Raw genomic sequence first — 288358 nt, forward strand, 5'->3', positions numbered from 1 at the left:
GTCTCTACTGATGAGGGAAACTATCCCAAAACCCGGGCCATGACCCGGATCTAGAGATCCAGGGAACCACAAATACTTACTTGCACCAACTTTGGTGAATCACTCATGAACTTTTGTTTCAACTCTTCAAACTACATGCACTTCATATACCAGAGTGCTCAGTGGCGATCCGGAGGAGAGGCTAGCGGTGTGCGATCCATCGTAGATTTCTATTAAAGGGCTCCCATGAGCTCATACGCTGACTAGCTTTTGGAGACGCACCTGCGCGCCGGAGAGGCATCGAGGCCTGTGACGGTTACTTGGCGGCCTTCTCATCCATCCCAAATCCTGTCTCTACTGATGATGGAAACTATCCCGAAACCCGGGCAATGACCCGGGTCTAGAGATCCTGGGAACCACAAGTAGTTACTTGCATCAACTTTGGTGAATCACTCATGAACTTTTGTTTCAACTCTTCAAACTACATGCACTTCATATACCAGAGTGCTCATGGGCGATCCGGAGGAGAGGCTAGCGGTGTGCCATCCATCGTAGATTTCTGTTAAAGGGCTCCCATGAGCCCATAAGCTGACAAGCTTTTGGAGACGCACCTGCGCGTCGGAGAGGCATCGAGGCCTGTGACGGTTACTTGGCGGCCTTCTCATCCACCCCAAATTCTGTCTCTACTGATGAGGGAAACTATCCCGAAACCCGGGCCATGACCCGGGTCTAGAGATCCTGGGAACCACAAGTACTTACTTGCACCAACTTTGGTGAATCACTCATGAACCTTTGTTTCAACTCTTCAAACTACATGCACTTCATATACCAGAGTGCTCAGGGGCGATCCGGAGGAGAGGCTAGCGGTGTGCGATCCATCGTAGATTTCTGTTAAAGGGCTCCCATGACCCCTTAAGCTGACGAGCTTTTGGATACGCACCTGCGCGCCGGAGAGGCATCGAGGCCTGTGACGGTTACTTGGCGGCCTTCTCATCCACACCAAATCCTGTCTCTACTGATGAGGGAAACTATCCCGAAACCCGGGCCATGACCCGGGTCTAGAGATCCTGGGAACCACAAGTACTTACTTGCACCAACTTTGGTGAATCACTCATGAACTTTTGTTTCAACTCTTCAAACTACATGCACTTCATATACCAGAGTGCTCAGTGGCGATCCGGAGGAGAGGCTAGCGGTGTGCGATCCATCGTAGATTTCTGTTAAAGGGCTCCCATGAGCCCATAAGCTGACGAGCTTTTGGAGACGCACCTGCGCGCCGGAGAGGCATCGAGGCCTGTGACGGTTACTTAACGGCCTTCTCATCCACCCCAAATCCTGTCTCTACTGATAAGGGAAACTATCCCGAAACCCGGGCCATGACCCGGGTCTAGAGATCCTGGGAACCACAAGTAGTTACATGCACCAACTTTGGTGAATCACTCATGAACTTTTGTTTCAACTCTTCAAACTACATGCACTTCATATACCAGAGTGCTCAGGGGCGATCCGGAGGAGAGGCTAGCGGTGTGCGATCCATCGTAGATTTCTGTTAAAGGGCTCCCATGACCCCTTAAGCTGACGAGCTTTTGGATACGCACCTGCGCGCCGGAGAGGCATCGAGGCCTGTGACGGTTACTTGGCGGCCTTCTCATCCACACCAAATCCTGTCTCTACTGATGAGGGAAACTATCCCGAAACCCGGGCCATGACCCGGGTCTAGAGATCCTGGGAACCACAAGTACTTACTTGCACCAACTTTGGTGAATCACTCATGAACTTTTGTTTCAACTCTTCAAACTACATGCACTTCATATACCAGAGTGCTCAGTGGCGATCCGGAGGAGAGGCTAGCGGTGTGCGATCCATCGTAGATTTCTGTTAAAGGGCTCCCATGAGCCCATAAGCTGACGAGCTTTTGGAGACGCACCTGCGCGCCGGAGAGGCATCGAGGCCTGTGACGGTTACTTAACGGCCTTCTCATCCACCCCAAATCCTGTCTCTACTGATTAGGGAAACTATCCCGAAACCCGGGCCATGACCCGGGTCTAGAGATCCTGGGAACCACAAGTAGTTACTTGCATCAACTTTGGTGAATCACTCATGAACTTTTGTTTCAACTCTTCAAACTACATGCACTTCATATACCAGAGTGCTCAGGGGCGATCCGGAGGAGAGGCTAGCGGTGTGCGATCCATCGTGGATTTCTGTTAAAGGGCTCCCATGAGGCCATAAGCTGACGAGCTTTTGGAGACGTACCTGCGCGCCGGAGAGGCATCGAGGCCTGTGACGGTTACTTGGCGGCCTTCTCATCCATCCCAAATCCTGTCTCTACTGATGAGGGAAACTATCCCGAAACCCGGGCAATGACCCGGGTCTAGAGATCCTGGGAACCACAAGTACTTACTTGCACCAACTTTGGTGAATCACTCATGAACTTTTGTTTCAACTCTTCAAACTACATGCACTTCATATACCAGAGTGCTCATGGGCGATCCGGAGGAGAGGCTAGCGGTGTGCCATCCATCGTAGATTTCTGTTAAAGGGCTCCCATGAGCCCATAAGCTGACAAGCTTTTGGAGACGCACCTGCGCGTCGGAGAGGCATCGAGGCCTGTGACGGTTACTTGGCGGCCTTCTCATCCACCCCAAATTCTGTCTCTACTGATAAGGGAAACTATCCCGAAACCCGGGCCATGACCCGGGTCTAGAGATCCTGGGAACCACAAGTACTTACTTGCACCAACTTTGGTGAATCACTCATGAACTTTTGTTTCAACTCTTCAAACTACATGCACTTCATATACCAGAGTGCTCAGTGGCGATCCGGAGGAGAGGCTAGCGGTGTGCGATCCATCGTAGATTTCTGTTAAAGGGCTCCCATGAGCCCATAAGCTGACGAGCTTTTGGAGACGCACCTGCGCGCCGGAGAGGCATCGAGGCCTGTGACGGTTACTTAACGGCCTTCTCATCCACCCCAAATCCTGTCTCTACTGATTAGGGAAACTATCCCGAAACCCGGGCCATGACCCGGGTCTAGAGATCCTGGGAACCACAAGTAGTTACTTGCATCAACTTTGGTGAATCACTCATGAACTTTTGTTTCAACTCTTCAAACTACATGCACTTCATATACCAGAGTGCTCAGGGGCGATCCGGAGGAGAGGCTAGCGGTGTGCCATCCATCGTAGATTTCTGTTAAAGGGCTCCCATGACCCCTTAAGCTGACAAGCTTTTGGAGACGCACCTGCGCGTCGGAGAGGCATCGAGGCCTGTGACGGTTACTTGGCGGCCTTCTCATCCACACCAAATCCTGTCTCTACTGATGAGGGAAACTATCCCGAAACCCGGGCCATGACCCGGGTCTAGAGATCCTGGGAACCACAAGTACTTACTTGCACCAACTTTGGTGAATCACTCATGAACTTTTGTTTCAACTCTTCAAACTACATGCACTTCATATACCAGAGTGCTCAGTGGCGATCCGGAGGAGAGGCTAGCGGTGTGCGATCCATCGTAGATTTCTGTTAAAGGGCTCCCATGAGCCCATAAGCTGACGAGCTTTTGGAGACGCACCTGCGCGCCGGAGAGGCATCGAGGCCTGTGACGGTTACTTAACGGCCTTCTCATCCACCCCAAATCCTGTCTCTACTGATAAGGGAAACTATCCCGAAACCCGGGCCATGACCCGGGTCTAGAGATCCTGGGAACCACAAGTAGTTACATGCACCAACTTTGGTGAATCACTCATGAACTTTTGTTTCAACTCTTCAAACTACATGCACTTCATATACCAGAGTGCTCAGGGGCGATCCGGAGGAGAGGCTAGCGGTGTGCGATCCATCGTAGATTTCTGTTAAAGGGCTCCCATGAGCTCATACGCTGACTAGCTTTTGGAGACGCACCTGCGCGCCGGAGAGGCATCGAGGCCTGTGACGGTTACTTGGCGGCCTTCTCATCCATCCCAAATCCTGTCTCTACTGATGAGGGAAACTATCCCGAAACCCGGGCAATGACCCGGGTCTAGAGATCCTGGGAACCACAAGTACTTACTTGCACCAACTTTGGTGAATCACTCATGAACTTTTGTTTCAACTCTTCAAACTACATGCACTTCATATACCAGAGTGCTCATGGGCGATCCGGAGGAGAGGCTAGCGGTGTGCCATCCATCGTAGATTTCTGTTAAAGGGCTCCCATGAGCCCATAAGCTGACAAGCTTTTGGAGACGCACCTGCGCGTCGGAGAGGCATCGAGGCCTGTGACGGTTACTTGGCGGCCTTCTCATCCACCCCAAATCCTGTCTCTACTGATTAGGGAAACTATCCCGAAACCCGGGCCATGACCCGGGTCTAGAGATCCTGGGAACCACAAGTAGTTACTTGCATCAACTTTGGTGAATCACTCATGAACTTTTGTTTCAACTCTTCAAACTACATGCACTTCATATACCAGAGTGCTCAGGGGCGATCCGGAGGAGAGGCTAGCGGTGTGCGATCCATCGTGGATTTCTGTTAAAGGGCTCCCATGAGGCCATAAGCTGTCGAGCTTTTGGAGACGTACCTGCGCGCCGGAGAGGCATCGAGGCCTGTGACGGTTACTTGGCGGCCTTCTCATCCACCCCAAATCCTGTCTCTACTGATGAGGGAAACTATCCCGAAACCCGGGCCATGACCCGGGTCTAGAGATCCTGGGAACCACAAGTACTTACTTGCACCAACTTTGGTGAATCACTCATGAACCTTTGTTTCAACTCTTCAAACTACATGCACTTCATATACCAAAGTGCTCAGGGGCGATCCGGAGGAGAGGCTAGCGGTGTGTGATCCATCGTAGATTTCTGTTAAAGGGCTCCCATGAGCCCATAAGCTGACGAGCTTTTGGAGACGCACCTGCGTGCCGGAGAGGCATCGAGGCCTGTGACGGTTACTTGGCGGCCTTCTCATCCACACCAAATCCTGTCTCTACTGATGAGGGAAACTATCCCGAAACCCGGGCCATGACCCGGGTCTAGAGATCCTGGGAACCACAAGTACTTACTTGCACCAACTTTGGTGAATCACTCATGAACTTTTGTTTCAACTCTTCAAACTACATGCACTTCATATACCAGAGTGCTCAGTGGCGATCTGGAGGAGAGGCTAGCGGTGTGCGATCCATCGTAGATTTCTGTTAAAGGGCTCCCATGAGCCCATACGCTGACGAGCTTTTGGAGACGCACCTGCGCGCCGGAGAGGCATCGAGGCCTGTGACGGTTACTTGGCGGCCTTCTCATCCACCCAAAATCCTGTCTCTACTGATGAGGGAAACTATCCCGAAACCCGGGCCATGACCCGGGTCTAGAGATCCTGGGAACCACAAGTACTTACTTGTACCAACTTTGGTGAATCACTCATGAACTTTTGTTTTAACTCTTCAAACTACATGCACTTCATATACCAGAGTGCTCAGGGGCAATCCGGAGGAGAGGCTAGCGGTGTGCGATCCATCGTAGATTTCTGTTAAAGGGCTCCCATGAGGCCATAAGCTGACGAGCTTTTGGAGACGTACCTGCGCGCCGGAGAGGCATCGAGGCCTGTGACGGTTACTTGGCGGCCTTCTCATCCACACCAAATCCTGTCTCTACTGATGAGGGAAACTATCCCGAAACCCGGGCCATGACCCGGGTCTAGAGATCCTGGGAACCACAAGTACTTACTTGCACCAACTTTGGTGAATCACTCATGAACTTTTGTTTCAACTCTTCAAACTACATGCACTTCATATACCAGAGTGCTCAGTGGCGATCCGGAGGAGAGGATAGCGGTGTGCGATCCATCGTAGATTTGTGTTAAAGGGCTCCCATGAGCCCATAAGCTGACGAGCTTTTGGAGACGCACCTGCGCGCCGGAGAGGCATCGAGGCCTGTGACGGTTACTTAACTGCCTTCTCATCCACCCCAAATCCTGTCTCTACTGATAAGGGAAACTATCCCGAAACCCGGGCCATGACCCGGGTCTAGAGATCCTGGGAACCACAAGTAGTTACTTGCACCAACTTTGGTGAATCACTCATGAACTTTTGTTTCAACTCTTCAAACTACATGCACTTCATATACCAGAGTGCTCAGGGGCGATCCGGAGGAGAGGCTAGCGGTGTGCGATCCATCGTAGATTTCTGTTAAAGGGCTCCCATGACCCCTTAAGCTGACGAGCTTTTGGATACGCACCTGCGCGCCGGAGAGGCATCGAGGCCTGTGACGGTTACTTGGCGGCCTTCTCATCCACACCAAATCCTGTCTCTACTGATGAGGGAAACTATCCCGAAACCCGGGCCATGACCCGGGTCTAGAGATCCTGGGAACCACAAGTACTTACTTGCACCAACTTTGGTGAATCACTCATGAACTTTTGTTTCAACTCTTCAAACTACATGCACTTCATATACCAGAGTGCTCAGTGGCGATCCGGAGGAGAGGCTAGCGGTGTGCGATCCATCGTAGATTTCTGTTAAAGGGCTCCCATGAGCCCATAAGCTGACGAGCTTTTGGAGACGCACCTGCGCGCCGGAGAGGCATCGAGGCCTGTGACGGTTACTTAACGGCCTTCTCATCCACCCCAAATCCTGTCTCTACTGATTAGGGAAACTATCCCGAAACCCGGGCCATGACCCGGGTCTAGAGATCCTGGGAACCACAAGTAGTTACTTGCACCAACTTTGGTGAATCACTCATGAACTTTTGTTTCAACTCTTCAAACTACATGCACTTCATATACCAGAGTGCTCAGGGGCGATCCGGAGGAGAGGCTAGCGGTGTGCGATCCATCGTGGATTTCTGTTAAAGGGCTCCCATGAGGCCATAAGCTGACGAGCTTTTGGAGACGTACCAGCGCGCCGGAGAGGCATCGAGGCCTGTGACGGTTACTTGGCGGCCTTGTCATCCACCCCAAATCCTGACTCTACTGATGAGGGAAATTATCCAGAAACCCGGGCCATGACCCGGGTCTAGAGATCCTGGGAACCACAAGTACTTACTTGCACCAACTTTGGTGAATCACTCATGAACCTTTGTTTCAACTCTTCAAACTACATGCACTTCATATACCAAAGTGCTCAGGGGCGATCCGGAGGAGAGGCTAGCGGTGTGTGATCCATCGTAGATTTCTGTTAAAGGGCTTCCATGAGCCCATAAGCTGACGAGCTTTTGGAGACGCACCTGCGTGCCGGAGAGGCATCGAGGCCTGTGACGGTTACTTGGCGGCCTTCTCATCCACACCAAATCCTGTCTCTACTGATGAGGGAAACTATCCCGAAACCCGGGCCATGACCCGGGTCTAGAGATCCTGGGAACCACAAGTACTTACTTGCACCAACTTTGGTGAATCACTCATGAACTTTTGTTTCAACTCTTCAAACTACATGCACTTCATATACCAGAGTGCTCAGTGGCGATCTGGAGGAGAGGCTAGCGGTGTGCGATCCATCGTAGATTTCTGTTAAAGGGCTCCCATGAGCCCATAAGCTGACGAGCTTTTGGAGACGCACCTGCGCGCCGGAGAGGCATCGAGGCCTGTGACGGTTACTTGGCGGCCTTCTCATCCACCCCAAATCCTGTCTCTACTGATGAGGTAAACTATCCCGAAACCCGGGCCATGACCCGGGTCTAGAGATCCTGGGAACCACAAGTACTTACTTGTACCAACTTTGGTGAATCACTCATGAACTTTTGTTTTAACTCTTCAAACTACATGCACTTCATATACCAGAGTGCTCAGGGGCAATCCGGAGGAGAGGCTAGCGGTGTGCGATCCATCGTAGATTTCTGTTAAAGGGCTCCCATGAGGCCATAAGCTGACGAGCTTTTGGAGACGTACCTGCGCGCCGGAGAGGCATCGAGGCCTGTGACGGTTACTTGGCGGCCTTCTCATCCACACCAAATCCTGTCTCTACTGATGAGGGAAACTATCCCGAAACCCGGGCCATGACCCGGGTCTAGAGATCCTGGGAACCACAAGTACTTACTTGCACCAACTTTGGTGAATCACTCATGAACTTTTGTTTCAACTCTTCAAACTACATGCACTTCATATACCAGAGTGCTCAGTGGCGATCCGGAGGAGAGGCTAGCGGTGTGCGATCCATCGTAGATTTGTGTTAAAGGGCTCCCATGAGCCCATAAGCTGACGAGCTTTTGGAGACGCACCTGCGCGCCGGAGAGGCATCGAGGCCTGTGACGGTTACTTAACGGCCTTCTCATCCACCCCAAATCCTGTCTCTACTGATAAGGGAAACTATCCCGAAACCCGGGCCATGACCCGGGTCTAGAGATCCTGGGAACCACAAGTAGTTACTTGCACCAACTTTGGTGAATCACTCATGAACTTTTGTTTCAACTCTTCAAACTACATGCACTTCATATACCAGAGTGCTCAGGGGCGATCCGGAGGAGAGGCTAGCGGTGTGCGATCCATCGTAGATTTCTGTTAAAGGGCTCCCATGACCCCTTAAGCTGACGAGCTTTTGGATACGCACCTGCGCGCCGGAGAGGCATCGAGGCCTGTGACGGTTACTTGGCGGCCTTCTCATCCACACCAAATCCTGTCTCTACTGATGAGGGAAACTATCCCGAAACCCGGGCCATGACCCGGGTCTAGAGATCCTGGGAACCACAAGTACTTACTTGCACCAACTTTGGTGAATCACTCATGAACTTTTGTTTCAACTCTTCAAACTACATGCACTTCATATACCAGAGTGCTCAGTGGCGATCCGGAGGAGAGGCTAGAGGTGTGCGATCCATCGTAGATTTCTGTTAAAGGGCTCCCATGAGCCCATAAGCTGACGAGCTTTTGGAGACGCACCTGCGCGCCGGAGAGGCATCGAGGCCTGTGACGGTTACTTAACGGCCTTCTCATCCACCCCAAATCCTGTCTCTACTGATTAGGGAAACTATCCCGAAACCCGGGCCATGACCCGGGTCTAGAGATCCTGGGAACCACAAGTAGTTACTTGCACCAACTTTGGTGAATCACTCATGAACTTTTGTTTCAACTCTTCAAACTACATGCACTTCATATACCAGAGTGCTCAGGGGTGATCCGGAGGAGAGGCTAGCGGTGTGCGATCCATCGTAGATTTCTGTTAAAGGGCTCCCATGAGCCCATAAGCTGCCGAGCTTTTGGAGACGCACCTGCGCGCCGGAGAGGCATCGAGGCCTGTGACGGTTACTTGGCGGCCTTGTCATCCACCCCAAATCCTGACACTACTGATGAGGGAAATTATCTAGAAACCCGGGCCATGACCCGGGTCTAGAGATCCTGGGAACCACAAGTACTTACTTGCACCAACTTTGGTGAATCACTCATGAACCTTTGTTTCAACTCTTCAAACTACATGCACTTCATATACCAAAGTGCTCAGGGGCGATCCGGAGGAGAGGCTAGCGGTGTGTGATCCATCGTAGATTTCTGTTAAAGGGCTCCCATGAGCCCATAAGCTGACGAGCTTTTGGAGACGCACCTGCGTGCCGGAGAGGCATCGAGGCCTGTGACGGTTACTTGGCGGCCTTCTCATCCACACCAAATCCTGTCTCTACTGATGAGGGAAACTATCCCGAAACCCGGGCCATGACCCGGGTCTAGAGATCCTGGGAACCACAAGTACTTACTTGCACCAACTTTGGTGAATCACTCATGAACTTTTGTTTCAACTCTTCAAACTACATGCACTTCATATACCAGAGTGCTCAGGGGCGATCTGGAGGAGAGGCTAGCGGTGTGCGATCCATCGTAGATTTCTGTTAAAGGGCTCCCATGAGCCCATAAGCTGACGAGCTTTTGGAGACGCACCTGCGCGCCGGAGAGGCATCGAGGCCTGTGACGGTTACTTGGCGGCCTTCTCATCCACCCCAAATCCTGTCTCTACTGATGAGGGAAACTATCCCGAAACCAGGGCCATGACCCGGGTCTAGAGATCCTGGGAACCACAAGTACTTACTTGCACCAACTTTGGTGAATCACTCATGAACTTTTGTTTTAACTCTTCAAACTACATGCACTTCATATACCAGAGTGCTCAGGGGCAATCCGGAGGAGAGGCTAGCGGTGTGCGATCCATCGTAGATTTCTGTTAAAGGGCTCCCATGAGGCCATAAGCTGACGAGCTTTTGGAGACGTACCTGCGCGCCGGAGAGGCATCGAGGCCTGTGACGGTTACTTGGCGGCCTTCTCATCCACCCCAAATCCTGTCTCTACTGATGAGGGAAACTATCCCGAAACCCGGGCCATGACCCGGGTCTAGAGATCCTGGGAACCACAAGTACTTACTTGCACCAACTTTGGTGAATCACTCATGAACTTTTGTTTCAACTCTTCAAACTACATGCACTTCATATACCAGAGTGCTCAGGGGCGATCCAGAGGAGAGGCTAGCGGTGTGCGATCCATCGTAGATTTCTGTTAAAGGGCTCCCATGAGCACATAAGCTGACGAGCTTTTAGAGACGCACCTGCGCGCCGGAGAGGCATCGAGGCCTGTGACGGTTACTTGGCGGCCTTCTCATCCACCCCAAATCCTGTCTCTACTGATGAGGGAAACTATCCCGAAACCCGGGCCATGACCCGGGTCTAGAGATCCTGGGAACCACAAGTACTTACTTGCACCAACTTTGGTGAATCACTCATGAACTTTTGTTTCAACTCTTCAAACTACATGCACTTCATATACCAGAGTGCTCAGGGGCGATCCGGAGGAGAGGCTAGCGGTGTGCGATCCATCGTAGATTTCTTTTAAAGGGCTCCCATGAGGCCATAAGCTGACGAGCTTTTGGAGACGTACCTGCGCGCCGGAGAGGCATCGAGGCCTGTGACGGTTACTTGGCAGCCTTCTCATCCACCCCAAATCCTGTCTCTACTGATGAGGGAAACTATCCCGAAACCCGGGCCATGACCCGGGTCTAGAGATCCTGGGAACCACAAGTACTTACTTGCACCAACTTTGGTGAATCACTCATGAACTTTTGTTTCAACTCTTCAAACTACATGCACTTCATATACCAGGGTGCTCAGGGGCGATCCGGAGGAGAGGCTAGCGGTGTGCGATCCATCGTAGATTTCTGTTAAAGGGCTCCCATGAGCCCATAAGCTGACAAGCTTTTAGAGACGCACCTGCGTGCCGGAGAGGCATCGAGGCCTGTGACGGTTACTTGGCGGCCTTCTCATCCACCCCAAATCCTGTCTCTACTGATGAGGGAAACTATCCCGAAACCCGGGCCATGACCCGGTTCTAGAGATCCTGGGAACCACAAGTACTTACTTGCACCAACTTTGTTGAATCACTCATGAACTTTTGTTTCAACTCTTCAAACTACATGCACTTCATATACCAGAGTGCTCAGGGGCGATCCGGAGGAGAGGCTAGCGGTGTGCGATCCATCGTAGATTTCTGTTAAAGGGCTCCCATGAGGCCATAAGCTGACGAGCTTTTGGAGACGTACCTGCGCGCCGGAGAGGCATCGAGGCCTATGACGGTTACTTGGCGGCCTTCTCATCCACCCCAAATCCTGTCTCTACTGATGAGGGAAACTATCCCGAAACCCGGGCCATGACCAGGGTCTAGAGATCCTGGGAACCACAAGTACTTACTTGCACCAACTTTGGTGAATCACTCATGAACTTTTGTTTCAACTCTTCAAACTACATGCACTTCATATACCAGAGTGCTCAGGGGCGATCCGGAGGAGAGGCTAGCGGTGTGCGATCCATCGTAGATTTAAGATTACTCAGGAACTTTGTACCGGGCTGGAAATCACCTACTTCATTTGCTCCATTTTTTACCTCTTAAGTTCCTTTTCTCTTTGAACTCACCACTGAGGAGTACAGAAAAAGGTTCAGGGACACTCAGAAAACCTCAAGTCAGTCTTGGGTTTATATTGTGGACTTTTCAGTCAAGACACCGGGTGGCTGGTTAAAAGGTAACAAGGTACAAGACTATGAAGGGCTCTACAATTTGATTATGAAGGAGTACCATTTTAGCAAATCGTACATCAGAAAAGTTACATCAGCATCTAATAGATACATCACTTTCTAGTCCCTGTGAACTGGCCAAGAAAGGTGGTGAATGGGTATGAGAAAGTGCCCTCTTTCTGCAAGGTTGCTCCCAATTTTTGCTGAACTGCTGATGTACTTTGACTGAGTGTACCTTGGGCTTCTGCCAATCAGGTACCCAGGGCCTATGTTTTTCCCTAAACAGCGTTGAAGACCAAACCCAATTGGCACTCTCTGGCCACAGGTCAGTCCCCGGTAAATGGTACCACAGGTACCCCGGGTACTGTGACCAGGGAAGGCCACTTATTGTGCCACCATTATAGGCCCTGTACCTTCACACTCACACACTGCCTTTGCAGGCTGCGTGTTTTGGTGCATAACAAAGTGAAGAGTCGACATGGCACACATCCCTGTGTGCCATGCCTGCAACCCACTGTTCTGGCATAGTTCAGTCACCCCTCTAGCTGGGTGCACTATATCAGTGGTGATGGTACAGGTGCATGAGCCCTGTACTCCTACAGTGTCTAGGTCAATTCTTAGACACTATAAGTGCAGTGCTACCATAAAGAGTATATGGTGCGGGGAGTTTGTCATTACAGACTCCACCACAGTACCATAATGGCTGCACTGAAAACTGAGAAGTTTGTTATCAAATTTCTCAGCACATTAAACCCACACTGATGCCAGTGTGGGATTTAATGGAAAATGCGTTATAGCTGTTGCTATTGCCTGCATGGTGTCCATGTGGATTTCAAGTTTTGTGTTTGCCATGTAAGGGCGTTGATAGTGGTCGTCAATGTTGAATTTATTGAGGATAAATGAGAATTTTATTGAGAACACCCGGATTGGGTTGTGAGCTTTGTCATGCCCAGTAGGTGGTGGCAGATCTGAGCTGTGATTAAACGTGTAGGGCTTCATTCCTGACAACCTTTGTGAGAGGGACAGGTCAAGGAGAGGGCTGCTGTCCCTCGTCCGGTGGATTGCCTAGTGTTCCCCTTTCGGGGAGTCCAGTGCTGATGATATTTCTAGGACCTCTGGTTTTCCTTGCCCTTTTCCGGAAGGGGGTTCTGTGGGTCGAAGAACGATCAGCTCCACTGTTCTAGGGACCGAATTGGCTGGCATCTTGCAGTTTTGCAAATAGGGTGCCTGGCTCTGACCGTCGTCTGCTTATTTCTTTGTTTGGTTTCGTTGGTTTGCTGAGGGTGGTTCGTACTGTGTAGTTTTCCTGCGTGGCTCCCCTTTCACCTGTGCATTCAGCACGGCCGGTGTTGGGGTGAAGTAATTGCGGATTGTCATAATGTTGCAATTTGAATGTATGATGGGGTGGACTAGTGCCGGGCCTGAATCTCTATAGCTGACATTCTCATGCTATTGGTTTTACTAGAGAATATTTTGGTCTCTGGTCCTTCCTTTGGTGTTTTCCACCCCTGTATCCAGCTTGCTTGTTTCTTTTTTTCAATAGGGGCCTGTCCCCCAACTTGAAAGGTAATTTATAGACCAGTTTCCAAATGTGTGCAGGGTGTTTGCGTTCTTTGTCAGTAATAGTCGCTCTCCTCCAAGCTGGCCTACTCTCCGGGTTAATTCAGGGTGTGTTTGGTGTCTTTTGGCATGGTTCGGCTAGACTTTTCTGGGTCCAGCTGATCCCTTGGAGGTGGTGGCCATTTGATTGCTTTCACTGGACTTGCCTGGAGAGTGTCACAAGTTCACTCCCCGGCTGACTCTCCAGCTGGCTCTGGCTGATTCCGGCTGACTCCAGGTGTATTGCGTGTCCCAATGCAGGACAAGGCAAGCCAGGACGACTGCTGGGGCCCACCCCAGTTCCATTCTTGCCCGTCCAAAGGCTCTCTTGTCCGCTGGGGGCTGGGCAGGGATGTGTGTGAATCTGCACGACTGCCACCGCCTCTAAGTCCTCTCAGTCACTCCAGGAGCAGGAAGGAATCAGAAACCAGGAAGCACACATGCTCCCAGACTCCCCTAGCCAATCACAACCACACATAGTTTATGGTGATGAGGAAAAGCAGGATAAACAATGCATCTTGAATCAGTTTTGATACGTTTCGATATCGAAAGAGTCACCCCCGAAGGAGTAAACACTCTAACTACTATATTCAAGGCTTGAAAATCCGACACTCTCCTGCAAGATATGAGACACAACAACAGAGTGAGTTTTTCTGACAATTGTTTGAGCGTCAGATCCTCCTTAGCCACCCAGGATCTGGGGAAGCGCAGAACTACCTCATGTCCTATAATGTAGAATATTTCGGTTGTGGGGGACGCACCATTGTTATTCCTCACAATACTTTATGCACCAGTGGATGTTCCCCTACCAGTCTATAATTCAGATGAGAATGACCCGCCGAAATAGCCAAACGGAAATTATTCACCGTTCTATAATCCAGCCCTTGCATGGCCAGATCAAACAAAAAGTTCACAATCATTTGCACACCGGGCCCCAGGAGATACACACTCCATTCACCACACCAAGCAACCCATCTTCGCCAGGCGGATTCATATCACTTGTGCAGAACGGGAGCCCGAGATTGGGATGAGAAAAACAGTGTATCCATAGAAACTCCTGGCATTTGCCAATGTCTCTGGAAAGTTACCACACCATGAGGCACAAAGCCCCTGAGTCACTAGGGGATGATAACGAGTCACTGGATCCTTCAAAAGATCCGGATGCGTCCGTATTTAAACGGGAAAGGCGCACAATAACTCCATTGCCACTGGAAACCATGACTGCGCCTTCCAAAGAGGGTAACCAAGACCAGTCTGCCCTCTGTCTGTTGACTTGTGCTAAGGCCTTCTGGATCATCAAAAAATGAGGGAACGCGTCCAACAGACCCACCGATCAATCCCGGAGAAACCCATCCGAGCTCAGTGCTCGAGTATCCGGCCTCCAACTGTAGAACAGTGGACGTTGAGTGTTGAGTCGGGAGGCGAAAAGATCTCCCGTTCGCAAATTCAAAGAATGAAACACCTGGGGATGCAACTCCAAACGCTGAAGTCTCGGAGAAATCGGGAATTCCAATCCGCTCCTACATTGGACGAGCCCGAAATGTATTACGCTGTTACCAAAATCTGATGTTTTAGGCAGTAATGCCAAAAGTCCTTGGCAATCTCCGCCAAAAGTCATGACTTCATCCCACCTAAGCCGTTGATGTAACGTACTGCTGATACATTGTCCTCCCCAATAGGATACAACAACTGCCTTGTGTGGGGACAATGTGCGAATCGCAAAGGGCCCCGCCAGTATTTCCAGGCAGTTGATGTGTAGTGAGAGTTCCTCATAGGGCCACCTACCACAGATCTCCACCAAGCTGCAACGGGCTCCCCAGCGGCTGGCATTCGATTCTATCAACATCTCTGAAGTTGAGGCAAAGCTGGCTCTGCCGTTCCAGTCGTCCATATGTTCCAGCCAGACATTTCCGTCCTGACCACCCCTATCAATGAAATCTGTTCGGAGTGAGACAGACCCTTGCAAAGACGGAGAATTTTCAGACGCTGGAAGGTCCGGTATTGCTGAGGGCCCGGAAATATGGCTTAAATGGAAGAAGTTAGTAATCCCACTAGGGGAGCCAGTGCCCTCAAGGATATGGTCGGAGCGATAAGGGCTCTCCTCAACTCTTTCTTGCTGGACAACCTTTTAAGTAATGGTAGGAGAAGTTGGGCTCAGACAGAGTCCACTTGGAAATCCAGAATATGCAATACCTGAGATGGTATCTTAACTGACTTCGCCTTGTTGTGGACAAAACCCAGATCCTGAAGGAGATGTCTTGTCCAAGCTAAGTGATGGAGAACTGTCTTTCGGTCTTATGCTGTTATGAGAATATCGTCCAAGTAAATGATCAATCGCAACCCTCTCTCTTGAAGGTACTGTACTACCGGACGAAGGAGCTTGGGGAAGCACCAAGGGGCTGAAGAGGAACGGAAGGGTGTGACGGTGAACTCGTACTACCGATGTTGCCATTGGAACTGTAAAAATCTTCGATTTGGGGTGAAGATGGGTACTGCCAAATAAGCATCTTTTAGACTCAGACGAACCAGCCAGTCGCCTTTTTGCAGAAGATTGCGTAATAAATATATGCCCTCCATCTTGAAGTGGTGATACACAATCCAAGAGTTTAAGTCCTTCAGGCTGAGTACCAGGTGAAAACCTTGATCTTTGTTGGTAACCAAGAAGATCGTACTGACGGAACCCCTGGGATGTAAGGTTGTCTCTTTAGTTATGAGGGACTGAACCTCTTCCTCTCTGAAAGACCTCTCAGTTTGGGAAAAATGGAGAGGTGACAGGAGCTTCTCTGACGAGGAGCAGAGTAAAATTCCAGCTGAATCCCTTGTACCATCTGCCACACCCACTGGTCTTGCAAAATCGTCAACCAATTATGAAAACAACTGAATCTGTCCCCCCACCATAACCTCTGATTGAGGAAGAAGGTTCATCTGCAAAAGAGGCATCTGCAGTGTTGTCTCTGCCACTGGAATCTCCACGCGGGCACAACCTCGTCTCCCTTGATTTCATGTGGGGTAGAAGTTAGAGTAACGTTAAGGAGCGCCCCTCCTCTTGGCGCATATCCACGTGCGGCCTGTGGAAGCCACAGCCTGGTGCTCGGCTATGATAGCGTCCAGTCCTGTTAAAGACCTTCTTCAATGTTTGAGCTTTGTCAAAGGCCGAAAAGGTCGACACATACTTTCCTAAACCTTTCACCGACTTGTTGCCGAATAACGACCCGGTGGCCAAGTTGCCAGAGTCGGTGGAGGCCAAATCTGTGAGTTGAGGGTCGGTGCGCATAAGAATTGACTTGTGCTGCTCGGTGGATAAGGCGCAATTGGTGTTACCTAAAAGACACAAAGCCCTCTGCGTTCACTCCAGGACCTCGTCAGGATCCAATTGGGCCAGATTATCCTTAGCCTGAACAGCTGGGTATAGTATTTTAGTGATGGGGTCGGAGATGTCGAGCAATTTGTCCTGACAGACCTGCCAGGCTCTATTCAGTCCTTTCTTGCGGTCTTTGGAGAATTTCTTAAGGAACGTAGCCATGTTGGGGTCAAGTTCTGGTGTATCCGCCACCTTTCCCAGCAAAGATGGGTGTGGGCACTCAGAGCGCAAGTTATTCGTACCTCACTCTCAAAGCCCTAGAGCAGATAGGCTTGTACATAATATGACACCTCCATGTAGGGAATCCATTCTGTGGAACGAGGGTGTACAATCTCTCTGGGGTCAAACAACAGGCTCTTCTTGGGTGGTATATCAGGTCTCATGTGCAGCACTCTGCACTTTCATTTGGTAGCTCATTCAGAATCCTCCTGAATAATCCCCTTGTCTGAATGGGAATCAGAGGAAGATGTGGAGGAACCTGCTGTGAAGGTGGAGCTCTTAGTGAAACCAGATGCTTCAAAGCCATCGGCACTTCCTTATTCGTGGTCACACAGGACCGAGTGTGCCTCCTTTCCTCTGAACCGTCCTGCTCCTGCTAATAATGTCTGCAGCACCCCAGCTGTGAGCTGCAGCGATACAGACTGGATTAAGCCACCCTTTCGCGAGAGAGGACTTGCAGAGAGGTGGTTTCTGACCAAAATTTGGAAACTGGGCCATGTTTGCCGACCTTCCCGGCTTTTTTCTGGATTGTTATTATATTTGAGCTGCTTACCTTAAAATGGTGCGATTTATTTATTTTATCCAACCCCAAAATAAATACTTTTAGTTGCAAATTAAGTTTACTTTCCTGTTTTAGAGTTGGCAGCTGTCAAACATGTCTGGTAGGGAGGGAGAGCTAGAGAGACCCCTTGTCTCGTGCTGTGAACTGAATGGTGGTGTTTGGTGAATTGTGGCAGCCACAACCTTCTAGTGCAGCAGAGAAGACACATTTGTGGATGCAGAGGAAACGAACACAAACTAAAATTGTGAGAGTCCTGGGACATTTCCCCTGTGGAAACTGTAGCGTCTGCCATTTAACTGCACTCACTAAAACCCTAGCCCTGGAAAGTGGAAAAACCTGGACGCAGCGCCACATACCAATTGCAATTCAACCAACATGGTCTATCTGATCACGTGGCCTTGCAGACTGAGGTATGTGGGCATGACCACACGCAAAGTAAAACAATATGTGTGTGAACACCGAAGTAACATCCGGTGCAAAAAGAGCGCAATAAGGATGACTGAACATTTTCTGCAGTCTAATCATACAACAAACAATTTACGTTGGACAGTAATTGAACAGATACAATCTGGGAACAACTCATCACAGATACTGTTCGAGAAGGAACAGCGGTGGGTCTACCGCCTTGCAACTGTAATGACCGGATTCTCAGACCAAATTATAAGCTCACCTCTTATAGCACACCCAGCAGTCACGTAACCACACCCTTCCCAGGCCCTATAGAACATAACATCTAAAATATCTACCTGAGAATGGGGAAAAGGGCTATTTACAAGCCTATATAGTCAAAGATACCACTAAAATCTAAGGAATTCCATATCATATCCTATGACTCACTGACGCCCGACAACCTGCCGACGCCTGACGCCCTAACTAGCGCCTTTTACTCACTGACGCCAGACAACCTGCTGACGCCCGACGCCCTGCTAGCGCCTCTTCTCTTTATAGTCTCCCGACTGTCTATTTATAGTCTTCCGACTGTCACTTTATAGTCTCCCGACTGTCTATGCTATGTTGGGTTAATCTATCAAACTAAGGGCAAAGTATATGTTCTGTCTTGCAACCATCCCTGATCCTGAGTAGTCTACCTAGTTATTAACAGTTACCCACAAGTGGGGGTGTCTCTCAGCCCTCTATACATCAGCATCTGGTTAAAAAGGAACCCTTTACTCTCTCTCAGAGACAATAAACAAACAGGATTTGCACACTGGGATCTCTTTATTACACAATGATAAAATGACAAAGAACTAAATAACTAATGCTCTTTATGGCGCAATGATAAAATAACAACTAACAAGCAATCACCAACACATACATTTGTATAAAGAACTGAAAAGTAAAGATGATTAAACATGAATGCTCTTAGAATGAGGAACTAAAAGGAAAGTGATTAATTGTGACATACAAATAGGTAGCTGAAATAAAAGTGATTGATTGTGAACAGATATAATGAAAGTATTCTTAGAACACCTCACCCTTAGAAAGGGGATCCAATTCTCTCTGTCCCTCTCTGATTGAATCAGGACTCTCTGCTCACTGAGCCACCATCACCAACGGGCCAACTTCTGTTGTTCCTCATGGCCTCTGCACTTCACTGGCTCCAACTGCACTCCAGATATAGCTCCACCAACTGTCTTTATCAACTCCAAAGAACCATCTCCAGATGTAACTCCAACTGTCAGCTGTACTTCAAACTCCAAACTGACTTCATCCACTCTAAAAGACCACCTCATCACTCCAACTGCCAGCTCCTCCTGACTTCTCCAACAGACAAATCCTTCTGATTCGAACTGCAGCTGGCTCCTTCTGACCACACCGCACGTTTCCTTCTGAACACTCTGCTCTCTTTCTCTCTGATAATATAGAACACTCTCTCCTCATGGAAATTTCCAGCAAGCACCCTGCCTCCCACCGAATTCCTGTGCCAAGCCCCGCGCTCCCTGCGCTCCCACAGTGGCCAGCTGTAGTTGGGTCTAGAGCCCGGGAAGTAAGCACATTCCTTCGATAAGGGCCAGTCCTCACCGGTTTCTAACTAGTGAATAACAAGCTGAAACTAAACATTGCCTTTAACCTACAAGCGCCTCAGACAGCCGAGGCAAGAACAAAGATGGCTTCTCTCTAGCTTTAGGCCTTTAGGCCCAAAAAAGGATAAAGAAGGCACAAAATCATGTCAAAGCCAATAGGTAAACCCTACAAATAGGCACAAATAAGGCTGAAATAAATTGATAGCAGTATACTGAGATGGCAGTGGATCATAGTCACCACCAGTCCAAATAGGACAAATTATCCTGTCACTACAGCAACACATAAACAGGGACTCAACGATAACATCCGGTGGGGTTCCGTGCTACGCCATTGAAATAGCTTGGTCCTCGTGTTCATGCCATTCTATATATGCGTCTTAAGTTACATATAGATCAGTACCTGGACACACACCCTGACAAAGTCTAAAACTATTATCTTGACACGATCTGGGTTCCAATTAATTATCATTATGGATAAACATCCCTCAAGGTCACTGACCATTGACACATTCCAATGACATAAACTGCAGGGTCTCCATCTGACAAATTGAAAACCCTAACAACTGACAATACATCTATAGGACTATACACTATGGGATTTGTTAGATATGTTGATTTGCATCACACATTATAAGTTTAATGCTTTCACAGTTTGTCTTGAACAGAACACCATGTTATGGTAGATTATATTGGTCTGATTATTTTTTCTAAATGTGCATATTAGTAGACCCTTTTAAATCATCGCGCATACTTAGAGAATTATGCGTTATACCTAAATAACACTCCTTTAAAATTCAGTCCGCCCACCTGGAGGATACCCATACTTAGCAAATGCTTGTGATTTAACACTCCCTCACAAGCGTTAACTAAATAAAGCTTTTTAAATTCAATCCATTGCGTCTCCAACTAGGACAACTGTTCCGGTCTAGTCTTCAGGGGCGTACATCTGATGCAGGCGCATGCCGGGACGTCATTACGTCACCGCCTACGCGCCACAAGTCTCCGATGCGGTCCATGTTGCAGAGCTGCTCTAGAAACTCCCCAACCCAGCGTGGTGATATCCACAGGGTCCTCAGGAAGAGAGTATGCAGGTTCCATACTGGCGCTGAGCTTTGGTGTAGTGAGTATTGAATTCCCACACTCTTCAGGCTTTGCAAAGGTAAAATGTAATGGCTGCGATTTGAGTAACATTCTTTTTCACTAGATTTTAACTTTACAGCATGTGACTACAAGCCACGTCCCCCCACCAGGACCCATGGTGTAAGGTTACCTGATACCTTAAGTAAGCCTGACCCTCTCCGTATTTTCAGTTTGCCTACTTTATGGATACCTCGAGCTCCAAGTTCGCTCGTGTCCTGTGATTTTAATAGTTCAGTCATGTCCTTTTGTTTTTAATGACCGGCAACGCCCGCGTCGGCGTGCAGGACTAAAGCGCGCTTTTTGATTACAAATATCACGTTGGGACTAGAGCTAGAATTAGAGCTTGGTACCTCAATAAGGCACGTAAACAGCACAACGTGTCAGTGCTAGTTACATACACATCACAAGCACAGACAGGCACAATAGTCTTCTAGATTTAAGCCTGTAGTGGCACTATGAAGAGCACCCTACAAACGGCATGAGCATGGTCACCTTGGGACTATTTGAGTACGCAAACCACAATATATGTACTGTTATGTGACTTGTGCTGTCTTTCTGTATGTTTTCTTTTCTTCACAGATTCTTACGGCTTTCATTAATTTTTTTATAATTCTTTTTATTGAAACTTTTAACAACATGAACAAAAAGAAATAATCAAGGCAGTACAATCAATCGAATGGCGGTGCGTCCTGCGGGGAGGAAAGCATAAGATCATAATACAATCAATGACATGGCAGGATGGGAGGATTGAGGGATACAGCAAGTCCTGAGACAATCGAAACAACATGATAGCAGGAATGTCGGGTCAAGGGGAGGGAGGATCTGCCACCAAGTGTGTGAAGGGGGGCGTACATATATCTCCCCGGTAGGAATTCCATTGACCCCAATATTACCCCACTTGCGGGGCCTGCCACGGGCCACATACACCGTCTTCTCCCTGAACATACACCAATCCATATTCTCCTTCCATGTCAGAACTGTGGGCGGCCTCTGGGAGCCCCACAACTGGGCGATATCCCTCTTGGCGATCATGTTGCCAAGGGTCACCCACTGAGTCTGTGACAAATCATAGTCATTCGGTTCCCACACATTCGACAAGAATCGTCTAGCTTCAGGCAATAACGCAACACCCGTGACCTCCTCCATTACTGCATGCACTCGATTCCAGAAACGAACAACCGCCGGGCACTCCCGGAGTATGTGAAGAAAGGTGCCCGGAAGGCCACAACCACACCTGCACAGCCCATCCGAAGCATAACCCATACTGACCAAGCGCGCACCAGTAACATAGATCCTGTGGAGAATCTTAATCTGCACGAACCTAAGGCGGGCCGGAATTGCGACCTCTTTCGGGGAGGATATGGCCTGCTGCCAATCTTCATCATCTAACTCCAAACCATCGCCAGTCCACGCTTCCCTAAGTCGCTGTAAAAGGTCAGTCCTATCGTTTATCAACTTTTTATAAATAAGCGATATCGTACTGTCGGGAACGTGCCCATCCAGCACCCGATCCTCAAGTGGTGACGCCTCTGGTACGGTAGTACCCGGAGGGAAGACCGCCATCAGCGCGTGTCGGATCTGAGCATATCTAAAAAACTCCCTGTCACTCAGGTCATACTCCAATCTCAACTCGTCGAAGGTTTTAACCCTACCCTTAGTCCACACATCATTCACCCTGCATATACCAATAACGTCCCATCTATCAAAGCCTTTCGTCTTCCATAGGGAGCCCAGCCTCTCGGAAGCATAGAGCGGAGTAGCGCGTGTAAGTCTGTCCTTCCATCCCATGGCATCATTCGCACGATGCCACACTTGCACCTCTATCTTGGTAGGGCCAGTGAGCAGCTTCCCTGCAGATTTCGTATAAAGCGCCCTATTGTAGTCACCACCAGGCAGCAACCATCTATCCATTTCGAACGCGGGGTTCGACGTGGGATCATACGTGCCGTGATTAATCGCCCCCAGTTGGGAGGCCCAGTAGTAGCGCTTAATATCCGGGAGAGCAATTCCACCATCATACCAAGGAAGAGTCAACTTGGCAAGTGCTATGCGAGACCGTCCACCCCATATCAGTTGTCGCTGCAAGCTTTCAATCTCCCGAAAATAGCTGGCCGGGATGGTATGGCAAGTATTCTGTAGGGCATATAAAAATCGGGGCAATGACATCATATTAAATAGAGCCGCACGCCCGAGCGGGGACAATGGAAGCCTACGCCATGCCACCACATCGGATCGCAAGCGCTGAAGCGGGGGCAGCAGGTTACGTTCATAGCGAACCACAGGATCCAAGGTGATAAACACCCCCAAATATTTGAAACCCGCGTGTACCACCTGTATTGGGCACCCACGCGGCATGAGAGCAGGATCTCCCGAGATAACGTAGACGCAGGACTTGGACAAATTGATCACAAGGCCAGAATTTTTTACCGAAGGAAGTCAAGACATCGAATAGCACTACCAGTGACTTCCGAGGCGACGTGAGATATCCGGTCCTCAAAATCAGGGGTCCAGCGTATACCCTTCATTGACGGCTCCCAGCGCAGCCAAGCCACTAAAGGTTCCAACGCAAGAGCAAAAAGAAGCGGAGACAACGGGCAGCCCTGGCGAGTACCCCTTCCGAGAGAAAATGAGCCAGAAACACGACCGTTGACAACCACCTGAGCCAAGGGGTCTCGATATAATAGTTTCACCCAACTGATGAAAACTGGGCCAAAACCAAACTTGGCAAGGACAGCCCAGAGATATGGCCATTCCAGCGTATCAAACGCCATTGTGGCGTCCAAAGAAGCCAAAATGGCCGATTCACGCAGCGAGGACGCTCTCGCAAGGGCGCCATGTAGACGCCGAAGGTTCAGCGCCGTGTTCCGGTGCGGAATAAACCCGGACTGATCCGGATGGATCAGGTCGCAGACGACAGAAATCAAACGATTCGCAAGTACTTTTGCGAGGATCTTAGGCTCAGCGTTTAAAAGCGAGATGGGCCTGTACGACGCGCAACAATCCCGCGGCTTCCCTTCCTTGTGAATCACAACGATAGATGCAAGCCTTTGATCAGAAGGAAGGGTACCTGCGTCAAGCGATTCTAAAAACATTGAGCGAAGATGTGGTGCTATTTTGTCTGGGCGCAGCTTATAGAGTTCGATGGGGAGACCATTCGGACCCGTGGCCTTTCCCGATCTCACAGAGCGGATCGCAGTCGCGACCTCCTCAACCGAGAGCGTCGCGTTCATCAGTCCCCTATCCAGATCCGACAAGCAAGGCAAAGCAATGTCTCTCAGAAGCAAATGCAAATCCTGTTCTGATCTGTCCGATACAGGGGAGTATACGGTTTGAAAATACTCAGAAAAACACTCCACAATCTCAACCGGGTCAGTCACACCCACTCCATCCGCCCTAACAATCAAAGGAACCACACGACTAGCCCTCTCCTTCTTGTCCAACCAAGCTATCAACTTTCCGGCCTTATCACCCACATCATACAAGCGGCCTTGCTGCTCTCTACTCATCACCTTGGCGGCATCAGTGACCAATGCTCTATAGTCAGCTTGTTTGAGGCTAAGAAGGTGCAACCTGTCCTGGGTAACATCAGATTCCAGCTCTCTTTCTATGTCTGATATCTTAGTTTCAAGTCGGACCACTGTCACGCATCCACGTTTCTTAGCGTTATTAATTAACAATAAGGCCTGGACGCGGACGACCGCCTTATAGGCTTCCCATAGCGAGACAGACGATGACACAGACCCCACATTCTCCACAAAATAATGGTCGAGTGATTTGATCAGTTCCATACGGACCTTGGGGTCCCGGAGATACCAAGGGTTGATCGGGGCTACCCGGCCCTCAGTTCCCGGACCTGTTTCCATTACAAGCCAAAAGGAGGAGTGATCTGAAATACCCCTAGCCAAATGTCTGATCTCCTTAACAAGGGGGGCCTGTGTTGCGGGCATCAGGATATAGTCAAGTCTGGAAAGACTACCGTGTGCACCAGAGTGGAAGGTGTATTGTAATTGTCCAGGGTGCAGCAGCCACCAGCAGTCTATTAGACCCAGAGTGTCAAGGAAGCCACCCAGCCAGGTCTGTGACCTCCCAAGATCCCTGGGTGGATAGCGATCGACATGTCCGGAGACCACAGAGTTAAGATCGCCACCCACCACAAGGACGCCTTCCGGGAGCCCCAGTATCACCCTCCCCAGGTCAGCAAAGGTCGTAGTTTGCAGGCCAGGCAGGACATAAACGGAAAGCAAAGTGACGACCTTTCCCTCCCACCGTCCCGTAATGGCAGCATATCGCCCCCTGTCGTCTAGGACGACAGCATCGATCTCAAGGGGCAGGGAAACTCTAACCAAGATACCCACCCCCCTAGAGCCAGTGGTAAAGCCGGAGTGTGCCAGTAGATGGTAGCCCCTACGGTTCATAGCCTGGCATGTATTGCCCATCAGATGTGTTTCCTGCAACAGCACAACATCAGGGGAAAGACGTCTCAAGAGTTGTAACACCACGCCCCATTTTATCCTGTCCCCCAACCCGTTAACATTCCAACACAGCAATTTTAGCCCCCTACCCCATCCCAAACGTAGTCGCAGCATCCACCCCACATTAGTCGCAACAGCCCAGTCCAAATGTCCATCAATATAGTGCCTTGAAGGAAACAAAACGAAAACAACTCCCCCCACCCCCAAACCTACCCAATAAACAAGACCCCCCACCCTGCACCCCTGCGTTAGACTCAAAGGCCCCCCCAACTTGCAGTGTGCCTGTCGCCCTAGCAAATAACTAATCTACGAAAAGAAACCCCAGAGGAGGAAGAGACTCACTCCCCCCCGCCACCCCTGGAGGGCCACCGCAATTAAAGAAAGTTAAAGGATCCGCAAACCATGCCGAAAGATCTATGTGCAGTCCAGCGAACCAAGTCACATTACTATTCCTGGTCCATCAGTCCACCCTCAGCTCCACCAGAATGTTCAGGGTGTTCCTGCTGCCTGGGCAGCGTGTCGAGCCAGTCACTTGCAGCCTTAGGGCGGTCGAAGAAGAACGTCCGATCCCCATGTTCCACACGCAGTCGGGCTGGAAACAACATAGCGTATTTCATGTCCCTGTCTCTCAATCGTCTCTTCACTCCTTGAAACCCCATTCTTTGCTTCTGTACCAACTGAGTGAAGTCGGGATAGAAACTCACTGTCGTGTTCTCAAATTTCGTGGGGCCACCCAAACGCGATGCCTGCAGGATAGCATCCCGATCACGAAAATGAAATATCCTGGCGATGACAGGCCGCGGGGTAGCACCCAGCTTAGGTTTACCGCCCGGCACTCTGTGAGCCCGCTCCACTGCAAAGAATTTACTCAGGCCTTTGGGTGCAGGATGGTTGACGATGAGGTCCTCTACAATAAGATCAACATTTAAGTTGTCCGAATTTTCAGGGACACCCACAATACGAACGTTGTTCCGCCTAGAACGACTTTCAAAATCTTCCAAGCGACGGGAGAAGAAGTCGTTAGAGGACTGTAGATCGTCGACCTCCTTTGTAGATCGGAGACATCCGTCGTGAGGCTGGAAGTCTTCAAGTCCAGGGATTTGACTTTTTCGTTCGTCTTAGCCAAATCCGTCCTGATCAAGGTGACATCGATCGCCACTGTATCCAATTTTTGCGCCAGGCTGTCATACTGCGCACCGATGGAGGCCTGCATATCCGCAATGGCGCCCATGGTATCGTGCAGAGTCGGGTCTTTGTCCGCCGTAGGGTCATCTCCCTTGTCCGCTGGAGGCTTGCCGGTTCCACTGGGGGACCCCTTGGGATGAGTGTATCGGTCCATGACATTAGATTGTACGGAGCCCCACGGTGAACAGCCTTGGGCTTCCGCTTGTCAACCTCGGGCTTGCCGGCCATCTTGGACGCTGCGCCACCGAGGGGACCCCGAGATCTGGTGAAAATGGCTATGTCGAAATCACCCACTGATGCTCAACCAAAGGACGGCGTGTTCCAAGTCACACACCGAGCGGTGATACACAGTCCCGGTCCTAGAGTGGGACCGGGAAGTGAAGTGATCCGGGAGCGGCGGGGCCATATCTGCTGCATAAAGGGGTCTGGGCCAAAAGCGAAACCGAAAGCCAAGTCCAGGGTCGAAAGTGGGACCTGGGAAGCCGCTGTTGTTCAATTACCGTCCAGGCAGTTCACCAACTAGAGCCCGGGGCAGGACCGTGGAGCAGGCCAGGAAAGTTCAAATCATCATAAAATCGGTTCTCTTGGACCAATTCAAATTTTGAAAGCAGCTATCATATCAGCAAGGTTTCATCTGCGATGGTCCGTAGTCATATCCAGGATTATAGTCAGGATAAGTGCCGGAGGTGGCGAAGGTCCGGGAGCCCTGTGCTCACGCGACCATCTTGGTTGCGCGCGAAGCTCCTCCATACGGCTTTCATTAATACTGAAGGCTTTACTCAAACCATAAGTCATACCGGTTTCTCTACACCACAGGTTAGGGTGCGCCTTAGCGTGCGCATACCGCCGTGGTGCTTTGGTCCTGACGAATGGAGGCACAAACATGTTGAACACACTCCTTTTTCTACACTACGGATGTATCTGGTAAATTAAGCCAGTTTCTGAAACATCCACACACTGCTTTTAAGTGGTGCCTAGTTCTCCACGAATAAAGTTTGTTTACAGACTAACTAAGCACTTTTTAAATCACTTTCACTTTTTGACACTTGCATCACCAAGAAAACCTGCACCGCTGTAGTCAGGCGTCGTAGCACACCAGGGAGGGACTCGGCCTCTCTGGTGGGAACCCAATGATGAAGCATGTTGGTGAGTGAGGGTTCTTTTACAAACAAGAGTGACCTCTTTTGCCCTCTCTGCTTTTCTTTTGGTTGCACTCTTTTGTTGTTTATTTGACATTAACCCCTTGTGTGCTGCCGACGGCAGCACTACCTTCCTAGTGCTGCCGTCGGTGAACGGCCGATGGAGTTGCGGCCACTCTTTAGAACGCCACACCGCTGCGGAAAAACCGCTGCGGTTAAGGTGTTAACATGTAAAGCTGCCTGTGTTTTGCTGCTCCCTCTTTGTGTTGGGTTCCCAAGCTTCCATGCGGTAGAGGTAATTTAACCCTGTCTCTCTTGGTTGGCTTCTTTGAAACAGTTTATCTCTGTGAGAGGAGTTTTACACTGCTATCATGCCTTTAAAAATGCCCAAAACAACAGGACAGAAAAAACAGCCTTTGTGTAGTGATGCCCCTCACAGCAGGACTGCCGCCAGCCTGGAGCACCCACAACAGAGGCATCGAGGAGTGTGGACTCTTCATGTAAGTATGGTTTATGGTAGACAAATGCTCGGCCTCACCTAAAGGGTTCTCTTCGACCTGGAGCTACACCCCTACTCACCTATAGCATCTACAAAAAGGACAGTGCTTCAGGAAGTCTAATCAGCAGCCATATGCTAACAAAAGTGTTCATTGAATGTGTAAATGGAGCCCTTTCACCACCCCCTCACTCACAGCAGTGTTTGCATCCCCTACCCTCCAGCCCTTTCAAGTCCCCCAAGGAAGTTCTTTCACTATTGTAAATTTGTAGTTCTGGAAGCGTCTCTGGGAGAGAAGAGATTTGAGGTCAGTTTTGAAGGTCTGGGTAGAGGTGGTGGTACGGAGCTGTGGCGGAAGCGAGTTCCAGATTCTCACTACATTGCCTGAGAAGGATTGAGCCATCGATCTTTCCCTTTTAAAAGTGGGAGGCTCAAGCAGTAGTTTTTCTGCATTACGAGACGGTCTAGAACCTCCAGAGATTTTCAGTTTATTCGCCAGGTAGCGAAGGAAGGAAGTGTGCAAGGCTTTGTGGGTGATATAGGCAGTTTTGTCGATCTTGCCTCGATGGGAAGCCGACGGAGGGAAGAGAACAAGGGTGTGATGTGGTCACTTCTTTTGGCCCCAAAAATAAAACGAGCCGCTGAATGGAGAACGGATTTAAGAGGGGAAAGGTGGGATTTGGGGAGGCCAGTAAGAAGAGAATTGCAATAGTCCAATCTGGAGAGAACCAGCGATTGGACCAGGGTTTTTAGGTCTTGCTGCGGGAAAAAGCATAGAATCCCCCAAAGATGGCGCAGTTGGTTTTGAGCATTCTTTGCAATGAAATTGATGTGGGAGAGAAGATTGAGCCTTTTGTCAAGTACGACACCAAGGGTTTTGTGCTGTTCACAACGATAGGTTTACTGTTAAGTAGATTGAGCTGATAAATCCAAGATTGAACAGGAGAAGGAAAGAGTGAGGAAGAGAGGAGGAGGAATTCGGTTTTGGAGGGATTTTTTGTTTTTGAGAATCAACTTTATTGATTTTACATAAACAAACAAAATTCATTGGTTGCAGCTCAATAATTAGCACATGTATTAGGTCAATGGTAGTAAAAGATACAGATAGGGTCAGTCCATTCCAGTCCAGCACCAGACCTTGCAGAGCAGTTGCAGCATAGCGTAGAACATAAGAAAAACAGAAAATCATGGTGGAATCATATTTAACCATTTCCCCCACATTTTGTGAAATAATTCCGGGCACCCTCGGGCTTCAAATAGGGCCTCCTCCTGGGTCCCGCACCAATCCACCCCTCTCCACAACCCCTTCACAGTTGGCGCCTTGGTCCGTGACCAGTGCAGCGCTATGTCCCTCTTGGCCACCGCCACTGCCGTCCCCAAGAGACGTTTGTCCATCCTAGAACCGTCTACACCGTCGAAGACCCCCAGCAGCATCCGCGATGGGTTGTGTGCGACCACCCAACCCAGGGCCTGGGTGAGCTCCCGCTCCACCCCCCCCAGAATGCCATTATCGCCGGGCAGAGCCACACCATATGGTAGAAATCCGCAGAGGCCATGCCACATCTCGGGCAATCTGAAGAGGGTCGCAGTCGGGCATGGAACAACAGTTCTGGGGTGAGGTATGCCGCATGGAGGTAGTATATCTGGATCACTGACATAATATCGACTGACTATCGACTAGTAAAAATATCGAGGAAAAAATATCTACAGACAAAATATCGAGTTTCTATCTACAAACAGGTAAGTACAAAAATATCGAGTACAAAATATCGTTTACAAAAATATAGTTGTAAAAAATATCGACTTTATTAAAAACATAGTTAAATTAAATTAAAATTAAAAATGAATTACTAAAATATACTTAAAAATACTTAAAATAACTTATAAAAATTAAATAATTAATTAAAGTTATAAAAAAAATATATACAATCATATTTGTTAAAACATATATATATATATTAACATATAATTAAATAATATTTAATATTATTACCGTACAATAGCAGAAGTGTAAAAAATACTATTCCCAACCCACAGAGTGCAACTGTAGGGAAAGCGTTGGATAGCGTAGGGGTAAAAATTACTATTCCCACTCCAGTGGGTGCAAAAGTGAGGAAAGCGTTGGATAGTGTAGGGGTAAAAATTACTATTCCCACTCCAGTGGGTGCAACAGTAGGGAAAGCGTTGGATAGCGTAGGGGTAAAAATTACTATTCCCACTCCAGTGAGTGCAACAGTAGGGAAAGCGTTGGATAGCGTAGGGGTAAAAATTACTATTCCCACTCCAGTGGGTGCAACAGTAGGGAAAGCGTTGGATAGCGTAGAGGTAAAAAATACTATTCCCACTCCAGTGGGTGCAACAGTAGGGAAAGCGTTGGATAGCGTAGAGGTAAAAATTACTATTCCCACTCCAGTGGGTGCAACAGTAGGGAAAGCGTTGGATAGCGTAGAGGTAAAAATTACTATTCCCACTCCAGTGGGTGCAACAGTAGGGAAAGCGTTGGATAGCGTAGGGGTTTAAATTACTATTCCCACTCCAGTGGGTGCAACAGTAGGGAAAGCGTTGGATAGGGTAGAGGTAAAAATTACTATTCCCACTCCAGTGGGTGCAACAGTAGGGAAAGCGTTGGATAGCGTAGGGGTAAAAATTACTATTCCCACTCCAGAGTGTGTAACAGTAGGGAAAGTAAATACTTCATATATTATTTAAAAATATATAAATAAATATCTATAACAAATTATTTTAAAGTAATTACCAATTTATTTTAATATAACAATTAATCAATTAAAATTAAAAATTAAAATTAATTATTACTATTTGTTACCTATTAATCCAAATTAATTGCAAATAAAAAATTATTTAATTAACAATTAAAACTTATTTATCTATTATTTCAAATTAAATACAATTAAATAAATTGCATTATATAATTAATTATAAATAAATTACTTCCCACCCTATTCCCCTATAAACCCAGAACCCGCTACTGAAAATAAATAAGTAAAATTAACATAATTAGCAATTAATCAATCACATAAAATTAATTGCCAAATAAAATATAATTAATTACCCATAACATTTTAATTAACAATTAATTCTAAAAAAATACCAATACATTTTTTAAAATATTTAATTAATTTTAAATAAATTACTTCCCACCCAATTCCCCTATAAACCCACAACCCGCTACGGAAAATTAATTAGTAAAATTAACATAATTAGCAATTATTCAATTAATTAAAATGAATTGCCAATTAAAATTTAATTATTTACCAAATATAAATTAATTAACAATTAATTAAAAAATAATACCAATAAATAAATTTACATATTTAATTAATTATAATTAAATTACTTCCCACCCTATTCCCCTATAAACCCACAACCCACTACAGAATTTAATTACGCAAATAATTAAGAAAATATTTTCATTATTTAAAATTAATTATAACATAAATACACAATTTTCACACATATAATAACATAAAAACATTATAAACAATTAGATACTATTAAAAAGTAGATCTTTTTAATTACCTATATTATATAATTGGATATTTTAACTGTCTATATTTTTAACATTCGATATTATATTACTTACCTTAAAAACGATATTTTTGATGTCTATATTCTGTCCAGTCTATATTTTGGACTCGATATTATGTCCAGTCGATATTTTGGAGTCGATATTATGTCTGTTTACCAGTATATCTGTACCAGGCGCAGCTTGGAGGACGCGGTCAGGGTTCTGGGCGCCATAAGGGCAACCCACCCCTCCCAGTGAGCACGAAGCCGGTCTAGGGAAGCGGGGCCATTATTCACCAGGGAGCGGTAAATGCAGGACACTCCTCCTCTGCCCAGATTCCCCATCATCACCTGGGCCTCTAGTGTGTTAAACTCTGGAAGGGAGACAGGTAAGGAGAGATGCGTGTAGAGGGCGTGGCGTAGTTGTAGGTAGCGAAAGTGCTGGGCGTGAGAAAGGGCGTGGTGTTGCTGTAGGTCCGTAAATGAGCGGATATGGTCCCCCACCCAGACATCCCCGAGCACCGAGACTCCAATAAGGTCCCAACGTCGGAATCCCCTCAGGGACGAGACCTCCCGCAACCAGTTCCCATGCAGAGTGGTGTCTGCCGAGTGAGTTTCCGGTCCCACCCCACGTGTCGCAGGGCAGTACGCCAGGCCAGGAATACCGTTCTGGTGACCGGGGCCATAGTCTGTGTCACTAAACTACTGTCCAGAAGTGCCTGAACCTGTGGGAAGTCCATCGCGTTCCCGATAGGCTGGGTCGGACCAGCTGCCCGCATACTAGTCGTGGATGACGATAAGTTTAGTGGCAAGGTAATAAAGGTGGAGGTGGGTCACTCCAATACGTCCATCAAAGGGGGGAATGCGGTTGTGTGCTAGGGATATGCGCAGTCGCCCGCCTCCCCAGAGAAACCGGGTTAGGGACCCGTCGAGTTCGCGGAAGCAAGTGCGCGGGAGGGGGATGGTGATGTTCTGCAGTATATAAAGGAAACGGAGGAGGACCATCATTTTGAAGAGCGCGCTCCTACCCGGGGGGTTGAGGGGGAGAGCCTGCCACCTCTTAAGATCTGCCTTCATTCGGACGACCAAGGGCGTGATGTTCAGGGCCCACTCAAGCTCCGGCAAGAGAGCCACCCATACCCCGAGGTACTTGACCGAATGGCGCCTGAGGGGAATAGTCGACTGCCAGTCGTAGCATTCTCTAGAAGGGTGTAGCGGGACCAAAGTGGACTTGGCCGCATTGAGACGAAGTCCGGAGACCTCTTCGAAGGTCGAGAGGACCTGCAAGCACCTGGGGCCTGAATCCGCTGGATCCGCCAGGTAGAGAAGACGTCGTCTGCATAGAGAGCTATTTTGTCCACGTGGCTCTCATTCCAGGTCCATCCCCGAATAAGGGGGTCTTGCCGGATGAGCGCCACCAGGGGCTTCATCGCCAACGCGAACAGGAGTGGCGAGAGGGGGCACCCCTGACGCGTGCCCCTGCGGATCGGGAAGGCCTCAGAGAGCTCCCCATTAATAAGCACCCGGGCTCGGGGGTTGGCATAGAGGACCTTGATGAGGCGGTGGAGCGAGGGGCCGAAGCCCATTACGTCCAACACGTCCTGCAGGTAATCCCAGTTCACCGCGTCGAAGGCCTTTTCGAAGTCAAGGAAAAGGAGGGCCAGGTACGGGGTCAGTTGAGCACGGTGGGCCAGGGCCAAGTGGAGGCGATGGATGCAGTAGCGGGTACCTCTAGCCGGCATGAACCCGCACTGGTCGGGGTGGACAAGCTCCTGCAGGAGAGGCCGGAGCCTCTGGGATCGTGGCAAAGAGTTTAATCTCTGTGTTGATCAACAAGATCGGGCTGTAGTCCGCACAGCTCAGAGAAGGCGGGTGTGTCTTCGGGATAACCACTATCGTGGCCAAGTCCGACTCAGGGGGGAAGGAGCCAGTCTCCGCTACATGACGGAAAAGGTCAAGCAGTCAGGGAGCCAAGATGTCACGAAAGGCAGCGTAGTATTCCTGTGGGCTCCCGTCGGAACCGGGCGTCTTACCGGGGTGCAGGAGGCAAATGGCATCCTGAACCTCCTCCAAAGTGAATGGGCGGTCCAGAGCTTCTGCAGTGTCCTGGGGGAGAGAAGGCAGTCGGGCATCAGCCCCGTCCAGCAGGGCGGCCAGAGGCGCATCCGAGGGTCGAGCAGCATAGAGGCGCGTATAGAAGTGTGCAAAAGTTCATGCTATGCCCGCGAAAGTCACATGGAGGGTGCCGTCGTGCGAGCGGACCTCCGGAATAATACGGTTGATTTAGGGATAAGAGACCAAATTGTGGAGGAGCTTGCCGTTCTTGTCCCCCCACCCATACGCACGCGCCACAGCATTTTGGCCGAGTCCAGCGAGATCCGACGGATCTCTTCACGAACCACTGCTAGTTGCAGGGAGCAGTCCGAGTGCCCATCAGAGGAGTGCGCAGCTTCCAATCGCGCCACCCGGTATTCCAGCTGCGCGAGTTGGGCCATCAGTTCCGATCTTTTCGCATGGACCAAACCCCTGGCCACTCCGCGGATCATGGTCTTGCCTGCCTCCCACAGCATCCCCGGCGAGGGGACCGAGCCCTCGTTGGTGGAGAAGTAGTGGCTGAGTTCCTGACCAAGGGACTCTACCAGGACGGAGTCCTGCAGGAACCAGGCATTCAGACACCAGACCGCCCGTGGATCCGTCAAGGAGGACCCGAGACGGAGGGAGACAGGAGAGTGGTCGGACAGTCCCCTGGGTAGGATGGCAGCGCCAGAAACCAGTTGGCAGTCGGTGGCCGGCAGCAGAAGGAGGTCGATGCGGGAGTGGGTATGGTGGGAGGCCGACGTATGGGTATATTGACTCATGCGGGGGTTCCAGACCCGCCACACATCACAGAGCCCCAGAGCCGAAGCCCAGCTCGACAGAGTTTTAGCGGAGGTGATCCGGGCCATGGACGGAGCCCCGGTCGTGTCACGTTGGGGCTACATGATGGCGTTAAAGTCTCCCCTGACCACCGTGAGACCCTGCGGGAGGGAGGAAAGGACCTGCGTGAGATGTCGAAGCATCGGAGACAGGAGGGTGGGGGGATGTAAAGACTCAGGAGGTTTAAGGGTCACCCCTCCACAGTCCCCGACACCACCACATACCGGCCATGCAGGTCTGTTTCGGCCGCGGTCAAGGTGAAGGGAAGGCTCTTCCTAAGTAAGACTGCCACCCCCGGGACCCACGTGTAAAGCCGGAGTGCCAGACCCTATCCAAGCCACATCGGGCTAGGAAGTTACATTGTGTAGATAAGAGGTGTGTCTCCTGGAGAAGGAGGATGTCTGCAGTGTGGCGATGGCCAGCACGGAGGATGGCCGTGCGTTTAATGCCGTCTAGGAGGCCATTGACGTTCCAGGAGAGAATGTGGAGGGGCCTAGTGAGCGTGTACGCCATCAGAAGGGATGCGACGTGGGGGGACGGGGGACAGCGGGGATGCATACCCAACTAAGGAAAGGCATTCATCCAAGTGCAGAAGCAGAGGGAAATGCCCAGGGTCGGTGATTGGATCGACAGTGGGGGAGACCCAAGAAAAAGGGGGGAGCGGCTGCCCGAGCCACTCCCAGTGGCGGCCCGTAGGCGGCTGAAAATAACAAAGTAGTGGACACAAGGAGCTGCATGTCAGGTGTGGACTCACCCGCAAAATAGCGCTAGGAAGGAGAGCTACAGTCAAGAACTTGGCTAAGGAGGACCCCCCTCCATATTATAGGATGACTACCAACAGCTATGAACAGAAGGAGCTTTAAGTTTTAAGTTGACTGGGTGTTACAGTCTCAGTCCTGCATTAGATACAGAAGATTGAAGGAGCTAGGAATAAGGCAGGAGCGCGAACAAGGGTAGCAAGACAGGACAGTCCGGGCACCCCCTCAGGAGGTGGACTGTTTGGTCCTCCATGGGAGCCGGGTAGTGCCTCGCCCGACGCAGCTAGAGTGGGCCCAGCGCGAAGGGACTCATCCGATGAAGACCAGGCATGTAGTTTGTGGCTTCGGTCACGCCCCCTCTCCATCAACAGATCCGCGGATCACGGGGCTGCCAGACAGGTCCGAGTCCGATCTTGCCTTTCGTAGGCTTGCGTCCGGCCCAGGGACACTCCCCAGGTCGATCAAGGAGGAGGCCAAGGTGGGATAGGAGGCGTCCCGGTTCGTGGATGGAGGCAGGGGCAGCTGAGACTGCACCCCTGGCGAGTGGGAAGCTCCTCCTTGGCGGCCGCCCCGCTTGCGAGATCTAGTCCGGTGCCGCTGGGTCTTGGGTGCCTCGCGGCTCTGTTGTGTCGGTAGCCTCCAGACAGGGGAAAGGGTCTTCCCGGGCAGGAGGGGGCGTTCCTCCGTAAGCCAGGTCCATGCCGCCTGGGGTTATCAAAAATTTTTTTATTTTCTTGGAAGAAGACCTTCAGCCGAGCCGGGAAAAGGAGACCGTAGCGGAGCCCCAGAGCCCTGAGCTTTTGCTTGACCTCGTTGTAGGACCGGCGTCGAGTCTGGACTTCCCTGGAGTAGTCTGGGAATATCATTATCCTGGAATTTTGGAAGAGCAACGGGCCCAAATCCCTGGCGGCCCCCAGAATTGCGTCTCTATCCCGGAAGTTGAAAATACGAAGGATGATGGGATGGGACGGGGCTCTGGGGGGTGGCTTAGGAGCGAGAGACCGGTTGGCACGTTCCACCGCGAACAAGGGGGAAAGTTTCTCTGCGGGCATCCATGAGCGGATCCAGGTTTCAAGGAAGGTGGCAGTGCGGCCCTTCTCCACTTCCTCCGGAAAGCCCAGGAGGCGCAAGTTGTTACTCCGCGCCCTATTTTCAGCATCTACCGCCCTGCAGTGGAGCTCCGATGTCAGTGTTTGAAGGCGGGCCACCTGTGATTTGAGGGTGCCTAGGTCGTCTTCCACTGTGGAAATACGGGATACCGTTTCAGCGATCCATGCCGTGGCATTTCGGTGATCTTGCCGAATGAGGGCCACGTCCACCCTCACCTCCCCGATCTTACTTTCAACTAAGGCTTGGGATGCGCTTATCGCCTGCAGGATGGTGGAGAGATCTCCCTCGGTGGCTCTCTGTGCAGGCGGAGGGCTGGCACCAGAGTCGCGGTCTGGTCTAGTAAATTGGTCCATCTTCATCTGAGTCGGGTCTGGGTGTTGCGGTTCCTGCCCATGGCTTCAGCGAGTCAGGCGGCGGCGCCCGGAGGGGGCAAACCGCTCCTCGGCGTCTTGGTCAAAGTCCCGACCTCTGGGCGTCGCGGAAGGGAAGCCTCACCCCCGGGAGCCCCCCGGCCCCAGCACAAGCAACCCCACAGCAGGCCCACTTTCCACCGGCCCCCTCTGCTGGCTCAGGCGGCCGGGCCTCAGACGTTCAAGGGGCGAGAAGGAGAGGGGGGCCCCAACACGGCACCCGCCGCACCCCCCCGCTCAGCCAAGGCACAGCCCACCCTCCGGTGGGAAGGAAGGCGAGGACTCCCAGCAGCCGACCAAGATGGGGCAGAGATCCAACAGTCCACTCGGTTACACCACCGGCACCGGGGCACACCGCACTGTGAACCACGCAACCAACTCCTAGGCTCACCGGGCAGCACCTGAGACACCCCCACGTTGTTGCGGCCCCAAGCGTGGGCCACAATCCAGCACCAAGGGGGGGGGCTCGATGCCTCCGGAGGGCCCCTCCCCAGCGCGCCGGGCAGGCCAGATCTTACGGCCTCGAGGAGCGCGCCCCGTGGCACCAGGCAGCACAGGTCGGTCAGGGGAGTCAGACCTCGCAGTGCAGGGCGCCAATGGCGGCTGCAGGAGACGGATGCAAGGCAGATGATGGATGGGGGGTCCGGAGCACTCTTAGAGTGCGACCGCCATCTTGACGCCTCAAGCCACGCCCCCCGGTTTTGGAGGGATTTAGAATGAGTTGATGAGTTAACATCCAGTTTTGCATAGAGTGGAGAGTAGAGTTGAGGATCGAGATATCGTGAGTGGAGGACACCTTAAGGTAGATTTGGGTGTCATCCGTATAGAGTTGGTAGAGGATACCAGATTTACTAAGGAGATTTCCCAATGGTTGGAGACCGAGATTGAACAAAGTGGGTGCAAGGATAGAGCCTTGAGGGACGCCTTGACCTCAGTGGTGGCTGGTCTAATTTGAAACTGGTGGGGTGTATGCAGAGCGAATCAACGCATGCCAGGGCCCACAGCGTGCGAGCCTGATGGCAATAAGGGGAGTTTGGGGGGTTCTCTCCCTGTGAAGATTTTTTTTTTAATTGCCATCTTTCTGGTGCAATTTTCAGCACCATTTCTGTGATAAATGGACTAAAAATGCAGTTCTTATAGGCATTCATAATATAAAACTCATACATAATTTCAGAGAATATCTGGGTTGCCAAGCAAGTCTGACTTCTGAAGAGGGCTAGCGTACTAAGCAAGACTGCTTTGGCTCTACCCTTTCCAATAGAAAACACTTGTTAGCGATGTGAACAAGTTCAATGGACAAATCTGGGGTCTAGGCTAGAGAGAGTCCCTCTCCTGAGAAAGAAATTTCGAATAGATTGGCAAATGGTGCATTTTAAAGCAAATGAATGCAGCGATAAAGCAAGGCTTATTAAGCTCACTCAATATCAATTTCACCCGATGTAAATTTGTAAAATTCGGCGCACAATTTTGTTTTTATAATTCCATTAACTGTAGCGCGCTCTATTCTCACAAATATGTGCACCAAAATTAAATAAATAAACAAAAATATTGGGTGCATTTTCTCTGATAATCACGGCTTACCATGCCGACAAAGTGCCTTGTGTTGCATTGGAATTCGAGTCAAGTGTGGAGAGGGGAAGCGGGAAAACAAATAGGCAAATGGAAAGAGAAAACGAGCAAAGGGAAGTTGAAGGTGGAACATGGCAAAGGATGGGGAGGGGTGCTCACTGTTTGGAAGATGGCGCCCTTGTGCCAGATGGCTCAGAAATAGCATGGGTGTTATTTGCAGACAATGACCTCGACCCTCTTTGACGAGAACATCTGTAGGATTAGACTGTCAACAAGTTCGAATCAGAAAGGGCACATCCAGATCATTTTATTTATTAATTTTATTTATAAAGTTTTATATAGCGCGAACTTGACCCAAGAGGGTATCAGAGCGCTTTACATATAGGATCGTTGGGTTAAAAATTACATCAGATACAAGAGCATAGTAAGGTACATGACACATAAACAATGTTTCAAGAATTTGTAGGAGGGAGGGGAGGAAGGAGTATTAGCGGGGAGACGAGGAGGAACTGTGCCCAATGTCCGGCTGGGTAGGTGACGGTCAAGGGGGAAACCAGGGCCAATCTCCTCATTAGCTGTCTAGCAGCTCCACCAGTCATCAGCCATGTTGCTCAGGTCTCAACGTTCAGGAAAACCAGTTTTTAGTTTATTTGATTTGAGAAGGTTATATAGCACTGCATAGCCCCGGAGGTATCAGAGCGCTTAACCAGGGGATCGTTCAATTACAAGGTACATCAAGAAGGATTATGTGGCGCTGGCTAGACCCATTCTCTTTGAACTGAATGCTGCCTTTGGAATGGTGAGAACTCATCCATGACTCCATACCTTCCCGGTTAGTCAGAAAAGGGTCAGATAAGCCAGTGAGTACTTTGGAGGAGTCTGTTCATGTTTTAAGGAAACTTGGAGAAAAGATTACACAAAGTTGTGTGTAAGTACTGTCAGCTGGGTTCGGACTGCTTAATGGAGAAACTGATTTAAGGCAACTCCATTTCCCATTCGGATCTAACAGGATTCGAGCAAACAGGGCTCAAAGCAGTAAATACTCAGAAAACAATAAAAGGAATGATTTGCTAAACATTGAGAATATTTTTTAATCCACCCACCCAAACCCCCATGGGAACCAGCATTATTCCACAATCAAGCCCAATGAGAGGCAATACCATTGCAGAATCCCACAAGAATGTTTGAATGTAACACTGGAGCCCAGCACCCATGAAATAACCAAGGTAGGAGTAACTGGAGGGTATCTCTCTGGTTAAGGCAAAATAATCAGCCTTATTAACAAAGACGGCTAATCCTGCAGAATGGATGCGAAATTCATAATGATACAATGAGCAGTAAAAAATGTCACTAGAGTGTAGCAGATCTTTTCAACTGTGGTCACAATTTGCAAGAATTTGCAATTTCCACCACCTCCGATCAAACAGAAAAGATGTGCTCCATCCTCTAAAGCAGAGGTCTTTAAACTGGGGGGCGGACCCCCCTAGGGGGGCTTCAAGTGATCCCAGGGGGGTGGGGGTGGGGGGGGCAGGCTCTGGCCAGAAAAAAACATTATGCTTTGTTTTCAGCCCAAAAAATGAGCAGCAGTAAGCATGTCTGTAATGGGCCATCATTAACATCTTTTTTCATTTAAATCCTGGCTGGGAGAAGGCATCAAGAGGGAAGGGACTCCAAATTTTCTCTGAAACCCCCACTACCATTTTGAATAATCACACTGTGGATACTATTACACATTACTAAGGCCTGCCTCACCAGAATAGTATGTTTGGAAATCCTGTATTCGTTTGCATTTCTAAAACAGTGACAGAACGTATCTGCAATGTTTAAATAAGTCTAGAAATATTTAAACATTGGCAGTTAAATAGAATAATTGTGAAAAATGTTGAGGGGGGCGGAGCTTTTTTTCTACACTGGTGGTGGGTGGGGGGGGCACAGAATTAAAAAGTTTGAAGACCACTGCTCTAAAGCCTGACCGCTCAGTTTTGGTCTTCAAGGTCCCTCCTGTTTCCAATTCGCAGTGTTCCTTCAAAGACAGACTGCTTCAACATAACTGAAGGGCTTCCATTACACAGCTCCCATTGTGTGTAATTTTTTGTACTATAACAACCCACACTCCTCCCTCCCCCGCCGGCCCCCGTACAAACCAGCTCAGTAATTCAAACACACAAATCTAAAAATAAAACTATCTTCATTAAAATTAGCAGCTGCCCCTGGCTGTCAATTACAAGCATCACTTATCTAACTACAACGATCCCTTATCTAAAAAGAGAAAGAATTACTGTTTTCCTTTTTCTGCTTTCCACCCGTTAGCTCAAGAGAGTCCACATAGCTGTGGCTATAACAATAGGACAACGTTTTCCCACCAATTATTTTTCGCTCACCACAGACCACCAGCTCTAGAAACGGAGAATGGCTTAGCTGATGCAGACACAGGACTAGGTGTATACACAAAAGGGATTGTGCTGTTCAAAATAGCCCTCAGAAGCTACAGGACTACGACTAAATGGCACACCGATGTAAAAAGAGAACAGATCAGAACCAGGGAGTTGCCCTCTGCGTTAGTGATGAGTCAATCAATCAATCGATACATTTAGAAAGCGCACTAGTCACCCGTGAGGGTCTCAAGGCGCTGAGGGAAGGGGGAGGAGCCACCAGGAGTTGTCCCAGGCGGATGTGGATGGTTCGAGGATGAGGACCTCCATCTTGTCTGAGTTCAGTTTGAGACGGCTGAGTTTCATCCATTCTGCGACGTTTTTCATTCCTTTCATTCAGTGACCGAAGAAACAAGAACTGTGCTAGACCGGGGAGGGAAAGCAGCCATCATATTATTAGATCTCAGCGCCGCGTTCGACACGGTTAACCATGCCACTTTATTACATCGTCTTAATGGCATGGGAGTGTCGGGCGCGGCCCTGGCATGGCTCACCTCCTTCCTGGACGAGCGCTTCTTCCAGGTGTTTGAGGGGGAGATTGTTTCAACAAAGCAGCCACTCAGTTGTGGGGTCCCTCAAGGCTCCGCCTTGAGCCCCACACTTTTTAATGTCTACATGAGGCCCCTAGCGGAGATAGTCCATCCGTTTGGCGTGCGTATTGTCACCTACGCAGACGACACCCAGCTGGTGGTCTCATTGAACCACGCCGAGTGGTCGTCTAGCACTCTGAGCCCATGTTTAGAGGCAGTGGCTAGATGGATGGAATCCTCCTGCCTCAGACTAAATGGGGAGAAGACAGAGGTTATGCTACTGGGCAACCCTTCACCTACCACTTTGGCCTCCATTTGGCCTACGCGTTTGGGCCCTCCTCCTTCCCCCAAACCTCAGATAAAAAGCCTGGGAGTCTGGCTTGACAAATCGCTGGACTTCACTTTCCAGGCCACCAAAACTGCATCTACCTGTTTTGGGCTGATGAAAATGCTCCGGAAAGTGCTCCCTTTGCTTCCGTTCCAGGCGAGGAGAATCATGGTCCAGGCCCTGATACTCTCCCGCCTGGATAACGGTAATGCTCTCTATCTGGGAGCACCGGTGGCAGTGATCAACAAACTCCAGGTCACCCAAAATTGCGCGGCTCGACTGCTCTTTCATATCCCACGCTGGCAATCGGCCAAACATGCCGTAAGGAAGCTGCACTGGCTTCCTGTGGCAGCCAGGATACAATTCAAAGCCATGTGCCTTGTCCAAAAAGCTATTCAAAGAACAGGTCCAGCTATAATGTACCCTTTAGCCACTCCCTACCGTCCCCTCAGAGCTCTCCGCTCCAGCTCGTTGCACCTGGCCACCACGATTAAGATAAACAGAGCTCATTGGGGCGGCCGTTCTTTCTCGCACAATCCTGCGAGAATATGGAATTCCCTCCCGCCTGACCTTAGAGAGCACAACAATCGGATGGCATTTAGGAAGTCTTTAAAAACTCACATGTTTGGAAGAGCCTGTTAACACCCAGCCTGCTCGCCTTTGGATTTCAGTTAAAGCGCTGCGAGGCCTCAGGGTAGTGTACGCGCTATATAAATATAATTTTTCATTTCATTCCTTCATGGAGGTTGGATTTGGCTGTGGCTGGGTCTTTGGTGAGGGAGAGTATCAGCTGGGTATCGTCTGCGTATGAGATGATGTTGAGGTTGTGCTTGCGTGCGATGGCGGCGAGGGGGCTCATGTAGATGTTGAAGAGGGTTGGGCTGAGCGAGGAGCCCTGGGGTACGCCGCAGATGATCTCGGTGGCAGCTGAGTGGAAGGGAGGAAGGTGGACTCTCTGGGTTCTGTCAGAGAGGAACGAGGTGATCCAATCCAGGGTGTTACCTTGGATTCCGGCATTGTGGAGGCAAGTGATTAGGGTGCGATGGCAGACTGTATCAAAGGCGGCTGAGAGGTCTAGGAGGATGAGGGCGGTGGTTTCGCCTTTGTCGAGTAGGGTCCTGGTGTCATCGGTGGCTGCGATGAGGGTGGTCTCGGTGCTGTGGTTGGCTCGAAATTCAGGCTGTCAGCTGTTTATTGACGGTCTTCTCAATGACTTTTGCAGGGAAGGGAAGAAGGGAGATGGGGCGGAAGTTCTTGAGGTCTTTAGGGTCCGCCGTGGGTTTCTTCAGTATGGCGCTGATTTCAGCGTGCTTCCAGCTCTCTGGGAAGGTGGCGGATGCGAGGGAGTTGTTTATGACGTTCCGGAGGTGGGGTGCGATGATGGGGTCGGCTTTGTTGAAGATGTGGTGAGGCAAGGGTCGGAAGGAGACCTGGAGTGGATGGTGTTCATAATGTGGGTGGTGTCTTCAGTTCTGATGGTAGTCCAGGCGTTGAGGGTGGTTGTAGGGGGCGTTGGTTCGGTGGTTGGGGGTGGGGTCTGGGTGCCAAAGCTGTCGTGGATATCGGCGATCTTGCGGTGAAAGAACGTTTCGAGGGAGTTGCAGAGGTCTTGCGATGGTGTGATGTTGTTGCTGCTGGGGTTGGAGAGCTCTTTCACGATGCTGAAGAGTTCCTTGCTGTTGTGTGTGTTGTTGTCATGCCGTTCTTTGAACAAAGTCTTTTTGGTGTTGCGGATCAGTTGGTGCTGTTTGCGAGTGGCGTTCTTGAGGGCTGTCATGTTTTCTGTCATCTGTTTGCGGTGCCAGGCTTTCTCGAAGGTTCGGCAGGATTTCTTTGATTCTTTGAGGTCGTCGGTGAACCATATTGTCTTCCTGTTGCCGGGGATGCCTGTTTTTTTTTTTCAGTGGTGCAAGGTCGTCTGCACAGTTGATGATCCACTGTGTGAAGTTGCGGGCTGCGTCGTTGGTGTTGGTTGTGTTGATTGGAGGGTTCCGGCTCAGAGATGTGGTCAGCTGTTCTGCGGTGACTTTGGTCCAGTATCTACGGAGGATCTGTTGCGGGCAGTGGTGGGATGTGGTCTTCTTAAAGGTGAAGTGGATGCAGCTGTGGTCGGTCCAGTGTAGTCCGGTGGAGTGGCTGAAGGCAACGTGGCTGCTGGCGGAGAAGATGGGGTCGAGCGTGTGGCCGGCGTAGTGGGTGGGGGTGTTCACCAGTTGCTTGAGTCCGAGGTTGGCGAGGTTGTCGAGCAGGGTGGGGGTGTTGTTGTCGTTGTTGTTCTCTAGGTGGAAGTTCAGGTCCCTTAGGGGGATGTGGTCTGATGAGGCGAGGGCATGTGGGCTGACTGAACTGTGTGCGTGGGCCCGGGGGTCTGTAGATGAAGGTTCCTCTGAGGGTGGTCTTGGGGTCGGTGTGGAACTGGAAGTGTAGGTGTTCGGCGGTGGTGAGGGCATCTTCGGAGTTGGTTGTGACGTTGATGGTGTTCATGTAGATGATGGCGATTCCTCCTCCGGTTTGGTTGGCGCGGTCCTTTCGGGTGATCTTGTAGCCGTCCGGGATGGCTATGGCGATGTCGGGGCTGAGGAGGTGTTCATCCAGGTTTCTGTGAGGAAGGCGACGTCTGGTGCTGTGGTGTCGAGGAGGTCCCAGAGTTCGACGGCTTGCTTGTGGACAGAGCGGGTGTTGAGCAGAATGCACTTGAGTTGGTTGTTGTTGTTGCCTGGTCCGGGTGGTGCGGTGCAGGTTCGGACGCAGGTGAATTTGCAGGTATGGCAGGATAAGGGTCCGTGGGTGCGCTTCGGAGTGGCTTGGTAGCAGGCAGATGATCGGCCGGTGTTAAGTGCGTGGAGGGTGGTGGGGTCGTACTTTTGACGGGTTTCTTGGTTTCGGCGGGGGCCAGGGTTTCTGGCGCTGGGCCCGGTCCAGGTGCGGACGGGCGCAGACGGGCTTGCCTTTGACGCGCCTTCGGCGTGCCAGCGGCGCGTGCCCGCTGCGCGGCCTCCATATGAGGGGCTGAGGGTGGGAGGAGCAGCTGGGAGGCGGGAGCGGGGCGTCGAATGGGGCACCAGGGGGGGCGGGGGAGCAGGGGAGGCAGCAGCGGGAAGCACAACGGGGCGAGCGGGAGTGGGTTGGAACAGAGAGAGAACCGGGGCAGGTGGGGAGAGGGCACAGAGGGCACGAGGGTTGGAAACACAGGCAATAAAACAGTAAGGCAAAAGACAGTAAGAGGCACCAGAGGAGGCAGCCCAGGACGGGCAGAGGCAGTGATCCTAGGTACAGCGGTGGCGGCAGCGGGACAGCGTCACAGGAGGACCGTGTGGCGGCTGAGGGGGATGACCTACCTGGTGGCAGGGTTAAGGGTACGCCTATTAATGTACTAGGGCTATATTAAGAAGAGTTACCCAAATACCTTCCACTACCAGACACTACATGCTCATATAATCAGTCTCATTATGGAGCGTCTGGAACCCTGTATTCCAGCGCAATCGCTTCCAAGAGCAGCTGCATCTGGCGAGTCCTTAGCCAGGACAACGCAGCATGGCCCAGTAGCAGCACAGCCGGACACCACACTGCAGAGGCCATTGGCAACAGACCTGACCACCTCCTCTGTGACCACCATTGCAGGAGTACCGCTGGACATCTCCAAGCATCACCGCACAACACCCCTGCCATCCCACTGCAGCATTAATTAGAATTCTCCTCAATACCACCAACTAATCGTTCACAACAGCACTGCTTGGTGCCCACTGAAACCAACAAATGACCTGCCACCATAGAAGCTGTCAGCTAGAATTACATCAAGAAACCCAAATAAAAGAATAGATATTGCACAGAACGCTCCAAAATGCGAATAATTAGCTTTCAGTGAGGCATATCAAGTGTGTTGTAAATAATATTGATGAAAAAGTAATTCAATATCAATACGTATTTAAGAGACTGTAATAGCACATCCAACACGTGCAGAAAACGTGCTGTTCATGATGATATCGGAATAGTTTTTCTGTGGGTGACTTTGTACCTAAGCCTCTTAGTTTTGGAAACAAGATTTTACTAAAAACAAGTCTATATTAATTATGCTTTTTATAGATAGTGGTTTTAATTGTGCAGAATGCAATAAAATAGTTAAGCACTGCTGCCTAAGCATTTTCATTTTATGTTGGCCCGGGGGTACATGTTCCAGAATAAGCTATTAATGTGTGTGACAATTTCCTCGAATCTCTTGAGGAAATTCACCATAGCAGCTCTGCAAATAGGAATCTGAAAACTGCGCACCTACAAATTAACAACACTGTGCTAACAAAAATTACTGCTCGTGAAATAAGGGATCAAACACTTGGTATTTTGATATACAATGGCTGATCTCTTAATACAATATTTGGGAACTTAGTCTAAGGTATAAGTGTTCACAGCTAACCATGGACTGAGGAACGTGCACACACACACACCATACATGTGTACCATACATGTGTACATCATAATGTCTGGAGTTCCGTCTCTTTAGCAATTTTTTCATAAAAAAAGGAGCTTGGGGAAATGAGTTCTGTGAATCGCAGCTGCAAAATAATTACACACACGCCGTTTTTAGCATTTTAACAATGCAATAATACCAAACATTTGTTCTCATTAGGATGCAAATCAGCTGATTAATCCCACAAGAGAATGCCAGCACACTCAGCTTTAAATGTAAGTTTTTTGTGAAATATTAATACGTGACAAATCTGTGCAAGTACTGTTCACTTCCCCAGCACTTATGTGTGACGGGATGGAATGCTGCACGACTTAAAGCTGTGGCATGTTACATGTACCCACATTGTGCAGCTATACAGGGAGGTTTTCACTGCGCCCGCTGTGTGATTAATCCGCGCGAGATGCTGGTGCGTGCTGAAGAGTGGCAGAGGTGGTTGTTTAGATAACATGTCGACCGGTAGGCGTGGCTTGGACGGCAATGTGGACGGTCGTCTGAGTCCGTCAGCTCCGCAGTCCCGAGGCCAGCAACAGCGAATTTAACGAGCCAAACAGAATATAAGCGCACATCAAGACCAGATTCCGATACTGGAACCCACAGGCAACAAACTGAGCCCGAAAAACAGGAAAAGAAACGAGCCAAGCCGGAAATACGGACTTTGAACCCTCCGGGCTAGAAGCTGATAAAGAAGGGGGACAAAATGGCGCCCTAATGCCTGAGGCGGGAGGCCTAATCGCAAGCGGAGGGAGAGAGAGAGAGAGAGGTGAGCCCACGGTGGAACTCAAGCGCAGCTTGACCGCAGAACTCTCCGAACTACCAGCATTGGAATAGAAATCCCCCAAGTACGAGTAGGAACTGAGAGGCAAGCCACCAGAGCAAAAAGTAGCAGCGGAGATAGGAAACGGGGAACACCGCGGAACACCGCGAAAGCGGGGGCCGGCACTCAGACAACAGAGAGACTAAGACTAAAGGACTTAAGTTTTTAAGCAGCAAGCCTACCATCGGGTTTTTCTTTTCGTGCAGCCGAACGGGACCAGCTCCGAAGGCTCGAAACGAAGGCGAAACACACGCTCACGTAGGGCGCCGCCATTTTGCAAACGTCACCTCCGGAAATATCATCGGGGGGAAAACAAAGGAACAGAAAGTGGATGTGAGGAGAAGCTAGCACAGCAGCAAACAGCAAACGGCACATACACTGAACGCTGCAAGCTGCTCCGACATTGGAGTACCAGAACCGAGAGGCAAACAAACCGCCTGCACATCTCTGGGCAGCTGCAAGGTAGACACCGACCGTGAGTGCGACCAGTAAGGCGGCACGGAAAAGCACCACACCCACACGAGCACAACAACAGCTGGCTGTCTGAGCGGAAGAGGCACTGTTGAGGCTACCGAGGCTGCCACACGAACGGCGGTTGCATCAAATACCAACAAGCGACCAGAGGTGCAAGCACAGGAAAGCAGAGCATAGGGGCACACGAAGGTGCCGGTGGGCAAACGAGAACCCACAACTCAGGTCATAAGGAGCAGCGGTCACAGAGAGCCTAACAAACAGGTTAACAAACTGACACACGAGGAGCAAGCGACTCACGGATATACACAGTTGGGAGAGCGAATCGAAGGACACAAACAAGGAGACAGGTCTAGAGCCAACGAGCACCGGGGGCCGAACAAAAGCGCGGCACAGCCAATACCGGCCATAACGAAGCAGCAAGAACGCGCAAAAAGAACCGCGACCAAGGAGGACATAGCGCCTCGAACACGCCAACCAGGGTGCACAATACCCAGAAGCGGGAAGGCGAACGAGATAAAGCAAGCGCTGGCAGGGGCAAAATCAAAGACAAGAACTAGAAACATAAGAGAACCCAGCAGATATCGAACACCACACACGACGCCGGCACCGACTCCAGCATTAAAGGCAAAATCAACCGCAGCCCTAACTTCAACCCGGAAGGAAGAACAAACAGTCTCCATACAAGGAGACACCTCGGCACAATGGCCGGACAGGAGGGGAAAACGGCAGGAGACCAGAAAAAGCCCAGGAAAGACATCCCGGAGTCGCCAATGAAACTTAAATACGAAACCAGCACTCTAGAGACAATCCTGAAAAGAGTCAACGAAGGCAATGCAGTGGCAAAAGAAACAAAACTCACAATAGACAACATGCAGCTAGAACTGGCAGCAATTAGAGCGGACCTGCACAGCACCAACACGAAGATAGAAGCCGCAAAAAAGCGCATAAGCGAAATCGAGGACGTGACCATCACAAACACCAGAACACTAGCAGAGTGCTCAAAGACCTCGAAAGCCATGCAAAAGCAGCTCGCGGAACAAGAAGACAAAGCACGTAGGGGCAACATAAGGATCCTGGGCGTCCCAGAAGGGACTGAGGACACAGCCGGTACCTGCGCAGGAAGATATGCTACCTAAATTGACGGGCCTGAAATTCGATAGGCAATTTGAGGTTGATAAAGCATACCGAGTCCCGGCAGGAAAACCAGCACAAGGGAAGCCCCCCAGGCCGATAATCTGCTGCCCACTAGGATCCGGCCATACTGACGCCACCTTTGCCTTCGCCCGGAAGAACCAGTACCTGACCTGGGCAAGCAGCAAGATAGTGCTAACACAGGACTACTCCAAACCAACAGTAGAAACAAGGACGGGATTTCTCGCACTAAGAGATGCCCTCCGCAGAAGGAAGCTCAATTTCAGCTTCACTGGCCCTGCGTGTTTCAAAATCACAGACAACTGCAGAACAATGGTATTTGAGGATCCAGAGGAGCTAAGACGCTACATACAAGGACCACCAGCAGAAGAAATGGAGATCAAGAGCCCGGGTCCAAGCGCAGCAAAGAGAAGCGCATCACCAGGCGCTTCAGAGAAATCGGAATAAACCGCTATGAAGAGGATGCACTACGTAACTACCTCATTTAAAAGCTACCTCAACACTAGCAGTGGTCCCCTCAACCAAAGAACAATGAACCATGCAACAGAGAGACCACGCCATCCCACAACAACCTACCTCAAGACAGAGACTACCTCAGGACATTGAACAAGGAGGAGAAAAAAGAGAGTTAATTGCGAGTATGATCTGAGCAGGACAATATCCTAGAAGCAGCCTGAACAAGGGACGGTCTAGGCTATCATGGACAAACGAGCGAATGAACACAAGGCCTCAGGGACGATTGCGGAGCAAAGGGAACTTTGTCGTTGCACACTCACTCAGCAAGTAAGGGGGGGAGGGAGGGAGGAGGGGAGGGGTGACGGGGAGAGGGAGGGGGGTGCGGGGCGCACGTACATGGGTTGCTTTCATTTCTGCTTCTTTCTCTTTTTCTAACTCTATTCCCCGATCTACTACCCCCACCTATCCATTGGAACCCTAAGCACAGGGGGGGAAAGTGAGGAAACACAGATGCGCAGACGCAGGCGGAGACAGCTAGCAAAACAGCCAGTTAAACACCATATAGAATGACATGTAACCAGCTCACACAAATCACCGCTGACATCAAAGTAGTGTCCATGAACGTCAAGGGTCTGAACCACCCAGTTAAGAGGAGGAAAATTCTAGACCATCTGGCGAAACTTAAGAGCGACATATATGTTCTACAGGAAACTAGACTAGGAGCGGAAGACATATGCCGCCTCAAGGCCAACTGGATAAGTGAGGACATAGGCTCACCCGCACAAAACAAAAAGAACGGAGTCATCACTATAGTAAGCAAGAAGTCAAAGCTAGTAATAACAAACTCACAGGCAGACACAGAAGGCAGGTTACTACTGACAAGCCTAGCCAGAGGGGATGAGCCCATACATGTAGCAAACATCTACGGTCCTAACACGGACGACAGGACCTTCTGGGAGAGGGTCGAGACACAGCTAGACACCCTACCACTAGGGGAACTCCTTATGGTGGCTGGCGACATGAACCAAGTCTTAGACCCAGCAATTGACAGACACCCGCTGAAACCGAGTCAGACAGCACATAAAGGGAGCATCCTGAAGAACTTATGTACTAGACTCAACCTAAAAGACCCATGGAGACTTCAAAACCCAGATGGTCGAGAGTACACGTTCTACTCAACACCACACAACTCCTACAGTAGAATAGACTATATACTGATCTCGGACACACACACTCACCTAATCGACCAGACAGAAATAGGCCCACGAGCGATCTCTGATCACTCACACATTAGCCTTGCACTGTCAGGCAAACACAACGAACGGCCAACACGCAGATCGAGATTTGACGATGACCTGCTTAAAAACACAACAGCCAAAGCAGAAATAGAGACAGCAATAAAAGAGTACCTTTCATTTAACGATACCCCGGACATAGACAGAGACGCTCTATGGGACGCCCTTAAAGCCACGACCAGAGGCATAGTACTCACCATCAAGGGCAGGCTAAACAGAGAAAGGAACAGAAAAATATCTGGCCTAGAGCAAGAGATAAAAGATCTAGAAACTGGACACATAGCCAACCTGGAGGATAGGAACTCTCTCACTACACTAACAAAAAAGAAATACGAACTAAACAGAATTCTCAGTGAAAGGGCGGGTACCTGGCTAAACAAGTACAAAGCCATAAATCTATGCACTGCAAATAGAGCAGGGAAGGCGCTAGCGTCTTACCTCAAAGGCAAGCAAAAACAACATTCAATAGCAGCAGTCAGAGACAGCAAAGGCAAATCCCAGACAGCAAACAAGGAGATACTCAACGCGTTTAGAGATTTCTACGCGCAACTCTACAAAAGAGACACCACCCTAGGCGGAGATGGAGGCAAGGAACTCCTAGACCGCATCACAACCCCAACACTAAACAGTGCCCAGCGAGAATTGCTTGAATCAGACATCACAGGTGATGAGATAGGGAGAGCTGTAGCCAGCCTCAAAGACAACAAAGCTCCAGGCCCAGACGGATTCACTGCCAGGTTCTACAAACAGTTCCTACCACTACTCAAGCCCACGCTGATAGAAGTACTCACACACTGCATCACACAAGGCAGAATGACACCGACAATGGCGGAAGCCAACATCATAGTCATACCCAAAGAAGGCAAGGACACCCAGCACCCCAAAAACTACAGGCCAATATCACTCATCAACGTAGACTGCAAAATCTATGCAAAAATCCTGGCGACCAGACTGAACACCTACCTACCCAAGCTCATACACTGCTCGCAGGTTGGCTACCTTAAAAACAGAATGTCCCACGACAACACCAGATTGCTCTGTCACATAATAAACCACGCCAGCAAAAGCAACAACGCAGCGGTAATGATAGCCTTAGATGCCGAAAAGGCATTTGACAGAGTGTCCTGGCCATTCCTAGACCAGTGCATGCAGAAATTTGGAATGGGACCCAACTACAGGAAGATGGTCCTGGCTCTATATAATGACCCAAAGGCGCGTGTAGTGGTTAACGGGGGGACATCTGAGCTACTATGCTTAGAACGCGGAACGAGACAGGGATGCCCATTATCACCGGCCCTCTTTCTCCTAGCAATAGAGCACATGATACGAACAAATACAGACATAACCGGGATACCGATAGAGGGAGAAACTTTCAAACTAGCGGCATACGCAGATGATGTGCTAATAATAACTGAAAACCCAGAAGAGTCAATTAAAGCCCTCATGAACACTATAGAACAGTATGCACACGTATCAGGATATAAACTGAACAGGGAAAAATCTGAGTGCAAACCACTAAACGTCCATACCATGAAGACAGTACTAGGGACATCTGGGCTCACATGGCAAAAAAAGTCCATCAAATACCTAGGCATCCTATTAGAGAAAGACCTCAGATCCACGCTAGACCAGAACGAACAGGCAATACTACGTAAAATAAAAGAACGTACAGAGGGGTGGTCACCCGAGTTCACCACATGGTGGGGTAGGGTGGAAACGATCAAGATGATGCTAACGCCGATAGTGAACTATATGCTTAACATGCTCCCACTGTTTAACACAGTGGACTTCCACAAAAAACTAGATAAACTGCTCAACACGTTCCTGTGGAAAGGCAAGAAGCCCAGAATGAGCCTACAAAAGCTGAGACTAGCCAAAGGCCTGGGGGGGCTCAATATAACAAACGTTAAGACATTCCAAACGGCATGCATAGCAAAAACAAGGACTACACTGGCTTACCCCTAAACATGAATACATCCCGGCCTGGCTCTTGCTAGAGAAAAGGCTCCTAGAGGCATGGAACCCATCGCACTACTCACCGCAACCAGATTCCCCGCAATTAGGCAGAACCCTATACTAAGGAACACTAGGATGGCCCTTCTTAAGATAGACAGGCTTCTAGACACAAGCGTGAAGAACTCGCAGCTGGAGTCCATATGGCACAACCCCAGAATCAAATACAGAGACAGAACACTAGACATACACTCCTGGTACAAGCGTCGCATCTCCACAGTTAACCAATTACACCAACACGGCCCAAACACCACGTTCGACACACTCAAAGAGGAACACAGACTGGAGAACATAGAACTATACAACTTACTGAAGATCAAGGTGGCGGTCAACAAGGCTGGCCTTAACAAACACACACCGGCGATCCTGCAATATGCAACCAACCTAAACAAGCTAGGACATCAGGTAGCACACTTGTACAAAACGCTAAGCCCCAAATCCTCCACACTCAACAACAAGATCACAAAATACTGGGAAACACTGACAGGTAGAGAGTTCAGCGAGGAGGAGAGGACCGACCTCTGGTCATCCGCGTCGAGAAAGAAGGTATCCACCACCCTAGACCAAACTAAACTCTGGCTAATACACAAAGCATACTGGACCCCCGCCCGCCTAGCCTCCATGGGAATCAGAGAAAGCGATTCCTGCTGGAACTGCAACAAACACACCGGGGATGTAGCACACCTCCTATTCCACTGCACCAAAGTCAAGAGGTTCTGGAACACGATAGGCACGCTGATAAATGACATAACCGGCGCCTCACTCCAACTGGAATTCCACAGTCTGGCAATGGGCTTCATGGCCCCCTCAATCAAACACATAGAGGACAGGGACCTGATAGATCTACTGCTGACGGCAGCAGTCAAGACGGTTCTGTCCAACTGGAAGGACACGGCAAAAGCCACATTCAAAGGATGGTTCAACTGGGTGACATTCCTAAGGGGAGCGGACACCATAACGGCCAAGCACACACAGACACCCCAGAAGAAATGCGAAATGTGGCGATCACTGGACAACTACCTGTCCTCGCACAAGCCGCCGTAGCTATGGCAACGCAGCAAGAGGAGCCCCATTGAGCAAAGGAACGGTAACAGGACACCGCCCCTTTACCGCACCCTTACTTCTGCTCCTGCCCCTGTGCTTCTTCACTCTATCTTCTCCTCTTTCTCAGCTCTTGGGGTTAAGGGGGTGGGCAAGTAGCAAATGAGCGTGTGACAATCAAAAGACAGTAGGGGGGAGGGAGGGAGAAACAGAAGACTACTGAATGGAGGGCATGTACTAACAAAGGAACAGAATGCCGGAATTGAACAGCCGCAGTCAGAAATTTCTAATTGCCAAGATAATTGATTTATGCGCCTCCCCACGACATTTCCCTCCCATCAACGGGGAGGGGGGAGGAGAAGGGGAGTGGATGGAATAGGTGGGCACATGGTGCGTGAGGGACAGTAGTGATATGCAATGTAAGGGTAGACCTATAAAGTGAAGATATGCAATGTAAGGTTAGAGTTTAATTTCATATGAATGAAAAAAGTGGAATAAATAAATAAATAAAAGCTACCCCCGGAACGGAGGACAGGTAGCTTGGAGTCGGGCTCCCCACAGGAGCTGAACAGTGCGCACTAAAGTCTCCATCTCGGCGGTCTCACACTTGGGAGCGCCACCTCACACCTGGAGTACAGTCTCATACTGTGGGAGCAAGATTTGTACCGGGTAGAGCAGCCTCGAGCTGCAGGGTGCCGTTTCACTACTCAGTACGCACCCTGCCACGGCATTCGAAACCCCCTGAATTGTTTTATATTGTAGACACACGCACCTTCATGACGACTGTGTCAAGTATCCCAATTCCCAATGGTGAATGGAGGAAAACAATTAGGGACACCTGTCCGCCGTGGAGGCCACATCGGACAAGCAATGTCCACCCTGTCTCACCCTCGGGGTGGCATACAGACAGAGTCACGTTGGGGACCCATACACATACCTTTCACAAGGCAGCCAAACTAGTATAGTATACACGACTCCTCACCAATATATTGTCCTACTAGTACCTCCTGCAGTCAAGTCAGTCGTGGCCCCGGGCCGGTAAGCAGCAACTGGCACTAAATGATAAAGTGTCTCGGGGCATTCGAGGGAGTCAGAGAGAGTTGTTTCTGCAGTCCATGTCCTGTCTGAGGACGAGTCTGCGCAGACTCGAATCCTCGGCTTCCCACCTGCCACACCCCTTTCCCAACTCGTCACAGGGTGGGTTCCACCACGCCCTGTAAATAGTTGGGAAAGGGGTGGGTGGGTGACAGTCTTCACTCTCTGACTGACGTGGAGGGTTAGCGATACTGGGCTTGGACTTAAAACGCCAGGGGCTAACTTTCCCTCCATGCCATCAGCCATCAGGGGGTGGAGACTGGAGCTTGAAGCTAGGTCTTTGCCGAGCTGATGACATCACAGCCTTCAAGGCTGTGAGTCTGTTGGCCCGGCAAACACTTAGGCTTCTTTGCGCCCGCAAGGGGTCAGTCACGTCACTTGACATGCTTCCCTTCAAGTTACGGCGGCATTGGTGAGTGCCGGGCTGCTGCTGACAGTGGCTGTGGCGATTGTGTAACACTAATGGAGCAAAAATTAAAAGTTAAAAAACATATATTTTTTTAATAAATAAAAATGAATAAATGAATAAATATGATTGAGCAGTTTTTGGGAACGGGGGCAGAGCTCCAACGCCCTTGGGGAGAAACCGCCACAGCCAATGGAGATGAGAGACTGTTTGCTATTTTGATCATTTGGGATCTGTCAGAGAGAAGAGGCAAACCATTTAAGCACTGTGCCTTCCAAACCCATTCTCTGTTGAAGAGTGTTAAGGAGAGTGTTGTGATTGACAGTGTCAAAGCCTGCAGAAAAGTCTAGAAGAATCAAAAGACAAGATTCCCCTGAATCGAGTATGCGCAGCGCGTCATCAATCACTTGCAGCAGGGTTGTTTCAGTGCTGAAGTTTTTAATGAAACCAGACTGAAAGTTGTCAAGAAGATCATTTTCCTTAATATGATGGGAAAGTTGTTTCGCTACACATCTTTCTGTGATTTTCGCAAGAAAAGGGAGGTTATTGATGGGGCGGAAGTTGTTGAGGTTGTTCGCATCAGCGGTGGGTTTTTTAAAAAGAGGGGTAACCTTTACTATTTTAAAGGTAGTAGGAAGGGAGCCTTGACTAAGGAAGAGGTTGACCAGACTGGTCCAATAGGAAAGAGTATGGGTGTGGAAGTCAATGGCAATGTCACTAGGGATGGGGTCAAGAGAATGGTTGGAGGGCTTTGTTTCGAGGATGCATTTGAGGAAGGCATCTTCAGAGATGGCGTCAAAGTTCTGCCAAATGACTAAGGATTTGCGCTCCTCTAGGGGGTAGGATGAATGACCTGATCCACCAATGATTTCACTTTTTCGTCAAAGAATATAGCGAATTATATTGCTTTCTTTGCAGAATCCTCTGGCTTGAGGGTTGGGGGAGAGCAGTTAGGATTTTTGATGAGATCGAATAGTTTTTTGGGTCTGTTTTTGGCTGAGTTGAGAAAGGTTTTGAAGTGTGATGCTTTTTCAAGGAAGATGTGTTTGTGGTACTTGGATCTTGCTGAACGTAGCATAGCAAGATTAGTTGTGGATGGATCTTGTCTCCATTGTTTCTCCAGGATTATCAGGTTCTTCCTTTCTTCATAAAGGGATTTGTTGAACCAAGGTGCTGAGGGAATACGCCTTTTCCTTTTAAGAGGAGCGACATTATCGATTTCGACTGCAAGGACTGAGAGGCATTGGGAGCTGAGATTATTGACGTCCAAGTTCGGGTCTAGCCTTGGAAGTGATAGCAGAGCAGAATCACAGAGAGTATCGAGGTCAATGTTTTTGGTGTTACGGAACACGATAGTAGTCCTTTTAGGTTGGCCAAGAGTTATAGGTGAAGAGAGAAGGGGATGAGGAAGCGGTCAGACCAGTCTACATGAATAGGGATGGCAATAAGCATGTCTACATTAGATATAACAAGGTTCAGAATTCTTGCATCCTTAAGCTGCATGCTGTCTCAAAAATATTCACTACATTCCTTAAATACAGCATTAAAAAACTGTCTTTTAATTAAAACTTCTGTTTGTTGCCTCTGCTTTTTCTTCTCTTCAAATGTCCCTTTTCTTCCCTTCCATCCTCTGCATGCCTCCTCTCTCTAAGCACAACCTACTCTGACACATGCATGTTTGAATATACTCTATTTTCAGACAAATTCCCACAACTCATTTACTAGATCGCAATCTCCCTTCCTTCTGCCGAAAGTCGTACCAATGCAACCAACAATACCTAATCTCCTCTAACTCCTGTATTAAACTCACCAACCATGTGTTTGAGAACCCCCTCAGCCCCCACACCACTAATGATTGCTGCCAACCACTAATACTTTGTCCAGCATAAAACAAGCTGAAATGACTGCATGGGATGGTTTGCTTTGAGCGCACAAGACTAATCCCAATAACTAACAGTAACCAATAACACTGAACTAACCATTAACCTTGGGTTCCGGAGCAGTAAGGAGCTTCAACGGCTCTCAGGGGTAGTAAGCGCTATATAAAGATATATATGCAATTACAATTACAATATACTATGCATGATCCAGGGATTGGTGGAAGATGGACTAGTGGTGTTCATGGGAAAACATTTTTATAGTCATAATGTTTTGATTGGATGCTGTATTTTATATGGTAAAGAAAGAGAAGCATAATCCGAAGCCTCTGTTCCTGACATAGAATTGCCTGAAGAAAAGGTGTTCTGTGTTTTTTAACTCAGACCCTCCACCAAGTTGTTTCACTATGAAATCACCCATTAGGAAGTACATGGAGGGAGATTAGCCTCGAAGTCTTATTATACATGAAGCAGTCTTCTATTGCACTTTGAACATAAACCAAGTAGAATAAAATGCAACTGTACTTCCGCCTAATGATACCAGCATCGGCCATGAGAGGGAGAGGTGTAATTGCAAGAGAAGAAGGACTCCAAATTCGGTCCTCTGCCGTGTAGAAACTTGATGACCATATTGCTTTTCAATCAATCGCAAGGGATCGACAGTCACAGTCAGTGGAAAAGTGGAGTCAAACGCCGCCTGTGTTAAACGCTGAAAGAGATCGTTCTCCTGAGAGCGTAAAAGTATTTTTGAAAGAGAACTACTCAGCATCCGGGAGTTGAAAAGACGTTTTGTCCATCCTGCTTATGCATTCACAGCTACAAAGAAATATAATGTATATGACACAAATGATTCGGCATCTAAAACACAGAAAGATAACCTTATTCTGGCAGAAACCGTCAGTTTCTAATGTTTTTATAAGGCTTCGCATCCCTTGGTAAGATGTCGTCCATATTCTGCTAGGCGTTCCCGTTCATGTGCACATCAAAACAGGCCCCGCCCATTGAATTTTTCAGCCTGCGTCACGTGCACGGAAGACTGTCAGTTTGGTTGGAACAGTGCGTTGGGGACTGGTGAGTGGCTCGTGGTGCACACTCGTGAGACCAACGGCAGACGCTGAGCCAGGATGTCTGGCAGTCGGGGAGCAGTTGTCACCCTCCTCAGCCTGGCCCTGCTCTGCTTGTTGGGCCGGGTCACCGCAGGTAAGCGAAGTACAGAGGGCGCTGCGGGTTGTATGCGTGGTTACGTGGATTATTCTCTGCTGCTGTTGCCATACGCTTTCAGTTTGAGCTGAAGGCGTCGCACAATTAATACAAAGTATTTAAGGTTGGCGCTGTCAGTAGTTTCATAGCAATACCCAGACTGGGATTTGAGTCGAGTTTCGAACAAAGAAGGAGTGCACCTCCTTAGTTTCTTAGTTATTTCGGGCAAAGTCCACTCCTCTACCTGCGTCAAACTCCTCCTGCCTTGTGGATCCCGAGATGCATTTTAAACCATGCATGTTCCTTGTGAATTAAACTGTACCTACAAGTGTCTGTCTTCCCCTCTCCACACACTAGATTTTGCTTGGGATGCAATGTTTGGAGTTGTTACTCATTAACAGCTCATTTGTGCATAAATATATATATATATATATATATATATAACATGGGGTATGGAATATGCACACAAAAAATAGTCCTTGCAAAACGTCAATCCGTGGTTACTGTATGGTGGGTGCCCGGTTTGCTTTTATGATGTAAACAACAAGAAGGAAGCCCAAGAAGAAGTGAAACTGCTGGAACATTTGAGGTCTTTGTTAGACAGTCTTGGTAGAAACGATCCGTCACCTATTTTCGGGGTCACTCCATTGACGGCTGTTTTTAAGTTGTAGCGTGATACAAATAATAACGCGAATTGCTTTCTGGCACGTGTTAGCGAATCGGGGAGTATGCCAGGTTAATAGGGGATTATTCAATTTTATAATCTTTCATATCAAGAGGCACAATTACACGTACTCGTTTGTAGCTTATTTTAAGCATATCGTGTTTTTGTTTAACTGGCGAAGAGAATTTTAACTTGGAAGAAAGAAAAGCTGAGTAAGGCAAATTGCGATAATCTCCTTAACTAGCTAGACTATACTATCAGTTTAATTTGATGGCACATTTCTTTTTGGTTTAATATCTTAATGGCGTTCTGCACCCCTGCAGAGATTTGCATGGGCTTTAAGCTACTCGTAATGTTTAGTTGCATTTGGTTGTGCAGAGATATATTTCTAACTTGCCGTGCGCAAGTTTCTATCTATCAAAGATAGGAGGAATGGTTTATTTATTTGCTGTTTATTTTGTAGCGACAGGTCAAATTCTCGTATTCTAGTTCCCTGTCAGTGCATGGATTTACTATAGGAGTCAAATAGTAACTTGTATATTACTATTTTCACTCCTAAAACGATGGCTCAATAATACTTAAACGTTTACTGAAGAAACCAGACGTAGGTGCGGTAGTTCTCTAAGTTCGATTTCAGAAATACCCTTCTCAAGCGATCATCAACGAACTCTATTCAAACCATGAGATCTCTGCTGCATTCTGCAGCATAAGTCATTAGTTCTAGAAAGTATACATTTATAACTTCATTATCAAGAGAGCTTTACTGGTTACCTCTGAAGGTAAGATTTAGTACATTTGCTTCAGTTTGAAAGCCGTTAGCAGTTGAAAACCATGATATCTTCATTCATTATATATTATATCTGTTGCTCAATACCTCAAGCGAAGTAGAGTAGAATGACACAAAATCAGTTTACACTCTGCGGCGAAAAATCATTCTCCATGTTGCGGCATCATGCAACACTTTCCCTGCACATCTAAAATGCCAGGAAAACATAATTCTTTTCTGGAACAAAATGAAAAAGACATCTAGTTCATTTGCACCACATTGTGTTGCAGTTTTCCCCAACAGATGGATGACAATTTTCCCCATTACCTCTGAGAAAAGACTTAATTTCTTGTCTCCTCCTTCTTCCCCTCTTTGTATCTTAATTTGAGTTCTAGCCTCTTTGTTATTTTAAATATTTTATTGTATTTCATAGCCCCAGTTCGCTTTTTGTTATTACATGTAAAGAGTACTGACAGCCTCCTGTGTAAGGGTGGGGCTATATCAGAATTATAAATACATTAAAACAGGCATCTGCGATCGTGATCTGCATTTACGGACAGTGTACATTTTAATACCTACAGGGGTGAATTGTATATTTTCATTATTCTAAGGTTTGTACAATGAGTATCAGTGAGTTGGGTTGTAATGAACACACTTGTTTTATTTATTCTTTCGAAATACTGCACTCAAATAGTAGGCACTGTTTAATAATCCTGTTTTTGATGTGTGCTTTATGAATGGTCAATATTATTTCCCATTCATGGGCCCGCAGATGTACAATAAGTTACATATAATGACCATTCGATGTACATGTTATTTTCCTAGCCTTTTAAATCATTTAGTAAAGAGTAAACCTAAGGCATATGGCGAAAACGATGTTACAAAATGAACAAGTAAAACATAAACAAGACTCCAAACAAACTACACCAATCACACCTCTTCATTTTCCAATTAATAATATACGAGGCCCCAGATGAAACGTGAGTTATCTATTTATAAAAATAAGCTCATATTGGAATAATTGGTGTTTTCCCTTGCAATCTGCTCGTCCACCTGGCTTCCTACTTCATTATAGAACACAGGCAATATGCCTATAAATATGTGCTAAGATCGATAGTTGTGCCAGTAGATCTATGAGCCTATACATACATAGTACACTTATGTTAATACTATCGAATAGAAAATCTAGATTTTTGTGTATTTTCTAAAAATTCTCTTTTCCAAACGGTTAAAAAATTGTTTTATGGCAAATCAAGTTTGGCTTGTTGTTGTTTGAAAGACTGCAAAGTACTTTGGTCATACAATTACATCAAAAACCCAAGAAATGTTCTCTTCCAAACCCCACAACCTCAGCCCTGAACAATGCCGGAGCGATTATTCAAAATGAGGTGCATAGATTTTTCTTGGAAAAGCCACTTAATCAGTCCATATCCAGTGCATTGCCTGAAATGTCTTGAAGTATTCTGGGGAATCATGTCTAATCTAATAGCCTTTGTTTTTCACCCAGTATTAAAGATAAGAACCAAACACATTGTCTCTCATCTGTCTTCCACTCACCCATTTGGGAGGCAGCCGAAGACACTTCACCTCTTATCCAGGTTTCCCGTAGCCCCAAGCAATGCTAGCAGTAAGCACAGTGTATCCAGATACCCAATTAATGTACAGTTTCCAGGCCAGAATGCTTCAAGGTAGGTCCCCCTATCTACTAGTCTAGGACATGGTGGAGTAACTACTTTGAGCGTTCAGCTAACTCCCCCCTCCCCCATTTCTCTGGTTAGCATGTGAGGTCCAATGTACGAAGGCTTTTTGTTGTGGCAAACTGCACTATTTACAGAATCAGGCTGTTTGGATTCGCAAAATGCTTTTTGCTATGTACAAATCACAAATGGTAATTAGGTAAAATGTTACTTTATCGCAGTTTTCTTTGTGCCTAATACTGGCTCGGTATTTGAAAGGAGCCTGTTTAGGGCTTCCCTTCCCAATACCAAATCTGAATGGTATGTATTAATGCTTTGTTTCCGAAATCGGGTCGCAAAACACAATTTACAGAGTAGAAATGTAGTGGTAAGTTGTTTGCATTCTCGAAGGGGTCCACAAGGATCCCTTCCCCTTTGAGAATGATGGAAAAAAAGATTTAAGAGAGGCAGTGGTCCCATGGATCACATCATTCTCGTAAAAAAAAATTATTTGAGTTTTCCTCAACCGCGCATAAACACTTGGACATCAATCAACAAATACATGGTTCTAGTGAAAGGAAAAAGACAAAGGTAAAAGAAGAGGGAAACAATCCAGGCCTAAACAACAGTCAAAGTAATAAACATGTTATTCTCATACCTTCCGTCTACCACTTAAAGTTCAAGTTTATCGATACAGCACAGTAACATTTATATGTTCAGCGGCTAATAAAAAGGAATATAACAACATAACAGAGGGGAAGAAAAACCTGTTCCCAATATGAACCATCTTGTGCAAATCACTCTTACCAATTGTATAACATCTGTTAGACAGACCAATATCCCCTCATGTCCGCTATGTTTACATGTAGACTCGTTTGCTAGATATACCTCCTGATTTACATTGTTTGTATGGGGGGGGGTATGTAAGAGGCTCTCCCTGGGTATAGTTATATACACATTTCATTCTTTTCCCTCTGGCTTCGCCAATAAGTAATCTTTCAGAGGTTGCCATATGTTTTTGGGACGTGAGGCAATCTGCTGCAGTGAGGTTCAGATTTCAAGTTTATTTTATTTGCATAGTTCGTTAAAACCATAGCAATACAAAAAGATTTCATTTCAAGACAATTTTTACATACAAAACTCCGAACTTCTAAAAACATAAAAATTCTTGTAGAAGACTGTGCCATGATTGTGCAAATTTACAAATCTAGTATTTAAGCGCCCAGTACATCACAAATGTTGCAGAACCGGCCCAGAGAATCACAATCTTCAAGAGCACCATTATTGGCACAGAAAGCCGTCAGTGGCCAGAGTTAGCAAATTGTGTACTGGCTGTTTTGGCGTTGCCTGTCTCAAGTGTCAAAGTTCAGAGAGCCTTTTCACAGATAAAAGTTTACATGGGAAGGAAAGAGCGAGCACACATGACCAAAGACTCACTGAAGAAGTATTATATGGTGTACTACTTTGTTTGATTTGGAAAAATGTATTTGAACCTAATATACACTGTAGCTACACTGTCTATATGCCATGCACTATCAGGGCAGAAGGCAAGCAATAATAAAAGCAAAACTATCAATAAACACAGGAAAAACTGTTTTTAAATGCACAAAATGTGTAACCACTGATAACCACTTTCTTTAAGGTATTGAAATCACTGGAAAAAACACACCAGAATTTACCACAAATAGACCTGTAAACAGAAAGGCCTACCTATGTTCCAAATAAATGAGTGAATATAACACTCCAACTGCCTCTCCTAATACCTCTTTAAATCATATACTGTTGGGGTGTCATTAGGGAGTAGACTTGGCGCCTATGGAGTTAGCGTCCGTATAAAGTGGCCCTATATTCCAGTGGTGCTAGAGGTGAGGGAAAACACCCAAGACCCTCAAATGATTCAACCCAAAGGTTTGTCCAAAACAATTCATATCCTCTGCACACACTCAAATTAAATGTGGACATTTTGACAATTCATCGTATAAAGAAAATCAAGAGAGTGCTTAACATTTTTTCTTTTTTCTTTAATCCACAACGCCCAGCCAACATGTGTTCCGTTGATAGGGGTGGACCCCACGACTTCTTCAGGGCTACAAAATATGACTGTAACACAGTCTGCTCACACGAACACGTGTAATAGGTGAACACATTTCACCATGAAGTGGAAACCCAGATAACCTGCACGTATAAAAACCATTTAGAAATTCAGTAAATCCTAGTGAAATCAACACTGCCCAAGCAGCATTTGTGTTTTATATATCATCGAGTGACAACAGTTCTGGCCAAATGCATTGTAGAAGGAAACTGAATAAAGTGTTCTCAGACAAGGTCTCTGAGACAACCGTTAACCCTGGTCATATTATGATTCTAGTCAGAAATGATTAAAATTGCGTAAATTAAGTATTAACCAGCCTGTCAAATTCCTTATAACCCCTATAATCACGGACTACATGGTGTGGCACATCATGCAATGTTGTGAAATACACACATGGTCAGATATAGCATCAGGAAGGTTCCCTACCTGTCAGACTTTTTAGATCCCAAAATGTAACTGTCCTGTACAAAAAAGGAAAGTGCCCTTTGTTACTGGTTGAATAGTAATGCTAGAAACTTCATAATTGTGTATCATAATTGAACAAAAGATATGTTATGGTGAGTCTCACCTCTCCGCCAGTTCTACTTCCCACTCGGCTATCATTAAGTATTAAAATAATAATGTCCAAAGATTTGCCCAAAATTATTTGAGGCAAACCCTGTAGAACAAATAATTGATATTAATAAACATAAAGTTGCACTCTTTCAATCTACAAAGAAAATCATCTTGCTATGTGAGCCCTATAGCGAGCCCCTAAATCTTACCTTGCAGTATGAAAACGGTATTATCCCAGTTTCATGTGTGAGTAGGTTGGTACACACAACCAGTTCCAGACACCTGGTGATGCTGGTGTTTAGCCAATTACTGTAAAAACATCCAATACGATGTTAATTCCAGAACCTGTGGGGCAGAGTAGAGCACATTGTGAGTCCAACGTATGTACGGATATCCAACCCCTTATGTTATCAGCCTCACAAAAATTGTACCCATGTACCTGAGCGCGAGTACACCTCTGATACAAATTTTGCATTCCGAGTTCGTGTTATGAACCGGAAGCAGTCTGGTTCTGTTCCTTCACTATTTGTGCAGGACTTGTCTTTGAACAATTAGAGCGGGGCTGCGCAGCGGTCCTGCTCCTCAACCGGAAGTGGAATCGGAATCCCAGCTGCAATCTATTGATAAACAGGTCCCCATATTAGAGCTTGCTAACTGGAACCTAGTATAAACGTCCCAGTTGAGTTAGTGTGTGTGTTCACTTGAAGCAAGGTCCCAAGAACACACAGAAGTCACTTTATATATTTATATGTGAAACTGTAGGTCCAAACTGGTTGACTTCACTTAAATGTGTCATCAGCCCCAGTAATCCACAAGCAGATTATTAATTGCCAAGTTTTAACTTTTTATTTATTTTTAGCCATAATAGCCATCCAACCAGGGCTATTTTGTGGAGCATTATAGCAGCTGAAATCCCAGTTCTTTAACAATATGTTTGTTTATAACTGAGATATACCTACCATATCAACTCTTCACTACTACTTTTACCCTTACTTGCTGTGTTGGTCCCTTTAAAATTCCAGGTAAAAAAAGTACCCTATTACTCCAGTATTTTCAACTTCAGTCTGATCTCACTCCTTCTTGTCTTAATTTTCCTACCCTATTCTCTGCCGCTTTTTAAATTTTTTTTTTAAACTTTAGCCTTGATCAACAAGCCTTTTTCAAGCCCCCTTTGCCAATCCTTCTACATCATGTTCTACCTCTTCCAACCCCACTGAGGAAAAGCGACCTCTGAATTGGCAAATGTTGTCTCTGCAGGGATGTCTTCAATACCACTTCCACTCCCTATGAAGCATCCAGTGTTTAAAACCCCGCAAGATACAGTTACGCTAAGCAACCCATATCTTCTACCAGCATTACATCCAGAATGTAATACAAACACCATTAACCAGAAATGTGCGTATGTATTTATGCATACGTTTGCTCATTATTACTCCACATTGCACCAGCAACATGGATCGACATCATTACACTTTGGGCATTTGATGGCCTCCAGATATCCATAGGCAGACTGCATGAGGTTAAGGGGCCCGCCATCCCTAATTGCCCTTCTCCCGTTCCAATCCCTGTACCCCTAATATTCCTCTAAGGCAGAATCACCTTGCTGAAAATTTTATTCAGAACCTTGCTTAATATCCGGTATTTGTTAGGCCACCCCTTGCACTCATCTAGCTCCACTTATCACATGCTCATGGAGCTTGGAACTCAGAAATAGAAAATGTTACTATGCCTCATTCTTGAACTTTGCTGGCTCCTAAGATACAGTTGCTTCTCTTTTTCATTAAGGAGGTCAATCCGTTTCCGAAATTGCCATCGTAGTTACAGTGGTTTGGCAGACTGTGCAAAAGAACTGTTGGGCTTGAGCAAAAAAGTTTCCCTGAGATTCAAATTCCCCATATAAATCGCGATATTCCTGGAAGTGACTGGTGCCGTTAGGGTATTTATCTGAACTGAGTCGTTGAGCATGTTGAAATTCCATTCATTTAAGTCTTAGGAGGCCTACTCAGATATGTATGCACTGTTTGTATAGTGTGAACCCAGCCGGACATTGGGCACAGTTCTTCCTCGTCTCCCTGCTATGGCTCCTTCCTCCCCTCCCTTTCCTACGAATTCTCTCAACCTCGTTGTATGTTTACTTTACCTTATTACGCTATTGTAACTGATGTAACCTGTAATGCAATGTTCCCCAGGTAAAGCGCTCTGATACCTTCGGTTCTAGCCAGCGCTATGTAAAACGTTTCAAATGTACCTTGTAAGGCAACGATCCTCTGGTTAAGCACTCTGATAGCTCCGGTTCTAGACAGCGCAATATACACTTCACAAATCAAATATACTCAAAACTGTTTTTCCTGAACGCTGAGACCTGAGAAACATGGCTGATGCCCGATGGAGCTGCTAGACAGCTATTGAGGAGGTTGGCCCTGGTTTCCCCCTTGACAGTCACTTACCCAGCCGGACATTGGGCACAGTTCCTCCTCGTCTCCCCGCTATGACTCCTTCCTCCCCTCCCTCCTACAAATTCTTGCAACATTGTTTTATGTACTGTACTTTACTATGCTCTTGTAACTGATGTAACTTTTAACGCAAAGATCCTAAATGTAAAGCGCTCTGATACCCTCTTGGGTCAAGTTGCGCTATATAAAACTTTATAAATAAATACTGTGATAAGAGAGGTAGGTGGTTATTGGGTTGCTCAGACTACTAAAATTACCTTCTCCTTCATTGGGCACCTGAAAATCCTCCGGAACTCTCATGCCTACTGAAGCTTGCTTTCCAGTCCTGAACCCTTATTGGCGCTCAACTGTATGCAGTGATGGGAATTCCGGTGGGAGTCCCTCCTTCTACTTAGTAGTTGGAATGGGGTAAAAGGGGGTGAAAACTCTCCTTATTTCAGCGTACTGCTGCAATTTCATCCCCTACGCGTTCACCCAGGTCTCCCCCTTACTTGAGTTCTTACTCTGGATCAATTTATCAGCAAGGATAGAATTGAGTTTTTGGACATTTGGATTCAAGCCACTGATCATGGTATTGAGGTATCGCTTTATTTCAAACCCACTGCTCTCAACACCCTACTTCATTGTGAAAGCTACCACCCGCGGTGTCAGAAAGATAGCATACCCTTTAGTCAACTCCTCCGAATTAGGAGAAATTGTACTACCATCAGGTAATATGATGTGCATGTGGAGCGATTAAAGAGCAAACTTCTCAATCGTGGGTACCCGAAGAGAGTGATCAGAGATGCCCTCAAGAGGGCTAAGTACTACAACCGAGAAGCCCTCTTTCAAACCAGACCATCCACAGAGGAAACCAATTTGGTTTGTATCGCGAGACATTCCAATGTCAACAATAAACTGCGACAAATCATCACCTCCCAGTGGCATATCCTCAATTATGGGCATGTTACCCCGCTTCCCAGACCAGTGTTTGCGTTCCGCCGCAATAAGAACTTGCGCAATACTCTCATCAAGTCTGTGTGCAAGCCAGAACGAGAGTTTGTCCAAAAATCTATTACAGGCGGCCTGTCTTAGGTACACACAAATGTGGGAACTGCCACGCATGCAGTTCCTCCATGGTCGCTGCAGAACTACAGTGGGGAAATAAGAAATATTTCTTCAAAGAAATGAATAATTGCATAACATCTAATGTCATCTACCTGATTATCTGCCCCCTGCCTCCATTATTAGCACCTGTGCAATATTCTTGTTCAGGACTATGAGGGGGCCGTCCTACTGTGCAACTTGTTGAAGATTCTCCACACTTGCTTGAAGGCTATCGGTGGCAGACTTCAGTGCAGTGTAAGGAAAAAGAGAAGCTATGTTGAGCTTCTTTTTGCATCCACATAGGCCCTGATTCTTGTCCACGGCTTTCTCTTTTCATCAGTTCCATTGGTGTACTTGACAGTGCTGGCCCTATCCCCAATACAGTTCCCTCTGGTTATCGAGTCTCTGACCCATTGGATAATGCAGGACACCCATTTAATGGGGCTTCTTTGAAAATGTAATGTAGAAGACAGTGTCCCTCTACAGTCTTCACTGACAACATGCTTCTGGTTCTCCTGAGACTGAATGTCTTCAGTCCTCGCCTAATGAACATACTTAAAGTCTATGGAGATGTATCCGGGCTACTGGTCCATTGAGGCAAATTGATGTATAACCTGTTGCTACGAGTGTTTGGGAATTTTGGATGGATGGGATCCGTGCACTCACAAGTGGATTGCTTCAAATACCCTGGCCTTATCATCTCCAGTGACTAACAAGTGGTTGAACACCAAGATTTCTCCATTGCTTGAATGAACACAGGCAGACTTGCAGGCCTGGGATAGGATTAAACTTTCAGTTGCTGGCAGGGCAAGCCTGATCATTATGGGCCTTATTCCTAACTTGATATACTCTCTCAAAAACTACGCCTATCCGCTCCAGAAAGCTTTATTCATAAAGCTTAGACAGGTCTGCGGTTTCTTGTGGTTGGGTAGTCTCATTTTTGCAACCTAAAGCACTACAGTGAGGACTTGGACCCCTTCGTATAGCAATTTTGCTTAAACAAGTTGCAAAATAATGTTTTGTCAGTCTGTGTCTTCGTTTATTAGCATTGAAGAGCACTGTTAAGTTCAATGTTGCCTCTTTTGCCTTTAAATGCTTGGTAGGCACTGCTCCTGCGTAGTGGTATTCGAAGGTAGATTCAGATGCTCAGCAAATAATTGCATAAAGTCTCTTTTCTAAATTGGTTTCAGAAGGAGGAATGTCTTTTTCAATTTAGGCCTCCAAGAACTGGAGTGACTATTTATATTGGACACCTCCACAATTACCTCCTTTAGTTATCTGTTGAGGCCAATTTTTACTAAGGTATATACTTAGGGTATATTTGCTAAGAGACTCATTGGGCTAGTGTTTCTATACACGTGTCCTTCCTTAGAAGGGAAAAACAGACAAAGAAATGTGGATTGGTGAAGGGAGAAGAAGAAAAAGGAAGTCTGGAAAGTGCAGTTGAAGTAAACCCGATATGCCTAGTAGACAAATGCTAAAACTGTAAGAAAGAAGAGGTGAGAAAAGTCAGCAGGTTGAGAGGAATGAGATCAGTGGAAAGTAAAAGTAGAGGAATAAAAAATCACTTTTTTCACTTCTTCTATTAAGGGCCTTACTGGCACAAAAAGATCATTGTTGATGTTTGTCCCTCTCAAAATCACCTCTGCTCTGACAATACCTATAGTGGACTAAAGCCTGTATGTTTTTAACTAGGGTAATTTGGGCGCATTTAGTCAACATAATAAAAACCTTTTATTTCACTGTTCATATGATAGAAGTAGACGGTGCAAGCAGAGGGAATAGGGTAACAAATTGAACGCAAGCTGACCCTACTGTTTACTGTTCCTTTCTTTGAAACCAGTTCGTGGGAAATGTTCCCATCTACAAGTCTGACATAACTTGCTATTGGTGAGACATGGTTCAGAAATTTTACACCTTATTAGAAGATGCAAATGGAAATTAGAGTTGTCTCTCCTTTTTTGAGAGTGATCACATTAACTGTCAATGAGAACCCGCTGCACAACCAGCAACATGCAGCAGGCCCTCCTTGATCTATACAGTTGTTCTATTTCGACAGTTGAAGGAATTCCAAATATTTACTAGGATTTTTTCATTAAGACTCTTGATTATCCTGATGTCCTATTCCTTCTTGGTCAGTTTATTTTTTTAAAAACACTAATCTTTTGCCCACAATTTTGTTGTTAACTTTCGTAATCCTAATACAGTAAGTAAGGCCATTTCTTTTAACAAGCTTGACGCATTTTTACATTTGAACTCTAAGCCTTTCCTACAAACCGAATTTGGAGGTTTTTAAAGTATATACACTTTTACTTCAACTTTTACATTTGACATTCAAGGAGAAATAATGTGCTCCCAATTGTTTAGGTCAGTAATTCGGAAGTGCGCCAAGGTTTTAAATTTTTCAATAGATGGAGCGCCAAGGTTTTAAATTTTTCAATAGATGGAGCTTGCAAGTCACGGCATAATCACATGTAGGTAAACATTTACTCTGTGTAAAATGCACTAAGGGGCACATATGCAACATTTCTTTTTTTGCAGTTGCAAAAGGAGATTCGGCCCATTTAGGACCGCAAAAACGCTTTTTGCCATGTACAGACCCTATTCTGCGAGTCGGTAACCTATTACCATCTCGCAAAATAGGGTTTGCGAGTCACAATTAGGAAGCGGAGTGCCAAGCGCGTCCCTTCCTAATAGCAAGTTGCAAGGGGGTGTCCTATTGACTTGCAGCCGGAAGGCATTCGGAAAAACAATTGCAGTTTACCACCAACTTCAGGTAGGTGGTAAGCCATTGACTGAAATGGGGGAAACCATTATTGAAAGTTTAGGGGCTTCCTTTAAAATAATTCAAATTTGATCTGTTCCCCTGCTAGCTTAAAGGGGACTTTCAATTATCTCGAAAATTGACCTTCCACCCTAGCCCTGAACCCTATTCTGCAATATAGTAACACTAGCTTGGAGTACTCTTTTTTTAAAGTTCTCACAATAATGACCTCTGCAGGGTTTATTAAAAGTTTGTAATAGAGTGAAGACAAAAACAGCAATTAAGTCGTTCTGTGAAGTGTATTTTTGATGTATGCAAGTGTTTTTTTTGTGTTCTTTTTTTTAGATCTGAATTTCTCTATTCTAGTTCTAATCCGATTTTACATTTCTTCAGTTTAACTTGTTTAATGATTTTTGTGGTTTCAGCTGACTGTGGAGACTTTAGTTCCTGTGAAGACTGCCTCAATGTCACTAGTCTAAACTGTACATGGCGTACATGCTCACTTGGTAAGTCGTTCATTTGTTTTGGCAAAATGACAAAGCAATATTTCTTGAGGAAATTTGTTATCAAAAGCTTTAGTTAATTTTACTGTTGGCATCGGCATATCCATTACTCCATCTTTCTGATCTCCTTCTTTTATCAACTAGTTAAGAATTTGACTTGGATCTCCCCTTGCACACCTACACCTCTGCGCGTGTGAAGTCCTTGTAGCCCCTCTTTAGTCTCTATTTTTTTTTCTACCTGAAAGGGCACACAGCTTGGCTTTTCCTGCTCTTACCCTGTGAAAGAAAACTTAACATTGCACACCTACTTGAAGCCTAGAATGTGTAGTGAAGCAAAAATATCAAAATAAGCACTCAGTGAGACATCGCTTCGCCTTACTGAGCTAGTGATTATAGACCAGTGCTTCTTATTTTATGGATTGTCGTCTTTTAAGCAGTAATGGAAAATAAGCGCATGACCGAAACAAACTCAAATAGCGAAAGACTTGGCAGATGCCAATAATCGCAATTTCTCAGACACTGAACCTAGTAGTTTATAAATCTCTGCTGATAAGTGCCAATAAAAAAATGAGGCTAAGTATACCATAAGCGCAAGTACGGTGCACGTGTAAGTATAACATGAGTATACAAAATGGCTGTGGATAACCAACAACATTGTTTCATAAAAAAAACAAGCATTTACAATGCAATGGTTTCGCCTTTGGAAAAGTTAGAGTTATTGGCATTGTATATGGCAAAATTTGTATTTATGTTTTTGTTTCGAAAACAGATAAGTAAATGGCATTGTCATTTACATTGCCATTACACACCCAAGGAACGCGAGCTCGCGCTACTGCGGGGGAGGGGCTCGACCTTCACTTACACATACATATTTATACATATACAAACACACACTCTGCCTACTCATTTACACTCTTACATAAACACACTTAAAACTGCCAGCACGCACACAACATACATATATATAAAAGCATTTTTCCCCTTACCTCAGCTGCGAGGGAAAAGCATTCACCAGCTATAAATATGGGGTCGTTGGAGCCCCCCTCTGGGGCTCGACGTCCTGAAAAATGGCCCCTCTGAGCCTCAACAGGCTCTCTTCAGCGTTGGGGCGACCCACTGCCATCCGGGGCCGCCCTGACTCTCCGTTTACTTCACCAAATGCCCCCCAGAGCCTCTCCGGGCTCTAAATACAAAAAAATGGGACGGGGAGCCTCTCCGGGCTCGGTGCACGTTGGGGCGACCCACTGCCAACCGGGGCCGCCCTTGAAGCCCTCGTGGCTTCACACACCCAAGGAACGCGAGCTCGCGCTACTGCGGGGGAGGGGCTTGACCTTCACTTACACATACATATTTATACATATACAAACACACACTCTGCCTACTCATTTACACTCTTACATAAACACACTTAAAACTGCCAGCACGCACACAACATACATATATATAAAAGCATTTTTCCCCTTACCTCAGCTGCGAGGGAAAAGCATTCACCAGCTATAAATATGGGGTCGTTGGAGCCCCCCTCTGGGGCTCGACGTCCTGAAAAATGGCCCCTCTGAGCCTCAACAGGCTCTCTTCAGCGTTGGGGCGACCCACTGCCATCCGGGGCCGCCCTGACTCTCCATTTACTTCACCAAATGCCCCCCAGAGCCTCTCAGGGCTCTAAATACAAAAAATGGGTCGGGGAGCCTCTCCGGGCTCTGTGCACGTTGGGGCGACCCACTGCCAACCGGGGCCGCCCTTGAAGCCCTCGTGGCTTCACACACCCAAGGAACGCGAGCTCGCGCTACTGCGGGGGAGGGGCGGACACCGGCAATGTGTCCCGGCGCCCCTCCCTTTCGTCGGCTCACTCACCGGCCGGCGGCTCTGTCTTCACTCGGGGCTCTCCCTCCAGTCGGGGAGCCTCAGGGCGGGGGGAGGGGGCAGGCACCGGCAATGTGCTTCGCGCCCCCTCCGCTCGCTTCTGAAGGCCGCACCTCTCGCCGCAGGGCTCCCTCCGCTCACGGGGGCCCTGCAGTCCAGCTGCCATCACTCTTCCTCTTCTCCCCGGACCCGGCGGTGATTACCCGGCACTTCGGAGATTCCCTCGGCGAGGACGGGGTCGAACGGCTGACTCGGCTTCCGGATCCTCGCTGGGGCGGCTCCACTGCTGCGGCCCAATCCGGTCGCGGCTCTGCGAGCCTCCATACACGCCCAGCTTCTGCGGGCAAGGCATCGAATCAGAGCGCGGCTCTCGGGACAGGCCTACTGCAAACGGCCAATCAGAGCGCGCCTCCTGTAAACAGAGGACCAATCAGGTCGCGGCCCCTTCGTTTCTCTCGCTTCAGCTTCTGATCACTTTCAGGCCCCCGGGCCGCAGCGGTGAGAACACGGGGCAATGCCGGGTCGAGGTGGCCACTCGATCGGGCCATAACAGGACAGCGAGGAGGGGGGACAGCGAGGAGGGGGGAGGGGGGACGGCGGGAGGGGGGACACAAGGCAGGACAGCAGCAGAGGGGGCGGGAATGGACAGCGCATCTGAATTCACTTTCAGTGAAAGGGGAGGGAACGGGAAAAAACGTAACTCCGCCCTGGGAAAAAATCTCGGGAACGCCCCCGAATCTGGTCCGGCCTTGACGGACAGATCCGGCACTCAATGGCTAGCCTCCATTTATGGAGCTAACCAATGAGAGCCGGGGGACGTTCCAGGAGTCCTTATTGACGACATAGGATTTCACCTGCGCTGAAGAGCTGCGCAGAGCGCAGCCTTCGGCAGGCGAAACCCAAAAAACAGGTCAGAATAAATCATTGAAACGGGCAAATTGAGTTCACACCCTTTGTTTATTCATTCATGGCTCTTGTTTCTGAAAATACCACATACACAGCAGGACCTCCACCTACTGCATGTTATGTTAAGGTTGTTGGAGGAATCTATATATAGATATAGATATATATATAAATACTTTTTTAAGGCAAATGGGAATTGATTAATAGAAATCATTAAATGCAGCAAGTTGATCTTAATTGCAATCTGCACGAAGCCTCTAATTTTTGGGGAAAACGGTCTAAATCAGTAATGACTGTGGGAAGGAATGCCAGGGCGTGTCTCATCTACGATCCTATCACAAAAAAGGCTCTGCATGGTCTCCTTTTGGAAGAGAAACCATTGTATTTTTGAGCCACGTACTTGTGGGAGCTGCAATGCATTTCTGTTTAGTATGTTTAAGGATTACGTAATACCCTTTTCAACCTCTTTGTTGTTCAATCCTTTTGATGTAGAATGCTAAACCCATTATATATATATATATATATATATATATATATATATATATATATATATATATATAATTTGGGACAGGTCTCACCTAAGCCCTCAACAATTTTCCTGAAAATTATATCCTAGGTCCTTTTATGGTCGGGCTTGATAGCGCAGCTGTCACCAGACAATTATGTGATCATCACTCGAGAGGGGATTACCTTCCCCTACCTGTTGGTAGCCAAGAGTACATGTTTTATTAGGGCAGAAGTTGTGCGTTTCAACACAAATAGCCATTTCTCATCACTCTGCTCTGATCAATTTGTTTATGTATCCAGCTGCCTAAGCTTGAACTTTCAGCGGCACACATGACATTGTAATGCTGTTAAAGTGCCTTAGCTATCTAAATAGCTTATGTCTTTCTCTGACAGCAGCAGACATGGAACGAGGCCAGTCATTAACCTACATGGAGTTTTTGCTCTGGCTTGACAATGCAATTGTCAACATATTTCTTTCTTCAGGTCTTTTAAAATGTCATCTCATATAATGCTATACCGTCTTAGTTTAGTGACCACAATCCAGTGGTAATTGTGTTGTTAAATGTTTTTTTTCTTTTAAACAAATCTGTTACGACACTGGCAGCAGTGGAAGTTAAAGCCAAAGATCAGGGGTGTAGGGTAAAGTGGAGCAAGGTGGTGCCTGAGGACTTTTTGAATACTATTATCGTTAAGGCTGCTCATGACTTAAACATCTGTGGAGACCCCCTTTCTAATGGGAAGGAGGTAATAACCTCTTATGAAGCTATTTGCTCCCAAGTAGCCAAAGAACTTACATCCAAAAGTCGATCCACTAAAAATAAACCGGTAAAGGGTTGGTTCGACCATAATTGTACCAAATCGCACAACCTCCTCAAAAAAGCTCTTCAGGAGCAACCAAGGAACAAACCTTTAGTTGCCCACCTCAGAAGAGTACACTAGAGCAGTACTGGTAAGGAAAAAGGAAATTAAACAAGAAGCGTGGTAGGAGCTTATGGACAAAGCAACCCTAAAAGATAGTGCTAAATTCTGGTCCATTATTAACACGCCCCTGTTCTCTAACACACAAAATAATGTCTTGGAAGTTAACATAGCAGAGGAGGACTGGTTGAGCCACTTCAAACAAATTTACGGAAGTGATCTCGAGCTAGAAATCTTTGAGGCTCCTGCCTCAGACCCTCCCGATATGCCAGTAAGATTTTTTATTGCAGAAGTTATTAAAGCAATTGAAGGTTCAGCAGGACGTAAGGCTCCAGGTCCTGATGGGGTTTCTTCAGGTATGTACAAGGCAACAAGGCAAACCCGTTGTACTGGGCAAACATTTTGACTAATGTCTTTAATACCTCGGCCTGTGTAGGATTCCCTAAATCTTGGTCCCGATCGACAATAATCCCAGTGTTCAAGAAGGGTCAAAGGGGAGACCCCAGATGCTATAGGCCTATATCCTTGCTGGATTCCTCCATAAAAATCTTGGGGAAGGTCATCCTAGCAAGGATAACAGGGTGGGCAACTGACAACAACATACTGTCAGATGCTCAGTATGGCTTCAGAGCAGGGAGGAGCACGGAGGACCAATGTCTGAACCTACACCTAATAATAGCTAAATATACCAAGGCAGCTAGGGGCTCTATTTTCCTGGGCTTCATGGATCTGTCGACGGCTTTTGACCTAGTCAATAGGTCAAAGTTGTGGACAATGCTCCTGGAGTTGGGCCTGGATCGGCCTCTTGTTTGTTTTTTGGCCGAGTTGCATAAAGACCTAAATGCCTCAATTAGGATGACGAATGAGGGTAAATGTACGTCAAGTTTTAAGTTCGGTAGAGGGGTGCGACAGGGATGCATCTTGGCCCCAATGTTGTTTACACTGTATATTAATTCGTTGGAGGTAAACCTATTATCTGCGACCCCAGATACCCCTCGTATGGGAGGTACACCGGTTCCGGTGCTACTATATGCGGATGACGCTGTTTTACTCGCAAGGACCCCTCTGGGCTTGCAAAGATTGCTGGATTCATTTGGGGACCTTATGAAAAGCCTGGATCTGGTTGTAAATCATGGTAAATCGCATGTTATGTCACTGGGTGTCACAAAGAACAAAGTGAAGTCCTTCTTCTGTGGAGGAAAAGTAATCACCAGAGTGAAGGCTTTTACCTATCTGGGAGTTGTTTTTGATGATAGGGGCTCATGGTCCCCACAGCTCACAATAAAGGTAAATTCAGTGAGAAGCTCCTCAGCTGCAGTGTTGGGTTTCGCCAAAAGGTTGGGGGGGGAAACCCTTTGAGGCAATCTTGGCAATTTATAAAGCCAAGACTATATCTATCGCAAGGTATGGGGCATCAATATGGGGATTCACAAAACCGGAACTCATCCAAACAGAGGAAAATAAATTTCTCCGGTCCCTTTTGGGCCTCCCTCAATCTACAGCCACCCATTCCGTCCATCTTGAACTGGGGATAGGCTACATAGCAGACATAATTAAAATAGCCCTGATACTGCTATGGATTAAAATTTGGCTGAATCCTAACCTTTCCCTAAATCACAAGATCCTAAAGGATTGTATCAACCTTGATAATAGGAAAGAAATCCAGTGGTTGTCCCATATAAAAATGTTAGCCATGTACATAGGGCGTCCGGAGATCTTTTCTAATCCAGAATCTTTATGCAAGGCTGACCTAGAGTGGGTAAAAATTAATTTTATTAGGTTGAGGGAGGCAGAGCGGGAAGTAGTAGAATTAGGTAAAATATCGGTCAGAGGCCATGTTTTGGTTACCTTGTCTTTAGCGATGCCATCTTATCTGTCCATAGTGACAAATTCTTTCCACAGGTGGCTACTGACAAAATTTCGGTTTAACCAAATACAGTCTGTTCTCTGGGATTTAGACGGCTGGAGCAGACCTGAAGACGCTGCTCCATGCAAATGTGATTATTTTTCCCCCCCAAGACACCTTGCACTTTATGCTCTTCTGCCCTTTTTACCTTGATGCCAGGAAAAGGTATATCCTCCCTCTACTAAAGAAAATGAATTTTATCCAGTGTAAACCTGCCTTATTATTTTTACAACTGTTAGAATCTCCTGTAACTATGTTTTGTGTTGCTAGCTTTCTTGTTGCGTCTGTAAGAATTAAGAGGGATAGACAGAAAGCCGCACTAGAAAGCCAACCTTTTTTAATATAATGCCTTTATAGCTGTATCAATTGTTCTACATTTTTAAAAAAATGACCGTCAACCTTGTTTTAACGTTTTAATGATTCTGTACTGTATTTTTATTCTGAATATTGCATTTTTAACTAATCCTTAAAAAAAAAAAAATGTGTCGTACTGTATAGCATACTTTTATGATTTTAAGTAATCGAATAAAGTGGTTTGACTTGACAATGCAATTGTCACGTAACCTTTTTAAGCTACAGAAATATTACTGTACAGTTGGTGGCCTCCACTCAAATACATTTCTATTCCTGTGCTATTTACTTGTAATGCTTCAAATTACCATACAACAGTCCTTTAAAGCCATCCCTGTTGGCATTGCCAATGCTTGTTCTGACATGATGGTGATTCTTAATGTACACAGACTTCATATATTTGTGTATTTCCCCAGAGGAAAAAAAGAAAATAGCCAAAATGTGTGATTCTTCAGGTTAAAGTTGAAGATGTATATTACATCTTAGCTGCTAACTCCACTTCAGTCTCCCGGTCTTACGATGAGGTCTCCTCTCCCTCTAAGCTAGAAACATTAGCTTTTTCTCCCCTCTTACAGGAGATCAGGGGCTTATCTTAACGATTTTACTAATTTGGGCTCCCCTTTAGACCCATGTCCTCCGAAAGTAATACAACTGGTTCCTAAAACAATATCAGTGCTTTTGGCTTACATCTTTAATGAAATACGCAACTCTGGCTACTTCCCTAAGGCTTTGAAAAAAGCTTCTATGAGGCCATCTTTACCCCTTTGGACCCTAGCAACTATCGGCCCGTATCACGTCTGCCTTTCTTAGTAAAGATGGTTGAAAAAGCCATGAATCAGGAGCTGGCATCTTTCATAAACACCAATTACTTGCTTGACCCTACTCGGTTGGAATTCAGGAGCAAGCACAGCACTGACTGTACCCCAATTGTGGCATCTGAGGACATAAGATCTATCCTATACAAAGGAGGAAATGCTGCCTTGATCCTTTTAGATCGCTCGGTGTAATTCGACACATCCGTCATGACCTTTTGATCAACCTGCTCCATTTCATGAGAATCGGTGCAGCGCTGTACATTAATATGCAGCTAAGACTTATAAACAATCTGCAGATCCTGCAGAATGCGGCAGCTCAAATACTGCGCGGTATTCCCAAGTATCAGTTGGCATTGCAGGATCTTAAAGAGCTACATTCGCTGCCATCAAGAGGCGTATTGAATTTAAGGCCTTAAGCATTGTCTTAAAGGTATTTCACAACTCTGGCTCTGATCATCTTAATCACAACTTTTCCTTTTAAATCCCGTACAAGGCTTTGCGCTCATCGGCAGCCAAGAACGTAATTGTTCCTAAATTCAGGAAATTCCATTTGGGAGGCAGAAGCTGGGTATCTGCACTAGCAAATTTTGGAACACCATTCCTCTTAAGCTGAAGGAAATTAAAGTAATTTCAAAAAGGGGGTGGTGATGGACAGAGTATCTGAGTTAATCAGAACCCTCCTACCCAGTCAACAGATCAGGGCTTGATCCATCACCGTTTTTTAGCTCACTGCACCATCCCAGTTCAGAACCTGGCTATATGCAAATTAGTCTGTCCCTGGCCCAGTGCATCATGGGAACAGGGCAGACCAAACTACCAAGCCAATTCTTCACTGGAAAGGAAACAAGCTTCCGGGGACCGGTTTCTGGCATTACAGCCGTCTTCGGCCCGGCTTGCTTGAATCCTGATGGTGCAGTGAGCAAGGGACTCATGTCTGAGCATACCCTTCCACACTCATGGTGGCCAAAATAATTTAAAAAATCATTTTGTCCACCATAAGCGTGGAAGGGTATACTCAGATGTGAGTCCCTTGCTCATTGCACCATCAGGATTCAAGCAAGCCGGGCCGAAGACGCCTGAAATGGCAGAAACCGGTCCCCGGAAGCTTGTTTCCTTCCCAGTACAAGAATTGGCTTGGTAGTTTGGTTTGCCATGTTCCCATCATGCACTGGGACAGGAACAGACTAATTTGCATATAGCCAAGTTCTGAGCTGGGATGGTGCAGTGAGCTAAAAAACGGTGATGGATCAAGCCCTGATCTTTGGACTGGGTAAGAGTGGTCTGCTTAATTCAGGCACTCTGTTCATCACCACCCCCTTTTCTGAAGGAAATTAAAGGTCATCTTCAATTCAGGAAAGCATCAAAGACATGGCTGTTCTGCCAATAGAGCTCTTTAAATGTTTGGTTTCTCCCCTTGTATAACTTCTGTTTCTTTTTTTACACCCTTGGGTAATGGTAGCTCCAAGACTCCTCCGGGCAATTGAGCGCTTTATAAATATACTTTTTGTTTCAGAAAAAAGGGGGAAGTGGCAGGAAATCTGTTTAATGTATTATAAAATGGCATCAACAAAAGGTTTGCTTTGCTAAGCTCTGTGTTACCAGCTTTCAGAAACGCACAGTAATAAAGTATTTTTCATAACTTCTTAGTGTTAGTGATTTTTTTTTTGTGATTTTTTTTGTTGCTGTTCTACCTAGTAGCAGTTTGTGGAAGAAAGGTGTGCAACTTGTGAAGGAATCCAGAAAGCTATACTTTTCTTAATAGATAAAATAGTAAATTCGGTAACATGTCATTTGTGAAATCAAAAAATGGTGAAAGTAAGGCTTGAAAATGGAAAATGGTGCAGTGCTTTCATCTAACATTTTGCACTGTGGTAGAATAAAATAAGTAATTTACTCTTATGTCCGTGAGACTCTTTCGTTTGGAGAGCGAGAAATTGAGAGAGAGAGATAGTATTTGTCAGTTATCTAAAGGCATGTGATAACCCAAAAATATCAAACGAGCTGCAGCGTGCAATGATTATTTTTATGCATCATAAGATCCTCACTAATAATCATAAATGTAGAATATTTCCGTCTGCATGCGTAGACTGTGGTATCCTTTTATGCAGCAAAAAAAATAATTATAATCCTTATTGTAGATAATTTGTCAGCTACTTGTGCGGAATAAACACTAGGTAGGCTTCTGCATTCAGTAACTTTGTACACTGTACATTTAGCATAACCAGTAATTAAAATTCCAGCAAGAGATGAACCGTACTCATTAGATAGCTTGCTATTGGTTGCTGGTGGATCATTGAGACCAATGTGGGGTTTTGTGACCTGCTCAGTGACTTTAAGGAAATCATGGGTTTCTCCCTATTGGGAGATGGCATCAATGACGCCAGGTTCAAGGTGGGACAGTGGACTAGAGTAATGTGAGGTAGCCTCACCTAAAATGCAAATGCCACAGCTGAGTGCCACTTTCGTTATTACAGCCAGGCCACCTCTGAACACTCCTTGCTAAGAGCAATCTTAAGATGAAGACTGCGCCACATATGCCCTGCCTTCAAGGGAGTAAAAATTGTAATGAATTGATGACGACATGGACCCTTTTTGGTGTGGAATTTCTGATTGCTTTTAATCTTGTTGTTATTTCAATGACAAATTCAGATGAAGTCATGGATATTTAGAGCGTCTATTCGAAACCGTTATGTATTTCCCAACAGAATGGTTGAGGTAGTGAATCCAACATTGAATGTATGTACTAATTTATGATCGCAATTGATACTTGCTATAAAATCTAAATTAAACTTAATTTTTTTTTTAAATGTACACAGCTTATGTTGTGCAAGGGATATTCTAATATTCAGAGTTTTTTAGGCTCATTAATTCAGCACTTCTGCTTGGTTGATGGAGGTCTAAGCATTTATCTTTAAATGTTTTATGGTTGCGCAGTGGTCTGAAAGCAGTGACTAATGTAAATCATAAAAGGTGGCTTTGATCAGTTTTTTTTTCAATTGAATATTTTCTATGAAGGGCAAAATATTTGGCAGTGCAAGTGGTTGACGACCTTTGATAGTATTTAACATAAAGTGTGTTGAATGAAAAGCGAATTCCGAATTATGTAATGACAACAGTGATCTTTTTTGTTTATACCTAGAGGCAAACGGCAGTAGCTGTGTAAATAAAACGAATGTTTCAAATAACTGTACTGTTATTGATGAAGTTTCACAATGCTCTGGTAAGTATCGATTTATACCATTTCAAGATCAGTGATTTATGCTGTTTAATACAAACACTCGATTTGCTCTGAGTATAACCTTTTTAGGTCAAGTGTCTGTTGGTAACCATATTCTTTGAGTAATCTTATGGTCACAGTCAAGCAGGACCTCTCGGTCCCATTTCACCACCTGCTATTACCAGGGAGGCACTGACTTCCTGTGTTAAGTATAAAGCATTATTTCTGTCTGGCATCTTCTGAGTTGTTTTTGCATACTTGCGGCAAAGGGCTCTTCATCATTCAAACTTTTTAAAATTCAAAATACATTGGATTATTTCAACTAGTTGAAAGGGTAGCTATATGCTTAAAACAAAAACATTTTTTTCTTATCAGGGAGTTAACTTTTTAGGTTTGGCAAAGGATGTTGACCTCATGTTGGCAATTCTTTATGAAAGTGTACAAATAGCAGTTGAGCGAGTGGGCTTTTAGCTTTCATGTGTTTTTTTTGCTTTATTATTGCTTGCAGGGACTGTCCATACAACCCCATGGCATTTCATAGATGGTTACTTAGTCCCATTTGTGCAGAGCCGGTCCTTGCTTGATAACTGCCTGGGCTCAAAGATATTTGACTCCCGTGTTCATGCTGGCAGATAAAATGAGGCAGCAGGCGTCACTTATGTGTTGACTGATAACATCAGCTCACCTGTATCACTCGTGGGCTAGTTACTTCCTGCTGGTGTCAAGCTGTTGGATGGATGTGGATGGGGAGTTACTGGTGTGTGGCTGTAGTGAGTAAAATGGGAGGGCAAGGAAACGGACTTCGACACCCCCCCCCCCCCCCCCCCACCCCGGCAGCATGTTAAGTGATGAAGAGCACTTTAACCTGAATCTCTGGAGCGAAGTGAGTGGGACACTGCTGTTTCCATGACCATAAAGCAGACCGTTCAGTGTACCTCTCTACAGTGCAGCTCCCTTGCCCAGTTCACCAATGCCGAAATCCGGCACTGCATTTGTGTTCTTGTGGTTCAAGTAGTCCTTTGATTAGACTGTAGGATATAAACTGTAGTTTGGGTTGAGAGCTGGCATGTGTGTTCTTTGATATATTTACTTTTCTGACAGCCAAACCTTTTAATTGCTGGTTTATGGCTTTGTTTCAGAAATACGTGCTGTTTGGATGCCTTAAACATGTCAAAATTCAATTTATTGCGCATGTTCATTGATTTTTACTTATGCGTCATGATATCCTGTTGTTGGATGTACATTTTTTGTGTACACGTTTAAAGATGGGCTAGCACGTAGGCTTTCTTAAAATTACCAATGCTGGCCGTTTGTCAACGTTATCTGCTACAAAATATTTTGCACTGTATGCTTTTTCATTTTGCCACTTACAATGAGAACATATCTTAACTCCCTTTTGTGATCGTTTTCTTACAACTTAACTCTGCATATTGCTGTAGCCCAGGATAATACTTCAGTATGGGATTTTATTTTTTATTTTTTTGGATAAAATTTTGTTTTATTTAGAAAAATACACATACAGCAAAGCAAGAATTACTTTACACGAAGCACCAATTCCAGACGGGGAAGGAAAAGTAAAACAGTACAATGAAATCAACAGCGATGTTAAGGAATGGAAGGGGGGGAGGGCAAGAGTAAAGGAGATGTCCATACAATAGAATAATCAGAATACGGGGTCAGGGGGAAAGTGATGGGTGAGGGTTGTCCACAACCGGCGGTGCACATATATCTCCACGGTAGCTGTTCCAAGGACCCCACATTTTACACCACTTCCGGGGGCGGCCCCGGGCCAAGTATACCGTTTTTTCCCTAAACATACACGAGTCCATGTTCTCTTTCCACCCTTCTACTGCAGGTGGCCTGTGGGACCCCCACAATTGAGCAATGTCTCGTTTGGCATTCATGTTCCCCAGAGTCGCCCACTGAGTCTGAGCTGCATTGTAATCTGTGGGCTCCCAGACATTCAGTAGGCATCGCCTGGCCTCCGGCAAGAGGGCAGTTCCTGTAACATCTTTCATTATAGCATGCACTCCATCCCAGAAGGCAGCCACCTCTCGACACTCCCAAATGATATGCAGCAATGTCCCTACCTGCCCACAACCTCGCTTACACAATCCCTCCTCGGAAAAGCCCATGTGGACCAAACGTGGGCCCGTGACGTGTACACTATGTAGGATTTTCAGCTGAACAAGGCAAAGTCGAGCTGGGATTGCTACCTCCTTCGGAGAGGAGATTGCTGATTGCCAGTCTTCATCGTCCAGCTCTAGGCCGTCACGGGTCCACTGTTCACGAAGGTGTGTTAGGAGGCCTGATCTATCATTTATCAATTTCTTGTAGACTAGGGAGATTGTGCTGTCCGGCACATGGCCGTCCAGCAACCTATCCTCAAGTGGGGACGATTCGGGGACCGTAGCCCCTTCCGGGCAAACAGATCCCAGTGCGTGACGAACCTGGAGATACCGGTAGTACTCCGAGGCACCTAACTCGAACTCTGCCTTCAATGACTCGAACGATTTAATTTGACCCTTAACCCAGAGGTCTCCCACCTTACTAATACCAATGAGGTCCCATTTATCGAACCCCTTGGTATTCCACAATTTACCGAATTTATCGGATTCAAAAAGCGCGGTTGCTCGAGTCAAGCGATCTTTCCATCCCATGGAACAATTCGCGTCCCGCCACAGTCGTACAGCTCTCTTGGTGGGTCCCGACAGATCCTTAATTACCGAGTGAGAATACAGCGCTCTATAGTAATTACCCCCGGGTAACATCCATCTATCCATGGAAAAGGCAGGATTTAATTCTGGACCATACAGACTATGGTTTATGGCACTGAGTTGAGACGCCCAATACTAACGTTTTATATCGGGGAGAGCGATATCTCCGTCGTACCACAGGAGCGTTAATTTAGCTAGCGCAATAAGAGGCCTACCGTCCCATATCAACTTCCTCTGAAGATCTTCAATGGCCGGAAATAACTAGCCGGAATTACATCAAGAGTGTTTTGGAGAGCGTAAAGAAAACGAGGCAACGACATTTTGAAGAGGGCCGCACGGCCAAGCGGAGACAGCGGAAGCTTGCGCCACCCCGCAACATCTTGTTTTAAGCGAGAGAGCGGTGGGAGAAGATTTTGCTCATATCTAACTACGGGGTCCAATGTTATGTAAATACCGAGGTATTTAAACCCCGTTTGTGCAATCTGGATAGGACAGTTTTGCGGAAGATCAGGAACGCTGCCGGAAACGACGTACAGATAGGATTTCGACCAGTTAATAATGAGGCCAGAATTCCTACCAAATGAAGTCAAGACATCACACAAGACCATCAATGATTTCCGGGGCGACGTTAAATACAATAAGATATCGTCCGCATAGAGCGAGATGCGATCTTCAAATTCCGAGGACCGCCGAATGCCCTTCATAGAGGGCTCCCATCGAATCCACGCTGCAAGGGGCTCAAGCGCCAGCGCAAACAGGAGGGGCGACAAAGGGCTTCCCTGACGAGTTCCCCTCTCAAGACTAAACGGAGCAGAAACTCTGGCATTAACAACAATTTGTGCGAGGGGATCCTCATAGAGGAGCCTCACCCAACCGATAAATCCAGGACCAAATCCAAATTTAGCCAAAGCGGCCCACAAGTAAGGCCATTCCACCGTGTCGAAAGCCATCGTGGCATCCAGCGACGCCAAGATGGCCGGCTCACGCAACGTCGCGGCTCTCGCGAGAACCCTGTTTACACGTCGGAGATTAAGGGCAGTATTCCTGTGCGGGATGAAACCGGATTAATCCGGATGTACCAACTCACTTATAACCGTGATCAATCGGTTAGCCAACACTTTCGCAAGAATCTTAGGTTCAGCGTTGAGAAGAGAAATAGGTCGGTACGATGCACATCGGTCACGCGGTTTCCCCTCCTTGTGAATCACCATAATAGTCGCTAAACGCTGATCACGGGGAAGAGAACCACATTGCCGAGATTCCAAGAACATGTCTCGTAGATAGGGCGCCATCTTGTCTGGCCGTAGCTTATATAGCTCAATAGGCAAGCCATTGGGACCCATCGCTTTCCCCGAACGCAGGGAACGGATCACAATAGCCACCTCCTCAGCCGTTATCGCAGCGTCCATATGTTCCCTGTCAATATCAGAGACGTGGTAAAGCAATATCTCGCAACAATAGGTGTGAATCCTCCTCTGGTCTATCCGACACGGAGGAGTATACTGTCCGGAAGTGCTCCGCGAAACACCGAGCTATCTCTCTAGGATCCGAGACCCGAGCTCCATCAGCCAGCTCGATCACAGGCACCACTCGATTGGCTCTATCTTTCTTGTCCAACCACTCAATCAATTTACCAGCCTTATCACCCACATCATACAAATGCCCCTGTTGCTCCCTACTCGTGACCTTAGCCGCGTCGGTGACCAATGCCCTGTATTAAAGTTGTTTAAGCCTTAGTACATGGGTCGCAGCACGGGTGATCCCTTGCTCCAGGCCAAGCTCCAAGTCTGCTATCTCCATCTCGACCAGAACAACCTCCTCGTCCCGTCGTTTTTTCACATCTGCTATCAACGATAGGGCCTGACCCCTGAGGACGGTCTGAAAAGCTTCCCAAAGCGATACGGCAGACGAAACAGACCCTCATTTTCGGAAAAATACAGGTCCAGAGCTTTTATCAGGGCAACACGAGTTTTAGGGTTACGGAGATACCAAGGGTTAATCGGGGCGACCCGGCCCTCGGATCCTGGGCCCAACTCCGCCTGGAGCCACAGTGGGGAGTGGTCTGAAATTCCCTGAGCGAAATGCCTGGCCTCAGTGATGGTGAGGGCCTGTGCAGACGGCACCAATACATAGTCAATCCTAGAGAGACTACCGTGAGCGCCCGACAAGAAGGTATATTTCATCTGAGTGGGGTGTAACAATCTCCAACAGTCAATCAGTCCCAGAGTGTCAAGGAAATCACAAAGCCAGTTCTGCGCCCCACCACTGCATTAAAATCACCGCCTACTATCAGAGACCCCTCGGGGAGAGCAAGAATAACTCTCCCCAAGTCTGCAAAGGTGGTGGACTGTAAGCCAGGGGGGACATACACGGAAACCAGGGAGAGAGTCCGGCCCTCCCACCTCCCCTTGAGAGCGACATAGCGCCCCCGGTCATCTATGACTGTGGAGTCCATCTCAAACGGGAGGGAATTTTTGAGGACACCAACCCCCCCTGGAACCAGTGGAAAACCCAGAGTGTGCGACTAAACGGTAACCCCTCCTGTTAAGAGCATGACAAGTATTACCAATCAAATGCGTCTCTTGAAGGACTACATCTGGAGAGAAACGCTTCAACATCTGCATCACCACCCCACGCTTTATCCTATCCCCGAGCCCATTCACATTCCAACTTATCAATTTCAGCCCTTTACCCCCCCCCCCCCCCCCCCCCCCATCCAGAAAAAGTTAAAGAATCCAACCCCTAACAGAACCCGGTACTTCGATCAAACAATCTAAGGATACATAGCCTTGCAAAATAACAGACACACATCCCAACAAAATCCCCACCCGCTCCCCCCAACATCCCGTTACAAACCCCCCCACCCTGCACCCCTGCTCAAGACTGAAAAGCCACCCCAACTTGCAGTGTGCCTGTCGCCCCCACATCTACCTAAGCTACAAAAAAAAACTCAGGAGTAAAAGGACCCCACCCATGTCCCCACAACCCCCCCCAATGTCTCATTGATCATTTGCCAGGATTTTCGAACCACAGTTTGAGGCCAACAACAGACCCCCGAGTACCATGTAACCGGAGTTCATTCCTGTTCCGTAAGTCCACCTTCTGCCCCGCCAGACTGCTCCTCTGGTGAACTCTGCTTCGGTAGAGCGTCCAACCAGTCGGATACCACTTTCGGATTGTCGAAAAAATAAGTCCGCTCTGCATGTTCGATTCGTAGTTTGGCTGGGAAAAGCATGGCGTACTTGAGACCCCTGTTGTGCAGTCGCCTCTTCACCCCTAGAAATCTAAGTCTTTGCTTCTGGACCGATTGAGTGAAGTCCGGGTAAAAGCTGGTGGTAGCATTCTCGAACTTTGTGGGGCCACTCATCCGGGAGGCCTGCAGGATAGCATCCCTATCACGAAAATTGAAAATTCTCGAGATAATAGGCCTCGGTGGTGTACCCAGATTCGGTCTGCCGCCCGGAACTCTGTGGGCTCGTTCAACCATAAAGAACTTACTCAGTCCCTTAGGTGCAAGGTGGTTAACAATGAGATCTTCCACAAATAGGTCAACCGACGGTTCTGTGTCCTTCTCCGGAACCCCAATAATACGAACATTGTTTCGCCTGGCTCTCCCTTCATAGTCATCCAGACGACGGGTGAGGGAGGCACTGGCAGTTCTTAAGCGCCCGACTTCAGTCTGGAGATCCGCGACATCACCCGTCAAGCTGGAGGTCTTAAGATCCAGAGACTTGACTTTTTCATTCGTCTTCGCCAAGTCCGTGCGGATCAAATTGACGTCAATCGCCACAGTATACAATTTATGGTCGAGAGTCGCTATTTGTTGTCCCAGTGTGGACTTGATCCCCCTCAATCGCCGCCATTACGTCCTGTAAGGTCAGCTCTGCCGCCGTAGTCGGAGGGTCTTTCAAGTCCTCCTGTGACCTCCCCGATCCACCAGGGGAACCCTTAATTTGGGCATAGCGGTCCATACTATTAGTCTGTGTATAGCCACCTCGCCTAGTGGTCTTAAGTTTCTGCGTGGCACTCTCCGGTTTCCCAGTCATATCGGGCGAAAGTCTGATCCGGGCCGATGAGGCAATGTAGAAATATGGCAGTCCTCGTCTCACCTCAGGCCGAAGGGATCAAAGCTGGAGGGCGCAGGCCAGATGGTCCCACTGAGCAACACGGTGCTGAAGAGTAACACTTGTGCGTAACACAGGGCTGCAATACTCCGGGAGTGGGGTGGTCCCTTCACCAGTCACAGGTCTTTCCTGGAACAGAATCGAAAGTGAAAGTCACTGGAGCAGACATCCCCGCCTCCGCCAGCCGATGTTATTCAATTACGGCTCGGGCACCATGCCAACTCCACAGCCAGGCTTCACGCAGACGTAGGCCCCAATCTTCGAAGCCCTGTTACTCCGGTTCTCGGGGTCCGATTCAGGATCTGAAAGCGAAGTTCGCCTCACTCGCGTTCGCCTTCACAAAGACGTCAACGAGGAACAGGATAAATACGGGACGTTACGAGGGTCTAGGGAGCCCTAAGCTCACGCGTCCATCTTGGTTGCGCGCGAAGCTCCTCCAGGGGGGATTTTATTTTTATACCACAGTCGCACAACTGTTATCAGCTAGCTAGTTTTTCTAATGTGTGTTACATCTCATCACTCTGCCTAAGACTGAACATTCTGGCTAGCCTACTAATTCAGACTGTTATGCTTCAATGTAACTCGGTACTTACATTGTCCACAATGTCACCCACCCGCAAGACTACATTCAGACCAGGTGGTACTGGTATTTATTGTTTCCAATAGCGTTGCCTTCTTGTCTGAATGTTGTCTTGGGAGTGTTCCTGACCTTTGAACCAAGCAGAATTGACCCATCTCCTACCATCTGTGATGTGTTTCGACATTTCAATCTTGTAGTCGTCCTATCCCGCCATTTTAATACCAGTTGTCAACTCTGCCATCACTATAATTTAAAGTATTCTAGTTCTGTATCTTTTAATGATTACCCTCTGACTTCCGAATGAACAATTGTTTGGTTCTTGGCTCTGTCATTATTAGATCTTTGCCCTTACTTTAGTTGATCTTGACGTTCTCATCAAAATAGTGTTCTACTGTAAGAAGTTATGTAGCCAGACCATTTGAATCTTCAAATCCACAAAATGAGCAGATGTCTGTGACATATTTTGTGTCACATGAGATTCCTGCATAGCAACTACTTTTATGAGATTCATCTGATTTGTTCAACGTACGAGGATTACAGTGCATCTGCCAGCAGTATCGGCCTGGGTCCCTAGCTCACTGTAGGCTAACAGATTGGACCGATGGATATTCCTTCAATGGTCACATGTGTGGTTGCATAGGTGGAATTATCCAAATACAGGAAGCCATTGATCCCAGCAATGACCATATTTTTCTCAATGATGGATTCTTGGTGGGGGGAAAGCAGCCACTTATCTGCTGATTGTTTAATCAAAGCAAAGGTCTAATGCATAGTGTAGCACATGACGTTATCACATTCAAAGTAGAGGCACAGTAGAAAATCTTCGTTATTCCTTTCATGCATAACTTACGGTTTAAATTTCTTTTTTCTAGTGAAGGACGTGGTAATCAACCAGTAAGGATTGATGATTTAGAGCAAATACCAGTTATACTTAGACTTGTGCTTGTGGATAACTTAGTATTCAGAGCTTCTTTCTCAGTAGGTTGAAACATCTGTTGTTCGAGGCATGTGTGCTGTAGATACACATGCTTTTCATAAGTTCTCCATCTAGTGTTGGGCTCGAATTGTTTTTGTTCCACTAAGTTTTCTTCAAGTCACAAGTCTGTGACGACTCCTCTTTGTAGTACGGTCATCCACGCCATCTTCAGATTGGTTTTTCTCGCTGATGGGTTCAGATTTGGTATCTTGCGCGCTGGTTGGAGACTCCTTTTGATCCTTTTATATCTTCTGACTGTATTGTTTCGATCGTTATACTATTTTGTCCCACACACCCTTTCCTTTGTGGTCTCCCTCGGTATAGGGGCTGTGCCCGGACGTGCAGAACTTCTCCATTTCACAACGCACCTGGAAAAGGACATGCTAATGGAACGCACTCCGTTTAGTTTCTGTCCGAAGTATCACTCCAAAAACCCTCACACCGACCACATCCTGTTTGTAACTTATGCCTCTCGCCCAAGCATTGAAGACACCTGTGACAGCTGCAAATCCTTTTGTTCCAAAAAGACTCTTCTGGACTGACGTGCGAGATGACAGGAAATGCAGCGCAAACAAGCGGACGATGTCCGGGACATCTTCGGTCGACAAGAAGAGGAGAAAGAAGCTTTAGCTGCACAGGAGGAATCACTTTCCATCCATGATTCTGAGTCTCAATCCGAGGATGACTTGACCATTCTTTAATCAGCGCAGAAACAACGGACAGTGAGTACTTCTACCCCTGATCCAAAGCCCAAACCATCCGCTTCCACCGAAAGCCATGGTGCGCACCGAAAACATGCCTTGGAAGCCGCTCCCTCCGGCTCGGCTCCGAAAGTTCAGCCTTCAGCAGGGACCTCCTCCTCCTTTGCATCAAGAACACGCTTGGATCTTCTGTCTCGGCACCAAACAGACGCCATATTTTGGGACCGAATATTCCTTCGTCTAAAACAAAGCTTCCACCACCAAAATCTCCAAAATCTCCTCAAAAGCGCCAATTCTCAAGAAACTTCATCAAAAGCTTGATCCGAATCAGACTGCAAATTCAGCCTGGAACTAAGAAAATAATGATACAACCACCGAAACAGACTTCTAAGAAGCAGTTGGGTTTTGAGGACAGATTGGGCATTCCTGTTCAACCTGTAAAGAAGAAAAGATACTTCAACTAGTACGTTGCACATTCCCCTTGCCACTTCACCTATACCACAAACACCTCCTACACTACCTCACCCACCACATTTGTGTGAGGCAGGTAACGTATCCCCTCAACCAATAGTGGATCAGGATATCCAAGATGACACACAACCAGGGGATTCTTGGGATGATTGATATTGAGCATCACGCTGACACTGACCCAGACTTATGTCCCACTCGCCCATCACCACCTGATGATGCCTCTGCTTATCAGGACCTAACAGCCCATGCAGCCACATTCCATCAGGTTCCTCTATTTAGGGATGCAATAGAGGAGGATTTTATGTTTGAGACTTTGTCTAATGTACAGAGAGGGGCACAATACTTACCATTACTCAAAGGTATGACAGGTCATTCGGACGAAATTTTTAAAGATCCAGTCAAAGCAAAGATAATTAATCATAGACAAAAAGTACAAAGCAGCACCATCAAACCCCATTTGTAGGTCGAGCCTGGGCAGCACATGCGCTGCTCTGCGAGCCCTGCAGTATTACAGTATGCACTTGAAGCCCCCCACTCTTCACCCATATTTTTCATTGGCTTGTGTCATTGTCCTTCCTAAATGATTGCTTCTGATTGGTTAATAGGCTTGTTAGTCCCTCCTTAGTACCGCCCTGTCTTGATTTGTAACCTCCTATCAGGACTGGCCCTTTTACTTTGTTTGTTACATGGGTACATCTATTTCGTCTGTAAGCACTATTTTCTTTAATGACGTTCTGGTACTGCAGGTAAGAAGTGCTTACCTGCAATGTGCTTTCCTGCAACGTTTAGCCCACCAATGCCACTTTCAATGTTATTTAGAGCACATGATTTGTTTATGCCTACATGGGTCACCTTAGCGAGATCTTCAATTTTTCTTCACTTTATCTTTAAAAAAGGCAGTTGCACGCCTTTAAATTATTAGTGTTGTAATGAAACCTCTGGTGACCGTGCGCTTGATAAATTCCTATTAACATAACAAATGACAAATCCTTTATTTGTTTTAAAACCAACACATAAATAAAAGGCATTGTCATTTACAATGCCTATAGCTCAAACGAACGTAAATGCGGGACCTATTGCATTGCAAGTGCTTGTTATTAAAGGTCAACTAACCTCAGACTCCCTAGTAGTGTCCAACGCAAGGGAAAAAGCGAATTCCCAAACAACTGGAGATGCACCATCTCCAGAAAGAGTCCAAGCTCACAGATGCCTCTGGTAAACGAGTTGCAACACAAGCAGTTAATTTTTGCCATATAGCCAGGCTTTGTTAGCAGGGTCTGACAGGGTCCACTTGGACGAAATAGAGGGTCTCCAACACCTCCCACAGGAGCCTAGAAAAGGGGGTCAATAAATAGTAACTAGAGGTTAACTTATTACTAACAGTTCTAGTAAATCTGCACTGGATGCAGCCGACACCGCTGCTCTGGATATAAACACCAGTATCCCATTACGTAGACACACATGGTTAAGGGTGTCAGGATTTAAGCCCGGAGTACAGAAGGCCATACTAAATCTCCCATTCGATAAAGAACATCTTTTTGGACCTCAAGTGGACACAGCCTTTGGAAAAAATGAAGGACACTGCGGTAACAAAATCAATGGGAGCGCTACAGACTAACACGTAATGTGGTTCTCTTTCATAGGCCCAATTGCAAACAATGTGTAAAAACAGCTACCACAGAAACCTCTGGGTCACAATACACTCACCAGGGACAAACCTGTACATCTAGAAACTTCTATAGAGGTTCTGCTAGAGAAAACAATACTCATTCCTCAAATTCCAGTAACGAGCAATGACTTCTTTACGATTTCCCCAGAATAACTAACGCCTGTCAGGTCGTTTTCAACAGTTTCTCAACAATTGGAAACCAATCACAACAGACCAATGGTTCTTGGACTTTATCCAACATGTTATTGTCTGGAGCCTATAACAACTCCTCCAAATAATCTACCTCGCAAACACAACACAAACTATTTACACAACATCAAATCCTTCTGCAACAACAGATAATGCCTCTGTTACAAAAGGGAGCAACAGAACCAGTTTCGCAACAATTTCAGGGAACAGAAGTATACCCACTATAGTTCTTATCTCCAAAAAAGATTGACCCCTGCGGCCCATTCTCGATCTCAGACCATTAGATCATTGTATCATATCGGAACACTTGCATATGGTCACTCCAAGAGATTTTCCGTTATTACGAAAAGAGGACTTCATAGTGGCTTTAGATCTAAAGACGCCTTTTTCCATATACCAATTTATCCTGCAAACAGGAAATACCTCATATTTCTATTTGAAGGGAAGTATTATCAGTTCAAAGTTCTTCCCTTTGGTATTACCACTACACCAAGAGTAATTACAAAATCTATAGCAGTGGCGGCAGCACGTCTGGGCAGACAGAATATTTATGTCTTCCGAAGCTAGACGACTGGCTAATCAAAGCAAACAACTTGGGTCTTTGCAAACAAAACACTCAAAAAACCCTAAAGTTGCTACATCAACTACGGTTTATCATCAACCTAAAAAAGTCTCCTCTACAACCAGTGCTAATCAGTCGTACCTAGGAGCCATTCTCAACACACACTTAGTGTTAGCATACCCAAACACAGACCGAAAACACAACATAGTAACATTAATTCAGTAGTTTCAAACGGGGAGTCCAATTCCTGCCCAAACATGATTTCAGACTTCTAGGCATGTTGGTACTCTGTATTCATATAGTCCCAGGAGGCGGTCTGGTGGAGGAGAAGATGGGGTTGGAGACAGATAATCCTGCTTAGAGAGGAGCCCTAGAGGGGTGCAGAACAGAATATGGCTAAATGGGAGAGGAGGGATGGAGAGGGTAATGTAGGCAGCAAGAGAGGGTGCAGGGAGGAGGGTGGGCTTACAGGGTCGGAGAGGGGCTGATAGAAAGAGACTTGGAGACCGGGGGAGCATTTGAGATTGGGACTGCTGCACTGCAACTGTTAATGATCTTGAGGCTCATACGTTGTTTTGACTGTTGTGCGTAAAGGAGGTATATGCGATATTGTTTTTTCATTCTGTGGCCATCATCCATTATTAAGCATGGTAAAATGTTATCGGTTTCCTATGGCATGCTCTATATTGTTGTTCTACATATATTTGCATTAACATTCAGTGAATCATTGAACAAGAAATCCAACAAAAAAGAAACATCATGCATTCATGTGATAAAGCATTGCTATTGCCCGCAGACAACTCACCCTCCCGCCTAGGTCTGGAGGAACAATACCATGAACAAGTTACACTATTCCCTCCTGATACTGCTGCCATCCACCCCACGCCTGCTTGTGCTTTCGGCAGAAACGATGAGCTTCATTTCATCTTTTTCTCCCTGTCCATTTCGGCACACTATTTCTCCATATCGGAAGCAACTGGTTGCGGCCTCTGACAAGCTATGTGCCTTTTCTCAATCAAGAAGCCCACTCCCTGTTGCATTCACACGATGTGTGTGAATCCCTCGTCCTCCAGAATATTGTGGAGGGCCATCTTTGCAGTTGGAATGAACAGTAGGCCTGGGACTACTCCAAGTGTTACCTTGATGTAGCAAGTATTGGCAAAGTATGGGATTACATGGTATGGCCGGTCATTGAATAGTATGATATGGTATGGCATTGACATTGCATAGTATAGCAGGGTATGGTGTGGTATCATATTGCCTATAGTTTAGTATGGCTTGTCATTGTATTGTAATGTATGGTATAGGGTGATATGGTATGTCATTGTAGATTATGGTATGGATGGTCCTTTTATAGTATTGTATGCTATATGGCATGCTAATGTAAGGTATCATATAGCTTGTCATTGTATATTATGATAAAGTGTGGTGTGGTATGGTGTCATGGCATGATATGCTTTGGCCTGGCATGGTATGGTATGTCATTGTATAGAATGGCATGCGGTGGCATGGCATGGGACAGTATGGGCTGTCATTGTATGGTGTGGCCTCCTATTGTATAGCATGGCCTGTCATTTTATATGGTATGGCACGCCATTGTATAGTATGCAATGGTTCACATGGATGAATACTCCCCCCCCCCCCCCCCCCCCCGCCCTTTAGATAACCATGTTTGTTGCAATCTGCATTTTACGGCCTGGTTTAGACACTGTAACTCGAGCCGTCCTCCCTCCACCAGTGGCCGGCTGTCTGAGCCTTTCACATAGACGGTGGGCTGTGACTCAATTTTTTAGGTCTCGCCTAGCGATGCAGCGCATGCGGTGCTCGCTTGCGAGATCTATTGTTGTAGGTTTAGTTTCCGAAGGGGGATGGGAGGTGTGCACTCGCCCGGACAGGCGATGTGCAAGTGTACCACGCACCTGGACAGGAGATGTGCACCACGCGCTGCTCGCTCTGGTAGGCAGGTATAAGGCTGCGCAGACACGCTCCCTGCTGAGGCCAAAACCACTGCCCACCCCCAGCAGAAAGAAGCCCGACGCGTCCCTGCCCCCGCCCATGACCCTGCACTTTCTGATCGCCGAGCTGAGGCTGCGGGCTCACTGCTAACTGCTAGTTTGTCAAGTCAGCAATCCAGCGTGAGGAAACCCACAGACTGCAAGGGAGGACTAGAAGTGTTGCAAGGGGGCACCGAGTACCGGGCCCGGGCTTTAATAGTCTAAGGATCGTGACAGTTTACACTCTTAAACGATTGATGCCTGGAGTCCATTTAATCTGTTACAGCCGACGTGCTGTTTGTTTTGTGTTTTTTATGTGACACTGACTGACTAATAAAATTGTTTGAGAAGAAAGTAAATGATTAGTACCTGAAATTAAACATGCTGAGGGGCTCTAGGCGGGGAGATCGCTTAGAAGGTCTCTAGGCTTGCGACTGCTGTAACTCCGCAGTAGTATCATTAGTGTGTGCACCGCGTGCTCAGCAGGTCTGGCCTGGTTGCTGCGCAGCCTCATCGGTAGGGCTACCGGAGCCAAGACAAGATGGAGTCTGAGCCAGAACCTCCTCAGGAACGACACTAGCGTCCTGCAGTGGGGGACAGACGCAGACAGTGGTTCATTTGTAAAATAAAATAGGTGCTTGCTGTGTGAATCAGCTACATTGTGCGGGTTCTAACCTCTTCTTGTGGGGTTTTGTGTGCCTACACGCCACAGCTCCCAGTCGTAGTAAGATTGCTCTGAAGTGGAAACATGCCTGATCGAGGAAGTGTAACCTGCTGGTCAAAGGATCACTATTCGGTTAATTCGTTCAAGGGGTTATTGTACTTGCTGCAGTGTATGAAATGTATATCATATATCCCACAGCTCATAATTTCCTATCTCAGTAAGTTAACTCTGAGAGTTAACTGCTGATGCATGTGAAACCTGCACATCACATGTTGCAGTCTCTGTAAGGTAGCTCAGTGGTTAATTGCCTGCATTTCTGTGGTTGTGTGTGCATCTGTAATCTGTTAATGTTGAATGATCCAGCAGCTGAGTGTATGCCTGTAACCTTTAGGTTGCAGTTTGCATCCTCATTAAATGTAGTTCAAAAGCTTAATGTCCTTGTTACATGTGTAACTTCAAAGTCACCCGTTCCTATTCTCTACGGTAGCTCACATGAAGTGCCCAATGTCGTGTTTTCTGCGGGTTACAGGTTATGATCTTAACAACCTAGTTCAGGAGTGGATGTGTCTGCTGCAGCAGAGTTGGCGTTTGTGGCCGACAATTCCTTACTACCTTGATGTAACTCAAGGGGGCTAAGCAACAGAGATCTGTGTGACTTGTACATGAAAACAGATTCCATACAGGGCAAAGCCAGCTCATTGCATTTATTTAATTAAAAAGCACACTTACACCGAAGCTTCCTGCCGCTAGTAGACGTAAAGGGACTTAAGTTGAACCGAGTGATATCATAAAATAAACCGGTTTGAAGTCGGTGGCTCACCGGGGTGAAAAAACAATCTTGTCTCTTCAAAACAAGTTACGCTGTTTAGTTGGTTCCCCCATTTTCGATGGATCATTTTTTTCCGGTGCCCTCTACTTTCTAACTCAGAGGGCCAGATTTTACTCCCCTCACCCACAGTGTGCAGGTGGGTTGAACTATTTAACATGCATTTAAGTGTTTACTGGGTGTTTTTTTTACCTCATAATCTGACCCTCTGTACTCTTGCTTTTTCCAAGCAGTTGCCATCAAATAACCATAATCTTGGTTTTATTTAATGTTGAATGGCGCTTTTGGTATTGTAAATAGCAATTCCTTTAAATTTTTTTAAAGGCATTGCCATTTACATTGTCAATAGCTCAAAATAATGTCATTGCAAGACCTATTGCATTGTAAATGTTTGTTATTTATGGGACAGCAAAGGGGACAAAAACAGGAGGCTTTACTTTGAGGGTGGAGTGTTTTGAACCGGGGAGGGCCTGCCCGCCGACTGCACTTAGGACATGGAAAAAATGTCTGTCTGGACAAACGTGAAGGGAATCTAGAAATTCTGAGCATATGGCCACAAACAGGGCTTCCAACCCAATCATGACATAGCCAATAACTCTTGCCGCATAGTGACTTACAGTCCGACACTTGGGAACAGCGAAACTATATACTTCCCAGAATGTAAGGTGCTGATTGCTTTAAAAAAATCAGTCTGGCTGAATGTGAGAGGATGTGGCGATGAGTGCACATTCCACGATCACAGCACATGAAGTAAGCTTGCTGTGATTACTGACTCTGTTTTCATTCAATGATGCTTGTTTTTGTGACAGAAGGATTAAAGACTAAGTGGCCCGCTGCAATTGGAGTCTGTGACCACAGGCTGTGTACACGAACCTATTGTGAAAGCTTTGTGAGCAGAAGCAGCCAGTCGAACCAATCCATTCATTAAAATTCACAAAAATAGGAGGGAGTGAATATTTGTTGATTAGATCAGTCACCCTTTTACTAGTGTTTAAATATTTAAGTCCTCATTGACAAGTGCAACCATTCGTTAACCCTGCCTCCCTAAAATTGATTTGTCTGCGAACACAGAAAGATGACGGAACATACCAGAGGCTAAGAAAGGCTTACCTATTAAATTGACTCTGCCTAAGCTTCACCAGTCCTAGCTTCCAATCTCAGTAAGGTATCTCGGAGGGTTAACGCAGTTCATAAATGTAACTTTACCTAAGTTAAATTCCACATGATCATATGCTGTTTTCTGCGGCTTTGTATTCTTGAAACTTCGTAAATAGTGAGCTCCCTTGTTACAAAAAAAGTTGCAGGATTTCTATCTTAATAAAACGTGTTATTCGGCTGCAAAACTGTGAAGTGAACCAGGGAGCGACCTTTGACTCCGTCACCAGGCAGGTCGCTCCCCTCACCGCCATGCAGCCCCCTGTGTGACCTGTGATCCGCTGCCACTGCCGCCCGTGTTAGCCCGCCTGCATCACCGCCAAGTACTATTCTGTTTTTGTTTTTGCATCTGTGTCCTTTTTGCCTTCTGTACACCTGTGCCCGTTTTCTTACCCTTGTGCCCCCTTGTCTCCCATTTGCCGCCCCGCTCCCACCTCCCAGCTGCTCCTCCCTCTGCCCCTCATATGGAGGCCACGCAGCGTTAGAGAGAGCGACCTTTGACCCTGTCACCAGGCAGGTCGCTCTCCTCACCGCCACGCAGCCCCCTGTAACATGTGATCCGCTGCCACTGCCGCCCGTGTTAGCCCGCCTGCATCACCGCTGAGTACTATTCTGTTATTGTTTTTGCATCTGTGTCCATTTTGCCTTCTGTACACCTGTGCCTGTTTTCTTACCCTTGTGCCCACTTTCTTTTTGTTCCCTCGCCTTCCGTGTCTCCCGCCGTTTTCCCGCCGCTGCGTCCCTACGGCCCCGCCCCTTTGTCTCCCATTGGCCGCCCCGTTCCCACCTCCCAGCTGCTCCTCCCTCCCTCTGCCCCTCATATGGAGGCCGCACAACGGCCGCTCCGAAGGCGCGCCTAAGGCAAGCCCGTCTGTGCCTCGACCGCGCCTAGCGCCAGAACCTCTGGTCCCAGCAGATGCCAGGAACCCCGACTGAGATACAACACCGCTGCCCTCAACACCGGACGACCACCCGCCTGCTATCAAGCCACCCCGAAGCACACCCACGGACCCTTCACCTGCCTAGCCTGCAAATTCACCTGCCTCCGAACATGCACACCACCCGCCAGACCTAATATCAACAACAACCACCTCATGTGCATCCTCCTCAACACCCGCTCCGTCCACAAGCACGCCGTCTAACTCTGGGACCTCCTCGACACAACAGCACCGGACGTCGCCTTCCTCACGGAAACCTGGATGAACGCCTCCTCGGCCCCCGACATCGCCATAGCCATCCCGGACAGCTACAAGATCACCTGGAAGGACCGTGTCAACCAAACCGGAGGAGGAATCGCCATCATCTACAGAAACACTATCAGCGTCACAACCAACGCCGAAGACACACTCTCCGCTGCCGAACACCTACACTTCCAGATCCACACTGACCCCAAAACCACACTCGGAGGAACCCTCATCTACAGACTGTGGGAGTTGACTAAAAACTTCCTTTTTCCGCCTGGTGTCCCATCATGCACCCTATTCACCCTAACACCGACCAGGCAAGCCGATTTTCCTACTTCAAGCACGGATCCTGTTATACCCCCTCTTGCCTATTTTTCTCTTCGTTGTACTGGCACATGCAAAGAAAATAATGGCCAGCCATTGTGTATCTTACAGGTTTCCGTCCCGTTCGATATTTTCCCTTAGACCAGAACGGAGTCAGTTAAGGTGGTTGGCTCACCAAACCCCCCCCTCTCCAACTCGGTCACAGAACGAGCAGCTCTCGCTCGTCAATGATCTCTCAGCTTGCGGGGGCAGCCACGGGTTGGGTCAACAATCAAGGGAAAACCTGATCAAGCACACGAGACAGCCATGAAGAAGAATAGTTAACCACAGCCCATTCTCCTTCCTCCCAGCTGCACACATATACCATTGTGAGACATCACCGCCCTTGTGTAAGAAGTAAAGAACGCACAATGCCTCGTCCTCTTTACTTTTCCGACAGAAACGACCCTGTAACAATGCCTCGATTCTCTGTCCCCAGACACTAGTAACTCTGTAACTTGTCACCACAATCACTCCAATGCAATATGTTTGTCTATGTGTAAATGTAATCCAAGTTATTCTTTAAACGAGAACAAGCATGCTATGTCTTCCGTATGATTACATCATGAATGATTGAATCAAGTCCGGGGGAACTCCTTCTTTTGATTGTACTCATAATGTATATGTGTTGTTATGTTCTAAGTAAAGCAGACTACTCCTGAACCCGCTTGGTGAAGGAGCTCTCCCTTAACTCGAGTTCTGGAATAAAACCCTTTCAACCCGAAGACCACGGACTCTGCTCCTCATTTTATGTATTACCATTTCTTGGGTAATTATAGAAATTCCGACAGCGTAAATAATTAGTTTTTTTATTTACCACAAGACCCCTGGGGCCGCGCACACAATTCAGCGAAACCATCGCCGACTTCGTCAGCCCGCACACACTAACCTCACCAGAATACATCCTCCTAGGGGACCTGAACTCCCACCTGGAGAACAACAATGACAACAACACCACCACCCTGCTCGACAACCTCGCCAACCTCGGACTCAAGCAACTGGTGAACACCCCCACCCACTATGTCAGCCACACGCTGGACCCCATCTTCTCCGCCAGCAACCACGATTCCTTCAGCCACTCCACAGGACTACACTGGACCGACCACAGCTGCATCCACTTCACCTTCACGAAGACTACGTCCCACCACCGCACGCCACAGATCCCCCGCAGATGCTGGAGCAAAGTCACCACAGACCAGCTAACCACATCACTGAGCCAGAACCTACCAGCTGACACCTGACACCAACAACGCAGCCCACAATCTCGCACAGTAGATCACCAACTGCGGTGACAACCTTGCTCCACTGAAGAACCCCCCAGGCAAGACCAGCAACAGGAAAACCACATGGTTCACCACGCCCTCAAAGACTCCAAGAAAGGCGCCACGAAAGGACAACAGAAAACATGACAGCCCTCTAGAACGCCACTCGCGAACACCACCAGCTGATCCACACCACCAAAAGGACATCGTTCAAAAAGCGGCTGGACAACAACACCCACAACAGCAAGGAACTCTTCAACATCGTAAAAGAGCTCTCCAACCCAGCGCCAGCAACAATGACATACCACCGTCGCAAGACCTCTGCAACTCCCTCACCACGTACTTCTACAGCAAGATCGCAGATACACACGACAGCTCTGACGCCCAGAATCTGCCTCCAGTCACCAAACCAACGACCCCCACCACCACCCTCAGCGCCTGGACCTCCATCAGCACAGAAGACACCACCCACGTCATGAAATCATCCACTCTTGCTCTCCCTCTGACCCATGCCCCCATCACATCTAAAACAAAGCCGACCCCATCATCGCACCCCACCTCTGGAACATCATAAACAAATCCTTCGCGTCAGCCACCTTCCCAGAGAGCTGGAAGCACGCAGAGATAAACGCCCTTCTGAAAAAACCCACAGCAGATCCTAAAGACCTCAAGAACTTCCACCCCATCTCTCTTCTTCGCGTCCCGGCAAATGTCATCGAGAAGACTGTCAATAAACAGCTGACTGCATTCCTCGAGGCAAACCACTCGCTCGACCCATCCCAGTCCGGATTTCGAGCCAACCACAGCACCGAGACCGCCCTCATCGCAGCCACCGACGACATCAGGACCCTGATGGACAACGGTGAGACAACCGCCCTCATCCTCCTAGACCTCTCAGCCGCCTTTTGATACCGTCTGCCACCTCACCCTAATAACCTGCCTCTACAACACTGGGATCCAAGGAAAAGCCCTGGACTGGATCACCTCGTTCCTCTCCAACAGAACCCAGAGAGTCCGCCTCCTGCCGTTCCGTGGCCACCAAGATAATCTGCGGCGTACCCAAAGGCTCCTTGCTCAGCCCAACCCTCTTCAATATCTACATGAACCCCCTCGCCGCCATGGCACGCAAACACAACCTCAACATCATCTCTTACGCCGACGACACCCAGCTGATACTCTCTCTCACCAAAGACCCAGCCACTGCCAAAACCAACCTCCAGCAAGCAATGAAAGACGTCGCAGAATGAATGAAGCTCAGTCGGCTGAAACTGAACTCAGACAAGACGGAGGTCCTCATCCTCGGACAAACCCCATCCGCCTGGGACAACTCCTGGTGGCCCACAGCGCTGGGCACCGCACAGACACCCACAGACCACGCACGCAACCTGGGATTCATCCTGGACTCCTCCCTCATGATGACCAAACAAGTCCACGCCATCTCATCCTCATGCTTCAACACCCTGCGCCTGCTCCGAAAGATCTTCCGGTGGATCCCCACCGAAACTAGAAAGACGGTCACCCAGGCCCTCGTCACCAGCCAACTGGACTACGGGAACGCCCTTTACGCAGGAACCACAGCCAAACTTCAGAAACGTCTTCAGCACATACAGAACGCCTCCGCACGACTCATCCTCGACATCCCTCGCCACAGCTACATATCTGCCCACCTGAGAGACCTGCACTGGCTCCCCGTCAGCAAGAGGATCACCATAAGGCTCCTCACCCACGCACACAAAGCACTCCACGACATGGGCCCGAATACCTCAACAACCGCCTCTCGTTCTACACTCCTACCCGCCAGCACCGCCAGCCTCGCCTTCGCCACCGTCCCACGGATTCGCAGAACCACCACTGGAGGAAGATCATTCTCCTACCTGGCCGCCAATACATGGAACTCTCTCCCCGCACACCTACGACAGACCCAGGACCATCTCACCTTCCTCAAGACCTGGCTATTCGAGCAGAGCCCCCCCCCCCCTCCCCCACCTTCAGTGCCTTGAGACCCTCACGGGTGAGTAGCGCGCTTTATAAATGTATTGATTGATTGAGGGAGAAAGGGGTTGGGTACTCTGGTAGGGCACAGGACGGTGTGTGAAGTATACACAGGATTGGACATGTGCAGACATGTAAAGAAGTTTGTGTGAATTGAAACATAAGGATTGTGCGAGTTCAGTCATGTGCTATAAGCTTGGATTGCTGCATTTCGGACGGTGCACACGGTTTGGGTTGCACTTGTGAGTTGTACAAGAGACTTTCCCTGCCACTGGCGCTGCTTACTCCAGTGGTGGGGGCAGTGGGTGCCTTTGCACTTGCTTTTCGCTTACATTGAACAAGCAACACACAACTCAAGGTCGATGTTATGCAAAACGTCAGCGCACGGAAGAGAGAAATGAGCAACCCAGCTCACTGCATGAATCTTAAACAAATAGTCAAGTCGTTTTAATAAATTTACCGGTGCAGTGTAAATTTTGAACAACAAACGAGCTAATTTAAATTTGTGTAACTGACTAGCGCAAATAACAAAGCACCACACAAATCAAACACTGTGCTCTCATTCTATAGCCAGTCGAGCAGGGCCGGCTCCTGCAGGGACTTCACTATTAAACAGACCGCCGGGATTGCTGCCATGGAAAACGCAGCTGGTCATTAACAAATCGTGCACCCGAATTAAAACGAAAAAATAGAAGCTAGTGAACAGCCTACCACAGCACTTGCTGTGTGCAAAAAGTGAGCAGCAGAGTATGTTCTTGATTTCCCCCTGCAGGCAGCCTGAGTGTGATTAACACGCAGGGCTGCTCTACCGCCTGCACACAAGAAAGGGAATAATCCTTAATGCCCTCCAGGACTCAGGACAGGTCTCGCAGGCAAGCTTCAACGTATTAACTGTGTGTGATTGCTATGATAAGAGACAAAAGCAACACCGTGACATGAAGAAAAAAAATCCACTCAGTTTGGAGTCCGAAAAAGAAAAGCGCATCTGACATCTGTTCTCAGTCTTTGAATGCGCAGCAAATGTAGGAGATCAGAGCAAGATTTACAGGTCAATTTACAGAGGAGCTCTTAGACAAAGAAAGAGGAGATGGGGAGAGGATGTAGCCTTATGACTAGAGCGGTTGACCTCGAAACTGGGGAACTGGCTTCGAGTCTCTGCAAGGACGTTCAACATCCTGGGATTCTGGGCAAATCACTTAATCTCCCTGTGCCTAACAAAACGAGCATTGGTATAGCCAATAGGTTTCTCTTTTGGGACCTTATAAGTATTTAGTTATGCAGCACAATATCCTTGGTGCAACAACATTAACTGTTGCATGGTTAAACACTTATAAGGCCCCAAAGGCGAGACCTATTGGCTATGCCACTGCTTGTTTTTTTGGGTACCCGGCCCTATTTTTATCCCAATACGAGGTAGGCCTCTATCTATGTTTCATCAACCTCACACGAGATCTAGAAGATTCGAGCATCTCGATACCGGCCCATTTAAAGCACTGTTTAACAAAGGGGTAGAAGTAGTGTCTTGTGAATATGAATAGCAGGACTCTTCTGGTCCCTGATGAACACCATAGGAGAAAGACTTAATTACTTGGGTGCAGTTTATGAAGCAATGTGTGCAGTTAATGGTTGCTCTCTAAAGAATAAATATGTGCACTACAGAGCTTTGTGTATGTCATGGTCATTTGCATGCTAGTGGGCTGGAGAGGAATCTACATAACCTTTGTTTTTTTTCAGTGATTTTCTGTTTTGTTAATGCAATTTCCTAATAACGTACCTGTAACCTTTGTTTTTTCCAGTGAATAAATATTTATCAAACATGCTAACCTTCCCGATTCAGGTGGGAGACTGCCCATTTCAAGGCTTGTCTACTACCTCCGAATTCCTGCATGCAAAAACTCAACTCAGCAGTCTTATCATAGAAGTTTAGAAACAATGTCTAAGGTGTCCATTCATTCCATAGCACTTTCTCCCTGCACCTGACAGGTAAGGAAAGCAAACAAATAGTCGAATTTCTGATAGCCGATCCTGCAGTAACAAACTTGGGAATTCCACACATGCGAATAAAGAAGATTTAGGCCTCACTAGAAGTCAATGATAGAAATACATTCTCCCGATTTTTTTTTAAATCTCTCAACTTTCCTCTTCTATAATGTTTGCATGTAGGATCTAACTTCTCGTTGCCCGCGTATGACCCCGGCTATGCTTAGACTTTTACTGTTCTTACAATCTGACAACAACCTCTCTTTGAACCGTTTGGTGCTCGCGCCTCTGCGGATCACGTGACGAACGTGACCTGAAGTCGTTGCTAAGGGCGCTTTATCTCCAGGAACTAGACGCAGCTGACTCCTTGCGAGGGGACTGTTTCTGTCCATCCTCCTTGGACAACAACTCCGTCTTCAGGCAGCTGGAAGACGTCTGTGATTCGTGAGCGACTTCGATGCTGGTTAGCAGACCCTTCCGTGAGGCACCCTTAGTTTGACTGGACTTTGACTTGCGGCAAGTTCTGTGGTGGTCTCCCAAGTCTCATCGATGAATAACCTTCATCTTGCAAGGGGCAGTTCCACAGCACAAAGGAGTCTTCCGCATCAGCCTGCCCACCGAGCAGCGGTCTTTGAATGAGAATGTCCATGTTTTCAGCACTGCCCGTGTCCTGGTGGAGGGAGGAGCAGTGGCAGCCGGCCTTCCTATATGTGGACGGCCTTCCTATATGTGGTGAAGCTGGAAGCGGCTACCCATGAATCACCTCTCCAGCTGTGAGTTTGGTTGTCCTTGAGCCCATAGATCAAATCGTTGAGGACAAGAAGATTGGATGCTCGGTAGTTGGACTGCAGATTATAAATCACCAATTTATGTTGGCCCTCCCCAGGCAAATGCATGAACTCTGCCAATCGTGACTTTTGTTTTTAGTAAGGGTAAATTTGTGCTATGTAGTGCATCAACTGGAGAGCAATCCTCTTTAGCAGCACCACCTGCCGAGGATTGGGGCAGCCAAGACTAGAACTGTGGATTGGCACAAATTGGTTGGTGAGGTTGTCCACCCTAGACTGTATATCCATATCTCGGAATTCACTCCTATATAGTAGACTCCTGCTGTCCCCAGTGCGAGACGCTCACTCTAAGCCCATTCCTCAGCCCAACCGGAACAGCTTTGTCTTACTCCAGTGACCCTGAGCTCCGAGTATTCCTACAAATTTCAGTGATCTTCATGATTACAGGTCCAGTAACATTCTGGTAGCTGAGGTACACCAGCTGATCCTGCGTGTACAAAGATACCCCATGCTCACAAGTCTTGCACCATTTAAGTTTTATTTCAAGGAACATGTCTGCAGTTTCTTGTATCATACTGGTACGTTGCGCAGCAATGCAGAATTGTAGGCTTCAGGGACTTCAACCTTTCCACCATATTTGATCTGTATACCCAGCCCTCAAAGCCTCCCCATGCTACAAGGAATCATTGGACAGAAGAATGGGGGCATCTCAAAGGATGCTAGTGGCCACGGAAGGTACAGATGTGTCTGACAAGGAATTGCCTCTAGTCTATTGATAGTCTCAAAATTGTAGTGAATCATAACCCTACTCCTATAGTAGTTGGTTGAATGAGATGTCCTAGAACCACCCTATGATGAAGAACTCGGTAAGGGTATTAGTAACCTTAATTCCCCATATCCATCCCCATCGTTAATTGGAACACCCCAGCAGTGTATACTCCTTTTTCCTCCTGATGCCTCTATGAATTCAGAATGAAGAAAACCCTGCTAGTCTGGAACTAGTAACAAAACATTTAATCCCCAGTAATAGTTGAAGGCTTGCAATAAGCATACACGCCTTGTCTGAAGCAAATGCTGAACTGCTACCTTGCAAGGAAAGTATGAAGTGCCTTGTGCTCCAGAATATGTGCATGGACCTCAAAAGAGGAAGTATACAATAACAAATCTGGTTGAAGCAGAGTCTGTGATCCAGGCTCTCCTGAAATCTCAGAAGCAGTCTGTGGTTGCGGAAAGGTTAAATATTGCCAGTTGCCCCAGTATTGGAACTTTCATATATTCACATACTTTGTATCATTCCCCCGTCGTCAGCCTGGGAGCTTTGGTAAATAGAAAATACCATAGCAGTATGTACAAAAGAGAAAGTAAGGCCTAGGCCTCATCTCATTTTGTAGCCTATCTACCTCTTTGTGTAAAAGAGACCCAAACTTTGCAACAACCAATCCGATCAGCCTCGCCCCAGAGAACCCTCAGGAGAGAGCCTCAGATTTTCTACCGCTTGTTGTGCTAAGGGAGTCCTCTAAGCTCTGCTCAGTTTTCTCTTCATTTGGATTTCTACAACCTTTTTTCTCTTCAGGATGTCTGAAAATAAAGCTTTATTCAAAGCCTGTGCTACTTGCTCAAAGAAAAGACTTTATGTGGAAGATAAGCATAAAGATATTGCTTATATCCAGACCACAAGGCCACTGAGTGCAAGATTTGCAGGACCTTCTCAACTAAGACTCTGAGAGACCGGGAAGGAAGACTTCTGACTTGGCGGCAGACAATGAAGTGTCGGAAAGAGGTTCTGTCCAGTGATAGTGAGGATTCCTCCTCGGCTACATATTCGAGGAGGTCTACAAAAAGGGGTAGGTGTTCCCCCCCTCTACATCTGCTGAACCTCCTTCTAAGGCCTCTCAAAAGACCTCTGAAAGGTCTAAAAGGCTTAGTCCCCAAAAATCTCCTCACCATTTAAAGGAGGAGGAGGGACTCCTCCCTGAGGTGCCATCTGAAAAAAAGCAAGCTGAGGCCTTTCTGTGGCTTCTTCTCCATCAGAAAAAGAGAAGATATTCAACAAACTTTCAAGTACACCTCAGGAAGCAAAAGGAGAGGAGAAAATCCGTCCGTCGACGACTATCTCCTCCGGTACGTCGACGACGATGACAAACTCCATTGGCTTCAATTGAGACTCCGTCGATGAGAGTTTCATCGACAATGACTTCGTTGTCGACAGTTCCTGCCTTGGTTTTGTCGTCGAGGCTTTTCAATCTCTCCGTCGACGATGATGTCGTTGACGATGGCATCGACGACTACTTAGATGACGATGACAATGATCCCGACATCCACCTCGTCGACGATTAGCCCTCCGTCGATGGCTGTTCCACCGGCGACGAGTACTTTCTCCAGCGACGACGATACCCTCGTCAATGATCCAAAAAGTAAGGATTTCTATAAAGAAAAGACTGATTATGCCAGAGACGGCATCACCCCGTAGGGTAACACCATTGCCTCCACCTCTTCTGCTGGAGGAGGAATTTTCGGATGAAGACAAAAGTCCATATGGGTATGCATATAGTCCTTCACAACTTCAAGTGAAGTATCAGGACTCGGATTCTGATTACTATTTCTTGGATCAACATCACCCAGAATCTCAATTTACTCCTCAGGACACGCATCAACAAACATCTGGCCAAGATTTGGTGGCCATGCTGTCTTCGTTGATAAGCGATCTGCAGTTGATGTTATTAGATTATAAAAAGAGGTTCCCATCTCAGACCTCAGAAACCATTCCACCTCCTCCACCACCGCCTCAGCAAACTTTGTCTACTCCTGTGGCATCAACCTCTCAGAGACAAGGTGAACAGCCTGGGACTGAAGGGCAAGATGTGATTACAGTGCCTGATAATGATGATGACTCTTCTGATGAAGACCAAGATAGAGAGCATATTCAAAACCCTGACACTGAATGGGACGACTATGTTATCCCTGATCCGGCATCTCCAGACCCTGTGGATTCGCCTCCAGCGGACATAGGGGGCTTCCATAATCTTATGGAAAGGGCATCTAAACGATTTGGCCTTCCAGTTCCTGTCATTGAGTCAGACTGTTTCCTCTACGACTTCAAAGAGCCCTACAAGAAATCGATTTGTTCCATCCCAATTGTGGAACATGTTTGGAATGAGGGCAAAAAAGTGATGCAGTCTCCAGCTACCAGGCCCCGGAGGACAGTCCTGAATGTCTTGTTGGCCAACCTATTTATTTATTTATTTTTAAAATTTGTAAAGCACGACGTATGCCCGTAGGCGTCTTGGCGCTATGACTCAACTTATTGTCTCAGTGGGATCAGTGTCAAATTATTAAAAAGTAGTGGGGTAAAGAGGGAGACTACTGGTCGAACAACCAAGTCTTCAACAGTTTCCTAAACAGGACTCGTTTTTTTCCCAGGCAGCACAAAGAAAATCGAGGAACCCCGCGGCACCCCTGATTGCACCGCCAGATAGAGAAGGCAGGCGCTTGGATAATGTTGGGAAGAGGTTCTCTTCGATGTCTAGCCTCCTAGTTCGGGCCTCAAATGCACTTGCAATTTTGGGATGAAACAATCTCCTTTCATTGATCAGCTTCCAGAGAGTGCCAAGTCGGAAGTGAAAAAGATTCTAGAAGAAGGGGAAAGATCTTCCTCGGAAATTATAGATTGTGCAATGGACATTGCTACAGCGGCTTTTCGTGCCTTAGCGGGATCAGCGGTCCTGAGACGTCAGGGTTGGCTGAGATGTACCTGGTTTCGCCCGGAGGTGCAGAACAAAATTCTGGATCTGCCTTTTGACGGAGACATGCTGTTTGGCAAGCATGTAGATCATACTTTACAGGACATTAAGAAGGACACCGAAATGGCAAAATCCTTTGGCATGCTCCAATACCGTAAAGTACCTTTCAGGGGAGCAAGAGGCAAAGGATTTTCTACATACAGGGGAGGCTATCGACAACGATATTCTTCCTATTCGCAACCCTCTCAATCATATAAGCCTCAGTACTCTCAGCGGCAAAATCTATCGGCGTCTTTCTCTCGCCAATCTTCCAGAGGTAGACAAGGGCGTCAGGGGAGAGACACCTCTAAACGCCAATAGTGGCTTCCTGGCTCTGCCTACTGGTCCTTCACCTCTTCTTTCAAAGATCGGGGGAAGGATTACGAATTCTCTTGATTGCTGGAAGATCATAACAGATCAGTCGGTCCTACAGATCGTTCAATTTGGCCATACATTAGAATTCCAAAATTTACCACCTCCAAGAGCCCCTCGCGCCACAGAATCAAACATCTGCACCTTCTCTGTCTTGAAGTCTCGCATCTGCTTACCAAGGGAGCGGTAGAACCAGTGCCACCCTCACAAAAAGGAAAAGGGTCTATTCCAGATTTTTCCTCATTCAGAAGATGGAAGAAAAATGGCGCCCGATCTTAGACCTGAGGGAGCTCAACACCTATTTCATAAAACTCTCCTTTCGAATGGTCTCTCTTCAGGACGTCTTGTGTCTTCTAAATCTGGGGGGGGGGTTACATGGCGACTCTGGATCTCCAGGACGCATATTTCCACGTTCCGATCCACCCTGCTCACAGAAAGTTTTTACGCTTCACAGTAGCCAAGAGCCACTTTCAGTTCAAGGTCCTGCCCTTCGGGCTCAGATCCGCTCCGCGGATTTTCACAAAATTATTGGCCCCGGTAGCGGCGTTCTTAAGGAAACAATCGCTAGAAGTTTTCCCTTACCTAGACGATTGGTTGATCAAGGCTCCGTCTTCTCAGGCAGCGTCAAGGGCAGTCGAAAATTGCATCCAACTTTTCAAAGTCCTGGGTCTATGTCTCAACAGGGACAAGTCGGTCATTGTTCCATCCAGGAGGGTCAAGTTCCTGGGCTCCATTCTGGATACAAGGAATTGCAAAGCTTTTCCTTCGGAAGCGAGGCAGAAGAACCTAATCTCCTCAGCAGTCCGATTACAGGGGAGAAGATCCCTATCAGTTTGTCTCTACAAATCTTTTCTAGGATTGATATCATCTTGCATACCATTAGTTCCGCATTGCAGGTTAAGAATGCGCCCCTTGCAAGAACAACTAGATATGCAATGGCGCCAGGTGGAAGGCTCTTTCGAGGACAAGATAAAGGTCACTCCTCCCATAAGAAGAGCGGCAGGTTGGTGGGCTGTCAAGAAAAATATCTCAAGAGGTCTTTCTTTCAGAATGCTTCCATCTCCTCTGGTTCTAACCACAGACGCCTCAATGGAAGGCTGGGGCGCAGTCTTGCAAGATCTCCAGATGAGAAATCACTGGAAGGCAGAAGAGCGTTGTCTTCATATAAATCTCTTGGAACTCAGAGCGATTTGCCTAACCTTGCAGGCTTTCAAACCGAGGATTCAAAATACAACTGTGCTGGTCAGGATGGACAACACAACGGCCATGCATTACATAAACAAGCAGGGAGGTACAAGATCCCTTCTCCTCTCAAAAGAAGCCCAGGAGATATGGGAATGGGCGATTCTCCACAATGTAGTACTCTCAGCGGAGCACGTACCAGGCACTCTCCACAACAGCAGACACCCTAAGTCGTCTAAAATCTGCATGTCACGAGTGGGAATTAGATCAAGACACTCTGGAGGAAGTGTTTCAGCGTTGGGGAACTCCAACAATAGACTTGTTCGCAACTCCAGAAAACAGGAAATGCCAATTCTATGCAAGCAGGCATCACCATCGAGGATCGCTGGGGAATGCTCTTTCGATGTCCTGGTTAGGCGCATTTTGTTACGCCTTTCCTCCAATTCCCCTAATTCCACGGCTTCTCAGGAAGATAAATATGGAACCTTGCAGGATGATCTTAATAGCACCGGCGTGGCCTCGTCAATTCTGGTTCACAGAACAACTCCTACTGTCCCAGGATCATCCATATCACCTTTGTCCCATCCCATCTCTGTTGACAATTTCCCAGGGACAGGTGGTACATCAAGATCCGAGCTCTCCATTTGAAAGCCTGGCTCCTGAGCACAGATAATTCCACACTCTAGCTATTCCTCAGGAATGTAGAGAGATTTTATCACAAGCTCGCGCCCCAAGTACGAATAAGACTTACCGTGCTAAATGGAAGCGTTTCTGTCTGTGGTGTCATAGGGAGCACATCCATCCATTTTCTTCAGCTCCTCATCAGATACTGCCTTAAATTCTATCACTGGCTAAATCGGGCCTTTCTCATTCTTCCATCAAAGTTCATCTGGCGGCTATTTCAAGGTACAGAAGGTCAACTGCGGGTCCATCTCTTTGGTCAGCTAGAGTTATCAAACAATTCCTGAAAGGTCTTTTCAGGGTTTTTTCACCAGTCACCTCCGACCTGGAATCTTAATCTGGTTCTGGCTCATCTGATGAGACCTCCGTTCGAGCCAATTCACAGAACGGATTTGAAATTCATAACTTGGAAATTAGCTCTCCTTCTGGCTCTTACCTCAGCTAGGAGAGTAGGAGAATTGCAAGCTCTCTCCATCCTAGAACCTTTTCTACAGTTCAGGAAGGATTCTATGTTTTTAAGGACCAATCCAAAATGTATCCCGAAGGTCCCTTCAGATTTCCATTTGAATGAACCAGTGGTTCTGAAATCATTTTTTCCTCGTCCTACATCGCCAGCAGAACGTTCTCTTCATTCCTTGGATGTCCAGAGATGTCTCAAATTTTATCTTGAAAGGACGAAGGATTTTAGAAAATCATCAACTTTTTGTGGCTTTTAGTGCACCCTGTAAAGGACTTCCTCTCTCAAAGCAAGGGTTTTCACGCTGGATTACAAGCGCAATTGATTACTGCCACAAGTCGTCAGGAAAGCCACTGGAGAGACAGGTTCGAGCTCACTCCGCAAGATCTGTCTCTTCTTCAGCAGCTCTTTGCTGGAGTCCCTATAAAGGACATTTGTAGGGCCACCATATGGAGCAGCGCCCATACCTTCGCAAAGCATTACTGCCTGGACTCTTTCATGAGGAGCGAAGCGGCAGTGGAACAAGCTGTACTGAGATCTTTTCCAATGAGAGGTGAGCTTTCCCTTCTATGCCTCCTTCCTATGTTTGCACATTTTGTATAGCATAAGTTTTCCTACATGTACTGTTACAAAGTATAGATGCTTATATGAGTATATTTATGCTGAAATGTTAGGATACGCTTGTAACAATGTGCATGGGTATTTTACTGCTAGCTACTCTTATACAAAGCATGGGAATCTATGAAAGTTCCAATACTGGGGCAAGAAAACAAGTTACTTACCTGTAACTTTGGTTCCCCAGTATTGGTAACTTTCATAGATTCCCATGCGCCCACCCTCCTCCCTGGGAAAGCTCAGCCTTCAGCAGAAGTGGTTACTGTTACACAACGGCTGCGAAAATCTGAAGCTCTGAGGCTCTCTCCTGAGGGTTCTATGGGGTGAGGCTGATCTGATTAGTTGTTGCAAAGTTTTGGTCTCTTTTACACAAAGAGGTAGATAGGCTACAAAATGAGATGAGGTGTAGGAAGGTAGATCCCTGACTATGGTTGCCCCCAACTTTTTGCCTGGTGTTTTGCTGGTTTTCTGACTTAGTTGACCTGGGACCCTGCTATTCAGGGCCCCAGGCCTACTGCTCTCTCTGTAAAATGGATTCCATGTACCTTAGGTACATATCTAAATTGGATACTGAGTCACCTTATCAGTCCCTGTACAGTGTACCTTAGGTACCCAGGGCATAGGTGTACCCAGGGCCTACCAGGGGCTGCAGCATGTATTATGCCACCCCTGGCTGGCCATCCAAATCTGACACAACTGGCTGCTTGACAGCTGGGGCAAGGTGGTGTACTCACCCTTTGCTTTAGATATAGTATACCTATATCTAACCCTAAAATGGACACACAGATCTCCTATCAGTCACTCCTATGGCAGGCCTTAACAATCCTGAAGGCAGAGTGCTTGGAATCGTGTGAGATGGTGCTTCGGCATGAGCTGAGCCTGTCTGCGGCTTTCGGGATCCATCCCTTAGCCGTTTCCATGATATCGCATACCATATACTCTTAAGTGCATTATAATCCTCGCGGTTATATGCCAACTCTGGTATCGCTTTATCAAAACATGTCGAGTAAGGTGTCATACGAATTGGAATACTAACCCCTCGCCAATTCTGGCGACGGGGTTAGCATTCCACCCTTCTAGAGGGACACGACATGTATGTAACCCCTAACCCCGGTTAAAGTCCAACAGAGCCTCAGCTCCACAAAATGGATGCTGCCACCGAGACACAAGTCTGCCCTCCTGCTGCTGGGAGTCCTCCCAGAGCAGGAGATAAGGACAAAGGGTTTCCTGCCAGGGGCGGTGCCAGCACCGTCCCAGACAGGGTTTTGTGTATTGTAGGTAGGCAGGGCTTTAGAGGAAGGTGACTGCATGTGGCACCCCGGTGCTCACTGTGCATAGGCTGGCTGGAACCAGTTCCAGGGTCACTCCAGACCCTGTGCTGGGGAAAAGCCCGCCAAGGAAGTGGGTGTAACCACCCCCCTCCTAGTCCCACCCCTAGGGCAGGACTTAGTCGCGTGCCAGCCCCTTTTTACAGGATAAAGGTAGGAACTGGCCCCCTTCCAAATCAGATCATCTTTGAATCCTGAAACTACTTTCCACGAAAGGAACTCAAGACTTCTTCCTAAGATTTCTCCCTTGTGACTAAGGAGTAGTCACCCTGCATCCGCAGGCATCATCTTAAGAACACTGCGGTCTGCTGCAAGTCTCTCCTCCGGATCAAGACTGCCCAGCTCGACGAGAACCGGCTTCCCTGGCACCTCTGACCTCTACCTGCATCATCAGTCACGCTGAGATTCGTGGGTGTGACGAGACCTCGAGGGACCGGCCATCTTCAAGACTGCACGACTTCTTTCCAGCAAGCCCGCCGAGTAATTTCCTGGTGAGTGCTTTGGGGTCCGAGAAGCCCCGACCCTGAGCAGCTCCAGCACCGAAGTGCAGCCTCCCAGCATCTCCACGATCTGCGTGGGGCCCTTCTGCTTTTTGCTGCTCACCGCGTTGTTTGGCTACTAGCCCGCTGGCTTGTGGCCTTCTGAACGACGCCCGACGACATTTCTGCTGCTGGTCTGGTTGCTCCAGGCTGGCCCTTGCTCCCTTCCAAAAGAGGAGCACCCCGGACCCTCCTGGTCCACTCAAGACGCCATTTTGAGTCCACCGCGTGGGCTTGAATTAGCCAAGGCTTGTTGCCCAATCCTGGGTAACTTCGACGCCGACAGCTTCATCCATCGTGGGACAGCTCGCCTCTCCATCCTGGTCGCCGACAACGCCTCCTGGTCCGTGAGATCTGCAGAGCCAGCGTCGCCCACTCACCTAGTCGAGGTGACTTCGCCCGGTGCCATCCTGGTGCCCACTTAATCACTGGCTAGTGATTCAAGAACTTGGTCCCCTCTGCTTTCAGGTTTCTTCTTCCTCGATCCAGGCTTGGATCCAACGAACTTTCCTTCACTGGTCGCCTGCCAGCAACTTCCTTCTTCCAGGCTCCTGGTCCGGCAACGAGATCCCCGACGTCTTTTCAGACCTATGCAGCTGCAGCCCCTGGGCTAGGTAACTTCGGCACTTCGGTGTCCCAGCATAGCCTCACTATCCTAGGGTCAGGATCCACTGTCGTTTTCTTCCTACCAGGTCGGGTTCGCCCGTGAACACTAACTTTGCCTTTACTAGCTCCCATAGACTTTGTCCCGCATCCCGCGTGAGAGTGCACACTCTGCACCCGAGTCCCCTAGGCCTCCTAGAAGTAATCTAACGATTCTATAGTCAAGTCCTAGCGAGTCCAAAGCCTATTAGTACTGTACTTACCTGCTAGTAATTTCGCATTCCACTTTTAAAGTATATGGTTTTTCGTGCCCCTCGGGCATTTGTGTATAACGTGCTAACTTAAGTATTTTCGTAAGAGTTTTGTGGTGTGCCTAGCACCCTGTCCTCATAAAGAGTACAGGGTTGTTGTGATTCTAATAAATACACTGTTTATTTTCATAACACTTGTGTGGTGTCCTTTCACTGGGTGTTCAAGGGGTAATGTGATGGTAAAACAGCTGGCTTAACACGCCCTCTAGAGTCTTAGCCTTAGACTGCTCGTATCCATGCTACTAGGATAGCTGGTCTATAAGGTTGACTTACAACCAATCATCAATAGGGGTTGTGTGGACTGATATATAGTGATCACTAGAATAGTGAACACTGCACATCAGGCCAACTTCTCACATGAGGCCTAGGCCTTACTTTCTCTTTTGTACATACTGCTATGTTATTTTCTATTTACCGAGGCTCCCAGGCTGAGGACGGGCTAATGATAAAAAGTATGGGCATCTATGAAAGTTACCAATACTGGGGAACCAAAGTAACAGGTAAGTAACTTGTTTTCATATACAGCAAATGGGCATTTCTGATGGATACATCTGCCTGTGGATTTATCACCGCATGAATTACGCCATGCGCAGCATTCCACTGAAACTTTTCTCCATAGCTCTCCCGTGTCGACTAGTACGTCACAGTGGAACCGCTCCGCTCGGGACTCTGCGTGACCTCATTAAAGCCATAAGAAGACCTTGTTTTCGTACTGACGTCCGTTCACATTTTCTGCGCCATTGACGCCTAACTGTGTTCTCCAGGGCTCTCCATTTCTGGAGTTTCATTGTTGCAGGTTCTTTCTGTAATTGTAGCAGTGTCATAGCTACCAAAAAGAAGACCGGTTCTAAGCCTTGCAGGTAATATGGGGGTCATATGTGTATTACTGACCCCCATGAGGATGCTCCTGAATCGGAAGGCCTTGAAAGAGAGAGGCCAAGCTGTTTATGGCCAGGGTGAAGAAGCAGAAAAGGGGCTGGAGGGAGGATGAGATCCAATTAGCCGACTCTGTATACCTCAGTCGTTGAGGAAGCACAAAAAGATGCGGCGCCATGGATGCAGACGTTGGTCATAAAAGGATGAAACACCGAAGTTTGAGTCTCCGGTACCATGGCGTCATCGCAATCATTAAGTCTCTCCTTCCCCTTTGCATCAGGTGACTCTTGGCCACTCTCTGGCTCCGAGAATCTCACGGCGATCAGAGAAGCGACGCCATCGCCTCCGACCACTCCACTACCGGCTCCAGTGACTCCTCCGCTGTAACCAGAGCCAATCTGCCTCCTTGAGGGGTCTCCGAACTGGTGGTACCGGATCCATACTCACCCTTTCCAACTCCAGGTACGGATCCTTCACATTTCCTGACGTCACCGGCGCCATAAATGGTGCCACGGACGCTGGTCTCTAGAATGTGATCCAGAAGGGAGGCACACAGGCTGCTGGAGGCGGAAGAATATCAGGAGCAGCAGGAAGAGGCTGAAGAGGGTGAAATTGTTGACCCTATGCAGGAATTTGAGGGATTGCAGGAGGCTTGTGGATTGGACACATCTCCTCAATGGGAGATCTCTTGACCTAAAGGCCTACAATCGTGGGAGGTTTCCTCTTACCTTTTTATAATAAGGAAGGCAGCTGATCTACTGTATTTGACATTACCTACTGCAGAGCTTAAGTCCACTATCTTAACAGAAGTGTTTCATTCTCCTTCTTCAGCTTTGAAACCTCTGCTTCCATTTAATGATGCTTTGCCTGAGCCCATTTTTGAGGTGTGGCAGAAGCCAATGACTGCCCCTGCAGTGTCCAGAGGTGGTTGCAAGGAGATATAAGGTGGCCCCTGGAGATCCTGCTTTCGTTTCCACACACCTATCTCCTGAGAGCTTAGAATTCAGGTATCGTGCTCTTTACCGTCTGTGCCTGCAGATAGGGAATCCCAAAGGATGACGCAGTTTGCATAGAAAGTGTTTCCCACTGCCAGTATGGCTCTGAAATCGACAAATATGACATTCCTGCTGGGTCGCTGTATCCATGCTCTGATGGATTTGGCAAAGGACGTTCTCCCCGAGCTTTCGGTGAATCTTCAGGGTCATTTTGCGGAAGTTCTATCAGACACCCAAGCTGCAGCCTGTCGGGTCATTCAGTCAGGACTTGATACTGCAGACTCTGTCGCCAGAGTTATGGGTTCCTGTTAGACCTGGCTTTCCCAGTGGGTATATCCCCAGACTTTTTGCTTTTTGTCCTCCTGTTTTTGACCCTGTTTTTGTTGGTTTTATGACTGGGTACTTTACCACTGCTGATCAATGCCAAAGTGCATATGCTCTCTGTAAATTGTGAATATGGATTGGAATTTTCATGATTGGCTTGTTTGACCTACTACTAAGTCCCTGGTTCAGTGTACTGTGTGTGCCCAGGGCCTGTAAGCCAATTGCTGCTAGGGGGCCTGCAACAGTGATTGTGCCACCCACCCACACAAGCAGCCTTTCAAAGGGGTCTCAGTCCTGCCACTGCAGTGTCTGCTCATATTCTCTACTGTCGACCTGGTAAGGGCACCCACTTGCCAGGCCCTAACCTTCTATTTTCCTACATGTGAGGCACTCCTCACGTAGGCCCAAGGTACCCCTGTGGGCAGGGGGCAGAGTATGGGAAAGGTAGGACATGTGCTGATGTTGTAACATGTCCTGATAGTGACCTACAGTGAACTTCGTTTTTCACTATTGAAAGGCTATCTGTCCCATAGTATAGAATGGGAGTTTATTTATAAGCTCTTATAAACATAACCTCCTATTGGGACAAGATAGGAAGGTAAAGTTTAGCATGCCTGAACTCTGAATGTAAAGATGCATCTTTTAGTAAGGATGACTTGCATTCTGTGTTTGAAAATACCCCTTTTAGAAAGTGGGTATTTTCTTGCTTAGCCATCCTGTGTGCCTCTGCTAGTTTGTGGATGGACTGTCTGGCGTTTGAGTGACAGGGGCTGGGGATGTGCGTTCACTGTAGACAGGGGCTGGGGGTTTTGAGGTGTGTCCTGCCTCTCCTGGATGAGTCAGGACTGGGCTGAATAGACCTGGGCTGCATTTAGAGTAAGGGGAGGAGATTTCCTTGCACCTGAATGGGCCTGGTCTGCCTTACACAATGCCGTCTCCACCTCCAGACGGGAAGCTGGACCAGAGAGGATGGAACAGGTTTTGACTGAGCACAGAACCTCTCTGCCACAAGAGAACAAGGAGAAATGCTGTATAAATACTGGGGCCCAGAAATTTAGATTACTTCTGGACTCAAGAGGAACTTCTGCCAAGAAGACAAGCTGGGAAAGCTGAAGGAGAAGTACTGTCCATTTACTGTGTGCTGTCCGGGGATGGCCTACAGTGGCTGTTTCTGCCAAGGAGAGGATAAAGACTTTGCTGTGTGTGCTGTGTCTCTGGCTTGAAGAAACTCTCCAAGGGCTTGAAGTAGAGCTTGTCTCCTGTTCTGAAGTCTCAGGGACACAAATACTTCACCACCAGCTCCCCAGAAGTTCCTTGCTGGGAGTTCTGACCTGCCAAGAGGTGCCCTTTGCTGAGTTGGGCCTCTGGAGGTTTTTCCTGCTGTTAGAGCTGAAAAAGAGACCACTACGAGAAGCGTGACTCATCCGCTCCTGTGTCCGATGCATCGCGGATGTACAGCTGAAGAAACCAACGCAGTACTGTGCACCAGTCTCCTAAGTCCTAGATCACCGCACCGGTTCAGACGCAGGCCCTGCCAAAGCAGCGCCGTTGCTGCCACCACATCGAGAACCAACGCATCCCCGATCCTCACGCTTCGCACTGGGGCACCAAGTCTACAAGGACACCGGGGCCGCAGTAAGAAATAGAGACATCACCTCCCGGCACATTAAGGGACCGATGCATCACCTCCCTTGCATGGCAGTAGGGAACAGACTCATCACCTCCCCTGGAGTAATGAACCAACGCATCACCTTCCCTGCGGCTGTTTTTGTTTGATTTTGATGCATTCAAGGTACTTTGCGTTGAAAGTGTTGCATCTATAGTTTGCTATGGACAGAACTGTTTTTACCTTCTAAGGATTACATTTTGATTACTGTATAGTAGCATTTTATCATTTTGATTTAGATTGGTTTAGATGAAAACGTTTTTTTCTAAACTGGTGTGGTGTCCATTTGTAGTGTTTTCACTGTATTACTATGTGTGCACAAATGCTTTACACACTGCCTCTGAGATAAGCCTGTATGCTGGTGCCAAGCTACCAAAGGGGTGAACAGGGGTTATTTTATAAGTGTGTCCCCCTTACCCTGGCTAGGAAGAAGGATCACTACTTGGACAAAGGTGCAAACCATTGACAACTAGAGACCCCCTTGTCTAACAGTCCCTGTGGCAATCAGGAGGCACACCTTGTTAAGAGGGAGGGTCTGGGTTTTCATCTGATGTACACACCATCCTATTGGACTTGCCCTTTGATGGCTCTCGTCTTTTTGGTGTCGAAGCAGACTTGGTGCTACATCGCTTTAAAGATTAGTAGAGCCACTGCGAGATCGTTGGGTCTTCATTCCCACCCCAGAGGCTTTGGGTCCTGCAGATTTCACAGGTTTGGCAAGACTCCTTCCTTTCGAGCCAAACAACAGCAGCAGTTACAATGTCAGCAACGGGCGAACCCTATGTATATGTCGTACAGAGGAGAAGGTAGCGGTAGTCTGTGAGGCACAGCTCGGTAGCATGTCTCCTCCTCCTCCTCCTCCTCCGTCCCTCCAACTGGAACCGCAAAGAAGCAGCTCTAGATCCTCCGTTCTAGAGCATGTTGGTCCCGTGGGAGGACGGGTGTCTCATTTTCTACAAAATTTGGAGATCTGTTACTTCAGATCTCTGGGTGTTGGATCTCATAGAGAATGGATATGCCCTTCCCTTCTGGGAATTTCCCCTTCCTCCCCCCCCCCCCCCCCCCCCCTCCTCCTCCTCCTCCCTCCCTCGCCAGGGTTGGTGCTCAGAGGAGCACCTGTTGCTTCTACAACAGGAAGTTCTATCTTTGCTGCAGAAGGGTGCGATCAAGGTTGTTCCATAGCAGGAAAGGGGTCAGGGATGCTACTCCTGGTGCTTCCTGATTCCCATAAAGGACCTTCGATTGAGGCCGATCCTAGACCTCAGGGTCTTGAATTTTTACCTCGGGCAGGATAAATTCAAGATGTTGACCCTGGCTCAGGTTCTTCTGGGGCTGCAGCAGGAAGACTGGAAGGTGTTTATTGAATTGCAGGATGCGTATTTTCACATTCCCATCCTAAAGTCTCATCAGAAGTGTCTCTGTTTTACAGTGAGATCTCAACACGATCAGTTTGTGGTTCTTCTGTTTGGTCTTACATCCATACCACAGGTCTTCACCAAGGTGATGCAGTTGGTAGCAGCACATCTCAGGAGATCGGGGATTCCTGCTTTTCCCTATCTGGACGACTGGCGTCTCAAAGCAAAGTTGTCGAAGAGGGTGCTGCATCATTTGCAAATAACGCGTCTATTGTTCGACCTGGGTTTTTCGATAAATGTACTTAAATCTTACCTGTTCATAGGGGCAGTACTAGACACTACTGTGAGTCGTGCCTTCTTGCTTCTACAGAGGCAATGATTCAAATATTTCAGAATAGATCGGCTTTTCCAGTCCTTAACGTCTTGTACCTGCTCGGTCTGTTCACTTCCTGCATACTGTTGGTAACCCTGCACACTGGCGCATGAGGGCCCTCCAGTGGTGCCTCCACAGGCAGTACTTTCAAAACAATGGAGATCTCAAGGAAGTGGTCAGAATCTCAAGAGAGCAGTTATGGTGGAGTGTTTCGGACAATCGGTCTCAAGGGGAAGCAGTTTAAACCTCCTTCTCTGGGGCCACAGTTATAATGGATGCCTCCACTCTAGGGTGGGGAGCTCATCTGAGGGATTTGGAGGTCAAAAGCCTTTGGTGGCCATAGGAAAGATTGTCTCACATCAATCATCTGGAATTGCGGCCAATACGTTTGGCTCTCAAGGCTTTCCTTCCTTCCCTTCGTGGTCAGTCGGTTCAGGTCCTGACTGACAACACTACAGCGATGTGGTACATCATAAAAGGAAGGAATAGGGTCATATCATCTCTGCAGAGAGATTCTACGCCTCTGGTCCAGGGCTCAGGACAATCAGATTTGCGTGATTGCGAATCATCTGGCCGGTGTGCTGAATGTGCGTACGGACAGTCTCAGTCAGCAGTACTCGCTGATCACGAGTGGCATCTCCATCCGGAGGTGGTCCATCGCATTTTTCAGGATGTGGGGGTTTCCTCGGTTGGACCTATTTGCCACTCACGAGAATTTACACTGCATGTCGTTCTACAGTCGCCAGTATCTGATGCGGGGAGCGTTGAGGAACGTGGTTCAGTTAGATTGGGGCTCAGAGCTTCTTTATGCATTTCCCCACCATACCATTGATTCCTCGAGTTCTGAGAAGATACATCAAGACCGGGCCCAAGTCATATTGATCGCCCCGGATTAGCAAAAATTCCTTAACCTCTTATCACACCCTCCTCTCTGTTTCCCTCACATGGCAGACGACCTCTCGCTGTCGCAAGGGCAGGTTCTACACCACCACCTCCAGAGCTTGCACTTTCATACCTGGAGATTGAACTGGCCAACCTGAACTCTCTCTCCCCATCGAATGTGGTGGATGTTATTTAATCGTCCAGAAGACTCCACCAAATCTGTCTATTCTGGTAAGTGGGTGATGTTTGTAAAGTGGTGTGGAGAGAGATCAGTTGATCCATTTTGCGTCCGGTTGCCTGATATTCAGAGTTTCTCTCTTTCCCTGGCACAACAGGGTTGTGCAGTAGCTACTGTTAAAGGCTACTTGTCTGCCTTGTCGGCTTTTCTCTGTTTGCCAAACAAACCCTCTTTATTTAAATCTCCCATAGTCATGAGATTCATTAAGGGTCTCACCAATAGGTTTCCTCCCACTCTTTTTATCGTGCCTCAGTGGGGTCTGAATTTAGTTCGTACTTTTCATATGTTGTCTCCCTTTGAACCCTTGCATAGTTGTCCCTTGAGATTCTTACAGTTTGACCATATTTCTAATCTCAAACACTTCCGCTAGGAGGGTAAGTGAGCTGCAGGCTCTTCGCTCCAAGCCTTCATTAACCTCATTTCATGCGGATAAGATGGTTCTTAGAAACAGAGCTTCTTTCCTGCCTAAGGTGGTCACTCCTTTCTACCTAAGGCAATTGATCATTCTACCCACTTTCTATCCTCTCTCTTCTAAGGAGGAGGATAGACTACACCACCTACATTACACCTAGACTACACCACCTGATTCTACCTGGACAGGACTAAAGACTTCAGATTGGACGACCAACTCTTCATTGGGTACGTGAGCAAAATGAAGGGCACAGCTGTCCACAAGAGAACACTGTCCAGGTTGATCATCCTCTGCATCAAGAACTGATATGCTTCAGCCAAGAAGGAGCCTCCGGAAGCTCATTCACCCAGAGCAAAGTCTTCTTCTTCGACTTTAGCCCGTTGTAGATATCTGCAAGGCGGCAACTGGAGCCTCCCTGCACACTTTTGAAAAGCACTATTGCTTGGACTCTGAGGTGAGGAGGGACGGCCACTTTGCACATCCTGTGCTGCAAGATTTTTTGGTATAGGCAGGCATCCTCCTCCAAGAGCGGGGCTGCTTGGGGATTCAATTCATAAGGTAAGGAATCCACAGGCAGATGTATCCATCAGAACAACTAGTTACCTGCCCTCGGTAACGCTTTTTCTGGTAAATACAGTATCTGCCTGTGGATTCCTCACTGAGTCACCCGCCTCCCCGTTGCCTGCCTGTTTATACTGAAACAATTGACATGTCTCATATATTTTATTATGGTTTATTTGAAATGATGTGATACTTGTCTCTAGGAAATGTCTATATTTTAGAAGTTTTTCTTGGTTTTTGTATACTGTGTATATTTGTGGAAATGTTGTTGGTTAACCAGTTCGGCTCGAAGGCTCGGAAAAAATGGGTGGAACTGACGTCAGCACGCCGACGAGGTTTTCTTATGGCTCGGATGACGTCACAAGGAGTTGCGTGTGGATCCGTTCCATTGTGACTTCGATGCTGGAGAACTATGGAGAAAACTTTGTGAAATGCTGCACATGGGGTAATTCATAAGGTGAGGAATCCACAGGCAGATACTGTATCCACCAGAAAAATTGTTACCGAAGGTAAGTAACTTGTTCATATGGCAATATTCATTTTGAGAAGACCTATGTTTACAGAATTGTTAATCTATCTGCATATATGCATTTTTACTTATGATTCTCTGTGCAATGGAGAGAAATCAAAATACTATTCGCAAAATTGTCAAGCAATACGAACTGAATTTATTCTAGAAGCAATATAGGAACCAGTACAAATCGATAATTGTCGGTTTCTGACTGAGTAGGCCAACTGTGGACTCAAACCAAGCGAATGAGGCAACAAACGTCAGGTTGATTGGGCTCAAGCAAAACTTCATTCTAGATGGATTACATTTAAACTGAAATTGTCGCCCAGGCTTACACAGCTTCTTGGCCTGGAGATAATAATGATGCTTGGTCCTTAACTTTAAGATTGAGGATCTGGGTATTATCAACATACAAGTAAAATGTTAAATGAACCTGAATATTACTAGAGGTTCCAGATATAAATTGAAAAGAAAAGGGGAGATTGCCTAAACCTGTGGAACCATCATAGTGCTGCTAGGTTCTGAGGAGAACATCAGTTGCACAGACTTTGCTTTTCAGTGAGGAGTCGTCCACTTGAGAGCCTTATCCTGAATGTTAACATGGGTAGTGGATGAAATTGAAGCTGATGGTCAGTGTTTGAAATGCAGCTAAAAGATTTAAGAAAATCAGTGCACCATCAGGTTTTCTTAAACTAGGAGTGACCTCACTATGAAAATAATATCCATGTGGTAACCAGGATTTGCTCTCATTCTTTGCAAACGCTGGGCTACAAATTTGTGTGTTGAAATGTGTTGTAGTCATTGATCGGTATATAAGAGGGGGGCACTATTTTTTAGAAAGGCGTTTTGGGATTTGTCTGCTGTATCTGCAGTTCCCACCAGCTGTGAAAGGGAGCGAGCAAAGACTGATAGTACTGAAATTACCATAAAAATATTGTTTCCTAATTTTGCTTAAAATAACATTAAGTACATAGAGGCGCTTTATTCTTTCCATCATTTTGCAAATTGAAGGGAGTAGGATACTAACTATGTTGTACATTGGGTGAGAGCAAGGATTTTGGTGCCCTCTTCCTATGGATATGGACCTTATTAATGTTTCTAGAAGTTTGGTGCTCACCTACTGGGAATGCCGATTATAGTTGCCTAGTAATTCATATGGGTAGCACCAGCCCGACTGACAGTTTGTGATGCATTTGCATCTGATGAAGTTTATTTTTTTCCATTCGTGTCCACTGAAAGTTATTTTATTTTTTGCAGTAAATTCATCTGCTGCCCCTTCTGAATCCACAAGCGTTTCGGTTCCAACCACTCCTACAACTGGTAATGAGAAAACATTTCCTTCAATGATAATGTTATCAAATGGAAAAAATGGATTTTTGTTCACTTGTAATTTGATTGTCGTCAGGCAGTTTTAACACACTATCCAAAATGTGTTATGATGTTTTCAACTATAGTAGGTGTGTGGGTGTCTAAGCCTGTTCTCGCTGTACAACGGAAAATGGGGTGAGTAGAAAACAAAAGGCTTTCTCTCATAAAGAAAACCTACATGTTATCTGGGCCCTACTCATAAACTTGGCAAATGCTTGATAGAAGTACAGTGACCCGTAGTACACTTTATTCCCTAGTTGAAAGTTTAGACATTAGTGGTGATTTTTGCATTTTATCTGTTTGTTTACTTTTTACATATGCCCACTACATCCTTCTTGCCAGTCCTACATGTTTTCTGGTTATGGTGTTTTTTTGGGAATTTTTTTTATTTTTGAGGAAGATGTTTTTTGGCTCGTGTAATTGTATTGAATACTTTTGATTGTATTGACATGATTTGGTTACTCCTATTACTGATCAGTTGGTGTTTTTTGATAACTTGAACTACCATTTTCGTGATCTTCCTCTAAACATAGCTATGTGTTCTGCTTAATGACGAAATGGCACACAGGTGATGGTGTTTATTGGAGACCACAGTTTATCTGTACATCTTTCATCAGTACTAGTTCTGCAGCCACTCAACACCAGTGGCAGGTGGCACTACATCCACCTGCCTCAGTTTTTCAGTATGACTTGACACATTGAGCTGACGCATGAAACACAGTGGCTCTCACCCACAGATGCTTTGTTCCAGGGTTTTCCTTCCTGTAGTTGTAACTGCAGAATGCACCAGTGTTCATCATGACTAGTAGCACCTAGAAGATAATGCCCACCAACAACTTTTCAACCCAAACAGTCCTATCCATAGCTATCACCACTGTCACCATTGGCACTTCTGTTGTTCACTACATAGTATGCCTGACACACCCCGAAGCCATTATTATTCATACTTGGGTTGGAGTTCTCCTTGCTAGTTGGTGAGGTTACCAGCCTCGAAGCTGTACTCTGCCTCTGTCAGTTTTTCAGAGTGTGGACTGGAGGCAGTGACCTACCAACTACAGCTGGTGCATTATATATGGGAGGAAGAAAGTTTTTGGACTAAGTCCTGTCAGTTCCGGTGTGAGAGCAGGAGAGTGTAGATATGGTAGATCTAGTACATTGGCATCTGCCCCCACCAGCCACTTGTGAGTATTTTCATATCTGCTGCAAAGATATGAGACCTGCCTCTCAGTGTGGGAAAAAAAGAACTGTTGTCAGAGGATGATGCTTAATGAAAACGGGACAAAGAGTGGCAAACTGTTAATACGGTTCTGTAATAAGTAAAAGCAAAGAGCAAGTGGACAGTTGTTAGATCTGTTATGCTTGAAGTTGCACATTGCTTAAGAACTGGTTCAAATCAACTCCTTCCCTTTATCTAAACTGTTTGACTGCTGTACCAGCCACTACCAGGCTAATATGCAAGTTTTTCCCTTTAGTGTCTAGAATAAGTGGATTAAGTCAAACTCGCTATCATGGTTTTGTTTCAAATTTACAGCTAAATGCAGGATACCTTTTGGGGAAAAGTCCCTTTACAGGGTTATTGAATTCTTATCACCTGTTTCCCAGGACATATTGTATGGAGTCTAGGAAAAGTTTTCATTTTTATTTTGTTCACTAGTCAAGTAGTGTCCAAGCCCTGTGGCAGAAGTCCTTTCGCTACCAATATACAGTCTTCCCTGCCACTAAAGGCATGATTTCAATTCCCCCCATAAAGGTTTTCAAATGTTTACATAGTATTTATTAATACCAACGCCTTTACTATTAGTAAGTGTGCTCCAAGAAAATGCAGAGAGGTGGGAACTCTGCTTACATTGCGGACAGTGGTTCAAGTATAAAACGGTGTACACATTGTTTGCAAAATGAAATAACAGAAGCTATTTAAGGTACTCCCACAATGCTTGTCTGTGGTTGTAAAAAAAATGTACACAAAATGTGCAACTCAGACACATTTTGCTAAACTGTTGTGCAACTTACACAGTTTGTCTGCAGCATAATTAAGTAGAGAATGTTTGATACATGTTAAGAGAGAGAACATGAGTAATGGTGAATCTATGTAAAATCAGTATAGGAAGCATGTAAACAAATCAAAGACCCAGTGTTTAAAAACAAAAAGCAAAAGCCACAGTGCGACCGCAGGTGCATCTTCTTGGTTTGGTGCAGATTTATGAATTCACAAGTTAACAGACCCAGGCATAGAAACCATACTTGTAATAAATGTTTGCTAATTCCATTTTGAAATGAGCAAATACGTATTTGTAGTGGTGAATATCTGCTGAGCAATTGCAATCCTCTTTCCCTACACCCCCTTCTTTCCAAACCATGAAAATGTTATTCCTGCCCTTATTAGGAGTAAATGCATAACCTTTTGCAGTGTGGGAAAGAATTAGAGAGGAATTGGTGAGTACCCTTTAACATGTTAGTTTGCAGGGGTGCACAGTCTCACAAGGTATCCCAACCCAGAACTTCTGTTACCTACCTGCTTCCAACCCCTGTATGTACACTTGTGGAAGTAGGCAAAATCCGATCCTAGCTACAATCCAAAACCTGAGAAGAACTCCCACCGCAATTAGAGTGGGGATTATAGAGCTCTGGCATAATAAGAACAATGTGCAAATTGTCCCCTTACTGCACAGCATTGAAAGGAACAAGAGGATTTTTGTTACAGGACAAATAGGTTTCAGAAACATCCTGTTGCTAGATAAAGTAGATCATTGATTTTTCCATACGCCCTGCCTGCAGCACAAAGTGAAGCTGGTGCACACTGAGCCCCAGACAGACTACCATTAGAGATGACTAAGCTGGCCTGCAGATGCTACAGGCCACAGAACACAGTCTACATCCACCGACAACAGCAGACAGTCTGTGAATTGGACCTAGCCTGGCAGGAAGAGAAAACACTGTTCTTGTCACTCTGACAGTACTCTTATACAGAGCAACAATGACTCTAGAGTTATTTATGACCAATCAAACATCCACAGTATAGCTGCCACATTGTCCTATGTCCTCTGGTACTATGACACATGACCTATAGACTGGATTCTTGATAGCTTCCTTGAGTCACTGGAGTTGTACTACATTATTCTAGTAATCAAGTAGAAAAGGACACTTGTATCTACAAACCCATTGGTTCACTTTGACAACCCTCATAGAAGCCAGAAGTTTTTACGATGCGGTATATTTGTTTGTCCGCCCCTCTTCTAGCGACATGGCATAGTCATTGGGTAGTCAAATGTAAGGTATGCCTGCCTCACCCGAGGCACCTCTGGAGAGTGTAGAAGTATCCAGAGATCAAAAACAGAGAGGTACAATGGCCAACCAGCGAGGGTATAGTTAAAAAACAGTATAAGCACCAAAAACAAATTTAATAAAGAAGGTGAATACTGTAAACTAAAAACCAATGGATATATTCGATAATCGTGTGACCAGATTATCATATACGTTGTTTTTTAAAAGTCGACATGTTTCAGCTCCTAGAGGCCCAGAAGGGTCGGTGGAGCTTTCGTCAGGACGTACACACAAAATTGTACTTACACTACTTGTGCAGTATTCAAATACTTAATAGGCAATCATGGGAATATTATCCTGAATGCAAGGCGAAAATCACTCCCTCAGGATGCTAAGAGCCGCCGTTTTGTGGTCACCGCGACATGTGTTGCGCGCCGTGCTTGTGCTGGCTCTGCCCCTGGAACATGTCGCGGTGACCACAAAACGGCGGCTCTTAGCATCCTGAGGGAGTGATTTTCACCTTGCATTCAGGATAATATTCCCATGATTGCCTATTAAGCATTTGAATACTGCACAAGTAGTGTAAGTACAATTTTGTGTGTACGTCCTGACGAAAGCTCCACCGACCCTTCTGGGCCTCTAGGAGCTGAAACATGTCGACTTTTAAAAAACAACGTATATGATAATCTGGTCACACGATTATCGAATATATCCATTGGTTTTTAGTTTACAGTATTCACCTTCTTTATTAAATTTGTTTTTGGTGCTTATACTGTTTTTTAACTATACCCTCGCTGGTTGGCCATTGTACCTCTCTGTTTTTGATCTCTGGATACTTCTACACTCTCCAGAGGTGCCTCGGGTGAGGCAGGCATACCTTACATTTGACTACCCAATGACTATGCCATGTCGCTAGAAGAGGGGCGGACAAACAAATATACCGCATCGTAAAAACTTCTGGCTTCTATGAGGGTTGTCAAAGTGAACCAATGGGTTTGTAGATACAAGTGTCCTTTTCTACTTGATTACTAGAATATTGTCCTTGGGGAACTGAATGGGACAAGTATTCCTCATCCCTTCTTTTCATGAACGTTGTACTACATTAAACATGTCACCTTGTCCTTGTGAGGAGCTAATGTTCGACTTCAGTGGTGTGTTTTTGAATGGCTTTGTTACGGAGTAGGTTTTTGAGTATTCCCAGCCCTCTGGGCTCAAATACATCAAATTGCCTGCCATTGCGGTCTGGGCCTCTGTGAAACTAGTAGAGGGAAAACCTATCTGAACCGTCTTGATCCACTGTAGCATTCTGTATGGCACCTCTGCCTCTTGAATCTCCTTTGTGAATGCAGTATATAACGAGAGACTGGATACCAGAGAGTTAACATAGGTTACCAACATTCTCCATAGGATATCAGTGGTCTAACTGCTGCTTGCTATTTTAGTTATTTCATAATGACTATAACTGTGTGAGGTTATCTGATCGAGACTTCTCGCTGCAGATTCCTTACCTTTGAATTTCCCAGGCGTTCGGCTGGATCCGGAAACTTTTGCTGAGCAATACCCCTTGCGCGCAATGTCTGGTGGCTCCATTCGGCTGGGCGTGATGTCGATGGCATTGGTTATGACATTGCGGTGCCTTCATAGGCGCACACAGGCGCGCAGACATCCGTTCTTTTCTTTCTGTGCCAGTTAAGCGCTGGTCTGGGAAGAGCTACCCCTCTGCCGCTTTTTGGCAGGCTTTTTTTTTTACTTTTGTCTATACTTTTAACGACTTCGTGTGCGAGTGATGTCTGGTAGGAAGGTAGGTTTTAAACTGTGTGGGACTTGTTCCCGCATGATGTCTGTTACCGATCCCCACCGCGTATGTCTTTGGTGTCTTGAACGTGACCACGATTCAAAGTCGTGTTCAGACTGCCGGACGATGGCTCCGAAGACCTTGAGGGAGCGGGCGATAAAGTTACTTGCAGCCCGGCAGTCGACACTGTCCAGCGAGACTCCGAGGAGGTCACAAACCCATTCGAGGAAAAGGAGGTAGTGGTATCGCTCATGGAGCCCTAAGTCCACTTCTCCCAATCGAGGTCATCTGGACACTCTGGGAAGAGACACAAGAAGAAGAAGAAGTCCAAGCGGACTTAGACTTCACATCCACTGGCGTCCGTCGTCGAAAGAGGTAAGGAGCACCGACGCTCTAGGCATGGTTCTGGGGAGCCAGAGCAGACTATGCGCCTCTCTCCATTTCCGGGAGCCGGAGCAACTCCCGCTCAAATGAAGGATTTTTACGAAGGCAATGCGCATATTTGAGCGGAACGACCCCGTTGGTGAGCCCTCTGGCCCTGTGGGGTTGGATGGGGCCCCATCGAGTTCAACTCCGTCTGCTTCTGCCACGGTGCTGGTGGGGCCTCATGGATCCGTTCTCTGATACGGTTTGACACTTGTCGTGCCAACATGACCTTCCCCGGTGTCGAACCCGAAGGTGTGCCCGCGACGTCGCTGGCGGCTGTCTGTGGCGCAAGCCCCATCCTCATGCCTGATGACACGGAGCCAGAACGGCTGATTCCAGGGGTTCTATGTTGTCACCTGAGCACTTTGTGGACGTGTTATGTTTAGGAGAAGAATGGGAGGAGTCTGGAGACCCATTAGAGAACCACGATGTCTCTGAGGAGACTATGGACTGGTATGGGGAACTTGGCGAAGCCAGGGGTCTGGATACTTCCCCGGACTTTGGCATGCTCTCTCCACCTACAGTGGCTACGGAGGAACCGTCCTATGCTATGGTGGTTAAGAGGGCAGCCGAGGTCCTTTGACTGGAACTTCCCTCAGTGCAGGTCAGGTCTAATCTCCTGACGGAAGTGCTTCAACCTGGGGCATCCACCTCTGGACCCCTTTTGCCCTTTAATGAGGCACTTACGGACGTCCTTCTAGGAACTTGGTCCACGCCTAGCACAGGGGCTCCTGTGAATAGGACGACTGCACGCCGCCATCGCTCAGCACCGGGCGACCCAAAGTTCCTCAGCCAACACCCCACCCCTGAAAGTTTGGTGAGGCAGGCCTACACTTCCCAGGGCGCATTCCCTTCTGCCCCTCCGGATAGGAAATCCAAGAGTCTGAACTCATTTGGGAAGATGTTTTTTTCATTGTGGCCGGTGAATACCGCATGCTTATTGGGCCGTTTCTCTCATTCTCTTTCGGAGACAGTTGCACGGGTGCTGCCACAAGTCCCAGAGGAGGCGCTGGCTGTGCTCTCCCAAGCTGTCAAGGACTGGAGAGATGTGGCAAAATTCACCATACGGTGTGGTTTGGATACAACCGATTCGCTGGGCATATCTATTTCAACGACAGTGGCCTTGAGGCGCCACGCCTGACTTCGCACAACTGGCTTCTCGGGGGATGTCCAGGCCAATTTGATGGACATGCCCTTTGACGGAACCTATCTTTTTGGGGAAAAGGCAGACTCGGCCCTGGGCAGGTTCAAGGACTCTCTAGCTACGGCCAGATCCTTGGACCTCTCCTCCACTCCTCGTGGCCAGTCTTCCTTTCGCGCCAACGGAAGGGGCTTCCAGCCACGTCAGCCTTATCCTAGCCACCGTCCCGCACAGACTGCCAAAGCCGTACGTGGATGTGGTACATTCCATCCTCTGAATGGAGGCCAGAAGTCGTCCACAACACTCCTCTTGGCAGCTGCAGCCTCCAATCACTCCTAGGCTGATTTTGCAATTTGTCACAATCTCCTCCCGCTGGAGATCTATAACAACATCAGACACGTGGGTCTTGCAGATCGTCCAGCAGGGCTATTCTCTTCCTTTCTTTTCTTTTCCTGCTACTATTCTTCCGAGTCAAAAACGGCTGGTGGAGGTTCACTTAAAAAAAGAGCAAGTTCAGCTCTTTTGGCCAAAGGAGCTATAGAAAGGGTTCCAGTTTCAGAAGTAGGAAGTGGCTGTTATTCCTGCTACTTTCTGATTCCAAAGAAGAACAAGGGGATTTGACCCATTTTGGATCTTGGCACTGTCAATCTCTTCCTCAAAAAGTAGAAATTCAAGATGCTCACAACGGCTCAGATCTTGTTTGCCTTAGACCAAGGAGACTAGATGGCGGGGTTTGACCTGCAGAATGCATATTTTCACATTACTATCCTGCCGGGCCACAGGCGTTACCTACGGTTCAAGGTAGGCCACAAGCACTTTCAGTTTACCGTGCCCCCCTGCGACCTTACCAGTGCCCCTCTGTGTTCACCAAGGTGATGTCGGTAGTTGCAGCTCATCTGCGCAGGTTAGGGGTTTCAGTCATACCCTACCTCGAAGACTGGCTGTTGAAGGCGTCCTCGCCCCAGGCAGTTGTCTCCCACCTTCAGACTACGGCGGACCTCCTGCAGTTGCTTTGGTTCTCTTATCAACGTGCCAAAGTCACACCTGACTCCTCCTTATACGCTCCCTTTCATTGGAGCTGTTCTGGACACAGACCAGTTTCGGGCTTATACTCCGGATCAGCGAGTCTAGGATATTCGGGTTATGATACCGATATTTCAGCCTCTATCCTGGATTTTGGTGAGGTTGACTCTGAGGCTGTTGGGCCTCATGGCCTCCTGCATCTTGTTGGTAAGACACGCAAGATGGCGTATGTGGGCTCTGCAGTGGGATTTGGAAGTTCCAATGTGCACAGCATCAGGGAAATCTCACCGATGTGGTTCAGATCTCGGGAGGAACTGCAAAGGATCTGCAATGGCGGTTAATGAACCAAGATTGGGTCAAAGGCAGACCTCTCTCCCTTCCCCAACCAGATTTCACAAACTTGACGGATGCGTCACTTCTGGGGTGGGGCGGCCACTTGGGAGAGATGGAGATCAGGGGTCAAGAGTCTCCGACAGAGACTGGGTTCCACATAAACTTGTTGTAGCTTCAAGCAATTCGCTTGGCATTGAAAGCATTTCTTCCCTTGTCAAGGGGAAGTTGGTGCTGGTGTTCACGGACAACACCACTGCCATGTGGTACTACAACCAGCAACGCGGGGTGGGGTCATGAACCATTTGTTGAAAGACCTTGCGTCTCTGGACATGACTGGAACCGCAGGGCATAACCCTGGTGGTTCAAGACCTGGAAGGTTCTCTGAACGCCAGGGCAGACTATCTCAGTTGTCGATTCCTAGCGGATAACAAAGGCGTCTCCAGTCGGAGGTGGCGCAAGCAGTGGGGAGAACCTTGGTTAGATTTGTTCGCCTCCGAAGAGAACGCGCAGTGTCAGCAGTGTTGCATGCTGGAGTTTCCAAGGTGGCTATTGCTCAGCTACGTGTTTCGTCGCGAGTGGAGCTCAGGCCTGTTGTACACCTTTCCGCCCATACCACTCCTGCCCAGGGTTCTGAAGAAGATCAGGAGAAACCGGGCCCAAGTCATCCTTGTGGTGCTGGACTGGGCAAGAAGAGTCTGGTATCCAGAGCTTCTGAGCATGAGTGTTGATCCTTCGATCAAGATGCCACTTCGGGAGGATCTTCTGGCGCAGCAGCAGGGTAGGGATCTCCACTTGAACCTGTCAACTCTACACCTCCATGCGTGGAGATTAGAGCGGCAGCAGTTGATGGCTTTTGACCTTTCTCCCGAAGTCTTTAATGGTATTTTGGCGGCCAGGCGGCCCTCCACTAAGTCGGCCCGGAGGGTGAGTGAGTTGCAGGCGTAATCCAGCTTGCCTCCTTATCTTATGTTCCTTTTGGACAAAAATGTGGGGCTTGTTCGGACAAAGTGGTGCTTCACACCAGGGCATCATTTTTGCCAAAGGTGGTGACCCCATTTCATCAGGGCCAGCCCATTACTTTGCCCACCTTCTTTGCTCCTCCTCGTCTTTCTAAGGGAGAGGAGCATCTCCACCGACTGTCCCAAAAAAGAGCTTGTCGTTCTACCTTGACCCCACAAAAGAGTTCTGGGTGGATGATCAACTCTTTGTGGGGAATGTGGGAGCAAAGAAGGGAAAGGCAGTGCAGAAAAGAACCATCTCTCGCTGGGTTGTTTGCTGCATTAAAATCTGTTATGCCTTGGCGAAGAAGCAGCCCCCTGAGGGATTAGGAGCCCACTCCACCAGGGGTAAGGCTGCGACTACGGCCTTGGATCGGGGTGTCCCAGTCCAAGACCTCTGTCTAGCAGCGACTTGGGCATCATTGCACACGTTCGCAGAAGATTATTGGCTTGATGGTCAAGTGCGCAGGGGCGAGCACTTTACCCGGTCAGTCCTGCAAGTCTTTTTATTTTAGTCCATGAGTCCGCAACCCACCACTGGGATGGTATGGCTCTGGTATCTGATTCAAAGGTAATTTTAGAGACACAGAATTTGACACCATCCGCTCCGACCGGGCGTTGGTGAAGCCTCAGGGGTCCGATTGCGGGAAAACCCTGGTAGTGCCAACGCGATCTTCCCCGCGTCGGACACAAAGTTACTGCCTTTGGTGCGGTCAACGCCAGCCCCATCCTTATCCTTGATGACTGAGTTGGATCGGTGTTGATCGATGTCGATTCCGGTGCTGGTAAAACCCAGAGGGTCTACGTTTTTGCCTGGTCATTAAGATTTTTCAGGCACGGAAGAGTCCACGGGAGAGACCCTTTATAACACCAGGTTGCGTCTGTGGCACAGATGGGCTGGTTTGAGGAACTTCAGGATGCTAGTGGACTGGACACATTCCAGGATACTGGCATGCTTTCTCCTCCAACTGGGGCTACGGAGGAGGGAGCTTCTTATGCCATGGTGATAAGGAGGGCAGCTGAGGTCCTAGTACTGGTGTTTCCCTCTGTGCAGGTCGGGACTAATCTCCTGACCAAAGTGCATCAGCCTGGAGCTTTCACATCAGAACCCTTATTGACCTTTAATGAGGCGTTTCCTACTAGGCACGTGGTCCAAGCCTAGCACAAGGGCACCTGTTAATAGGACAATTGCACGTCACCATTGCCTGGCTTTGGACGAACCAAAGTTCCTCAGCCAGCAAGCCCAACCCTGAGAGGTTGGTAGTGCAGGCTTCTACTTCACAAGGTGCATTCCCACCCGCGCCTCTAATAGGGATTCCAAGTTATTGGAAACACTTGGGGAAAAATATGTTTTCTTCCGCCCATCTGGCAGTATTGTCGGTGTATACCACATATCTGTTGGACCGTTACTTCCACTCTCTTTCGGAGATGGTTGTGCAAGTGCTGCCACAGGTCCGAAGGAGGCCCGAACCATACTCTCCCAGGCAGTGAAGGACAGGAGAGATGCCGCACAACTCACCATTATGTGTGAACTTGACACAACTGACTTGCTGGGCAGGGTGGTTTCATCGACAGTGGCCTTACAGCGCCATTCCTAGTTGAGAACGTCTGGCTTCTCGAGCGATATTCAGGCTAATTTGGACATGCCTTTTGATGGATCTCATCTTTTTGGAGAAAAGGTAGACTCTGCCTTTGAGCGCCTTAAGCACTTTCGTGCAACTGCCAGGTCCTTGGTCCTTTCAATAACACCACGTGGCCAGTCTAGCTTTTTCCCCTTTCATGACAATGGAAGGGGTTTCTAGCCGTGCCAACCATATCCCATTCACCGTCCTGCACAAACTACCCAAGCTGTGAAAGGATGTGGGTGCGGTTCATTCCAACTTTGGACGGAAGCCAGAAGTCATTGGTTAACCAGCCCTCGGCAGCCACAGCCTCCAAGCACTCCTAGTCTGACTCTGCAAGGCCAAGCTACTCCAGTTGGAGGGAGAATCCATCATCTCCTCCACTGGAGGTCCATAACATCGGACAAGTGGCTTTTGCAGACCATTAAAGAGGGCGAATCTCTGCCTGTGCTCTCTTCTACTCTTCCTGTTCCGCCACTTGAATGGCTGGTGGAGCATAATTTAAAATTACTCCATGAGACAGTTACAGCTCTCCAGGCCAAGGGGGCTATAGAGAGGGTCCCGGTTTCAGAAGTAGGCAGTGGTTATTTCCAATAATTTCTGATTCCTAAGAATAACCAAGGGTTACTGCCTATTTTAGATCTTCGGACTGTCCATCTCTTCCTCAACAAGGTGAAGTTCAAGATGGTCACGTTGGCTTGGGTCGTGTCTGCACTAGACCAAGGCGACTGGCTGGTAGCGGTGGACTTGCAGGATGCGTTTTTTCTCATCCCCATCTGGCCAGGCCACAGATGTTACCTGCTGTTCAAGGTAGGCCATAAGCAGTTTCAGTTCACTGTGCTACATTTTGGCCTTACCAACGCACCTCGGGAGTTCACCAAGGTGATGGCAGTGGTTACAGCTCATCTGCTCAAGTTAGGGATTTCAGTCTTCCCCCTACCTCGACGACTCTCTGTTAATGGCGTCTTCGCCCCAGGCTGTTGTCTCTCACCTTCAGACTATGGCAACTCTCCTGGATTCACTGGGGTTCTGTATAATCATACCGATGTCACACCTGACTCCTTTTGAGACGCTCCCTTTGTAGTGTAGTTCCTATCATCCCAATAGGCTCTGCGCATTGGAATAATATCTTCAATAGTATAGACGTAGGACAGAGGTTAACTAGGTCTTCTACTGACGATATTTTAATGTTTGTGCCAGCTAGCTCAGAGTTCACTAGAAACTTTCTCGAATAGACAAGGAGGAGTTTAACTTCCCTGGATAGACAAGAAGGGATTTAGTTTCTGACAACCATAGAACATGACAACTTTGCTCTCCCCTAATCAAGAGTGTATCTCTAGAGTCGTGTGAAAACAAAAGACAACTTATTTTACTCAGTCAGTTCAGTGCATTCTTAGTTTCACCAGATTGTAGAGAAAAGGAAGAGACGGGCGTGTTCAATAAAAAGATGTTATTTATTGATCAGTCTCTTTTCTCATACAAGAGAAATGAATCGCTATTATTGTAATACTTAGAGTTAAGTAAAGTGCATACAGTAATAACAGAATTATAAAATAATACTGTATAAGCATTGATATGGTTTCTTAGCCATATGATACTTAAAATGGATAAAATAGATACATACATATATACATTGACTAATCGTACTCAACTGGTGCTTCTAACTACGCCTACCCCAATGTACCTGACCTAAGCCTAATACGTGGCGGGAGTAGATAAGTAGCAGTTTAAGTTAAGTTTGCTTTGCCAAGGGTCTGCTTCAAGAATTCTCTACAAAGGATGATTCAGTTCAGTACCTGGGAGTTTAGAAGGCTGGAGGGCTGGTATCTCTATCTCAGGTCTTGATATTCCAGCTGCCTGCGAGGGCTGCTTGGAAGCGCCGGAGCTGGATTTCTCGGCAGGAGAAAAGGCAGCGTCTCTCTCTCTCAGCGCGTCAGAAAGGAGGGGCAGCGTCTGTGGGCTTCGCTGTCAGCTGGGCTCCTCGGCAAGTCTTGCTGCTCCAATCTTGTCACCACCTCGTGTGTTTGCTTAAGGCAATGTCGGTATTATTTATACCTGAAAGGTGCCGGGATTGACGTAAGGATGGACATAAATACGTCAATAAGGATGTCATACGAACTGATCGTTCGCACATTCTTTACTGAAGTTCTCGGCTAAATCAAAACAATGGCTGTGGGGATTTCCCAGGTCGTGGTAGGTTTGATTTGTTTTGAGAACACCGAATGCCTATTAGGGGGCTGGAGGAATAGTGCTTGCCTAATGAGATGGCATGCGCTATGACCTAATCAGATAACGGGCTTCTGTGCCGTTGTGTGGCTAATCAGATAACGGGTTTCTGTGCAGTTGAATGGCTGCTAGTTAATTATTAACCAGACAAGGGTCAGAAATAGGGGGATCGATATAGTAAATACACCACACCTTTGATCTGAGCTTTTCTGGACAGTGCAGTTTCGGGCTTATCATCCCAAGCAGCGAGTCCAGGATATTCAGGTTATGATTCTGTTTTGTCAACCTTTCGTGAGAATGACTGAGGCTGCTGGAACTCATGACTTCTGCATCCTGTTGGTAAATCATGCCAGATGGCGTATGCAGGCTCGGCAGTGGACCTAAAGTTCCAGTGGGCACAGCATTAGGGGAATCTCTTCGAACATGGTCCGGATCTTGGAGGGAACTGCAAAGGACCTGCAGTGGTGGCTAACAAACTGCGATTGGGTCAGTGGCAGACCCTTCTCCCTTCCCCAACCAGATCATACAGTGGTGACAGGTGCATCACTCCAGGGAAGAGGCAGCCATCTGGAGTCTGGCGATTCGAGGCTTCACATCAATTTGTCGGGGCTTCGAGTGATTCGGTTGGCATTGAAAGCATTTCTTCCCTCTGTCAAGGGGAAGTTAGTGCAGGTGGTCATAGACAACACCTCCACCATGTGGTACTGCAACAAACCGGGTAGGGTGGGGCCAGGGACCCTTTGTCAAGAGGCTCTACGTCTCTGGTCATGGCTGGAACCACCCTGTTGGTTCTACATCTACCAGGTTCTCTGCACACCAGGGCAGATCAACTCCGCCGCTGATGCCTAGCAGATCCCTAATGTCGTCTTAAGTTGGAAGTGGTGCACGGTCTCTCAATAGTGGGGAGAGCCTTTGATAGATCTGTTTGCCTCTGAAGAGAACGCGCAATGTCAGCATATTTGCATGCTGGAGTTTCCAAGGCGGCTATTGCTCAGTGACTCTTCATCACAAGTGGAGCTCAGGCCTGCTCTATGCTTTTCTGCTCATTTCACTTATGCCTTGGGTTCTCAAGAAGATCAAGAATGACTAGGCCCAAGTCATTCTTGTGGCTCAGGACTGGGCGTGGAGTTGTGACAGCTGATAGCTTTAGACCTTCCTCCTGAAGTATCTTGGTGGCTAGGCGTCCGTCCCTCCAATAAGGCGGTATACGTTGTGGGGGCCCAAGAGGTTGGGGGAGTTGTTCATCAATTTTCAATAGATTGATAATACCCCCTTCTCTAGAATGGGGTCTGCAAGCAACTGGTCCTCTAGGGGGGGAAAGAATCGGGGAGGTCTGTACCCTCTTGAATATGAATCTTAAGGTCATGTCCTAGTTGAAAATAACGGAGCCTCTGAGCGGTCAATAAATCATATTCCTCACTTAGGTCATCAAAGGAAGGTAATGTCCTATTCCTCCATACGTCACCCAGATGCTCAATACCTATCTTTGCCCCTTGCGAGAAGCCCAGTAGACCGGACACAGCCCTCAGCTGATCGCTATGCCAGACGGAGGGGGACGGAGGGGGGCTTGGGGGGGGGTCATGGCCATCAGTCTAGAGTGCTACCCCAGATATTGATATTCTCCTCAGTCCAACACCTCACTGCGGTCGCTGTATGTATCGGTAAATCCTCTCTCCCCCCGCAAGCGTACAGAATGGATTCATTGTTACTGCTGGCATTGCCGCCCTGTCAACCCTGTAGGCCAGTTCTCCCCAATCCGCATACACTCACATTGTTAACTACTAGGTGCTGCAAGGCCCAATAGTCTTTTTTAACATCCAGGATTGCCAGTCCACCATCATAAGACCCTCTCTGTAGTTTTTTTATTTTTTATTCTTACCCTTGGCCAGCAGGCCTTTACATCTAGCACACTCGAGGGTTATCTTCCTGCTCTCTCTGCTTTCTTGTGGCTGCCAGATCAACCCTCTCTGTTCAAATCTCCTGTTGTAAATAGATTTCTTAAAGCGCCCCGGGGGGGGGCGGGGGGGGGGGGGGTGATCGCTGTCAGTTTCCAGTGTCATTGGCGTTAGTCCGATTGCCCGATTGCCAGTCTATCAAAGGGGCGGCGACTGAACTTGATAGACTGGCAATCGGGCAATCGGACTAACGCCAATGACACTGGAAACTGACAGCGATCACCCCCCCCCCCCCCCCCCCCCCCCCCGGGCGCTTTTTTCCTTCTCTCCCTCTCTTTCCTCTTCCTTCACCCATGTATATTGTATGCTTCATGTAAATATATATTTTTTATATACAATAAAAAAACTACTGGAAAAAAAAGGGCTTGTACATATGTACCCACCTACGCCTTTTGTTATGCTGCAGTGTGACCTTAATTTGGTCCTCACATTTCTCAGGTTTTCTCCTTTCGAGCCATTGTATAACTGTCCCCTGCTTACCATCAAGACAGCCTTTTTAGTGGCAATAACATCTGTCCGGCGCTGATTGAACCCTGTGGATCTATGTTGTCGCCTGAACACTTTGAGAATGTGCTAGGCTCGGGAGAGGAGTGGGGCGGGGTGTATCGGGCCTTTGGAACACCAGGATGACTCTGCAGAGCAGTTGGACTAGTATAGGAAACTTTGAGAAGCCAGTGGACTGGAAACTTCTCCAGATAGTGGCATACTCTCTCCGCAAACTGTGGCTACTGAAGAGTGGGCATCCATTGCCACGGTGGTTAAAACGGCAGCCGAGGTCCTCGGACTAGAGCTGCCTTCTGTGTAGGTCAGGACTAATTTGACTGAAGTGCTTCAACCTCGAGCTTCTAGCTTCGAACCCCTTTTGCCCTTTAATGAAGCACTAATTGATGTCCTTATTGGCACGTAGTCCAAGCCTCGCACAGGGGCTCCAGTGAATAGGACAATTGCACGCCGCCACCGCCCAGCTCTGGGCGACCCCAATTTCCTCAGCCAACATCCCATCCCCGAAAGTTTGGTGGTGCAGGCCTCTATATCCCAGGGCGCGTTCCCTTCTGGCCCTCCAGATAGGGAATCAAAGAGGCTGGATTCATTTGGTAAGATGTTTTATTCCTCCAGCCTGACATTGCAGTTGGTGAATACTGCATGCTTATTGGTCCGTTTCTCACACTCCCTTTGGGAGACTATTGTGCAAGTGCTGCTACAAGTCCCGGAGGAGGCCTTGGCTGTGCTCTTTCAAGCAGTTAAGGACAGTAGAGATGCAGCAAAATTCATCGTAAGGTGTGGCCTGGATATGATTGATTTGCTGGGCAGAACGATTTCCACGACAGTGGCTTTGAGGCGCACGCCTGGCTTTGGACAACTGGCTTCTCTGGCGATGTCCAGGCAAATTTGTTGGAAATGCATTTTGATGGAATCAGTCTTTTTGGGGAAAAGGCAGAATTGGTCCTAGAGAGGTTCAAGGACTCTCAAGCTACAGCCAGATCCTTGGACCCCTCTTCTACTCTCAATTTACCTTTTGTGGCAATGGAAGGGGTTTCCAGCCACGTCAGCCCTATCCCAGCCACCGTCCTGCGCAGGCCCCCCAAACCTGGACATTCTGACCTAGGAATGGAAGCCAGAAGTCGTTGGCCACCCTGCCCTCTACCACCTCCAAGCACTCCTGGTCTGACTCTGCTAGAACACACCACTCCAGGTGGCAGGAAAATCAATCATCTTCTCCCCCACTGGAGGTCCATAACATCAGACAAGTGGATCTTGCAGATCATTCAGGAGGGCTATTCTCTGCCTTTCCATTTTTTTCTCCTCTCATTTTGCTAAATCTGGAACGGCTGACTGAGGATCATTTGAAACTGCTCCAAAAGGAAGTTATAGCTCTCTTGACCAAGGGAGCTATAGAGAGGGTCCCGGTTTCAGAAGTAGGCAGTGGCTGTTATTCCTGCTACTTTCTGATTCCGAAGAACAAAGGGTTGTGGCCCATTTTAGATCTTCAGACTGTCACTCTTCCACAAGAAGAAGTTCAAAATGCTCACTCTAGCTCGGGTCTTGTCTGCCCTAGACCAAGAAGGCTGGATGGTGTTGGACCTGCAAGATGCGTTTTTTCACATCCCCATCCTGCTGGGCCACAGGGGTTACCTGCGGTTCAAGGTAGGCCTCGAGCACTTTCAGTTTACCGCGCTCCCCTTCGGCGTTACCCGTGCCCCTCGGGTGTTTACTAAGGTGATGGCAGTGGTCACAGTTAATCTGCGCAGGCTAGGGGTGTCAGTCTTCCTCCTACCTAGATGACTGGCTGTTGAAGGCATTCTCGCCCCAGGCTGTCGGCTCCACACCTTCAGACTCTGGTGGACCTCCTGCATTCGGTGGGGTTGTCTATAAATGTGCCAAAGTCATACCTGACTACTTCTCAAATGCTCCCTTTCATTGGAACTGTTCTGGACACAGTGCAGTTTCTGGTCTTTCCTCCTGAGCAGCGAGTCCAGGATATTCAGGTTATGATTCTGATGTTTCAGCCTCTATTCTGGATTTCAGTAAGCCTTACCCTGAGGCTGTTGTGCCTCCATGGCCTCCTGCATCCGATTGATAAAACTTGTCAGGTGGCGTATACGGGCTCTGCAGTGGGACTTGGAAGTTCCATTGGGCACAGCATATGGGAAATCTCACCGATGTAGTCCAGATCTCGGAAGGAACTGCCAAAGATCCGTGTTGGTGGTTGACGACCGTGCGATTGGGTCAACAGCAGACCCATCTCCCTTCCCCAACCAGATCTCAGTCATGCGAGATGCATCATTTCTGGGATAGGGTGGCCATCTGGGAGAGGTAGAGATCAGGGGCACAGATCTCCGGCGGAGTCAGGGCAACACATACATTTGTTGGAGCTTCGAGCGATTCGATTGGCATTGAAAGAATTTCTTCCCTCTGTCAAGGGCAAGTTAGTGCAGGTGTTCATGGACAACACCACCGCCATGTGGTACTGAACCATACAGGGTGGGGTGGGGTCATGTACCCTTTGTCGAGAGGCCCTGCGTCTCTGGACAGGGCTAGAACTGCGGGTTATAATCCTAAGGGATCCTTTGAATAGACTATAGCACGCCGCCATCGCCTTTCCCCGGGTAATCCAAGTTTCCTCCGCCAACTTCCTACACCTGAGAGCTTGGTGGTCTAAGCCTCAACATCTTATTGCGCATTCTCTTCTGCTCCCCCGTACAGAGAATCCTAGAGGCCGGACACACTTGGGAAGGTGTTTTCTTCCACCAGCATGGAATTGCGGTCTGTGAACACTACATGCCTTTTGGGCCATTTCCTGCATACCCTTTTGGAAATTGTTGCTGCCACAGGTCCCAGAAGAGTACCTCGCTGTGCTCTCCCTAGCAGTGAAAGATGGGAGGGATGCAGAAAAGTTCGCCATTAGGTGTGGTTTGGATACGACTGACTCGCTGGGCAGAGCGGTTTAATCAACTGTGGCCTTGCGGCACCACACCTGGCTCTGGCTAAGAACATCTGGCTTCTCGGGGGATGTCATGACCAACCTCATGGACATGCCCTTCGATGGGACTCGTCTCTTGGGAGAGAAAGCAGACTCTGCGCTGGAACTCTTTAAGGATTAGCGGGCTACCTTGGGCCTCGCAGTAACACCTCATCTCCAATCTGCCTTCTGCCTCTATTGTGGCAGTAGAAGGGGCTTTCAACCATGTCTGCCATACCCCAGCCATTGTCCTGCACAGACTTCCCAAGATATGCGAGGACCTGGACTCTGTGCATTCTGACCATGTGGGAATGTTAGCCACAAGTATCCAGCCCCCCCGCCTCCCCACCTACCCCCTACCCCCTACCCCCCACCCCCGCACCTCCAGGCTCTAAGCCTTTCTAGCAAGCACATAGGTATCCAGTTTGAGGGAGAATCCAACTTCTCTTCTAACGGCAGTTCATAACACCAAGCAAATTAATATCTTTTCCTCCTCCTTTACCGCCATCTCAAGAACGGCTGGCGGAGGATCATCTTGTCTTGCTCAGAGGGGACGTTACAGCTGTCCTGGCCAAAGGGGCTAGAGAGGGTTACGATGTCCGAAGTAGGCAGTAGTTGCTGTTTGTAGGAAGGTAGATCCCTGACTATGGTTGCCCCCAACTTTTTGCCTGGTGTTTTGCTGGTTTTCTGACTTAGTTGACCTGAGGCCCTGCTATTCAAGACCCCAGGCCCACTGCTCTCTCTGTTAAAATGGATTCCATGTACCCTAGGTACATATCCAATTGGATACTGAGTCACCTTATCAGTCCCTGTACAGTATACCTTAGGTATCCAGGGCATAGGTGTACCCAGGGCCTACCAGGGGCTGAAGCATGTATTATGCCACCCCTGGCTGGCCATCCAAAACTGACACAACTGACACAACTGGCTGCTTGACAGCTGGGGGCAAGGTGGTGTAATCACCCCTGCTCTAGATATAGTATACCTATATCTAAACCTAAAATGGGCACACAGATCTCCTATCAGTCACTCCTATGGCAGGCCTTAACAATCCTGAAGGCAGAGTGCTTGGAATCGTGTGAGATGGTGCTCTGGCATGATCTGAGCCTGTCTGCGGCTTTCGGGATCTATCCCGTAGCCGTTTCCATGATAGCGTCAGACCATATACTCTTAAGTGCCTTATAATCCTCGCGGTTATGGTAACTTTGGTCTGACATTATCTAAACATGTCGTGTAAGGTGTCATACGCTTTGGAATACTACCCCCTCGCCAGTTCTGGCGACGGGGGTAGCATTCCACCCCTCTAGAGGGAGGAGACATGTTGGTAGCCTGTAACCCCGGTTAAAGTTGAACATAGCCTCAGCTCCACAAAATGGATGCTGCCACCGGGACACAAGTCTGACCTCCTGCTGCTGGGACAAAGGGTTTCCTGTCAGGGGCGGTGCTAGCACCATCCCAGACAGGGTTTTGTGTATCCCAGGTAGGCAGGGCTATAGAGGAAGGTGACTGCAAGTGGCACCCCGGTGCTCACTGTGCATATGCCGGCTCAAACCAGTTTCGGGGCACACCAGCCCCTGAGCTGGGGAGAGACCGGACAAAGGAGAGGGTTGTAACCACCCCCCTCCTAGTCCCACCCATAGGGCAGGACTTAGTCGCGTGCCAGCCCCTTTTCTCAGGATAAAGGTAGGAGCAGGCCCCCTTCCAAATTAGATCATCTTTGAATCCTGAAACTACTTTCTACGAAAGGAACTCAAGACTTCTTCCTAAGATTTCTCCCTTGTGACTAAGGAGTAGTCACCCTGCAGCAGCAAGCACCAACCAAGCATCGCGGTTTGCTGTAAGTCTCTCCTCCGGATCAAGACTGCCCAGCTCGACGAGAACCGGCTTCCCTGGCACCTCTGACCTCTACCTGCATCATCAGCCCAGCTGAGATTCGTGGGTGTGACGAGACCTCGAGGGACCGGCCATCTTCAGGACTGCACGACGCTTGCCCAGCACGACCACCGAGGGACCCTTGAGTGAGTGCTTTGGGGTTTGAGAAGCCCCAACCCTGAGCAGCTCCAGCACCGAAGTTCAGCCCTCCAGCATCCACGAGATCTGCGTGGGGCTCTTCTGCTCTTTGCTGCTCACCGCGTTGTCCAGGTCACTTGCCCGTTGGCTAGTGGCCCTTCTGACGACGAACCACGACGACAACACCGCTGGTCTGGTCACTCCAGACTGGCCCTTGCTCCCCTCCAACAGAGGAGCACCCCGGACCCTCCTGGTCCACTCCAGATGCCATTTTGAGTCCACCGCGTGGGCTTGCATTTGCCAAGAGTTGTTGCCCCAATCCTGGGTCCAGCGACGTCGACAGCAGATACCACCGTGGGACAGCTCGCACCTCCATCCTGGTCGCCGACAACGCCTCCTGGTCCGAGAGACTGCAGAGCCCAGCGTCGCCCACTCACCTGGTCGAGGTGACTTCGCCCGGTGCCATCCTGGTGCCCACCTAATCACTGGCTAGTGATTCAGGACTTGGTCCCCTCTGCTTACAGGTCTCCATCTTCATCGATCCAGGCTTGGATCACATCGAACATCTTCACTGGTCGCCTGCCAGCAACTTCTTCTTTCAGGCTCCATAGACTGCAACGAGGATTCCCGATGTCTTTTGAACCCTATGCAGCCGCAGCCCCTGGGCTAGGTAACCTAAGCATTTCGGTGCTCCAGCATAGCTTAACTATCTAAGTGTCCAGATCCTTTTTCGTTTCAGCTCTACCTAGTCGGATTCGTCCGATAACACTAACTTTGCATTTGCTAGCCTCCATAGACTTTGTTCCGCATCCCGCGTGAGAGTGCACACTCTGCACCCGATCTCCCTAGGCCTCCTGCTCGTAATCTAAAGGTTCAGTAGTCTAGTCCTAGCGATCCCAAAGCCTCTGAGAATAGTTACTTACCTGCTAGTAATTCGCATTCCACTTTTGTAGTATATGGTTTTTCGTGCCCCTCGGGCATTTGTGTAAATTGTGACTTTCAGTATTTCTTTAAGAGTTTTGTGTTGTGCTTAGCTCCCTGACTCATAAAGAGTTCAGGGTAGTCTTGTTATAAATAAATATACTTTATTTTCATAACAACTTGTGTGGAGTCCTTTCACTTGGTGTTCAAGGGGTAAATGTGATGGTAAAACAGCTGGCTTAACACGCCCTCTAGAGTTTAGCCTAAAGACTGCTCTTGTCCATGCTACTAGGATAGCTGGTCTATCAGGTTGACTTACAACCAATCATCAATAAGGGTCGTTTGCAATGATACATAGTGTTCACTAGAATAGTGAGCACTGCATATCAGGCCAACTTCTCACACTGTTCCTGCTACTTTCTGATACCCAAAAAGAACAAAGGTCTTTGTTCCGTCCATCTCTTCCTCAAAAAGGAGAAACTCGAGATGCTCAAGTTGGCTCAGGTCTGGTCTTCCCTAGACAAAGGAGACTGTCTAGTAGCGTTGGACTTGCAGGAGGCGCATTTTCATACTCCCATCCTGCGGTTCAAAGTAGGCCACTATCACTTTCTGTTCACTGTGTTTACTCTTTGGCCTTACCAGAGCCTCTCGGTGTTCACCAAGGTGATGACGGTGGTTGCAGCTCATCTGCGCAAGGTATGGGTTCCAGTATTCCCCTACCTTGACGACTGACTGTTAAAGGTGTCCTCCATACTAGGCGGACCACCTGCATTCTCCGGGGTTCACCATCAAGGTGCCACAATCACACCTGACTCCTTAGACGCTCCCTTTCTTCAGAGATGTTCTGGTCGCAGTGCAATTTTGGCCTTATCCACCTGAGCATTGAGTACAGGATATTCAGGTTGATACCGATGTTTCAGCCTCTGTCCTGTATTTCGGTGAGAATGACTCTGAGCTGCTGAGACTCATGGAATCCTGCATCCTGTTGGTGTGTTATGCCAGATTGAGAATGGGGGCTCTGCATTGGGACTTGAAGTTCCAGTGGGCGCAGCATCAGGAAAAATCTTTCCGACGTGTTCCAGATCTCTGAGGGAACTGCAAAGGACCTGCAGTGGTGGCTAACGAAACGTGATTGGGTCAGAGGCAGACCCCTCTCCCTTCCCCAACCAGATCTCACAGTAGTGATAGATGCATCACTCCTGGGGATGGGGCGGTCATCTGGGAGAGGTGGAGATTAGAGGGCTCTGGGCGAACAGATTGGCACTGAAAGCATTTCTTCCCTTGTCAAGAGGATGTTGGTGCAGGTGTTTATGGACAACACAACAGCTATGTGATCCTCCCAACAACCAGGGCGGTGTGGGGTCATGGACCCTCTGTCAAGAAGTTCTGCGCCTGTGGACATGGCTGGAACAGCAGGGCATATCCCTGGTGGTTCAGCACCTGGCAGGTTCTCTGAACGCCAGGGGGGAGGAGCTCTGCCATAGATGCATCGCGGATCAGGAATGGCATCTCCAGCCGGAGGTCGCGCAAAGTCTCTTTCAACAGTGGGGAGAGCCTTGGTTAGATCTGTTTATATTCAAAGAGAATGCGCAATATCAGCAGTTATGCGCGTTGGAGTTTCCTAGGCGGCTATCACTCTGTGACGCTTTTCATAGCGAGGGAGCTTAGGACTCCTGTACACCTTTTCACCATACCATGTGTCCCCCCCTCTCCCCCCACAACACCCCCCAGAGTTCTCTAGACTATCAAGTACAACTGGGCTAAAGTGCTACTTGTGGCTCTGGACTGGGCATTTAGAGTCTGGTATCCTGAGCTGCTTTAAATGGGCATCAAACTTCCGATCAAGCTGCACCTTCGGGAGGATCTTCTGTTGCAGCAGGACAGTGTCCTCCACCCGAACCCGTCAACTCTGCCTACTTGCGTGTAGACTGAGCAGTGACAGTTGATAGCTTTCAACTTTCTTCCCAAAGTCTGTTTGGTTATCTTTGCGGCCAGGTGGCCCTTCACCAACTTGGAATACACCTGCTGTTGGCAAACATTTTTTAATTTTGTACAGAAATGTCTATTGAACCCGTATCTGCCTCTTTTTGATTTTCTTATCTTTATTCTTATCTTTGCCCAGCAGTGCTCTGCTCTGGGAACTCTCAAAGGTTATCTTTCTGCTCCTGTCCTCTTTTCTGCAGCTGCCTGACCAACCCTCTTTCTGTAGTAGAGGATCTCTGTGTATAGTCATAATCTAGTGAATAGTCCCGCCCATGTGCGTGGACCCCGGAGCAATCAAAAATAATCTCTTACAGTGTCAAAAAAATGCAAAACTGCACAGACACTTAAGAGAGAATTTAAAGACCGATAATGCAGCCTAAAAAGGCTACACTGTCCAGTACTTCAACTAGAAATTCCACCACAAAAATCCACAAAACAGCAAAGCCTGTACAGATTTCCCTTGCTTTAACAGCAAAATCCCTCAGGAATGATAGAGAGAAGAACCTGGACAGACAAGCCCCATAGGCTGCCATTATGTGGCTCAGAACAGGATACTGTGCCTTTAAGAGAACTTTCCAGAACTTCACAGTATCCCAGAATGCCCTGCAGGTCCCAGTTACTTTCAGTTCTTTTTTCCGGCTCCTGCAAGCAGGACCCTGGAGCATTGAGCTCTCCCTTTTCAAGGGTTTATTGGTGTTTTTTCACTGTAAATTCTATTTGGGTACTTTCTAAGTACTTTTAGGCTTTTCTTCTTGGTGTTTTGCACTCTTTTGATGTCAAATATGCCTGCATTATTTGACAAATGCCCAGAGTGCTCTAGGAAGAAGGCAAAGTCAGACCCTCATGAGGTGTGTATCCTCTGCCTGCCCTCTTCCCATATTCCAGAGGAGTGTGAGATCTATCAAGGCTTCTCTGGCAGGACCCTGAAGGACAGAATGAAGATAAGGCTTCAGGGCCTCGAGGAAAGGAGGCTGAAGGCGCAAGGTGGGTCTGGAGGGGTCCCGGTCTCCCCAGGGCTCTGGGTCGAGAAAACTTCGCCCGTCGAGAGACTTACACAGGCCGCCGTCGAACCCAGTGACGATTTCTTCGTCGTCGTCTTCGACGTCGAGTGATCGGCGTCGGCGCTCGCCGTCGAGGCGACTTCGCCGTCGACGGACAGGACATTGTCGTCGTCGAGGGGATCCTCGTCGTCGAGGCCGCCGTCGAAACGGAAGAGGTCGCCGTCGAGGCAGAAGAGATCTCCGGCGAGGAAGAAGTCTCCGTCGAGGTCGCCGTCGAGGCGGACGAGGTCGCCTTCGAGGCGGTCGGGATCGACGTCGAGGCATGGAGGCCGTTAGACGCCGAAGCAGAGGAGACGGTCGACGCCGAAGCAGAGGAGACGGTCGACGCCGAAGCAGAGGAGACGGTCGACGCCGAAGGGGCGCTTGACGTCGAGGGACCTACGTTCGACACCTGGTCGCCGTTCTTCGGCGCCGAGGGGTCGTGCCGACAGGCCTAAGACTGTGGGGGGCTCCCCTCAGTCCGGGAAGGATGGCGGGTCACCGGGATCGGCGCACTCGGAAGTGTAAGCCCCGAAGAAGATTGTTCCGCCTCCTCCTCCGTTGCCACGAGGTCTCCCTCAGAGGGCCCCAACCCCTCCTCCGTTGCCTCCTCTGCCTCCACTTCCGACAGGCCCTAGGACCCCTGTGCCGAGGTCGGTCTCGTTGCCCAGGCTTCCGACACCTCCCAAGAAGACTCCTAAGTCTAAGGAACCACCCAGGCCCAAGACGTCAGCCCCGGGAAAACCGGCGGAACGCCCCAGACCTAGGAGGTCAAGGTCACGCTCCAGGCGGAGAGACAGGTCGAGGAGCAGACACAAGTCCTCCACCAGATCTAGACGTCACCACAGGAGGCATAGGTCCAGATCCCGTACGGCATCATCTAGGACCCGTTCCTATTCGCCTACTCTATCGGATTCTCCGGAGACTCGGGTGTCCCCGGTCGACGACATTGGCACGTTCCAGGAGGTGCTCCTGCGGGGGGCTGCGAAGTTGGGTATCACGGTGACGGCTCCTACACCTACGACGTCCGTGATATTCGAGACGCTTCACAAGAAGCACCTGTCTCGCCCTCATCTGCCGTTGGTTCCGGGACTGGTCGAACCGGCGGAAGCGCTGTTCCTTACACCGGCGGTGGTGAAGGCTTCTCCCTCGAGACTCCTGAAAAAGTACCGAGCTCCTGACTCGGACCCGGCATTCCTCCGTGTGGACCCGATGCCCGACTCGGTGATAGTGACGGCGGCCAGGAAGTTACATTCTACCTCCCCGTCCTCCACAGTACCACCGGATAAAGAGAGCCGCTGGATTGATTCAGCTGGTAGGAAAGCCTGCGGGACTTCTTCCACCACTATGAAAGCCTCCAGCGATTCGGCTTTGCTAGAGCGGTACAATCGCGCGCTATGGGACTCCCTGGAACAGTTTGCGGACCTTGTGCCACGCGACAGGAGGGAGGACTTCCTGGAAATTGTCTCGGAAGGGATGCTGGTTTCCAACCAGGCCATCAGTGCCGCTGTGGACATAGCGCTGTTGGCCGCACATGGCTACTGTCACGGGGTCAACCAGCGCCGCCATGCTTGGCTCAGGCTTACGTCACTCAAGCCTGAGGCGCAACAGCGGGTGGCCAATCTGCCGTTTTCCGGTGCAACTCTCTTCGGGAAACATGCCGACGACGAAATGGCCCGGAGGAAGGCCGAGGCTGAAACCCTGACGGCTGTGGGTCTGGAGAAACCCAAGGACAAAAAGCCTTACCGCCAGTTCCAACGGCGGTTCGGCTCGCAGGGGAAAGGAAGAGGACAGTCCTCTGTACAACAGCAGCAGCAGCAGCAACAACAGCAGCAGTTCCGAAGACCCTTCCAAAAACGCCAGAGGGGTAGAGGTGGACAGCAGTCCTCTGCCGCGACCAAAGGCCCGGCCGGGTCTCGCCCCTGAGCGGTTACTTCCCCTTCATCCGTTACCCGCTCCGGTGGGGGGAAGCGTTCAATTTTTTCTGGCAGAGTGGAGAAAAATTACTCGGGACAAGTGGGTGCTGAATATTGTTTGCAATGGATACAGTCTTCGGTTCATCAGCCCTCCTCCATCGATTCCTCCGGTCAGCTCGCAGTATCAGCTGCGCGAGCTCCAGGCGGAGGCCGATATCCTGTTAAGGAAAAGGGCGATAGAAGCTGTACCTCTGTCTCAAAGAGGAAGAGGTCTGTACTCCCGGTTCTTTCTGGTCCGCAAGAAGGACAAGAACGAGTTCAGGCCCATTCTGGACTTGCGGCAGGCAAACAAGTGGATTCGCAGAGAAAAGGTTCGCATGCTGTCGTTGCATCAGATTTATCCTCAGCTGCAACAGGGGGACTGGCTTTGCGCCATCGACCTACAGGATGCATACTTCCATGTGCCCATTGCACACAAACACAGGAAGTTCCTGCGATTTCAAGTCTGCACCAATCACTATCAGTACACGGTACTTCCGTTCGGGCTGAAGTCTGCGCCCAGGACGTTCTCGAAGTGCATGGCAGTGGTAGCGGCACACCTACTGAAGAACAAGGTGTTTGTCTACCCGTACCTGGACGATTGGTTGATCAAGGCCTCCTCCTTCTCGGAAGCGCAAGCACACTTCCAGAAGACGTGCGTTCTCTTGAACAAGCTGGGGTTGCACATCAACATGTCCAAGTCTGTCCCGACTCCGGTCCAGCGCATCCAGTACTTGGGAGCCGCCATCAATACGCTGTCAGCAAGCGTGTCTCCTTCGGAAGAGCGACGATTATCACTCCTTCGGAAGGCTCAGGCTTTCATGGATACACCTTACACGACAGTGAGGACGGTGTCTTCGCTGCTGGATTCGATGGCCTCTTGCATCTTCCTGACGCCACATGCGCGGCTGCACATGAGACCGCTGCAGGAGTGCTTGGAGGATCAGTGGGACCAGAGGAGAGGATCTTGGGACGACAAGATACGACTTTCTCTGCATGCTCTTCAGTCTCTGAAGTGGTGGTGTTCAGCGGAGAATCTCCTCAGAGGGGTTCCCTTCCACAAGGACATTCAAACTCAGACTATCGTGACGGATGCTTCTCTCCAGGGATGGGGAGCGCACTCTGGAGACTTACAGATTCAAGGGACGTGGTCCCCGACGGAGTCCACGTACCACATCAATTTCCTGGAACTCAGAGCTGTTCACTTGGCATTGAAGGCCTTTCACCCTTCCTTCCAGACCAACTCTCCTTGTTCAGACGGACAATACGACCACGATGTATTACCTCAACAAGCAGGGGGGCTCGAGATCGCGCACTCTGTCGCAGGAGGCGCAGGCGATCTGGCACTGGCTTCTGGCCCGAGGATTGTCGATAACGGCCACTCATCTGCCAGGTGTACAGAATGTTCAGGCAGACGAGCTGAGCAGACTGATTCAGGAAAACCACGAATGGGTCATAAACGACGAAGTACTAGGAGAAGTCTTCGCAAGGTGGGGAACTCCAGACGTAGATCTGTTCGCCACCGCCGAAAACAGCAAATGCCGAGACTTCGCCTCCAGGTACTACCAGCCAGGGACGCTGGGGAACGCGTTATGGATCAACTGGTCGAACAGCTTTCTGTACGCTTTTCCACCCATTCCCCTGATCCCGGCGGTTCTCATCAAGCTGTCCCACTCCAGGGCGAAGATGATTCTGATTGCCCCGGAATGGCCCAGACAGTGGTGGTTCACGGACCTGCTTCACCGGTCTCTCCTTCCTCACATGAAGCTGCCGTGCAGGCCGGACCTTCTCACGAAGTTCGGGGGGCGAATGGTGCACCCCAACCTCTCGTCTTTGAGTTTGGCGGCATAGCTCCTGAAATAGTGCAATATGGCCATCTGAATCTCCCAGAGGATTGTATGGACATACTGAAGGAGGCTAAGCGACCTTCCACTAGGACTTCTTTTGCTTACAAGTGGAAGAGGTTTTGCATCTGGTGCAAGTCTAAGAACTATGACCCTACGACATGCAAGGAGGATGTCATCCTTCCATATATGCTACATCTGGGGCAGTCTGGCCTTAATGTCCATTCCATTAAGGTTCATCTGGCTGCTTTGACTGCCTACAGGAAATGCCCTTCACAGACTTCCTTCTTCCAGATCCCTGTGATCAAAGATTTTCTGGAAGGCTTGAAGAAAGTATTCCCTCCTGTCAGGCTTATTTCGCCTTCATGGGACTTGAATGTGGGGCTGTCCAGGTTGATGAAGGAGCCTTTTGAACCTATTCATAAGGCTTCGTTGCAGCACCTGTCCTGGAAGGCGGCGTTCCTCGTGGCCATTACATCGGCCCGCAGGGTGAGTGAAATTCAGGCGTTGTGTTGCCAAGAACCTTGTACTGTATTTCATGCTGCTAAGGTTGTTATGCGTACTCACCCTAAATTTCTTCCCAAGGTTATTTCTGATTTTCATATCAACCAGACTATAACTTTACCTACGTTCTTTCAGAATCCTTCATCTCCAGCGGAAAGGTCCTTGCATTCCCTGGATGTTAGGAGGGTGCTGAAATTTTATCTGGATAAAACCAAAGATATTCGTAGGTCAGACCAATTGTTCATCAATTATGGATCAGTCAGGACGGGTCTTGCTACCTCTAAACAGTCCATCTCGAGGTGGATTGTGTCCTGCATACAATTGTGTTACCAACAATTGTGTTACCAACAAGCTAATAAGACCTTAGGGGGAAAACCTAAGGCTCATTCCACCAGGGGCAAAGCCGCCACGACGGCTTTGCTTCGTAACGTGCCAATTGCGGAAATCTGCAAGGCGGCCACTTGGAAGTCGGTCCATACCTTTGCTAAGCATTACTGCCTGGACTCTGATGCCAGGGCAGACGCTCAGGTTGGGCAGGCTTCGCTGCGAAATCTGTTTGCACAATAGTGGTGTTATTTCTCGTTTCTCCACCGCCGCTTTGGTGTGGGGATGGGCTTGCCATTCTATTCACTAGATTATGATTATACACAGAGATCCCCTGCTACAGAAGGAGTAGTTTCTGTCCTGTAACTCTAGTTCTGTAGTAGGGGTATCTCTGTTATAGTCATAAGCGCCCGCCCTCCTCCCCGGTGGAGAGAGATATTCATGTACGGAATGCTACAGGTCTGGCGTGTTACGCCTTCAAAAAGAACTGAAAGTAACTGGGACCTGCAGGGCATTCTGGGATACTGTGAAGTTCTGGAAAGTTCTCTTAAAGGCACAGTATCCTGTTCTGAGCCACATAATGGCAGCCTATGGGGCTTGTCTGTCCAGGTTCTTCTCTCTATCATTCCTGAGGGATTTTGCTGTTAAAGCAAGGGAAATCTGTACAGGCTTTGCTGTTTTGTGGATTTTTGTGGTGGAATTTCTAGTTGAAGTACTGGACAGTGTAGCCTTTTTAGGCTGCATTATCCTTCTTTAAATTCTCTCTTAAGTGTCTGTGCAGTTCTGCATTTTTTTTCGACACTGTAAGAGATTATTTTTGATTGCTCCGGGGTCCACGCACATGGGCGGGACTATTCACTACATTATGACTATAACCGAGATACCCCTACTACAGAACTGGAGTTACAGGACAGAAACTACTCCTTATTCAAGTACCCTATTGTAAATAGGTTTCTGAAAGGACTTGTACATAGGTTTCCTCCTACACCCTTCATTATGCCTCGGTGGGATCTGAACCTAGTTCTCACTTATCTCATGCGCACTCCATTTGAGCTTCTACATAATTGCCCCCTCAGGTTGTTCACTATCAAAACAGCATTTCTAGAGGCAATATCATCTGCCTGGAGGGTAAGTGAGCAGCAGGTTTTATCATTCAAGCCTCCCTATCTCATGATATATCCCAGATAAGGTGATGCTTCACTCCTGAGCCTCTTTCCTTCCTAAGGTGGTGACCCCATTCCGCCTGAGTCACTCTGTCACACTACCCACTTTTACGCTCCTCCACATCCCTCTAAGGAAGAGGAGTGACTACATCAACTGAACCCAATAAGAGCGTTGTTCTAACTTGACTGCACAAAAGAGTTCCTAGTAAAAGACCATTTGTTTGTGGGTTATGTGGGAACTAAAAAAGGTCTGACAGCGAAGAAGCAAACCATTTTGGGCTGGGTCCTTATCTGTATTCAGATTTGCTATGCTCTGGTTAAGAAGCAGCCTACTGAGGGCTTATGAGCCCATTCCATCCGGGGAAGGCTGTGACCAAGGTGTTGGCTTGTGGAGTGCCAGTCCTGGGCAACTGCCAAGCTGCAACGTTGGCTTCACTGCACATGTTTGCTAAAACTACTGTCTGGACAGTCTGGTCAACAGGAATGAACCTTTCGCCCGTTTGGTCCTACAGGACTTTCTAGTCTAGTAATTTATCTGCAGCACACCACCAGAAAAGCATGGTTTCACTATGTACTCAAAGGCAGGGAAACTGCAGCTAGAAGCCTCTATCAGATAAACAAGTTACTTATTCTGTAATGCTTTATTTGGTTGAGGCAATATTTAGCTGCAGGCCCACCCATGCCTCCCCGCTCTGCAGACTAATTTATAGGGGTACTGTTGCTCCCTTTCCAGGACCCTACACACACACACTAGTCTGTTCACTACATGGATCTGCGCTTCTGGCGTGGAAAACGTGAAAATTAACTGACGTCCATGTGACTGTGGCTCCTATATAGGTGACCGTGATGTCCTATCAGACGACGCCACGCGGACCTGAACTGAGCCACCTGACTGCACGCAGGGGTACTGCTCATGCAAAAGTTTCTGGATCCAGTCTGACCCCTAGGACATTCTAAGGTAAGGATTCGGCAGCTACATATAATCTCTACCAGATAATGCTTTACCGAAGGTAAGTAACTTGTTCCTTAGTAGCCCTTCAGTAATATTTTCTTTAAAAGGCTCACTAGGCGCTAACCTCCCACTCTACGAAACATATCTGATAAAGACTACTAGCCGCAGATTCCTTAGCGTAGAATTATCCCCAGGCGTGAGACTGGATCCGGATTTTTTTTTTGCCACAGCATCCCTGTCCAGGCATCATCCACGTACGTGACGTCAGAGAGGTCACATAAGTCCCACCCTGGCATGCCCATGTCAGTTTTTTTACTTTTCCGCGTGCAACGCGGATCCGGTTTGTGCTCCGGGCCTGTTTAGGCCTTTCCCTTTCGCTATTGCGTGTGTTTGTGGGAACAGTGTGCGGATGCCTTCGGGCTTTAAGACGTGCTCGTCTTGTGGACGCCTGATGTCGGCGACGGACCCTCACCTCATTTGCATCTGGTGCTTGGGGGAACATCACAACTCCACTGATTGCGAGGCGTGCCAGCAGTTGAAGCCGAAGTCGCAGCGGGAGTGCCGGATGAAACTTCTCTCAGCTCGCATGTCCAGATAGGCTTACTCTCCTCAATCAACTTCTGCGGAAGGTTTTCGAAGCCGCCTTCGTCGTCCTCGTTCCTCTCCTAAGCCGCAAAAGAGCCTCGCTCACCTGTCGGTAAGTGTCGCAGTTTGTCCCCGAGGGCTGGTTTCCGGCCTGTTGGGGGCGTGGGTTCTCCGTGGGTGATGCGGCCCCACGTATCGTCCCCCTATCCACAGTTTACCGGTGCAGGGGTGCCGAGAGCCCAGATGGAGACAAAAGCGGCGGCTTAGCAGGCTTCGCTGGCTTCTCCTCCCCCTTCCCCGGGAAGCCAGCGGATCTCTCGCGCTGTGCGGGGCCCTTCGTGGCATCGCCGCCGGCTATGGCCCCGGCGCGACTGGTTCGGTTCCAGGCTTGGAGGATGTGGTGCCGTTGGGGTGCGGCCCTTTTTGGGGTCCCTCCTTCGGACCACGGCACCTCTGCTTCGCCGCAAACTCCTGCGGGAGTCCATGTGGTATCGCGGGAGGTCGTCTGGGCTCGGGTCGCATCACTGAGCCCCTCTCGCCCCTTTGGACAGGCGGCGATCTTGTCTGAGCCCGTGGTTACACCGCTTCGGCACCTGTAGCTGCTGGCCCTGGCGGCGCCACAGGGGTAGGCGGACCCCCCCTCGTCCCATCATGGGTCGAGGCTGGCGGGGGACCCCTCGTCCCTCTCGCCCGTCCATGCAGGCGGCTGCCTCATCGGAGGTTGAGTGGGCCCTGGTGGAGCTACAGGGTTGGGCGGGCCCCTCTCGTCCCCTCATGGGGCGAGGCTGGGGGGGGGGGGGACTCCTTGTCACTCCCCGGGTCCCTCTTGTCCCTCCACGCAGGCAGCTGCCTCGTCGGAGGTAGTTTACACCGTCCGTTAGCTGCTCCGGCCCAGCCCCGGTCTCCTGCACTGTGTGATGTGGCGGAGGCCTGTCCAGCGTCTCCTCTGGCACTCGCCGACGACGTCCTGCCTCAGGTTGCTGACTCTACGGCAGCTGACAGGCGTGGGTTCGTGGACTCTTCTTCGGACGTCTCCTCTTCACCGGAGGTTCGCCGAAGACTAGCTGCCGCATCGTGGCTTTTTCGCCGATGTCATCGAGGGACTGCTCCTCGCCGTTGCCTTCGCCGGAGGAGCCACGGGTCCCCCACTCCTCGGACCCTCTGCTTCCTCCTTTCCGGGCCTGGCCCTTCCCCACTCCAGTTGGCTTATGGACGACCGCCTTAGCTTGCAGCTGTTGCCTACGGAGGAGCTGCTTTCCCCACCGTGGGCCCCTACGGAGGCGGGTGCAACCTTCACTCGCGCTGTTTCATCAGCTGTGGGAATTTTGCACATGGGTGATCCAGCTGCCTATTTCCCCGGGGATCATCTTCTGGAAGTCCTCCACCAGGGCTCTGGTGGTAGGGAGCTGCTCCTTCTCTTTGGGGGTTCACTCCATTCTTCTCTGACTGGGGCTTTGAGGGTTCACTCCATTCTTCTCTGACTAGGGCTTGGGGGCATCCCACCACGGGGGATCCTGTGCCCCAACACCTTCTGCACCGTCACCTTCCAGCGTCTCGAAGGGGCTTGGTCGTGCCATGGCTTCTTCGGTTGCCCTTTGCCGCCTTGCTTGGCTTCGGGACCGTGTGTTCCCAGAAACGTTCGGGAACGGCTGGTAGATCTTCCCTTCGATGGCACTCTTTTTTTTGTTCCACGCCCTGGCAGACTTCTCCTTCTCCTCATCCTCATCCTCATCCTCCTCCTCCTCCTCCTTTTTTCTTCTTCTCCCTCAGTGCCTGTGAGTTGATCTGGTTTTAGGGAGCTGTTTGTTCGTTGGGGCAGGTCGCCCCAGTTGTGTGATCTGTGTGCTTCATGTGCATTAGTCTTCTTGTTGTGACTGTGGTTCTGTTGGCTGCTGGTCGGCCCTTCTTGACTGTGTGTTTTTTGCCTTGGGTTATCTCCCCAGGTTGGCCCCGAGATTAGACCACCTGTTTTTTCTCTTTAGCTGCTTGACAAGCCGTCTGTGGGGGGGTTTTCTCGCAGATCTTTGTTGTCCTCTGCTGCAGAACTCTCTTCCTAAGAGGGTTCCCATGTCTTGGGACTTAACATACCCTATGTGGGGTGGTAGCTGTTAGATCGCTTTTTCTGTGCTTGGGAGTTGAGGTCGCTTTCAGGCTTCTGCTCTCCAGGGCGTTTAAGTACGTTGCAGGTGCAATTCCCTTATTGTTCGTTTAGAATGCCTTGGGTGGCGCCCCGGGGTCCCCTTCTCCGGGGTCGCTGCGCTGTTCATCTGGTCTGACCTGCTGTCTGCGGCCTGGCGTCATGGCTCTGGTTCCACTTCTTTTTGAGTCGTGTGCGGACTCCTCCCTGAGGTGTGTCCGGGCCCTTCTTCACCTTCCTGCTCTTTGTCCTGGGGGCTGAGATGGATTTTGTGTTCCTCCCCCCTTTCAGGCACAGCCTGCCTGGTCTTCCTGGGTGCCCCGGGCTATTCTTTCTGCTTCCTCCTGCTTTATTGCTGTCAGTGCAGTTCTGTCTGGTCTATTGACTTCTGGTTGTGGTAGGCTCAGCTGCCCTCATCGCGGGGTGTGTTCCCAGTGGAGGGGCTTGACTTCTTTCTACCTCGTCTCTTTGGAGTCTCTAGGTTGCTCTTCATCCTCTTCCTTGCCTTGGCCTTCGGTGGAGGTTCTGTGCCTTGTATGGGCGTGGGGTGCTTCGGCCTCCTCTTGCCTTTGTTTCCTCTGCTGAGTGTGAACGGGCTTCCTCTTCCTTTATTCTTCCCACATCCCGGTGGTGTTCTGATCGTAGGGTTTCCCCTTGCCCTGGGGGGATAGGGCTCCTCGCCCTGTCGGTATGACTAGACCTAGTGGGACCCTCTGTTATGTCCAGGCTGGTGGGGTCCTCTCGCAGACCCTCCTTCCCTTTGGGTATGGCTAGGGTATCTATTCTACGTTAAGGAATCTGCGGCTAGTAGTCTCCATCAGATGTACGAGTTACTTACCTTTTGGTAACGATATATCTCGTAGAGACGATTCTAGCTGCAGATTCCTTCACGGCCCGCCCTTCCTCCCAGTTCTGCGAGGACCTTTGTCTTGGTCTTCTGCGCTCACCTCCCGGGGGTGCCAATGTCTTCTGTGAGTGCATTCTTTTGCTCTTTTTGATGGGACTATTCATCCTGTTTCTTGTTCCTTTCCTCCTCTTTTGGCACATTGGAGGATGGGTTTATAGGTACTTCTGTGCCTTTCTGCTCTGGTTGCTCCAGGATTGGGGCTTACCTTCATTTTCTTCCCTCCCCTACCTCTCCCCTTTGTTATTAAGGGTTCTGGGCCCTCTTCTATCCTCTAGGTTGGGGTCATCTTGCTGTGCCTCTGCCCTTGTTCCTTTGGGGGGGTTGTCACTCTGTGATGGGGTTGTCTTGGGGGTTTGTCGTTCCTTGTTTGTCTGGGACTGGTTCCCCTCCATTGTTCTTGGTCGGGGTTGTAGTCCGGCTACATGTTGTCATGACATCTTTACATATGTTCCGTGTCTCCAGGGGAGGGGCTGTCTACGTACTGGCAGGGTGGCTGCTCAGGGCTGTGCTCTGTTTCTTCTTTTCCCTGCCTTTGGGGACTGCAGTGTTGACACTGCTTCTTATGGTGGTGTTCGTCACCATTCCTTTTTCCAATTTTTCTGCTCTTTCGCACACTGTTCCCATACTCCCACAGTTTTGTCTGATGGCTCCGCGTTGTGGCAAGGAAAAGTTCTCCGAAGAAAACGTACATAGGCGCACTGGGGTGGGACTTATGTGACCTCGCTGACGTCACGAACGCAGACGACGCCTGGGCGGAGTTGTGTAATGCCATCCCCCCGGCGCGCAGGAATGCTGTGGCAAAACAAATTCCGGATCCAGTCTCACGCCTGGGGATAATTCTACGTTAACAAATCTGTGGCTAGAATCGTCTCTACCAGATACATAGTTACCGAAGGTAAGTAACTCGCACTTTAACAGCGATATGTCATGCGCAGAGGCAGAAATATAAAGTTGACCAGAGCTTCATTTTACCGCGGACAGGGTGCATTTGTTCGATTGTAACATGTATTGAATGGACAGAAACCCTATGTGTTGTCACAGGCTATCTTTACATTATTCACCCATCTTACTGTGCGGAGTAAATCATATAAACATGGTCTGTCTGGATCTTCCTCCATGCCAAAAGCTCTTAAAGAATCCTGCGCCATGAACACCCATAATGCTTCATGATGCACCGTTCTCAAGAGCATGGCCAAGTCTCCATTAAATAGACATTTGAGAGTTTGCAGCTTCTTCAACAGATCTTCTTTCACTGTTAACGAAAATAGATCCGAGACCAGGTTATGTGCACATGGCTAAACACTTAAAAGTTCTCCAAGACAAGACCCGTTGGCTATGCCAATGCTTATGTTCTTTTCAAGTCTGAAGAAAGAGTGCTGTAGTAGATGTGTGCTTTGGAATTGTTAATGCTCTCACTAATTGGAAATGTACCTGTTAAATTGTATCATGGTTAATGTGATGTCTTGTATTGTTGCTGTGCCCCCTGCAGTGTTCAACTGCCTTGTATAATGATTTTGTCTTCGCGCTGTTACTGTGCCATTCACTTAACATTGCGGTTTCAGTCTTGCACACTGATTTCTGAGCTTTGCAATTTGCTGAAGGTTTTTGCTTAGAGGCGCACAACTCTGGACATGCTTCTCTTTGATTTCTGTATGCAGCACCGTATTCAAAAGGTGTTTGCAGGGGCTGTTGAGTTGGTGGCTTCAAGGCCCTTTGCGTGTCGTCCTCTATGGACTTTATCCGCTCATTGGAGGCTCAATGGAAGGTGGTGTGTAGCGGGTGAGGCGACCTAGTGCACAGACTATTAAGCCACTGGTACTCCTTTTCCGCATGTGAATTCTGATGGATACATCTGCCAGTGGATTCCTCACCTTGTGAATATCCCCTTGCGTCAGCAACCTTCGGAAATTCTTTTTGTAGCACCGCGCCGACGTGGACTACGTCACAGTAGCACAGCATCAAGCGCGGCTCCACTGACGTCACAGGCTCCATAATAGGCCCACGTCGGCGTGATGACATCAGTTCCCTTTTTTCCACGTCGTCGACGCTAACTGTTTTCGAGGGATCCTCTGTAGCTGTTGGTAACTTTGTTACTTTGTTATCTGTCTGGTGTCTTCTTGCTTCTTTGTCTCTTGTCGAAGATGTCTACAAAGAAGACCGGTTTCAATCTGTGCGGAGAGTGCGGAATGATGATGTCGATTACGGACCCGCACGAAGACTGTATTTGGTGCCTGAGTTCGAACCATGATGTGCAGGGGTGTTCTTCCTGCAAGAAGATGAACCCGAAAACCCTTCGTGAGAGAGAGGGGAAACGTCTGGTGGCCAAATTAAAAGGTAAAAAGGAAAAGAAGACTTGGAGTTCTCGGACGAGGTCGAAGTCGAGACTGAGGTCCCGCACGGCGTCGCCTTCGAAGTAGTCATCGGGACATGTTTCTAGATCAGCAAAAAAGAAGCATAAGAAGAAAATACATGGATCTCGTCATCATTCTGGAAAAGACTCGGATTCGAGACCGAAGTCGCCTAGGAGGAGACATAGAAAAGATGAAAAGATGAAGTATCTCCTTCACCAGAGATTCTGAATCCGGAAGGTGAGGCCACGCCCTTGGAGTCGCCAGAGCATTCACCGGCTTCGGTATTGAATCCCTCTCCGGCTCGAGAGGAAGAAGATGCTCCTTTACCTGAGGGTTCGATGGCTCCGGTTCATCCACCTGTAGAAGAGGAGGCGAATCCGGAGCTTCCACATGAGCATCCTGTGGGTCCTTACCAGCTCCAGCTCACAGTTTTTGAACGCGATGTATGACGTCTACTCAAGCGCTTTGTACCACTCTGGTGCACCGTCAGGTTCCATGGGTCCATTGGCATATAATCTGGGAGTTCCCCCTTCTTATGCTCCAGCTCCATTTATGCCGGCGCCGACTCCGCCTTGGCATTTCTCGGCAACGCCGATACCGTCGTCACCGGCGCCGGTCCGACCTCGGGAACATCGGCCTGTGCTCCCGGATCCGATCTCGCCGCCGGCTCCGTCTGAGTCGATCGCGGATCTGACGACGCCGCTCTTGAAGGAGAGATCGAGGCGTGAAGCTCAGCGCCTTAACGAAGAGCAGAGGTATAGAGAGGCTGAGGCTGAAGCTGAAGTAGACGAGGCTGAGCTTCAAGAGGATTATTTTGATGACTTAAGGGAGGCTAGCGGTTTGGAGCTTTCGCCTGATTGGGAGCTATCTTCTGTTTCAGATGCCCCTTCAAAAGACGTTGCACCATACCATGTGGTCATTAAGAAGGCTGCAGATCTTTTGAATTTAAGCCTGCATACTGATGAATTCAAATCTAACCTTTTGACAGAAGTCCTCCATTCCCCATCTTCCGTTGTGGAAACATTACTTCCTTTTAATGAGGCTTTGACAGAACCTATATTGGAGGTTTGGAACAGGCCTCTCACAGCTCCTGCAGTTGCTAAGGGGGTTGCGAGGAGGTATAGAGTGGCGCCTGGTGACCCAGATTTTTTATCATCACACCCTTTGCCGGAAAGTTTGGTGATAAGGGCAGCCTGTTCAAAGATGTCTGTTGGTGCTTTCCCTCAAGTGCCTGGAGACAAGGACTCTAAGAAACAAGGTCAAACTGCAAAGAAAATATTCTCATCGGCGAGTATGGCTCTTAAGTCAACTAATGCCACATGCCACATGCCTTTTGGGGAGATACATACATGCATTAATTGACTCTGTAAAGCAGTTGTCTCCTAAGATTCCGGAGGAGCAGAGAAAGGATTTTAATGAGGTGTTAGCTGACACACAAGCTGCTGCGCGTCAAGTTATACAAAGCGGACTTGACACTGCTGACTCCGTAGCTAGCGTTATGGGGACTTCTAGAAGAGCAGCCTGGTTAAAGTCATCTGACTTTTCTGCGGACGTTCAAGCAGCCTTATTGGATTTGCCCTTCGATGGTTCTGGTCTTTTTGGCAAAAAGGCTGATGCAGCTTTAGAAAGATTTAAGGACAGTAAGGCTACTGCCAGATCTTTTGGGTTGCAGTCCAGGGGCACTGCGAGTAAAAGATACAGGGGTTTTGGACGTTTCTCCCTTCGACCCTTTCATCAAACTCAACAGCAGCAGCAACAGCAAAATCTGTTGTATAAATCCTACAGGGGCAAGCAAAGAGCTCGTCCTCGAGGACGCCAAGTCTCCTCCTCTTCCTCCTCTTCCTCTTCCCACCCCCCTCCATCAGCAAAGCAGCCCTAGATCCGCCATTCCGGATCATGCGGGTCCTGTAGGGGGTCGGCTTACCTATTTTCTACAGGATTGGGAATCTGTCACATCGGACCTTTGGGTGCTCAATCTTGTGGAGAATGGGTATGCACTTCCCGTCCGGGAGTTCCCTCCGAATTATCCTCCTTGCCAGGGTATTTGCTCAGAGAACCACCTGCTTCTCTTGCAAGAGGAAGTCCTAACACTACTGAAAAAAGGTGCGATAGAGGTGGTTCCAGAGCAGGAAAGGGGTCAGGGATGCTACTCCCGTTATTTCCTGATCCCCAAGTAGGATGGCAGACTTCGTCCAATCCTGGATCTCAGAATCTTGAACCTTTTTCTGAAGCAGGAGAAGTTCAAGATGCCCACCCTTGCGCAGGTTCTTCAAGCGCTGATGGAAGAAAGACTGGATGGTGTCAATAGACTTGCAGGATGCGTATTTTCACATCCCTATCCTGAAGTCGCACAGGAAGTATCTCAGTTTCACAGTGGGTTCACAACATTACCAGTTTGCGGTCCTTCCGTTTGGTCTTACTACTGCGCCTCGAGTCTTCACCAAGGTGATGGCTGTGGTGGCGGCACATCTCAGAAGGTCAGGGATACCAGTGTTCCCTTATCTGGACGATAGGCTGATCAAAGCAGAATCTCCAGAGATAGTGCTCCATCATCTGCAAGTCACAACTCAGTTGTTGTACAGGTTGGGTTTTTCGATAAATGTGCCAATATCTCACCTGGTGCCCTCCCAACGCAACCTGTTCATAGGTGCTGTACTGGACACAACTGTATGTTGTGCATTCCCTCCTCCTCAAAGGATTCTCGACATACAGGAAATGATTCCTTTATTTTATAATGGAGCGGTCGTTCCAGTCCTGAAGGTCCTTCGTCTGCTCGGTCTGATGACTTCCTGCATTCTGCTGGTCAACCATGGGCGCTGGCACATGAGGGCGCTCCAGTGGTGCCTCCGCAGGCAGTGGTATCAACACAATGGAGATCTCAGGGAGTCGATCAGGATCTCCAGAGAAACTGCAGCGGATCTGTCTTGGTGGAGTATGGAGGGCAATCTGACTTGGGGGAAGCCCTTCCACCTACCTCCATCGGTGGCCACGTTAATAACGGATGCATCCACTCTAGGGTGGGGTGCTCATCTGGGGGATCTGGAGATCAAGGGTCTTTGGTCTCCAGAGGAAAGGTTGCTTCACATCAACCTTCTAGAGTTGCGGGCGATACGTCTGGCGCTAAAGGCCTTCCTCCCTTCCCTTCGCGGTCAATCGGTTGAAGTCCCGACGGACAACACTACTGCGATGTGGTATGTCAACAAGCAGGGAGGAGTGGGGTCGCAGTGTCTCTTCAGAGAGGCTCTGGTCCTGGGTTCAGGACCATCAGATTTGTCTGATGGCAAATAATCTGTCCGGAGTTCTGAACGTACGTGCAGACAATCTCAGTCGCAGTTGACCACGAGTGGAGGCTTCATCCAGAGGTAGTTCGTCACGTCTTCCGGACATGGGGAACTCCTCGGGTGGACCTGTTTGCCACTCACGAGAATGCTCACTGTCCGTCATTCTGCAGTCTGCAGTATCCGATGCAGGGAGCTTTGGGGGACGTGTTTCAGTTGAGTTGGGACTCAAAACTCCTTTACGCGTTTCCTTCCCATACCCTTGATTCCTCGGGTTCTGAGGTAGATTCGCCAAGACCGGGCCCAAGTCATATTGATCGCCCCGGATTGGCCAAGAAGGGTGTGGTACACAGGTCTTCTCAGGGCCGGACTGGGTACCAAAGCCGGCCCTGGCAAAGTGCTCGGCCGGCCCCCCCACCCTCCCTGGGGGTTTGTGGGTGCCGCCGAGATCTTTGTCAGGGCCGGTTTTCACGGATTTTGTTACACGGCAGATTTTGCAGCTCTGCTGCAAAAACGGCCCCGTAACAAAAACTGCCCCCAGGGACTCCAAATCGGCCCCCATCCGTGCGATGCACCGGGGGATTGCCCAGAGCCCGCTACGGCCAGTCCGGCCCTGTATCTTCTCCACCTCTCCTCGTTCCTGCCGCTCCGTCCCCCTCTCAGGGCAGATCTCCTCTCTCAGATGGAGGGGCAGGTTCTACACCCCCACCTTGAGACCTTACATCTTCGTGCCTGGAGATTGAACGGGGCAACCTGAATTCCTTTTCTCTCCCACATGATGTGGTGGATGTCATTTTATCGGCCAGGCATGACTCCACCAAGTCTATTTACTCTTATAGGTGGTCTAAGTTTGTTTCTTGGTGTGGAGAGAAAAACATCGATCCTTTGAGGGCTAGCTTATCTGATGTACTTCAGTTTGCGCTTTCTCCGGCTCAGCAAGGGTTTGCTGTAGCTACAGTCAAAGGTTATTTATCGGCATTGTCTGCATTTCTCTGTTTGCCGGATCAGCCTTCTTTATTTAAATCTCCTGTTGTTTTGAGTTTTCTAAAAGGCCTTAAGAATACATTTCCTCCTACTCCCTTTATTGTGTCTCAATGGGACTTCGAACCTTGTACTTACTTTCTTGATGGGTTCACCCTTTGAACCTTTACACAAGTGTCCTCTGAGACTGTTGTCTATAAAATGGTCTTCCTGGTTGCAATTACCTCGGCAAGGAGGGTAAGTGAGCTTCAAGCTCTTAGTTCTAAACCCCTCATTCTTGACCATTCATGCTGAACGAATGGTTCTCAGGACTAAGGCTGCTTTTCTGCCTAAGGTGGTAACTCCCTTTCATCTGGGGCAGTCCGTTACCCTTCCTACCTTCTATCCTCCCCCTCACCCTTCCACGGAGGAGGAGAGACTTCCCCCGCTTGGACCCTAGAGGGCGGTGAGCTTCTACCTGGACAGAACCAGAGACTTGAGAGCGGATGACCAGCTCTTTGTTGGTTTTGTTGGAGCCAGAAGAGGCAAGGCAGTGCACAAACACACGCTGTCAAGATGGATTGTCTTGTGTATCAAGATTTGCTACTCTCTGGCGGGTAAGGAACCTCCTGAAGGTTTAAGAGCTCATTCCACAAGAGCAAGGCCTGCTACATCTGCTTTGTCTAGGGGTGTACCTGTAGAGGACATTTGTAGAGCGGCGACTTCTGCCTCCCTCCACACTTTCGCGGAGCATTACTGCTTGGATTCCGAAGTGAGGAGGGACGGCCTCTTTGCGCGTTCTGTCCTCCAGGAGTTTCTGGTTTAGGAGAGTGGACACCCTCCTCCAGGTGAGGGGACTGCTGTGGGACTCTATTCACAAGGTGAGGAATCCACTGGCAGATGTATCCATCGGAAGAACTAGTTACTTACCTTCGTTAACACTTTTTCTGGTCGATGCAGTATCTGTCTGTGGATTCCTCACTGGCCCACTTGCCTCCCCGTTGTCCACTCTTCTTACGAAGTTATTGGCAATGTTTTAATGCATATGTGTTGCTTTCAAAAGTAGTGTGTTATTCTACTTGATTAGCTTCATTGTCTTCACACTGTGTGTTATCTTGACTATTGTGTACTGTGTATACTGTGTATATATTTCTACTGTGATCTGTCCGTCCATGTGCCTCGAAGGCACGGAAAAAAGGACATAACTGATGTCATCACGCCGACGTGGGGCTATTATGGAGTCGGTGTCGTCAGCGGAGCAGGGCTCGATGCCGTGCTACTGTGACGTCGTCCACGTCGGCGCAAAGCTACAAAAAGAATTTCCGAATGTTTCTGACTCGAGGGGATATTCACAAGGTGAGGAAACCACAGGCAGATACTGTATCGACTAGAAAAAGCGTTACCGAAGGTAAGTAACTTGTTCTTTAGGTCCTTATGAGTGGTCTCTCCATTCTTATGGGGCAGGTATCAGTTACCTGTCCATTGAAATTGAGCAAACACAAGGAGATGATGGACGGAGCGCTGAAACTTGACACTCACCCCCAGTCACAGATCTGGGTTGAATCCATCATCATCATTCTTTAGCTCACTTCGCCACCTCGGTTCAGACCCAGCTATATGCAAATCAGTCTTGTGACTCATGGGAACAGTCCAGCCCAAACTGCCAATTGAAATTGAGGTCCACATGAACACTATGGGATAAGTTTTGTTTCACCCATAGATTTCAACTATTGAAAAACCTTTGGAATTCCCCCATGTGAAAGTATGGGGGAAATGAGTAATTGAAAGGAGCAGTTGCTGGATTTTTGTAATTCACCGTTTCTAAAGGTACCCTTGTAATCCAGCTTGTAATCAGTAAGATTTTCTTCACCCCGGAGTTACGGACACCCCTGGAATCGATAACCCAGAGGGTGGGGAAAGTCCAAGCTATTTTTTGAGTGACTTTTAATGAAGGCCTTAGACATAACCTGATAAAATGTGATTCTTCAAATTAGCAGACACTCCAGGTGTCGAATGGTTGTCCTGTGAACTGATACAAAAAATGTGACGGGTGCACAATAAGACAGCGGTAGTAACATGCTGAGATGAGAAGGCTACTGCTAAAGACATTACTAACAGTGGTTCTATGTTGTGTGAATCTGTCAAGGACCTGCAGCTTGTCCCTTGTCGGCCCCAGAGGTCTAAACATACTGTATGTTCTGATGCCAACTGTTCAGAAACTACTAGGAATCATCTGGTTAAAGCAATTCAATTAATGTCCTGAAACAGGTAGTATGTCTGTTCTAATAGTTCAGCATGCAGAGGGGCTGTTACCACGAAAAATAAAGGAGGCTGACAAATTCCTTTTAGTGGCCTGCTCAGGAAAGGATAGCGGAGCATTCAGGTGATTAATTTCTTGTATTGGTTTTAGGTTTGCTCTCACCTGAGGCTCTGTTACCTCCACTGACCACTAGTTTACTCATAGTGATGGTGGTATTCAATCTGCCACACCTACTAGCAGTGGAGCAAGTCTTGCGCCTATGCCATAGACTACAATGATGTGCCCAAAGCCATTAGCAGATGCCCTACGGGAAAGGCTCAAGGCTCCAGGCTCCTGTAGAATTATTTGGGGAAAAATTGAAATGTGGGAAACTCTCCTAACTAGCTTTCTGAGGGGGTGTTTACACAGCATTTATGGACCTCATTGCGGCCTTTGACCTTGTCAACAGGTAACAAGTTATGGGACATTATGAAACACCGTGGGGTGGTGGCCAATATTAAAAACTTTGTTAGAAAACTGCATGGTGAGGTGATGACCCAAACGGTGAGACGACTAAACCTTTTCACCTCCTTTTAAAAAAAAAATTATTAATGCATGTTGGACGTTGATATATAGAACAAGGAAAAACAGTTGTTGTTCACAGTGTGCGGGAAGTGGAGAAAGAAAAAAGAGAACCAAGATAATCAAAATTATGCATTACTTTTTTTTTTTATACAAATCCCTCCCCAAACCCACCCACACCTTCCCCGAGGTTGACAACTAGTAACTTATTTAGATTTATTTAAGTTCTGTCTTGTTTTCCCTTTTAACAATCCGCCCCCCTTTCTTTGATCCACCTAGTCAGAGGTGCCCACATTTTTAGGGCCTTTATTCGAGAGTGTAGACCCCTTTCTGAGCATATAGCTTTTTCAAGATTATAGTTTGCTAAAAAGCGAGATAACCATTGCTGAGATGTAGGAGGGTTAGGGTCGAACCATGTGGATGCCAGACATAACCATAGTATCGCCATTCCAGTGAACAGTAGTTCTTCTCCAAACTTCCCCTGAGTGCTCTGTGCTACACAGTCCGATCAAGGTAGGGGAAAGGACCCATTCGATGCCCAGTGACCGCCTGGAAAAATTGGTAATGTCTTCCCTAAGTTTATGGAGGGCAGCACAAGAGGCAAAGATATGCAATAGATCTGCCTGGACTAGTGCAGACCGTCGGCCGAGGTTTCCTCTCCCCGTCCCCCACTTCGCAATTCTTTTAGGTGTGTAGTAGAGCGAGAAGCAAGTTTTGTAATATTGGGTCTGAAGTCGGGCTGGAATCCAGATGTTCTGTGCTAATTTGACTAAGTGAAAGAATGTTTTCTGTGGCCCCAGTTTCAACTTTCCACTTTGCCGCTCGAGCACCCATATCATCTATCATTAGTGTGTTAAAAAAATTATAGACTGTACCTATGGATAGATTTGTATTCCTTCTCCGATTATGTAAAAAGTCTCTTATTTGAAAGTATTTGTAAGAATCCCTCCAATCTAATGCACACCGTTCTTTAAGACTATCAAAGGAAGTCAGACTGGATAAAGAAAAGAATACTCCCAAATTGGTCAGTCCGGCATAGCACCATTTTTGAATGACTGGGCCTTTAAAGATCTCGGGTAAATTTGGATTATTGAAAAGAGGTGTATAGTGATTGTACCGACCCAAACCGATCAATTTACATACCGACCCAAACCGATCAATTTACATACAAGTTTCTAGATTTGGAGTCCTGCTTGCAGGGTTTTAAGGCGAACCTCCTTCTAGTAACTGTCGCCTAGAAATCGCCAGGCCCAGCCCCACTCTTCGACTCCCATTATAAATTCGAGGTGGGTAGATATCTTCTCAATCATACTATCTCTTGGCTTTTCTTGTATTGCAACTAGATTATATAATAGTGTTGTAGCCCAATAGTAAAGTTGTATATTAGGAAGAGCCAAACCACCTCTCTCTAGGAAAAGAGAGATATTTGTATGCTCTTCTTGGTTTGGCATATGCCATTTAAAACTGGAAAATAAAATTTCAATTTCTTTAAGACAATCTGTGGAGAATTCATGTGGAATTGCAAGCATAAGCTATAGAAATTTGGGGGAAAATAGCATTTTAATGATATTACATCTGCCGCTAATAGACAGATGTAAGTTATGAAGTCTCAGCAGATCAGGTTTAGTTTTAGTAATTAGTGGGTCTATGTTATCTTTGACTATTTTATCGGATAGCTGAGATATCTACGCCAAGATATATTGCGTGTTTACGCGAGAGTCATTAATGGTAACGTTCTCATTAACAACAATTTGCGTTTTAGTACAGTTTAGAGAGTACCCAGAGTGTCCCAAATCTCGCCGCTTCTGTCTCTATTTTGACCATAGCAGTTACGGGGTCCAGAGTCACAAGGGCGATGTCGTCCGCATAAGCCAGTACTTTAGTTTCCCATCCTTGGGTAACTATGGGTCTGATTGTTTCATTAGTTTCCAATTGGCATAAGGACGGGTCCATGTAAATAGCAAACAGAAGCGGCGAGCTTGGGCATCCCTGGCAGGTACCTCTCGTTATGTTAAAGCTAACGGTGAGGGCACCGTTAACAAAGAGGCGTGCTGTAGGGTGAAAATACAGCATTTTAAAGGCTTGAAGAAGCCCTTTCCGACTCCAACCCTTGACAGGGTCTCCCATTAAAAAAACAAGAGACCCTGTGGAAGGCTTTTTCTGCATCTAGCAAAATTAATGCCACTGGGTGACTAGAGATATTTGCAGCATCAAAGAGTGAGATAGCCCGTCTTATGTGGGTCGTCGTCCCTCGCCCTGGTACCAGTCTTATGTGGATCGTCGTCTCTCGCCCTGGTATAAACCCATGTTGCCTGCTTGAAACAACCTTATGGATGACAGAGGCCAATCGAGTGGCAAGGATTTTAGAGTAAATCTTACTATCGCTGTTGATTAAGGTTGTAGGGCGGTATGAACTGGGTTTGTATGGTGTTTTTATTTTTTTATTTTTTAGAAAAACCACAATCTTGGCCTGTGACCAGGATTCAGGTGATCTGCCACCCTTGAACACTTGTATGAATAGTTGAGTCATACAGTCTTTGAGCTGTGGCAAGAATTTTTTATAGAATTCGAGAGGTATACTATCTAATCCAGTGACCTTACCACTGGGAAGACTGTTGATGCAGAATATCTCCACCCATTGCGGAAGTTCATCGAGCCATAGCCAGTCTTCCTGGGAGAATTGTTCCGAAAGGATTGGGTTTAGATATGCCGCCATGTCTCCCGGATTCCCAAAGGAGTCTTCACTATGTAATTTCTGATAGTATATGTGAAATACCTCTCTAATTCCATCTGGGTCTGTTATCATCCCTCGCTCAGGGTCATTTATTTATTTTATTGTATTCCGGGTGGTTTTTGTCTTGCTTTAATTTACAGATGGTGGCCCACGTGTTCGCTACACTCGTATATCTCCTCCAGCTATGTTATAAGTTTATCAGCAGCCGTGTTTGCTATAATCTCCATAACCACTGATTAGCGACTGCTACCTTAGTCTGTGCTTCAGCGTGGTCGCCCCCGGTTTGAATCACGGAGATCAATTCCTCTTCGGCGGCAGCTAATCTGGCTAGTGTGTAATTTGTCAAGGAGCATTTATTTTTAATCAATGATGAAGAAAATCCGAGGGTCATTCAAATCTCCCAACCTTCGCAGTTTCCCCTTTAGCTCTACAGTTAGGGGGTTGGGGTCAGCGAGAATGCAAGGTGCTTTTTTAATAAAACAATCGTGGAGAAGAGTGTAATACTAATATATAATCTAATCTGGCCTGTTTATTATGGGGATAGGAGAAGTAAGTGAAGCCATGGTCCGAGGGATTCTGCCAGTTCCAGAGACCAAAGAGAGAATGCCCCAGGCATAATGTTCTTAGTGCCCGGAACACCTTAGGGTTCCGACCACTATATACCCAATCAGTTTCTGCGTTTAATTTTTTATCTGCGGGCATATTGATGTTAAGCTCCCACAAGATAATTATGGGAAGTGGCCAGGTGGCTAGTTACTCCCTGAGCTCTACAACAATTCAAATCCACAATACGTATATTCCTGTATTAGGTAATTATTAAGTAAGTGCAGAAGTAGTGTCTTTAAAGTTCTCTTTAGTAGATAGTCAAAAGAATATCAAAGATGGTAGATCCACTGTTGTATAGGAATAGAGAGATTTAAGAGATTGGAACTTAACAAATGGTGGGACGCAGTTACTCTTAAGCAGTATAAATGTAAATGTGGGATACTTGTAAAGCGCACTGTTACTCTACCCGAGTGTCCTGGCGCTGTAGACCGCTGGGGAACCCGTCCTGGTTTTCCCTGTGAGATGGTCCCTTTCTGGGTATCTCCAGGGTGAAACCAGGCATCCCCGGCGTCTGTGGGGGGCCGTTGTAGAGATGAAGCAAGCTTAATGCCCAGAGTTACTGAGTGTGATCCCTGGTTAGAGTAGGCACTGAGGCGAGAATTATCGAGTCCGTTGACCCTGGTCCAAGACCCTGCCGCGTCTGGAGTTGAACCCTGGTCCCAGGCCGTTCTCTGCTTACAGGTCTGCCTCTCACCTTAAAACGTATTCCACGTGGTCTTGGATCACAAATAGTTTCGACATATGAGGATTTAGATCCTGACCTTCTGGACCGATGGGATAAAGCATTGACTCATAGTTCTAATAACCTGATTCAGATTTTGATTGAAAATGCCGAAAGGAAAATTGCCAAATTATTGACTGATATTCAAACCTGTGAGGATGAAATTAAAGAATTGAATTTACCAGAAGCAACAGTCAAAAATTATACTGTATTGGATGACATTTTGATGAATTTACAGGCAGATATAAAACGTAGAAAGGCGAGGAAACTCAAACGGGACGAACACTACTATAAGACCGGTCGTTTTTTTACTTTCGCACGCAGATTTGATTATTTGGTTAGTAAGGAGCAGTTCTCTAAGAAGACCGTGACTCTAAGAAGACCGAGTTCAGAGATCCCGTCTTCCTCTAGCAGTGTGACGACAAGTGAGAATGAGGAGACTGTGGAATCGACCACTGGCAAGATTCTTGACCATTCTTTTTTTCAGGAGGTCCGTCGGTTCAGGATGGGGAATCGAGAACCAGTTGGGAGATTAAGAGATGCAGGAGGGGAAAGCCAAGGAGAGGGACAAGAGGGAAAAGGAGACGAAAAAACAAGAGTAGGGATGAGAACACGCTCTTGGAAATAAATCAAGATGTGGCAAATGAGATAGAGATTATCAATCTTTCTTCATTTGTATTGCCAGATAGCATGACTTCACTATTAAAAAAAGGCTTGGGATTCTGTCCGTCTGAGTATTGATTGGTACACTGCCAAGATTGATGTATACAAATTTTCGAGGTTACTTAAACTCAAAAAGTTTTTTTCAAATCAAGATATTGGGAGGAAACAAAGTTTGACTACAACAGCACTATTAAGTAATATCACCATACAAGAGGTACATGATACTAAACTTCTTCTTTCACTTACGGAGAGTGAAGAAGATCCAGTTACCATGAGCTCTTTATTAGAAGATCTTGAGATCAGACAGAGTTCCTCGGTTAGTAGTGGCCTGAAAACTAAATCAAAATGGATACCGCAATTATCTGCAGGTAATATGGTTGATGCTTTTTATAAAGCTGTCAACCTTGATATCGATGGACTTATTGCAAGAGAGTATCGGGATTCTAAGAAACCCTTACCATGTAATCTTGATAAGGAATAAAGGTTGGCTCTAAAAACTTTATCATCTAACTCAGAACTGATTATACGTATGGCGGACAAGGGAGGCAATATTGTTCTAATGAATAAGAAAGATTATAATGAAGAAATCTTGTCTCAACTTAATAATAACAAATACTATGAACAGCAACCAGTTAGTCCCCTATCACGAGTTACTGGGATGATTAACTCCAGACTCAAGGATTGGTATGACTTTTGTTTACTAGATCATGATGAATATGTATATTTACGTGTGGAGTTCCCTAGGGCCCCTTGTTTATACAGCTTACCTAAGATACGTAAGAATCGGGAGAAACCACCGGGTAGACCCATTATTTCAGGCATCGGTGGTCCTACAGAGAAACTTTCTTAATTTATAGATGTTTATAAGACCATATGTTAAGAATCTTCCTTCACATATTGAGGACACTAAGCATGTGCTTAACTTAATGAGTGATGTTGCGAGGGAATCCGATATGATAATGGCAACATTGGATGTAGTTTCACTGTATTCTAATATTGATCATATGTTGGGGATGAGAGCTATGGAGTTTTTTTAACAAGAGACCTGCTGAATACTTTGATCATACAAATATGATTATGGAAATGACCAATATTGTACTTGAGAATAATATCTTCCTATTTGATAATAAGTGGTACAGACAGAAGCTTGGGACAGCGATGGGCTCCAGATTTGCTCCGTCCATTGCCAATCTCTTTATGGGATGGTTTGAGGCGGAGTGGATCTGGGGCCCTAGAGGTGAAAGATGGAATGATCATATTTGTTATTGGGGACGATTCATTGATGACTGTCTCCTGATTTGGAGAGGGACCACATTGGAACTTCAAGCTTTCTTTGATCATCTGAACACTAATGATGTTAACATGTTGTTTACAACATTTTATAATACACAACATCTGACCTTTTTGGATATAGAGTTATTTGTAGAAGGGGACAGACTGTGTAGTCGTATGTTTCATAAAGAGACTAGCTGTAATGCACTCCTACATGTAAATGTAGACATACTTGTAAAGCGCACTGATACTCGAGTGTCCTGGCGCTGTACTCATACCGCTAGTGAACCCTTCCTGGTTTTTCCCCGTGAAATGTCCACTCCTGGGCATCCCCAGGGTGCAACCAGGCATCCCTAGCGCTGTAGGGGGCCGTTGTGGAGACTAAGCAAGCTATTGCCCAGAATTGCAGCGTGGGACCCATGCTTAGAGTAGGCACCGAGGCGAGAAATCAGGTCCGAGGAATTATGAGCCCAAGATCTGCCGAGACCAGCCAAGGCAGGAATTGAACCCTGGTCCCGGGCCAGACCTCTGCATCAAGGTCTGCCACTCTAACCATTGAGCCACACTTCTCCACATGCTGACAGTTGCCACCCGAGGAGCCAAATTAATTCAATTCCTTTCGGAGAGATGCTTAGAGCTCAGAGGAATTGTTCACAAGATTCTGACTTTGAACATAATCTGAAGGATATGGCTAACAGATTTACAAACGGGGGTTATAACAAGAAAATCATCACTCGGGCCATATTAAAGGCTAAGAAAATAAAGAGAGAAGACACATTGAAACTAAGGAAAGTGAAGACCAGAGAATTACAATCACAGAAGATTAGGCTTGTTACTAGCTTTGGTATAGGCAGTCACAAATTGTATTCAATTATGGATAAATACTGGCATTTGCTTAAGAATGACAAGGATATTCTACCTTTTCTTACAGACAGACCATCTTTAACATTCAGGAAGGGCATAACTTTGGCAAATATAGTTAGCCCCAGTTACCCGAGACCGTTATCCAAAGATAACTGGTTAGCCAACAGGTTAACAGGGTTCTACTATTGTGAAAAATGCAGCTCATGCAGATGGGCTATTAAAAAGATTAAATATTTTGAATATAATAACACAGGTGAACATAGTATCAAATCATTTATTACTTGTGACACTATGCTTGTTTACGTCATAGTGTGTACTTGTAATAAGATTTATGTGGGAAGTACTGTGAGAAGACTGGGAGACAGAATGATGGAACATTTTCGTGCACTTAAGAATGGGGACACGAGGTATCCTATTGCAGCCCATCTAGTCCAGAATAGTCAAGAACGAGAGAAGCATAGATTTCTGTACCATGGAATAGAACATGTTGTTATGGATAGTAGAGGCGGCAACAGGGTACTCAAATTGAGACGTGTTGAGGCAAGATGGATTATGAAACTCAGGGCAGTTGAAGATGGCCTTAATTTGGACTCTGAGCTTCAATATTTCTTAGGGGAATGAGGAGACCCCCCCACTAGAATCATCAAATTGTATTTACATATGTACTGCGGATCTTGTTTTAACCATTGTTTTTAGATCGCTTAACTAAGGGAAACTTTATTCTGTGTATTACTGTTGCACTACACTAGTTGTCAGGATAATATTTTGTTGCATTATAATGCTTGATGTCTTGATATTTCATGGATATATGTTTAATTTATTTAATTGGCCATAAGCATCACACATTTGCCTTTTTGTGAGATGGGGTAATACCCCATAGACATTGTGATAATAAGTAATATTGTCTACTTTACAATTCCTTTTATGCCCCTCACCTTGGTGTTTTCATCCTCTCACATTAATGAAGAAATTTGTACTAATGAACGATTTTAAGAGAATCTTGGACATTGGTATACTTGGCACTGACTTTATTAGTAAATTGATACTAAGGAGTAATAAGTTGTGGGTGAGTGGTTTAGTATTAGGTTGGGAATCTTGAGGCTGCCGGTTGAGTGCGCTATGAGCAACAACATTTTTTTTTATATTCTCTTTTTAGTTTGACCTCACATTTTTATTTATGTAGTTTTATACTCTTTTAATTTTGAGAATTGTTGAAATTATGGCAACTTTACTTATGAATCAGTGATTCACGTACTAGTGAGCAGATAATCCACTACTTTTATCGAATATATTTTAAGTCCTGGTGGCTGTTGTTCGATTGAGACTAGAGAGAGGACTATGTATCCATCCCGAGGTTGTCCGACATGCAAAGAAATGTTGGCGTATTTGTAAGTTCTTCGATTAAAGAAACTGATAATATACATGTTACTTGTATACGGGAATAATTGGGTGAATTTGAACCTGATATAAATTTTGGATTTGAGATAGTAAAAAGATGTTAGATGAGCCTTTTAGCTCCTATACTATTTTTGATTTAGTTGCTGGATCTTATTAATTCACATTACCGACAAAGAGAAGGTCTTTTGTACGTAATATATACTGTGGACAATGTGCAAAATGGCGCCTTCCGTTTTTCGAGTAGAAGCGGTTGTAATAAAAAGATGGCGCTTGAGGACAACGCAAGCCCGTTATCGCAGGACTGTTTGTGCTTCGAGATAGGCAAGTATGGACATCGACGGGGAGGATTGACTTACAGATATAGATTTGGTTTGTGATTATATTGTTTTCCCTGCAGCTACATGTACTCGTGTATCTGAATAAATCGTATGCACAAGTTACTAATATTATGGTAACATTGGAGATTGGATAGTAGCGATTTGCCTATTATACAGATGAGGTGAGGCCACTCTCTTGACCTGTTTTGATTTGAGGGGAATTATAGTATTAAAATCACTTAAGGTAATCGGGATGCAACACATATGATAAATTGATGAATTCTGAACTTTGGTTGCGTTAAAGCTGTGGTTAATAAAATGATGATTTCGTAGATATGTTGTTTTTACTTTTAGGAGGTACAGTGGCATTAATTAAATAAGAGATGTTGCGGTTATACATCTGTGTATAATTTGGACATGTACTATGACTTAATGTACTAGTTTTGATCAGGCCGGTATACCTTTGTTTCAGACTGTTTCAGATTCGTATTTTGTTTTTTAACTTATTTATTATACGTCCAAGGATGGACTTGATATTATTTGAGGTAACTATTTTATATATAGATATGTTATGTTCTGGTACTGGGATCTTTTTGGACTTTTTATCACAGTACACCTTTCAATCTCTCGGTGTGGCTTGAGTAGAGATTAATTTAAACTCATTCCTGTTTTTACTGACTTCTACTTATTGATTTGCACAGAGGATGACAAAGTATCTCATGCGTCTCTGATTTGTTTAAATCTTTCTTTCTTTTGGTGATGGTGTATCAAGAGTTGAATATATGACAGAATTATTGATATTGTGTTTTTTAACTTTCTGGGTTGCAGCCCTGATGTAATCATTTGATGCATGTACTAAGCATATGACGAAACACGTGTTGGCTGCGAAAGAATTTGTGTTGGAGAACGACCATTAAAATACTTTGGACGACTTATCAAGTTGGATTTGTGGATTCCTATACAACAGTGGATCTACCATCTTTGATATTCTTTTGACTATCTACTAAAGAGAACTTTAAAGACATTACTTCTGCACTAACTTAATAATTACCTAATACATGAATATACGTATTGTGGATTTGAATTGTTGTAGAGCTCAGGGAGTAACTAGTGATGTGTCTTGACAAACCCTGAATTTCTCATCCAGGGTTTCTTTGGGATAGAGTGGTAACCTATCCCTTTTCCCTTGGAGTTCACGGTAATTACATTTCACAACATATTGTTTTTACATCCAGCTGTGCGCCGGATATTTGACCTGGTTACCATTTTTGTGATTGGCCAGGTGGCTAATTCATTATTTATATAATTAAAAACTTCTGGGTCGTCTAATATGCTGAGATTGAGCAAATGGTGAGCAGGGCTCCATTCTCCCTGTAATATTCCATAATTAACCATCTCCCTAGTTGATCAGCCAAAGTGTGCCTGAATTGTTTAGAAGTGTTTGCTGTCAGGAACGCATGTGTGTGTGAACTTTGTGTAGTCCTACACCCCCCCCCCCCCCCCCCCCCCACCGGTGTGTATCCAAGTTTTTTGAGTAGATGCTGCTGTGACCTCTTAATATGTGCGTTTGAGTTATTTCTAAAGCGCACGTTCACCTGGCGGTTTCATGGTGCTATGGTGTGCAGAACCTCATAGGGCAGATAGGTGAGAGGGAAGGAGTGAATTATTGTGGCAAGGCTTGGAGAAAGAGGAAGGTTTTGAGTGCCTTACGGAAGTGAGAGTAATGGGTGGAAAGTCTGAGGTGGGCTGGTAGCGAGTTCCAGAAGGAAGGGGCCAGTGTGGAAAATTTCGAGCCTCCCCATTTTTTGCGTCTGAAGCGGGGGACTGTTAGTAGGTGTTGAGAGGATGAGCGCAGTTCCCTAGCGTGGGCATAGGTTTTTAATTCCGCGGAGATGAAAGCAGGGGTGGATCCAACCTGGGTCTGAAAAATGATACATCCCATCTTAAACTGGGCTCGTTCACGAATGGGGAGCCAGTGTAAGGACTTAAGGAGCGGAGTGACGTGGTGGGATTTGGCAAGGTTGTAGACTAGGCGGGCAGCCTGATTTTGGACCAAATGAAGTCGCCGCATACTGTATACGGGCAGACCACAGTAGAGGGCATTGCCGTAGTCTAGGCGGGAAACAACCATTGCCAGGACAATAAGCTTGAGGGCAGAAAAAGAAAAGAAGCGGGAAACCCTCCGACTAGTGCGAAGTGAGAGGAAAGAAGAGGACACCACTGAACTAACCTGGGAGTGCAGGGTGAGTTGGTCATTAAGCTTGATCCCAAGGGTTTTCACAGAGGAAGATGGAGAGGGGGAGGGACCTAGAGAGGGGGGCCAGAAGAGCGGGGTCCAGGGGCTGGAGCAACCACCTGTCAAAACCAGCTCGGTTTTGTCAGGGTTTAGTTTCAGGTGGTTGTGGTTCATCCAGTCCCGGATGAAGGTCATAGTGGATTGGAAGTTGACCATGGACTCAAGGGGTGATGTTAGTGAAAAAAGGAGCTGGAGGTCGTCCGCATAATTATAAACGGAGACCTCCATTTGCTGGAGGGCAAAGATCAGAGGGGCGATGTACAGATTAAAAAGGAGTGGGGAGAGGGAGGAACCCTGAGGAACCCCGCATTGTACTCTCCGTGGCTCAGCCGAGAAATCACCCAGGCGCACTGCCTGGGTGCGATCCCTGAGAAAGGAGGATAGCCAGACCAAGGCAGACCCTCCAACCCCGGCCACCCTGACACGGGAGAGTAAGATGGAATGGTCAACCGTGTCAAAGGCGGCGGAGAGGTCGAGGAGGACCAGTGCCTGGGGGGAGTTGGTATCCATGCCCTCTCTAAGGTTGTCAAGGACCGATAAAACCACGGACTCCGTGGAGTGAGCAGGGCGGAAACCGGCCTGACGGGGGGCTAACGCCCTGTTTTCTTCCATGAAGGTAGTAAGTGCTCTGGTCACATGTCGCTCCAATACCTTCCCCAAGAAGGGTAGTAAAGAGATGGGGCGATAGTTGACAAGAGCGGATGGATCGGCACCTGGTTTTTTGAGTATGGGGACAATGATGGCTGATTTTAAAGATGGTGTAACAATGCCTTGAGACAGAGAGCTGTTAAGAAAAGTGAGAGGTGGTTGCACACAGGTCGAATAAATGTGTCTGAGGATGCGAGCAGGACAAGGGTCTAAAGGGGAACCTGATTTAACCAAGGGAAGGAGGGAGAGGAAAGACTCTTCCGTTAGAGGGGGGAGTGAGTCAAGGCGTGTTTCAACTGATGGACGTCGGGGTTCAAAAAAAGAAGGGGAGGGGGGAATATTGGCTTTAATCTTTGAAATTTTATCCAGGAAGTAAGTGTTGAGGGAGTCACATAAGTCCTGGGAAGGGGAGGGTTTGAGGGAAGCTCGATCGGAGTAGGCGAGGTCATGGACGATGGAGAAGATTTCTCTGGGCTGGTTTTCGGCAGCCAAGATTTTGGAAGAAAAATAGGCTGTTTTAGTAGTCAGGATAGCTTTTTTTATATTGCGACAGAAGGAGGGTAAACTGAGATTTAAGGTTGGAGCAGTAATCTCGTCTCCAGACTCGCTCGGCGTGACGGACCGATAGTTTTAAGACCTTCAGTTCGTCATTGAACCAGCGATTGGCATCTTTTGCCCATTTGGAGGACACTCGCCTGAGGGGGGCTACCGAGTCGCAGCCAGACAGAAGCCAGGAATTGATAGAATTGGCTGCGCAGAGGCTGGCAGCCCAGATAAATTCGGGCTGGAAGAGGAGAGTGTGGCGGTCAGAGAGGCCATATGCACCTTGCTCCAAGATCGAGCCCAGGTGTTTTTAGGGAAAGAGGGTTTGGTGACTGTCCTAAGGCATAGGGAAAAAGAAATCAGGAAGTGATCGGACCAGGGGCAGGGGGAGATGGACACAGAAACTATGGGACAGTTAAGGGACCAGATCTGGTCGAGGATGTGGCCCTGAATATGGGTAGGGGAATGTACGTGCGGGTCGAAGTTGAGGGAGCGGAGAGTGTCCGAAAATTCTTTGGAGGAAGAACATTCTGCGGGATCAGAGGGCCAAAAGTTAAAGTCACCTAATACCATGATGGAAGAATTATTGATTGCTAAGGTTGCCACAAGGTCTTGAAACCCAGTGAGGAAGAGTTGAGACGATTGAGGGGGACGATATATAAGCAGGCAGGTGAGTGGAAATTTAAATGATAAAGAGCGGATGACTAAAAAGTCTGATGTGCCAATAGAAGAGAAGGTTAGAGGCTGAAAAGGGAATTCTTTGCGGGCGATCAAGGCGACGCCACCGCCCGATTTACCAGAGGGTCGATCGGCGCGCAGCGCATAATAAGTGGCGGGGAGAGCAGCTAGCAGGGAGGGGAGGGAACTGTCACAGAACCAGGTCTCTGTGAGAAATGAGATCTGGTTTATGTGACTCAAGTAAGACAAAGAGTTCATGGCTGTGCTTGACTGCTGACCGAGTGTTAAGATAATAGATTGATAGAGTGGTAGGTTCAGAGGGAGCCGGAAGATCGGGAGAAGGGTGATGGGGGGGAGGGGTAAGGCAGGGCATGACCGAGAGGGGTGGAGAAGAGGGTGGGGCAGTCAGTTCCAAACTATCGATGTGCTCCTTTACAGTGTTGTTCAAAGGCCATTGGCCTTGGAGGTTGTAGAGTTGTGCACGGGTATATTGTGCAGTCTGGGCCGGGTGAGGGGGCCCTAGGCCCGGCTGGTCGCGGACGGGCGCAGACTGGCTTGCCTTAGGCGCGCATTCGTCGCGCCCGCTAAGCTCGTCCGCTGCGCTACCGGAATAGGCACATAATTAATAGTAAGTAATGCGGCGGGGGGCGTGGCCTCTAAGAAGGGGCGTGGTCTCGTGGCTCGCCGGAATGGCGTCAAGGGGAGATTTCAGGGCTCAGACCGCGGCAGCGTTAGATCGGCTGAGCGGAGAGCACAAGGCAAATAGTGAGTATTGTTTAAAAAGGCAATTTATTCAGTGACACACAAAGTTTTAAAAAAATGACAAATCCAGCTCCCGGCTTCCGCCTCAGGAGGTTCGTGCAATCTAGTATGGCGCTTGTATTCAGCGTCAATTTATATGCGGCGGCGGGGGGCGTGGCCTCTAAGAAGCCTCTTGTATACAAATTATGTCGGCCTTCAATAGGCGTAGACCAACTGTAGTGTTACGCATCCTTTTGGGGTCATATAGGCCACCAGTATTAATCGTAGCAATACCCACCCCCCACCTATTGCTGAGTTTGCCTGGTCCTGCCCGGGCCAGGATTATGGCATCTGAGCAATCATAGCCCCGTGTCTCTGCCGAGCTGGTCGTCCATTCGGGGCCCCTGCCCCACAATCGCACCCCACAGTGACCTTTGTGACCTCAGTGTAGCAAGAAAAGAGAAAAAAAAGACAAAAGAGAAAAAAAGTTTTATGGATTTGACTTTAAAACCTCACAAGCAATAAAAAATCCACCCTCAGTTATCACTTTCAGAATTTTCTCGATTACCATGCGAATAATGGAGTGTAAGAGAGGGGAGAAGATAACAGTTGAATAGATAGTGATTTTGTAGTTCGATTCCTGGTAGACCGGTTTATAGTCCATTATCCCCTAGGTCTTGTTGGTATGATTTGCATTTTGGCTGATGATTTCCTGTAGATACGCCTGGGCCTGAACTTCCGAAATGAATCTGCGCGTGGAGCCCTTGTGGACGACATTGACGGGCTGGGTTCTGTAAGTAAACTTCTGCTCCAAGTTGTTGGAAGGTAGTAAAGAGTTGTCTAAGCCTCCATCTACGCTCAACCGTGGCGTGAGCAAAATCGGGTCTTGTGAAGAACGTTACTCCATTGAATTCTTTCTTGGCATGTGGTCTAGCAAGGTCATAAAGATTTTGGCGTAAGAGGAAGTTGCTGAAGTATAGGAGCATTTCGCGTGGGTGTTGAGTAGCTGAGGGACGTTTAGATGGTATTAGAGGGAACCTATGGGCTTGTTGGATCTCTTTGTCCCAATCCCAGGTATGCAGTTCGGGGCAGGCACCCTTCAACAACGTTATCATATATTTCCTAGGATCTCCCTCTTCGGCCCCCTTTGGAATGCCAAGAACACTAAGATTATTGTGGCGTTGCTTGTTTTCGTATTCCTCCATTTTCCACATCAGGTCCTTCACAATGCCGTCGTGCTAATTTCCTTGCGCTTTTAGAATGACCAGGTCCTTCTCGAGATTTTCAGTGCGAGTTTCAACAGATGCCATCCTGTCCGCTATATCAGCACAGGTCCTGCCAACTCTCCGAATGGCCCCTTGTAATTTTTGGGTGGCTAAGCGAGATCTCCGGTTGTCTTGTTTGGCCTCTTCCCGGAAGCTCTTAATAGATTGTAAGACCACAGCTAGAGCAGGATTGTTCTGGATTTCTATTCTCTCTGCTGGCAGTGACTGTACGATTACCTCCTGAGCACACTGTTAGGTCTGTCATGCTCGTGAGATGTGAGGCTGAGTAATCCCTTCTGAGGTCCCCAGTGCTACCATAGTCGGTGGCCCAGGCCCCTCTTCTTTGGCTTCCTTTTTATGCCGATTTTTGCTATGTCCATGCATTTTGGCTGGTAGTTCTATGTCTGAACCTGAGCTGCTTATCTAATTCTGCCCCTCTCCTTCGCTGGAGACTTATATTCTCAGATCTGAAATATCCGATTCACCTGTTGAAGAATTGAATTTCTCGAGGGTATCGGGTGTCATAGGCCGGGGGTGAGGTGTATTCGCCATATCAAATTCAAAGGCCTTGCAGGTTGAGCATAATTCACTGCCATTTAGATCTGATTTTCTTTATAAAGCTTTTTTACAACCTAGAGCGATAGGAACGTCAGGAGTGACAGCTTGTGGCTCCGTGTTGAGATTACTTACCAATGCCTCCTCACGGTCCGGGGTAGGGATAGACATTGTTTGACCATGCGTGCCTGCCAATGGGACTGGAGCGAGGATAGGGTCAGCTCCAGTATTCAAACTGTCAGCAGTACTTAAGTCGAGCTCACCCTCTTGGTCTTCATTTCTTTGGAGAGACGCCTTATGAGCTTTCCCTTTACTTGGACCAAAATATTTGAAATTAAGGTTTGCGAGTTGCCCTGGTCCCTGGGGTTTCTAAGCTGAGTTTTTTTGCAGCGTCAGTTTTTTTGCAACCTCTCAATGTTTTCCGTTTTCTCTCCCACTTTCACTTTGGCCCCACGTGTGCCAGTGTACTTAGCCCGGTTTTCAGCTGTCAATGTGGAGGACAGACCTGTAGGAGTTATTGACGGGAGAGAGGGATGAGAGCTCTTGGATTTTACTGTTTTACCTCCCCGCCTCGTCATTCTTACTTGTCTGTAGGCTGGCCCCCTTTTGTTCTGTCGAAGCCGCAAGGTGCTCCAATCGCTTGATTTCGGGAGTCAGAAGACACCCCCACGCTTTCCACGTAGCTCAGCTGGGTGTGAAACAAAAGGTATTCCGCTTGGCAGGGCTCTGGTGATTGCCGCGAGGATTCCTCCCAGCTGCTCAGAGAGGGAATCTGTCCGCAGGACGGCAGTTGACCGCGTTGACGATGATGGATTGGGTTGAGCTACAGTAGACGATAGCAGTGCCAACAGCCGAAGCGATCGTCTGAACACTTTGCCGCTTCCAGGATGGCTCGCACTGGCAGACGAGTGCGACAACGATGTGCAGGTACTGGGACTGCTCCATTAGATATAGTTATTTTCATTTAGGGCATATTGAAGTTCTAGCCCGATTCCTATGGGCGCAACCGGCGGAGCATTGCGGGTGAGATGTTTACTCCGACGCCATCGTGCATCCGTCCTGTGTTGCAGCCCTGTGACTTAAAAGGAGCACAGTGCCAGTGTAAACCTTTTCACCTCTCAAGTGGAGTAAGGCCGGTTTGTGCCCTGCCTACCTATTTTTACTCCTGTATATCAATGAATTAGAAAAATCTTTAATGAACTTCATGTGTTGGCACCCTTCTCATTCCTGTTCTTTATGCGGACAACGTGGTACTTGGGACTCAAACCCTGCTTGGGCTGCAGAGACTTTTGGCTAAATTTTCACTCTTTATGGTGGACCTTGATCTTACCATAATACAGTCAAAGACAAATATTATGGTATTTGACCTGAAATATAAACCTAGATCCTGTGTTGTAAATCAAAACAATGGGTTGTCCAGTTTCCGCTTCTTGTTATTTGGAAGGGGGGGGGGGGTGGCGAGTCGCTATTTCATCATGATACCTGGGGGTGGTCCCTGCTTGGTTCACATCATGTGAGCGCTTTGGGGAGAAGTATAGAGGCACTGTTTAAATTGCCTCAAAGCGGGGTAGTGAACCCATCAGAGAATCGCTTATGGTCTACATATCAAAGTGCCTCTCAATTGCAACTTAGTGTAGGCCAATAGAGAATACAATACTATGATGACTTTCAGAAAGTGGATAACCAGTTTCTGAAAAGGTTGCTTGCAGTCCCTCAGAGCACATCTACCCTTTTTGTTTCATTCAGAAATAGGGCTACTCTACATTAACAATTATATTAGGCGAAGTCCTGCTTTTATTTTTTTTGACTGTCCATCTGGACCAGATGTCAAAATTTCTTTTACATGGCTTTTATTGAAAGATTATATCAGTCATGAAGATCGTATGGCTAGCATATATTGAGATACTCGGCCGTAGCCCGAATATTCCAGAATTATTTGATCATCCTAATGCTTTGGGAGTTTCTTGTAAGAATGTAGTGAAGGCTTACTTGTTAGTAATGTGCCAAACTCCAAGAATGCGAATCATATTCAGAATCAATAACTTTATTCAGGTGCCAGTAGCATCCATAAAAGTACACACAGCAATAAGAAGTTGTTGGCTGCAACAAAAAATGCAGTAGCAAACAATCTAATAACAAAAAGACACATAGCATTTCATTAAATATACTTCCATACATAATGACTTCTTCAGAGTTGGCTTCCAGATTACACAGTATTAGAAGACATCACACAGCTCCACATTGAAGGTAAGATTGACTTCCTTGTATATTTGTTAATTGAGCTGCATTACAATGATTATATCAGTGACTGCTATTGACTGAAAGGTCTTGGAGCGTGGTGCCAACACAAATCCAAAGTCACTTCTATCAGTGTTTTGAGAGAACTCTAAGTATTTTGTTCACACCACTGTATGGGCTCTGAAGAAATAAGGCTTAAGGTCAATGAACCTGGGTGTGGGGGTATCTCAGAAAAATGTGCGAGTTGCTTGGGCTTTAGTAGCTCACGATTTTCACTGATCAGAAGTAGCTCTCACTACAGAAAAGGTTGGAGACCTGCAGTTCATTTGACATTTTTATTATTGGCTTAAATTTGCTGTTGGCCAGGACCGCAACAGCAGGTGATTTTCCATAATATTGGCACCCCCACACGAAGTCATCACCCGGTGGCACTGGTCGCGCTGCCCTAGAGCTGGCCCTGATGGTAGCAGCCCAGTTTACGCAAGGACTTTAATTTTGAACGTCGGCTGCCACTGTGCTTTATTACTGTTAAGGCAGATTTTGAACGTCGGCTGCCACTGTGCTTTATTACTGTTAAGGCAGATTTAAAGTGTGGTGGCAGCCAATGTTAAAATCAAAGGGCCTTCTCTGCACTGAACTGCTTTCACAGTCATGCAAAGGCAAATGTATAGCTCAGTGTAGTAGTCCACGAAAGGCTTTCACTGATTACTACACTGCGCTATATATTTGCCTTTGCATGACTGTGAAAACAGTTCAGTGTAGGCAAGCACCTTGGATTTAACATTTGCTGCCACTGTGGTTACGGTCAGTGCCTCCCATGCAAAGACCTTTTATTTTAACGTTGGCTGCCACCCAATGTTTCCTCTAATTTTTTTCCTCTGTGTGCGGCAGTGGAGGGTCTCTGTGCGCTGCAACCATGGCTAAGTGCGCCAGGAACCAAATCGCACGTGTCTGCAGCGCCAAATGCCACTCGTTTTTTGTGCCTTTCTGCCCTCTGTCCCACTCGTTTTTTGTGCCTTTCTGCCCTCTGTCCCACTCGTTTTTCGTGCCCTTCTGCCCTCTGTCCTACTGGTTATTTTGCCTTTCTGCCCTCTGCCCCTCTGTCCCACTCGTTCTTACTCGTTTTTGGTGCCCTTCTGCCCTCTGTCCCACTCGTTCTTCTGCCCTCTGTCCCACTCGTTTTTGGTGCCCTTCTGCCCTCTGTCCCACTTCATTTTCCCTGTTTTTGTGCTCCTTTTGCCTTCTGTTCCGCTCGTTTCCCCAGCCGCTGTGCCCCCTGCTGCCCCATCCCCCTGACTGCTCACTGTGGCCTTTTGTTTAAGTATTGCTGTTAATCAGAGCCCCTTCACGGGCTCCGATTAACATCAATACAAAAGGCCCCAGTCTGCACCGCGCTTTACTAACAAAAGCGTAGAGACAGTACACGCTGGGTTTAGAAACTGTCTCTACGCTTTTGTTATTCAAGTATTGCTGTTAATCTGAGCCTGTGAAGGGGCTCTGATGAACAGCAATTCTTAAACAAAAGGCCACAGTCTGCCCCGTGCTCCCACAAGCCCCACCAGCCCCCCCCGCCTCCTTACCTGCACTCCTCACGTGCCTCATGTTCGCGCCGCTCGCTTCTTTAAAGCGGACAGCTGCGCTACTCTCTCCCGCGACGTCCTATGTGCGCGCTCCACGCGAGGCGGTGCACGGTGATGTCCGGGCAGGTGCGCGCGCGCCCTAGAGGGAACGTAGCTGCTACCACGCTTTATACCTTAATGCAGATGTAAAGTGCAGTGGTAACCAATGTTAAAATCAAAGGTACTTGCATACACTGAGCCGCTTTCACTGACTACTACGTGAAGGTAAACGAAAGCGTGGTGAAGTCAGTGAAAGCGGATTATTGCAGGCAAGGCAAGTACCTTATATTTTACCTTTGGGCTGCCACCGCGGTAGCAGCCCAGTGCCTGAAAGGATTTTTACTTTTAACGTTGTCTGCCACTGCGCTCTATCATTGAAGACCAAACTAAAGCACAGTGGCAACCAGTGTTAAAATCAAAGGGCCTTGCATGCACGGAGTCAATTTTACTGAATCAGCTAATGCTCGGCCAGGGGCCCCCTTACCTCACAGCTGCTCCAGGAGGACCAAATGGAAAATAAATGTGAGGTGTGGTGCCAGCCTGAAATGACAGGTGGCCCGTGAATCAGGCCGCCCTACCATAGTTAGGCTCACTTTAGCCAATCTGAGCAGCTGGTTTGAGTGAGGGCGGGCAAGGTCTGAAAGCTATCAAAAACAATGAAGAAATACAAAATAAAATGCTTAAATTACGTTTTAATAATTAGAGCAGTCGTGAGCTACTCCCAAAGTGCCGACGAGCTACCAGTAGCTCGCGATCGACCGGTTGGAGACTCGTAAAGTTTACATAGTAAAACTTCCAAAACTTAGAACGATTTACACAATCAAACGCCAAAGACAAGTCCATATATGCTAAATATAGCAATGTATACTTGGCTGTTGTGTATTTGCCTAACATTAAATTTAAATTCAGGTATCGCTTGTTTGTGCCTATGCGGTTTCTGAATCCATATTGGCACAGATGTAAGATTGCCTTTTCTCTGGCCCACTCCTTAATCCTATTATAAAGGACTCTAAGATTTTGATTGTGGCATTGATGAGTGAAATAGGTCAATGGCAGCTAGGCTGTGACTGGTCACCTTTTTTAAATATTGGCACGATGTTTGAGGTTTTCTACAAATTAGGTGCCAGGGCATGTGCAAAATTAGTGAAAACATTTCTAAATAGCAGAGCCCAAAATTCAACGTTACACTTTATTAGGTCAATTGACACTCCGTTCGAAGCCTTGCCGCTAACACTCTGTTGGATGGAGGTCTCAGATTCACACAGGATAACGTGAATTCCATGGCAGTTACTAACATTCACCCAGTGCTGAGTGGTCGATGTTGTAGCAGAGTATATTTTGAAGAAATGAGCCTCCCATACCTCACTAGTAATATGACAACCAATTGAGGACGCAGTTTGCTTTGGGTTTCTCATAGCAGTTACAATGGACCAAAATGACTTGCTGTCTTCTTGGATGCTGCTTGGGCGAGTGAGTCCCATTGCTGTGTGATGACCTCTCTCCATTGCTTTGCGTTGACTATTTTGTACTAGTTGCGTGATGCAGCTAGTGCTGAAGGGACCCTTGGTTTTGTGACAAGCGCCCTATATAGAGAACGGTTAGCTGCCGAACAGTCCTTGTTTAACCCTCCTATTGGCATATGTGCAGATCTAGGGGGTTTCATTAGGTTTTTTTTGTATTTGAACAAAGGGCATTAAAGGATTTAGCTACCCGATCTTAAGCTGCCTCTTCCATCAAGCAATTAATGACTAGCACCTGGTTCTGCTTTATTGTTCCTAGGAACTTGGCTGGATCTTTGAGATACCACGTTAGTCTAAGATCTGTACATGGCTGCAATTTTCTAACCCTTTTATCTACCTTAGTTGTACCCTAGAGGTTACTGTCCAGACTATTTCAATCAGGTTGTGGTCACAAAAATTTGAGGTAATGGTTGCCCCATATTGAATAATGTCAGTAAAGTTGCTGGTGATAACAATTAAATCTATTCGCCTGAAGGTAGGGACTCCAGAATCATTAATACCCGCCACTTACATCACATTATTCAAATCAAATAACTCTAGGTATGACTCATTAACTCGCTACCTCTCTAATCAGCACACTCTAGAATGCTATTATCAAAGGATAGTTCAGATCGCTGGATCAGTTTTGCGTTCAAATATCCTGCTAAACAAAGATGCGCCTGGCGCCCCTTATCAGTGGTTGTGGCTAGCAGTGATTCAATGTAATTAAATAAAACTGAAAACTTCGTATTGGGAATGTTGATAAAATGCGTGTTATAAAAATTAACCAAATACAATCTCAAATCCCCTACAAAATCCCTACTAAAAGTTCCCATGGCCGTAGCACGGCCACCAATAAGCAGGTTTAAGCAGGTGGATAGGCCTCTAGATGCTTGGAAGGATCGAGACACAGGAGCTCGTCAAGTCCCGTAGTCTGTGAACCCAGGTTTCCTGGATCATTAAAATATCATAGTTTCTTACAAAAGGTTGCGTCAAACTCAAAATAAGGTATTTTTCTTATTCTAATTTTAAAATGTCATCTTAATCCTGCAGAACATTTTGATTTCCTGTAAAAGAACTGATTAATGATTTCTAGCAAGCATATCTGAAAGCTCTAGTATTGATTAGTTTATATTTATTGCCCGTAGCCGTAACTAGTCTATCTTTGATGTAGACCACTGATTTATCGATGACTTGTGCTCCTTCGGATCCTGACAGGTAGGTGTAGAAAAGTTTTGGTTCGAAGTTTTAGCGAGTGCTTCGCTACGTACAAATTGTAATATTTTAGTCTGCAATTGACCGTATAAAGGAGGATGAATTACTTTAGCTGAGCTGCTTGCTTTTCTTTGTTTTTTTCTCTTTCAAATGGGTCTTTGTTTGAATAACAATATTTGAAGGGATTTCTTTAGGTTTAGGGAAAAATAGAGTTGTGTAGTGGTGGCAGTTTCGTTTTGAAAGAGGCCATACAAAAGGACCCCGTTCTCAACTGGATGTGTATTTCATAAAGTACGAAGATCGAGGTTAAGATCAGGCTTGTTTCAGTGCTGACTTTGTCTACACACCAGGATAAGTTACTGTTCAATATAGAACCAGAACTATGGAAGCAACGCTGCCTAAGCAATTAAGTGTGAAAAATAATGGTAATCTGAAATATAAAAACAAGAACTTGACACTGCAAGTATCGAATGTTTCCAGGGTACTATTTTTTTGCAGCTTCGTGTTCTTGTGTGGATGTAAATAGGCGCAAAAGCAGCGATTCGTGAGCATCTTATAATGAACTGTAAATACAAATTGTGAACCTATTTGCTCCGTGTGCAGTCTCGTTTTAATCATTGGAGGTAAACCACGACAGCCTTAATAATTACTTTATCTTTCAGTAACAAAAGTTTAGAAAGGGCCCATTTCACTTAGAAATTATACTCCTGGTGTGTACTTTGTATTTTTTCTATGCGCACCTTCTAAGAGATTTCGCTATACATGAAGATAAATGTGCGTTAGGTCTTCCTCTTATTATAAAACAAATCATGTAAATAAGACTCATTTATATTTATGCTCAATATATGGTCATGTCTGTATTAAATTTAAGCGGATTTCATGTTTATTTTAATATGATTGTTTTTACAGCAAACCAGACTACAAATGTAACTACGGCTGCTCCTACTGCTGCACCAACAATCACCACTAATACTACAACAACTACAGGTAACACATTCTAATTACTTGACATTAAAGCTTTTGTAATCCTGGACAAGGGTTGTTCTCCTCCTTTGGATCTTCGCTATTAGAGATAAGCACAGAATGATCCTACCAGTGTGTAGGTCCTGGAGCGTTTAAAAGAAATATATAATGCTTTTATTAAAAAGAAATCCTTTGTTTTCAAAGAATAATAAGATTCTAAAACTGCATACTAAAGGTTATATTTGTCAAATTTTGACCACCTACTTTAATTTGAAAATAATTACCAATTTACCTAAAAGCAGTCACTAGAGTAAACATAGGTGACCTGACCTGATCCTGGTCTGTGAAGGTCGCTCCACCCGCCGGCGGCTCCCCCTAAGTGCGCCCGGTCTCCCTGCCAGCCCCGCTCGATCGCCCCTGCCTTCTCTGCCATGTGCCCTGATCTGTGTTCTTGATTAATCTGTTGTTTCCTGTGATTGTTGTGCCGTTTTCGCTTCCTGTGCCCCTGTTCTGTGCTCCTCGCTCCTTGCCTTGACCGCTTCCCGCCAGTACCCGCTCCCTGCCGCTGCTCCCCTGCGGGCCGCCCCCTTCTTCCTCTGTACCCCGATCCCCGCGCCGCCCCGCCTCCCAGCTGCTCCTCCCTCCCACCGCACCACTTATGGCGGAGTCCTCACGTACGCGCAGCGGGCGCCCCGATTGTGCGCCAAAGGCAAGCCCGTCCGTGCCCCCGCCGATGTAAGACCGCCCGCCGGACCTACGATGCCGCCAGCCTCCACGCCCTCCACGCCAGCAGGAACCCTGCCTGCTACCGAGCCACCCCGAAACGCACCCACGGACCCTTCACCTGCAAAACCTGCAAGTCCACCTGCCTCCGAACCTGCACCACACCTACCAAGCCGAGCACCGACCACAACCACCTCAAGTGCATCCTGCTCAACACCCACTCCGTCCAGACACGCCGTGGAACTCTGGAACCTCCTCGACACTACTTCACCAGACGTCGCCTTCCTCACGGAAACCTGGATGAACGCCTCCTCGGCCCCCGACATCGCCATCCCGGACGGGTACAAGATCACCAGGAGGGACCGCGTCAACCAGACCGGAGGAGGCGTCGCCATCGTACACAAGACCACCATCCGCATCACGACCAACTCCGACGACACCCTCTCCGCCGCCGAACACCTCCACTTCCAGATACACACCGACCCCAAGACGACCCTCGGAGGCACCCTCATCTACAGACCCCCGGGACCACGCACACGATTCAGTGAAGACATCGCAGACTTCATCAGCCCGCACGCCCTCCCCTCCGCTGACTACATCCTCCTAGGGGACTTCGACTTCCACCTGGAGAACAACGACGACACCCAACACCACCACCCTGCTGGACAACCTCGGACTCAAGCAACTGGTGAACACACCCACCCATTACGCCGGCCACACGCTTGACCCAGTCTTCTCCTCCAGCAAGCACATCTCCTTCAGTCACTCTACCGGACTTCATTGGACGGACCACAGCTGCGTCCACTTCAGCTTCAGAAGAACCACGACCCACCACCACCCGCAACAGGTGCCCCGCAGGAACTGGAGCAAGATCACCGCCAACCAGCTCACCACCTCCCTCAGCCAGAACCCTCCCGCCAGCACAACAGACCCCAACGAAGCAGCCAGCAACCTCACACAGTGGATCGCCATCTGCGCAGACAACCTCGCACCACTGAAGACCTCTCCCAGCAGACCCGGCAGCAAGAAAGCCTCCTGGTTCACCGACTAACTCAAGAACTCCAAGAAGAACTGCCGTACCCTCGAGAGAGCCTGGAGCAACAACCAGACCACAGACAACATGACTGCCCTCAAGCACGCCACCCGCAAACACCACCAGCTGATCCGCACCACCAAGAAGACAGCATTCAAGGAATGACTGGACAACAATGCCCACAACAGCAAGGAACTCTTCAGCATCGTCAAAGAGCTCTCCAACCCCAGCACCGGAAACAACGACATCACCCCCTCGCAGGACCTCTGCGACTTCCTCGCCTCGTTCTTTCACAGCAAGATCACCGACATACACAACAGCTTCGGCGCACAGACCACGCACCCAACTGCTGAACCAACGCTCCCCACCACCACCACCCTCCGCGCCTGGACACCGGTCAGCACCGAAGACACCACCCGCGTGATGAATACCCTCCACTCCGGATCACCAACCGAGCCCTGCCCCCACCACGTCTTCAACAAAGCCGACTCCATCATCGCACCCCAACTCCAGGACATCATCAAGACCTCCTTCAACACCGCCACCTTCCCATAGAGCTGGAAGCACGCCGAACTCAGCGCCCTCCTGAAGAAACCAACGGCGGACCCCACCGACCTCAAGAACTACAGTCCCATCTCGCTCCTCCCTTTTCCGGCCAAGGTTATCGAGAAGACCGTCAACAGACAGCTTGCCGCCTTCCTCGAGACGAACGGATCCCTTGACCACTCTCAGTCCGGCTTCCGAGCCAACCACAGCACCGAGACCGCCCTCATCGCAGCCACAGACGACATCAGATCCCTGCTCGACAACGGGGAAACTGCGGCCCTCATCCTCCTGGACCTCTCCGCAGCGTTCGACACTGTCTGCCACCGCACCCTAGTACATCGCCTCAGCAACATCGGAATCCAAGAGTAGGTACTGGAATGGATCGTCTCGTACCTCTCCGGAAGAACGCAGAGTGTCCCTCCCCCGTTCAGATCCAAGGCTTCCGAAGTCATCTGCGGCATACCACAGGGATCATAACTCAGCCCCACCCTAGACTCAACGTCTACATGAGCCCCCTCGCAGCCATCGCACACCAACACAACCTCAACATCATCTCCTACGCCGACGACACCCAGCTGATCCTCTCCCTCACAAACGACCCCGCCACCCCCAGAACCAGCCTACACGAAGGGATGAAAGACGTCGCTGAGTGGATGAAGAACAGCCGCCTGTTACTGAACTCTGACAAGACGTAAGTCCTCATCCTGGGATCATCGCCCTCCGCCTGGGACGACTCCTGGTGGCCCCCTGCCCTGGGCACCGCTCCCAAGCCAACGGACCACGCACGTAACCTGGGCTTCATCCTGGACTCCTCCCTCACGATGACCAGACAAGTCAATGCCGTCTCGTCGTCGTGCTTCAACACCCTGCATATGCTCCGAAAGATCTTCCGATGGATCCCCACCGAAACTAGGAAGACGGTCACCCAGGCACTCGTCACCAGCCGACTGGACTACGGAAACACCCTCTACGCCGGAACCACAGCCAAACTTCAGAAAAGACTCCCAACGCATTCATATCGCCTCCGCACGACTCATCCTGGACATCCCCCGACACAGCCACATCTCCGGACACCTGAGAGACCTGCACTGGCTCCCCGTCAGCAAGAGGATCATGTTCAGACTCCTCACCCACGCACACAAGGCTCTCCACGACCTGGGACCCAAGTACCTCAAAAACCGCCTGACCTTCTACACTCCCACCCGCCAGCTACGCTCCACCAGCCTCGCCCTCGCCGCCGTTCCACGCATCCGCAGAGCCACCACCGGAGGAAGATCCTTCTCCTACCTGGCAGCCAAGACATGGAACTCCCTCCCCATCCACCTCCGGCTGACCCGGGACCACCTTTCCTTCAGGAAGCAACTCAAGACCTGGCTCTTCGAGCAGTAGCAGAATTCCCCCCCCCCCTCCCCAGCGCCTTGAGACCCCTCCGGGTGAGTAGTGCGCTATACAAATGCTATGATTGATTGATTGATCGTGACTTGAAAACACGTTCACAAACTTTTATATATATATATATATATATTTGTTTTTTAAGGAAATTGAGAAAATGTGACTAATGTAGCCTGTGAGGCCTGCTTCTCCTTTATGGCCTGGCATACATCCACCATCTCATCATGCCCTGCAGGCTGATGAGCACGTTCTTTTATCCAGTTACTGCTGTCGGGATCCCAGAGTACTGATTTCTTTATTAAAACCTTTCCAAAACTTATAAACACAACTTCATGTTAAGTCTTTACAACTTTTCTAATTCTGAAAAAGAAATCTTATACTTCACAAAAAGCCATCCTTTTGTGAAGTGTCCTAAATGTGGGAAGAAAAAGGCGCAAACCGCGCCCTCATCCTGTCTGTATTTTCTGCCTACCTATTTTTCAATCATCATCTAGACTTGTGACTTTTCTAAAAAGTTGTCAAGAAGAACTTGGAAACATGATCTTCAGGAGGGAACTGTGCAGATGTTGAGAGGAGTCTGGAAGAGCGGAGGGATGTGTATAGGCAACTTCTCTACCTCCATACTTTTAACCGTCCCTTGGACCACATGCGGGGTAGGTCCAGGGAGATATCCTGCAAGACGCAGCTAACTTGGACCACTTGATGTCAGTCACAGCTTGCTTGCTGTAGAAGGCTAGCTTGATATCATGGAGGGGTAGGTCGATGTTGAGAACAAGACTGTCTATGTCGAAGGCTGTCTTGACATCGAAAGAAAAGACATTCAATGGGCCAGATTCACAGAACTAACAAGACAAAATCCTTAACTTAATACCATTTTGGTATTCACAGAAGGCACTTACCCATTTTGGTATTCACAGAAGGCACTTACTCATTTCGGTACTCACAGAAGTTAGGAGTCCTAACTTTAGGACTCCTAAATGCTTACTGTGAATACCGAAAGTCTTAAAGTTAGGATTTTTCTCAGTTTAGGAGTCCTAAAGTTAGGAATCCTAACTTTACTACTCCTAAACTGAGAAAAATCCTAACTTTAAGACTTTCGGTATTCACAGTAAGCATTTAGGAGTCCTAAAGTTAGGACTCCTAATTTCTGTGAATACCGAAATGAGTAAGTGTCTTCTGTGAGTATCAAAATGGTAGTAAGTTTAGGATTTTGTCTTAAGTTAGTTCTGTGAATCGGCCCAATGTTTGGATTCCTCACAAAGTTAATTTTTCCATCTTCCTTTTAAGTTCATCCATAGGTTAAAGAAGAGAAGGTATGTCCGATTATGATTTCTCTCGGGCTTATTCACCATCCAGGGAAAATTCACCAGCAGTAACCCTTTTCTCAATCTCCGGGCAAACATCGGAGCATGTGGCTCTCTAGTTTTGCATTCTGTCACACTGGTGTCTTGTGTGCATTAGATGTCTCCTTAATCTACTACTCTAACAGTGCTGTAAGTTACTCTTCTGGTGTTTACTCCACTGACTATACTTCCACTGTCTGTGCCTCAGCTTCCTATGGATACTCGGTGACACCAGTTATGATTCTGAGACGAAGAAGGCGCTCTAGAAGCCTGATTAGGCGTGCCATACAAATGTATAGTCTGCTTCACAATATTACTCTTGACCAGTGTGTTCTAGATTAACTTGTTAAAGGGGAAATAAGACACACCAGATCTTCTCATTCACCTACTTGTTCTTCATTCTTCGCCAGTACTCCCCAACCATTTTGAATTCCCCTCCGACGAGGGGCTCTCCCATGGATGAAATTACCACCTTTACTGAGGTCTAGGTGAGAGATGGAGATAATCTCAGCATACCAATGGTAGAACCAAAGACTTCAGTCTTTTTTTTAACCATCATTCCTCAGCTCGGCCCTTACTGCCTTTGGTTCAAAGTCATCTTGATTTAGAGGTGCACTTGTTTCTGGTTCCAGATTCAATTAAATCTGCTCCAGCACGCTTACAAATTAACAAGGCTCCAAGCAGGACCCTCTTCTTGCATGCAACCAGTCTGCCTGATTCTGTCAGGCAATGCCAAGAAAACACCATTCCCACTGCACCACCCTCTATTGTGCCTTCTTTGAAGGAATGTGAGAAAACGGACTCTGGCAGAAGAATGTTTTGTGCAACTGCCTTACTCTGCTTGTAAGAGGTATTTATCTCTGGGAGGCTCCTCAGCATTTTCAAGAAAAGCTGCCTCAACAAGTAAGACCAGACTTCTGAATGGTTCTTCAGCAGGATATGATGGTCTCCAATTAAGTGATTAGTACTGCTTTTTGATTCTATTGATTTTGCTGCGTTTGCTACTGTCATAGATTAGCCCTGTGTGGATCTGAATGGCTTTGCCTGAGAGGATTAAAACAAGAGGCTCAACAAAGAATTTTTAAACCTACCATTTTCAGGTAACACTGTTTTAGGTTCAACTTGACCACGAAATGTAGCACATAAAATCTGAATTGAAGACACTTAAGCAGTTGTCCTAGAGAAGCTTAAGGAGCACAGAAAAAAAAACGTACACGTGGGGTTACCATCAGAGAGCTCAATTATCTCAGGCTTCGCAACAGTGCCACCAGCAAAAAGAGCATCAGAAGCCCTTTGAGTCTTGGAATACCGAGAATAGCAAAGGCAGCTAACCAACATCAGCTCCTGCTGGAAAACCATTCATATAGTGACTCCTCTTCCCCAACTGCCCCCCTCTTCCATTTGCCTTCTCAATGGGGCAGGGAGGAAGAAAAATATCAGCAGTCATCTGTGAGTGGAGGGGGACAACATGGCAAATGGGTGTTAACAACTTTGTACCATCTAAAGTTGCTTTGTTTGGAAGTCCGCACCCTCCTGATCAAAGAAGCAGTGGAACTGGTCCCTCTGGAACCAGAAAGTTACATAAGTATATTATCCAGTATTATAGGTGTCTTTCATAGATTCACATGCCTGAATCATTCCCCGTCGTCGAGATGGGAGTCCCTGGTACATAAATAAGTAATGTCCCATAGACATATAGAGAACAGTAGGCCATAGGGCCTCACTTTTGTAAGATATCTAGGTCCTTTTGTAAAAAGGACCAAACTCTAGAAAAGAGCCAATCAGCTGTCATCTCCCTCTAGAACCTTCCTGGCAGGAGCCTCAGTCCCTCAGATTTTCGACCGCACGTTGTGCTAAGGGAGTCTCCCCTGAGCTCTGCTCAGGTTTGTTGCTTTACAGCATTTTCAGCAGTTTAGGATATTGTTTCCTGTTTTTCTCTTCAAAGAAAATGAATATGGCTGATGCTCCAAAGAAGGGTCTCTTCAGAGCTTGTAGCTCTTGTGGATAAAAGAGGTTACACATTGATGACTAACATAAGGACTGCCTGTACTGTCTATACCCAGATCACGTGACTAAGGACTGCAAGGTATGTCGAACCTTTTCTACTAAGATTATAAAAGACAGAGAGGGACGCCTTTTGATCTGGCTCCAAAGGCTTAAGGATAGAGACAATCTGGATTCCTCTGAGGGAAGTGAGGGTTCTTCAATCTCCTCAAAATTGTCTCTCAAAAGACCTAGGGTTGCTTCCCCTGACCCCTTGGATACTCCTCAAAAGAAGGCAGCTAAAAAGTCTTCAGAGGTCAAGGCAAAAACAGCTTCAAAAAAGGAACTTCACACCTTTAAGAAGCCGGCACCGTCGACGACGACATCATCAGGGATAAAGAAAGCAGTATCTCCTGTTTATGTATCTACGTCGACGACGACAGTCTCGACGATGTCATCGTCATTATCATCGACAACTCCATCGTCGACGGCGGGTAAGGCTGTATCGTCTACGATTGTAATTGAAAGATCGTCGTCGACGACCAAGATTCCGTCAATAGCCTCGTCGACGACGAGACCATCTCAGTTGATTTCGTCGACGTCGGAAACGTCTATACCGTCGACGGCAACATCATAGATGACGATGGCTGTCGTTGCTACTCCGTCGACGATCTCACCGTCGAAGGTGATTGATTCTGGCTTTGTCGGCATCGGTGTGTCTGAAGATTACCAGAAAGACGCTGACGCCAGAGCTAACTTCCCCTAGCCGTGTGCAGCTATTACCACCAGCACGTCTACTTCAGGATGAAGATTCTGACGATGGTGATATGTTCCAATTGGCGACTAGCCCATCAGAGCTAAATGTCAAATGCCAAAGCTCGGATGAGGAGGAAGTTGTGGAGCAGATGATCTGTCCGCCACCTACACCTATGGTCTGCCTGCCAGCTTCCCTGGTTACAGATCTAAGATACCTTATAGAAGACTACAAGCAGAGGTTCCCAGAATCTCCGGCACCTCAGGCTCCCGCAACGGCTCCATCGCCGAGACCAAGACCCCCGCCCCTAATCATTCAGAAGGAACGGGTGGATATACCTGGTCCTCAATCTTCGGAGGGCAAAGAAGAGGAAGAAGAGCAGGACGAACAGCAAGAAGGGGAGCTGCAGGATGATCAATCCATCAATAATGACTGGGAGGATTATGTCGCAGACTCACCAGCATCTCCGGAACCTGCTTCATCAAATTCACCACCATTTGTTATAGGTGGTTTCCAGAATGTGGTGGAGGGGGCCGCTAAGCGGTTCCAGATTACAATGGAGTCTCAGGAACAGGAATGGTTCCTGTATGATTTTAAGGAGCCATTAAAGAAGTCAACGAGAACAATTCCTATGATTATCTCTGGAAACAGGGGGAGCAGATCATGCAGAATCCCGCCTCAGTTTCACCTGTAATCCCTAGATTGGACAAAAAATACAAGGCTCCAAATTCGGCACCGGCCTGTCTGACAGGTCATCCTAAACCGGATTCTGTGGTGACGCAGGCAGCCCAGAAAAATTCTAGAAATCCTTCTTCTCCTGTATCGGCTCCTCCGGATAAGGACGGAAGAAAGCTGGACAACATAGGAAAGCGTTTGTCAACAATGTCGGCAATGACTGTCAAGGCTGCAAATGCCTTAGCGCTTCTCGGGCGCTATAATAGACAGCTGTTAGCAGACATAGCTCCATACCTGTCTGAGTTAACTGACACATCCAAAGAAGAGGTGAAGAAAATACTCATAGAAGGGGAAACATCAGCGATTATAGACTGTGCTATGGATGTTGCAATGACAGGATTTCGACAGCTGGCTGGTGCAGCAGTTTTAAGACGTCAAGGATGGTTAAAAGCGGCCTCATTCTGTCCAGAAGTGCAGTCCAAGATCTTGGACATGCCATCTGATGGCCAGGTACTATTTGGCCCCAAACTTGATGAGGCGTTACAAAGCATTAAAAAGGATACGGACACTGCAAGGGCCTTAGGCACACTTCAGTATAAAAACAGTCCTTTCGAGGAAATAGAGGAAGAGGACTATCTTCCTACAAAGGAGGTTTCCAGTACAGATCCTCGTATTCGTCCAACCAGAATAGGCCGCAATACCAGCAGCGCCAGCAACAACAAGGCCAACAGTCCTCATACGGAAAGTCGTCCTTTCGAGGCAGAGGACAGAGAAGAAACAACGGCCGAAGACAATGACCTCTCACTTCGGCCAGTCCACACTTCATATCCCTTATTAAAAATTGGAGGAAAAATTACCTATTTCCTACAGAATTGGAAAAAGATTACTACGTACCGGCGGGTCCTTCAATTAATACAATTCGGCCACTCCATGGAATTCATGAGCATCCCTCCACGAACCCCGCCTCGCCCAATGCATCACAAAAACCTACGACTGCTTCTGCAAGAAATCTCTGGTATGTTGCAGAAAGGAGGGATAGAGTTCCACCATCCCCAAGAGGGAAAGGATTTTATTCCCGTTTCTTTTTAATCCAAAAGAAGGAAAATAAATGGAGACCAATCCTAGATCTCAGGGCTCTCACCAAGTTTCTGAAGAAACAGTCGTTTCGCATGGTAACGATTCAGGAAGTTTTGCATCTTCTGGAGGAGGGGGATTTTATGGCGTCATTGGACTTACAAGACGCTTACTTCCATATACCAGTTCACAAAAATTACTTGAGATTTGCAGTAGCGGGCAGGCATTTCCAATTCTGTGTCCTGCCCTTTGGACTGAAGTCTGCGCCCCGCATCTTCACCAAATGTCTCTCCCCAGTGGCGGCATATCTCAGGCAATGCGGTCATGTCTCTCCCCAGTGGCGGCATATCTCGGGCAATGCGGTCATCAAGTCTTTTCCTATCTGGGCGACTGGCTAATCAAGGCACCATCCTTCGAAGACGCGTCCAGGTCTTCCAACACCTGTCTGAATCTCTTCAATTGCCTGGGTCTCACGATCAATCAGGAAAAATCAATCCTGCGACCATCTCAAACGATCAACTTTTTGGGAGCAACCTTAAACACGACCTCCGCAAGAGCGTTCCCGTCTCAGGAGAGGCAAAACAAGCTTCTCGGGCTAGCGTCTACAGTAGCCTCAAAAAGAGTGTTGAAGGTCCGACTCTTCAAGTCCCTTTTAGGGATGATGTCATTGTGCATCCTGTTGATCCCTCACTGTCTCCTACGGATGCGTCCTCTGCAGGAGGCACGAGACAGTGGGTCCAGTGCACGGGGTCGTTCGACGACCACGTAAGAGTGACTTCTCAGATGGTCAAGGCCCTAAGATGGTGGATGTCTTCACGGAACCTGTCCCGAGGTTTGACATTCCTACTTCCAGCGGCTCCTCATGTAATAACGACGGACGCTTCCAAAGACGGTTGGGGAGCTTTCCTGCAAGAACTGCAAATAAGCGGAAAGTGGTCAACCACAGAGAGAGAGCGCTCCACATCAATCTGCTTGAGTTGAGAGCGATATTCTTGGCTCTACAGTCGTTCCTACCAAGAATCAAAAACTCCCTAGCGCTTGTCAGGACGGACAACACCACGACAATGCACTATCTCAACAAGCAGGGAGGGGACGCGCTCGCTGACACTCTCGCGCGAGTCGCAAAAAATTTTTTTTAAAACAAAATCTCGAACTGGTTGAAAATTAACAATGTAGCCCTAAAGGCGGAATACGTCCCAGGTATGGACAATGTGCTCGCAGACTCGTTGAGCAGGCAAAAATCATCGTCTCACCAGTGGGAGTTAAACCAGAAGATTCTCAACCAAATCTTCTCGAGATGGGGCACACCACAGATAGATCTCTTCGCTACGAGGATCAACGCCAAATGCCCACACTTCGCAAGTTGGCATCCCCAATCAGGGTCTCTAGGGAATGCATTTTCCATCGCATGGCGCAACGTCTTTGCGTACGCCTTTCCGCCATTTCCGATGCTTCCCAGAGTCCTCAGGAAGATGAAGGTGGAGCCGTGTACTCTCATTTTAATAGCCCCAACTTGGCCAAGAGAGCATTGGTTCACAGAGCTACACCGTCTATCCCTGGAACCGCCCGTCCGTCTGAGGCAGAGTCCATCTCTACTCACTATGCACAGCCTGCCAATTCAACACCCGGATCTGAAGTCTCTCAAGTTAGCCGCCTGGCTCCTGAGTTCCGAGAGTTTCGGGATTTAAACATTCCGCAGGATTGTAGAGACATCCTAGCCAAAGCACGAGCAGATAGCACCACCAAAACGTACTCTCTGAAGTGGAAGAGGTTTCGTGTTTGGTGTGCAGATCAAGGGATACATCCCTTCTCTTCTTCGCCGGAACAAATCCTGCCTTACCTGTTACATCTGGCGAAGGCAGGCCTAGCCCACTCTTCAATTAAAGTACACTTGGCTGCGATATCCTGTTATAAAAGGACTGCAGCGGGGCCTTCCCTTTGGTCAAGCAGATTAATCAAACAATTCTTGAAGGGACTATACAGATCTTTCCCTCCAGTGAGGATGTTGCCACCTACATGGCATCTGAATGTAGCCCTTAATCAACTTATGAAGCATCCATTCTAGCCGGTGCACAGAGCTGACTTGAAATACATCTCTTGGAAAACAGCGCTACTTCTTGCGCTCACTTCCGGAAGGAGGGTGAGTAAGTTGCAGGCACTTTCAATTCAGGATCCCTTTATGCAATTTAAAAATGACAGGGTGATCCTTCGAACCAATCCGAAGTTCATCCCAAAGGTTCTGTCGGATTTCCGCCTGAATGAACCTGTGATTTTGCGTTCCTTCTTCCCAAATCCCAGTACAGCAGTGGAGAGGGCATTACATTCTCTGGATCTCAAGCGATGCTTGAAATTTTACATCGACAAGACAAGGGAGTTTAGGAAATCGAATCAGCTTTTTTGTGGCCTACAGCAGACCTAGAAAGGGTCTCCCACTTACAAAACAAAGCATCTCACGCTGGATTTCGGCAGCCATCTCCTTCTGTTATGAAAAAGCAGGACTGCCTCTGCGCTCTAAGGTGCGAGCCCACTCCACAAGGGCTATATCCACTTCTATGGCACTCTTTGCGGGGGTGCCAGTGATTGACATCTGCAGGGCGGCAACATAGAAGTCGCCTCATACCTTCACTAGGCATTATTGCCTGGACACAGAGCTGATGAAGGATGCAGCAGTGGGACAAGCAGTGCTTCGCCATCTATTTCATTGAGGTGAGCCTTCTTTCATCCCTCCATCCTTCTGTTATACGCACAGTTCTTTGCTGATGGTATTGATTGAATCTATAGGCTGTTACTAGTTGCAGGATATGTTATTGTCTAATAACTTGCATATACTGTGCTATGCGAAATGTGCTTTCTGCATTGCTTGCTACTCTGATTCAGGCATGTGAATCTATGAAAGACACCTATAATACTGGATATGAAATGGGTTACTTACCTGTAACTGCAGTTATCCAGTATTTGTGTCTTTCATAGATTCACATGCAACCCTCCCGCCTCCCCTGGAAGGACTCACCTAATTCTCTCAGTAACACACCTACTTAGCTTAGTGCGTACGAAAATCTGAGGGACTGAGGCTCCTGCCAGGAAGGTTCTAGAGGGAGGTGACAGCTGATTGGCTCTTTTCTAGAGTTTGGTCCTTTTTACAAAAGGACCTAGATATCTTACAAAAGTGAGGCCCTATGTCCTACTGTTCTCCATATGTCTATGGGACATTACTAATTTATGTACCGGGGACTCCCATCTCGACGACTGGGAATGATTCAGGCATGTGAATCTATAAAAGGCACCAATAATGGATAACTGCAGTTACAGGTAAGTAACACATTTCTTCTTTCCTTTGCGGTGTAAAGAAAGGGCCAACATGGTAATACTGTCCAATCCTATACCTCAGGACAACAGATATATTGAGAAATAAGTTTCAGATGGTGGTGCTTCACCAGGTATATTCCCCAACTCCCATCAGGTGGAGTGGGTATGTGCACTTAATACCCAACAGCCTTACATTCATAGCTACATCATTCGGAAACACTGGGAATTCTTGATTTTTGGTGGGCATTCCCATTACCATTACCAATACAAAGTAATACCTTTTTTGTCTTGAGAAGTATGCCCCAAAATTGATTTTCAAGAGCATGGCAGTGGTTGTGGCAAACACCACAAGATGATGGACAGAGTGCAGACACATTTCAAACACTCACCCCCAGGCAAGAGATCTGGTTTTAATGTGTTTTTTGCTCACTATGCCTCCCAAGTTTGGACCTAGCCATATGCAAATCAGACTTGACCCTGCTCCTCATGTGAACAGTCCAACCCGAACTGCCAGGTCAGGTTCTCCCTGGACCAGAAACATGCATCCTGGGACCGGTTTCAGAGTTTCACCCCCCTGAACCCCTCCCCCGTCTCCCCAATAAATAAGGCAGGTTAGCTTGAATCCAGTGGCACAGTGAGCAAGGGACCCACGTCTGGGCATACCCATGGCCACTTAGGGCGAACATAGCAAACACAAAAAGATGATGAACAGTGTGCTGACACTTTTCAACCACTCACCCCCAGTCAGAAGATCTGGGTTTAATCCATCCTTCTTTTCCTCACTATGCCAGCCCTGTTTGGACCCAGCCATATGCAAATCCGTTGTGACCCTGCACACCTCTGAAGAATGGGAATCTGTCTATCCGTATTTAGACTGGCATATAAAAGCATTAAGTGCCTTCTTGCACATCCGCTGTTTATAAACAGCTTAGTTATGTAAATGATGCTTAATGCTGGTATAGATTTTTGCATGTTAAATCTTTTGCCCCTAGGTAAGTACCAATTGTTTGGGCATTTCACAAGGGTGATCATATAACATTTGGCAGTTTGTTGCAGCCTTCACCAATTTGTTGTCCAGTAATATTCACTATGCTTCTCTAATTCGCTTTACACCAGACCACCTGATTTCTTATTTTGCTGATTCATATTCATTCGTTGTTTCAGATGTTCCTCATATCATTTATGTCCTGATAAGATGTTCATTTTAAACAACAAAGGCAAATGGACTACTATTGACAATTTAATTTGGTTTGTTATTAGAAACACACATGCACTTTTGTAACGGAACTTGTTAAATTTCTATTTTCTGCAGTACTTTTTCACTGGAGGTATATTGCACATGATTTCATTAAGATCAGTGAATGTAACTTTTTAATGATTTTCTGTTTTGGATATTAATGAATACGACAAATGTTTTCAGAAATCTTTATGCTGGTATGAATGGTGACCGCATTAACTGCAGATGGCTATCTAGCCATTTAAACAGTTTATTGATTTTTCTAAGTGATACCTACGAGTGCCATTGTTTGGTTTAACTATTTATACCTTGGCCTCTTGGGTTTATGGGTAGCTCGTTTAGTCTAATAAGATCAACAGATTGAATAGTGTTATGATGTGATTTATTTTCCTCCATTGGGAATGGAATCACATGGAATTTATTCTTAAAGCAGAACTGGTTAAAAGAGGGAAAGCAATCTTGACACTATGGATATCTGCACGATTTTGCTTGGTCAATAGTTTTCACTACCCTTTTAAGCTAGTAATGCTTAAAAATTGTATGTTTGAAAGTAGACTGTTAAGAGTAGTAGAAGCCAATTAAGGGTGAATTTGAATTCATCCCTGTATGTTGGAAGCATTTATCTGTTTTAATTGAACTAATCTTTTTGTCTTCCATATATCGTTTCTAAAAATATTTTTGCAGATTTGTCTTGGTTCATAACTTAGTCCTTATTTAGTTTTCTTTGATCATCTGAATCTCTCTCTCTCAGAAAAGTAGTTGCACAGACGAATGTGTGTAATATTTTGATTTTCTGGCTGTTCACTTAAAGTGATTTAATTGCTCAGAACATTGTTATGCATTATACTATAGCAATAAGAAAGTTGAAATGATGGCATCTTACTCTGATAAACCTGGACACTAAAATACTCATTAAAATATTACAAGAAGGTTGTGTTTTTGTGTCTAACCTAATCCTGCCCGAACAGGCAGGATTCATTCTCGGCTGCAGCCCACACAATCTCTGCACCATACTTACTCTAAAGTAATATCTGTGCTCTGAACCGAAATCTGCGACTGTTTAAGACTGCTAGTCTAGTCTTGCATGTAGGAATTATAGGACGGATAGTGCTATTCTACGTCATGCCCCAGACATTTCTCTGAATCATTGAGTTGGGTTGCAATAAATATTGTTATTTGAGCGCCAAGAAACCGGAGACTTGGGTGAATAGATGCTTTACAAATATGTTATCTTATTGTCCTGTGCAGAATAGGATTTAAAATGTTGTGGACTATTGCATTTTACTGCCTCTGTCTATTGCAGGACATGTGGCCCATACTAAAATAATCATTTTACCAAAACTGATAGATTTCTCCAGAAATGGATCTTTCATAGATTTGCATGCTTGAATCATCTGTTATTGAGCTGAGTCCCACTGTAACCTCTTAGTTGCATTCTCTGTTAATTTAACCCCATGTCTAATACAGACTGTTTAGTAGCCTAACTTCATCATTCCAAAAGAAATAAACTTTAACCAGTTTGAAATAATCAGTCATATGGAAACACCCTAAAAAACCATCATCCTTCAGCTTTCTACTGCACTTCATGTGTGAAGGGAGTCCTAAGCTCTGCTCTTTTCCTCACAGATCAGTGACTTTTTATTTCAATGTAAATCTTTGATAATCAGTGAAGATGGCTTCATATTTCTTTGACTACCATCTAAAAACAGAAAATGTCAGGCATCTCCTTTTCAGACTTTGTGGGACTAGAGGCAAGAAAGGTTTACACTTTTAAGATTTTCATCTCATTAGGAAAGTATTTGTCTGTACCCTAACCATAAAGATAAGGAATGCAAAATATGCTGCACCTTCTTAACTAAGACCTTAAAAGATAAAGAAGAAAGACTCTATTTGGCTACAAAAGGTCCCATCTAAAAAAAATCTATCTTGCGAAGAAGTTTCAGATGGATCTTCAAAAAAAGCCTACAATAAAATCTAAACCGGGTTCATTCAGAGAGACCCCATGAACCTTAAAAGCATGACCCATCTACCTCAAAAGAATTTCCAAATTCGGTTCAGAGGAAGCCAGGAGCTCAGTTCCTCTTTTTGGATTCTCATTGGCAAATGTAGACTAAAACCAGTTTCTGAACCACTAATGCTGAAGCAAAAAAAACTGACTAGTGTCTCACCAAAGGCTTGCCTATGATGACACCATCATCGTCAGGCTTATCAAATATGATAACTTTGGCAAAAGCACCATCAACAGTAATCATCGTTTATGAGGAAACTGAGAATTTACAGTTGTAGTGTCAGTGGTTACAGACAACTACTTCCTCTTCTTTGACAACAGCATCTCTTACGCTGTTGACAATTGCAATGCTACCATCTTCCCTATCATTCATTTTACCATTAAACAAATATTAGAATATATTAATATCCCCATACCATCTAGTCAGGCCTTTTTCAACACATTTGGTCACTACTGATTAGATTATGTTGATATTTACTTCTAGCTGTATATTCCTAACCTTTACAATATCCTCCAGGTGCCATGGTGGATTTGTGTTTAACAGCAGTGCTGGTGCCCACTGGAAGTTGGATTTCTGTGGCTCCTGGCTAGGTCCCTACAACCCTAGAAATGATGGAGCAGAGCCTCATATACCTTGCTTGCTGTCACCACCCTTGCTAGCTGAAACTGGATCCTTTCTTTCAAGGATACAAAGCTCATCTTCAATCTTTGAAAATGAATTGCTATGCCAAGACTGCTGCAAATAAATGTAGGTTTTTGGTGACTGGTCTCTGGTCATGTCTCCAAGGTGTCTGGCCAATGTCCTCTAATGCACCTGAAGGGAATCTTTGACCTCGAAGTAAAGCTGTACATTGATGAGTATAAGAAATAGTAGCAGACATCGCACAGGTCCTGCCTGCTCCCTGTTAATGTTGCCGGCCCTGTCATAAGGATGTTCCTCTGACCGATCCACTTCATTTTCAAAATCTTCAGGTAAGTCCAATCCCAAGCACAAGAGAGATGTGGGACTCAACACCATTCCACCACTTTGGGTCCAAAGAGAATGTCTGGGGCATCAGTATCACCAGCAATGGAACAGATACCTCAGCTGGTCCTGACACGCCCCAAGTTTCCCATGCTATGATCTACCTTGCAACAAACGAAGATATTTAAGGAGGTCATGCTACCAATCTTTAGTTTGCTTCAGACTCCCATTGGTGCGTCTTCATCCCCTTAAAGCCACAGACCCCTTCAGTCAGGTTACCACTGGCAGGTCCTCCCCTGACATCTGCCCCATTCAGACTCATTACTGGACCCATACCGACACTGGTATAAGCTTGCATATTGGCCTGCTGGAGTGATCGATGTGCTCATACACGTCAGTCAAAGCTTGCCCGATTTCTTGCCATGAAATAAAGTGCCATGAGTTGTCATGTTCCCTGATTCTTATCTTCCCCTGTTCCTCTACACACAACTATCAGCAGAGGATGCAGTCTATTTTTGGTTCTGACACTGGTCCTGTGCCAGTCCAAGGAGCACCCTCCACCATCATGCTGATGATGGAGATCATCATAGTTCGCTTCCCCCTCGTTATACTGATTATGCCTTACACCTTGCCTCAAAACATGCCAGTGGGCTTGAAAACTCCCCTGAAACAGAGCTTTACTCTCCATATTGACCACCAACGGATGAAAGGTACTCATTTGCAGTGTCTGAAGGCAGCTGAGGTACTAGAATTGCAGTTTACCTCCATTGAGACTAAGACAAACGTTCTAACTGAGATTCTTCAGTTTGGGCAGCAACATCAGAGCCATTATTCCCATTCAGTGACACTCTCCTGGATGCCTTGATGGCTCGTGGCCGAAGCCATGAGTGCCTGTTTGTAAGCAAGAAACCAGATGCCACAAGCTTCCGTCCGGTGATTCACACTTTCCTTATTAAGCACCATACCTTGAAAGTCTCATTGTGTAGGATGGACCACGAAGGTTAATCCTGATTGGATTTTCCATCCAGGGGACTGGTCAAAAACCAAACAGATTGATACTTTTGGCAAACAAATACTCCCTTCAGCTAGCGTGACCATGAGGCGCATAAACGCAGTCTGCCTTTTATGCTGCTACACATACGCCTTATGGGACATGGCCAGCGATACCCTGATGGTGGCCCCAGAAGACATTGCGGCCTCCCTGACTCGAGCCATTCATGATGAGCAGGATGCAGTGAAATACATTTATGGTGCAGTCCTGGACACCACAAACTGCACTGGCAGAGCTGTTGGCACCAATGACATGCTTCAAAGGCTCATCAGGATGAGATCGACTGGATTTTCTGACAATGTGGAAGCTTTGCTGTTGGACATACCCTTTGAAAGGTCTGTACTCTTTGGTAAGAAGGCAGACTCTGCGCTGAAGGACAGAGGGCCAAAGAACAGAAGACCACGGCACATTCCTTGGGACTGTTGACTTGTGCAAAACAATTTGCCAGTCAGCCCTATCAATGGAGGGGCTTTTCTAAGAGGCTGTCCAATAGACAACTGCCTTCACCACCAGTGATGCAGCAGACCATTCAGTGCTCTCAGGCTGGACAGCAGGGACTCCAGTTTTCCAACTTAACCCCACTGCTTTTGTGAGGCAGGATTCATTATTTCCTCCCAGGTTGACAATACCTCATGTCCGACAGATGGGTCTTACAGATTGTTAAAAGTGGATACACTGGGCCTTTTAGGACCCCCCATCCTCCTTGCCGGCCTCCTGCTCTGGAATGAATTTCATGCGAGCATCCGTCTATCCTGCTGCAGGAGGTGCATCTATTACTCTCTAAGGGTGCCACTGAATGGGTACCATACTCTGAGGCAAGGCCTTTTATTCACATTTCTTCCTTGCACTGGAAAAGGATGGAGGCCTTCGGCCTATTCTGGCTTCTCAACCTGCGGAAGGACAAATGTAAAAAGCTAACATTGGCTCACATTCTCTCTTCCCAGGACCCAAGAGACTGGATGGTGTCCTTGGACTTGCAGCACACATTGGCATGTACTAGTCCTGCCAGTACTAGCAGTTCATGGTAGACCAGCAGAACCTTCAATTTGCTGTGCCCCCCCCCCCCCCCCCCCCATCCGCTTTCCCTCCGTTATTCACAAAAGTGATAGCTGTGGTCGCTGGCCATTTTTTAAGGTTGGGTGTACATGTATTTCTGTATATCAACGACTGGCTGCTGAAGGCGGACTCGTCGCAGTCCCCTATAGACCACCTCTGGACAACTGCAGAACTTTTAACATTGGGTTTCAGTATAAATAAGCCAAATACCACTTGACTCCCACGCAGACTTCCATTCATTGGTGCCAGTTCTCTCTTCCCCACCTCGGGCTCACTGTGGTGATGGATGCATCGGTTCTGGGATGGGGCCGGTCATCTAGGGTAGATTATATGCCTCTAGTCTCCACAGAGAGCCAGCTCCACATTAACCTGCTGGAGCTATGCAACTATTGTTTCCCAGAGGGGAAAGCATGCCATAGTCTGGAGCAGTGCACAAGCCTCTGGCATCACCAACCACTCGTGCCAGTTTTTTTCTGGCTCGTGATCCTACTCTTGTTCCTTATCTCCTGCTCCACGAAGGAATGGTCTATCTAGAGGTGGTAAGCTCAGGGGTTGGTAGGGCCTGCATGGTGACTGCATCAAAGGTTGTTGGGGTGGCAACAGCTCGGAGGTATGGATAATTGACCCTTCTATCACTGCTGGTGGTGTGAGCGTCCGCACCAGATGAAATGGAGCCTGGGTTTAAGAAGGCACCCATGGCAGCAACAGTCTTGATCTGGGGGCTGATATAGAGGACCTAGCTGGCATGGGGGAGGGGGGGGCCTGTCAGCCCTAACCCAGTCGGGGCACCTCACGGTTCCATGCTGAGTGGGAGTTGGTTGCCCAAAGATGGCCTGCATTACATCGTAAAACTTCAACTGAACAGGAATTGCTGCGGATCTAGGAAACTCTGGATACTGTGGAGTGGGAACCAATGCTGGCTATGCCTGTGGAGTGTCAGAACGGGGCCTTGAAGCACAATGTCATGAGGGGAAAGCCCAAGTACACTTCGCCTTCTTTTTGTGCTTCCTTAGTTACCAGGCTTCGAAGAGGATCTTGAAGTGGGAAGACTATCTTCCACGGGAACGGTTCCAGAAACAGATCCGAGATCTCCCTCAGGAATGGGGCCAGGGCAACTTCTGCAGCGCCGGTAGGAGCTTCATCGCCAGCTTGTGGATTACTTTGGAGTGCGTGGACTTGCCCTGAGCACAGGCCTTTGGGTCGTTTCCCGACCCCAAGCGCCGGAGACGCACCATGTGAGGATCCGACACGACATTTGTCCAAAAGCTTATATCCTGTAGGTATTGAGGAGTGATGTCCCTAAGCACTCTGGGAGCAAATGCTCAAAAAGGGTTGACAGAGCTTCGAAAAAATGACAGTGATGGCTCCCTGAAACCATGCTGTTAAACAATGCCTCTTGGAGCACACATGTACAGTCAGTCTTAATTCGTAAATATAGGAAGAATTCAGCAAAAAATATCAGTGGGCTTTTGTTCTTTTCTTTGTTTTCACCACACTCCAGTCCCTTTGTGCCAACACATTTCGCCGTGGTAGGGTTTACCTACGACTTCGTCAGGGCTTACGTTTTTCTCAGGTATTGATTCCTCGCTGGATTTATTAAGCGTTGTCCACTACGTCCACAGAGTTCCTCAAAATGAGCAATTCAATATTCAGTTTCTAGTCATAAATTATCACGGACCGCATTAATATTGAGTCCAGTAAATCCAAATGACGAGTTCAGTCTCCAGAAAAGACAATGTGGTCAATAATCCCAAAATAAATCTCTTGTCTCAGTGCCCAATTCGTCTATATCAGACCAGAATCTCCGCAGTCTGAGTATAGGTCAGTTTCGCTACATAAATTGATAGCCTCTGCCACCTGTTGCATATATAGTTAGCCGCCCCCCCGGTCGCGGCTTACTTCTTTACCGCGAACCCGGAAGACGCAGTTGTTTGCCTGCACTCGGGCATAACGGTGTTTGACACGCGACCGGGACTTCGTGCATTTAATTAGTGAGTATAAGCTATACTTACTATATTCTTGCCACTCTTCACAGAAGGGATGACGGAGGACCACGTATTCATGTTCCATCAGGAAGTACAGGCTCTTCAGGACAAAGGAGCCATCGATAGAGTGTTCGCACAAGATGAAGGGCATGGTTCTTAAACCCGCTATTTTTTTAGTACCCACCAAAAGCTCTCCACCCTATATTAGACCTGTGTCCTTCGGAATGCTCACGTTGGTTTGGGTTCTGTCTGCCCTGGAGACTGCATGGTAGAGCTGGGCCTGTACCTCCGTCTTAGTGGCCCACAGGCGTTGTCTTAAGGCCACGAGCATTTGCAATTTGCTGTTCTCCCTTTCGGCCTTACCAGTTTATTCATGAAAGTGATGGAGTTTGTTCCATCCTATTTGCAAAGGCCGGGGGTTCTAGTGGCTGTTGTAGACTGGCTCGCCCCAATCAGTTGTCACCCACCACCACACTACAGTGCATGTTCTGCATTTCCTGAGGTTCACTATAAATGTGCTGAAGCCACACTTGAACCTCCACTCAGATGCTTACTTTCATCAGAGCAATTCTGGACTCAGTGCGATATCGTGCCTATCCCCCAGGGCGGCGAGTCCAGGATATTCAGGCTGATTCTGACATTTTGCTTCTATCCGAAATTTGGGTGAGACTGACTCTGAAAGTTGCAGGACCTCATGGCTTCTGCATTCTGCTGGTGAATCATGCCAGATAGCACATGCTGGCTGACTTTGTAGTGGGATCTGAAGTCCCTGTTGGCACATCATCAGGGAAATCTCTCCAACCTTGTCCAGATCTTGTAGAAGACTGCACAAGACTAGCAATGGGGGTTGACCTCCCGCGATTAGGTCAATGGGAGCCCCAGTCCCGTCTCCCCCCCCCCCCCCTCCCCAAAGCTTACAGTAGTGACAGATGTGTCACTCCTGGATTGGTGCGGCCATATCGGAGAGGTGTTAATCCAAGGACTCTGGTCGCCTTGAGATTCTCAACTCCACATCAATTTCTTGGAGCTGAGGGACATCCTCTTGACAACGAAAGCTTTCTTTCCATACATCAAGGGAAGGCTGGTTCAGCGTTTCACGGACAACACCCATGCCGTGTACTAGTGCAACCAACTGGGTGGGTTAAGGTTGTGGGTCATATGCTAGGAGACTCAGCGTCTTTGGACTTGGCTGGTGTACCAGGAATTTTTCTAAGTTGTACAGCCCATGGCAGTATCTCTGCACACCAGGGCAGACTAGTTTAGACGTATATGCCTTACGGATCAAGAATGGCAGTTACACCTTATATGTGGCCCAAGGCCGGAGATGCATTCCACCGTAAGTGGACCTCTGGACTCCTGGACGCCTTTCCACCTATACCATTCCTGCCCTGAGCCTTTAAGATCAGGATATCCTGGGCTTAAGTTATTCTTATTGCTCTGGATTGCGCACTGAGAGTATGGTTTCCTAAACTCCTGAACAGGAGTATTCCAATCAGGAAGGCCCTTCTGTCACAGGGTCCTGCATCCAAACCTGACCTCTCTCCGCCCCATGCCTGGAGATTGAGCAGCAACAGTTGTGTGTTCAATGTCCCTCCTAGTTCCTGTGACCTCAAACAATATTCGCCTGCTGTTGGGATACAGTTGTGGCTTGGTGCTCCATGCGTCGGGTGGACCCCCTTTCTGCTACCTTGTTGTATGTGTTCTTGTTTGTTCTTTTGTTAGCCCAGCAAAACCTTGCGTTGGGCTCAGTTATGTTATGTTTTGGCCAAGTCAGCTTTCCTGTGACTGCTGGACCAACTTTCTTTGTTCAAGTCACTGGTTGTGAGAAGGTTTCTGAAAGGTTTACAGCATCTGTGTCCGCCCACCTTCTTTGATATGTCACAATGGGATCTCAATCTAGTCTTTACATTCTTGATGTGTGCCCCATTTGAGCCCTTGCCCCATTTAAGCCCTTGCACAGTTGCCCTTTGTGGCTGTTGACTCTAACAACTGTCTTTCTTTTGGCCATTACATCAGCCAGGACTGTCAGCAAGCTTCAAGTTTTGTTTGTTAACCCTCAGTACACCAGCTTCTACCCAGACAAAGTGGTCCTCTGTACACATGCCTCTTTTCTATCAGAAGGGATCAATTCTTTTCATATAGGCCATAATGTCAGGCTGCCCTCTTTTTTCCCCCGCTCCACCTCATCCTTCTAAGGAAGAGGAGAGACTCCATCACTTGGACCCAAAAAGAGCTCTCCTTTTGTATTGATCACACCAAAGATCACCAGATTGATGATAAACATTTTGGTGTAGGACTTTTGAAACCATTATTAGTGTTATACCTCTGACTTTTTCAAGAAACATTACCTCGTGTATGGAGTAGGAAGTAAACTACTATTAACTAATGTCATCTGCCCAGTTATTTAGCTCTGATTAGTCAAATCTCTCTGAAGGAGCTTGAAGACCAACACAAATAAAATAATTAAAAATAAAATATTGCGTGTTCTGAAACACTATTTAAAAGACAATGTATGATTTGTTTTAAATAGTTAAGTGTGAGATTGTTTAAAATCATTCGCTGCTGAAGTTGGAAATGTTTTCAGCCTGTTGATGCTTTTTGTTTGGCAGGTGCGGCTAACACCACGGTGACTCCAACCAAATTTTCTCCAAATCAAGCCACCTTTGACGCAGCAAGTTTCATTGGTGGCATTGTTCTCGTTTTGGGAGTGCAGGCTGTGATCTTCTTCCTTTATAAATTTTGCAAGTCCAAGGACAGAAATTACCATACTCTCTAAGATGTGCCATTCTGCTACTGCTGACATCTCGCCAATAATATTGCATATTGTTCAAACCAAAACCCGTTCTCTTCTTGAGATTTTCTCATTTCTGACAGTGTTTCCAAATACCCTTAATTAGGAAGACCGCAGGATACTTTCCCGGAACATATGGGGAAAAGAAATGTGCATACTTCTATGCGCGCACATGCTGCATGCAACCTTGTGGTGGCTGTTTTACATGTGTTAGTTAATGCAACTATAGATATTTTTTTTCTTCCTATGCCAAAGGTGCATTTTATGGTTAATTTCGATACCCTTAAACTGTGTCAAAAATTGACAGGCCTATGACAAAACAGTAGTACTGCTAGTGTACTTTGTTATTATTCTTAAAAGGGCAGTATCTTGCAATCCTATTTAGAGCGTACCTTTCGAAAGTACTAAATCAATGACGTGTTAGAAATTGGGTGGGGATGAGGTGTGTGATTTGGGACAGCTTGTGGTTTTTCATACACTAGAAAACTACCAGATATGTTTGTAAAACTGCTTGGACTGTAACACATTAGGCAAAGTCAATTTTTTCTACATTAGAAATAAATGATGTCTTATGGGGTTTGCGGTACCGTTGGGGAAAGGTGAATGTTAATAAAGTATTTGTTCAAGGTCTGTATTTGTCAGCGAGTTAAAATGCTGCACTATCTATTCTGCCCGAGCTAAAGAGTGCCTTAAAAACTAATAACACTAGAAAGCATCTCTGAATCGTTCTTGCCATATTTAAATAACGTTAAGCAGTTGCAATGAAGCTGTTAAATTACACAATGTTGAAATCCTTTCTGATGTCCTGCGTAATCCCAAATGAGCTGTTTCTTTAAATGCCGGCAAAAGTCTCTAACAATGTGAATAATATAGCTTTAAATTTTGAAGGAGTGCTTTTCTGTAATTTAGTGTGCAATGTCTGAAAGTTGACCAGGATTCGGAGCAGGCCTCTGGGTGAAAAGTAGATGTAAGGGCTACTGGGAAAATAAAGGTTAATTTGAAGTGTTGCTCATCAACCTTTTGCACTGTCTATTTGAGCCACACATTCTTTGCAAATGCTGACAAATTGTGAAGCAAGGATGCTTTAAAAAATATCTTGAAATTTGCACACTCACTGGTGTTTTGCCATATTTGCATTCTTGTTTAGCTTTGGTATGTTCATTTTATTTCCAGTACCCAATTTAGCAAAATGATAGATGTTTTAAATCATTATTATACATTTTTAGCAGTTGCGATACAGCATTGCCAATTTATTGAAAAATAAAATCTTGTGTTACTACCACCAAAATGAGTTTCAGGCGTTTTTGTCCGCAGTATGATGTATCTCCATAAGCTGTGGAAGTATAATTATGCAATCTTGTGGCTGCAGCGTTTTCAGTGTGATTATGTTGTGTCCTGTGACACAAGTAGATGCTGGTAGCCAAGTCGAGTTCAAATGTACCTTTTATTCAGTAACTGGTTCAAGTACAACCAGGTGGTACACAAGTACATCAGATAGGTAGACCAGGTAGACAGGTGATGTAGTCAGCCCTTAGTCCCATGTAACAGCAACCCCACCAGGAGCAGCCTACATGCTGCTCATCCCATCGCTAACTGTCATTCCTCACTCACAGGCATCCAACATTCAGTGCATCACTGAATTCCCAACATTGTACACTAAACACACACACTGGCTGAGCAGCAGGAAGATTGGTAAACTACAAGATAAGAGTAAACTATGCAGGGCATAACAGATTACGGATTTGCCACATGATGCTTAATATGCAGGTATAAACAAAAAATGTTTTTTGTTGCTCAAACTAATCAAATGTAACTAAAATTGCAGTAATCTTTGCTGCCCCACAGTGGAAGGCCCTATGCAAAGCTTGATTTGTCATCTATCTTTTGTGTCTTGTTACTGCATTTGGATTTTAAACTTGTACCAATGTGGTGAAACCTTTGGCCAGACAGTGTTAACATGTGAAAACATGGCAACATTAGGAATAATACGATCACAAAATGTTCCTCATTAAGTCACACATTTTGCCTTTTCTTGATGCATAATTTGGTCAATTCACTCATAATTTGCCTTTTCTATCTTCATAATGTAGTTAACTTTGCTGCATAATTGGGTCCTCCCCTGCCGCATAATTCCAGTGTCCCGGAGTGTAACTAAGTTACTGTAGAAAATGGAAACCTAGTTTAACATTGAGTTCTTTTGGAATACTGATATGTTTGCGGCATACCCTAGGTAGTTTGCTGGCTTTCAAGTTGGATTCCCAAAGACTAAAGTGTTTTATTAATTTTATGTGGCTGCATATGGGTTGGGAATTAGACATGGATTTATGCTTCACACAGGAGCCAAACTGTTTTATGTATTAAACATCAGACGGAACGTATCCATGAAAAAAATTATGTTGCCAACATCTCCCTACTCTGTGTGCAGCAGAATTTAACACTTTGCGTTGATGCAATTTGAAACCTCGCTCTTGCTATCTGACTTATTTTTGCTGTGAACTTTGTCACAAGATTTGTTTGCCTCTTCTGTGAGAGTTCGGAACTTCTCGACTCTGACTGAATTTAGTAAACTATTCTTTAATGTTGCAGTGCCTTTTTGTAGTGGTAAAGGTGGCTGTATTGTGGTGTCTGATGTATTTGTGTCATGCTTACTTAGCACTTGCAACGATAGTATTGAAATGGTTTAGCTTTCACCGTGTGTAGGCAGTTTTTCAGCCTCAGGGTGACAACCATGCTACTATTTGTGCCACTTGTCCATCTGGTTCCCAGCAGGGACTATCAAAGGTCATATTTGGCTTATTTGTTGTTTTGGCTCAGCCAAAGGATTAGGAAAGTAATGACCTACTGTGGGAAAGGCGAGCCAGTTACATTCCACAACAACATAAATTAACTTCCGTGTTTCTCACCCCACCCCAAGTGAATAAGCCATGGCAAGGATATTTCGAGCCCCTTGGTACATTGAAGAACAATCTATCGATGCAGTAAGATGGTTGTCCGATCGGAGAAATGTTACATTTTCTGCTCCCTGAACAGTGTCTCTTTTTTTCTTTGTGACCTCAGCATTATAACTTGTTCAGCCTAATTCTGTGAGTTATACTATACGGGGTGGTTAGTGCAGAATGTCACATAAATGCTGTATTTTCATTAGCATATTATGTGTAGAAATGCTTCAGCTTTCATGAACAGACCTCCAAACGCAAAACATGAATTTGTCTTCAGGAGTTTATTACTTCACTGCTATTGAAGAATCAAATTTGCATGAACACTTTGAACTTTTAGCAGCGAATAGCAAACGGTGCCAATGTAAGGACCTTCCACAGGTCCCTAAAACCTTTACTTGAATGAACCCACAGTTTTTAGAAACATATTTTATTTTTACACACTCAAAGGAAATCTGAAACTTCACTTTAAACATAATTTTAAACATTACTATTCATATGTACATTTTTTAAGGTATATATTTAAGTTAGGCTGCATACTTTCCAGGAACAGTATGTATCTACTTGCCTTTAAAGTGTGCATTAAAATGTTATTTAGCAAGTCACAAGGTTAAATATGAATCATTTGGCTAGCAAATCGGCGAATATCCTTGTGTGTGGGGGGGGGGGTGTTGTCTCTCCATCTGTTTCCTCAAGACCCGAGTTTGCATTAAAGAAGTATCACTCCACAATCAAGTAATGAGCATGATAACATGAAGCCAGAAAATCCAGTAGTTACCAGAGTATCTGTTCTCTAGTGTTGTACCTTTCTCACTGCTGTTTGATGGTTCATCATGTGTAGTACCACTTCCATTTTTTTTTCATCTTGTGTACTGCTTCCGATCTCCAGAATTGACTCTTTTCATAAATTCACATACTATCATTGAATCATTGCCATTGTGGAGCTGGGTGTCCCATGGTATCCTCTCAATAGCGATTCTATGTTAATGGACATACACGGTTAAGTAGCTTATTAATTTCTAGTTTCAGAGAAAATCAGCTTCGTGACTACCCCCTGAGAGACAATCATCCTTCAGATTTCTACTGCATGCCGTTTGTGAGGAAGTCCTCAAAACTTTTTCCCCACAGATAACGGAGTTTCCTTCAACTTCAACCTTTGATATTCTGTTTAGATTTCTTCTCATTTTGTTGAGATGACAATCTAAGGACAGAAAATGCCTAATGCTAGTAAAAAAAAAAAAAAAAGTCTCTTCAGATCTTGTGGGACCTTTTGCATGATTACGCTACAAGAAATACTCCAGATGATACCAGAGGGAGATTTTATTTCAACCTTATACCTACAGGATGCTTACCTTCATATTCCTATCCATCCCAAGCACGTAAAGAATCTCCAGTTCAGAGTGGTAGGCTGGCAATATAGTTTCAAAAACGTCCAATTGGGCCTCAAATCTGCTACAAGAATCTTCAAAAAGTGTTTGGCTCCAGTTGCAGCACTGCTAAGGAAACGAGGACATAGTGTTTCCCTACCTTGACGATTGGTTAGTCCAAGGAAAATCGATAAGGCAACACTGAGCTCCCAGAACTACAACAGCTGGAATTGGCCCTAATGCTCAACATAGAGAAATCAATATTAATGCTCTGCAAAAGAATTAAATTTCTAGGAGTTATTGTTGATACAGATGCATACAGAGCCTTCCCATCCGAGGAGAGAATAGCGTAAATAAATGAGCTTGCACAAGAATTACAGATATACGCAAAATCACTTTGAGAGTGTACAAGTCTTATGAATGATGTTGTGCTACATTCATTTTATTTCAAACTGACTCCTGCATGTGTGCCATTCCTGGAAGAGCTAGACAAACAATGGGCTCAAACTCTGGGGTTGTTTGACGCTTTCGTCATTCTGAGACCCGAGTAAAACTAGGTCTGCTATGGTGGTATTGACACACAAACACCTCAGTTGAATTAACTTTCCTTCAACAAAATTCTAAATATCACAACTACAGATACATCCCTGTGCGATTAAAGGACAAATCGACAAGACCTGGCAATGAGCAGCGTTGTTGTAAACACTACAATTGTTTTCGCCTTGTCATTTATTTCTGAAATTTGCTTTGTTCTCAATTCAAATAGAATCTGTATTAGGAAGTGTGAGATTCTTTTTCTGTTTCAACTACCGATAAAACATGGATGCCTCTTGTGTAGGCTAACATCTTGGATTAGTGTTCTTATTTTTCATAATGGATTTCGCCACTGTTGGCTGACATTGTGCTTGATTACACACATAGTTACGCAGCTGTCATAAAGTGCAAGGCTAACCTGGTGCTGTCCATTAATGTAAATGCATGGGGCTAATATTACCCAAATGAGGCTGTGATTGTTTAGATTACAGATTTGTATTGAAAAAATTAACCAAAACCCTATAAAACCTGTTTTTTTTTTTTAACATTAATTAAGAGGGGTCTGTGCCCAAGAGATCACCGCCAGAGGCTACGCTGATTTGCAGGCTCCCGATCCAGACTTCTCTCGATTGGAGAGATATATGGGGAGAGCTAGATGTAGGAGGCGGGGGCAGCTGTACGGGGACTCTTGTCCTTGGCTGAAGCACAAGCCTGTTATGCCATGGCTGAACTCTGATAACAAACAGCCAGGCTTACTGTTTAAAAAGGTATACTGTGCACTCCATTCCAAATACTTGAAAGGAATAATATATGATCATTTAGCCTACTAATTAGCACAGGGGCTAGAAATCGCCTTAGGTTCTAGAATGCCTTTTACCACACAAAATAATGTTTGAAATGTTCGTATGGTTTTCACTAATAACTGTTTTAAGTGAAATTTTAATCTCCTTCTGTGTCATTACCATACAGTTTATCTGCACAAGTCAGGTCAAAAATAAAGTTTATTTAGACCATTTGATCTATAAACCACTGTTCATACTTTATCAAATAAAATCTACATATCACAAATTCATATTCCTAACAATAAAAAAGTCATATTATCCTAAAAACCACATTTATAACAGTTTAAAACACAATTCATTTGCATTATAGAGCTATTTGCTACTTTTAAGCCTCCAGCCAGTCAGGAAACTTATTAATGCCCTGCATAGATTTTCCGATGGCTATCGCAATATCTAAATTTTCCATATCGACTAAGAGCTCCCGTGCTTGTGAGCGCTCCTTGACATCGTATTTTAAAAATATAGGGCGAAGAAACTTTACGTAAATTTAAAAATAGAAAACAATCCAATAAAATGTGCAAAATATTACATTTCATTCCTAACTTACAAACACATTTACCATCTGGATACATTACAACTGCTTTTATTGCACTATTTATAATGATCGGGTTAATACCTATTCTTTACTTAAGCACTTCCATTCTTAACCAACGGTTTGGTAATAAATCTAAGTATGGAAAGCTTAAGTCTTTCTCCCAGCCTGTACTTATGAATTTTACGAAGTCTTTCTTTCTCAGATACTCTTGGTCTGTATCCCTAGAAATGTCTGTACCCTGCACTTTAGGTAGACTCTTTATTACATTGATTTGGAGTGTCATTGGGTCAATGTTCACCTTCAAGTGGTCACAAATGGCTAGGAGTTTACTTCTTGTTGCCTTGGCCCATTTTAATTCACTGGTCTGAATTTCTTTCATGCACCATTGTGACACCTTTGTAAGTTCCCCCAGCCCCAATCGAATCCAGAATCTGAGGAGACTCAACTGAACCTGGACATTCCATGCAGTTAGGCCTAATTCCAATCTAACAGCCTGGATCATTGCCGAACTAGGGAGGGACAGTAAGGATTTTAAACATTTCCCCTCCTCTTTATCCCAGGAGCTTTTCCCATCAATGCAGAGTACTTCCGCACCATATTGGAGTTGCGGGGGGATCATAGCCTTAAAGGCTGCCAATAGAGGTTTATGAGACATATCGCCATAACTATGATTGAATCTTTTCAGCCCACATACCGCTAAATGTGCTTTTAATTTCTGTGCCTCCAAATGGGTGCCCCACTTCAGGGACCTTGTAAACCATATTCCAAGGTATTTATATTCACTTACAATATCCAGTTTGGTTTGGCCCAAGTACCAACTAAACTTCGTACTCTTGTTCCCGAAGCACAACATTTTTGTTTTGTCCATGTTTACTGTAAGTCGTTTTGCTATGCAATATTCATTAAATACATTTAACTTCCTCTGAAGACCCACCTCTGTTTGATCCATTATTACAAGGTCGTCCGCATACAGCAAACAAGACAGGTGCCTACCATTTATTTTTGGGCTTGCGCCTCTGGCTATACCCAAGCGCAGAGGCAAGTCTGTCAAAAATATGACAAATAGAAGCGGGGCCAGAACGCAGCCTTGCCTCAGTCCATTGTTTATCGCTATCTCCAGAGTAAGACCGCCAGAGGTATCTTTGATTACCTGTGCCCAATTTTGGCTGTGCATTTCCTGGATTACCAACAAAAGATCGGCAGGGGCCTCATAATTTCTCAATGTCTCCCACAGACAGTCCCTATCCACCAAATCAAAAGCTGCGCGAAAGTCCACGAAGCAGCAAAACAATTTGCCCTGCTGCTCCACGGACTTCCTTGCAACGGCCCACAATGCGAAGCAGTGATCAACAGTAGAGTGTCCTTCCTTAAAGCCACCCTGCTCTATTGGAACTATTGACTGCCGCTCCGCCCACTCCTTTAATCTACCAAGGATTATTTTTGAGAAGACCTTTTCTCCAATGTCCAGTAGGTTGATCAACCTATAATTCTTTGGGTCCTTCTTTTCCCCCTTTTTGTGCACGGGTCTAATTATGGCCCATCTCCAGGATTTAGGGAAGTGGCCTGAGTCCAGAATTGCTACAAACATATGAGATAAAAAATTCTGCCCACCAATCTATCTGAGTTTTGATTAAGACGGCGGGAAGATTATCTGGACCTGCTGCACGTGATAAATTCAACTTCTTAATCGTTCCTTTTACTTTCTCTACGGTGAAATCTGATTTTAACCCTTCTGCACACCCTGTCCAAGTTGATTTATTATTCTCTATTTCCGAGGTCCTTCTTGCTTTATATAAATTACTTAAGTAACCTACCCAAGCCGCTTCTTCCACAACACAGCTCATAGTTCCCGGTGTCCTTCCCGCGGTATCCTGTATCAGCCTCCAGAACCCCTTTATATTTTTATTTTCAATTGTCTCAAAGATTTGCCCAACATTCTTGTTTAAAAATCCTTTTCTGCTTCCTTACTAAACACTTATATTCTTTCTTCAAACTGAGTAGGAGCTCCAAATTCCCAGGATCATAGCTATTCCTCTGGTGTCGCTCTATTTTCCGGATATCGCTTTTTCTGTTCTGACATTCTGGGTTGAACCATCTGGGCTTTCCTTTGCTAGGCTGAGTTTTTACCTTGGCCTGATTCTTATCTTTTAAATACACTCTAAGGCACTGCACTGCCTGTACTATTATATCCTCATACCATGCTCGACTACAAATTTACCAGCCCACTTTGACTTTCCTCCCACCCTTCTTCTTCTTATACTTCCTATGTCTTTACGGCTCAAGTACAAGTCCAAAAATGAGTTAACAGTTTTAGTATAAAATCTGTTGCCACTTACCTTCCTTTTGTGCTGCCCGGCTGAGCGTGGTTATTTCTTTCGACTGCATTTGTCACTACCTTATTCTCTGGCTGGCTGTTCCGATTTACTATGGCAGGTTTAGCTTGTGACTGCCCAGACCTCACAGGGGCCCCAAGCACGGGCGTCACCCCAGGGATTTAGGCTTCCTTTGCCCGTTTTAAAGTTCGATTTTACTCCCCAGCTCCGGCACCCCCACCTGGCCCGTTAGCACAAAATCAAAGGACTCAGGGCAGGGGGCGGGGACCCTCGGCTGCAGCAGTGGTCTTCTTTCTCAATGCAGCCGAGGTCCAAATACACTCTGCGCCCTCTGTCCGTGCACACGGGACGTTCTGAGTCTTCCTCGGAGATTCCGGGGGGGGGGGGGGAATTTACTTAAACGCGGGCCGCGTTCTCAGCAATTCGCAGCTCCGCTTCTCACTTGTTCGCACTTGCTCTCCTCGTCAAGCGTCAGGGCGTTCAGCATCCAGCGTCGCGTCACGTTTCCACGTCAGCTACAGCACTGCACAGAAAGGAAGTCGATTGACTTATCTGCACAAGGTTAAGCCTTTTAAAATAAACTTTCTGATAGATGCATCTGCCGTGTGGATTCCTCACCTTGTGAATATCCCCTTGCGTCCGCAACATTTGGAAATTCTTTTTTGTAGCTTCGCGCCGACGTGGATCCGGACGTCACAGAGGCACGGCATCGCTCGCGACTCCGCTGACGTCACCGACGCCTATAATAGGCCCACGCCGGCGTGATGACATCAGTTCCCTTTTTTCCGCGTCGTCGACGCTAACAGTTTTCTGGGATCGTACTGTAGCTTTCTAGTAACTTAGTTACTCTTGTTCTATTATTACTGTTTCTATTTTCTTCGAGATGTTGTCGAAGAAGACTGGCTTTAAGGCTTGCGGAGAATGTGGCAAGACAATGTCTATTACTGACCCGCATGAATGCTGCGTCTGGTGCCTGAGTTCCGACCATGACGTCGAGGATTGTCCTTGTTGTAAGAAGATGACCCCAAAGGCCCTACGAGAAAGGGAAACTAAACTCCTCGTGGCAAAACTGAAAAGTAAGAAAGTTAAAAAAACATCGAAGTCTCGATCTCGTGTTAGAGGTCGAGGTCTCGATCAAAGTCGCGCTCGGAGTCGTCTTCAGCTCATGTTTCAAGATCCTCAAGGAAAAAACATAAGAAGAGGAGTCATGAATCACGTCATCACTCAGGAAAGGACTCTGGTTCGAGGCCGAAGTCGCAGGTCAAACTTCTTAATAGGGAAGTGTAGGTTTCGGCGTCGGAGGATCAGGACTCTGTTGGTGAAGCTTCACATCCGAATTCGCCCGAGTCACCGAAGCAGGTCCATTCTCCAGATCCATCCAATCCTTCTGGTCAGGAGGATGAAGGTGAGGTGCAGAGGGCTGGTGAGGCCGAGGTTCCGGTGCCTGCGGGTTCGTCGACCCCGGTTCCAGGACTCGAGGAAGAGGTCGACGTTGTGTCGACTCCGCCTCCTCTGGAACAGCCCGGAGGACCGTATCCTGATTTTCCGCCTCCAGGTCAGGATCCATCCCATTTCCTGAACGCCATGTTTGGTGTTTATTCTAGGGCGATGTACCCGTCTGGTGCACCTGTTGGTCCCACGGGTCCTATGTCTTTTAACTTGGGTGTTCCCCAAGCTTATGCTCCTGCGCCCTTCATGCCTTTTATGCCGGCTCTACCACCGCATTGGCATTTTCCGACACCGCCTGTGTCGTCGACGCCGAAGTGTACGATGCCGGTGCCTATGACTCCGAAGCAGGATTCTGTTCGACCTCGTGTGAAACGACCTCATCCGACTTCGGGTTCGACGCCGGCCCCGTCGGAGTCGATTCCGGATCCTTCGACTTCTATCGTGAAGGAAAGGTCACGGAGAGAAGCCCAGAGACTTCTGGAGGAAGAACAATATCGATATGCAGATATGGACGAAGGAGAGTTACAGGATTCTGAAGATCCTTTTGAGGACCTGAATGAGGCCAGTGGGCTTGAACTGTCCCCTGAGTGGGATTTGGCTTCAGTGTCTAATGTGCCTTTAAAGGATGTGGTACCTTATCACACTGTTATCAAAAAAGCGGCAAATTTGTTGAACATTACTCTGCCCACTGCTGATTATAAGCCAAATCTTCTGACTGAAGTTCTTCATTCACCCTCCTCTATCATTGAGCCAATGTTGCCCTTTAATGATGCGTTAGCTGAACCCATCTATGAGGTTTGGAAGAAGCCTTTGTCTGCTCCTGCAGTTTCTAGGACAGTGGCAAGGAGGTACAGGGTTGCACATGGTGACCCTGAATTTTTGTCAACACACCCCCTACCTGAGAGTTTAGTTGTGCAGGCTACCTGCTCGAAGAGGTCTGCTGGTGCTTTTCCGAAGGTTCCTGGGTTTAAAGAGTCCAGAAAGCAGGATCAAGCTGCCAAGAAGGTCTTCTCCTCAGCCAGTATGGCGTTAAAGTCAACCAACGCAACTTGTCTGATGGGACGGTATGTCCATGCCTTAATGGATTCTGTCAAACAGTTGGTTCCGAAAATCCCCGAGGAGGATAGAAAGGATTTTCAGGAGGTGATATCGGACCCTCAGGCGGCTGCGAGGCAGGTGATTCAGAGTGGACTGGACACTGCTGATTCGGTAGCGAGGGTCATGGGCTCTTCCGTGGCCACTAGGAGGGCCGCATGGCTTAAAACATCAGTTCTCTACAGATGTTCAGTCTGTTTTCATGGACTTGCCTTTTGATGGTTCAGGATTGTTTGGCAAGAAGTCTGATGCTGCCTTAGAACGTTTTAAAGACAGTAGGGCCACTGCGAAATCTTTGGGCCTTCAGTCCAGGGGTACTACTGGAAGGCGTTTCAGAGGATTTGGCAGATCTTCCTTTCGTTCCTACAGACCATCTCAGCAGCAGCCACAGCAACAGCAAAATACGCTGTACAAATCGTACAGGGGCAGGCAAAGAGCCTGTCAAGCTTCCTCCTCCTCCTCCTCTTCTTCCCCTTCCCAGCCCCCTGCCAACGCAGCAAAGCAGCCCTAGATCCGCCATTCCGGATCATGTGGTCCCAGTGGGGGGTCGGCTTACCCATTTTCTACAAGATTGGGGATTGATTACATCGGATCTTTGGGTTCTCAATCTTGTGGAGAATGGGTATGCTCTTCCTTTTCAGGAGTTTCCCCCAAATTACCCTCCTTGCCAGGGTTATTGTTCGGAGGACCATCTGCTTCTTATCAGGAAGAAGTCCTGGCACTGTTTCGAAAAGGTGCGATAGAGGTGGTTCCGGAGCAGGAGAGGGGTCAGGGGTGCTACTCCCGGTATTTCCTGATCCCCAAAAAGGATGGCAGACTTCAGCCAATTCTGGATCTCAGGATCTTGAACCTTTACCTGAAACAGGAAAAGTTCAAGATGCTCACTCTTGCACAGGTTCTTCAAGCGCTGCTGGAAGAAGACTGGATGGTGTCAATCAACTTGCAGGATGCGTATTTTCATATTCCCATCTTGAAGTCGCACAGAAAGTATCTCCGTTTTACGGTTGGGTCGCAACACTACCAGTTTGCGGTCCTTCCTTTTGGCCTTACTACTGCGCCTCGAGTCTTCACCAAGGTGATGGCAGTGGTGGCAGCTCATCTCAGGAGGTCGGGGATACCTGTATTCCCGTATCTGGACGACTGGCTGATCAAAGCGGTGTCGCCAGAGAAGGTGCTCCATCATCTGCAGGAGACAACTCAGTTGTTGCACAGGTTGGGTTTTTCGATAAATGTACCCAAGTCTCACATGGTGCCCTCCCAGCGCAACCTGTTCATAGGTGCGGTACTGGACACTACTGTGTGTCGTGCATTCCCTCCTCCTCAAAGGATTCGTGACATACAGGAAATGATTCCTTTGTTCTACAATGGAGCGGTAGTTCCAGTCCTGAAGGTTCTTCGCCTGCTCGGTCTGATGGTTTCTTGCATTCTGTTGGTCAATCATGCACGCTGGCACATGAGGGCACTCCAGTGGTGCCTCCGCAGGCAGTGGTATCAGCACAACGGAGATCTCAGGGAGTCAGTGAGGATCTCCAGAGAAGCTGCAGCGGATCTGTCTTGGTGGAGCGTGGAAGACAATCTGTCACAAGGAAAGCCTTTTCAACTTCCTCCATCGGTGGCCACAGTGATAACGGATGCATCCACTCTCGGGTGGGGTGCTCATCTGGGAGACCTGGAGGTCGAGGGTCTTTGGTCTCCAGAGGAAAGGTTGCTTCACATCAACCTTCTAGAGTTGCGGGCGATACGTCTGGCACTAAAGGCCTTCCTCCCTTCCCTTACTCGGTGTGTCAGTGCAGGTCCTGACGGACAACACGACCGCGATCTGGTACATCAACAAGCAGGGAGGAGTGGGGTCGCAGTGTCTCTGCAGAGAGGCTCTGCGCCTCTGGTTCTGGGTTCAGGACCATCAGATTTGTCTGATGGCAAATCTGGCCGGTGTTCAGAACGTTCGTGCAGACAGTCTCAGTCGGCAGTTCTGTCGATCACGAGTGGAGGCTTCACCCGGAGGTGGTTTGCGACATCTTTCTGATGTGGGGGACTCCTCGGGTAGACCTGTTCGCCACTCGCGAGAATGCTCACTGCCTGTCATTCTGCAGTCTCCAGTATCCGATGCAAGGAGCCTTGGGGGACGCGTTTCAGTTGAGTTGGAACTCGCAACTCCTTTACGCTTTTCCTCCCATACCTTTGATTCCTCGGGTTCTGAGGAAAATTCGCCAAGACCGGGCCCAAGTTATATTGATCGCCCCGGATTGGCCAAGAAGGGTGTGGTACTCAGACCTTCTCCACCTCTCCTCTCACCCGCCGCTCCGTCTCCCTCACAGGGCAGATCTCCTCTCCCAGATGGAGGGGCAGGTTCTACACCCCCACCTCCAGACCTTACACCTTCATGCCTGGAGATTGAACGGGGCAACCGGAGTTCTTTTTCTCTCCCGCCTGATGTAGTGGATATCATTTTGTCAGCCAGGCGTGACTCCACTAAGTCCATCTATTCTTATAGGTGGTCAAAATTTGTTACTTGGTGCAGGGAGAAGTCTATAGACCCTTTGAGGGCCCATTTATCTGATGTTCTCCAGTTTGCCCTTTCTCTGGCACAGCATGGGCTTGCTGTTGCCACGGTGAAGGGATATCTTTCAGCGTTGTCGGCTTTTATCTGTTTGCCTGACCAGCCCTCTCTTTTTAAATCTCCTGTAGTTTTGAGGTTTTTGAGGGGCCTCACAAATAAGTTCCCTCCTACTCCTTTTATTGTGCCTCAGTGAGACCTAAATCTTGTATTGACCTTTTTGATGGGTGCTCCCTTTGAGCCTCTTCACAAATGTCCTATGAGGCTTCTGACTCTCAAAACAGTCTTCCTCGTTGCTATAACCTCGGCAAGGAGGGTAAGTGAGCTTCAAGCTCTTAGTCACAAGCCCCCTTTCTTGACCATTCATGCTGATCGAATGGTTCTTAGGACCAGGGCTGCTTTTCTGCCTAAGGTGGTGACTCCTTTCCACCTTGGTCAATCCATTACCCTGCCTACCTTTTATCCTCCCCCATACGCTTCCAAGGAGGAGGAGAGATTACACCGTCTGGACCCCAAGAAGGCGGTGTATTTTTACCTGGACAGAACTAAAGACTGTCGATTGGACGACCAGCTCTTTGCTGGCTGCAAGAGAGGAAGAGCGGTCCATAAGAGGACTTTGTCAAGATGGATCGTCCTCTGTATTAAGATCTGCTACTCTTTGGCCGGTAAGGAACCACTAGAGCTAAGTCTTCGACCTCTGCATTGGCTAGAGGTGTGCCTGTAGAGGATATTTGTAGAGCGGCAACTTGGTCTTCCCTCCACACATTCGCGAAGCATTACTGCTTGGATTCCGAAGTGAGGAGGGACGGTCCCTTTGCACGCTCTGTCCTCCAGGATTTCCTGGTCTAGAAGAGTGGACACCCTCCTCCGGGAGTGGGGACTGCTGTGGGACTCTATTCACAAGGTGAGGAATCCACACGGCAGATGTATCTATCAGAAGAACAAGTTACTTACCTTCAGTAACGCTTTTTCTGGTAGATACAATATCTGCTTGTGGATTCCTCACTGACCCACCCGCCTCCCCGTTGTCCACTCTTCTATGCCAGAGTTTCTATTATGTATTTGTTTATTTCAAATGTTTTGTTGCATTTGCTTCACCCTGTGTGTGTGTTACCTTGATATTTGTACTGCTTATACTGTGTATATATCTACTGTCATTGGTCTGTCCGTGTGCCTCGAAGGCACGGAAAAAAGAGCGGAACTGATGTCATCACGCCGGCGTGGGCCTATTATAGGCGTCGGTGACGTCAGCGGAGTCGCGAGCGATGCCGTGCCTCTGTGACGTCCGCATCCACTTCGGCGCGAAGCTACGAAAAAGAATTTCAGAATGTTGCTGACGCAAGGGGATATTCACAAGGTGAGGAATCCACACGGCAGATGCATCTATCAGAAAGTTTATTTTAAAAGGCTTAACCTTGTGCAGATAAGTCAATCGACTTCCTTTCTGTGCAGTGCTGTGGCTGACGTGGAAACGTGACGCGACGCGACGCTGGATGCTGAACGCCCTGACGCTCGACGAGGAGAGCAAGTGCGAACAAGTGAGAAGCGGATATTGTATCTACCAGAAAAAGCGTTACCGAAGGTAAGTAACTTGTTCTTTAAAGCTACAAAGTCCCCATTTCTTAATGTGAATTTTGAGTGCATTTTGTGCAAGATGTACTAATTGTTTTAATTTCCACAATGTCCCTGAACTTGCATAATGGAGCTGCTGAGTAACTCAAAAGCTCTATCTATCTGTGCAAATAATAGCTTTGTGGGTTTGTTAGTGCTCCTGTCCACTGAGCTGATCTGACTCAGCATATGCACTGACCTGAGTCCTTGCACTGTGGGTCTGATACACCACCCCTGCAGTTTTGGAGTAACCAGCCAGAATTTGTGTTGGCATGTGGTCAGTGGACGTATTACATCTCTAGCTACATTCGGAATTAAGTGCAATTTTATTTTTTTTATTTGTATTTTTTCAGTAACTTAAAACTTGGCACAGCATCATGTGCATGGCTGTAAATGTACTCTCATACAATAAGTGGCGGCAAGGCGATACAAGATTAGCAGTCGGGCTGTTAGGCCCATCACAATTGTCGCAGTACAGTCAGTTATAAAACACAAGGAAGTGGCTTAAATAAACGGGCAATACAGGCATCTACAGAATCACAGGCGTACAATAAAAGAAATTGACAATGGAGTGATACATTTCTTGTGGTTTTCGTACAATGAGACACAATTTTGTGCTGGATACAGTGGAGAGATCCACAACATCCATCACACATCTCCTGTACTGGCTTCAGCCGAGAACCTGGCCTCAACACCGGTCAGGTAAGCCTGATATGGTCCCCAGTCACTTTTAGGATGGCTCTGGGGCAGTAGGCACTCACTATGTGTCTGAAAGATTTGCATGCCGATATGACCTACTGTAACACACAAAGTCTGGAAAGGGCCACGAGTCCAAAGCATAGCCACGCAACATTTCTCCAGTAACAGATCAATGGCCACCAATCGCCTAACCTCACCCGAACTTCCCTGTCATATACCAGCATCGCTAGGATTGGAGCAAGCACCAGGGTGTTGCCGGTAAGGGTTTCCAGTTCACGGAAAACACTGCACGCCAGAAGTCATGTACCCCGGGACAGAACCAGGTAAGATGTGCGAATCGGATCTCTTCCTCCCTACATCGCTGACAAATCTGCATTGTCATGGCGCCTGTATCATTGAACCCACACCAGAGTGTAGTATACCCTATTGTACTTGGAATGCAGGAGGCTGCGTCTACTTTTCAGTGAGAAAGTGTAGGCTACAGAGCAGCAGTATTGCCATGGTTTGGCACTGACTACTCCCATGTCTCTTTGCCATTCAAGCCAGGCGTTAGTCATTCCAGGGCTATGCACCTCAAGCGCAAATGTGTGAAGCTGTGCCAATAATCTGTTAGGCAAAACCAAAGGGGATGATGGAAGGAGTGTTGAACATTGTAAGCACTCACCCCCAGTCAACTGATCTGGGTTTAATCCATCATCATTCTTTAGCTCACTCCGCCACCCCAGTTCAGACATGGCCATATGCTAATCAGTCTGACCCTGTGACTCATGGGAACAGCCCAGCCCGTACTGCTCAGTCATGTCTTCCCTGGACCGGAAACCAGCATCCTGCCCAGACGTGGGTCCCTTGCTCACTGTGCCACTGGATTGTAACTAGCCTGGCTGAAGAAGGGTGACATACCATGAAACCTGTCCCAGGATGCTTCTTTCCGATCCAGGGAGGACCTGGCCTGGCAGTTCCGTCTGGACTGTTCCCATGAGGCACAGGGTCAAGACTGATTTGCATATGGCTGGGTCCAAACTGGGGTGGCGCAGTGGTCAAAAGAACGATGGATTTAACCCAGATCTTTTGACTTGGGAAAATGTTTGCATTGTCAGTAATCCGTCCATTTGTTTGCTCTAACACTTTTCGCCCTAAGTGGAATGGGTATGCCCAGTCGTGGGTCCCTTGCTCACTGTGCCACTGGATTCAAGCTAGCCTGGCTGAAGAAGGGTGGCATACCCTGAAACAGGTCCCAGGATGCTTGTTTCCGGTCCAGGGAGGACCTGGCCTGGCAGTTCGGTGTGGACTGTTCCCATGTGGCACAAGGTCAAGACTGATTTGCATATGGCTGGGTCCAAACTAGGGTGACGTAGTGGGCAAAAGAACGATGGATTTAACCCAGATCTTTTGACTGGGGGAGAATGTTTGCATTGTCAGCATTCGGTCCATCATTTGTTTGCTGTAACACTAATCTGTTAGTGGTAGCGACCTCTAGGAAAAAAGACAATGCCGGCATCTTTGGGGATTCTAGTATGTCATCCCCCAATAGCTACTGCAATGTGAGTCTCGCTCTACAGTAATGAAATTGAATAAGAGCAGTGGGCTTAGCACCTTGTTCCCGGGCCTCCTCCCATGAGCACATTGTGCCATCCTGAAAGAAGTCCCCCACTGTACCAATAGCAATCTCCTTTAGTGCGATTGTCGCACCCGACCCATTGGAAACCATGAAAAGGAGTGAACCGTAGTATTCAGTGAGTCAGACACCCTGCCTCCACATTGGATCACTAAATAACTTTTGAGATAACGTGTGGGTCTGCAGCATCTCGCTAGAGTTGCAAATGTGGTAAGTCATTAGTGCCATGGATCCAATAATGTGCAATCATGCCCTGTGCTGCTCTATAATAGGTCTCCAGATTTGGTGCGTTGAGTCCTCCCATATCGTAAGGCAGGGTAAGAGTCTCCCACCTTACCCTCTGCTATTTTCCCACCCATGCCAGCCGGAACATAAGGATCCAAAGATTTTCAAACACTGCACGAGACAGTAGCATCGGGATATTCTGAAACGGGGATAGAAACATAGGTAACACCACCATTTTCATTATGGCTATACTGCTGGTAAGGGAGAGTGGCATTTTAATTCAGCGCTCTACTGCCTCAAAGTCTCTGTACTGCCCTATCGAAGTTATCAAGCATAGCCATCGCCGTGTCCATATGTACCTTTATCCCTAGATAGGGGTCTGAGCCAGTTGACCACTGTAATGGATTTTTCCAATGGATCTTCCGAACCACACAATTTCTCCCAGCATACGGGCCTGGTTATATTCCGGATTGTGGACTTAGAGCAGTGTGTCATCAGCGTATGCCGATATGACCATGTTCTAGCCTGGGAAGCATAAGCCCCGGTGACCATGGTCTTCCTGGAGCGCACAGGCAAGTGGCTCAGCTACCTGGGTATACCAGTGGGAAGATAGGAGGCAACCCTGTCTGGGGCCCCTCATAGGAGCAGTCAATATAACATTGACTCGTGTCCGTGCATTTGGTGGAGTGTATAAGACCGGCACAAGTCACAAGAACACCTCCCCACCCCTATTAGTTTCAAGACGGCAAACTTGATTCCCCACTTGACATAATTGAACGTTTTTTCCACATGGAGGAAGACTGCCACCGCACTTGTCTCTGGGTCATTGCTTTGAATGGCACCAAATAGCGTTCTGAGATTGTCCGACTCTGTCCTGGAACAAAGCTTGCTTGCTTTAATCCTACCACACCCAGGAGTAGTGGGGCCAAACGATTATTCAAGACATTTGCGTAGAGTTTAGTGTCGACATTTAGTAGCAACAATGGTCTATAGGATGAGCTGCAATCTGATGGCTTGCCTAGCTTGAGGAGGGGTGACTATTTGAACTTTGCGCATTGAGGCAATCATGGTTCCCGCTTTAACCATTATCTCATGGTGTGACAAAATGAGGAATTAGCTTTTCCTGATAGGTTTTACAGAAAACCATGGTTAGCACATCGGAGCCAGGTGCCTTACCTGAAGGCATGTCTTTGAGAGCAGCCATAAGGTGTTCCCTAGGCTCAGTGGGGAGCCAGGTCATAGCTCTTTGTGCTAAGTAGCCTGCGGTAGTATTGTCCTCTTGTGCGAGCAGCAACATATATATAAATCTGCATAATATTTACGCAAGCGCTTTGTCACCTGTTCAGAGTTGCTCAGTGCTAGTCCCGGTTTGTACTCCACCTCAACAACTGCCTCTCAGCAGGGGCTTAACAGTGCAGCAAGTGTTACACCAGGAAATTCCCCCTCCCTGCTATGGCGTATTTCCCTGAGTGGTCCACCTGAGCAGTCTCTTGGAATTCATCAATCTTGGTCTTCATGTCACCTAGGATATGGCTGTCAGCTGACTCCTGGTGTCTCCACTCCAATTCAGCATTCTCAGTCTCTAACTGGGTCAATTTTCAGCGCAACGACCCCTGCGTGTTTGGATAACATGACCCCTGTATGTAGACCTTAAATGCCTCCCATGCTGCAGCAAATTTATCGACTGACCCTCCCTTGATGTGGAAGAACACTATTGCCTTTACCAGTTCTTCACAAAATACAGTATCCAACAGGGAAAATGGGGGAAAGCGCCAGGAGAATGCACTCTTATTTCGGATCACATAGTGTAACTTCTAGCAATACCGGTGAGTGATCCACACTCCGCAAGATCTGCGCAACTGTTAACAGCGATGTACCCAGGGTATCGATCCCTTCAACTTAAGCCAATAGTCTAAGCGGGTATGAATATCGTGCACTGGTGAATGAGTATATCCCGATGCCTAGGGGAACTTGTCACCAGAACTCTATTAAACCTTCTTGAGCAACTATATTCAAGAGCCCGAGCAGCCGCCGAGTGTCTCCCGGGTGCGCCCCTGGAGTTAATACGTGTAGGGTCTAAGGTGCAATTAAAATCTCCACCCCAAAGCTGCGGTAGATTGCTACACCGCAGATGGCGTGCACTCACGGAATGATAGAATTGTGGGTTGTCCTAGTTTGACCCATACACCCCAACCAGCAAGACTGCCAAATTGTCCTTATAACATCGCGCTACCACAAATCTGCCACCTGGGTCTCTATGCATGTCTCCAGTAGGTGGTCTCCTGACCCCCTAAGCACCCAGATTAGAATGCCACGAGCATGTGCAGTAAAGCCTGCCACGTAACACATGCGCTGCATTCTGTGCTTCTTCAGCACTCCTGTACCAGGTGCTAAGTGAGTTACTTTCAAAATAGCACCATCTATTTTATGCCTTTTGAGATGAGCCACAACTTTCCTCAGACGTTCATCTCCTGACATTCCATGTACGGAAACAGAGCAGTAGTCGGCCGTAGGACCTGTCGCTGCACACCTCGCGTCATGCACCATCTAGTACCTGGTTTCCACATCCTAAAACAGCCTGCCATGAAGTATTTAACACTTGCAGCCATTTCCAGAAACTAACGGCCACATGCATCATTGTAGGATTTTGCGATTCCTAAATTGCGAAAATTAAGGAATCCCAATTTAGGAATTGCAAAATCCTATGCATCAAGAAATCTAAAGTTTTTGCGATTTTCTTAATTTTCTGTATTTGCGATTCCTTAATTGCGAATCGCAATTAAGGAATGGCATTACATTGATTCCTATGGGCCTAGAGAGCTGAAAGAGAACACCTAAAAGGCGGCCATATTTGAGCCAGGTAAACTCTGCCCCCAATGGAGTTAAGAGCTATGGCCCTAAGTGTGCAAGTTTTCCTCCAAAGACTAAAAGGAAGCTCTGTATTGATCCGCGCATTCAATATATCAGTGTATTAACTGAACAAGGTGGGACTTGAGCTTGTTCCCTATCAAAATAAGCCCAAAGCATATTGAATCATAGGCCATCAAAAGCCCAATCCAAATAACAGCCAAAATTGTTTCAAGAGTACCCAATACATGGGCAGGTATCCTAAGCAGAACATACAAAGAATGCCATGAAAGGGAACTACTTCAGATTCAGTGGAACAAAATCTTCAATCACTGGGGAAAACCGAACTTGAGCCTCTTTGCAACAGATTGGAAGAGGAAATGCCATTATAAGGCTGCAACTCTTGTATATGGGGGGTTATGTCCGATAATGTGGCCGGGTAGGACAATATTCAAATGAGGAAAAGAAGAGGACCCGGTCACAAGTTTTTGTTCTGCTATCTTTTTTATTTAGAGCAGAGGCATATACTGAGATATTTAATCCTTAGATATGCGTTTTTATTTTAAATAGATGAAGAAAAAAGATTATATCAATTTGTACATAATTCTGACAGTCCGAAGAATTACTCACTGTCCTACGCATAGACACATATTTACAGATGACTACAAACATACATTACTATACATGACAGAAAAAATGAAACATTCGTAACGATTTCAACCAAAGAATTCAACAAATAAGTTACTTTTTTTTTGTGGAAGTACCCTGTCCACAATTTCTATATCAGGCCACTAAGATACTTATTTTTCAATGTTTTGGCCTGATGGCGCAAAGGCGAGTATTACAATACACATTCAATTTATGTTTGGTTATATACAAAGCAAAGCCTTATGCGCAACCACAAGACATTCGAATTTAAAACGAATGAGAAGCCTGTAAGCCGACGCGTTTCTGAGCCTGTCTCTCTACTTGTTCAGGCTCTTCCTCAGGGCTTCGGGGCTGGGTACCTATGTAAATATACGCAGAGGGCTTATTAGACTTGGGACCCTTACTTATGTTGTCACTAGCTTGGTTAAGCGTCACTTGTTATTACCTTGTTGCTCAATTTGAAACTTCCTGTGTTCAATCTCTTGGAGGACTCCTTGTATTCTGCAACAAAAGCAGTGATATAATATCTGTTTCTTACTAATGTTTTGCGATGCTGTTTATTGACAATAATGGGAGCTTCACTCACGTGATTTCCAGGCAGGGCGTTTTCAACTAAATTGTGGATTTCAGTGTGTGTTGTTGACTGTCGCCAGGGCTGAAATGTCAACAAACGTGTGTTTTTAATTTTACCCGGAAAGTGAAAGGCAAGGGCTTCACAGTACTCTACAGGCAAATGAATGTGTCAGCACTTACTTATTAATGCTCAGTTGGGCGCGGAGCGCCTGGCTTGTCAGGGCCTGGGGCGCCACCTCTTGACTTTTAATTTATTCTCGGCGCTGAAAAATGTAAGTAGCGTGGCGTTTTAGTGGGACAAATATTTAAACGTCCTATTATGTTTTGTAATTCTTGGTATTAAAGTAGGCACCTACTTGCGCTCTGTTTCTGGATATGCCGGACGCCAGGCCTCTGCTGAACGGGGCGTTACTCGTTTCTTTGTTTGTTCCGAGTGAGCAGTTAATGCTGGAAACAATAAACGGAACAGGAGTCTTAGGATTTGAGACTCCTGTTCCTTTTATTGTTTCCAGCATTAACTGCTCACTCGGAACAAACAAAGAAACGAGTAACGCCCCGTTCAGCAGAGGCCTGGCGTCCGGCATATCCAGAAACAGAGCGCAAGTAGGTGCCAACTTTAATACCAAGAATTACAAAACATAATAGGACGTTTAAATATTTGTCCCACTAAAACGCCACGCTACTTACATTTTTCAGCGCCGAGAATAAATTAAAAGTCAAGAGGTGGCGCCCCAGGCCCTGACAAGCCAGGCGCTCCGCGCCCAACTGAGCATTAATAAGTAAGTGCTGACACATTCATTTGCCTGTAGAGTACTGTGAAGCCCTTGCCTTTCACTTTCCGGTTAAAATTGAAAACACACGTTTGTTGACATTTCAGCCCTGGCGACAGTCAACAACACACACTGAAATCCACAATTTAGTTGAAAACGCCCTGCCTGGAAATCACGTGAGTGAAGCTCCCATTATTGTCAATAAACAGCATCGCAAAACATTAGTAAGAAACAGATATTATATCACTGCTTTTGTTGCAGAATACAAGGAGTCCTCCAAGAGATTGAACACACGAAGTTTCAAATTGAGCAACAAGGTAATAACAAGTGACGCTTAACCAAGCTAGTGACAACATAATTAGGGGTCCCAAGTCTAATAAGCCCTCTGCTTATATTTACATAGGTACCCAGCCCCGAAGCCCTGAGGAAGAGCCTGAACAAGTAGAGAGACAGGCTCAGAAACGCGTCGGCTTACAGGCTTCTCATTCGTTTTAAATTCGAATGTCTTGTGGTTGCGCATAAGGCTTTGCTTTGTATATAACCAAACATAAATTGAATGTGTATTGTAATACTCGCCTTTGCGCCATCAGGCCAAAACATTGAAAAATAAGTATCTTAGTGGCCTGATATAGAAATTGTGGACAGGGTACTTCCACAAAAAAAAGTAACTTATTTGTTGAATTCTTTGGTTGAAATCGTTACGAATGTTTCATTTTTTCTGTCATGTATAGTAATGTATGTTTGTAGTCATCTGTAAATATGTGTCTATGTGTAGGACAGTGAGTAATTCTTCGGACTGTCAGAATTATGTACAAATTGATATAATATTTTTTCTTCATCTATTTAAAATAAAAACGCATATCTAAGGATTAAATATCTCAGTATATGCCTCTGCTCTAAATAAAAAAGATAGCAGAACAAAAACTTGTGACCGGGTCCTCTTCTTTTCCTCATTATAAGGCTGCAGGCATCCTCTACAGGGATCATGGGGAAATGTGTTTTCGATATCCTCATCAGGGACCTTTGCTTGTGCTTTTCCCCTCTTCCCCTAATTGCAAAGGTCCTGCACCAAATAAAGGAGCTGTGTTGGATGATATTTATAGATCCCAGGTGGCCAAGATAGTATTAGTTCACAGTGCAGCTTCTCCTAGCGCCATCACCAGCAGTAAGTCCATGGAGCCAAATAAAAACGTTTCTATATTTGGTATACCCATCAAAATCTATACACAGCCTCCTCGGTTACGCTAGGTATCACCAAACCTTCTACTCTTGCCTTGTGCAGGTTTTACTCATTAATCGGTGCAGGACTACTTGGCAGCTAGCTCACGATTCAGAGGGTTGCAAAAATCAATCTTCTCTTTGGTCCACCAGAATTCTAAAACAAATCCTTCAAGGTTTCTTCAGAGTTTTCCCACTGGTCATCCAACCACCAATTCCTTGGCAACTTTATACAGTGCTTTCTCAACTTAAGATAAGTAAATTTAAACCAACACAACGCAGACATAAACCTTTTGTCTTGGAAACTCATACTTCTAGTAGCATTAACCTCTACAGGACTACGTAAAATGTAGGCCTTTACAGTAAAAATAACATTACCAATAATACTGTGACAAGTAATTAAAAACTAATCTCTGCTTTATACCTAAAGTACACTTAGATTTTCATTTGAATAAAGCTATAACCCTTAAAACCTTCTTTAAAAACTCCAACTCTGCAGCAGATACGGCGGTTCAAAGACTGGATTTTAAACAATGTGAAATTTTATATTCTCTGAACAAGTAACTTAAGAAAGTCTGATCAATTTCTTATAACCTAGTTTGCCCCTAGAATCGATATTAAAACAAACTGTTCTATGGGTGCACTGTCACAATAAGAGTTGATTATCATATACAAGCAGGAATGTCTGCTCACTCAAGGAGAATTGTCCTCTTCAACAGCTTTGTTCACTGGAGTGTCATTGAGGGACATTTGTTGTGGAGCAACCTGGAAGAACATGCACACACTCACTATTCTCACATGCACACATCCATTATTGCCTTTAGTAGACCAAGCAAAGAGATGATGCAGTTGGATAGGCGGTTTTGCACCATCAATTTTATTAAGCTGAGCCCTTTTTTAAATTCCCATCTCCTACATGTATGACCTTTATTTAATATTACTGCTTTCTAATCTGTTTCAAGATCCAGCTCTGGAGAACAAAAAAGTTAACTACGTGTAATTGTAGGTCTCCAGAATTGGTATCTTTCATATATTCACATGCGACCCACCCACCTCCCTATCAGAGGCTCCCCTAATACTGATATTAATTCACACTAGTGCTAAATGAAATCTGAATGATGATGGTCTCTCAGGGTGTGATAACTAGGGTGATTATCTCTGACTGGCTGAAGTTTGGTTCTTTTTAAATGATGTGATCAGGCAACTAATAGTCTGTGTTTTAGACCTACGTTCACATTAACATTACATTGAAAGGTTAGAGTGGGGCTTCCAGCTCAACAAAGGGGATGATTCAAACATGAATGTATGAAAGATAACATTTTGGAAAACTGCAACTACAGGTAAGCATTTTTTTTCTTTTTTTACAAGTGATTCCAGCAAGAAGTTTCCATTGGCAAAAATTATGTTTTTGTAAGTTACGATTCATCTAGGGCATGTGAGCTCTGAGCATTCTAAAAAGATAACATTTAAATGGGGTCACTCTTTCTGATTTACCCCTATCAATTCAAAGTGGATTTGTATGAGACCTCTTGCTGCATTGAGTAGTTGTTAATTCTTCTGACAAAGCACTCCCCAAAATTTAAATAGGATAAGACCGTCACTTCTCCTCAAAGCTGGTAATGAGGAAAGTGATCTTTTGGAATATGACAAGGGGGTGTCAATTCACCAAAGTGCCAGATGCAGCAGAAGTAGCAACATGCACCCCTTAATGCCAGATGAGGTCGCAGGAATGAGCCCTCACATTTACCCCTCAGCAGCCACATGTTTGCTGCCCTGAAGCTAATGGAGGAGTATGACGTGCAAGCTAAAGAATGTAAACCTGCACTGCCTATATGTGACTGGAGCTGCTAGGGTAGTGACTGGGTTATCTGATGGTATGCACGTGGTAATGTTGGATACCTCTAATGCATTCTACTGCATAAATTGTGCATTGCCTATCCATACACTCTGAAGTATTGTACCTGTAAATGCAATCTCTTAAAAGGCTGACTCTAAAGTCTGATTCCTTCACATGAAAACCATTATCCAATCCCTAAAAAAAGTGCTGCAGTCAGCCTATTTCCTTCTAGGATGTCACTTAATGTTTCCCTTAAAATCTCACATATGGTGTTTTGGTAATTGGAACAAAATTGGGCAATCAAGTTGTTAGTCTTGGCTGCCTTGTGTGGTCTTCCCCCAAACATTTTGCCTTCTCCCCTCCTGTATACTGCAATGATTTTGTTGGTCCTATGACTGTGCACTTTACACTCCTAACCAGTGCTAAAATGCTTGTGCTCACTCCTTTCAGTGTGGAAAACTGACTTTTACCAAATTGGCACATTTAATTTACTTTAGAAGTCCCTAGTAAAGCGGTACAAGATGTACCCACGGCCTGAAAATCCCATGCTATTAATGGACCTTCAGCTCTTGTGCCACCTACAGAAGTAGCCTTCTATAACCGGTCTCAGGTCTGCCATTCGACCTGGCTAAATAAACTTTTTGGCAGGCTTAAACCTTTCTTTTTAATACATATCTCACCCCAAAGGTAGGCCCTAACAATTATTAGGGGAGTGTTCAGTGTATTAAAAAAGTTGGACATGCACTTTTAATTTTTATATGTTCTGGTAGTGAAAAACGCCTAAATTGTGTTTTTCACTACTGAAAGGCCTGCCTTTCCCATAGGATAACATTGGATTACTTTATTGTGTTTAATAAGTGATGTTTGTTTGGTAACAGGTAAAAATGTCAAATTTGGTCTCTAATGAATGTAATTTAAAGTCCTCTTTAATGACGGAGTCAGATTTGTCACAATTCTGAAAATGCCACTTTTATGAAGTAGGAGTTTTCTCGACCTAACCGTTTGGTGGCTGAGTCACAATGCTGTGGTTAGTATGGCAATTGTGTATTTCTTCCTGATAGTGACGAAAAGGGGGAACTAGGTATTGGAAGGATGGGCCATACTGCCAGAATGGGAGTGGTGCAGCTGCTCTCTGCCCCACTTTAACTTCACAGTTGCTGACACAGCACACTCACAAAGAATGACACCAGGCTTTTGTCACCCCAGACCCCCTTGAAGCTTGAGAGGAGGGGAGGTGGAAGGAAATTCCAGAATCATCTGGCGGTGCGGGCAAAGCTTTTGAAGTTTATTTCACTTCACAGATAGTACCAGGCATAAAATCGCACCTTCAGTTCCACTCTTTAGTACACTTCTGGACCTGTGCAGGGCTCCCAGAAGGCCTACCTTGTATTTCAGATGACTGTCCTGCAGCTCAAGGTTTGCTTTGTACCGCAGAGGACTGCCCGGCTGCTTGAAGCTAGCTTTGTACCCTCGGAGGACTGCCCTGCTGTCTGATTTGCTGCTTGAACTCAGAACTACCAGAGTTACTCAAAGGGCTAGTTGGCTAGCCTCTTGTTTTGAGCTACAGGGACACAAAAAGCTCCAACCACTTTTAATTTGCACCAGGACCCTACCTGAAGTTAGTTGTGCCCCTAAAGTAGTGCCCACCTAGTCCTGGGCCCTGGAAACTAGTTCTAAAGGTGCTCAAATGAACCAAAGTCCAAAACTTGGGATTTGGAAAACTTTCCACCAAAATGCTCTGAGAACCGTCAGAGTACTAGAACATACCTGCTTGCCGATCCGCCCTATGTCTATCGCCAGTCAGCCTGACTTAGTGGTAGCCCCTGCTACGTTCTTCCCTGCAGCAAGCAAATCCTATTCAGTGGCTTCTCTTCGGAAGGGTATCCGGCCTCCTAAAGCCCTCGTCTGCTACAACCTGCACCATCGTCTTGCTGAAGATTTTCAAATCCCAATTAAAACACTAAGTGCCTGATTATGACTTTGGCGCCACCAGTGGTCCGGGCATCGGCGGTCCGAACGCCCTATTAAGAGTTGGATGGTCGGACTGCCATGGGACCGCTGCTTCTGACAGGAACCTGTGATCCCTGGTGGTCTTTCAGTGGTCTGATAACTACAATATGCTGGACGTGGCACTGCCACGCATATTACAAGACTTCTCACCACCACAGTTTTCTTGGCGGTGAGCCCGCCATGAAAACATTGGCAGTGAGGAAATTAAGGGGCCCCTATAGGGTCCCCTGGTGCCTGAGGGTCATAGGGACGCATGCACACCCAGTTTCTGCACAGCATGAAGGAACTTGCTTTGGCATTCCCGTTGCGGTGCCTTTCTAAGGCTCACCGCCTTGGACTGCCAAAGCACCGCCCGCCAGGCCAGGAGAGTACTCCAAATCAGACGGGCAGTGTATGTACGGCTTTGGCGGTGTGGCAGTGGGCCATGGTGTGGCGGCCAGCCCCACACCACCAAAGTCGTAATTAGGCCCTAAGTCCCAATATGGAAATCTTCTCCGTGATTTCATCCAGCGACACCCTGTGACACCTCCTCCTTAGACACTGATGGCTGCCTTGCCCTACTCAACGTTACCTTCTGAGACATTTTTCTTCAAAAATTCTTCTAAGTCTGAAGGTATGCGGATGACGAGCCCTATCCACTTTGTCTATCCGAACTGCGCTCGATTGCAATCATCCATAAATTTAATCTTGCTCCCCTAGATGTACTGTTACCACTTCGATTTTTAGGCGCTAGATTTCACTGAAAATGTAAATAATTTCTAACTCCAGGTTGCTGATTGGTTTTTGTTCCTTTGGTCTCAAACTATTTATTAAAATAGTCTCTTTGTCTAAATTGGTGTGCAATTGTTTTTGTGTTGTGTTTTCACTTTAATACTGTTTATGTGCTGCATACATACTTAACACCTTGCCTCTAAGGTAAGCCTGACTGCTTTTGTGCCACGCTACCAGATGGTTAAGCACAGCTTAATTTAGTAACTTTTGTGTTTCACTCTGACAAGTGTTGTGGTTATTTGAGAAGAGTTAAGATTCCCCTCAACCAATAACCTAATTTCTCACATGTTGGTTTTTCAGATGTACAGGGTCAAATGGAAAGTGAATACTCTTGATCCCTACCATGTAGTCATTGAGTTCTTCATTTTAAATTGTAATCTGAGAAATTTCTCAAAAATGTTTCACATAAAAATACAGCAAAGCATGAGGCAAAAATGTATACATGTTTGTATAATACAAACATTAATTCTGAGGCACTTTGGTCTAGAGTTTTAAGATTTACTGGGCAGGCTTTAGAGACAATGAGTTGTTTTCAGACTTAATTGTGTTAATATTGATTCAGTATTAATAAAATTCTAGACCTCTAGACTCACTCGCCCACCACTGTTGGTATTTCCCTCCTCCACCTGCTGTGTTATTTCAGAAAAGTAAGACCTGACATCCTACTAACTTTCCTTCCACCTTCTTCAGCTGGCCTCCCCATTCATGCCCACATCAGCGCTCCGTCGGAGCAGAGAAATTGTGCCTTTACGACAGGCTTTAGACTGGTTTGTTAAAGTGGCTTTGAATTCCCTGTCTGCATACTTTTGCACAGAACCACAATATCCAGTGGAAGTGGTGGTCCGTGGAGGCAGAGTGCTTCCTGCATTCTCTGACCTTCCTGAATCTTTAACAGACAAGAGTAAAGCATGAGAATGCTTGAGAGACAGTCTGCATTCTGCTGCTTTGCTCTGGTCTCTGGAGACCCAGGCGAGGTAGGAGGAACACCATTGAGGCAAGTGCTTCCTGTGATTACAAAACAGTGGTGCGGTTTTTCCACTTTTATGTCATGACGGTGAACTGCCTGATTCAGAATCAGGCATTCACACTAATGGCTGTCACTGAGAGCCATACTTAACCGCATGCGTGCGGCGGCTTTTTTCGCGCTGCGCGGCTTTTTTTAAAAAGCCACGTTGCATGATGAGCTCAGCTCGTCATCAGCGTGCGAGCGGCACAACTGATGACGAGCTCAGCTCGTCATGAGCGGGGAAGGGGTTAACAAACATGTAGATCAAATTGTCACCTTGGTTCAAACTGGGTTGAATGGTGTTTCTGCGTTATACTCGTCATGGCAGTAAAAGCTTATTTAAGGGCTCCACATTAGCCATGAAGCTGGTAGGGCTACTCTGTCTACTATCTTGTGTCCTTTGTTTAAGGATTAAGTTATGTTCAGTCCATGTATTGTATGTGAGAATATGCATAGTTGTGAGAACAGAATACGTTTTATTCGATTTCGAAAAATATTAAAACATAAAAGCACAATACATGTTAAAAAGACATACATTACATCAAGATAATTTGAATAAAATAGATTAAAAACGGACTCAGATAGTTTAAGAAAGAGGGGGACCATCCATTGTCATCAGGTGTCTTAACCACCCCTTTTAGATGTTTGGCAATATGATCAGTCACAGGTCCATTAGTCAAATGTTGCAGCTTTAGGAGGGCAGGTCGGCATTGTCTCAGGCCATACCTCTTTAAAATAGGTAAAATCCATTTTTTTCCTGGGCATAGAGTAAAATAAAAAACATAACGTGAATTGTCGACTAAGCGGCGATGTTATTACACGGACATAAAGGTAAAGAGCGAGACCAATCGTTAAGCTTTGGAAAAGTGACCCTGATGTGAAAAATACCAAGGCGTAAATGGGTCAATAACGACCTATCATAAGCTCCTATGGTATTTAATAGACTCCAGGTGATCTAGACATAATGATTTTAAATTATTTCTAGTAACATTGTTCAAGCTGTCAGGGTTGGAAAAATACTCGGGGTGTCCTAAATGCTCTAGGAAGTTTTTAACAAAGATCAACCAGGGAATGATCAAGTCCCTGTTCAGGCCAGTAGAAGTACCGGTCCAGGATAGGCTGCAGTTTGATCAAATCCAAGAGATAGGGCAAACCCAGCTCAGCATGGCATATGGATACGGCTGTACTGTTAGGGACCGCTAGGAGATATCTTAAAAACCTATTTTCTACTAGCTGCAGGCACTCGACATTAGCATAACACCAAATGCCTGCTCCATACATGGCAACGGGTGTACATTTAGCTTTGATAAATTGAGTGATGATGCTGTGGGTGATGGCTGTAAAATCTGTCCGTTTTCTAGATAGAAAGTCACATTTTCATTAAGTTAAGGTGTTGTTGGAGTCTCCTGCTGCTCCAGTCAAGCCTTGCCAATCTAAGTTTTGCTACTAGAATTTTAATAAAAAGGCTTTATATATATATATATATATATATATTGAATACATCAAACCCCAGAGATCTTGTTGGTGGGCAACCTATTATGTACAAAGCAGAGATACATCTTCCATATAATTTATACAATTATACAATGTTGTTTCTAGTTGTAATTGTCTAGAGATCGCCCTCTCTGCAAGGTCATATCCAAACCCTTTACCTTTTACCCTTAAGATTTTTGCTGGATTCATTTTTGTTGGCCTTAGGAGTCTGTGCACTTTACCACTGCTAACCAGTGCTTGTGCTTGCTCTCCTAAACCAAGTTAAATTGGTTTACACCAGATTGACATATTTAATTTTTACTTAAGAACCTTGTAGTGTGGTATACCATATACTCAGGGCCTGTAAATTAAATGCTACTAGTGGGTTGCAGCACTTATTGTGCCACCTACTTAAGTAGCTCATTTAAACATGTCCCAGGCCTGCCACTGCAGCTTGAATGCAGTTTTAAACTACAAATTCAACTTGGCAAAATAAACCCCTAAAATTCCCCTTTTATTGCATATACGTCACTTATGAGGTAGGTCCCTGGGTATCCCATATGGGCAGAGTGCATTGTAATTAAAGGGTAGGGCATGTTGTTTTAAGTGTTACATATCCTAGTAGTGGACACGCTGTTGGTTGCTGATGAATGAGACTCCCTGTCCCAGGATTTCCTGCTCTGGAAGGAGTGGCCAGTGACAATTCTCTTGCGCTCATGAGTGCCGGGTCATCTCCACATCGCGAGACAAGCTGTTTGTTGCTGCTGAAGTGGTCTCCCTGTGCCAGGATTCCCTTCTCTGGAAAGAGGGGCGAATGACTGTTCTCTTGCGCTCATATGCGTCTGGTCATCTCCACATCGTGGGCCATGCCCATCTGTGCCCGGAAGAGGCTGGGTGGCCACCCCCCTAAGGTTTGCCCATACAGACTGCAAACCCAAGGTACTGTGTACACTGTAGCGTCAAAGGGAACTTTTTTACTCTGACTTGGACTGTGGGTCCCCTCTCTTATTACCCTCCTCCCAAACCAGGAGTTGCTGGGGCAGAATGGGGAGAAAACAAAGTGGTGGAGGGGTGTGGAAGGAGCCCATAAAACATCTCAAACAAAAAAAGCTCAGTCCTGAAGGGGGGAATTGCGTGCTCGATTGCATTGATGATTTATTGATCAGTGTGAGGAACTTTTAGATCCACCTGCTATAGATAGTGCATCCAAACTAAAGGCCACACCTGCATGTGTAAGTCCCCTATAAATTGAACGAATTCCCAGTATATTCAGGAAGGTGAATAGAGGAAATTAGTCCCTAGAGGCTACAGTTATGCCCTCTAAAAATTTGCCAAGCCAAGATAGTGACCTATCCATGTCTACTGCCGATTTCCTATGTAGTGTTAGATTCCTTCCCCTTTCAGATCTATCAGAAACTGCCAACACCCTAGGAGAGCAAAATGGCAGGAAAGAGGTTCGGGAGGATAACATTCCACAGTCTGCCGGAGGAGCGCCAGACGGTCAGGAAGCTCCCAGCTCCATATTAGATCTAAATACGAAATTACAGCTCTTAAATCTACAATGGGGTACTTACTGGGCTCATTCATAGGCTGCTCGATAGAGTTGGAAGGACGAGTGACCTAGGTACATCACCTGCTATTTTGCCTTTGAGTGCAGCTGACAGCTGGAAGCAACCTCTATAACAAAGCTTTTCAGGACACCCCCACGACAACAGCCAATAGAACAAGTCACTGCAGTACAACAGAATCAAGGGCAGAGCATGCAGAGGGCGCCGAAGTAGGTCCCATAGTATATGAGAGCGTACCTGCAAACTGCCCATTTCCTTCTAGAGAAGTTCTGGGGAGAGATGCACCAGCAAGACAATGAAGAGTCGCTTATCGAGCGGATCTGCTAAAACAGTCTACCTTCCAACAACATAAAATCTACATGATCAATGTATCCACAATGTAGTTATGCTGTAAGATATGAGAATGAAGAATCCCCTAAGAACAAATCCATCCATTGGATTAGGCACGTAAGAGTGTAGATCTATGATTAGGGATGACATTTTGAGAGCTAGCTGTCTTAGCCAATACTTCAGTAGATGCAATAGAACTAACCATGGCCAATGAAAACATAGCGCACAATTTAATTGCTCTAATAGTTAGGATGTGGCCCCAGCAAAGTCGAATATTCAATTCAAGCGACAGATGGTAAACTACGTCTCTGAGAACATTCCCAATCTGTTATCCATAAGGTCATCCTCACCATCTCCCTTAGCGGAACATGACTGACTACAACCCAGTCATGTACCTACACTTACTGTAGCCAGTGCCCCTAGCCCTGCTTCAAATACAGGTTTACCATCATTTACTGACATCAGCAACTTATAGCGTTGGCTTGAAGTCAATAAACCTCTCTATACAGTCTTATTTAGGAGAGGAAGCTCATACCCAAACTATAGTAAATACCATCTGCAGTCAAACACCTTCTCAAGAGGAAGAGGCTCAGGATGTCGTTCTTTATCCTAAGCCCCCACTGTATACAGGACATCACTGCCTACCCGCCTTACCCGGGTCCGCCGGTGACTACCACACAAATTAAGAGTTCCTTGCTGCCATGGACCACCTGTTTAGGCCTAGGGCTCCGGCCTGTGCGCCTTCAGGTCCCGTGTCCAAATCCTGCTGGTCCGCCAACTCCTTCGGCGGATCCAGCCCCGGCGCTGCAGCATCCTGCGCCCCTGGCTCCGGCCTCGGCGCCAAAAGGTCCCATGCTTCGGCCCCGGCGCCGCAGTGGATTCCACTGGTTCCACCTCTGCCCTGGTTCCTGGGATCCGAATTGGGAACCAGCGCTGTTCCCGGCACATTTTATTCCCTCACCGCTCCCTGCCGTCCCGCCAAGGCCTCTGCCTCCGGCGCGGCGGAAGAGGATGACTGGGAAGGTTTTGAGGACCCGCTTGCTCGTCAGTTTGGTTCTGAGCTCGACTGGGTGGACGATTTGGAGGAGGCAGGTGGCCTCAACGTCTCCTCTGATCCGGGGCTTGCCTCTCCCCGTCTACTATGGAGGAAGGCGCCTGGTATACGGTGGTGCTCTGTCGGCTGCTGAGGTCCTTCACCTCGATCTCCCCACGTTGACCATGAAGACAAACCTCCTCACTGAGGTGCTCTAGCCAGCGTCCACTTCATCTGAGGCGCTGCTGGCCTTTAATGATGCACTCACTGAAGTCTTGTTGGGCACTTGGTCACGGCCCACCACGGGGGCCCCCGTGGATAAGAACGTCGCCAGGCTTCATCGCCCGGGCCAGGTGACCCTGCCTTTCTGACCACTCATCCTACACCCGAAAGTCTGGTCTTTCACGCTTCTACATCTCAAAGTGCCTTTCCCACGGCTGCGCCGGATAAAGACTCTAAGAAATTGGAGCAGTTTGGCAAGCGGTTGTTCTCCTCTACCAGCTTAGGGCTGTTGTCGGTGAACACCACCTGCCTTCTGGGCCACTATTCCCACGCAGTGTGGGATGCCGTTGCTGAAGTGTTGCCTTAGTGCCCGGAGGATGTCCAGGCTGTGCTGTCTCAGGCTGTGGCTGAGGGTAAGGACACAGCTAAGTTCGCCATTTGTTGTGGCTTGGACACTGCAAACTCCCTCGATAGGGCAATCTCCACGACCGTGGTGCTACGTCGCCAGGCCTTGTTGAGGTCCACCGGGTTAACTCTGGACGTCCAAAGCTCGCTCATGGACATGCCTTTTGACGGCACTCGCCTATTTGTTGATCAGGTTGACACTGCACTGGAGCGTTTTAAGGACTCTCGAGCTACGGCCAAGTCCTTGGACCTTTCCACCACGCACCCAGCCACGTCTCCCTTTCATTCCTTTCGTGGCCATGGCAGAGGTGCCCCTGCTCGTTCGTTCAGCCAAAAGCCTGCTCAGAACCAATCTCAGTGCTCCGGTGAAGGCCGCCGGTGTGGCTCCAGGGACGGCGTGAGGGTCAGCCCACCTCTGCCCCCCGACGTCCACCTCGAAACCTTCCTATCCTGAGCTTCCGGGCGCACACCACGCTGGTGGGTGGCTGGATTCGTCTTCACCTTACCCACTGGCGTTCTGTCCCTTCCGACAAGTGGGTGCTGCAACTCGTCCGGAGGGGTTACTCCCTCCCCTAAAAGTCTACCCCCCCGCCATGCCACCTCAGTTCCACTGCATGTCGGGGGATCACTTTGCGCTTCTCCAACAGACAGGAAGTTAAGGCCCTCTTGGCCAAGGGGGCCATCAAACGCGTTCCTTTGCCGGAAGTAGGACGTGGTTGTTATTCCCACTTCTTTCTGGTCCCCAAGAAGGACAAAGGGGGTTGACTCTGGCCCACCGGCGTTACCTGCAGTTCACGGTAGGCCAGGAGCATTTTGAGTTTGCCGTACTCCCCTTTGGCCTTACCAGCGGCCCTCGGGTGTTCACGAAAGTGATGTCGGTGGTTGCAGCTCACCTGCGCAGGTCAGGGGTGTTAGTCTTCCCCTACCTCAACGACTGGTTGTTGAAGGCGGGCTTTCCCCAGGCAGTCGTCACCCACCTTCAGACTACGGCCGACCTCCTGCACTTGCTGGGGTTCTACATCAATGTGCTGAAGTCACACCTGAGTCCCTTTCAGAAGCTCCCCTTCATCGGAGCGGTTCTAGATTCAATGCAGTTTCGGGTGTATCCCCCCGAGCAGTGAGTCCGGGATATTCGGTCTATGATTCTGATCTTTCAGCCTCTATCCCGGGTTTCAGTCAGGATGACCCTCCGGCTCCTGGGCCTGAAGGCCTCCTGCATCCTGCTAGTGCAACATGCCAGATGGCATATGCGGGCTCTGCTTTTAAATGCTTAAAACAATTGTTTAATTGTCAATCATATGACTATATTCTTAGTCATGAAAGCCAAGTTACAGCCAACTCGTCAATATGGCTCACCCATTACCAGAGGGCAAGATGCGAAGCTCCTAGATCAATTGGTAGTTAACGCATTCAAAGCAACCTTTGGAATTCCCAGATGAGTAGGCTAAGCAGGCATGAGATTAGAGTTTGGTCTCCAGAGACTGCCTGATATCTGAAGGAGCATTTTCTAAATGTATGTTCTCTGTTTTCATCAGCTCTTGCATCCCTACGGAACAATTGCTGGTTATAAATAGTTAGATCAGCTTATGCTGTCAAATGGAGAGCCAGTATCTTAACCTCCCTAAGGGATATTGGTCTGCAAATAGCTCTCCAAGACTTGAAAATGGCCAACTATAAGTTAATTTAAAAAAAGCTGATCAAAGCTGAATCCCTCAAGTTGGATAAAAATGCACTAGCAAGGAAAAATTGTGCATGGTATGTGATTAACTCATACCAATTTATACGCATTCAGCCACATTTTACTGCTTATTTCTCAGCAAAAATAAAAATCTTCGTTTTTTAAATTACGAATGGGAATAAATCCAACAAAAGAGGGCCTGCAGTCATCGATTCAGCAGTGGCCAGATTCTAATTGTAGACTATGCGGATGGCCACAAGAAACATAAGTACATATAGTGTGCATGTGTCCTAAACTGATTAACATTCGACTTACCTTTTTGAAACCATTATTCATGAAGATCGGGGTTAGATCAGCTTGCCTGGCACTAATTGGGTCATTATCTGGTGAATCAATCCAGTTGTTATGCCAACTGATAAACGAATTAAATACAGCCGAAAAATGTTTGATATAACAAGATGGAGATGTATTATATTCATGTCCCTGGAACCTAATAGCTTTTATATATATATATATTTATATATATATATATATATATATATATATATATATATATATATATATATATATATATATATATATATCTTGTACCAAAATGCCCAAAGCCGCCCCAGCCTGTCTTCCCAAGCAGCCCATGAAGAAGAGGCTCAGTACCTTGAAACGCGTCGGCAACAGGAAACATACGGAGCCAAACTGCAGCCTGCATTTCTCATTGCCGGATGGCCAAAGCACAGTCGCGTTCCCTCCTAATGCTTTGGGCATTTTGGTACAAGATTTCACACACGGCCGCCCTGCCGTGAGGAGGAGAACCATCGTTAGCTGGAAATAAGCAAAACCCAGTTGACAGAGGCTTATGGTAACGAACTTTTCGAGACCTGAACAGCACTGCGCTTTATATGCTAATTAAGGCTGCAGCGAGACTCTGACACCTACTATAGGTTTAAAAACAATGCTTTTAAAATTGGAAATCACGTGCTGGGTGCACTCGCACTTAAGAACTCTAATACCCATCATGCATTAATGAACTGCTGATATGCACACGCCCTCTGGGGGCGAACATGAGGAGAAAAAACGGCGGAAATGGATTTAAGTGCGCGGCCCCAGCCTGTCTTCCCAAGCAGCCCATGAAGAAGAGGCTCAGTACCTTGAAACGCGTCGGCAACAGGAAACATACGGAGCCAAACTGCAGCCTGCATTTCTCATTGCCGGATGGCCAAAGCACAGTCGCGTTCCCTCCTAATGCTTTGGGCATTTTGGTACAAGATATATATATATATATATATATATATATATATATATATATATTTTGATATTTCGTATAACTTAGTGTTCATGCTGCAAGGGTGATAATTAGAAATGTAATAATATAAGCTTCCCTGTTACAGTAATTATTGATGCACTTTATTATTGTCTTTATACAATGGAATTAGTAAATTATTGCACTTCGGCACTTTAAAATGCAATATGTGCGATATCCTGTTATAGTAACTATTGATGTATTTTTATTGCATTTTATTCTTGTCTTTATAAATTGGAATTAGTAATCATTGCACGTTGGCACTTTAAAATGCAATATGTGCAATATACTGTTAGAAATACATCAATAATTACTATATGTGTGTTATGCATGTAATTAGCTATGCATGATTAAGCCCATGTTTGATTGATTTTATATCCTTTCTTTGTATGCACAATGTATGATGAATTGGTCTGGTTTTGTGATATAATTATAAATGTATTGGTAAATTCTTAAATATTTCATGTACAGTTTTTAAATATTAAGTGATGTAAAGATGTTTTGATTGCAATGAGTTTTATTAGTCAAGCAATATAGATTTATTATTATTACTGCAAGGATTCTATTTTCTAAGAAGGAAATAGTGGCTTCAATCGAGGCCGTTGTACCACAAAAGCTCCTGCACCTGATGGAAACCCAAGAGATCTATTTTGCCATGATTAAGATAACTGGTCAGCTTGTATACTGGCCCTTTCAAATGCTATTGCTGGGGGTGATCCAAAATCTGACTTATGGAAGGGAGCTGAAGTTATTCCCGTCTTTAAAAAAGGCGATAGGAATAATCCGATTAACTATAGGCCCATTAGCTTTATAGATTGTATTCAGAAGGTATTTTGCCATACCCTTCTGGTGAGGATTCTGGATTGGATGGCTGAGGATAACATACTGTCCCCTCAACAAGCAGGAATCCATCAGAAAACAGGAACAATTGATCAGGTTTTTCGTTTTTTCCTCATTTACTGGAAGGTGATGGTTCTGGGCAAAGGGAGTCTATATGTATCTTTTATAGACCTGAAGTCAGCTTTTGGCGGTGTACCTCGAAACAAGCTCTGGCTGGCGTTGAAGGATATGGGGATGCCCCTAGAAACCCTGTCATTAGTCGTTCGCCTTCATGTGGATAATCATGCCAGGGTGCGGTGGGAAGACCACGGCCAAGTCACTGATCCCATCAAAATCAGCAGGGGTCCAGAAAGGCTGTGTTTTCCTTATATATTAATGAAGTTGTTGATCTTTTAACCCCTTCGATGCTTGTGACGGAACCATTCCGTCATGCCTCACGGTTGAGCTGTGCGGATGACGGAATGGTTCCGTCACGACCACACCCAGTTATGGAATGTCCAGCACCGGGGGGGGGGGGGGAAATCTGCGCCGCACGCAAGGTGTTAACCAGAATCCCAGCAGACGCCTCGTCACTAGGGAATGAGAACATTGCAACACTTCTCTTTGCAGATTACACGCTCCTTGTTTCCAAACCACCTAGGTGGCTTCAGATGTTACTTAACCAATTCAAGACTTTCTGTGATGAGAGAGGCCTAGAAATAAATACTACTAAAAAAAGCTTATGATGCTGAATCCCCACAAATCATTCAAAGGGCGTCTAACTCTGAATAATATTCCCTTGGAGAGGATGACTAGTTTTCAATATTTGGGCATTCAATTGTCAGAAGGTATGTCCTAGAAGCAGCATCTAACTAACGCAAACCTACATTTTTTGCAGGTAACTGGGGCCCTAAGGAAGGAACACTGTTGCTCATAGACAAAACCGGTCGCACTAGTTCTAGAGATTTCCTTAAGCAAGGCTGTAAGCTGTGCCCTTTATGGGGCAATGTTGTGGGGTTTCGATAAAGTGATTGATGTAACAGTGACGGAGAACAAGTTCTCCAGGAACCTAGTGTCAGTTCCCTTAAGTACACCATTTCATCCTCTTAAATTGGATGTGGGTGTCAAATCTGTTAAAGATTTAGTAAAACTCCACCCGCTTCTCTTCTGGCAGAGATTAGTCTTTTTCCCTAGATACATCAAAGAAGATAGCTGGATTAGGAACATCGAAAACCTACTCCATAGTATCAGAGTAAAGAGTCAATAGGGTGGCATTAATTGCCAGAACCGCCCACAAAAAAGCAACTAAATGTTATGTACTGGGATTCGGTAGCCCAGAACAAAATCGGGGGTAGTAAACTGGGCAGATTAACCTAGGAATTTATGGATTTTAAACTGTTGTGTTCCCTGGAAGCCTACCTCGATCACATTCAGTTGCTGGCTGATAGAAAGCTTTATATTCAATTTAGGCACGGCTCACTACCCTTGAACTCATTTTCAAACTTATGGCCATGGAATGCTGCGCAGAACAAGGGCTGTCCTTGTTTTTCTGCTCCAATTGAATTTATTAGCCATGCTCTTTTTGGTTGCCAAGCATACACTGGGCATAGAAGAACATGGTTAATCCCAATCTGCAAACAGCTGGGAACAAGAGGTCATGTTGTAGCCTTGGACATTTTAAAATCGGATACAAGACCCTCGTTTGTTTGCGCACTTGCACAATTTTTGGGCCATATGTGGGGAATCAGAAGGAAGGCTCAAAAGTCAAATGTATTATCCTTTCCAACAGGCCAATAGTATGCGCCTTACTAGGCATTATTAGTGGGGAAACTTGTTTATGCCTTTATGAAGAGTTGCAAATAGAGTAGTCCCTTTAGATCTGAATGTTAGGTCCCTAGTGACAGCTGATGTTTTATTTCATTAACTAAATGTGAACTTTTTATTGGTACAGTTTCAGGATGGCTCGCATTTTAATTACTATTCTTTAAAAGTGAAAATAATGCATTTTTGTATATGTAAATGTTACTAGATTGTATACATGCACTTGGCACTTTTATGGTCTGATTACCGAAATAAAGATTATTGAACTGAAATATCCTGGTTGTTAAAAAGTCCTAAATTCTTTTTTCACTACTGTGAGGCCTACCTCTCCCTTAGGAAAACATTATGTTGCCTTATTACATTTAAGAAGTGCTAACATTTGATTGGGACCAGGTTTGGTATCTGTGAAGTTGTAATGAAAAATTTTCTTCAATGGTAAAGTCGGAGAGACAGTCACAAAATACAGGGATTAGGCGTGCCTGAATGGGACACCTGCTGGCAGCAAGAGGGTCGGAACTGAGCACAGCCCTACTTGCAACTAAATAGGGTGTACTCTGCCTTTGCGCAAAGGACCTATCATCTCCACATTGTCTCTGCAGCCAGCTTGAAGCCAGGGCAGGAGCGTCAGAAAATTCAATGTACTTCATAGAACATTTCTAAAAGCTTCTCCCACCTTCCAGAAGAAGGGTAACCGGGTATAAACATATGAATTTTACACCCACTCTTTAGTTCACTCCAGGACTTGCGTCGGGACTCTCAGAGGATTACCTGCTATGTACTCTTCAACATTCCTTTGCCCCGCCTGGAAGGACTGTTTTGCTGACTTGAGTCAGTCTTGAACTCTCAGAGGCCAGCCCTGTGTCTTCACCTGAACCCAGGACTACCTAAGTGACTCCAAGGGCTAGTTTGCTGGCCTCCTGTTCATAGCAATGAGCACACAAAATGCTCCCACCATCTTGAACCTCCACTTGGGCCAAAACTCAGTGAGTCTTAAACTCCCAAGTGGTGTCCCACCAGTCCTGGACCTTTGTTTGTGGTGCTACGGTTGCCTAAATGGCCAAATCTCGAAACTGAGGACTTGGAATTCTTTTTGCCAAAAACTGCTCTGAGAACCAGGAGGAGACCAAGAACAACCCGCTGGCCTAACTACCTGAAGGGGCATTGCTGATCAGATTGACTTTGCGGCTTCTCCCCTAAGTTCTTCTCTGCAGCAGGATATCCTGTTCAGCGGTTCTAGGCCAAAGTGGTATCCGGCTTTGTCGAACTGTCTTTGGCTACAGCTCTCTGCCTCGCCAAGCTGGAGATTTTCAACTTCTAGAAAAGCGACTTTGTCCGAATGTAGAAAGCTTCAAATCGGCTTCTGCCCGACGATGACCCTCCTACCCGGACACATCTTGCAGAACCTTGCCTGCTCAGAACATTTTCTCAAAATGTCTTATAAGTTCGAAAGTAAGCACTGACCAGGTCCAATCCACTTCATGTATCCAAACTGAACCCCATGGTGGTCTCCCATATTTTACTACGTTGACCCAGTCTCCTGCAACTAGTTGTCTGCGGTGGTACTTTGATCTTTTAGGTGTTAGTCTTCACTAAAAACTGTAACATTTCATAACTCCAGTTCTGCTGATTAGATTTTTAACGTTTGATGTTAGATAATTTATTAAAATGTACTTTATATTCTTCTAAATTTGGGTGGGATTTTGCTTCTGTTGTGTTTTCAATTCATTAGTTTGTGTGCTGCATAAATACTTTTACACATTGCCTCTAAGTTAAGCCAGAATGCTTTTTGTGCCAAGCTACCCAGGGTTAAGTACAGGTTAATTTAGTGACATTTTGTGGTTCACCCTGCAGGGGATTATGACTATTTCTTGACCAGGCTCACACCCCAGTCAACCAACAATCAAATTTCTCACATATGCCATATACAGTGCACACCAATATTGTGTCTCGCATAAGGCCCTTGTTTTTACTCCTTTTGCAAAAGTTACAATGGTTTTTGGTGGCCTCCACGAGGTCCTAAGGAGAATACTTTTGGTTATGAAATTAATTCATAAAATTAATTCAGGGAGAAAGTCTTGGCAGAATACCATATAGGTCAATTTTATTACAATATTATACAAAAAATAATAATAACGATAATTACTTCCTTATCAGGTGCTCACATATGTGACAAAAAAGTGCTCAAAGTGACTTTAGTGAATATATTAAAAAAACATTTATATACATTTATATACAAAGATGTCACCACAAGGTTATTCCCACAAAAATTATATACAATGAAAAATAGGGGAGTTTTCCTTGTGTTTGTCGACGGCGTTTCGATCTAAAGTATTTTAGATCATCATCAGGACGTGAGCTTCCTTAAGGAAGTTTCTCAACTGTGATTCCTAGGCGGTGGAGAAATTAATTCTGCCGGTATGATGAATCACACTTTACGGAGTCTATACAATAGACGTCGGAAAATGGAGAGACTAATGCTGTTTATATATGGAGTCTCCGTTTCTAGAAGGTCATCTATTCAGTCTTTTAGCCGTGTTATTTCCATGGGCCAGGCAATGTTTCCATGGAGGGGAAACGTTACACGATGCGAAGTTCAGTTGCTCGTATGGCGGTACTCCAGCTAGTTCTGTGAGCTATGTGTTGCTAATTAAGGTATAGAAATGTTTTTGATATCAATTCTTTTTAACCATCTCATCACAGACTTTATAGTCTTTCTAAGGGAAAGTGGGGAAGTACATTTGTACTTTAATTTGGCCAGTGATAAGCAAAAGTAACTGCCACTTTTACCCTATTTCTTTTTTCTTCAAACAATGGTTTTACAAAGTAAATTACCAGCATTTTGTAGGCTAGGCAAAATAAAAAAAGTTTGCATTCCTTTTTACTTGCGTTCTTTTTTCATCCTATGTGTATATTACTAAAGCAAGGATTCACACGCATACTTCATGTAGTGTGTTGGCCTCACCCATAAAGTCTATGGATGCTTTTACTCCACCCAGGAGCTTTGGTTTGGAATAGCCTCAATGAAGCTTGCAGGTAAATGCTCCTTGACAAGGTTAACCCTGTTGAAAGGGCTTGTATAGTTCTGTTTTGAGTTCACCCAAATTCCATGGCTCATTTGTTTTAGGCCAACTCCTGCCATCACTGCTGTATTCAGGTTTCTCAGTTCTTCCCTGTAATTGACCAGCATATCAATAGTGGGAAGGTTAGAAGAAATTTGTAGCTTTTAAGATTCATAGATAAATAAATACATGCACAATTAGGGAAACCCCAAATTTCTGGCTATGGAGATCCATATGAAACCTTTATTTCAGTAGGCTTCACCGCTGGCTCAGTTGTTTAGTTCAGCAAGCTGTGACCCTGCTCATTTGCACCTTTAAATTGACCTGATGCTTTTTACTGAGAACAGAGTTCCAAGGGCACATGTTCTTGTGAGCACTGCTGTCTATGTGAAAATGACTATATCCGAGAACTGGAGGAAGTAAATACTGGCAGCTCCGGACCACTTTGCTCACTCAGGCATGCAGACATTCCCTTCCCGAATAATGGATACATATTTCTTTTATTGGTTAGGCAAATGCACTTGAAACACCTGCATCAGGCATGCCACTTCATCTGTGCAGGAGATTACAACAGCTAATGAAGTTGAGCCATTAGCTGCCATGTGCAGGTGGTTGCAGCCTGCTCTTTTCAAAATGCCGTTGGTTTGTCCTGCCCTCTAGCATTGTGGCTATCAGATCTCATAGGGCTAGTGACATTAAACTACATTTTAATCTTTAGAAACTACTTGGACAGGCCTGGCAGCACAGGTATACTACGGCTCAGTGTTATGGGATTTCACCTACAGTAGTTCATTCACAAATAGCTGTATTCTCCCCACACTGACTTCATCCTAGTATTCTTTATCCCGAAGCGGAAAGTGGTCATTGCTCCCTACATTACCCTTACAATTTGAACAACATCTTATATAAATCCACTAATCAAGTGTATATTCCCTCACTAACCAAGAAGAAAAAACATACGCTTCTGTCTTTCTTCATTCCAATAAAGACCATCACTACTACTCCCCATCCGTCTAATGCCCTGAGGTTGCCATATTCACCTCCTGGCTTGTGCTTCACAATGTTAGCCTTGTTGTCCTAATTTCTCATTTTCTTTTTCTGCAATGTGCAACAATAAATGTACAAAATAAAATGTCTAGGAACATGTGAATGACCTCTTCATTCACCCCTTAATGTGTAAATTTGCAAAAGTGTAGTGCTACACTAGCATGTTTTAATCAGTCAATAGATTGCATATTATTACCTGGCTCTTCTGAATAAATGTTTATTATATGATTGCAGCCCAGAAAATACCCCAGGGCTGCACAACAACAAGGGCTGAAACATGTGTTTGCTTTTGAAACCGCCCAGCATCCTTTGAAACCCTCACCTGTAAATGGGGGGACTGGGCAAAGAAAACAAGGTTTAAAAATCTGTGGAATGATAGTGGGCAAATTAATTTTGCAAATGCTTATTACATAGAAACTCAAATTATGTTGTGAATTATTTTGATGTAATTGTGTAGTGGTGTCCATTCAAATAAGTTTATCAAGATAACACGCTGTTATCGCAATGAAGTCTCTGAATCTACTTCATCACAAATCACAGACCTTGCCCCAAACTGAATTTTCCTTCATCAGTTACCTCTTTCTTGCAGCATATTTGTAAGTGTTCTTGAATTAACTCTAAAGTTGCCATTAAGCACCAACAATAATTGTTAGATTTACTGCTATCTGAGCCATCAAAAGGAATTGGGGGAGGGGGGGGGGGGGGGGGGTTAACACTCCCAAAAGACTGGAGTCTGGTGTATCAGTGCAAGGATAACCACCTAAGAAGGCTACCATCTACCTGGCCTGTGGCTGCTGCCTTCTCATCTCCAGCATATTTACTGTCAAAAGCTGCACCATCGACTGGTCATCTCAATGATCCAGCAGGGACAACACAGTTAACACCTTTCCACATTTCTCTTGAGGAGAACTTTGTCAACAACACTACTGTCTGTGAAGCTTTCCAGTCTATTGTTACTACAGCTTCAACCAAGTTTTACTTTTCCCTTCTAAGAAACTCCTAGAAACTGAAGATGAAGCATCCTTGGGCACAGCTATTAATCAAGTTCAGCTTCATGTTCAATACCAAGAGGGGATTATAAATATGATGGTGTGCCAGATCAACCATACCACTTTAATGATGACTATAGAGACAATGAAGAGGAAGGTGTGCACTGGGGCTTTGCAATTTTCACTATGACCTGTGTAATGAATAAAATTCTGCGGAGCCATAATACCAAGGACAGCTGATGTTGAGAGTTACTGTGGATATTATAACTTGTTACACCACATGCTGTATTTTATGCTTATAGCTTATCAAGTCAGACACATACCACCCAGTCACTTGGAAACCTGCCAAATAGAAGTCAACCTTTTTCCCCCAAGGAAGCAAATGTTTTTCCATCTGCAGAGGTAGTATTGTTAACCACTTAACCAACAATAGCCAGATGTCCTATTTTTCCCAATCCTATTATCTGCCTCTGTAGTATTTCACCCGTGCCAGGCTTACTCCAAGCAGCAGCTCCACAAGAAAGGTGCCAGAACATTTAGGCAATATGATCTTTCCATACAGCACTGACATGCTGCAGGTCCCGTTTACTTTATTTCTATAACCTCCTTTGCACGCATAGTAGGGAAAACAATTTCAGTTTTGTATTGAAAAAAAGGAGTTATAATAAATGGGGTGTCTTTATGTGTTCCTCAGCATCTGGTCATCTATTAGAATTATAGCCAGCATTGATTCTGAATACCCAGGTTGTGATATATGTGTGTGTAACAACAATGGCCTGTCATACATATCCATTTTCTATAATAGTTCAGTGTAGCCTTATGCATCATCCCTATAAAATACTCATTTGAATTCTAGCCAACACACATGCTTCTACTTTAATGACTTAGAGGTATGATTGTATGGCACCCACATGAGAAAATTTTACATACAACTTTTTGCACACAGGTCTGACATTTTAATGTTTCCACAATGTTTGTTTCCATAGTTTTTCCCTGATGAAGACCCATTTTACTCCAAACCTTCATTTAACATGTCGAATGTCAATGCTGTATATGATTAAATGCTTGACACTTCATATTATTATATGGGTCACTGTGATGGTTTTTGTCGAATCCAACTGATCATCATCCCATCTCTATTAATTATCACCTACTCACTTTTCACAAGCACTGCGTAGCTGCACTTTTTCTTTTAATGTGTAGAATACCCATGTTGTTTATAATTGTTGTTTAACATAGCATATAGCTCACGCTTAGAGACTACCTTTGATTTGTGTGGCGTGTATTCATAACATTAGAGTATCTCAACCAAGACACCTTTTCCAAAACTAATGTTTAGGCAGGTGCGGCAACCAATTTTGTCCATAATTGTTTTTGAAATAGACAGACATTACTAAAGACTAGTGGATATAGTTCTCTATTGCAAAACCCCTGAATCTGTGTAAAAACCACTGTTTGTCCTATCTACAAAAACAGTGTAAGAAATGGGATCATTATTTGGTGTGAGTGACTACTCATCTCAACGAATAATCACAACCTTTGTCAGGGTGAGCCATATAAGTTACCAAATTAAGCTGAGTTCAACACCTGGTTGCTGTGGCACAGAGCAGATGCCCCTAACTTAAGCCAATGTGGGGTGCTATGTATTTATGCGGTTTCAAAACAATAAAAATCTAACTGAATTAGAAAAGTAAAATTTTATTTAAAAACATGAGATCAAAATGACAAATATCCAACACATTTTTAAAGTTTTAAGTAGAAATAGCACAAAGAATCGATGAGAGTCAGTGTTCCTGGTAGACCTAGGTGCAATTTGATGTTGACAGTAGTGGAGTGTGGGCCGGATGCACAATTCTGGTTTAACCTTGTCAAAGAATTTACCTTCTCACTTAGTCCTTTAAGTTCCAATACACCCCAGGAGTAAATTTCTGCGACCCCGCCAGGATCTCAGGGGAGGCACAGTTAGAAACTCACAGGATTGTAAGTATAGGCCAACAACAGGTTCCAGTCGAAATCCCGTTGCTACTGGTCGGAGGGACAAATGCAGGAAAGGCCTCATGTAGCTTGTTGTATCCCTGTAGATTGAACAGTTACTCAGCCTTATGACCCTTTGAATCACCTTCTTTGTTCTTGTGGAAGAGGCAGCAGGCTGAGTCCTTCAGGGTTCGTCCGGGTCACAGACAGCAGATCCAGTACCTCTTATGTTCTGCCTCAGTTCCAGCAGTGTTCTGAAGTGAGGGAATGGGGGTGCCACACTTGCTATTGGATGGGAATGACTCCTCAGCCCACCCTAACCAATGTGTTAAAATTTCCAGGGGCCAAACCTACCCACTGGGGGCATTTTCAAGATTGGAAACATGTTTTGCCTCACTGAACTTGAGCTTTAATTGTTGGTGGTATGTGAGGGGAATGTACTATCACAATCGTAGTGTCCTTCCACATTCAACACTAAAATCCAGTTTAAAATAGGCTCTAGACTGACAATGCATCCAGAGACAGAAGGCTGGGTTATACAGCAACCAGACAATGGATTCACAAGAATTGTCTTGGTATCCTGATTTCTACCTTTCAGGTGCACACACAGTGTTATATGTGAAGTCCAGAGACAGAAGTCTGTAAGGACAAAAGAAGACATTTCCTGCAACCATACAGTGGATACCCAAGAATTGTCTTGTCAGACTGTTTCCTTCCTTCCAAATGCACCCCCAATGTTGTATTGAAACCAAACAGACATTTCAAGCACGATTTAACCCTGCACTGTCAAAAATGGGTTGAACAGTCGCCACCCTTCTGCTGCGGTCAAAGGAGTCATCCCTTCGCTTTCAGGTCTACCTGTCAATCACAGTAACACATTGTGTACCTCCTGGAAGGAATTTCACACCCCATTCACGCCTATTTAATTGCTACATACTGACAGGGAGAATCTGGAGCACAAATGCAAATAAGCTTCCAGGAACTTTGGGCAGGGAAGAGCTAACTTTCTATAAGTTACTTTTTCTTAATATTTACTAAAACTCTGACTTCTCCATTGAAGTGGATTTTTATAAAAACTATTTAAATAGTTGTTTCATTATTGTAGTAGACAGTACCATGCCTACTATGCTGAATTAGGGTTTTATTCTGTACTCTAGGCGACCTCATTTATGGGATTTAGTGCAGAAAGTCCCCTTGTGGTGCTGCTCTATGCCAAAGTGAAAGGGCAGGAATGCACATTATTTATGCAATACGATTCCTGCCCTTTCTCTCTGGTGCCATTTTTGGCATCCTAGCATTGATGTAGGCACACTTGCACCATGATGCAAGGCTGCCTTCATTGCATGCAGGATTTGTTTTCTCCATTGAAGTGGATTTTTAAAAACTATTAAAATAGTTGTTTCATTATTGTAGTAGACAGTACCATGCCTAATATGCTTAATTGGGGTTTTATTCTGTAATCTGGGGGCCCTCATTTATGGGATTTTGGCACAGGCAGCGCAGAAAGTCCCCTTGCTGTGCCAAAGTGAAAGGGCAGGAATGCACATTATTTATGCAATACGATTTCTGCCCTTTCTCTCTGGTGCCGTTTTGTCATCCTAGCATTGACGTAGGCACACTTGCACCATGATGCAAGGCTGCCTTTGTTGCATGCAGGATTGTTTTTCTCAGGAAGGGGCACCTGCAGAATGCAGCACACATAGAAAGAGGGAAAAAAGAGAAGGAATAAAGATATTTCTCCTTGTTACACCTCAGGAGGCATAAGGATTTGGTGCTTCCCCAGGTTTACATCAGTTGTGTAAATCTGGGGCAGCGTCAAAATCCATGGGTGTTGCGTGAGAACACCCATCACAATGCCCATGGAGCGCCTCCTGAGCGCAGATAAAGGCAACGCAGCAGTGTGTGCTGTGTCGCCTTACTCAAGATTTATGAGGTCACTCAAAGCCACGCAGGGTGGCTTTACGTAGCTTAATAAATCTGATTCAGAACCCTGCATCATGCATGTACCATTTTATGTGGTCCAAAAGTGACACAAGGCTCTCATAAAAAACACTTGGATTTCTACATACATAGGAGAGATGGGCAGGCGACAGTGAAAATAGCTTCTTTTGTGCTAGTCACTTTAAAGACATGTTAACATTGCATTTCAACATGTCCTACTTTTACATATAATGCACACTGTCTTGTGGCCTTGTAAGGCCTACATAAGGGTGGCTTATCAATATTTAAAATTGAGGTTTTGACATGTCAAGAGGGTTTATTTGTAAATGTTGACTTGCAGTGTTTTAACTGCCACGGTCAGGCTACAACACTGTCACTGTAGTGGACGGCACAATAGGGGCTGCTTTCAATTAGTGCTATTTAACTTGCAATCCCTGGGTACATTTTGCTGCATATTGTAGAGACCTGCATACTAGTTAAATAAACTCATAAGGAATATGCTATTTTGACCATGTTTAAAGGTGGAGCACATGCACTTTACCACTGGGTAGCAGAGTTAGAGCGCACAAAGCTCTTAACACTTGCAAAATATATAGGGTCCAGCAAAATATGGGGAACCCATGCAGAAAATGCATATTTCCTACAGATTGCACATCAACATCTGCCATTGTTGCAAGCAGAAAACCTTTCCAAGTTCACAAAAGCAGCTGTGGAGCCCTTCCTCAAATGTTAGCAAAAGTCAGGCTTTCATTCTTCATTTTTGTCTACTGTGAAAGAAATCAGGAGCATGGCACCTCATTTTGGAATTGAGACAGGTCAACAGTTAGGCCCAGATTTATTAAGGGTTCCCATTGCCCTTGCATCATGCAAGGCAACACAAGCCCCTAAGTAAGATTTACTAAGCCACCTTGCATGGCTTATTAAATCTAGAGTAATGCAAAGAATTACAATTCTCCGACTTGCGTTACTCTGCATTGCGAAGGCATGCCTGGAGTGGAGTGTGGACATTCCTACACATATATCCATGGTTTTGAGTGCATTCCCAGACTTACCAATGGTAGTAAACTTGTGAACGCCTTAAAATACTGTGGGGCATATTATCAAGGGGGTTTATCTCCGCTTTTTTGGCTTTAAAGGCCAAGAAAGCGGAGATAAAATTATCTCCCTATTACCTAGCTGTCGCTAACACCAGTTAGCGACAGCTAGTAGGAGATAGCGACCATCTTGGGCCCCGCTTTGCATGTCAGTGATATTTATCACTAATGACATGCAAAGTGGGCGTGCCAAGATGTTAGCAACTGGAAACAGTCGCTAACATCGCTATCTCCTATTACCAACTTTTGGAGATATTCGCGCTAAGTGTGAATATCTCCAAAAGCTAACACCTGCCCTGAGCAGTTCTTAGCCATGTTATCCAATGGGAGGTGGATAACATGGCTAAGAGCATTAGCTCGGTAATGCATGAATATCGCTGACTTTTCAGCGATATTCATGCATTGCGGCCGTTTTTTATCGCATTTGCGATAAACCTTGGTAATACCAAGGTTTATATGCGATAAAAATCGCCGCAGGTCAGCGGTAATTTTTTTGTCTCTAACCAAGCAATAGCGATAATTATCGCTATTGCTTGGTAATATGCCCCTATGTCCTCCCAACTGAGGCATAATTTGGAGATATAAGTTTATCTCTCTTTGTTAAGTCCTCTTTCTGCATGTGCTGTATTCTGTAGCACAGGTGGAAAGAGGAAAATGCCTCAGGGGACTGTGTTTATGCATGAAGGTGTATTTTCTGCACAAAAAGTCCTGCCTGTAACACAGGCATCCTTACAACTTAGCGCAAGTGTCTTAGTTGGCTGTAGGCTGCGCACAGTGTGCAAGCACAGACAGATAGCAGGAATTACCATATCTTAGCAAATACGGTGCATACTTGCACTCTCCATTTAGTGCAGTGCAACAAAGTTGTCTTGGTGTATTGTTGTCAAATGTTAGTAAATCTGAGCCTGAATCTTTAGTTAGTGTTGCACCTCAATCATGGTAAATACATACCCTTACAGCAAATCTGAGCCTGAATCTTTAGTAAGTGTTGCACCTCAATCATGGTAAATACATAACCTCATTGGAACTACAAGTGTGTAGTTACACATTCCTGTTGATCCCAAACATGTTGGATAGCTGTGCTTTGAAGTAGCTGGAAGTTAATGTCAGTTCTGGGTGCTACCATTACTTATCTAGACAGCAGCAAGGATGTTCATGAAATGCATGGTGTATGTAGCAGCATTCCTAATGAGACAGGGGCATCAAGTCTTCCCTTCCTAGTTGCCTGGTTGTTTAAGGGCAAACATTTTACATGGCCGAATTATCAACAAGACATGTCTATGAGTCTTCCTTTGGATGTAACTAAATCGGAGTTACATCCTTAAAGTTGCATCAATTTCTTAGAGCTATTCTGATGAGAGTAACAAATACACACAAGCAAGGATGCAGATTCTGCAAATCCTGACATTCCATGTTCAAGATCTAAAGACGGCTTTAGTACTCTTCTACAACTATACTCTCCACATGTAATCACCCGATTCCGAACTGCAGATTGAAAATGCGCTCCTTGCAAGATCCAAGAGGAGTCAAATGTGCAGTGGCTTCAGATATCTGGTTCCCTGAAAGACCATATTCAGGTAATAACCAGAATGAAACAGACATGGCAGGATGGGAAATATAATCCAACATAGACCAATGCTGGCCTTTTCAGGCATGTCTAGTTTAATTCTTATTGACAACAGATGTTTCTCTGAAGGAATGGAATGCCCAGCTGTAGGACTTGGTAGCTTAGGAACACTGTTCACAAGTAGAGAAGCAATTCCTTATCAGTGTCCATTAGCAGAAGGTTTTCAGTAAGTGTTTCCAGTAGTTCCTCTCAAGGTTGGCCAGTTCTGCTGTGTTTCTTAGTACAGACAATAAGGCAGTAGTTGATATAAAAAAGTAGAGAGAAATGAGGTCACAGGCAATTTTGAAGGTGCAACATCTGTGGAACTCGGCAATATACTATTACCCTTCACTAACTGCAGAATATCTCCCAGGAATTAAAAATACAAGGTCAGTCTCAGTCAGAATGTCCAGTGTCAGTCCAAGTTTAAGCATCATCAGGATCACTGTCACATCACGATGTTCTAGAAATGGGAACAGTCAAGGAAAAAGGAAGTTCCCCTCACTAATTAAATAACACTGTCAACCATTCATAACCAATGTCCTAAAGAGTTTATTTCACATGTATACACTTACAATGCCACAAAATAACCACTAGTTGATAGTGAAAGACTGATTGTCTTTTATTTAAAACATTACAAATTGTGCATTATACAGGATTCATAAATATACACACCATTAAAAACCATACATCTTTGATCAATATCATGTAGTACGCAAACACCAAATCCAAATTGGAAAAAAGAAGATTCTGAAATTCATCAAATTTCAGTGCAAATGGTGCAATACATAAATACTTCTGAAAATGAGTCTATAAACCATATCCCAATTTTTATTGAAAAACAATCGAATAAAAATGTTTTCCAAGGGGAAAATAAAACCGAAAAAGAGAGAGAAACAACAAGTACAACAATGCACTTATTAGTGATTTCTGAACTAATCCAAATCGTGAAGTACAATGCCAGACATGTAAACAGTCCAAATTTCCCTGTCAAACATGCTGGCCTGTGCACTGGATTTAGTTTATCCCACGCGTCAACGCGTTTCGGTGGTGTTCACAGAATAGTAGCCACCTTTATCAAGACAGATTTAATGTGCACCCCTTTGACAATCTTCAGACATATACCCAGACTACTGTAATGGGTGTCCTAAGAGTGTGTATAATCCTCGCAGTGGAGTGGGTCCTCCGATTATTGTTATTATCCCAAAGTCTCAATCGGTAAATAACATTGTGTATGTTCTATTTAATTGTATCACAGCACTTCCAAGTAAACTTGTTTGTGTTCTCCCTCCTCATGAGTGGATTTTCAAATAGCTCCTTACGGGGGACCATTAATCTCCCTGGGGTATTTAGATGCTGCTATGATGCAAGCCTTTCGGTATCCCGGGTCCGATCTGTTTATCCTAGAAATGGGAACAACCAGCGCTAGCTCTCTTCCCAGCACTGCATGACAAGAAATGGCCATACTTGGCGAGCAGATAGCGGTACATGGCATCCAGGGGCAATGCATTTTCGGTCTCATTGTCCAAGAGCTTTTTTTGCATTCTTTCCACAACTCTCCCTTGTTCTGCTTGTGATCAGCAAGATCAGTAGGGCCTTGCGCAGGCTAGTTCTCATAGCTTCGGCATAGCCTTGCCACATTTGGTTCACTGATCTTCTCTCTGTGCCAGGAGCCTCGCATACTCTTCTGAACAGTCACTGGGATCTTGACGGGATCCCTCAATTTGTAAGTATGGTTCCTGAATACTTGGATGTCTCATGTTCAAATATTCCTTCAGAATGCTGGTCCATTCTCAATGAAGCCTGGGCTGCTTCAACGGGGAAACCATGTCATTCAAAATGAATGGTTCTTTGTCTACAGATCCGCGCCCTGTTACTTCTGAGCCACATCGGCTTCCCCATTACCTTTTTGACACTGCCTGTTCGGGCATCAAACATGCTTCAATTAAGGTTAATTAAGCAATGATATAAAGATGCAAGTGCTCTTTAGATTCAGTTTCTCCTTTGTTTATCAGAATCATTAAACAGTTTGTCTAATATGTCGTATCCTCCAGTGCGGCAGGTGTAAAAAACACTGGGGCAGATTTCTTAACATTTGACTTAGTGCAGCGCAGCAAGGCAACTTGCTGCTCTGCGTTAAATGGAGAGGGCAGGAATGCGTCATACATACAATGATATGATACATTCCTGCTCTCTCTGCACTGGCGCCCCAGCGACTGCCAAGCGCCAATGCAGGCATTCTTGCACCACAGTACAAGGGTGCCTGAGTTACGGCCACCATGTTGTTTTGTGCAAGAAGGAACATCTTGCTGCACAAAAACAATCCTTAGAAGTATTTTCCTCTTTCTGTTTGTGCTACAGAATGCTGCACATGTAGAAAGAGGAAAAACAAGGAGAAATGGACATATTTCTCCTTGTTACGCCTCCCCTTGAAAGACATAGCATTTTAACGCGTTCCCAGGTTTGTTATTGTTAGTAAATTTGGGAATACACCAAAATCGATTGTTGGATGTGTGGAAACACCCACGCCCCACCCAATGAACGCCTTCCCAGAGCAGAGTAATGCAAGGAGCAACAAGCGCTGCCTTGCGTTACTCCAGCTTTACTATGACAAGCTCAGCTACACAAGGTGGTTAGCCTGGCAGGCTCTTAGTAAATCTGGGCCACTGTCCTTAAACAACATATGAAAGTACCTTTTGAGCTAATACAAAAGGCAAACTTTGCGTACGTATTTTGGGAAACTGCAGTAGTATTAGCCTTGATGTCAGCCAAATGGGTGAATTAAATTCAAGCTTTCATGATTACCAAGTCTTACTTAAAATTTCACTTCGATAGTGATTGTTCGGACTAATCCCACATTTATATCACAAGTGCCAAAGGTCTTTCAGTTGAATAAAAGTGTGGTATTCAAGGTTTTTCCCCAGCATCCCATATATGCAGCCAAAAAGACTTTCCTCAGCAGCTGATGATGTTTAAAGTTCTAATGCAGTAGGGAACTTTTTCCTTCCCCCGAATAGGCTACAAGGGAGAGGTGGTGAGGTTGCTCCCATTTACAATTAGCATGTGTCACTTTATCTTGTAAATATCTCAAACCCATCTCCGGCTGTGAATCTTTTATTTCCTCTATCAATTTGACTCCTCTTCCACTGCTATTCTAATACCCTTCAGGAAAAAGTAGAATACTAGATTCTATAGGAACTGTGTACATCTGAACCTCATAATTCCCAGGAATGCTAATTTGTGACTAGAGGGAGAACACAATCCCTATGCTTTATGTCATGGGTTTTACACAACGTTTTAACATAACCCAACTATATAATGGCATTCTGCTTAATAGGTTGCTTAGACAAGAATAATGACCCGCAATGCAATGAGATTTTTTCTGGGCAAAACATCTTAATCAGGTCTTTCATCACAGGCGTTACCACTACTCACTTAATCCGACAGAGCTTCATGGTATTCCCTTGAAACATGTAATTGGCCGTGTTGAAAATACATGGAGGAAATATCTGTCATCTCTAAGTTGAGGATCACTATTTTAAACTACAGAGGCGTAAGAAATTGATTTATTGGTTTATTGGGCTGGAAGCCCAACTCAGTCAACAACCACACCCTTGTCAGGGTGAGCAACAAAAGTCGCTAACCTGTGCTTAGCTCTCTGGTAGCTTGGCACAAAAACAGCCAGACTTACCCTAGAGGCAATGTGTAAAGTATTTATGCAGCACACAACCAGTAATAAAGTGAAAAAACAACACAAGAACAATCCCACACCAATTTAGAAATATAGAATATATTTTAATCTATACTACTATTATAAAGGCAGAACTTTGAGGCGGGTAAACTCGGGAACCACAGCGCCAATCCACACACCCGATACATTGTTGTAATCGTCAGGGTGTGCAGATGGACATAGGCTATATAAACGTAATAAATATACGTTATTTAAAAAATTTACCGAACAAAAAAAAGTAGGCCCTTGGAAGAAGTGACGTGCGTGCTGACGTGAGGAGCGCGGGGAGGAGCGGTGTCCAGGAGTGCGAGGAGCACCGGCGGACATGGCGCGGGGAGGAGCAGCGGACAGGCGGTGAGGAGCGGCGGACAGGCGGTGAGGAGCGGCGGGCGGGCGGTGAGGAGCGGCGGACAGGCGGGGAGGAGCGGTGAGCGGCGGATCAGGTAGGTTATTTATTTCTTTAGATAGGAGCGGTGAGCGGTGGAAAAATGAAGCAAAAATGACAATCGTGAGCAAGAGGAAGCAAACGGAGCATTACAAAAGTGAGCCAAACGGTGCATTACAGGAAGAAAAAGTTACGTGTGCAGGTTACAAAAGCGTACATCGTGAGCAAGAGGAAGCAAACGGAGCATTACAAAAGTGAGCCAAACGGTGCATTACAGGAGGCAAAAGTTACGTGTGCAGGTTACAAAAGCGTACAAAGTAAACATAGAGGTATAACACTGCATTACAGGGGGAAAAAGTGACGTGTGCAGGTTACAAAAGCGTACAAAGTAAACATAGAGGTATAATACTGCAATATATGGAGGAAGGCTCCGTGGGACCCACGGACAACGTTGGGGCTGGCGGGGGCCCTGAAGCCTAATTGCTCCCGGACAACGTCGGGACGGGCTGCTAGTGAATTAATAATACCAGAATGACAGAAATTAAATCACAATAGAACCAGAGATATTCAGTTTTAAGGTTTTTATGGAAAATAGCGCCTAAAAGCACAAAGGGCCACTCATTGTCACCTGGTCGCCCTAAATCAGGGCAAAGGTACACACTCAGGCCGATTGCAATGGAGCACGGGTCAGATATAGGGACCAGGTTAATTCAGTTGAAGAGTAACCTTTAAAGTCTGGCACAAAGAGTTCCTTCGCATTGCAGGCTGCGAGGAGCAGGATGAGAGTTGCATACAGATGTCGCTATAGTGTGAAGAGCAGGTCAATTTTCACGGACAGTCACTATTGTGCAAAGAGCTGATCAAGCATTGCGGACAGTCATTGCTGTAGCTTCGCATTAGCGGTCATCGCTGCCTGTTGTTGCTGTAGCGCTAAATGCAGGTCATGTGTGACTGGGATGCAGTTCCGCTGCCTCCTGAGAAGGAAGATAGTTGTGTGAGAGGGGTGTGCAGGCTTGCACAATCAAACAGAAGTGCATTAGTTAATGCACTGTGCCCAACTTCCTGACATACAGAACCAAGGTATGGGGTTAGGTCATTCCAATATGCCTGGCAGATGGGTACTCCAGACATGCTCTCTTTAGCATAGAGGAACTAGAAGTAGATAGGAGCAACCTTAGTAATATTATGAACAATTAACATGGTTGAATGTTTGTGTTTTTCACCATTCTAAAAAAGCTTATAACAAGTGATGTGTCTGAGGGGGGCATGGCCGGCAAGATGGCCAACAGGCAGCCATGATCTCTCCTATATCATCTTGCCGGTCTGCCTGCTCTTGGGAGATGCTGCCACACACACTGGACAACAGCTCTGAGACCCTGTGAGATGATTGTGCCTCCCGCACTGCAGCACGCAGGCGGTACTTGCTGGGTAGGACCTGAGGTGCAATCGACTGCAGAGAAACACACAGAGAACCAACGGAGTGAGTCGCTGCTTCCTGTGGCTCTGAAAGTGGTATCCCGCTGTTATCGGGGTGATCACACTTATGCAGACATCTACATCCCCAACATCTGATGTCTCCCTGTACAGTCCTGAAGGCGCTGGGGAAGCCGCATGCTGAGTGTAGTGGCGAATACAGAGAGCGATGGCATTGAGTTGGGTTGCATGGCTTGGCCTGGGTTCCCCCCAATCCTAGGAGCCTGGTCCACCTTCATTGTCCGGGGACGATCGGGCTTGCCAGAGGCAAAACTGTGACGACCAGGTGAATCGGAGACCTGCCGACTGCAGTGCTGCTCCCCAGAGGTCCAGAAGAGGCAGCCCTGTGTTGCGTCTGCCTTGTGTGCCTGGAAGAAAACATTTTTCCCCTCACCTGGTGTCCCTTTGCGGGACTGGTAGAATGCTGCAAGCGGAGCTGTGGGCCAGGTGTGATGTGCAGAGAGTGGTGACGAGAGCAGTGGCCTGGAGTCAAGCTGCTTGCCTTGCCTCCCCCCTTCCATCTTCCCTGATACGTGTCCTAACTCTCGTAGTCCAAGGAGAAAGTGGTTCTGTTCTTTGGTGGCTGAGCAAAGGGGCCTATATGGAGGAGGTGGACAATCGGGACTGAGGCCCAGGTGTCGGTGAGTGCCTCCAGCGGGCCTGAAGCAAAGCAGCAAGGGGGAGATGGCTGCAGGCAGGAGACACCACTTGGGGGCCACCATCACAGAGTGCACTCATTCGCTGCCATAAGTGTCCGGTCAGGACCCCATGCCTGCAGGGCAGCATCACTAAGCCCCTCTCCAGGAGGTGCTGTGGGGTCCTGCTTGGAGAAGCAGTCAAACAAATAACTGAGGGTGAACCCCGAGGTTTTGTCCCACCATGAACAATTTACAGAGTCGAACATCCTGCAACACCTTAGGTGTTTGTGGTGGGACAACACCCTAGTCTGTGATCCCTGGTGTGGGCTTATGCTTTGGTTGCTTGGACAGTGTATGCTTGTCATGGCCATGGCTCTCCCCGTGAGGTGAGCTGTTTGGGCTTCTGACTCTTCCTGACTTTGACTGTGTTGCGGGCCAATGCAAGCTTGTGGGGGTTAAGAGAGGTGGGTGTCCCGTCCCTGGGGCAGACGTTCTGGCCCTTGCCCGACCCCCACAGTTGGAGACACAGGTGGTACTTGGGGCAGGTAAAGGATACAGCTGGTGTCCATATGACGCAGAAATATGTTACCTGGTGGGAGTGCTTTACTGGATGAGGTACACCGGGACCCCAGACTGGACGTACGATGGTTAAGGATAAAATATCATGGGGAGCCCAGCAGACAAAGATTGAACAACCGGCTGACACAGAAGGTATGGATAACGCACAGGGTCACAAATTCTGGCTGCACTCGAAGCTTCCAGCGCCAACGTCCAGGCCAAGGTAGACTCAGTATCTATTGATGCAAATTTGCTGCATGCCGACCTGCGTAAAGTGGCAGAGAGATTGTTAGAAACAGAACCGCCCTCCAGTCCACAGTTGCCACCCTGACAACCCAAACACAGCGGCTCAGGATCTGAGCAGAGGATGCAAAGGGTCACTCCTGGTGCTATAACCTATGACTTGTGGGGTTTTCTTTTTAGAACAATGGCTCCAAAAGATGCTCCTGGGTGCAGCTTTGTCGATGATCTTCGTGGTGGAGTGTGCGCCTAGGGCCTTGACACCTGCCGCCTGGGGGGCCTCCAAGAACTATGATTGCCAAAATCCTCTACTATAGCGACAGGGATATAATACTACAGATGGTTCATCAGCAGGGGGACCCCTCCTTTGAGTATCATGTCATAAGGATCTGTCAGGACTATACCCAACACATAAGCAAATGGCAAAAACATTTGGGGTAGTCAAAACCTGAGAGCCATGGGGATGAAATATATGAAGTAAAGTTGAAGGTCCTCCATGAGGTATGGTCTCATATCTTTGTGACCCTGGAAGAAGTGTGGGACAGGCTGGATATCCGGGGATAGCAGGATCCCGAGTGGTGAGGCAGGGAGGCGCTGCAGCAGCTGCAGAAGGAGGACGTGCTCAAATTCCCATGTAGTGGTCAGACAGGATAGACACTCGATGTGGAATCACAACGACTGGAGACAGTGGAAGTGAGAGCACAGGTGGAGGCGGTAACATTGGCAACGTCAGTAAACAGTGGCTTTGAGGTGATCAAGGGTACAACCAACCTGTCTTACTGGTAACTCCAGGGGAGCCATGGAGACATCAAATTCTGAGTCTGAAGGGGAGATCCGGCGAAGACCCGTGAGCCATAGAACAGATTATGGAACTGGCAATATGGCAGCTGAATTGTGGGAAACTGTTACTTCATCCCTGTGGGTGATACAATGTGGTGTCTGATGAACGCCCTGCGGGCCTTGCTATACTGCTTCCAGATGACATCAGACTGTACAAAAGCAGGCATAGCGGCATACAGTACAGGGTGATGGATGCCCTGATTGCCACTCCCCCTCCTTTCTTTCTTTGCCTTTTATTTAATGTGTTTCTTCACCTTTTTCTTCTCTTGTGTCCTTTGATTTCTTATTTTCTTCTTGGCCTTTTCTGGTGTGTTAAGATGTTTTTCTTTGCAATGCCTAATTTGGCGTTGGAATAAAAGTTAAGTGTTATATTTGCTGGTGGGAGGGCGACAGACCTCTCTGGCGTCACTGTCGGTAGTTGTCCAGTTGACATATTGTTATACACTTGCTAGGGGAGTGAGAGGTGGGAAGGGGGTGAATGGGTCTGCTGCGTGGGTGTTATCCTTTGGTTGCTTCGTTGATTTTGTTCAGTTTTATGAGGAGGGACACAGGCATAAGATCCCTGGCACACGAGTAGTAGATGACCTATCCACAGCCATAATACCATCTGATGACGAAGGATAGGCTACTGGATGGCACACATTGCTCAATTATGCCCTGGAATGTTAACAGGCTGGGGATTAAGGTGAAGCAGGGCCTGGTTGCGTAACATTAAACGTCTCAAGCCAGACATAGTTTTCCTTTAGGAGACACATTTATTGGGGACCCACTGACACTTTCTGGGTAAGGAACCATACACTACCTTAGCGCACGCTGGGTTTACCACTGGCTCACGGGGGCGTATTGATAAGAAAGACACCACTATTTCAGGTTGTAAAGACATTGACCGATTGGTATGGGCGGTATTTCCGAGTTCAGGGATTGTGGGCACGGACACCGGTCATGCTGGTCAATATTTAAGCACCCCCCTCATCTCCAGGGGCCCTTAATGGTTGAGGTAGCAACCATATTTTTGGAGGCCAACTCCACCCTAGACGCTGTGAGCAGTGTTTTTAATGACTTTATGGATCCAGTAACGGGCCACTCGGGTGTGCTTGTGGACACCCCGGGGGTTCCCCATTGGCGTGGTTTTGAGAGTCCCTTGGTGTTTCTGACCTGTGGCGGAGGTAACAACTGGGGACCAGAGATTATTCTGTTTTCTCTGGGAAGTACAGGGTCTTCTCCAGAATAGACTACATTTTTAGCTCAGTGGGCGAGGTGGCCGAAGTGGATAGGGCAGAATATCTAGCACAAGGCCTCTCAGACCATTCGGCTCTCTCTGTAATGCTGCGTGGGGGAGACTCTCGACAGCACATGGGGTGGAAACTTAAAGCATGGGCCCTAAGAGACATAGAGATTGCCTTTACTTAAAAGAGAATAAGGAGTCAGTGGGATCGGCAATTATACTTTGGGAAGCCTATAAAACTGTCTTGCACAACAGGGCGCAGAACATACTGGTGCATAAAAAATTGTAAAGCATCGGAGGAGATTGAGCTGACCTCAAAGACCATGAGGGGTCTCCTGGGGCCCGGATGGATCCGAATGTCCTCTGTACATTGGAGGTGTTGCGGAGAGAGTATTGAGACCTTGCACAAGGGGAGGCCCGTAGGCAATTGTTAGCCTTGCAACATCGACTATATGACTCCGGAGACAAAGCGGGCAACCTACTTGCTTGGCTCAGTAGGCGAGTCACGTTGGGTTAAATGTGTGGTAGATGAGAATGGGACTTCCTACTCTGTGGATAAAGATATCCTGGAGGCTTTTGCATGGTTTTATGCCTCATTCTATAGTGCCAGACAACTGGCAGACACAGCATTGGATACAGTAGATTTGTGGATGTTTCTAGCTGAGGACCGACAGACCTTGGAGGAGGGTATCATGCTTGAGGAGGTCCAGACAGCTATCAGCAACTTGAAAGCCGGGAAGATGCTGCAGCCCAATGACCTTCTAGCTTAATTCTTCAAGCGCTACTCCGGGCTGTTGAGCCCATATCTCTTAGACCTCTTCAGGGAGGCCTGGGACAAGGGCGAACTCCCATTGTACCTGCAGTGTAGCAATATATCGCTGTGCTACATAAGAAGGACAAACCAAAGACTAACTGCAGCTCCTATCACCCTATCTCTATGTTAAACATTGAATCAAAGATTTTGATCATGATTCTAGTCACTAGGCTTTTGACGGTGATAGTTCTCCTTATACACTGCGAGCAGTTGGGCTTCACGCCTGGTAGATCCACTATTGGACTCCACAATTGGATGTCAGAGACAAAACAAAGGCAACAACCCCATGTTTTCCTAATGTTAGATGCCGAAATGGCCCTACCTCCACCAGACGTTAGGCCCCTAGTCCCGTCGATGGGTAGACTTACTATACCAGGCCCCTTCTTCAGCAGTGAGGGTGAATGGGGTGCTCTCCTCAACCTTTCTGATAGGGCGGGGTACCCGGCAAGTTTGCCCCCTGTCCCAATTGCTCTTTGCTCTCACCATTGGCTGCCCTAATTCACACCTTTCCCGATATTCCAGGGTTTTATATTTCCGATGCTGACAGGGACAACAAGAGAGTCTCATTATATGCGGACAACATTCATTGACTTGGCAACCACAATTCTGGCTATCCTCCAAGTGTTTGAATCATATGGCACTTACTCTGGTTACCATATTAACTGGAGTAAATCTAAACTTTGTCACCCATTTGGTCCCTTGGTTCCAGCCACTCTCCCTCGGACGCTCCAGGTGGAGACTGACGGATTTCAATACTTGGGTGTATTTCTGACTCCTTGTAGGGTGACGTGCCTCTTAAAAAATGTGGGAAGGGGAGAGATGGCGCATGCTGTCTGTACTCTGATGTGGAGAGCAGCTGTCTTTAAATTGCTAATGCTCCACAATTTGCTCTACACCCTCCAAAACACATATTACCAAGTCCCAGAGGCTATATTTGCTAAGATAGAGGGAGACCTGTGGGCTCTATTATGGGATGCGGCCATCCTTGAATAGCGCTAAAGATCTGCAACACAACCCATATAATGGCTGGATCGCTTTCCTGGCTGTAAGCGCCTACCACTGGGCCTCCCATATGGTGACTATTAATGACTAGTCCTTTGCGCCACAGGACCACCCCACCTTACAGACTAGAGCCCACACAATTTGCCTTCTGGTCATACTTCCACTACTTGTAAGGTGGAAAAAGTATTCCAAAGCTGCTCCCAGCGACTTGGGTGGCACTAGAAGCCTTGAGGAAAGCTACTCAAACATTTGAACTATAGGATATGAAGGGAAAATAATGTGAAAGACTCTGCTTTGGGAGAGGGCATGGATGTGTGAAATAAGGGAATTTAAGAGGTTTGGGTCCTGGGGCCTGCTGGGAATCTCTGGAATAGGGGACTCTCCTGGAAGATGGTAATCTGATGACCCTCTCCTCCCTTCAAAGGCATTATCACATGAGCTCCAACCAATATCTCTAATATACACAATACTGTGCCATGCTCGGCAAGCGGAAAGGCTAGGGTAGTTGGATATGCCCGAGTACGCCCCTCTTGAAGGCAGACTAATCCTAGAAGAGTTGCAATCGAAGGCCATATCTGTCACCTACTAAACACTTAAGAACAATATGCCGGACACCCTGGTTAACTTTAGGGCCTGCTGGGGGGAGGATTTAGAGGGGGAATTCGAAGATGTGGATTGGTAAGTGACCCTGAAGCACCCAACAGAGGTGGCCAAAAAGTCCTGGCTGCACTTGATACTACTTAAAATACTGCATCGAGCTTACTATGACTGAAACATCCTACACTGCATGGGAAAGGTAGCATCCCCGGACTGCCTGCGCTTTGGGGTGACTCGGGGTACTTTTGTCCACACAATATGGAGCTGCCCAACCATCCAAGTATACTGGTCACCAGTGGTGAAAGTGTTGTAGACGAATCCAGGACTCTAGTTAAGTATTCCCAATTTATGCCCTTATATGGTTATATCAAATCATATCCTTATATAGGCATAAGAATCATACCCATATTAAGACATAGCCAATGCAGTCCAAATACGGCAAGGCTACTCCCATAGACTCCTAGAAAGCACAACGTGTTCCTAGATAAACCAAGCCTCCAGAAGCCCGGGAATTCCCCCTGCTTCTGTATTGATTTGTCCTAGAACTCCCGGAGTCCGAAAGAACTGCGAGTTCTTAGTGGCGTCTTATGTCCAATCTTACGTCAAACTCAGCACCTTCCAGGTATAAATATACCAGCATCTGCCCTAGCAAAACACACGGTGGTTTGGAGCAGATCGACTATCTACTTGCCCAACGCCCTGCTGTAGCAAGTGCCGAAGGAAGCCGACCCTCCCGCTGACGCACTGAGAAAGACGCTGCCTTTTCTCCTGCCGAGAAATCCAGCTCCAGTGTTTCCCTGTCACCCTTGTGGGTTACTGGGAGATCGAGTCCTGAGAGAGAGATACAAGACCTCCTTCATTCTATAACCAAGGTACAGAGCTAATTAGACCCTTAGAGAATTCTTGATTTAGATTCTTGGCAGAAACTATCTTAACTCAAACTACATATCACTTACTCCTTCCCATGTACTAGGCTTAGGTTAGGTACACCGGGGTAGGCGTATCTCAGAAGCACCAGTTGAGTACGTTTAGTCATTATTTTATCATTGTATGTATTTTATCCATTTTAAACACCGTATGGCTTAGAAACCATACCATGCTTTTAGAGTATTATTTTATAGTACTCCTTTTACTGTACGCACTTTACTTTATGACAAGTATTGCGATTGTAGCAATTCACTTCTCTTGCATGAGAAAGAAGACTGTTCAATAAATAACCTTTTTTATTGAAAACGCCCGTATCTCTGTTTCTCTGCACTCCTGGTGAAACTAAGCATGCACGATTTACTGTGGTAAAATAGCTATCTATTGTTTCCGCGACTCTGGAGATATACTCCTTATTCTTGACGGAGCAAAGTTGTCATGTTTATGCGGTTTTCAGAAACTAATCCCTTCTTGTGAATTCAAGAAAGTTTCTAGTGACCTCTGAGCTAGCTGGCATTCATAATTAAGTCTAACATATTCAATAGAGACCTAGTCGACCTAAGTCCGACGTCTAAACTATCGTTTATGTTATTCCAATGCGCAGAGCCTATTGGGAATATAGGAACTACACTACAAAAGAGATCAGCAAGGTATTGTGGGAACAAATCCCTCTTGAGCCCAAACATGTCCTACTGGGGGTTCTTGGAGATGTAGGCAACCCTAGGGGAAAGCTCCTCTTGTGCAATTTGGAGCTGTAGTAGCCAAACACGATATAGCGTGCCACTGGGACGACCCTGCATCTCTGACTTTGGAAGAATGGAGGTTGGAATGGACTTCTACATGGCGATGGAAAAGGTAACTTCCAGAAATAGAGGTTGCCCCCTCAAGTTTTTCAGGGTCTGGGGGAATTGGTTAAACACTATGATATGCTTTTCTCTGCCAGTGGGACACATGCCTCTTCCTGATCCTTTTGTGCATGTGTTGTCGTTATACATGTCAATGTCTCTTATCCAATTTCAATATTGTGTGGTTATCATATACTGACCCTGTGTGGAGGGCTGCCTGTGCCTCCTCATTTGTTGTACAATTGTTTCAGGTGTGTGATCGCTCCGTTATTGTTGCTTGTTATATGAAAAAAAAAATAATAATAAAGATATTTAAAAATGATGTGTCTTATCTTTCTAATAACCTCAGTTCATGTTTTATTGACTACAAGGATTAGAGCAATATTGTTTCTTATCTTTGTAAACACCTTGGGCATGCAAAAGTAACAAAAAAAAGTGGTAGATTATGTTCGAGGTTACCAAAATGCATTTATAACTCTATAAGGTTAGGGGTTTAGATATGGTACTGTGAGCTAGCCAACCACACCAACATTTACTGATCATATAAGAAGACTCAGTGGTATATTCACAAGAACTTGTGATAACTACCGCAAGAGTAGCGTAACGCAACTTTCAACATCGCAGCCTATCGCGGGAAAGTAGCCCTGTGTCAACGAGGAATTCACAACAAGGCGGAAGCATGCGATAGTCACCAGATAACGCGTCAGATGTCAGCGTGAAAATCAACACCGTGCCTCAAAAATGCGAATCGCGAACGCAAAAAAAAAAAACCGATGAGGTCAATCGCGGTTGAAAAATCAGAGAAAACCAGCCACAGGCCTGCAAATCACACGCGTCTGGCGGGAAATGCACTATGAAAAAAAAAAATACAAACTTTGCTGCAACATGGATGCACCCGGACCGAGTGCAGAGGACAAGCCGAACTCCACAAGATACTGCAAGGAACCCCGTGTTCGGGGTAGGGCAAGGACAAGAGGAAGAGGAAGACGGGGTTCAGTCCGCAAGAAGACCGTATCATCGTCAAGGAGGTGAGACAACACCATCAACAACTGTTTGGCACCTCCACTGCGGCACTGGCAACCCAAACGGAAATATGGCAGGCCATTGTCACCTACGTTTAATGCAGTTGGAGTGTCAAGGAGGTCACTGGAGGAGGTCAAGAGGTGCTGGCATGAAGTGCACAGCCAAACCAAGGAGAAGCTCCCTGCCACCAGGAAGGCAGCAAGGGCGACTGGAGGTGGGAGTGCTGCGACACAGGAGGAGATTGATGAGCTGGAGGAAATGGTGGCCACAGTCAGCAGTGTGGAGACGGTGGCAGGAATTGGGGGCCTGGACACAGCACGATACGACCGGACCTAACAGCAAAAGGGTGACTAACGACCAGGGACGGGGGTGGGGGAGATGGGCACAATGGCACACATGCACAATAATTTGTAGCACACTGCACACCCATAATGATTGTGGAACATGTCCCTGATACCCTTGGCACATTGCAGCACACATAGAAACTCCAAGTAGGCCGCCATCCACAATGTGCACAAAGGGGCTCCCCTCCATATCACCAATATCACAACCGACCCAAGCACATGTGCTGAATCCAGCAAAGCTGCGGCTCTGTGACCCACACTGACTATGCAAGTAACACTGCATGCCCGATAGTATGGCAGCAGCCCAAAAACATGAGATGGCCCATAATTCAACATGGAGGTAGCCCAGTGCGGATCACATCCGCAAAGGAGCTGGTCACACTCTGAAATGTCCACATGCACACACGACCCATGCCGTACCATACACGCAGCAGATGAACAATGCACCAGGCCACAAAATCTGTCCGAGAGCACATATGACCCAAGTCAAAAACAAATCAGGCCCTGAAAAGCACACAATTCAAAAGCACTCTGCCTCAAAGGGAGAAGGCTATACGAAATCAGAGCTGCAGGGGCAACTCCCCAACAATGTAGCACACACATATAGCAATAACAGAACATCAGCAATGACGGCAATGAGGTACAAAGTTCAACACCAACACCATAGGACACGGCTCACAACAGGTCCCGCACGTGCGTAGTAACTGTCCACTCACATCTGGCATTGCCTGACACTGTGTGATGATAATGCACGGGTACTACCACACATTCGTCATATAGTCGAAAAACACACTGACTGCCATCAAATGGCCAGCTCCACCAAAATAGTAACAATGTACATTGGCACGCAGTCTGAATGTAAACATCTGCAAATCCTCAACATACATGTGTAACTCTGTTAACCTGCATCTCCCGTTTCACATTGCAGAGGGACAAACAACACCTCCTGCAGGGCACACCATACTTCACATCATTGATGATGCAGAGGACAACCTGCACATATGTCAAGACACCCTCCATCGGATAATGGACAGCCTCTGCAACCCAACCCCAGGAGCAGGGCAGGCCAGCTGTCCCGAGGTGAGCCCACCACCTGCACAGACCACACAGCGAGAATCACACACCACCACGGCTGTCTCCTAGCACCCCCGACCAATACATGGAGTTCCAACAACATATGTGGGGTTGCCAGGTGGAGTTGGCTGAACAGCTGCGGGTGGGTTTCGAACTCGTGGCAGCCAAACTCGATGACATACATGGGTGTCTGAGTCCCATCAGGGACCACGTACAGTCCCTATCGGACACCCCTGTACGCACCATACTCCGCCACAGACCTTGGCTGACCTTGCTGGGGCAATTAATTCAATACAACAACTGTCTGGTCAGACAGGCACCAGCGATTACAGCACAGAGTTGGCACATATGCGGAGATCAATGGAGACCATGGAGCAGATGCAGGCTGGAAGTATGTCTGCCACGGCTGGACACCAGTGAGTTGTATCTGGGAACTTCAATGCCCTGCAGTACTTCATCTTGCCATTGCTGCCACTGAGCCATTCCCAAGTGACAGCAGCGGGAACATCGACACACACAGCTATGACCCCTGATGGGTCCGTGGCACACAGTGATGCTGCCCCATCACCCTTGCAGTCTGTTGTGTCAGTGGCACACAGTGATGCAGCCATCACCCCCCACACACACCGGACACAGAACCCGTATCAGGGGAGTAAGAAGGGGATGGGAAATTACTGTGTGAGGAGGGAGGCAGCAGCATCCATCACCGCCGTATGCTATGTCCCTGCCTGGTTATGATCTATGCATCATGCCCTGGGAAATACCTCCTACTGACCCCCGGAACACTCTGCGACATTCACCCGGACCCTGAAACGGACTCCCATTTCATCACTGCTGGCCAATTACACAGCAATCCTGCTGCGGACTACACTCTCCCACTTCCTAATCACTTCACAATTCGCAAAGGTCTCTGGTTGGCCCTCCACTGGGCTTCCATGTGATGTGGGCTTGGATGGCCATGTACAGCTCCAGTTCCGTCAATCACCTGAATGTGAATAAAACATTCTAAATCACACAGATGTGTCATTGCTATGTTCACTCATGTATAGTAGTATGGCTGGATGTAGGGACAATGATTGCACATGACGGTACACCATGGTAACTAACATCTATGCGCATGAGTATCCCTGAGACACATGGAGAATTGGATGACTGTGAAGGTGAGTACTTGCTGTGTCCCCATTGCACATCAATAACAATCTTACGACCCCCCAACGTAGGCCCACGTCTATGTGTTGAATAGGGTTGTGTGTAGGAGTGATCAAATCGGTAGCAGGCCAGGAGTGGTGTCCTACATCACGTGACAACAGAACTTCACAACGCATACCTACTTACATACATCTGTGTGGACACATTCTGTTATGATATATGACATTGCTCCACATCGTCAGAGGTTGGACACCATACTCACATTGCCGAAGTCATATAAGTGCACATGTCAGCCAGCACCTATCTCAAAACAATGTCTGGCTCACAGAGGTTGAGCTTGCAAAAGGGACACACCCCCATTCCACATGCGTCCGTCAGTTCCTCCCTGTGTAGGGACGATGCTCATTGTGGCACACAAGTGGAAATCTAATCAGCACACCTCACAGTTAGACACCAGTGGAGTGGCATAGACTTTATTGGCATGTGCGTATCAGTACGGACGAGGCAACGGCCACAACAGGCAGGGACATGCTTAAGACACTTACACGAAGCATGGGTACATGTTGAGGTTCAGAAAATGTTGGTGCGAAAATGGACAACAATCATCACGGATGGCAACACCTCACCCTGCCTTGCTGGATGAGTCATGTGCTGTTTGGCGTCTGCCCATTGCCCCGTGTGAGGGGGCACGACTCACTGCCCATGGTATCTGCATAGTGCTCTGCCACTGGAGTGCGCCGATTATCTGCTCTGCTGACAGTGATCAGGTGAAAGGGTCCGCCAAGTTCACATGTTGTGCTAGATTTCCATGTGTATGCTCTCCCCCAGTAGTGTCCCTGAATTGGAAACGTTGCAAAACTACGCTGTGTCCGGACGATGGCAGACGTGTCCACTGTTGTGGTGGGATATGTGAGCAATCCCCATGATGCAGCAAGTTGTTGGGACCTGTGCTGTGGGTAACAATCGAATGTGGCTGCAGGAACGTAGTTACTCGTCCATGAATGCCCGCGCAGCTTCATGTGCAATGTGTTCCAATAGTACCTTGTTGTCGTGTTCAAGGAACATCAGGGTGAGCCAATCCATTTACTGGTCCGGGCAGGTGTGCTCAGCCCACGCCGTTTCACCAATCTGCAACACAGCCCAATAGGGGAGCTCCTCGGTGTGGTCACTGCACACGATGAACTGTGCAATCTCCCATGCACAACTACCAATACATACGCAGTATGTCAAGGCATCCCATGCACAGCTGTCTCGGTTACACTCCTGTTCGTGATCACACAGGGGGCCAGACACAAGTCATAGTCTAATTCATCTACGGTTGTGTTGGATAGACAGAATTCCATGGGACACTCGAATGTGCATGTTCAGCAGTAAAACCAGGGCTGGATGCACACAATGCGGAAGCTGAGCCGGTAACTGATCCGCAGCACTGCCAGTAAATGCAGCATACATGCACGGTAGTGTTCCATGTGATGGGGGTTGTGCATGTGCCCGGTATGGCCTGCCATTGCCTTGGTGGGTCTCGTGGAACCGGCACTCTTCTGAACTGCGGCAGTTGTGTGGAGGATATGCCACAGCTTTGGGCAATGATTCGAATGTGTGTGCAACGTTGGGCTGAATGGATTGCTGTTTCTGTGAGTGTCAAGGTCATCCCATGCGAGGGGTCCCTCAAGCAGGGGCCTCTGTGTGTGGGGTGTGGATAAGTCAGATAGTTCATTTGTGCAAAGCATGTTGTGGGAGTCGTCCACATATGCCACGGCATCTCTCTCAATGTGTTCCAAGCGCGTTATGGACCAAGGTCAGAGGTGCAAGTGTCCTCCCGCCTTCTGCATAGGAACAATGGAGCTTTCATCCCTGTTGTTTGTCTGACTAGTACTTGCTCTTTTGGAATGTGATGTGGCTTTGGCGCTGAGATTGGGACACGGCCTTGGGCTCATGGTGTACGGATGACGATACACACACACATGTTGGCATGTGGATCCAGGTGCCGTGCAAGGCCTTGCGCTGCTTGTGCAATCTCACTCCATCTCTCTCCCTCGCTCTCTCTCTCTCTTTCCTTTGTTGGGTGCATGGCACACTTTCTTCTCTTGAATTTAGTCTTCCAGGCTGTGTCCTACGGATTGTCCAGTGAGGACCCGCTAGGACTCATCCGAATGGTTGTTTTGGCTTTTGTTTCTATGTTGTTTTATGTTGGTTATTGCATTGCTGTATGACTGATTCTCCATTTTCTGGCCACGCATGTATGTGTTGATTTTCCTGCTTGTGCGACATCAGGCAAAATATTTGTTTTGGGACTCGTGGTGTTGGTGTGCAGTTTCGTGGTCCGGGGTTGGTGGTGGGCCCGGGGGGCACGGGAATGCCTTCTCTGCATCTCATTAGCCATAGTTGCGGGGGTTCTCTGTGTTGATGTTTTATGCGACTGCTGTCGCGGGTAAACTGGTGCTGTTGGCTGTCAACACCAGCTTGTGAATGGGGAGGTAAATTTATCACAACTTTGGCTGCGTTAAAGTGCCGTTAATTCAGCGATAGCTCCTTGTGAATGTACCCCTCAGTCTCTTTATTATAAAGTTTTGTTGAGCCATATATACAGCCTTACTAGATTTGTAGGGACTGTATAAGGTGCCACCAGCTTTTGAGGTCTAGTATCTGCTTAATGGGGTTCCTGAGTAATTTTCTTGTGTTGCCCAAGGCTCCTTTATTACCTCTATCTAAGTAACAACAATGCTTTATTTTTTGGAATTAGTGGAATTTGTATTAGCCTCATCAGACAAGCTGGATGTCTCTGGATCTTATACCAATTTAGCTATTTAACGTTCTATGTCAATAGGTAGCAGCAGTTCTGGTGATGGTTATTTGCCAGGCACTTGTTGAACATTCATGTGAAACATTCTAGGACCAAGACAATGGCCCTTTGATCTTCAGTTTTAAAATGACATTTTATTTTCTGAGATACTTTTCCTTATTTTAGCTTTATTATTCTGGACAGAATCAATGTGCTTTGTATAGTATACCATTTTATTGTATGGTATATTAAAACCATCACAATCTAGAACATTTGGAAAGAAAAGTAAAACCATGGTATACAGGTATCTGGAAAAGAATGGTTAGTTCATTATAGTGCCATATAACATGAACAAGTATAAAGTGGGACAAGTCATTTAACATCTAATATAGTTGTCTTAATGACAATATGATTGTTTAAAATTGTTTGCAAATGAGCCAAAGTGCACAGTACGTTGGGATGGATAGATTGTTGTGGAGCCATATAACCTTCACAAGCTTATGGTATCAGAGGATAAACTACATCATTTGAAATCAATGTGCTTTATTTTTTCATAAGGATGATTCTGGTCTTGAAAACTGTACTTCTTACGTTGTTAGTATTTAATTTGTGGGGAGAATTTGTGTTGCCTTTGTTATCTTCTTGACTTACTTTGTAGACTGGTATATCTCGCATTTTGCATAGCCACAAAATGTGGTTCAGAGTTCCACTTGTCTCCTAGTTTTCTTTTCCTTTGTCAGTGCCCTGAACAGCAAAGTAGGTCTTTGCCTCTAATTTGTAAGCTATGTTGCCTCATCAGCTGGTCAAATCTTACCTTATTTTGGCAGACATTTTTGTCAGCTGATGCAGTTGGTAATTTATCCGGTTACTATCCCAGTACCTAAACCAAGTATAAAATAGTACAGCGAATATCCTTATTTCATTCTTGGTGCATTTGTACTTATGGACCAACATAGACACATAGGGCCAGATTTTTAAAAAAAAGTCACGTAATGCAGTGCAGCTCCCAAAGAGGCTGCGCTGTGTTGCGTGACAGGGATGGAGCAGAAAAGCACCATATCTACAGAGATATGGCTCTCTACTCCCCTTTCCCTAGTGCTGGCTCTGATTTCAGCTGCTGTGTGGCAGGTACACACCTTAGCGCTGTATCGCTAAGGTGTGTGTCCGATTCTAACAAAGGTTTTGTACAGGAAGGATACCCTTCCTGTGCAAAATATTATGCCTAGAAAAGTTTAAACACATTTCCCACTTTGTATGTCTGCTGCACAGTGCAGCACGCATGCAGAGATGGAAAAGAAAGGAGAAATCGAAATTTTCTCATGATAACGCCACCTTTTGGTGCTTAACACTGTGCACAATTGTTTGTAGATAGGGCTTTGCATCAAAAGGCATGGGTGGCAGCATAGCATGGCCCATGTACCACCCATGGAACGCCCCCTTGACGCTAAGTAAAGCAAAGCAATGCTTCACGCTGCTTTGCGTTACTTTCAGGGTACTTTCCAGTAAA

The 288358-nt window shown here is 46.8% G+C and overlaps 1 protein-coding gene across 1 annotated transcript; it reads left to right on the plus strand.

Moving 5' to 3' along the window:
• Positions 1-57768: 57768 nt before the first annotated feature.
• CD164 (CD164 molecule) lies at positions 57769-216662 on the plus strand. Its single transcript, XM_078648404.1, has 6 exons — positions 57769-57979; positions 70461-70541; positions 80941-81021; positions 124533-124595; positions 191400-191477; positions 215193-216662. Exons 1-6 carry the CDS (start codon positions 57904-57906, stop codon positions 215357-215359), a joined length of 546 nt encoding a protein of 181 aa, XP_078504530.1. The 5' UTR covers positions 57769-57903; the 3' UTR covers positions 215360-216662.
• Positions 216663-288358: the final 71696 nt, after the last annotated feature.

The sequence above is a fragment of the Lissotriton helveticus genome, chromosome 6 (assembly GCF_964261635.1).
Source record: "Lissotriton helveticus chromosome 6, aLisHel1.1, whole genome shotgun sequence".
In the NCBI taxonomy this organism is placed as follows: Eukaryota; Metazoa; Chordata; class Amphibia; order Caudata; family Salamandridae; genus Lissotriton; species Lissotriton helveticus.

Coding starts and splice junctions, on each gene's coding strand:
- CD164 (XM_078648404.1), top strand. CDS start 57,904: ATGTCTGGCAGTCGGGGAGCAGTTGTCACCCTCCTCAGCCTGGCCCTG. Junction 70,542..80,940: donor ATGGCGTACATGCTCACTTG/GTAAGTCGTTCA, acceptor GTTTATACCTAG/AGGCAAACGGCAGTAGCTGT. Junction 81,022..124,532: donor TGAAGTTTCACAATGCTCTG/GTAAGTATCGAT, acceptor TATTTTTTGCAG/TAAATTCATCTGCTGCCCCT.